The sequence below is a fragment of the Coregonus clupeaformis genome, chromosome 19, assembly GCF_020615455.1.
Source record: "Coregonus clupeaformis isolate EN_2021a chromosome 19, ASM2061545v1, whole genome shotgun sequence".
In the NCBI taxonomy this organism is placed as follows: Eukaryota; Metazoa; Chordata; class Actinopteri; order Salmoniformes; family Salmonidae; genus Coregonus; species Coregonus clupeaformis.
In genome coordinates, this window is record NC_059210.1 from 55,308,868 (window position 1) to 55,589,577 (window position 280,710).

The 280,710-nt window shown below is 43.6% G+C and overlaps 1 protein-coding gene and 1 long non-coding RNA gene across 2 annotated transcripts; both read left to right on the top strand.

The window, feature by feature from the left end:
- Positions 1-25,361: 25,361 nt before the first annotated feature.
- On the top strand, positions 25,362-187,878 carry LOC121532289 (protein O-mannosyl-transferase TMTC2). Its single transcript, XM_041838144.2, has 12 exons — positions 25,362-25,751; positions 97,202-97,781; positions 135,571-136,417; positions 138,849-138,963; positions 139,538-139,623; positions 142,394-142,578; positions 143,171-143,249; positions 145,782-145,903; positions 160,526-160,607; positions 163,369-163,483; positions 167,624-167,687; positions 184,730-187,878. The coding sequence occupies exons 1-12, from the start codon at positions 25,669-25,671 to the stop codon at positions 184,907-184,909; spliced, it is 2,538 nt and encodes an 845-aa protein (XP_041694078.1). The 5' UTR covers positions 25,362-25,668; the 3' UTR covers positions 184,910-187,878.
- A 34,783-nt stretch (positions 187,879-222,661) lies between these two features.
- Positions 222,662-223,831, top strand: LOC123481389. Its single transcript, XR_006657080.1, has 3 exons — positions 222,662-222,729; positions 223,159-223,270; positions 223,798-223,831. It is a non-coding gene; the product is annotated as an uncharacterized LOC123481389 (long non-coding RNA).
- Positions 223,832-280,710: the final 56,879 nt, after the last annotated feature.

Sequence of the window (280,710 nt, forward strand, 5' to 3'; positions counted from 1 at the left end):
GGAATTTTAGATTCGAATGAATCCCAAACATGTCTCATTGCAGACCAAATATATTTTAGGATGAAAGTATATAGTAACATATACTCTCCCTTTCTTAAACCAGATATATTTCTTATCCATCTAGACACCATGTTCAAGTAACTCAGTATCAGTGGCGGCTCCTGAAAAAATTCTCAGGAGGGGCAATTTTTCTGATGATTTAGGTGACCTACACACGTGCACGAGTCCGTGCACGCGATTCCAGATATCTTTACCTCTGAATAAACTGCCTTTATTATACCATATCCACCCTGTCCAAAGTCTCTACTTGGTCTCAGTTCTCCAGTAAACTTGTGATTATCAACAGTACACAACAGTAACAAACAATTGGGGGAACTCACGGGGCAGATAGTAACCACTTAAAAGGAAGCGATTCCCAAACCTTCCATAACAAAGCCATCACCTACAGAGAGATGAACTTGGAGAAGAGTCCCCTAAGTAAGCTTGTCCTGGGCCTCTGTTCACAAACACAAACAGACCCCACACAGCCCCAGGACAACAACAACAACAACAACAACAACACAATTAGACCCAACCAAATCATGAGAAAACAAAAAGAGAATTACTTGACACATTGGAAAGAACAAACAAAAAAACAGAGCAAACTAGAATGCTATTTGGCCCTAAACAGAGAGTACACAGTGTCAGAATACCTGACCACTGTGACTGACCCAAACTTAATGAAAGCTTTGACTATGTACAGACTCAGTGACCATAGCCTTGCTATTGAGAAAGGCCGCCGTAGGCAGACCTGGCTCTCAAGAGAAGACAGGCTATGTGCACACTGCCCACAAAATGAGGTGGAAACTGAGCTGCACTTCCTAACCTCCTGCCAAATGTATGACCATATTAGAGACACATATTTCCCTCAGATTACAGCGATCCACAAAGAATTCGAAAACAAACCCAATTTTGATAAACTCCCTTATCTACTGGGTGAAAAACCACAGTGTGCCATCACAGCTGCAAGATTTGTGACCTGTTGCCACAAGAAAAGGGCAACCAGTGAAGAACAAACACCATTGTAAATACAACCCATATTTATGTTTATTTATTTTCCCATTTGTACTTTAACTATTTGCACATTGTAACAACACTGTATATATACATAATATGACATTTGAAATGTCTTTATTCTTTTGAAACTTCTGAGTGTAATGTTTACTGTTAATATTTATTGTTTATTTCACTTTTGTTTACTATCTACTTCCCCTTGCTTTGGCAATGTTAACACACGTTTCCCATGCCAATAAAGCCCTTAAATTGAATTGAATTGATAGTAAGGTCGCAATGACACAGAAAGCAGTTCAATGTCGGGTACAGAGTCGCTCTCTTACCAGGATCGCGGTCCGCTCTGACCAGGGTGAAGGTGGCCGGCTCCACTTCTCTGTCCGGGACTCATCCAGCCAAGTCTCCCAGCTGTATTGGGATTCAGCTGCCAGCAGCGTTTTCATTATTTAGTCCGTTCGTAGTGGGTATGTACACGATCAACAAGATCAGTCCAAAACCAACCACTGGAAATCCATGGTTGGCAGAATGTTTGTAAACTAAGTCTACAAATTAAAAACATAAAATAACGCCGCACTGCAGGTCGCAACAGAGACGCTTCTAGCCGCCATTGTCTTAGTTACGTTCAACGTTACGTCACGTATGACGAAGCGCGTAAGTGCAAGCCCACAGACACCCATAGAGAATGTATTGAAAGCTTTGAAATGTGAAAAAATAGATTTTACATGACAGGCTATGAGAGACTTCTGGGCGATTTTCAACTTGACTGAAATCGCCCCAAAAACGGGCGGGGCCATTTGAAGCACGACTTTAGCCTGATTTGACATTTAGTGGCTGGCAGATCAGACGTGAACACTGATAACTGCTGTTGCCGTGATATAATTGATTAGAAAAAAAATCCCTTCCTTTTCCCGTTTGGCAGTGCGTCGCCCATATCGCCCTATTGAACAAGCCGTCCCTGGGTACAGAGTCGCTCTCTTACCAGGATCGCGGTCCGCTCTGACCAGGGTGAAGGTGGCCGGCTCCACTTCTCTGTCCGGGACTCATCCAGCCAAGTCTCCCAGCTGTATTGGGATTCAGCTGCCAGCAGCGTTTTCATTATTTAGTCCGTTCGTAGCGGGTATGTACACGATCAACAAGATCAGTCCAAAACCAACCACTGGAAATCCATGGTTGGCAGAATGTTTGTAAACTAAGTCTACAAATTAAAAACATAAAATAACGCCGCACTGCAGGTCGCAACAGAGACGCTTCTAGTCGCCATTGTCTTAGTTACGTTCAACGTTACGTCACGTATGACGAAAGCGTAGGTGCAAGCCCACAGACACCCATAGAGAATGTATTGAAAGCTTTGAAATGTGAAAAAAATAGATTTTACATGACAGGCTATGAGAGACTTCTGGGCGATTTTCAACTTGACTGAAATCGCCCCAAAAACGGGCGGGGCCATTTGAAGCACGACTTTAGCCTGATTTGACATTTAGTGGCTGGCAGATCAGACGTGAACACTGATAACTGCTGTTGCCGTGATATAATTGATTAGAAAAAAAATCCCTTCCTTTTCCCGTTTGGCAGTGCGTCGCCCATATCGCCCTATTGAACAAGCCGTCCCTGCTCAGTATATAGTAGAGAAAGCAATAATGTAATTGACAAGGACATTTTTTTAAGCTCTTTAATGTAATCCAGGTTCAATGATTTATTGACTAAAGCAGAAAGTACACATACAAAAACAAGATCACCAATTTACTCCTTTAACAAAGAACACCTTTCATCTACCAATATATATTATTGTGTACTTGGCAGCACTTCCCTACTTTGTTCTAGAAAGTACAAATTCTTCATGATGTACAGTAAGCAAAAGGAGCAGACATACTGTATAAACATAAAACATAATTTTATACAGTCACATAAATGAATGTATAATTAAAACTCAACTGTGATTTATTGATACCTGCTATTGAAGATATACATTGTGTAAAATGTGTACACACTATTTGTGTGAGTGCATGTGCCATTCTACCACATCTAGTTCTGAATACATTTTTTAAAGGGAGCATCTTTCGTCATTCCACTCCCCTGGGTCTGTTGAACTGTGTAGTAACTCCCCACAGTCCTGCTCTGTTTCTTTCCAGCTATTAGGCTGTCCATCCCCCCAATACCTGCAGTAGAAACAACACATAGAATCAAACTGTCAACTCTATCAGAGCCTACTACTCCAGTCAGTGATTTCTAATTGACACAGAACTCTTCAAATGTCTTACGTGGTGGTCAGTGGTGTGCCGTCCACTTATTTCCAGGTTCCCTCAGCAACTGAATCAGTCAGAGACCATTCCAGACTGTTGGTTTGTTTCCTCCATATATAAAGTATAACACTTTAATAAATATATGTTATTTTGGCTGTATTAATGACCCAACTGGTACTTGGGAGACTTGACTAGGAAAATACTCTCTCTCTCTCTCGCTCTCGCTCTCGCTCTCTCTCTCTCTCTCTCTCTCTCTCTCTCTCTCTCTCTCTCTCTCGCTCTCTCCTTCTGTTGTTTATGATCACAAGGTGTGCTTCTCTCCCTAGAAAGTCCTGTCTGCTTTTCTCCCAGGTTTAAGCCGCAATAGAGTTCAGGAAGTTACAACTGGATTCAAACTTCTTCTAGAAAAAACATGACACAGATACAGCACTTCTAATGAAGTCATTAGTCATTTGACTTCATTGATCTTCATTTTCAGCCTTTCTGTCTCTCTTTGTAGCTGGTCTCTGTCTTTAGTCAGGGTGCTATAATTGGTCTGTAGCTGGTCTCTGTCTTTAGTCAGGGTGCTATACCTGGTATATAGCTGGTCTCTGTCTTTAGTCAGGGTGCTATAACTGGTATATAGCTGGTCTCTGTCTTTAGTCTGGGTCCTATAATTGGTATGTAGCTGGTCTCTGTCTTTAGTCAGGGTGCTATAATTGGTCTGTAGCTGGTCTCTGTCTTTAGTCAGGGTGCTATAACTGGTATATAGCTGGTCTCTGTCTTTAGTCTGGGTCCTATAATTGGTCTGTAGCTGGTCTCTGTCTTTAGTCAGGGTGCTATACCTGGTATATAGCTGGTCTCTGTCTTTAGTCAGGGTGCTATAACTGGTATATAGCTGGTCTCTGTCTTTAGTCTGGGTCCTATAATTGGTATATAGCTGGTCTCTGTCTTTAGTCTGGGTCCTATAATTGGTATGTAGCTGGTCTCTGTCTTTAGTCAGGGTGCTATAATTGGTATATAGCTGGTCTCTGTCTTTAGTCTAGGTCCTATAATTGGTATGTAGCTGGTCTCTGTCTTTAGTCTGGGTGCTATAACTGGTCTGTAGCTGGTCTCTGTCTTTAGTCTGGGTGTTATAACTGGTCTGTAGCTGGTCTCTGTCTTTAGTCTAGGTCCTATAATTGGTATGTAGCTGGTCTCTGTCTTTAGTCTGGGTGCTATAACTGGTATGTAGCTGGTCTCTGTCTTTAGTCTGGGTGTTATAACTGGTCTGTAGCTGGTCTCTGTCTTTAGTCTGGGTGTTATAACTGGTCTGTAGCTGGTCTCTGTCTTCAGTCTGGTTGTTATAACTGGTCTGTAGCTGGTCTCTGTCTTTAGTCTAGGTCCTATAATTGGTATGTAGCTGGTCTCTGTCTTTAGTCTGGGTGCTATAACTGGTATGTAGCTGGTCTCTGTCTTTAGTCTGGGTGTTATAACTGGTATGTAGCTGGTCTCTGTCTTTAGTCTGGGTGCTATAACTGGTCTGTAGCTGGTCTCTGTCTTAAGTCTGGGTGTTATAACTGGTCTGTAGCTGGTCTCTGTCTTTAGTCTGAGTGATATAACTGGTATGTAGCTGGTCTCTGTCTTTAGTCTGGGTGTTATAACTGGTCTGTAGCTGGTCTCTGTCTTTAGTCTGGGTGCTATAACTGGTCTGTAGCTGGTCTCTGTCTTTAGTCTGGGTGTTATAATTGGTCTGTAGCTGGTCTCTGTCTTTAGTCTGGGTGTTATAACTGGTCTGTAGCTGGTCTCTCTATTTAGAATTGGTCTGTAGCTGGTCTCGATCTTTAGTCTGGGTGCTATAATTGGTATGTAGCTGGTATTTCTGTGTCAAACAGTTTTCTTATATTTCAGTCTTCTGTGATGTATATAAAGTGTAATTGTTAGGCCTACTGCTGCTAGGTAGCTCTCTCTCTGCTCTCCCCCTCCCCTCTGTCTGTCCTTGATTGCAGGAGTGAAGTCTGGTGTGCGGGAGTCAGGGTTCCAGCTGCAGCTCATTCACCATAATCACCTCAGCCTTTAAGACCCGGTCAAACTTGCCACTCATCGTCAGATCATAGTCAAGACGACCATGTTAGTTTCGCTGTTGACTCAACCTGCTTGTTTTCGCCCTATGTGTTTTTGGCCTGTTCTAGTTACTTTTCTCCTGTGCCACAGATTATTGGAACCTGACTCCTGCCTCCGCTTCACTCCTGCCACCACCATCCTGCTTTCCACTACCGGACCTCCCTTTTGGACTCACCACGGACACTAGGACATTACGGTACCACACCTGCTCTGAACCTGGATCTGTTACCCTCCCTGTAAACCTGGACTTGCTCTTCCCCTATTATTGGAAACCTGGACAAATTGAACTTTGTAAATAAACCTGTTAAACCTTCTCTGGCTCGGTGTAGTTGTCTGAATTTGGGTTCAAATCCAGTTAAATCATGACAGTATGATCTGACCAACATGAACCCAGCAGACAGTAGCTCGGATACCACCCCAGAGTGCACTCAAATTCGGACTGCCATAGCCAATCAGGGCATTTTACTTGGCCAACATGATACCCTGTTTAAGACTATATCCGAGAACAGTCAGGTGCTGCTTAATCAGGTTCAATTACTCACCAATCAAGTGTCTGCCCTTACTACCCAAGTTAATAATGCACCCCTCGTACATGGCATACAAACTGCTCCTTCTCATGCTCCGCCTGTTTTTCTGGCTCCTCCAGCCCAGATCAGAGAGCCTTTTGTTCCTGCTCCAGAGCGCTATGACGGGAACATGGGAACCTGTGGTGATTTTTTGACTCAATGCTCGTTGGTGTTTGAACAACAGCCCCTCACCTACGCCTCAGAAAGAGCCCGTATTGCCTACCTTATCAACTCTACTAGCGGTTCCGCTCGTTCCTGGGGATCCGCGGTCTGGGAGAGTCAGTCGGACATTTGCAACGCTTACGTTGCCTTCACCACTGAGATGAGGAAGGTTTTCGACCACCCCGTACGGGGCAAGGAGGCTGCTAAACGTTTGTTTTCTCTTCGGCAGGGGTCTCGCAGTGTGGCGGAGAAGGCAGTGGAGTTTCGGACTTTAGCGGCAGTGAGTGGTTGGAATGACGAGGCATTGATATCCTGATTTTCTCAGAGTCCTCCCAGGAACATGAACTGCATGTGCGCCAGGTGTTGCAAAGGTTGTTGGAGAACAAACTGTTTGTGAAGATGGAGAAATGTGAATTTCATGTGTCTGAGACCTCTTTTTTGGGTTACAACATAGCTCAGGGGGAGTTGCGGATGGACCCAGCTAAGATCTCTGCTGTCACGGACTGGCCAGCCCCCTCCACCCGCAAACAACTTCAACGATTCCTGGGGTTTGCGAACTTCTACAGGAGGTTCATCAAGGCCTACAGCCGCATTGCGGCGCCACTCACCGCTCTCACCTCCATCTCACTACCGTTCGCTTGGAATGAAGGGGCCGAATCAGCGTTCGAAGAACTGAAACATCGCTTTGCCTCGGCTCCCATTCTGATGCAGCCGGACCCCGACCGCCAGTTTGTCGTGGAGGTGGATGCATCCGACACTGGGGTAGGTGCGGTGTTGTCACAACGTTCTCCTGAAGATAACAAACTGCATCCCTGTGCTTTTCTTTCACGGAAACTTTCTCAGGCAGAGAGGAATTATGATGTTGGCAATCGTGAACTGCTCGCCGTTAAGCTGGCTCTCGAGGAGTGGCGGCATTGGTTGGTGGGGGCGGAACAACCCTTCATCGTTTGGACGGATCATAAAAATCTGGCATACATCCAGTCAACGAAGCAGCTCAACCCCCGTCAAGCCAGGTGGGCACTATTTTTTGGGAGATTCAATTTTTCTCTGTCTTACCGTCCTGGGTCACGCAACATCAAGCCTGACGCCCTGTCTCGTGTTCATTCGGCTGTTGATACTGGTAGTAACCCTGAACCCATCTTGCCTCCTACCTGCAGTATTGCGGCCATCACATGTGACATCGAAGGGATTGTTAGACAGGCTCAACATCATCAAGCTGACCCTGGGAGGGGTCCTCCTAACCGGTTGTTTGTCCCTGAGTCTACTCGCTCTCAGGTACTTCAGTGGGATCACTCGTCTCCCCTTACCTGTCACCCTGGAGTTACGCGGACCCTTGACTTTGTGCGACGGAAGTTCTGGTGGCCCAGGATGGAGGCGGACACTCGAGCCTTCATTGCTGCTTGTACGGTCTGTGCACGAAGTAAGAACTCCACCCAGGCCAGCGCTGGTCATCTACGACCTCTGCCAATACCCAGCCGGCCCTGGTCGCACATTGCTATGGATTTTGTCACTGGACTTCCCCCCTCGTCTGGAAAGACTGTCATTCTTACTGTGATTGATCGTTTTTCTAAATTCGCTCATTTTTTGGCCCTACCTAAACTGCCCACTGCCAGAGAGACGGCTGATATTTTGGTTGAACATGTGTTCCGCTCTCATGGTCTACCCACTGATATTGTCTCTGACAGGGGTCCCCAGTTTGTCTCCCAGGTATGGAAAGCTTTCTGTAAAGCTTTGGGCATCACATCCAGCCTGTCCTCTGGATATCACCCCCAGACCAACGGGCAAGCCGAGAGAGCGAACCAGGAGATGGAGACCGCTCTCCGCTGTGTCACATGGTCTAACCCTGGGTCATGGAGCTCCATGCTCCCCTGGGTGGAATATGCTCATAACACCTTGACTAACGCTTCCTCTGGTTTGTCTCCCTTTCTGTGTGCTCTGGGTTATCAACCTCCCCTGTTCCCTTCTCAAGAGAGGGAACTGGCGGTACCCTCGGTGCAGTCCCACATGCTTCAAGGTCTGGAGGAAGGCCAGGGTAGCTCTGTCCCGAGCTTCGTCGTACATGCAGAGGCAAGCCAACCGTCACCGGTCCCAGGCTCCCGGTTACTCTCCTGGTCAAGAGGTATGGCTTAAGTCACGTGATCTTCCATTGAAAGTGGAGTCTAAGAAGATGGCACCGCGTTTTATAGGACCGTTCAAGATACTGTCTATTGTTAACCCCTGCGCGGTTAAGCTACAGCTTCCTGCCTCCCTACGGGTTCATTCCACTTTTCATGTTTCCCAGATTAAGCCTGTGTCGGTTAGCCCTCTGTGCCCGCCCTCTCGTCCCCATCCTCCGCCCAGGATCGTGGGTGGGGGGTCCTGTCTACACTGTCCGGCGACTTCTGGATGTTCGCCGCCGGGGTCGTGGTTTCCAGTACCTGGTGGATTGGGAGGGTTATGGTCCTGAGGAACGTTCCTGGGTGCCCAGGAGCTTCATTGTGGATCCTGCTCTGGTCCGTGAATTTCATAGGTTACATCCCGATAAACCCTGTCGGCCGCCAGGTGGCGTCCGTAGAGGGGGGGGGGTACTGTTAGGCCTACTGCTGCTAGGTAGCTCTCTCTCTGCTCTCCCCCTCCCCTCTGTCTGTCCTTGATTGCAGGAGTGAAGTCTGGTGTGCGGGAGTCAGGGTTCCAGCTGCAGCTCATTCACCATAATCACCTCAGCCTTTAAGACCCGGTCAAACTTGCCACTCATCGTCAGATCATAGTCAAGACGACCATGTTAGTTTCGCTGTTGACTCAACCTGCTTGTTTTCGCCCTTTGTGTTTTTGGCCTGTTCTAGTTACTTTTCTCCTGTGCCACAGATTATTGGAACCTGACTCCTGCCTCCGCTTCACTCCTGCCACCACCATCCTGCTTTCCACTACCGGGCCTCCCTTTTGGACTCACCACGGACACTAGGACATTACGGTACCACACCTGCTCTGAACCTGGATCTGTTACCCTCCCTGTAAACCTGGACTTGCTCTTCCCCTATTATTGGAAACCTGGACAAATTGAACTTTGTAAATAAACCTGTTAAACCTTCTCTGGCTCGGTGTAGTTGTCTGCATTTGGGTTCAAATCCAGTTAAATCATGACAGTAATATTGAGATGCAAACAAAAAATTGAATACATTTCAACTTTTAAGCCCATAACTATGTGTGTGAGGTGTATACTTTTGTTTCAAAGTAGATTTGTTTAAGACTACCAAGAATCACTCTGTGTGACCCTGATTCAGCCCACTGCAGTAAAAGGTTAAACCAGAGATGTTTCTTGTCCCTCTAGACACCACGTTATATTAACCTTAAGTATCAAATCTTTATTAAAATAAATTAAAGATAAAAATAACTATTATTGCAAGAAACTATTCTGAGAGGGATTTCAGGAGAGTGACTTGAGTCTGCTAATGCAGCATTTCCTTTTGATTTCACAATATCTGCATCTGCATAATACTGCAGAACCAAAAGAGAAAGAATGAGAAAAAGAGAGGGAAGTGTGTCACGCCCTGGCTCTGGGGACTCTGAAATGTTGAGCCAGGGTGTGGATTTTCTATGTTTAGTTTCACGGGGTAGCTTCTATGTTGTGTTTCTATGTTTTGGGTTTTGTTCTAGATCATATAGATCTATGTTGGTCAGGGTGGTTCCCAATCAGAGGCAGCTGTTGCTCGTTGTCTCTGATTGGGAGCCATACTTAGGTAGGCTGTTTTCAGCTATTCTTTGTGGGATCTTGTTCTGATTTGGTTTGTGTTATACCGTAGACGTCATGTTATCGTTGTTGTTTTGATCGTGTGATCATTCTAAATAAATAATATGTTCACCTTCAACGCTGCGCCTTGGTCCTCCTCTGTAGATGACGATCGTGACAGAAGATCCCACCTCGACTGGATCAAGCAGCGTGACGAGGAGAGAGGATGGATGTGGGAGGAGATGAGTGCGAGTCTGGCAAGAGGGATGGAGGCCTTGGCCACGGGTAGGAGTGAAGCCCATAAATTTTTTAGGGGGGGGCTAACGCCGTGGACGACGGGGCAGCAGGAGGACGCCAGGTTACGGGAGTCACTGGTCACCAGGGGGAAGGAGGTTGTAGAGGCACGGCGAGAGGTACTGGCGTGTGTTGCCAGTCCGGTCCGGCCTGTTCCTGATCCCCACGTAGGGCCAGTGGTGTGTGTTCCCAGTACGGTCCGGCCTGTTCCTGCCACTCGCACCAAGTCTACGGTGCGCGTCGCCAGCCCAGTCCGGCCCATTCCTGCTCCCCGCACCAAGTCAGGGGTGCGCCCGACAGCCCGGCTCGGCCCGTTCCTGCTCCCGCACCAAGTCAGGGGTGCGCCCGACAGCCCGGCTCGGCCCGTTCCTGCTCCCCGCACCAAGTCAGTGGTGCGCCGTCAGCCCGGCTCGGCCCGTTCCTGCTCCCCGCACCAAGTCAGTGGTGCGCTTCTCAGCCCGGCTCGGCACGCGTCCTGCTCCCCGCACCAAGTCAGGGGTGCGCCCGACAGCCCGGCTCGGCCCGCTCCTGCTCCCCACACCAAGCCAGTGGTGTGCGTCGTCAGTCGGCACGGCCCGTGCCTGTTCCCCGCACCAAGTCAGGGGTGCGCCCGACAGCCCGGCTCGGCCCGCTCCTGCTCCCCACGCAAGCCAGTGGTGTGCGTCGTCAGTCCGGCACGCGCCGTGCCTGTTCCCCGCACCAAGTCAGGGGTGCGCTTCGACAGCCCGGCTCGGCCCGCTCCTGCTCCCCACACCAAGCCAGTGGTGTGCGTCGTCAGTCCGGCACGGCCCGTGCCTGTTCCACCGGTGGCTGGTCCGGCACCAGTCAGATGCTTCACGTCGGAGCTAGAGCAATCCGCTCCACCAGTGTTCAGTCCAGCTCCGGCCAGCAGGGCCAGACCGGACCAGGGGTACTGTGGGGGGTTAGAGAGGGAGTGGGGATCATGCCCAGAGCCGGATTCGCCGCCAAGGCGGAGTGCCCACCCGGTCCCTCCCCTGTGGTGTTCTGTTGGCGCGGTCGGAGTCCGCGCCTTTGGGGGGGGGGTACTGTCACGCCTTGGCTCTGGGGACTCTGAAATGTTGAGCCAGGGTGTGGATTTTCTATGTTTAGTTTCACGGGGTAGCTTCTATGTTGTGTTTCTATGTTTTGGGTTTTGTTCTAGATCATATAGATCTATGTTGGTCAGGGTGGTTCCCAATCAGAGGCAGCTGTTGCTCGTTGTCTCTGATTGAGAGCCATACTTAGGTAGGCTGTTTTCAGCTATTCTTTGTGGGATCTTGTTCTGATTTGGTTTGTGTTATACCGTAGACGTCACGTTATCGTTGTTGTTTTGATCGTGTGATCATTCTAAATAAATAATATGTTCACCTTCAACGCTGCGCCTTGGTCCTCCTCTGTAGATGACGATCGTGACAAAGTGAAACAATTAAATAGGAAAGTATGGGTGAGAGAGGAGTGGAGGAGAGGTGCCATAGACCAATACAGTACCAGTACAGTAGAAAATATATCAGCTAAAGGATGTTGTCCTGTAAAATCTTCATTCGACCATGAACCGCACCCCGGCTTCTAAACATCTGTGACTTCTCTTAAATCCTATGCAGCACCTTTCCTGGGAAATCTCTTGACTTCCAGCTAACCATAAGGCCTTAGACAGATGGATCGTTTCTTACTACTCATCACATTTGATGGTACGCCAAATTGATCCATAAATTACTTAAATCTCAACGCACCATCAATATATTATTGCTTCATAATTGTTTGACCAAGTAAGGGAAAAGATATGATGACGTTGGCACAAAATGTACAGTGTTTTGGACTATAAAACATGTTTGGTGACCAGGATCTTGCGTTTCGTGCTCGATCATTACATTTCAGTAGGTTCATCATATTCTTTAAATCAACACAAGTGCAATATATTTGGCTTAATCAATTTTCAAAAGTCAAAGACCATGGTAAGAACGATTTCTATTGCATTTGTTATTTTGTATTCATTGTCTGATTCTTTTGTGGGCTAATGAGTCACTGAGGGTGAGAAACTGTCTGTTTCTGTGTGCTTATTTGGCATGCCAGTATATTTGACTTTTTGATAGACAACATTTGCCAATACTTACTGTACATGTGCAGCCATCAGATTGTTTTTATGTAGACCTAAAGCACTGCAAGGTACAGACACAGTATTTGAGCATATGTGTGTACAGATACCTGAGGAAATCTATACAACCACAGGTAGAAGACAATGAATCCAGCAAAATGAAGATATTGGATATTGATGACGACACATATACCATGACCAGAACAAGAGATGGTGTTAAATATTCAGGTACCAACACACACACACTAGTGGTGCGGGTCAGCTGTTTGTTCACCCGCACCCGCCCGCATTTGCTAATAGTCCATCTGCAACCGCCCGACTATATGTGATAAAGTGAAAATCTGAGGCCCGCACCCAACTCTAAACCACTAATATAAAAAGTGCACTGCAGGCTACAGTCAGAGACAGCGGAAAGATTTTTTGACATGATTTAGATATGTTTCTGCATATAATTTCCGACATTTTGGTAGGCTATTTGCTAGTCAACTTGTCTATAATTAGATACATGTAGCTTCTCTTCTGTCATTATACTGTATGTTGCCCTAATCCAGAAGACTAAATAAACCCTTGCTCACAAGAGTAATGTCATACATCGATAGAATGAATGCTTCAATCTAGTTGAGATTGGTCAAGTTTTCTCTGTCAGATGTTTAGGGACCGGGGACTAAATGCAATAACCAAAAAAAAGGGAAAGATTTTCTGTGCAAAAGTTCCAAATGGCATCAGTTTGACCGGTTGTAAGGAAATAGAAAGCTGTGAAAACGACCCAACATTTTTCTAATAAGATTTCAGTTTGGCTTGGATGCATATTTTATGTTGTTGAAATACTATCAGCTTTTATGATGCTGATAAAGATAGCACCTCTACAGCAGTGGAGGCTGCTGAGGGGAGAATGGCTCATAATAATGGCTGGAACGAAGCAAATGGAATGTCATCAAACACCGGGAAACCATGTGTTTGATGTATTTGATACCAATCCACTGATTCCGCTCCATACACTGTGTATAGAAAATATTAAGAACGCCTGCTCTTTCCATGACATAGACTGACCGGGTGAATCCAGGTGAAAGCTATGTTCTCTTATTAAATCCACTTCAATCAGTGTAGATGAAGGGGAGGAGACAGGTTAAAGAAGGATTTTAAACCTTGAGACAATTGAGACATGGATTGTATATGTGTGCCATTCAGAGGGGGAATGGGCAAGAACAAATATTTAAGTCCCTTTGAATGGGGTATGGTAGTAGGTGCCAGGCGCACCGGTTTGTGTCAAGAACTGCAATGCTGCTGGGTTTTTCACACTCAAAGGTTTCCTGTGTGTATCAAGAATGGTCCACCATCCAAAGGACATCCAGCCATCTTGACACAACTGTGTGAAGCGTTGGAGTCAACACGGGCCAGCATCCCTGTGGAATGCTTTCGACACCTTGTAAAGTGCATGCCTCGACGAATTGAGACTGTTCTGATGGCAAAAGGAAGGTGTTCCTAATGTTTGGTATACTCCGTGTATAACTGCATATTTGCATTCTCTCAAGATGCTGACAGAAATCAATCATATTTCTCCACTCCTCTTCCAGTCAAAATTTAGCCTACATCTGGTGTATCATTTTACTGCAAGAAATGCTTAAAGCTGCAATATGTAACTTTTTGGGCTACCTGACCAAATTCACATAGAACTGTGAGTTATAGATCTGTCATTCTCATTAAAAGCAAGTCTAAGAAGCGGTAGATCTGTTCTATGTGCTCCATTTCTCTGCTTCCTGTTCTTAAGTTTAGTTTTTTGCTTCTTTTACTTTCGGTTTTGTACACCAGCTTCCAACAGCTGAACATAAAATAGTTTTGGTTATGGAAAATATACAGTGGGGGAAAAAGGTATTTAGTCAGCCACCAATTGTGCAAGTTCTCCCACTTAAAAAGATGAGAGAGGCCTGTACTTTTCATCATAGGTACACGTAAACTATGACAGACAAATTGAGGAGAAAAAATCCAGAAAATCACATTGTAGGATTTTTTATGAATTTATTTGCAAATTATGGTGGAAAATAAGTATTTGGTCATCTACAAACAAGCAAGATGTCTGGCTCTCACAGACCTGTAACTTCTTCTTTAAGAGGCTCCTCTGTCCTCCACTCGTTACCTGTATTAATGGCACCTGTTTGAACTTGTTATCAGTATAAAATACACCTGTCCACAACCTCAAACAGTCACACTCCAAACTCCACTATGGCCAAGACAAAAGAGCTGTCAAAGGACACCAAAAACAAAATTGTAGACCTGCACCAGGCTGGGAAGACTGAATCTGCAATAGGTAAGCAGCTTGGTTTGAAGAAATCAACTGTGGGAGCAATTATTAGGAAATGGAAGACATACAAGACCACTGATAATCTCCCTCGATCTGGGGCTCCACGCAAGATCTCACCCCGTGGGGTCAAAATGATCACAAGAACAGTGAGCAAAAATCCCAGAACCACACGGGGGGACCTAGTGAATGACCTGCAGAGAGCTGGGACCAAAGTAACAAAGCCTACCATCAGTAACACACTACGCCGCCAGGGACTCAAATCCTGCAGTACCAGACGTGTCCCCCTGCTTAAGCCAGTACATGTCCAGGCCCGTCTGAAGTTTGCTAGAGTGCATTTGGATGATCCAGAAGAGGATTGGGAGAATGTCATATGGTCAGATGAAACCAAAATATAACTTTTTGGTAAAAACTCAACTCGTCGTGTTTGGAGGACAAAGAATGCTGAGTTGCATCCAAAGAACACCATACCTACTGTGAATCATGGGGGTGGAAACATCATGCTTTGGGGCTGTTTTTCTGCAAAGGGACCAGGACGACTGATCCGTGTAAAGGAAAGAATGAATGGGGCCATGTATCGTGAGATTTTGTGTGAAAACCTCCTTCCATCAGCAAGGGCATTGAAGATGAAACGTGGCTGGGTCTTTCAGCATGACAATGATCCCAAACACACCGCCCGGGCAACAAAGGAGTGGCTTCGAAAGAAGCATTTCAAGGTCCTGGAGTGGCCTAGCCAGTCTCCAGATCTCAACCCCATAGAAAATCTTTGGATGGAGTTGAAAGTCTGTGTTGCCCAGCGACAGCCCCAAAACATCACTGCTCTAGAGGAGATCTGCATGGAGGAATGGGCCAAAATACCAGCAACAGTGTGTGAAAACCTTGTGAAGACTTACAGAAAACGTTTGACCTGTGTCATTGCCAACAAAGGGTATATAACAAAGTATTGAGAAACTTTTGTTATTGACCAAATACTTATTTTCCACCATAATTTGCAAATAAATTCATTAAAATCCTACAATGTGATTTTCTAGATTTTTTTTCTTCTCATTTTGTCTGTCATAGTTGACGTGTACCTAAGATGAAAATTACAGGCCTCTCTCATCTTTTTAAGTGGGAGAACTTGCACAATTGGTGGCTGACTAAATACTTTAGATGGTACAATGATTCTCTACACTATACTTGCTTGTTTTGTCACATAAACTGAAATTAGTTAAACTCCCCCTCCCCACCATTAGAACAGCCTCAATTCGTCGAGGCATGGACTCTACAAGGTGTCGAAAGCGTTCCACAGGGATGCTGGCTCATGTTGAATTCAATGCTTCCCACAGTTGTCGGAATTAAAATGCAAAAGTGTAGAGAATCATTGTACCATCTAAACCGCTGTCAAATATATTTTCTATAATCAAAAATGTTGTATTTTCAGCTGTTTGAAGCTGGTGTACAAAACAGAAAGTAAAAGATGCAAAAATGAAACTTAAGAACGAGAAGCATAGAAATAGTGCACATAGAACATATTTACCGCTTAAACTTGCTTTCAATGAGAATGACAGATCTATAACTCCGATTTCTATGTGAATTTGGTCAGGTCACCCCAAAAGTTACATATTGCAGCTTTAACTTTTTCTGCCCGTTCCCAAAATCATTTGGCGTGAGTACAATTAGGCCCTAAAGCTTAGGCTTGCGCATTAATGCCAGATAGCCGAAAATAATGGAAAAATAACTAAATGTAGCCTATAGATATAAATTGCACAGGAATTATACATTTATGGATTTTTAAGGTATTGTTTTCTTTTTATTTAACCATGAATTCCATGATCTAAAAATAAATGAACAATGAATGCAATTGCAAAGATTGTATGATAATATCTTATGATTTAGTACATTTTCAGTGGTGGATAGACCATACAAAGTTGCTGCATTGTGTCTGGGGCTGCTCTGTGTTCTCCTACTGGCTGGGATCATAGGCCTGTGTGTACACTGTAGTTTAGTATGTTTTCACTAAAACATTGATCATCTTCAGTGATGTAATTATTGATAAATGTTTTCAATGTTTCACTGTTCCCCTAGTCACTGGTCAGCATTATTCTCCAGGGAGAGACCAGCTACAGACCAGCTACAACAACATGACTAAAGAGAGAGACCAGCTACAGACCAGTTATAGTACCCTGACTAAAGAGAGAGACCAGCTACAGACCAGTTATAGCACCCAGACTAAAGAGAGAGACCAGCTACAGACCAGTTATAGCACCCTGACTAAAGAGAGAGACCAGCTACAGACCAGTTATAGCACCCAGACTAAAGAGAGAGACCAGCTACAGACCAGTTATAGCACCCAGACTACAGATAGAGACCAGCTACAGAGGGAGACAATCAGACTGAACAAGAAGCTCAAAGGTGAGTAAAATGACTAATGACTTCATTAGAAGTCTTATCTGTTTCATGTGTTTTTCTTGCTACTTCATTCAATGTGAGTGGTATCAATCAATGTTTGTAAATAAAGTAAGGACAACTTCTAGGGAGACCTTGTCAAGAAGGATGGATGAAGTTTGAAACCAGCTGTTACTTCCTCTCAACTGTGAATAACACCTGGGAGGAGAGCAGACTGTACTGTCTAAGGAGAGAAGCACACCTTGTGATCATAAACAACAGAGAGGAACAGGTGAGAGAGAGAAAGACAGAGAGAGAGGGAGAGGTGGGAGATAGAGGCTATGTATGAGCAATGGGTTTGTTTCTGTGCCGTAATAACAGATATTTATCAATGGGTTAAACGGAGCAAATAAACAAATCTGGATTGGTCTGACTGACTCAGTTGCTGAGGGAACCTGGAAATGGGTGGACGGCACACCACTGACCACCACGTAAGACATTTGAAGAGTTCTGTGTCAATTACAAATCACTGACTGGAGTAGTAGGCTCTGATAGAGTTGACAGTTTGATTCTATGTGTTGTTTCTACTGCAGGTATTGGGGGGATGGACAGCCTAATAGCTGGAAAGAAACAGAGCAGGACTGTGGGGAGTTACTACACTGTTCAACAGACCCAGGGGAGTGGAATGACGAAAGATGCTCCGTTGAACAATACTGTCTGTGAGAAATAGGATGATCATAGATACTCTCCCTGCACTGTTATTAAAGGACCTCTCTATGTCCTATGTTACTCCTTTTAGTCTTCCACATCTGGAATGGTACTAGATGTGGGAGAATGCCACACGCACACACACGCATGTACACACACAAATTGTGTACACATTTCACACAATGGACATCATTCAATAGCAGCTGTCAATATACAGTATCACTGGAAAGTTTTAGTCACAGATTCAAGTGACTGTATACAATTATGTTTCTTGTTTATACAGTATGTTTGCTCCTTTTGCTTACATTATGCTGTACACTAACAAGGTGTAATTTCTGCTTAGTCAATAAATATTTTAACCTAGATGATATTAAAGAGTTTAAGACATTCCCTTGTCAAGTACCTTATTGCTCTCTACTCTCCTGTGTAACTCAGTTGGTAGAGCATGGCGCTTGCAACGCCAGAGGTAGTGGGTTTGATTCCTACGGGGGACAATTATGAAATAAGTATGAAAATGTATGCAATCACTACTGTAAGTTGCTCTGGATAAGAGCGTCTGCTAAATTACTAAAATGTACTCTGTATTGAGTTAATAAAGAGTAGTATTGGACACTTTGGTCCCTGTGGAAAAAATGCCTTAGGTTTGAAAGTAACATTATCTGTCTAACATAATTACTACGAATACTACATATTTAAATGTCCTTGTTTTAACTATACTGCTTTCACTGTCAACACAGAATATATTGCCTGATCACAGACATTCACTTGCAGATGGGTTACAGGCACATAAAGTTGAATTAATTTTTGAAATGTATTACATCATCGTCTCTTGCTGTTCAGTGAATGGCCACATTGATGCCTTCCTCACTAGATGGGACACTCTATTCAAATTACATTGCGTCAATATGCAGTGCCATGGGTGCCTGACTTTGTCTGAAAGTGGGGGTGCAAATATATATATAGTTTATACTGTTTCTTCACAGGGGGAATCATATTTATGAACAGAACACAACTATTTTTCTGGTTCTGCCACAATAAATTATATTGAACTTGAGTAAAGAAAATTTAACGCAAGCTCAGAATTATTCTTCTTGCGCATTTATTGATATGCCAACAATGCTCAACAATGCCTAATTTATCATAACCATTACAGATAACAAATCATAATTGCTAAATTGCCCTATATATATTCAGTCAATAAAAAAACAAGTGACATTTAAGATTGATTCATTGAAACCGTACTATTAACTGGTTACATTAAATCGTGGAACACAATCTTCAAAAAGGCAGTAACCTCAGCAGTGGTGCTTGTAGAAGCCTATGGCTGTGCAATGACATAGCCTTATTTTATTAATTTATCACACACCTATTTTATAGTAAAAAACATTATGTAATATAACAGAATAAAATAGAACTGAATATTTTTCTAAACAAAAAAAAGTAACAATTGCGAAGTGATGCGCATCTTGCGTCTGGGACAGATATTCTCAAAGAGTGATAATTGGAAATGGGGCTCAATTTGGCGAAATATGTTTTCTTTTTGATACCTGGTGATGAATTATGGCCACAACATCTGTTTGGTGAGTAGGCCTAGCCGTAATGATTCTGATGAAAATATGCTATTTGTCTTTATCAAACTATATGTTTTTGCATATTTTCAGTGTGTCTATTTTTACGGAAGTTATATCCTAACCCTAGGCTAACCAATTATTTAATGGCACTAGCAGTTTGCAAAGTAGCCTAAGTGGAAAATACTGTGCATTCAGAAAATATTCACACACCTTGACCTTTTCAACATTAATTTTTGTTGTGCTACTGCCTGAATTTAAAATGGATTCAATTGAGATGGTTCGTCACTGGCCTACAAACAACACCCCATAATGTCAAGGTGAAATTATGTATTTCAATTTTTTGAAACATTTAGTAATAATGAAAAGCTGAAATGTCTTGAGTCAATAAGCATTCAACCCCTTTGTTATGCCAAGCCTAAATAAGTTCAGGTGTAAAAATGTGCTTAACAAGTCACATAATAACTTGCATGGGCTTACTCTGTGTGCAATAATAATGTTTAACATGATTTTTGAATGACTACCTCATCTCTGTACCCCACACATACAGTTATCTGTAAGGTCCTTCAGTCGAGCAGTGAATTTCAAACGGATTCAAATAAAATAAAATACTATTTTATTTGTCACATGCGCTGAATACAACAGGTGTAGACCTTACCGTGAAATGCTTTTGTGTGTGTGTGTGCCTTAGACAGCTGCGAGTGGCTCAGAGGTCTAAGGCACTGCATCTCAGTTCGCTTCCAGGCTGTATCACAACCGGCCGTGATTGGGAGTCCCATAGGGCGGCGCACAATTGGCCCAGCGTCGTCCGGGTTTGGCCGGTGTAGGCCGTCATTGTAAATAAGAATTTGTTCTTAACTGACTTGCCTAGTTAAATAAAAAGTGTGTGTGTGTGGTTAGAGTCCAGTGAGTGTACATAGAGCCTGTGCAAGTGAGTCATTGCAAAACATTATAATAAAAAAGGGGGTCAATGCAAATAGTCCAGGTAGCCATTTGATTAACTGTTCAGCAGTCTTATGGCTTGGGGGTAGAACCTGTTAAGGAGACTTTTGGTCCCAAACTTGGCTTGCCATGCGGTAGCAGAGAGAACAGTCTATGATTTGGGTGGCTGGAGTCTTCAACAATTTTTTGTGCCTTCCTCTGACACCGCCTGGTATAGAGGTCCTGGATGGCAGGAAGCTCGGCCCCAGTGATGTACTGGGCCGTACGCACTACCCTCTGTAGCTCCTTGTGTTCAGATGCCGAGCAGTTGCCATACCAAGCGGTGATGCAACCAGTCAGGATGCTCTCAATGGTGCAGCTGTATAACTTTTTGAGGATCTGAGGACCCATTCCAAATCCTTTCAGCCTCCTGAGGGGGAATAGGTGTTGTCGTGCACTCTTCACGACTGTGTTGGTGTGTGAACCACTAGGTCCTTAGTGATGTGGACACCAAGGAACTTGAAGCTCTCGACCCGCTCCACTACAGCCCCATCGATGTGAATGGGGGTATGCTCGAACCTCCTTTTCCTGTAGTCCATGATCAGCTCCTTTGTCTTGATCAGGCCTGCCAACGTCGTGTCGTCGGCAAACTTAATAGTGGTGTTGGAGTCGTGCGTGGTCACGCAGTCGTGGGTGAACAGAGAGTACAGGATGGGACTAAGCATGCACCCCTGATGAGCCCTGTGTTGATGGTCAGCGTTGCGGATGTGTTGTTGCCTCGAGGTGTTCAGTCCCAGTTTCCTTAGCTTAGAGATGAGCTTGGAGGGCACCATAGTGTTGAACGATGAGCTGAAGTCAATGAACAGCATTCTTGCGTAGGTGTTCCTTTTGTCCAGGTGGGAAAGGGCAGTGTGGAGTGCAATAGAGATTGTGTCATCTGTGGATCTGTTGGGCGGTATGTGAATTGGAGTAGGTTTATGTTGATGTGAGCCATGTCCAGCCTTTCAAAGCACTTCATGGCTACAGATGTGAGTGCTACTGGGCGGCAGGTTACCATGGCATTCTTGGGCACAGGGACTATGGTGGTCTGCTTGAAACATATAGGTATTGCAGACTGGGTCAGGGAGAGGTTGAAAATGTCAGTGAAGATACTTGCCAGCAGGTCAGCGCATTCTGACTTGCTGTGTCCTGGTAATCCGTCTGGCCCTGCGGCCTTGTGAATGTTAACCTGTTTAAAGGTCTTACTCACATCGGCAACAGAGAGCGTGATCACACAGTCATCTGGAACATGCATGGTTCAGTGTTGCTTGCCTCGAAGCAAGCATAGAAGGCATTTAGCTCGTCTGGTAGGCTCGCGTCACTGGGCAGCTCGTGGCTGGGTTTCCCTTTGTAATCCGTGATAGTTTGCAAGCTCTTCCACATCCGACGAGCCGGTGTAGTAGGATTTCATCTTAGTCCTGTATTGACGCTTTGCCTGTTTGATGGTTAATCAGAAAGCGTAGTGGGATTTCTTATAAGTGTCCGGATTAGTGTCCCGCTCCTTGAAAGTGGCAGCTCTAGCATTTAGTTCTGTGCGGATTTTGCCTATAATCCATGGTTTCTGGTTGCGATATGTACGTACGGACATATGTACGTATGGTCACTTTTGGTAGATGGGTAAAAAAGCAGACATTACATTTAATATCCATTTGAGCATGGTGAAGTTATTAATTACACTTTGGAAGATGTATCAATACACCCAGTCACCACAAAGATAAAGGTGTCCTTCCTAACTCAGTTGCCGGAGAGGAAGGAAACCGCTCAGGGATTTCGCCATGACCTATGTCGCACTTCCGCATCTACGGTGAAAGGTGACAGCGCTAGAGCAGTGTTTGTCATTCCATGAGACATCCCAAAAATCGGTCTTCACACAAAATCGTCTGTAGCGTCCGAACGGTTTGGCCTAGAAACCACTATGAACCCTCTATGGAAAGTTGACTCTCACGAACACGATGGTGTTCTCCGTTTTGCTCTACAACCCCCACAAGCATATTGGGACTCATCTGAACTCGGTACAGATGATCTTCCAACTTCTGTCTGTAGCGTCCGAACAGTTTGGGCTACACACTAATATGACCCTTCTGTGCAAAGGTGAGACTCTGTAGGATGCCCACAGCCCTCACAAGACTCGTCTGAAGGTCCCTCGTTACCAGTTGAAAAAGTGAATGGAAGTATATAAGCAGAGTGTTTAGGACCAAAAATAAGGGGTTAAATACATGTAAAAAAAAATATATATATATAATAATAATTCCTTATCTTTCTTATATCTCTAAGATATAGGACAGACACTTCAGAACAAACTTCCTTTATTGTAATCTTATAGCCTACGCTACCGCATGGGGACTATCTGTTGTTCCATGTAGTGCATCTGTTATTCATTAAAAAAAACATGTAGTGCATCTGTTTTTACATCAAAAAAACAATTATATATTTTTTTGATACTTCAAGGGGTTTTAAAATTCAAAATCAAATAGCATATTCCTTGGTATGGCCTTCTTAAAACAATTCTATATAACTTATGTATATGCATGCGCTTAGCCAACCAACGTCACCATGACATCGCCTACAAGTGTGATCAGGGATTTCTATTGGAGAAGCAGTTTTAACCTATCTTCATACTAGTGGAGGCTCCTGAGGGGAGGACTGCTCATAATAATGGCTGGAACAGAGCCTGTGGAATGACGTCAAACACATGGAAACCATATGTTTGATGTATTTGATACCATTCCACTAATTCCACTCCAGCCATTATCACAAGCCCGTCCTCCCCAATTAAGGTGCCACCAGCCTCCTGTGCTTCATACTGTACTGTCTTTGGTATATACTTGCGAGCTACTCATTGACAGCCTGCGAGCTACCGGACATGCAGTCTTCTGCAAAGGTGCAAACTTTGGTAGGCTGATGGAAGGCTACTCTGAGTCAATGGCAGAATCTCAGTTGCATACTCCTCGCATCCTCTCTCCTTCTCAAAACCCATTGGACGAGAAAGCCCTCTGAGGCGAGGAGAGAGGACGCGAGCAATTTAGATTCTCCCAGAGGCTGCGATACAGTGAAGCCTAATCAGACATGCCTGTGCTCATCATGGTTCTTACAGGCAAAGTGAAATGACAAAATTTGCTCTTGGTGCACGCCTCTCAAATTATATGCAAGAACACCTTGAGTGCATCGGACATAATAATAATATGCCATTTAGCAGACGCTTTTATCCAAAGCGACTTACAGTCATGCGTGCATACATTTTTTGTGTATGGGTGGTCCCGGGGATCGAACCCACTACCTTGGCGTTACAAGCGCCGTGCTCTACCAGCTGAGCTACAGAGGACCACGACATGAAACAACGCTACAAATGTAATGGTACAACAAAATAGATCAACAATTGTCTTTTACAGGTGTCTTTTCATTTTTCCAGTGAGCAAAACCATTCATCTTGAGGCGACGGGGGAGGGGGTGCAAAGTGCAATCTGTTAATTATTATATATTATATCATTATATCATATATAAAATGGACATATCTATTTTATTACAGACTAGCTGAAAACATTACTAATCATTGAAAATGACAAATTACCCAATGGATCATGATACTTTTCTGGTAAAAAAGTGGGGGGTGCAAAAACATTTGTTTGCTCCTCTATTTTGAAAGTGGGGATGCAGATGCTGTGTTTGCTCCATTGCTCAAGGGCCTAAGTGCAGTGTACCATACTGGCCTCTTTGTCTATGGAGCACACTATGGAACACAGAGATTGATTCATTTTTTAGTTTTTCTCCTCTGTTCCCACTACTTTCTCTCATTCTCTCCATATCAAAACACTAAAATGGTTATATTATTCCAATAGTGCATACTGAAAACACTTGCTTTAGTGTAAAACACTTGATATAGTTGGAAGAATGACTGTGCTGCATTGCTTCAACGTTTGACTCCCTGTTGCTGAGGACAGTCAGTGTTGCTCTTCTTGCTGGGTGAGCCCTCTACTGGGCGTTTTTAAAGACCAATGGAAGCACTCGTCATAGTAGCCTGCAATGGCCACACAAAAAGTAAATGATTGCTGTAAAGACACCACGCCTGCCTTGATTCATACTAAAGAAATGGATCTGTTATAAATGTGTTATAACCATGTTGTACATTATGGATAGTAATAGGTCATTCAGATATTACGCCTACTTCCCCTGGAAATCCCAGTTATTTCCCAGGCGGTCATATTATTTCTCTGCCATTAGATTTCTTTAACACAATTTAACTTCAAATTATCTCCTGAGGTAGCGGACTGAACTCCACTCCATGGTGAAATAAGTTTCTGATGTTGGTGGTTGTATTTGATTAATGTTTATTGAAAAAGTATGGAAATAAATAAAGGCAAGTTTCAGTATTGACCTTGGGCGAATGGATGTAGTCAGAGCTAGATTCCACAAAGCCTGGTCTCTGCTCCACTCCGTTGGTGGAGTATTCTAATCAGAAACTTCATTCACCATGGAGTGGAGTTCAGTCTGCTTATAATATTGTTCATTGTCTTTTCTGCCTCAGGTTTATTGCAATTTAAGTGGAGTGTTTTGCCTCTGAAGGCAGGCCCCAATGGAATATTTACTACAGGGTTAACATGTTGTAACACTTTAGAGCAGACACCTGTCATTTCACAATCCTTAGTCTCTAATCAATATTCATTAGATGAATTTATATAAAACAAATCAAGTTTTGGTTGATTGGTTATTTAAGAGGAATGAATAACAACCATTATGCCATTTCAGATTTTATAATCCAATAATCAACAGACATTTGAAGCCTAAATAACAAATGTTTTGTATCCTTGTGGGTCAGTAGTTCTATTCAATGAGGTTAAATTATATTTATATATATTTTTTTAATGGTTGCAGCAGAGGGCAGATCAAACCTAGTGCATGCCTGGCGCGGTGTGGCCCTAACCAAGTACTGTTTATAGCCTGCTGCTCGGATTAAAACCAGATTATGGGACTATGCTGTGTATACAAAGAACTCTCCAGAGGGTGGAAAACACTGGCGCGACCGGTGTAACTGTTCCTTCAAGTCAAGAATGGCATATTCACACTCATAAGGGGCTATATAATCACGGCTAGAATACACATTGAAAGGCGATGGGGATACCAGCGGTTCGCAATCAAGAGGTGTGCCATCACCATGCAGTCTAGCCTAATCCTCAAATCATCAGCATCCTTTCTTCTATTCACTGTGGGGAGGATGGGCATCGCACATGCGCAGAAGATCCTTTGAACCACACGCGGCTCAATCACGACGTTTATCCAGCGGACCACTCACTATGCTTCATACGAGCAGTCTTGTAGGGAAGGCGTGCAAATGCAGTTAAAGAAACCGTAAATGCTGGCGGTTTTGCTCTATTTCGTGTCGGATCAAAGCTCTAGCTCAAAATGGGTTAGAAGGAGGATGCCTGGATTATCCACTTTCAACACTTTGCGAGGATGGGGAATTGGAATTTCTGTTTTCGTAGAGACATCTTGACAAAGACGGAGACAGAGAATAGAGATCGGATTTGAGATCTATCTCCACTGTTCTTCTTCGTTTTCTTTTCTTGTTTTCTTTTTTGAGAAATGATTGCAGAATTCGTGTGCAGCGCTGTGGCTTTGGTCCTCTATGTCAACACTCTGGGCGCCGATTTCTGCTACGATGACAGGTAAATGAATGAATGAGAGATAACGCCCGCGTCCGATGGCATTGCTGTTCTGCCCATACTGTCATACAATACAATGGTTTTGCATAATGGTAGCGTATTGCTTGGCATAGTAAGAAATGTGTTCACATTTCTAGACAACATTTCGCGGGAGCGTACGGAATGGCAGGCCGATGGAGGGTGACTTCTCTTAGCTCTGTGTTGGCTGCAAGGTCTCCGTAAACAGCAGGCACTTGCTTGCCAGTACACAGTGTCACTGCATCAAGTTTGAATCCTGAGAGGATGATACATTGTTGCAGGCAAAATTAACCTAACGCTTCAAAATTAATAGGGGAGTAATTTGATACATTGTAACTCCAGAATTTCACGCTATAGTTGCACAAGGCAACACCACGTCCATGGCACAGCACTAAAATAAAACCGTTATCATGACCACGTCTGTTCATATTACGTGTGAACCAGTCCTATTTGTTAGGGGCTGTGCTGTCCCGAGAAACAGGTGAATAATATTTTCTGAATATCATTATTCTAACAGACAGTGATTGATGATCCCAAACAAATTAAATAAACCAATCCTTTTTTAAATAGGCAATAGGACATGTATTATCTGAAACAAAATATAACCAGCGAGCTTTATTAGGCAGACTAAAACATTGATCAATTGATCAATTCTCAAGTGGTTCATGCTCCATTGAAAAGTAAGTGTCTTAAAAAGTGGAGATGCGTTCAGTTCAGTCTGTTGTAGGCTGTGCTGCACCGTGAAAATGAATTTGCCTCCAGAGAAAGAACATTTCTCCTGGGCCTGAGAATTTATTGTGCCAAACAGATTTAAGTACCTGTAATGACTAAAGATCTTAACACAACACCTTTGCACTTTTCTTTTACCAACTGCTGTCTGCTATAGGCCTTCTTCTGGGCAGTTAAACCACTATGGCCTCAGTATAATAGCTTGGTTGTTTGATTTATTAATTGATTGATTCATAATTTAAATAAAATATTTTAACTTGTAACGCCTGATGTCTAAATGTACATCATGTGTTTCTTTCAAACTTACCTGGTGGTCTATGGTAAGTAAGTGATGCAGTGTACTAAATGTGAGGCTTATAGTGTAGTGCCAATGCCAATGTATTACATTTCAATCTTTTGGTCAGTAGCCTAACTGCTTATAAATGGTTTGATACATGTTGTGTATTTGGACAGCTATGCCCTATAGGAAATTAAGTTATTAGTACAAGAGCTACTGTTTCTATGGATGCATTGAGACCATTAAAATGTAGCCTGGGGATGCTGTTCAGTGAGCTTAAATCTACTGCACTCATGCCAAGTGGTATGTTCAGTTGATGTTTTTTTTTTTAATGTTTTATTTTCACATACACCGGATAGGCGCAGTGAAATGTGTTGTTTCACATGGTCAGCCATAGTAGTACAGCGCCCCTGGAGCGAATTAGGGTTAAGGGCTTTGCTCAAGGGCACATCGGCAGATTTTTCACCTTGTCGGCTCGGGTATTCGAACCAACAACCAAAGTTTCATTGTAATCTTATAGCCTACGTTTTTGCGATGGAGTCATACACTTATACAGGAGTATACGCCTTTGTACTTTGTGCTCAGGACACTGTCACTCATGTGACAGCACTGGTGTTCAGTTTTCATAAATCTGCCTGGGAGTGGCTGCAATGTGGAGAGGTGAAGGCTACCACTGACTGCTGCAAGATCACTGGGATGTGTCAGTGTACACATGATACATTTCAGCCTCCAGGTTGTAGTGTGTGTGTGCGTGCATGTGTGTGTGCTGCACGCACCCGCATGTGAACATAATATCATCCATTTTAAACAAATGGCCGTTGTAATAATAGTCTAACTTCTGACAAACCCACTATTTTACTGTGCCGAACCCCAAACCATATCAAATGCTAATTGTTTATGAGATAGCACATACTAACTATCCTATCTGTTTTTAGCGCTGGCATTTTGTTCAGACTTGTACAGTATGTAATTAGTAGGCATTATCAAATCAAATTTGATTTGTCACATGCGCCGAATACAACAGGTGTAGACCTTACAGTGAAATGCTTACTTACAAGCCCTTAACCAACAATGCAGTTTTAAGAAAAATAAGTGTCAAGTAAAAAATAGATAAGTAGATAATATAAATAACAAATAATTAAAGAGCAGCAGTAAAATAACAGTAGCGAGGCTATATACAGGGGGTACCGGTACAGAGTCAATGTGCGGGGGCACCGGTTAGTCGAGGTAATTGCGGTAATATGTACATGTAGGTATAGTTAAAGTGACTATGCATAGATAGTAAACAGAGAGTAGCAGCAGCGTACAAGAAGGAGTGGGGGGGACACAATGCAAATAGTCCGGGTAGCCGTTTGATTAGCTGTTCAGGAGTCTTATGGCTTGGGGGTAGAAGCTGTTAAGAAGCCTTTTGGACCTAGACTTGGCGCTCCGGTACCGCTTGCCGTGCGGTAGCAGAGAGAACAGTCTATGACTAGGGTGGCTGTAGTCTTTGACCATTTTTAGGGCCTTCCTCTGACACCGCCTGATATAGAGGTCCTGGATGGCAGGAAGCTTGGCCCCAGTGATGTACTGGGCCGTACGCACTACCCTCTGTGGTGCCTTGCGGTCTTGCGGTCGGAGGCCGAGCAGTTGCCATACCAGCTAGTGATGCAACCATTAGTGAGGTGGCATCCTGACTTGTTAACGTGTGATTTGAGAAGGAGCAGATGTGATATAATAATGGGAAAGGGGCTTTATGATGGCTGATATCATGTGCGTGAGCTCACTTTTTTGGGAGAACTGAATTTAAACCATAAACCTGAAAACTGTCTTATAAGGACCATATCGGATCGGATAGCACTCATGTTGATAAAACAAGTTTACTGGAGAACGGAGACCAAGTAGAGACTTTCGGACAAGGTGGATAATTGTATAATATGAGGCAGTTTATTCAGAGGTAAAGATATCTGTAAATAGCGTGCACGGACCCGTTCGTCAACCTCGTAGGGAGATATCTGAGAGAGCGAGCCCCTAAACATTGTGTGCTGACATTTTATACAATAAAATAAAGTAGGTTGATTCTAGTAGTTCTGATCTTCTGATTGCTCCTGATGAGTTGGTCGAGGTCACTTCCATTGCATTGGCTCTGAGTCGGGTTCTCTGTCTTCAGATGTTCAGCCTAAGAGAAGGGGTTTTTTGTGTGTGTGTGCTTAACAATGATGATGTGTGTGTGTGTGTGTGTGCGTGTGTGTATGTGTGTGTGTGTGTGTGTGTGTGTATGTGTGTGTGTGTGTATGTGTGTGTATGTGTGTGTGTGTGTATGTGTGTATGTTTAACAATGATGATGTGTGTGTGTGTGTGTGTGTGTATGTGTGTGTGTGTGTGGGGGGTGTGTGTGTGTATGTCCTCAGAGCAATAACTTGTGAGTTGGGAGAACTGAGAGACCTATGGCGTGGGTGTTGTCCATAGCCACCTGCTGATAAGGCCGACAAGATAGAAGTCTTTGTGCATTGTATTAAATCCAAAGGCCCAACACAAGATGGGTCATGCACAAGATTTTAGTCAGACCAAGCTATAACATTATATATATTTACTACGACACTCATCAGAATAATATTTTAGGTAATTTCAATTTCGGTTTAAATCTTTTAACATGACAATCTGTTATCTATACCTTTAGGCTACATGTAGTTGTGCACTTAACAACCCAATTTCTTAAATTATAAATTGCAAGGAATCAAATATGGATATTTTGTCACAATGTGTAATACATCCATTCTCCTCTCGAAATTCAGAAAGCAATTTTGGACACTAGTTGAGAAACCCCAAGTGCATTAACGTAACTCAGCTAATGATTAAAAGTTTAAATCCAATGTGGCAGTTGCGTGTTGAGCATAGCCAGGAGGGTGGCTGACAGCATGCCACATGAGGATTTCCCATCGATCTGCTCGTGGGGTCTTGTTGCTCAGGAATACATCATTATACTGCTCTTGTTACTTTCAGTTGTATTCTTGAGAAAATAGAGCCTACAAGAATGGAGTGCTCTGCCTGCTTTGATGAATGTAGGGTTTGCTGAGTCAGATGTCTATAGGACAACCCTGATTTTTTAATTTTTAATTTAACCTTTATTTAACTAGGCAAGTCAGTTAAGAACAAATTCTTATTTACAATGACGGCCTAACCCGGGCCAAACCCGGACGACACTGGGCCAATTGTGCGCTGCCCCATGGGACTCCCAATCACGGCCGGTGACCCAGATGAAAGGTCACTGGTTTTACTGGTTGATTTAAGTCACCTTCCACATACCAGTTGTTATACATTGCAACTCGTCATGGTCTAAGTTACCAACACCATAACTACACGTTTTGTGCGATGTGTTTGCTAGCCTAGCACCAAAGATAACTCTTCTATGGAGGAATGCAGGGGCCTCACAAGGCTTTCTTCTGTCAATGCTCTCACCACCACCACCAACTCCCTGCACAAACAGCCCAGCCTTGAGGAGTGGACAATTACTCCATTATGTGGCGTCAGAATCAACCCTGGGAGTTCTCCATCTGGGCACGGTCATCATTATCACACAGAGCCTTGACACCTGGATGACAACATAGTGAGTCATACGTCATACGTGTCGTTCATATCTCTGTCTATTGCTATAATCCTGAGACCTTTACCACCGATAGGAGTGAATAGGTTTGTGTCAGGAGAGAAATATTGCCCAATTTCTTTCTCTGACTTGCTATGAACCTGTCCAGATGCGTTTGATGTATGACCCTGCAGAAAAAGAATGTTCTGCGCTCTGCAGGTTTTGGGAACATGGCTAAGGCATTAGCTGCATCGTCAGCATTATTGTTGGTGATTGGATTTATGTTGCAAACACATCCGTTACTTTGTTTGAATGGTACTGAACTGAATCAAAGGGAAATGTGGAGGACATGAGTAGGAAAATAAAGCTGTTCTCCTGCGTCAGCCCTGAGGGAGTTGATCAACTTAATGTCTTAGAAAACAGCTATAGAGATTCATATTTTTCAGAAGGCCTACAAGCTCTTTTCTGAAATATTGTTGACAATTTCATGATGAAATGAGAGCTTTGATCTGAAAGTACTATACCCTTCATGGTACATAAGAGTTACAGTATCACTATATTGTTTGAGTTATCTCTTGTCATGGCTGATATGAAGTCCCTTGCTCTACTTCAACAATGCTGCATGGCACACAACTCTGATTCAGCTAAAATGTGTTAGGATGGTGATATACAAATGTGTGAATGACAATGCTGTATGGCACACAACTCTGATTCAGTTTGTTATTGAAGACAGAGACTTCCTGAGCATTGCTGTGGCCTGACAGAGAGGGGAGGGGATGCAGTCAAAGCATGTAGCACTGCAGTCAGATGATGTGTGCTGGGACTTGATGGCCAGAGCGTCAAATGCTTCAGGTCATTGACACACAAGGTTAGTCGATATAGACTCCCTCAGTTGGGAGGAGACAGTGGAATACCAAAATTCCTAGACTCCTCATTTGGGAATTGACCTGTTTGTGTCTGATAAAGTAGAAATATGTGGATAATTACAATAATATTTTCACAGATATAAAGCACTGCTTAGAGGTAGGATTAATATTTGTTATTTCCGACATGTTCTTACTTTGTGTTCAGAACGGATTCATGGTCCATAGTTCCTGCCTGCCCAGTAATCTGTTATTTATAAATAGCCTTGACATGTACTGTATGTTCCCAGTCTTCCACGTATTGCGTTAAGGAGTGGTAGAGTGGCTCAAACTACAATGAATCACTTTGTTTGATGACTCACGCCTTTAAGTAGCTTTCTGTCAATTAACAACCTCTGCCTCTTATAGTGTACTCAGAGTGCTGTGTGTGTGTGTTCAAAGTTTTATTGTCACGTGCACAAATACAGTGAAATGCCTTTCCTGCTTGCTCTTTCCCAGCAATGCAGTAATCAATATCAGTGGTAGTACTATAAAAAAAGGTCAAGTATAACAAAAACACACGCAAAATAGAAATAAGAAGAACACGTGAAAGTAAGTGAGCCATATACAGGGTCAGTTCCAGGGTCAGTAGTTATATACAGGGTCAGTTCCAGGGTCAGTAGCTATATACAGGTCAGTTCCAGGGTCAGTTCCAGGGTCAGTAGCTATATACAGGGTCAGTTCCAGGGTCAGTAGCTATATACAGGGTCAGTTCCAGGGTCAGTAGCTATATACAGGGTCAGTTCCGGGGTCAGTAGCTATATACAGGGTCAGTTCCAGGGTCAGTAGCTATATACAGGGTCAGTTCCAGGGTCAGTAGCTATATACAGGGTCAGTTCCAGGGTCAGTAGCTATATACAGGGTCAGTTCCAGGGTCAGTAGCTATATACAGGGTCAGTTCCAGGGTCAGTAGCTATATACAGGGTCAGTTCCAGGGTCAGTAGCTATATACAGGGTCAGTTCCAGGGTCAGTAGCTATATACAGGGTCAGTTCTAGGGTCAGTAGCTATATACAGGGTCAGTTCTGGGGTCAGTGCCAATACCCTATTTACAATGTGCAGGGATACTGGAGTGGTAGGGGTAGATATGTATAGGGGTAAAGTAATTACGCATCAGGATATATGATAAACAGAGTAGCAGCAGCGTATATGATGATTGTATGTTAGTGTGTGTGTAGAGTCAGTAGGAATGTGTGTTATGTGTGTGTGAGAAAATGAATGTGTGTGTGTGTTGGAATGTGAGTGAGTGTGTGAGTGTGCATAAAGTCAGTGCAGAAATACAAATAAAATAGAAGGGTCAATGCAGATAGTCCGGGTAGCCATTTTGTTAGTCTGTGTGTGTGAGTATAGCCTATCTACTCTTCCCCTCCTGGGTCGTCTGTCCGTGTGAGGCTGCCTGAGCCCTGTAAATAGCTCTGGCTGGCCCTGGTTGGGTTTCTGTGGTACTGCTGTCTGGGCTGGCTCTGCTCTGCTCTGCTCTGCTCCGGCCCTGCCTGTAGTGTCCATCCAGTGGGATAGAATGGGCCAGCCTGCCCCAGCCCAACTCCAGCCCGCCCCAGCCCAAGCCCCAGCCCCAGCGCTGTGGTAATGTAACTAGCCCAAGAGCCCAAGGGCGTCAACCTAACAGTCTGAGCATATCTCCCTCAGTCTCTCCCAGTGCTCTGTAATTAGTGGAAGCCTCCAGAGTGGGGTGGATACACGGATGGCAGACAAGGCATGCAAGGCCTCCCGCTCTAATCCTCTGTCGGCTGCAGCCAGATGGTCGCGTTTGCGAAGCGTTGAGGGTTTTTCTCCCCTGTGTCCTTGGGTTTGAGGTGGAGTCAAGAGGAACATGTTCAGTGCAGCCAGGATGGAGATGTCAGTGTTTGCCAGATGACAGATAGTCTGAGCGATTAAGCCATCTAAGAGGTCCATGTGAGAGGAGTCCTTTGTATTGTTCACACATTGACACCTGTAAAATTTTTTATGTGCTTTGGGGTTTCTTTGAACGCCATTGAGACTCTGAAGATTTTGATATGTTCTCTTATTTCAATGGTTTACCATACAATACGATATCCTTCCATGCTATTATTAGGCCTATCGCTTGCGACTTCCAGTTATTGAGTCCTGCAGTTATTGTTCCCTTTATGCGAGTGCTTAGAAGTTGGCTTCAATTGTGATCAGACAGACGATTTCTCATCTATAGCCTAAAAAGATCAGCATAGTTCCGACCAAAGATACATGGGTTGACTTCACTTCATAACTGTATTTTCCAGCAGACATGAAGATGTTATTTTCACTCTCGCCACAAATGCGAGTCTAAAAAGCTTTCAGTATTTGTTGCTAAAAATACTATTAATAGGAGGTTTCAGTATGTTGTGCATTGCTTCAGTTTCCCACAAACCCACATAATTACTTGAAACATTTTAGCCTTGGATACGATCAGTTCACTTTTAGGTCATGGGAAACAGTTGACTAGATACGATGCACATTTTTCTAACTGTCATAAACCTCTGAATACGATTTGAGGAGACATTGGTATTTCACTTGACAAACTGACTTCATTTAAAAGCACTGGCCCTCATTCTACATTTCCTGAGCTGCGGTAGCAAGAATAGCTCAAATACCTGCAGTGAGATTCCATTGAAATTAACAATCGAATCGCATAACATTTAGAAACATTTGCTCAATATTCCAAGTTTGAACATGAGAATATGTTGTGTCGATGCACTTTACAGCACATAGTCAGGCTCAACGTGGAATGACAGGAAAGGAGGGAGGGATTGGGGCTACACGTCACACAACAACACTGTTAACTAACTCAGGGGTATTTTTTACTGCCGTTCCCTTCTGGGTCACTGCCTCTCTCAGTGACTGTCAACATTATTACATGTGATGGCAGCTCCCACTGGGTTATCTGGTGTGACTCTGCCGCGCTGAGGTGAACTTTCTCAGTCATAATCCCCCTGAGCTCTCACTGTCTAAGCACTGCTTCAGGTGATCCAACCTGGAATTGGGATAGAAAAATCAAGGGCGTTGTGGAGAGTAATAACCTTTTGGATAGGTATCTACTGTGTAATAACATATTATATATTATATATTTTTATTATTATATATTATATATTTTTTTACATAATTTCAAAGTGACATAACCTCTGTAATGTATCACTGTAGGTTGATTAAAAACAGTAGTGGAAAATATCAAGTGCTTATCAATTACAAGTAAATTATCTTTGGACTTTTAATTAATTATTGATGGCATTTAACATAATGAAGGTTTTCCAGAGATGCCACCAGAAAGCCATAACCACCATGGTCCAGATGGTGTCTAGACTTAGGTCTTAAGATAGGGGACATCCATCCATCGGGATAGACTTGGACCATTCTGCTGCCTCTGTGATTGCCTGGGCAGATGATTGTCGTGTGAGATGCAGTAGGAATAGGGTGAGTGTGGGTTGGCCTGATCAGTCACTGCCCACCGGTTCATGAAAGACCCTGTGCACAGACGGACAGCCTCACAGTCAGTACTCCCAAATTAAGCAGGCCTGGATGCTTTGTAATCATCCTAAGGCACCCACAGAGATGAGAAATGGGCCATATGTAGTTGTCGGGTTTACTGCTCTGTGGTGGACAGCATTAAAGATTAACTTGAACCATGCTACACAAGAGTTTAATCGGCGCCCTCTTTGCTTTTTCACAATCTCTTTGTTGGCTATTTAATTATAGCCAACAGATTATCTCTCCAAATGTATCATGTGGTGCCCTCACTACCCCCTTGACACACACACGAACACACACACACACACACACACACACACACACACACACACACACACACACACACACACACACACACACACACACACACACACCCCCACACACACACACAGACTACTCATAATCATCTTAGACACTTAAGATGGAACAGAAGATTTGATCAACCAGCACGAAAATTCTTCACATGGGCAGCAGTGCATTGCAAAAGATGCAAGAGTATGTGACATAAGTACTTAAGCTGCCAAAAGAACACTTGAAGCTTGTCTGGGTAAAAATCATGTTTTTGGAAAAGCTGCTTGGTCAAAGAGTAGAACCCTTGCAGCACACTCTCCACAATGTCAGAAGGGAGGCCCCCCTCAGTAAAGGTTTGGTGTAGTGCAGGGATCATCAACTAGATTCAGCCGTGGGCCGATTTTTTTCTTGAGCGGATGGTAAGCGGGCCAGAAACATAATTGCAAATAATTTGTAGACTGCAAATTGACCACAAGAAGACCAAATAGATATAACATTTGACTTAAACAGAATCATTTCAAACCTTGCTTACATTTGTATACAATCACATATACAGTGGGGAGAACAAGTATTTGATACACTGCCGATTTTGCAGGTTTTCCTACTTACAAAGCATGTAGAGGTCTGTAATTTTTATCATAGGTACACTTCAACTGTGAGAGACGGAATCTAAAACAAAAATCCAGAAAATCACATTGTATGATTTTTAAGTAATTAATTTGCATTTTATTGCATGACATAAGTATTTGATCACCTACCAACCAGTAAGAATTCCGGCTCTCACAGACCTGTTAGTTTTTCTTTAAGAAGCCCTCCTGTTCTCCACTCATTACCTGTATTAACTGCACCTGTTTGAACTCGTTACCTGTATAAAAGACACCTGTCCACACACTCAATCAAACAGACTCCAACCTCTCCACAATGGCCAAGACCAGAGAGCTGTGTAAGGACATCAGGGATAAAATTGTAGACCTGCACAAGGCTGGGATGGGCTACAGGACAATAGGCAAGCAGCTTGGTGAGAAGGCAACAACTGTTGGCGCAATTATTAGAAAATGGAAGAAGTTCAAGATGACGGTCAATCACCCTCGGTCTGGGGCTCCATGCAAGATCTCACCTCGTGGGGCATCAATGATCATGAGGAAGGTGAGGGATCAGCCCAGAACTGCACGGCAGGACCTGGTCAATGACCTGAAGAGAGCTGGGACCACAGTCTCAAAGAAAACCATTAGTAACACACTACGCCGTCATGGATTAAAATCCTGCAGCGCACGCAAGGTCCCCCTGCTCAAGCCAGCGCATGTCCAGGCCTGTCTGAAGTTTGCCAATGACCATCTGGATGATCCAGAGGAGGAATGGGAGAAGGTCATGTGGTCTGATGAGACAAAAATAGAGCTTTTGGTCTAAACTCCACTCGCCGAGTTTGGAGGAAGAAGAAGGATGAGTACAACCCCAAGAACACCATCCCAATCGTGAAGCATGGAGGTGTAAACATCATTCTTTGGGGATGCTTTTCTGCAAAGGGGACAGGATGACTGCACCGTATTGAGGGGAGGATGGATGGGGCCATGTATCGCGAGATCTTGGCCAACAACCTCCTTTCCTCAGTAAGAGTATTGAAGATGGGTCGTGGCTGGGTCTTCCAGCATGACAACGACCCGAAACACACAGCCAGGGCAACTAAGGAGTGGCTCCGTAAGAAGCATCTCAAGGTCCTGGAGTGGCCTAGCCAGTCTCCAGACCTGAACCCAATAGAAAATCTTTGGAGGGAGCTGAAAGTCCGTATTGCCCAGCGACAGCCCCGAAACCTGAAGGATCTGGAGAAGGTCTGTATGGAGGAGTGGGCCAAAATCCCTGCTGCAGTGTGTGCAAACCTGGTCAAGACCTACAGGAAACGTATGATCTCTGTAATTGCAAACAAAGGTATCTGTACCAAATATTAAGTTCTGCTTTTCTGATGTATCAAATACTTATGTCAAGCAATAAAATGCAAATTAATTACTTAAAAATCATACAATGTGATTTTCTGGATTTTTTAGATTCCGTCTCTCACAGTTGAAGTGTACCTATGATAAAAATTACAGACCTCTACATGCTTTGTAAGTAGGAAAACCTGCAAAATCGGCAGTGTATCAAATACTTGTTCTCCCCACTGTATCTCTCTATTATGCGTGGGAATACTTTGGAACAGATTTCCAAAATTAAAATCACTTGGAGCTGATTTGCTGGTGTTTTTACAGTCTTTTATGTCACAAAAAATATATATATATACAGTTGAAGTCTGAAGTTTACGTACACTTAGGTTGGAGTCATTAAAACTCGTTTTTCAACCACTCCACAAATATCTTGTTAACAAACTATAGTTTTGGCAAGTCAGTTAGGACATCTACTTTGTGCATGACACAAGTAATTTTTCCAACAATTGTTTACAGACAGATTATTTCACTTATAATTCACTGTATCACAATTCCAGTGGGTCAGAAGTTTACATACACTAAGTTGACTGTGCCTTTAAACAGCTTGGGAAATTCCAGAGAATGATGTCATGGCTTTAGAAGCTTCTGATAGGCTAATTGACATCATTTGAGTCAATTGGAGGTGTACCTGTGGATGTATTTCAAGGCCTACCTTCAAACTCAGTGCCTCTTTGCTTGACATCATTGTAAAATCAAAAGAAATCAGCCAAGACCTCAGAAAAAAAATGGTAGACCTCCACAAGTCTGGTTCATCCTTGGGAGCAATTTCCAAACGCCTGAAGGTACCACGGGGGTGGCAGCATCATGCTGTGGGGGTGATTTGCTGCAGGAGGGACTGGTGCACTTCACAAAATAGATGGCATCATGAGGAAGGAAAATTATGTGGATATATTGAAGCAACATCTCAAGACATCAGTCAGGAAGTTAAAGCTTGGTCGCAAATGGGTCTTCCAAATGGACAATGACCCCAAGCATACTTCCAAAGTTGTGGCAAAATGGCTTAAGGACAACAAAGTCAAGGTATTGGAGTGGCCATCACAAAGTCCTGACCTCAATCCTATAGAACATTTGTGGGCAGAACTGAAAAAGCGTGTGCGAGCAAGGAGGCCTACAAACCTGACTCAGTTACACCAGCTCTGTCAGGAGGAATGGGCCAAAATTCACCCAACTTATTGTGGGAAGCTTGTGGAAGGCTACCCGAAACGTTTGACCCAAGTTAAACAATTTAAAGGCAATGCTACCAAATACTAATTGAGTGTATGTAAACTTCTGACCCACTGGGAATGTGATGAAAGAAATAAAAGCAGAAAATAAATCATTCTCTCTACTATTATTCTGACATTTCACATTCTTAAAATACATTTGTGATCCTACCTGACCTAAAACAGGATTTTTCTAGAATTTTTCTACGATTAAATGTCAGGAATTGTGAAAAACAGAGTTTAAATGCATTTGGCTAAGGTGTATGTAAACTTCCGACTTCAACTGTATATACACTGCTCAAAAAAATAAAGGGAACACTTAAACAACACAATGTAACTCCAAGTCAATCACACTTCTGTGAAATCAAACTGTCCACTTAGGAAGCAACACTGATTGACAATAAATTTCACATGCTGTTGTGCAAAAAAAACAGGTGGAAATTATAGGCAATTAGCAAGACACCCCCAATAAAGAAGTGGTTCTGCAGGTGGTGACCACAGACCACTTCACAGTTCCTATGCTTCCTGGCTGATGTTTTGGTCACTTTTGAATGCTGGCGGTGCTTTCACTCTAGTGGTAGCATGAGACGGAGTCTACAACCCACACAAGTGGCTCAGGTAGTGCAGCTCATCCAGGATGGCACATCAATGCGAGCTGTGGCAAGAAGGTTTGCTGTGTCTGTCAGCGTAGTGTCCAGAGCATGGAGGCGCTACCAGGAGACAGGCCAGTACATCAGGAGACGTGGAGGAGGCCGTAGAGGGCAACAACCCAGCAGCAGGACCGCTACCTCCACCTTTGTGCAGGTCAGTCATGGTGTGGGGTGGCATTTCTTTGGGGGACCGCACAGCCCTCCATGTGGTCGCCAGAGGTAGCCTGACTGCCATTAGGTACCGAGATGAGATCCTCAGACCCCTTGTAAGACCATATGCTGGTGCGGTTGGCCCTGGGTTCCTCCTAATGCAAGACAATGCTAGACCTCATGTGGCTGGAGTGTGTCAGCAGTTCCTGCAAAAGGAAGGCATTGATGCTATGGACTGGCCCGCCTGTTCCCCAGACCTGAATCCAATTGAGCACATCTGGGACATCATGTCTCGCTCCATCCACCAACGCCACTGTCCAGGAGTTGGCGGATGCTTTAGTCCAGGTCTGGGAGGAGATCCCTCAGGAGACCATCCGCCACCTCATCAGGAGCATGCCCAGGCGTTGTAGGGAGGTCATACAGGCACGTAGAGGCCACACACACTACTGAGCCTCATTTTGACTTGTTTTAAGGACATTACATAAAAGTTGGATCAGCCTGTAGTGTGGTTTTCCACTTTAATTTTGAGGATGACTCCAAATCCAGACCTCCATTGTCACGTTCGTTGAAGGACAGGACGGACCAAGGCGCAGCGTGATATGCAAACATGTTTATTACACAAATAAACACACAACAAAACAATAAACTAATGACATGTGAAGTCCTAAGGTAACACAACAAATCTTATACAGAACAAGATCCCACAACCCACTAGTGCCAATAGGCTGCCTAAGTATGGTCCCCAATCAGAGACAACAAGCGACAGCTGCCTCTGATTGGGAACCACACCGGCCAACATAGATCTAGACATACTAGACTTATAACATAGAAAATACAACATAGAAAATCACAACCTGACTCAACAAATAAGAGTCCCCAGAGTCAGGGCGTGACATCCATGGGTTGATAAATTTGATTTCCATTGATAATTTTTGTGTGATTTTGTTGTCAGCACATTCAACTATGTAAAGAAAAAAGTATTTAATAAGATTATTTCATTCATTCAGATCTAGGATGTGTTGTTTAAGTGTTCCCTTTATGCTGGTTAAGTGTGCCTTGAATTCTAAGTAAATCAGCGACAGTGTCACCAGCAAAGCACCCCCACACCATTACATTATTATTATTTTATTTTATTTTATTTTTACCTTTATTTAACTAGGCAAGTAAGTTAAGAACAAATTCTTATTTACAATGACGGCCTACACCGGCCAAACCCGGACGACGCTGGGCCAATTGTGCGCCGCCCTATGGGACTCCCAATCACGGCCGGTTGTGATACAGCCTGGAATCGAACCAGGGAGTCTGTAGTTGTGACACTCTGGCTCCATGGACTTTATTATTGAGCCAGGGTTGTTCATTTTCCTTGTTTGGGTGTATTTCTATGTTTGGTATTCTGGTTGTTTCATTTCTATGTGTGGTGATTGTTCGTGATTATTCAGGTGACTCCCAATCGGAGGTAGCAGTGACAGCTGTCGGCTCGTTATCTCTGATTGGGAGCCATATTTATACTGTGTGTTTTCTCGTGGGTATTGTGGGTTTTTGTTTCCCATGTTTCTGTCAGTGTTACAGAGGACTTCACTATCGTCATTTGTTGTTTTTTTGTGGTTGCTTTATTAAATAAAGTCATCATGTTCACTCCACGCGCTGCGTATTGGTCCGCTTCTTCAGACGATCGTGACAGAAAAACCCCACCATAGAAGGACCAGCAGCGTGTCCAGGAGCAAGACAGCTGGACATGGGAGGAAGCGCCTGGTAAGGAGCTTGAGAGGCTGGCGATGGCCCAGGTGGGCAAATCGTGGTCCTGGGAGGACATGCTCGGGGGCAAGGGACCTTGGGGGAAGATCAAGGCCCTGGCGAGAGAGGAGCAACGGCGTCCAGCAGGGCCATCATCGTTGGAAGGACGAGAGGCAACCCCAAAAAGTTTTTGGGGGGGCACATGGCTTGGACTGACGGGGCTAACGGAGGCAGAGAAGGGGCGAATTCAAGAGGCAACCAGGTTACGGGGTCACTGGCCAAAGTAGGGAAAGGAGGATGTAGAGGCACGCGTGAGAGACTGAGGGTGTGTTCCAGTCCGGTCCGGCCCGTTCCAGTTCCCGGGGGTAGAGCCAGTGGTGTGTGCCTCCAGCCCGGCCCGGCCTGTTCCGGCCACTCGCACCAGGGATACGGTGCGCTTCGCCAGCCCAGCCCGGCCTGTTCCGGCCACTCGCACCGGGATACGGTCGCGTCGCCAACCCTTTCCCACCAGTGCCTACACCACGCCCCAAGCCTCCTGTGTGTCTCCCGAGTCCTGTCGTCCTGTTGCTCTCTCCGCACTAGGCTTAATGTGAGTCCCCAGGGTCCAGCATGCCCTGTTCCGGCTCTCCGCACTAGCCCTTATGTGTGTCCCCAGGGCCAAGCATGCCCTGTTGCTGCTTCCCGCACTAGCCCTGAGATGCGTGTCCTCAGCCCGGTCCTCCAGTTCCGGCACCGCGCATCAGGCCTACGGTGCGTCCCCAGGGCCAAGCATGCCCTGTTGCTTCTCCCCGCACTAGCCCTGAGATGCGTGTCCTCAGCCCGGTAACTCCAGTTCCGGCACCACGCCACCAGGCCTACGGTGCGCCTCAGGCCGGCCAGAGTCTGCCGTCTGCCCAGCGGGCCTGAACTGTCCGTCTGCCCAACGCCGTCTGAACTGCCCGTCTGCCCAACGGCTCCTGAACTGCCCGTCTGCCACGGCGCCTGAACTGCCCGTCTGCCCAACGGCGCCTGAACTGTCCGTCTGCCCAGCCGTCTGAACTGCCCGTCTGCCCAACGCCGTCTGAACTGCCCGTCTGCCCAACGCCGTCTGAACTGTCCGTCTGCCCAACGCCGTCTGAACTGCCCGTCTGTACTGAGGCCTGCAAAGCCGCCCGTCTGCCATGAGCCTTCCAGAGCCGTCCGCCAGAAGCGGAGCCGCTAGAGACTCTCCGCCAGACAGGATCAGCCAGAGCCTTCCGCCCAGACAGGATCAGCCAGAGCCTTCCCGCCAGACAGGATCAGCCAGAGCCTTCCGCCAGACAGATCAGCCAGAGCCTTCCGCCAGACAGGATCAGCCAGAGCCTTCCGCCAGACAGGATCAGCCAGAGCCTTCCGCCAGACAGGATCAGCCAGAGCCTTCCACCAGACAGGATCAGCCAGAGCCTTCTGCCAGACAGGATCAGCCAGAGCCTTCTGCCAGACAGGATCAGCCAGAGCCTTCTGCCGGACAGGATCAGCCAGAGCCTTCTGCCAGACAGGATCAGCCAGAGCCTTCCGCCAGCCAGGATCCGCCAGAGCCGTCCAGCCAGGATCCGCCTGAGCCAGCCAGCCGGATCCCCAGCTAGTCAGGTACTGTCCCTTAGCCGGTGCTGCCCCTTAGTCGTGCCCCTTAGTCGGTCTGCCCCTTACCGGTGCTGCCCCTTAGCCCGGTGCTGCCCCTTAGCCGGTGCTGCCCCTTAGTCGGTGCTGCCCCTTGTCGGTGCTGCCTCTAAGTCGGTGCTGCCCTTAGTCGGTGCCGCCCCCTTAATCCAGGTGGGTTTAGTTGGGGGTTGGTCATGTGGAGGGGGCTACGAGACGGATAGTGACTAAGGTGGGGTGGGGACCACGAGCCTGGACCAGAACCTCCACCATGGACAGACGCCCACCCAGACCCTCCCTAGACTGTATGCTGGTGCGCCCGGAATGCGCACCTTTGAGGGGGGTACTGTGACACTCTGGCTCCATGGACTTTATTATTGAGCCAGGGTTGTTCATTTTCCTTGTTTGGGTGTATTTCTATGTTTGGTATTCTGGTTGTTTCATTTCTATGTGTGGTGATTGTTCGTGATTATTCAGGTGACTCCCAATCGGAGGTAGCAGTGACAGCTGTCGGCTCGTTATCTCTGATTGGGAGCCATTTTATACTGTGTGTTTTCTGCGTGGTATTGTGGGTTTTGTTCCATGTTTCTGTCAGTGTTACAGAGGACTTCACTATCGTCATTTGTTGTTTTTTTGTGGTTGCTTTATTAAATAAAGTCATCATGTTCCTCCATCCTCTGCGTATTGGTCCGCTTCTTCAGACGATCGTGACAGTAGTAACGCCTCAAGCACTGAGATGCAGTGCCTTAGACCACTGCATCCATCACACCTCCTCCTCCGTGTTTCACGGTGGGAACCACACATGCGGAGATCATCCATTCACCTACTCTGCGTCTCACAAAGACACAGCGGTTGGAAGCAAAAATCAGACCAAAGGACAGATTTCCACCGGTCTAATGTCCATTGCTCATGTTTCTTGGCCCAAGCAAGTCTCTTCTTAATATTGGTGTCCTTTAATAGTGGTTTCTTTGCAGCAATTCGACCATGAAGGCCTGATTCACGCAGTCTCCTCTGAACAGTTGATGTTGAGATGTGTCTGTTACTTGAACTCTGTGAAGAATTTATTTGGGCTGCAATTTGAGGTGCAGTTAACCCTAATTAACTTATCCTATGCAGCAGAGGTAACTCAGGGTCTTCCTTTCCTGTGGCGGTCCTTATGAGAGGCAGTTTCATCATAGCGCTTGATGGTTTTTGCGACTGCACTTGAAGTTCTTGAAATGTTCCGAATCGACTGACCTTCATGTCTTAAAGTAATGATGGACTGTCGTTTCTCTTTGCTTATTTAAGCTGTTCTTGTCATAATATGGACTTGGTCTTTTACCAAATAGGACTTGGTCTTTTACCAAATACCACCCCTACCTTGTCACAACACAACTGATTGGCTCAAACGCATTAAGAAGGAAAGAAATTCCACAAATTAACTTTTAGGAAAGCACACCTGTTAATTGAAATGCATTCCAGGTGACTACCTCATGAAGTTGGTTGAGAGAATGCCAAGAGTGTGCAAAGCTGTCATCAAGGCAAAGGGTGGCTACTTTAAAGAATCTGAAATATAAAATATATTTTGATTTGTTTAACACTTTTTTGGTTACTACATGATTCCATATGTGTTATTTCATAGTTTTGATGTCTTCACCATTATTCCACAATGTAGAAAATAGTAAAAATAAAGAAAAACCCTGGAATGAGTAGGTGTGTCCCAACTTTTGACTGGGACTGTAAGCCCTGTGTAGCTCAGTTGGTAGAGCATGGCGCTTGCAACGCCAGGGTTGTGGGTTCGATTCCCACGGGGGGCCAGTATGAAAAATGTATGCACTCACTAACTGTAAGTCATCTCTGGATAAGAGCTTCTGCTAAATGACTAAAATGTAACATATATATATACAGTGCCTTCGGAAAGTATTCAGACCCATTGACATTTTGTTAGGTTACAGCCTTATTCTAAAATGTATTTTTTTTTAAATTCCCTCATCAATCTACACACAATACCCCATAATGACAAAGCAAAAACAGGTTTTTATAAATGTTTGCTAATTTATAAAAAAAATAAAAAACGGAAATATTACATTTACATAAGTATTCAGACCCTTTACTCAGTACTTTGTTGAAGCACCTTTGGCAGCGATTACAGCCTTGAGTCTTCTTGGGTATGACGCTACAAGCTTGGCACACCTGTATTTGGGGAGTTTCTCCCATTCTGCTCTGCAGATCCTCTCAAGCTCTGTCAGGTTGGATGGGGAGCGTTGCTGCACAGCTATTTTCAGGTCTCTCCAGAGATGTTCAATCAGGTTTAAGTCCGGGCTCTGGCTGGGCCACTCAAGGACATTCAGAGACTTTTCCCGAAGCCACTCCTGCTTTGTCTTGGATGTGTGCTTAGGGTCGTTGTCCTGTTGGAAGGTGAACCTTCACCTCAGTCTGAGGTCCCTCAGTCTGAGGTCCTAATTTGCTCCGTTCATCTTTGCCTCAATCCTGACTAATCTCCCAGTCCCTGCCGCTGAAAAACATCCCCACATCATGATTCTGCCACCACCATGCTTCATCGTAGTGATGGTGTCAGGTTTCCTCCTGACGTGACGATTGGCATTGAAGCCAAAGAGATCAATCTTGGTTTCATCAGGCCAGAGAATCTTGTTTCTCATGATATGAGAGTCTTTAGGTGCCTTTTGGTAAACTCCAAGCAGGCTGTCATGTGCATTTTACTGAGGAGTGGCTTCCGTCTGGCCACTCTACCATAAAGGCCTGATTGGTGGAATGCTACAGAGATGGTTGCCCTTCTGGAAGGTTCTCCCATCTCCACAGAGGAACTCTAGAGCTCTGTCAGAGTGACCATCGGGTTCTTGGTCACCTCCCTGACAAAGGCCCTTCTCCCCCGATTGCTCAATTTGGCCGGGCAGCCAGCTCTAGGAAGAGTCTTGGTGGTTCCAAACTTCTTCCATTTAAGAATGATGGAGGCCACTGTGTTCTTGGAGACCATCAATGCTGCAGAAATGTTTTGATACCCTTCCCCAGATCTGTGCCTTGACACAATCCTGTCTCGGAGCTCTACGGACAATTCCTTCAACCTCATGGCTTGGTTTTTGCTCTGACATGCACTGTCAACGGTGGGACCTTAAATAGACACGTTTGTGCCTTTCCAAATCATGTCCAATCAATTGAATTTACCACAGGTGGACTCCAATCAAGTTATAGAAACATCTCAAGGATGATATATGGAAACAGGATGCACCTGAGCTCAATTTCGAGTCTCATAGCAAAGGGTCTGAGTACTAAATAAGGTATTTCTGTTTTTAATTTTTAATACAGTTGTAAACATTTCTAAAAACCTGTTTTTGCTTTGTTATTATTGGGTATTGTGTGTAGATTGCTGAAGATTTTGTAAAAAATCATTTGATTTCATGTGGGTGAGTCAGTAATGGGTCTGGACAAGGCCTTGGATTCAGAGGGCCAATGTAGGCTAATGTTCTATTGCTGTGTCCCAGCCCGGGTTGCCTAGCTCTCTTCATATTAATGGAATTAACATTAACTATCGATGAGGGAGCGAGTAGAGAACCCAATCCATTACGAACAAAAACTCCCTTGTTGCCTATATCGAACAAGGATGCTATAGTTCGCCATTTCAATAAAGGAGCCACTTTTTTCAGTTCCGCCATCTCGGTGGCCTTGTTTCCCCGTAACAGGGGACATTGGCACGTTGTGATAAGACTGTGACACTGCCTGGCCCAGACCTGTGCCTTTGTGCATTGTAAAGGGACTGTGTGGGTCTCACTATTCTCCCTGGCCCCAAAGAAGGTCCTCATTTGTCACAGATGGGCAAATTAAAGCCCTGGTTGTGTCGGCCGTTGTTTTGGATGGACAGTGAAATAAGACCTCACTGTTTGGGCATCTGTGTGGAACAACTTGTCAGAACCAATCGGGTCAGCTCTTTGTGGGTGGATAGGGTGTACGTGCCTGGGTTAATGTAGCCTACTTAATGGGAGGGTGAGCTCAGTGTTACGATGGCCAACTGAAGCTGTTCTGTTGTGTCCGCTCAGCAGTCGGTGGCATAGCTGCGGGATGGATGGGTGTCGGAAGAGTTGAGAAAGAAGAAAGTCACCTGTAAAAAAATTATATTTTACAAATAAACTTTTCTCAGTCAGTGAATGTTCTCTGTTGGAGATGCACTTAGCTCTAGCCAGTGCTGCAAAATACAGGTGTTGGATTTCTTTGAGGTTCTGTTATTATTGTGGTCGAGGTGGTTTTAAAAGATGATTACAGTATCTCGCTTTTTCCTAAATGTGGATAGTGAGTCAGATTTAGGACAGGAGAACCTGTGGTTAGTTTATTTGCTGTAGTTTTGGCAACCAGGCTCTCTCCTCAGATCGACCTGCTGAGGTAAGTAACAGTCCTGCTGATACATGTCCTTACTGTCCTACTGTCCTCACTGCTGAGGTCATAGTGAGGCCACATACATGCATGGTTTGTTACAGCAGATGAGAATGATCAGGCCAAGGTGTGTTGTGAATAATAAAGTATTTTGATGGTGATTTGTGGGTAGGTAGGCTGTGTGGGAGGTGCCTGCACTGGGAACCAGAATACTAGTCCCAGTAGTGGGCCTGCGCTGTACTGTACTTTATGTCATCCTGGTTTGTATGATGGAGAACCCATCTCAGGTTGTCACAGTCCATCTCTAATTGCTACTGTAAAGGCAGAGTCCTCCCAACGTAGTGCTTTGAATTCATGTCACTCTGCATCGTCTGGCAACCTTTGGGACCCTTTGGGTGTCACGGTTTCGGCCGAGGCTGCTCCTTCTCCTTGTTCGGGCAGGCTTCGGCGGTCGTCGTCTCCGGAGTACTAGCTGCCACCGTTCTATGTTTCATGTTCGTTTGGTTTTGTCTCTTTGTAACACCTGTCCCTTGTTTGTGTTTGATTGTGTTCCCTATTTAGTTTCGTGTGTTTGGGTCAGGTGTTATGCGTGATTGGTTATTGTCAGCCTGCCTCCGAGGAGTTTGTATATCTCGTTGTTGTTTTTCGAGAGTTCGCACTGCGTGCGCTTTTCTTGTTTTTTCCGCACTGTGTTTGTGCGTAATTGTTCGCGCCGCCCGGTTGGGTTGGCGACTCATTGTTCATGTGTTGGACCTTACTAAAGTCTGTTGAAGTCATCCTGGTTCCTGCGCTTGATTCCTTTCACTCATCCACACACAGCACTCTGACAGAATCACGCATCATTCCATGGAATCAGCAGGAGCGACCGCGCCAACAGCAGGTATGGAGGAACGTCTTCGTGGGCAGCGGATTAACCAGGTCTGTCATGCCCTGGAGGGGGTGATGAACACTCTCCACCGATGGGAAACCAGCGGGGTACCCACGACCCCACCTACCGAACCATCCCCATCGGTCAGTCCTCCTGTCCCATCTCCGGAACCCAGTGGGATTCGGCTCTCGCTCCCGAGGGCGTACGACGGCTCCGCTGCCGGGTGTCAAGGGTTCCTGCTGCAAGTGGAGCTCTACCTCGCCACCGTACACCCGGCGCCCTCGGGACACGAGAGCGTCTCAGCCCTCATCTCCTGTCTCACCGGCAAGGCGTTGGAGTGGGCCAACGCCGAATGGAGGAGAATGGACGCCGCTACTACTACCTATGCGGAGTTCTCCCGCCGCTTCTGTGCTGTGTTTGACCATCCACCAGAGGGAAGGCGGCGGGGAGCGTCTGTTCTACCTCCGACAGGGGATGAGGAGCGCCCAGGACTTTGCCTTGGAATTCCGGACTCTAGCGGCCCGTGCAGGGTGGAATGAGCGGGCCCTTATCAGACCACTTCCGTTGCAGCCTCCGGGAGGGCGTCCAGCGAGAGTTGGCGTGCAGGGACACCTCGTTGACCTTTGACCAACTTGTCGACATGGCCATTCGGCTGGATACCCTGCTCGCCACCCGTGGACGTCCCGGGTGGGGTTCGCCCATTCCACTCTCCAGCACCTCCGAGCCGAGCCCTTGGAGCTCGGGGTGCTGGCGCTAGAGAACGGAGGAGTAGGAACCCGAGGGGGGCGTTCCCTGCACTAACTGTGGCCGTGGAGGGCACACCGCGGCTAGGTGTTGGGGAGGGTCCCCGGTGGAGGAGAAGGCAGTCACGCATTGGGGGTCCCCCAGGTGAGTAGGCGCCCTACTCACCCAGAGCTTTCTGTCGTTCACCTAACCTTGCCTGTTTGTTTTCCACAGGTTGCACCTCGTTCCCAGCATAAGGCGCTGGTAGATTCAGGCGCAGCTGGGAATTTTGTAGATCGCCAGTTTTGTATAGAGTTAGGGATTCCCCTCCTTCCAGTTGATAAGCCTTTCCCTGTTCATGCCCTAGATAGCCGTCCGTTAGGGTCTGGGTTGATTAGGGAGGTCACAGCACCCCTTCAAATGATGGCGCAGGAGGGTCATGAGGAGACGATTCAGCTCTATCTGATTGACTCTCCTGCGTATCCGGTAGTGCTGGGCCTTCCCTGGTTGATGACCCATGACCCTACTATTATGTGGCGAGAAAGCTCTTAAAGGGTGGTCTGCCCAGTGTGAGGGGCGGTGTCTGGGTGTTTCCATAGGGGCGACCTCGGTGGAAAGTCCGAATCTAATGACAGTACTGCATATTCCCCCGAGTATGAGGATTTGAAACTGGTGTTTAGTAAAACTAGGGCGGCGCAGCTGCCGCCTCATAGACGGGGGATTGTGCGATAGATCTCCAGTCAGGAGCAGCTCTCCCGCGGAGCCATGTGTATCCCTTGTCTCAAGAGGAGAGGAAGGCAATGGAGACGTACATCGCTGAGTCTCTGAGACAGGGATACATACGGGCCTCCACTTCACCCGCTTCCTCGAGTTTCTTTTTTGTGAAGAAAAAGGATGGAGGTCTGCGCCCGTGTATTGATTACCGCGGTCTCAATCAGATTACGGTGAAGTACAGCTATCCACTTCCTCTGATTGCGACTATGACGGAGTCACTGCACGGTGCGCAGTTCTTTACAAAATTGGATCTCAGGAGCGCATATAACTTGGTGCGCATTAGAGAGGGCGATGAATGGAAGACAGCGTTTAGCACGACTTCCGGACACTACGAGTATCTAGTCATGCCATATGGGTTAATGAATGCTCCCTCAGTCTTCCAATCCTTTCGTCGATGAGATTTTCCGGGACATGCAGGGACAGGGAGTAGTCGTGTACATCGACGACATTCTGGTGTACAGTCCTACCCGAAGCAGAGCATGTAGCCCTGGTGCGCCGAGTATTGAGGAGGCTGTTGGAGCATGACCTATATGTCAAGGCAGAGAAATGTCAGTTTTTTCAGAAGTCGGTCTCCTTTCTGGGTTACCAGTTGTCTGCGTCAGGGGTGAAGATGGAGGTAGACCGGTGTCAGCTGTGCGTAATTGGCAGACCCCAACCACTGTGAAGGAGGTGCAACAGTTCTTGGGTTTTGCAAATTATTACCGGAGGTTTATCCGGGGGTTTTGGACAGGTGGCAGCTCCCATAACGTCTCTGTTAAAGGGGGGTCGGTGCGCTTGCGGTGGTCAGCTGAGGCGGACAGGGCTTTTGGGAGACTGAAGGACCTGTTTACCTCGGCGCCGGTGTTGGCGCATCCGGATCCCTCTTTACCTTTCCAGGTAGAGGTGGACGCGTCAGAGGCCGGTATAGGGCCGTTCTTTCCCAACGGTCTGGCACACCACCTAAACTCCGTCCCTGTGCGTTTTATTCTAAAAGCTCAGTCCGGCGGAGCGGAATTATGACGTAGGAGACAGGGAGCTGTTAGCCGTGGTACAGGCCCTAAAGGTGTGGCGGCATTGGCTCGAGGGGCTCAACACCCTTTCCTCATTCTAACTGACCATCGTAACCTGGGTACATCCGGGCAGCTAGGAGACTGAATCCTCGCCAGGCCCGGCTGGACTATGTTTCTAGCCCGGTTTGTGTTTAAAATCACATACATCCCTGGGTCCCAGAGCGGGAAGGCAGATGCTCTGTCTCGGCGGTATGACGCGGAGGAGAGGTCCGTTGAGCCCACACCCATACTACCAGAGTCTTGTCTGGTTGCACCGGTGGTGTGGGAGGTTGATGCCGAGATCGAGCGGGCGTTACGCACCGACCCAAGTCCTCCACAGTGTCCAGTGGGTCGGACGTACGTTCCGCTCGAGGTGCGCGATCGCCTCATTTGTTGGGCTCATACGTCCCCCCTCCTCTGGCCATCCGGGTATCGGCCGGACAGTGCACTGCCTTAGCACGAAGTACTGGTGGCCAACGTTAGCTAGGGATGTGAGGATTTATGTCTCCTCCTGTTCGGTGTGTGCCCAGTGTAAGGCGCCCAGACATTTGCCAGGGGTAAGCTACAACCCCTGCCTATTCCAAACGACCCTGGTCCCACCTCTCGGTGGATTTTGTTACCGACCTTCCCCCCTCACAGGGGAATACTACCATCCTGGTCGTTGTGGATCGGTTCTCGAAGGCCTGTCGTCTCCTTCCCATGCCGGGTCTACCCACTGCCCTACAGACCGCTGAGGCTCTGTTTACCCATGTCTTCCGGCATTACGGGGTACCCGAGGATATAGTGTCTGACCGAGGCCCCCAGTTCACCTCCAGAGTGTGCAAAGCGTTTATGGAACGGTTGGGGGTTTCGGTAAGCCTTACCTCGGGTTACCACCCGGAGAGTAATGGGCAGGTTGAACGTGTTAACCAGGAGGTGGGTAGGTTTCTGAGGTCTTATTGCCAGGGCCGGCCGGAGGAGTGGGCGAGATACGTTCCGTGGGCCGAAATGGCACAGAACTCTCTCCGCCACTCCTCCACCCAACTAACCCCTTTCCAGTGTGTGTTAGGGTACCAGCCGGTTCTGGCACCTTGGCACGAGAGCCAGATCGAGGCCCCTGCGGTGGATGAATGGGTACGGCGCTCGGAGGAAACATGGAACGCTGCCCACGTACATCTGCAGCGGGCCATCCGTCGGCAGAAACGCAGCGCCGATCTCCACCGCAGTGAGGGGCCTGTGTACGCACCTGGAGATCGAGTCTGGCTCTCGACCAGAAACCTGCCCCTCCGCCTGCCCTGCCGGAAGCTGGGTCGGGCGGTTTGTGGGGGCCATTCAAAGTCCTGAGGAGGTTGAACGAGGTGTGTTACAGGTTAGAACTGCCTATTGACTATAGGAATATTAACCCCTCGTTCCATGTGTCTCTCCTCAGGCCGGTGGTAGCTGGTCCACTCCAGGAGTATGAGATAGAGGAGACTCCTCCGCCCCCGTTGGACATCGAGGGGGCTCCGGCGTACACCGTGAGGTCCATCCTTGATTCGAGACGCCGGATGGGGGGTCTTCAATATCTCGTGGAGTGGGAGGGGTACGGTCCGGAGGAGCGGTGCTGGGTGCCAAGGAGGGACATATTGGACCAGTCCCTGCTGACCGAGTTCCATCGGGGTCATCCTGCGCGCCCTGCTCCGCGTCGTCCCCGAGCCCCGGGTCGGCGCACGGCTGGAGCCGCGCGTCAAGGGGGGGGTACTGTCACGGTTTCGGCCGAGGCTGCTCCTTCTCCTTGTTCGGGCAGGCTTCGGCGGTCGTCGTCTCCGGAGTACTAGCTGCCACCGTTCTATGTTTCATGTTCGTTTGGTTTTGTCTCTTTGTAACACCTGTCCCTTGTTTGTGTTTGATTGTGTTCCCTATTTAGTTTCGTGTGTTTGGGTCAGGTGTTATGCGTGATTGGTTATTGTCAGCCTGCCTCCGAGGAGTTTGTATATCTCGTTGTTGTTTTTCGAGAGTTCGCACTGCGTGCGCTTTTCTTGTTTTTCCGCACTGTGTTTGTGCGTAATTGTTCGCGCCGCCCGGTTGGGTTGGCGACTCATTGTTCATGTGTTGGACCTTACTAAAGTCTGTTGAAGTCATCCTGGTTCCTGCGCTTGATTCCTTTCACTCATCCACACACAGCACTCTGACATTGGGACATCGGCACATATTAACATCCAGACAGTACAGTCTTTACTGTATATCGTTTGTCTCAAGTGGGTGAAAGAACAGCTTGGAAGTGTGACCCCCAGCCTTTCATCAAATTGCTACATTGAGAAAGGGCAAGAGTTAAATCCACTCCAGCGCTGTAATCTCAGCCCTCTGGGGCTTTTCACCAAGTGGTTGTGTGGGATATAAAAGATTGGAACGTGAGATGTTGCAGGGTTAAGTCATGGCTATTGGAGCTGGAGCTAACTAACTTCATCTTACCTTTCATTCTTTGCTCAGTCTGACTCAAGCTGGCTGTAAGTTTAACGTCTGCTGAGCAGTGAGGGTTTCGTCAACCCTACTTCTGTTTTGGCCATAACTGTGTTTTTTTTATGTGTGTTGGACGGTTACATATGGCATTATTTGCACAACAAGTAACAACTATGGTAATGAAGTTGATTGTGTAATAGATTTTATTCAAATGAAGTTGATTGTGTAATGGATTTTATTCTAATTCCAGTTTTCCTGGCTCTGTGAGGAAGACAAGTCTAACATTTCTCCAGATGGAAAAAGACTCATGTTGTATTGCATTTCACATTTTCAGCCAACTCTCTCTCTCTCTCTCTCTCTCTCTCTCTCTCTCTCTCTCTCTCACCATCATACGTATTTCTTTTTAAACAGCAAGTTTTTCATGAAGACTTCAGCAGTGAGTCAGCGATAGACAGTGTCAGTCCACCCACTGTTTCAAACGTTAACACATTTGCTTCCCGTAGTTTATTTCGGCTGCGCATTGACACTCAGGATCGCAAACCATAGCATTTCTTATAATCTTTGAACTTGGCATATGTGATTTTCCCCCTCCGCCGATTAAGCCAAGTGAGGTCTTCCGCTCCGACGCGAGGAGGGTACACGTGGTGAGTGACAGAGGTTTCTTTTTGGTCGGTGAGGAAGTTTGGGGTTCTGAGAGAGTGCGTGCAACTGTTTTTACTTCTTGGCCCCTGAGGTTTGAGAAGAAGTGGAGTGCTGTCAGCTCGTCTGACAGACTAATGAGACTTCCTAAATGTCCTCTCAAGCAAAATAAAGAAGGATTCAATCTGGAGGGGGAGAGACATTATGAAAAAGGCTGGTCTCTGTCTGTTGGCTCATGCTTCTAAGAAGGCCTTGGGCTGTCTGTTCTCAGCCAAGACAGAACAGGAGGAGTCCTGACCATGAACTCCTGCAGCCAATAAGGACTTTGACCTGATGAGCTGTTAGAGATCTCATCACCACTCCATGGGTATTCTTTAGGCGTCGCCACCACCTCCATATTTAGCACAGTCAGCTCAGCCACAAGTTCAAATCATCAGCCTGTCTAATTAGGAGCAGTTTAAGTCAATTCATCCTAGTACTGATTGGTGTTTTAAGCTCTGCTTTTCTTTAGTGTGAGTGACTGCTGTAAAAGCTGGGGCTCCTCTTGAAGTTGTTCACATCTGAGCGAGAACTCTTGAAACAAATCGCTCAAAAACTTCACGGACCCCTTCTCTCTACCTCATCAGGGCTCATTTGGACCCACATTCCAGGATTAGTAATGTGGGGCGCCTGTCACTCTCTCTGATTGATGTGTCTGAGTACTGGATGGCAGCTAACTAGCACAGCCCGGCCTTCTCAGGTTGGTGCCATGTGTGCTCCCAGGACCCAGGCTCTTTGTTTGAACAGAATAGATTGACACCATTATCTGTCAGCTCCCTCAGGACCACTCCCATGCAGCTCAGCTATTGTCAATTGCCTGACAATCATAGAGGCACTACAGGCTGACATTATGGGGTTATAGATTTATGTTGATGAGTAAAAGTGTGGGTCACAGTTTGGCAGTGAGACACCGATGGCTGGTCCTCTTTGGGAGACTTTTTACATTTTATTAATTCAACCCCAGTTTGACAATAAAGGGTATCCATAATGGAAAATAAAGGGTTTTATTGTCTCTTGCCTGCAATGTCACAGTGCCATATTTTATGTATTATATATACGCCCTGGGTCTGGATACCGTCTCAAAATGGCTTGTGCACTTATTTATTGATGAATGGAGCCGAGAAGCCAATTTTTTGACTAGCACAAGGAAATGAAAGTGCACTAAAAGGACTCTCCTATATCTTCTTAACGTGTGATCTGTAGTATGTGGGGCCTGCTGACACACAGAGATCTGAGGTGTGTCTGGATATGTGGTATATCTCACCCGCTTGGTGCTGTATTGGGAGAGGCGTCTGGGAGTAAACCATGGGAGTGATTGATACTGGGTGTCATGAAGAACAGATGACAGGACCCATACTCTGTGTTTGTCTGCTCAACGAGCTTTTAATTGTGCGGTAATGACTCGATGAACAAAGATGGGGGTCTCTGGTAATCAGAAGCCGTAGGGAAGAATGCTACCAGGTTCTGTTTCCATTTCTCAGGGAGCACTGTTGTAACATGTGTCGGCTGTGTCTGATAGAGTAATCATGTGGTGAGAAAAGAGTTGAAAGATGTGTCTGTTGGACATGGGTGAGACCCAATGAAATGAAAGCTTTCAAAAAGACAATCCGGTGACCTTTGTTTGTTTGTTTGTTTGTTTGTTTGTTTGTTTGTTTCAAGTTGTAGTTGTTTTTTTGATCGCAGCAGTGCCCCACCACTTTCATTTTGATGTCCTGCTTCCAGAAGTGATGGATAGCTGTGCTCCCAAAGCGATTGTTATTTTCAAAAGCGAACGGAAAGTGAATACTAGGAGACATCTCGTCTGAAAATGCCTAAATTACACAAGGCAAAATAACAGTCATCCTCACTTGCTGGAACATTGGGCATGTCCCCTCCAAAATCTAACAAAAGAAACCATGATTACAATGCATTTCTGTTACTCTGCACAACATTTCTGATTGATCAAAATCTTTCAAAGAAGGCTGGCCTATATTTTATCCCACCACTTTGTGTGATGCTTTTCATGCAAATGTCACATCTGCAGCTTGACTGCGATACACTTATGTCCACTATTGTCGAGCCCAACATTTTTCCTGGTATTTGACCAGGAGTCCTGCAGCAACTGATGGGCAGCGAGGTCTGTCTTTGGCAGCCTGTGTTTGGGTGAAAAATGTGACTAATTACAGTTTTGGTCTCTGTATGCAGAATCTGGCCTGATGTGAACTACAACGAGGCTCAATAATGCACGGAAGACGAGCATTACGGTTGGAAGCTGCCGATGGTCGCTTGATTTAGCCGCATCTGGGAAAGAGCTGTTAGTCATTAAACAAGTTTACATAAATTATCCTCCCCTTTCTTTTTGGCCATTGTTGTTGTACCTTAAGTTTATTCTAGGACAATTGGCGGTTGGTTCCTTGCAGGTTTACATTTACACAACTTAAGATCTTGGCCCTCACCCTGCACGATTACAATTCCTCAGTTGCGTGCCGTGATTAGCTGTTCTTACTCTCCATGACACACTCAACACTAGTCAAGGCCAGCTGTTGCATTAGCCTAAAACAATTCACTTGATAAAAAACCTTCTGTGCAAATACCACAATGATGTTGTAGTTCTTGACCTTATGGTTCCACTGTGGATGATAACACTGTAGTGTCAGAGCTCATGCACCGTTGGAGAGCATCTTCAGCTCTGCTATAATCATTGTGAAGATTCTCGTGTCAATGAAGAGGGATTCTGCCTTGCTTCAGGAGTACTGTGCTGCTTTTCCTATGTCCGGCTTTGATTAATAGTAGAAAGAGCTAAAATAACAGTTTATCTTGGAATATATGTCCTCGGAAGCCATCAGAGCTCATGGTTTTTCACAGTATAACATTTCCCCCCCTGTGGAATGGTTGTCAATGTTTAATATCAACTAGTTCAGCCCCATTAAATTCCCTTTAATCATCATCTTGGTCAGGATAATCTCTTGTGGGGGACAAGGCAGTGAGGGCTAGGCAGGCTGCATCTGCACTGGATAATCAGAGCTGGGTTTGAGATTAGCCGTAGGTCCACTGCACTGCCGCATGTGCTCACTGCAGTGTGTGTCTCAGCGATGATGCAGCCGCCTATAGTCAAAAGTAGATGTTGTGTGTTGTTATGCAAGTCCCCTCCAAAACCCTGCTGATAAGGCTGATGCCTTGTGGTGGATGTCGCCTCACATGAAAAGTTTTCCTGTTCCTTTTTGTGTTGAGCTTTTCTTCTCTCAAAGTGAAGCGCATGACACACAGACGATTTGGCATTCTGAAATGTTTTTCTCATTAAGGCATTTATTTCCTCTGTGTGCAAGCTCTGGAGATATTAAACAATAAAATAGCGGATAACCCACCGAAGCTTTAATTAGTTGCAGATTTGTCTGACTTAGGAGACTTTGTGGGTAACTGTCAGGAGATTCACAGGGGATGAGGAAGCTGTTACAGGACTAGAGCCCCACTAAACCAGATAAGGGGTTACAACCTTTTAGAAGCAGGGGTTGAGAAGCTCTTTATAACTCTCCTGTGGTTTGCATCGATTCTCTACAAAGGCCTGTACAGTACATCGGAGAACAAGGTACAGTAATTGCATTTCTATGAAACAGGAACATCACAGATCCTCATTATCATTCAACTCAGGTTTAGAATCCAATTCTATCTGCAGGAACATGCCCACATTAATGACAGAAGCCTGTTCTGCTGCCATGGCTCAAAACTGAGGATGAGCCTCCAAGGGTCAAAGAATCAAGCCTCAGATCACTGGAACCAGAGGAAAAACGTTGCTACACTTTCTGATAGCGTTTGGACACCCAGGTGCGCTCTTGCATTTAATAAGCCCTAGGTTGACCTAGTATAGGGAGGTATACAAAGCTCTGACAGTGGTGGGAAAGGGCAGCCTTGACAGGTTCATCCATGGCTGTTTGAAAAATGGTAGTTGGATTTATTGAGATCACACAAAAGCAAGTCTGGCTGTACACATCTTTGCTGAGGAAATGCAAGGAGGACCATATATCAGGGCAGGTGTCCAATAAATTATAATTTTCAGGAGATTGCAGCTGCTGTCATTCTGCAAAAAAGTGAACAGCTCTATGAATGGTAGGCCTAGACGCCAAGATTGTCAAGCTCACTGCAAAAATAAGAAATATAGGCACCTCCTAGAGCTCCTGTGCTGTCGTTCCAATGAACCTGTGATGATGGTGCGCGTGTAGTGGGGTGAGGGGTAGCCCTTGGCTGTCTCGCTGGTTGTCGCGGGCCCAGCCAGCCCTGTGTAGCAGCCAACCTTCGTCTCGGCCCTTAGCTATGCGGTCGGCTTCCACATCTACAATTACGGAGGTAACCACTGGCAACCCTAACAGGCATGGGCTTACACATCTAGATGCAGCTTTATAAACATTGATACATTCAGCCTCCTCAATATTTTTTTCTTCACGAAAAACAAATCGGACAGATGGCCTCTTTAAGAGTGTTTCTGAGGTCTAACCAATCTTTATTAGCATAAGCATGTACACACAGATTTATTTGAGCATAAACCAAAGAAAGACAAAGCTATATGAGATTTAAAGTGTTATTCCAATGCATATTTCACTGTTTTACTGATTCACGTTGAGTGCTGCTTTTCATCAGCCTGTACAAGGCTACTGACTGGACGGTAAAGTTGTTATTTACTTCTGAAGGAGAGCCCTTTGAATATCGAATGTCCTTTTACGTCCCTTGTGTTGCATTGTTCCTTTCTTTTGTGACATGCAAGACTGAGGCAGCAGCAGCCAGGAAGTGTTCCTGCACTATGAATAATACCTTTAAAGAACGAGACACTAGAATCGATAAAACATGCTTTATTCAGCCACTTGACTCAAACATTAATCGCTTCGAAGCAGAATACACTGGACAACTGTACATAACAGTGTTGTTGGTTATGTCCTGAGATATCTTTATTTAAAGTTGCACTATGCAGAAATCGCTCTGCCATTTCCTGGTTGCTAAAATTCTAATAGTTTGCTTAATTTCAGTTTATGTGACAAAATAAGCAAATATTGTGTAGAGAGTCATTGTACCATCTAAACCACTGTGAAATATATTTTCCATAATGAAAAATATTGTATTTTCAGCTGTTGGAAGCTGGTGTACAAAACCGAAAGTAAAAGACGCAAAAATGAAACTTAAGAACGTGAAGCATAGAAATAGCGCACATAGTAAATAAAGATCTACTGCTTCTTAGACTTGCTTTCAATGAGAATGACAGATCTACAACAACCATTTCTATGTGAATTTGGTCGGGTCACCCAAAAAGTGACATATTGCAGCTTTAAAGTGAAAATTGCCAAGTTTAAATAGCTGTTTTCTCAAACATGTCAAGGAAGTTTGACAGTGTGTATTTGCTTTGAATTTACTTCAGTGTGTATTTCCATTTCAACAGCAGCTGAGTTATTAGATCAGTAGTGGATGTGTTTATATGCCTGTGTTTAGTTTTGAGGGATTTAAGGCATATTTGATTAGGATCAGAGCCTAAGCTCGGTGTGTAGTAGTAGTAGTTAGATAATACAGAGTAGTTAGATAATGCAGAGATTCATGAGCTGAGTAAAAGCCCAACTGTTTTGGTAGCTGCAGGTGCTATCTATAACCAAAAAGGGCTCTTCGGCTGTCCCCATAGGAGAACCCTTTGAAGAACCCCTTTTGGTTCCAGGTAGAACCCTTTTGAGTTCCATGTAGAACCCTTTCTACAGAGGGTTCTACATGGGACCCAAAAGAGTTCTACCTGGAACCAAAAAGGGTTCGACATTGAACCAAAAAGGGTTATCCTATGGGGACAGCCGCAGAACCGTTTTGGAACCCTTTTTTCTAAGAGTGTAATGTTGGAAGGTCTGCTGTGGCCTTTACATTGATGAATGCAGGTTGTCTCTGCCCCTGAACTCAACACACTGAGTTTTTGCTTGTCGTCTACCGTTTCCTAATTGGCAGCATTGAATCAATAGCACCTGGCGTAGAATTGGCAGAATGAGCCCTTTTCGATCCACTGTGTTTCCCTCTGATTGTAAGAGACATAAGGAGTACCACAGGCAGTCCACTAGGACTAAATAATTTAAACACTGTCTGTGTTCTAACCCATTTTGAGAATTGAGTGGGCTGCCTAAGGCTGCCCATGGCTTGGAAAAAGTTCACCGCAAATGGTCCAAAAAAGACAACCACGCATTCAGACGAGGGATACTACTGTATAACCTTCTTTGTGTGCCATGGCAACACAGTAACATGACAAATTGGTGATAACTCAAGGATTACTGCTGTGGAAGATTAATTTAGTCTCATGTTGAAGCATGACAGAACCCAAAATAAATGCTTGTGATAATGTGTGCATTCAAACATACAGTATTCATGCCTATGTTTAGGTATGTTTTTGTCGTTTAATCATGTACTAATTGTGTCCTTTCTTACTTTTTTTCTCCTCTATGGTCCTCAACCTCTCCCTGACTCTGTGCTGCTGGCTCCTTATCAAAGGTAATGCAATCATGTTGATTTCTGTATGCAATGCTGTGCTCTGCTTTTTTTGTTAACATCAATGGTGTCTTTTAAGTGGAAATTCCACCTGTACTAGATCAGACCCAAACTGCTCTCTCCTCTCAAATACTTTCACATTTCAAACAAAAGGATTCCAGTTTTTCTCTGTGATTTAAAGGAAAAGAGGCATTCACAGTTGCGTGTCTCTCGAAGCAGGCAGCAATAGATCAGTTCAGTTCATCCCTATCAAGCGGCGAGAGCAGCATCTGAGCTAACTAGACAGACTAAAGCCAGGAGAGCTCCCCATCAGGGGCATAGGCACCCAATCAGATTATGTTATTTGCTTTACTTGTCAGTGTTCCAAACGGGACATTATTTGTCTTTTTACCTAAGACAGTACTTGACTTGGGCAGGAGCTCACCAGAACTGAGTACCGGCACCTCAAATATTATTCTGCTTGAGTTCCTGCACCTCCTATAGAATATTAGCTCAAAAGAATTGAGGAGTTCCTGCACCTAAATATATAAACGGTACCGGCACCCAAAATGAGTACAGGCACCTATTTCAGTCCAAGTCAAGCTCTGGCCTAAACATGCATACACCATCAGATGGAATTCAATAGGCAAGGGGTAATAATAATAATAATAATAATAATAATAATAATAATAATAATAATAATAATATTTTATTTGGCAGATGCCTTTCAGGACATCTTACAGAAAATCTAGTGCTGTACAATTTCATTTAGGCTTATGTAATGAATTTGAATTATGCTTGATTATTTACAGAGAAAAAAACTTTTAATTTTGTATTATTTAAAAATAAATAAAGATCAGTTTATCAATTTCAAAATAATGGGTGGTTTTTGGCACGTGTTACTTCACACTGATACCATGTGCAGTAAACAGTTAGCTAGCTAAGACTCACTAGCCAACTTGGCTAACAAAAACAAGTAAAATGGCCAAACAAAGCTCACTGTAAAAAACAATCAGGAGACCGTGTATAGAAGAGGATGTTGTAGCATTTGCCAAGTTATTTGATATCAGTGATTTCACCATGAAGGGTCTCCAGTCCCCCTCTATACCAATCACTGATTGCAGGGCATTAAAGACAGTTTCAGTACATTTAGAGACAATGATCAGTACTACAACGCTGTATTATATATATATTTTATGAAATCATGAAATCATGAAACACACTCTCTCCCTCCGCTGAGACCTGACCATCAGTCCAGTGAAATAAAAAAAACTAGTTATTTCAATTTACGCTCCGATGTGCCTCACAAGTAATAGGCTACAACTGACCTATTACCAGTGTTATCATATAGCCTAGCTTGAGACTCGAGTTTTGAAATATAAGGGACGCTACGTTATTTATAATAAGGTGTCGGCCTACATGGAGAAAATCAGACCTCTCTTATTATATATGAAAATAGGCAAATGCATGAAATAATATTTATTTCCAGTCAATGTAAATAGCCTATCACTATTGATCATTTTTATTGATATCAAACAATACATTGTAGGCGCACTTGATCTCCCGCGCCCAGCACAGAATTGCACTCTTGCATTTTGACTCATAAAGTGATCTTGACTAAGAAAAGGTTGGTGACCACTGTTCTAGTCTATTTAGGCTTCCTATTGTGATTATTACTGTTATATCAAGGCATTATGTTCTAATCTCATAGTCTATTAATTATAGGCCTATGGCTTATTATGTCGGTCTACACTACTGGCCACAAGTTTTGGAACACCTACTCATTCAAGGGTTTTTCTTTATTTTTACTATTTTCTACATTGTAGAATAATAGTGAAGACATCAACACTATGAAATAACACATATGGAATCATGTAGTAACCAAAAAAGTGTTATGTTATATTTGAGATTCTTCAAATAGCCACCCTTTGCCTTGATGACAGCTTTGCACACTCTTGGCATTCTTTCAACCAGCTTCATGAGGTAGTCACCTGGAATGCATTTCAATTAACAGGTGTGCCTTCTTAAAAGTTAATTTGTGGAATTTCTTTCCTTCTTAATACATTTGAGCCAATCAGTTGTGTTGTGACAAGGTAGGGGGGGAATACAGAAGATAGCCCTATTTGGTAAAAGACCAAGTCCATATTATGGCAAGAACAGCTCAAATAAGCAAAGAGAAACAACAGTCCATCATTGCTTTAACACATGAAGGTCAGTCAGTATGCAAATGTTCAAGAACTTTGAAAGTTTCTTCAAGTGCAGTCGCAAAAACCATCAAGCGCTATGATGAAACTGGCTCTCATGAGGACCGCCACAGGAAAGGAAGACCCAGAGTTACCTCTGCTGCAGAGGATAAGTTCATTAGAGTTACCAGCCTCAGAAATTGCAGCCCAAATAAATGCTTGACAGAGTTCAAGTAACAGACACATCTCAACATCAACTGTTCAGAGGAGACTGTGTGAATTAGGCCTTCATGGTCGAATTGCTGCAAAGAAACCACTACTAAAGGACACCAATAATAAGAAGAGACTTGCTTGGTCCAAGAAACACGAGCAATGGACATTAGACCGGTGGAAATTTGTCCTTTGGTCTGGAGTCCAAATTGGAGATTTTTGGTTCCAACCGGCGTGTCTTTGTGAGACGCGGTGTGGGTGAACGGATGATCTCCACATGTGTATTTCCCACCGTAAAGCATGGAGGAGGAGGTGTTATGGTGTGGGGATGCTTTGCTGGTGACACTGTCTGTGATTTATTTAGAATTCAAGGCACGCTCAACCAGCATGGCTACCACAGCATTCTGCAGCGATAAGTCTTCCCATCTAGTTTGGGCTTAGTGGGACTATCATTCGTTTTTCAACAGGACAATGACCCAACACACCTCCAGGCGGTGTAAGGGCTATTTGACCAATAAGGAGAGTGATGGAGTGCTGCATCAGATGACCTGGCCTCCACAATCCCCCGACCTCAACCAAATTGAGATGGTTTGGGATGAGTTGGACCGCAGAGTGAAGGAAAAGCAGCCAACAAGTGCTCAGCGTATGTGGGAACTCCTTCAAGACTGTTGGAAAAGCATTCCAGGTGAAGCTGGTTGAGAGAATGCCAAGAGTGTTCAAAGCTGTCATCAAGGCAAAGGGTGACTATTTGAAGAATCTCAAATATAAAATATATTTATATTTTGATTTGTTTAACACTTTTTTGGTTACTACATGATTCCCGAATGTGTTCTTTCATCATTTTGATGTCTTCACTATTATTCTACAATGTAGAAAATACAAATAAAGAAAAACCCTTGCATGAGTAGGTGTTCTAAAACTTTTGACCGGTAGTGTATGTGAGTCGCATGTTAAATGCTAGAGTCATGGCTTTACCTAGGCCTACAAGACTATTTGGTCTGTAATGTTAGATGGTTTGTTGTGTGCGATTGATTACAGTAGGGCATAGGGTAGGTTATGCTTTTATGATAATTTAATGATGATTTGAGTGGCCAAATTTTGGCCCACCTACATTTTTGCTGGCCCTGCCATCAAAGGATTTATGCCTAGGCCACTGCTTCCCACAGCAGTGTGGCAAGTAAGTTATTTAATGGAACTACCTGCTGAGGTGACAAGTCCAGAGGGGACAATGGGAGATGGGAGAGTCTGAGGACGTTCAATGCTATGGATTCAGAGGATGTGGCCTCCTAGATAAGCGTTTGTGGGCCATGCATGCTGCGAGGCCTTTGTTACCAACTGCCCCTCTCAGTTGTGAGATTACAAAAGGACCATATTTCTGCACAGCCCATTTGTTTTTATGGCCGTATATTGGACCATGTGGTTTTCCATTGTACCAAAAGCCAAAAATATTTATTTTTTCATTTTAAGAGATATCAAGGTCATAAAATGCTATATGAATCCCAACCAACGGCTGTTAATACGGCATGACATGGACGACCTGCTATGAAGGGATGTACACGTTATTCACCCTTCTACTGAACTCAAGTGTGGTTTAATATCCCCTACAAGCCATAAGGAAGGGCAATAACCAGAATTCCTTTCTTTCAGAAATTTGGTGATCTACATTGCAAGAGTTGATGCGCAACATTGAGATTGCAGTAGATTCCAGTGGAATTACTTTAATGCTTTGAAGGGAATAGTTATCCGCCTAATAACTTAACAAAAGCTGTCGTTGGGGTTTGGAAGTTTGTAAGTACATTATGGATTTCACAGGGAATTATTTATTTTAGTACTCCTAAACTCCAAAACCAGCTGTACCCATAGTTTCATGCAACTGAATCCTACCACACAGTACAGTACAGTACCTGGCAACTTTGCCTTCCAGCACAGCCTTTCGCAGCCAACAGACTGGCTTGGTCAATTGCACTGACACTTCTCAAATTGTAAAATTCCATATACTGTACATATTTTTCTTTAGGTTCACAATTCCATACTGTGAGGAGGAGAGGGGAAGAGAATAATACCCCACTTTGCACCTCATAAAAACCTGAATGCACCCTGATCGTTGCAGCAGAGTGCTCTCTCTGGAGTGGCCTCAGTTGCACCCCTCCATGGGGGTGTCCCAGAGAAGAGTAATTTGAAGTGGTGAGGGAGGGCGTGTGAGGGCACTAACTGTCCTCACACTTAACGTCATGTGGAAATGTCTGACAGTTGAGAGTGCTTCTCTGTCTCTGCTTCTCTGCCTATGTCTGACAGTGGAAGTTGATAGGATGCAGGAGGAGCCTGTGGCTGGCTTCCACTTTGACCCTGCTGGCCCCTCTAGCCCACTGCGGCTGCCAGTCGACACTGCCAAGAAGTGAAATTATTATCCCCCTTTTTGCCGCAAATACAAGCATCTGGGCTGAGCCTTTGGCCACAGCTGAATCGAATGTGTGTACTGTGTGCTGTTTTAATCCAGTTTGCGTGATGTAAATGTTTTATATCTGTTAAGATCCAGGAATGCACTCTGTTGCACTGAGGTAGTTAGATGGGGGTGAACTACTCTCCCCCCAAGTGATTCAATTTTTCTGCAACAGTTCACAAACACCCACCAATGTTGAAGTGCAATGACAATTCAGTGACAAAGAACAATTGAGGAAGTGTTTTTTGCTCTCACAAGCTCAAAATGGAGTATTGCCACAAATGTTGACGAAAAAGGCAGTATCCCTTAAGGATCAAGTCATCTTGAATGTGTTGTTGGTTTGATAGCATTAACATTTCCATATCTGGAAGATGCAGTATACAATTCTGATTCCCATGTAGTTCATGTAAAACTAAGAGAGGGTGGAGAACGGGAGGGTATGCCCATAATGACAGACTGGGTCATTATCTATGTAAAGTGGTTATACAGTGGCTTGCGAAAGTATTCAACCCCCTTGGCATTTTTCCTATTTTGTTGCCTTACAACCTGGAATTAAAATTGATTTTTGGGGGGTTTGTATAATTTAATTTACACAACATGCCTACCACTTTGAAGATGCAAAATATTTGTTATTGTGAAACACACAAGAAATAAGACAAAAAAAAACTGAAAACTTGAGCGTGCATAACTATTCACCCCCCCAAAGTCAATACTTTGTAGAGCCACCTTTTGCAGCAATTACAGCTGCAAGTCTCTTGGGGTATGTCTCTATAAGCTTGGCACATCTAGCCACTGGGATTTTTGGCAAAACTGCTCCAGCTCCTTCAAGTTGGATGGGTTCCGCTGGTGTACAGCAATCTTTAAGTCATACCACAGATTCTCAATTGGATTGAGGTCTGGGCTTTGACTAGGCCATTCCAAGACATTTAATGTTTCCCCTTAAACCACTTGAGTGTTGCTTCAGCAGTATGCTTAGGGTCATTGTCCTGCTGGAAGGTGAACCTCCATCCCAGTCTCAAATCTCTGGAAGACTGAAACAGGTTTCCCTCAAGAATTTCCCTGTATTTAGCACCATCCATCATTGCTTCAATTCTGACCAGTTTCCCAGTCCCTGCCGATGAAAAACATCCCCACAGCATGATGCTGCCACCACCATGCTTCACTGTGGGGATGGTGTTCTCGGGGTGATGAGAGGTGTTGGGTTTGCGCCAGACATAGCGTTTTCCTTGATGGCCAAAAAGCTAAATTTTAGTCTCATCTGACCAGAGTACCTTCTTCCATATGTTTGGGGAGTCTTTGTGCTCTGCTCATTACTACACAATGATTGTGATGTGTAGCGTATATCAGATAATGCCAGGACAGGAGGTATTTTGTAGTTGCTATCATTTATTAGACCAGAAAGATCAAGAAAAAAGGACAATTAGAGTCTAATTGATTGTCTGGGGGTGGCAAAAATAAGCAAGTAAATGGCTTCCCCTGCTCTTCTCTGAAGTAATTAATTATAGTGTGCCACTCTGGTCCAGATGGATGTGGTCCTCATGTCAGTGGGTGATGTCCCACTAACTCTAAATAGCTAAACACCATTAAGAAATACTGGGGCATGATCTGAATATTTCTGTGGTAATTTTTCCATATTTCTTTCTGCACATAGAGTTAATTTGAAATGTGTCTAATTATCAGACTGGGTTGGAATATCATATGAACTACAACTAAGACTGTACAGTACTGTATGTGATGTGCTAGAAAGTTTGAATTAATCTGTTAATTCACTGACTTATCCCAGACAATGAGGCCTAAGCCTCACAATGAAAATTAGTGACCTCTCCTGAACTCTGTTATCAGGGAGCAGATCTCTTACTGGCAGGTTAAACTCAACCATTAATATAATTCACCTCAACGCTTTAATGGGGGCTTTCCATCTACTTGTTTCTCTCTCTCTCTCTCTCTCTCTCTCTCTCTCTCTCTCTCTCTCTGCTCTCTCGCTCTCTCTCTCTCACAGCATTCCTCATTTATTAAGCATACTGTTTGCTCCTAATTAAGTACATTAATGCATTAAAGGCCACGCACACACACACACACACACACACACACACACACACACACACACACACACACACAGAGAGCACTCTAAGCCTGATGGGATTGATAGTGTAGTAGGATTTGCAGAGCACCTGAGCTCAGCATAGTGGAAGAGATTGTTTCATAAATAGCCTCAGGCAGGCTCTTATGATGATGTCACTAGCATTGTTCATAGACATGTTGGATATGTATTTTTAGAAAGTGCCATTATATACCACATAAAAGGACATTACCTGAATACCATTATGCTTTAGAAAATATGTTTAAATATAGGCAATGTGATCAATCACATTTCAATCAAATGTATTTATAAAGCACAAAGTTCTTATACAGAAACCAAGCCTAAAACCCCAGAGAGCAAACAATGCAGATGTAGAGGCACCGTGGCTAGGAAAAACTCCCTATAAAGGCTGGAACCTAGGAAGAAACCCAGAGAGGAACCAGGCTCTGAGGGGTGGCCAATCCTCTTCTGGCTGTGCCGGGTGGAGTTTATAAGAGTACATGGCCATTAAGGCCAGATCGTTCTTCAAGATGTTCAAATGTTCACCAGCAGGGTCAAATAATAATCACAGTGATTATAGAGGGGGCAACAGGTCAGCACCTCAGGAGTAAATGTCAGTTGGCTTTTCATAGCCGAGGATTCAGAAGTCGAGACAGCAGGTGCAGTAGAGAGAGAGAGAGAGGGAGAGAGGGGGAGAGTCGAAACAGGAGGTCCGGGACAAGGTAGCACGACCGGTGAACAGGTCAGAGTTCCATAACCGCAGGCAGAACAGCAGAAACTGGATCAGCAGCACGACCCGGTGGACTGGGGACGGAGACAGCCAGGAGTCGTCAGGCCAGGTAGTCCTGAGGCATGGTCCTAGGGCTCAGGGGAGGGAGGGAGGGAGGGAGGGAGAATGTGGGGGCTATGCCAAAGCATAGCCCCCACACCACCAAAGGGATATCATCAGACCACTAACTTACTACCCTGAGACAAGGCCTAGTATAGCCCACGAAGATCTCCCCCACCGCACGAGCCCGAGGACAGGAAGGAAGATCATGTCAGTGACTCAACCCACTCAGGTCGAAAATATAGCGAAAAAAGCTTGGCACGACATGATGCACCCCTCCTAGGGATGGCATAGGAGAGTGTGAGCAAGCCAGTGACTCAGCCCTTATAATAGGTTCAGAAGCAGAGAATCCCAGTGGAGTGAGGGGAGCCGGCCAGGCAGAGACAGCAAGAGTGGTTCGTCACTCCAGTGTCTTGACGTTCACCTTCACAGCCCTGGGCCAGACTACACTCAATCATAGGACCCACTGAAGAGATGAGTCTTCAGTAAAGACTTAAAGGTTGAAACCGAGTCTGCGTCTCTCACATAGATTGGCAGACCATTCCATAAAAATGTAGCTCTATAGGAGAAAGTCCTGCCTCCAGCTGTTTGCTTAGAAATTCTAGGAACAATGAGGCCTGCGTCTTGTGACCATAGCATATATGTAAGTATGTACGGCAGGACCAAATTGGTGAGATAGGTAGGAGCATGTAATGCTTTGTAGGTTAGATGTAAACCTTCAAATCAGCCGTAGCCTTAACAGGAAGCCAGTGTAGAGAGGCTAGCACTTGAGTAATATGATCGTAATATGAGTTTTGGTTCTAGTCAAGATTCTAGCAGCCATATTTAGCACTACATGAAGTTTATTTAGCGCCTAATCTGGGTAGCCGGAGAGTAGAGCATTGCAGTAGTCTAATCTTGAAGTGACAAAAGCTTGGATTAGATTTTATGCATAATTTTTGGACATAAAGTTTGAGACTTTTTACAATGTTACGAAGATGCAAAAAGACTGCTCCTCTTGAAATATTTTTGATATGCTTGTTAAAAGAGCCAGGTCGCAGTTGTAAATGAGAACTTGTTCTCAACTGGCTTACCTGGTTAAATAAAGGTTAAATAAAATAAAAAATTTAAAAGAGATATCCGGGTCCAGAGTAACGCAGAGGTCCTTACCAGTTTTATTTGAGATGACTGTACAACCATCGAGATTCATTGTCAGATCCGACAGCAGATCTCTTTGTGTCTTGGGACCTAGAACTAGCATCTCTGTTTTGTCCGAGTTTAAAAGTAAAACATTTGCCGCCATTCACTTCCTTATGTCTGAAACACAGGCTTCCAGGGTAGGCAATTTTGGGGCTTCACCATGTTTAATCGAAATGTACAGCTGTGTGTCATCTGCATAGCAGTGAATGTTGACATTTTGTTTCCGAATGACATCACCAAGAGGTAGCATACAGTGCCTTCAGTAAGTATTCATACCCCTTGACTTATTACATATTTTGTTGTTACAGCCTAAATTCAAAATTTATTAAATTGATTTTTTTCTCACCCATCTACATGCAATACCACATAATACGAAGTGAAAACATGTTTTTGGAAATATCGCATTTACGTAAGTATTCACACCCCTGAGTCAATACTTTGTAGAAGCACCTTTGGCAGCGATTACAGCTGGGAGTCTTTCTGGGTATACGTCTCTAAGAGCTTTCCAACACCTGGATTATGCAACGTTTGCCTATTATTCTTTAAACAATTCTTCAAACTCTGTCAAATTGGTTGTTGATCATTGCTAGACAACCATTTCCAGGTCTTGCAATAGATTTTCAAGCAGATTTAAAGGTGCACTATGCGGAAATCGCTGGCCATTTCCTGGTTCTAAAATTAGCCTAGTTTCAGTTTATGTGACAAAACAAGCAAATATAGTGTAGAGAATCATTGTACCATCTAAACTGCTGTGAAATATATTTTCCATACCCCAAAATATTTTATTTTCTGCTATTTAAAGCTGCTGTAGAAAACCGAAAGTAAAAGACGCAAAAACTTAAGAACGGGAAGCATAGAAATAACGCACATAGTAAAGATCTACCGCTTCTTAGACTTGCATTCAGTGAGAATGACAGATCTATAACTGACATTTCTATGTGAATTTGGTCAGGTCGCCCAAAAAGTTAAATATTGCAGCTTTAAGTCAAAACTGTAACTCGGCCACTCAGGAACATTCACTGTGTTCTTGGTAAGCAACTTCAATGCAGATTTGGCCTAGTGTTTTAGGTTATTGTCCTGCTGAAAGGTGAATTAATCTCCCATTGTCTGGTGGAAAGCAGACTGAACCAGGTTTTCACCATGCCCAAAGGGATATTAAATGTCTGGTTGTTGTTGTTTTTTACCCATCTACCTGTAGGTGCCCTTCCTTGTGAGGCATTGGAAAACCTCCCTGGTCTTTGTGGTTGAGTCTGTTTTTGAAATTCACTGCTCGACTGAGGGACCTTACAGATAATTGTATGTGTGGGGTACAGAGATGAGGCAGTCATTCAGAAATAATGTTAAACACTATTATTGCACACAGTCCATGCAACTTATTATGTGACTTGTTAAGCACATTTTTACTCCTGAACTTATTTAGGCTTGCCATAACAAAAGGGTTGAATACTTATTGACTCAAGACATTTCAGCTTTTCATTTTTTATACATTTGTAAACATTTCTAAAATGTAATTACACTTTGACATTTAAAAACTCAATTGAATCAATTTTAAATTCAGGCTGTAACACAACAAAATGCAAGGGGTGTGAATACTTTCTGAAGGCACTGTATATAGTGAAAACAATAGTGGTGCTAGAACGGAACCTTGAGGAACACCGAAACTTAACCATTGATTTGTCAGAGGATGAACCATCCACAGAGACAAACTGATATCTTCCGACAAATAAGATCTAAACCAGGCAATAACTTTTCCGTGTAGACCAATTACGGTTTCCAATCTCTCCGAAAGAATGTGGTGATTGATGGGGTCGAAAGTGGTACTAAGGTCTAGGAGCACGAGGACAAACGCAGAGCCTTGGTCTGTCGCTATTAAAAGGTAATTTACCACTGAGTGCTGTCTCAGTACTACGATGGGGTCTAAAACCAGACTGGAGCGTTTCGTATACATTATTTGTCTTCAGGAAGGCAGTGAGTTGCTAAGCAACAGCTTTTTAAAAATAAATTGAGAGGTATGGGAGATTCGATATAGCCCGATAGGTAAAAAAAAAATCAGGGTCAAGGTTTGACTTTTTCAGGAGAGGCTTTATTACTGCCACTTTTAGTGAGCACAGGAAGTAGCTCTTTCAGTAGTTTAGTTGGAATAGGGTCCAGTAGACAGCTGGAAGGTTTAGTGGCCATGACTATTTTTGTGAATGTGTCGAGAGATACAGGATAACAAAACTTGAATGTCGCCATCGATCCGAGGTCCTGGCAGTTCTGTACACTCAGGACAACTGAGTTTTGGAGAAATACGCAGAGTCCGTAATTTGTTTTCTAATGATCATCATCTTTTCGTTGAAGAAGTGAAGCCCATTCTCAGTGGGAAATTCTGCTTTTTAGTTAGCTTTGCGACAGTATCAAAAATACATTTGGGATTGTTTTTTTTCTCCTCAATCCGGTTGGGAAAGTAGGCTGATCGAGCAGCAGTGAGGGCTTTTCAATAATGCACGGTACTGTCTTTCCAAGCTAGTCGGAAAACCCCCAATTTGGTGGAGCGCCATTTCCGTTCCAATTTTCTGGATGCTTGCTGGAAGGTTTCTGTATACCAGGGAGCTAGTTTCTTGTTACAAATAGTTTTTGTTTTTAGCATCTAGGGTATTACGCAAGGTTATGTTTAGATCCTTGGTTAGATGGTTAACTGATTTTTGTACTCCAACGTCCTTGGGTAGGTGGAGGGAGTCTGGAAGGGCATCTAGGGATCTTTGGGTTGTCCAATAATTTATAGCACGGCTTTTGATAATCCTTGGTTGGGGTCTAAGCAAATATTGTTTTTGCGATTGCAAACGTAATAAGATGGTGGTCCGATAGTCCAGGATTATGAGCAAAAGCATTTAGATCCACAATATCTATTCCACTGGACAAAACTAGATCCAGTGTATGATTGTGGCAATGCGTAGGTCCCAAGACATGCGAGGAACGCTGTAAATGGCCCAGGAGGCCTGTAAACAGTATATGCTCTATGTATCTCAAATCCTTTATTCAATTTCAGATAAGACTTGTAGTCAATGCAATCAGGCTTTGAGTTTGTTTGTTTGTTTTGGCACTGTGCTGTGTGTGCTTTTCTGATGTCAGAGATTTATGGATTTAAACCACATAATGAATGTAAGTTTTAGTTTAATTTAATCTGCAGGTTGGGTCCTGTGAAATTAAAGAGCTCTATGCATGCAAATAGAAGATAGCATATCATTTCTTGACATAACCCTGTTAGACTCAATTGACAAGTCTCAACTCATTAGATGAACAGTACGTTCTATCAACATGTTGTATTTGAGGCTATATAATTTATAGTTTCCTGGTGAAAGTTTAGTTGACACTGTGAATATCAACTAATTTAATCAACTTTAATAGCTAATGTTGTTTTGTCTGCCTTAGGGCCTTCAGTGCTGTGCTGTTCTAGTCCATAGTAGATGATCATTACTCTTGGAAAACCTTGTTAGATATGTTAGAGAAACACTGCAGCCCATTCTCTAAGGGTTCTAAACACCTTTGAACATGTGTCAAGGGAAGCAGTAGATGTCATACCCTGCATGAGCTGGAATATGTGTCGTTTTTGGCTCCAAAGGAGATCAGGAAAGCATAGCACAACAGCAGAAGCTCAGTGTCTGAAAACATCACCTCTCCTCGGGCTAATGAGAAGCATTGTGGGTCATTGAGGGAGACAAGGGGATTTAGACGATGATGTGATCAGCTCTCGAGGCTTTCTCCCCAGTAATCTGAACCAGTCTGTGTGATCAGTGAAGAGAGGCGCTGACTGACCTTTGATTTACTGATACTCTGGGCCTGTGTTCAAAAAGCATCTCAGAGTCTAGGATCAGGTCCTCCCTGTCCATATAACCTTATTCATTATGATATCAAAGAAAAAAATGAACTTATATCAGAACTCTTTTGTGAGTACTTGGTGTGTGCTTACAGATGAAACCAGGAGTGAGTTCAAGTCTAAGCAGCTGTAATTTCATCACTGTTAACCAATAAACCCTGATGTCTGAGTGTTTCCAAAGGTCTTGGCTTCGAGGAATGTTTACAAATCAGCCCTGTCCGCATGATGAGAAAGTTATCATTTTACACCGCAAACAGAAAGATTATCTATCGACCCTGGAAGCCTCGACTGACATGCCGAAGCCACCAGCCAGCCACCCAAACAAAAACCAAATCCCACTCCATGGACGAAGAGTGATAAATCCCGGTGAATTGATGATGATTGCCTCCATGTTCCTCCAAAAGCAGTTTACGCTTAGTCACTCACTAAGCCCAGTTTTTATGGGCTCGTATCAGTAATATCCCATAGAGAGTTTTACTGCTAGATTCCTCTAGGATGAGTCTGACTGTTTCACTTCCCTACCGACCACCAGACCTCCCAGTCTCTGGCTTCTTAATGAGCATTGCTCCTAACCGGTGGTCCCTCTGCTCCGGAAAGGCATGTGAGGAAGGATGTTTGCATGTGTAATGTTTATTTGCCTTACTGAAGATTATAGGCTATACTCTCATATTCCACCTTCGTCTTCTCTATGCAGCAAATAGTGATCCATAATGTTGGAATCACAATATAGAGAATGCAAGATCTTAAAGTGAATAAGTAATCATCCTGAATTGAAATACATTGTTTTACTCTGACATGTAGTAATACTGTAATAACTCTAACATGAGGCTGCTGACGTTTCCTACACATGCTGCATTCCACGGTGAGTGAGCTGTTTTGGAATCCCTATATAAAGGCGGCTCCATGTTACAGCACAGCTGGAATGAGAACAGCCATAAAACAGGTTATTAATTGTTTCCAGTAGTTGCCTGTCCAGCATTCTGCTGGTTCACGGCAAGGAGTCTTACATATTTTGGGAAAATGTATCTGTATGTATAAAGGCCTCTATCCAGACACTCCTTCTGCCCAACCAATTTAGCAACAGTTTTCATGCATCATATAATACTTCCCCTTCTGTTATTTTCACTCTTGAAAACCCAACCTAAATATAGCTCATACATAGGCCTACATCCGTTTTTTTCCCCACTTTCTATATGGCTTGTATGGTGAGCCACAACCAGACTTTTTGCTTATAGGTCCAATGCAGCCATTTGTTATCTCAGTATCAAATCATTTCTGGGTAACAATTAAGTACCTTACTGTTTTCAAATAAATACAAATAGCTTCTTAGCAAAGAGCAAGGCCAAAACTCCATCCCCCCAAAACAGGCTGAAATTTCAGGTGGCCTTTTCAAACAGCTCATACACTAGAAGGGCATTATCATAATTTTCACAATTTCACAGTATTATTCCAACCTCATAGTGTGGAAATGTGTATATAAAACACAGGAAAATCAAGTTTTTTAATGCACTAGGCCTTTAATCTGCAAATGTTACCCTCATAACTATGTGTGTGTTTTACATATGCTTAGGGCTGAGTCAAGTTTATTTATTTGTTTAAATTAAATACAACTTCATATTTGACTCGGAATGTAAATACATACACTTCCATTCTGTGTTTTTTACAAGATCCGATTTCTCTGTCATTCTTTGCCATTTCTTCAGGTGAGGAGAGTACTGTTACTTGTCAATTGTTACAGGCTTTGGTTTTTCCATTTATGTTTTAAGGTTGGACTTTAGCACGTACAGCTCATTAGCATGTAGGGCACACCGATTGGTGTCACCTCGTTTGTCAGTATGTGTTACACCTGTGCTGGTTGACATCCCCCCCTTTCGCTGTACCCTGCAATCACACCTGCAACCCGGTACATGTGACTATTAAACAATCTGAATCTCCATCTGAATCTGAAAGCTATCCACATGAAAAGGAGTGTTGTGTTACTTGTAGTTGTCACTGCTACCTTGGAAAATGTTCTAATGAGTCACGCCGAATAATCTGCAGCCCCATTCAACGTCTATTATTTCATGTACAAACTGTGGGGGTGCAGTATCTACTAGAGAATAAAATAAACCAACTTTCATCTTTAGTTACTGGCAGTAACTGGGTTTTCATTTGATTACAGAATAAAAGTTTGACACTTGCAACGAACAAACTAAGGTCCTTTCTCACAGACTGTAACAACGTGCACTGTGCTCCCCAGCTGTTCTCTACAGAAACCAAATGAGTCACACAAGACAAAACATTACTGAAGTCTTATTTGATATACACTTTAATGTCAGTTTCAAAGGAACAAATGTGGATTGATACATGCTTCATCTGAACATCCCACTGGGCACAGACGTCAATTCAACTTCATTGAAATTATGTGGAAACAACGTTGATTCAACCAGTGTGTGCCCAGTGGGATAGCTCTGTTTTATATTGATCATTCATACTTATGCAGTCTCATTTTCAGAAGAAATTAATGGTTTTGTAGTATTTTGGAACAAATGACTGATAAATGTTGCACTAATCCATTGTACATTTTTCAGAAGATTAATAATCAGAGAACCAGTGCCGGCCGTGTGCCTGGGCAGTTGTTTCCTTGGCAGCCTAGACTTTTGGACAGCTGGTTGCTTAGGCCTACACCGACTGCCAAGTGGTGATTCCATATAAAAGCACCTCTCTTCAACAATATCCGCGGACATTTTTGAAAATAGAGCTTTCATGGACATAGTTCAGAAAAGATTATGATGAATTAGATCAAGCTGTGTTTCTTTTTCCTTCTGGCCCCCATGGCTTCCATTTTCTCTTACACGTCTGGGTTTGGGATTCTTGGTCAGTGTTGGGCCGGCTGACCAGAGTGATGAAACAAAGCAGGCCTGTCTGGCGAGCCCATGTCTTTGTCTCAGAAGTATAGCTCATTAGTTGATGATGGCTGCTCAGGGCATTCCTCTGCACTACAATGTTACTCCACAGGATCGCTTCTGGCTGCAACTGACTTTTAATACAAATCTGATTTGAAGGTTGGTGAATGATTCCTTCAGGGGGTGTGGTTTTTAGGTCACTGCGCCATCGTTTGTCCCTGGTCTGTCTGTGGAGGAGTGGAGTGGGGGAGGGGTGACGGCCGCGGGGGAGAAGGAGAAGCCAGTGATGGTTTGTTCGCTTGTGTTGTCGAAGAATTTCAGCCCATCTTGCTGTAGGTGGACTGGAAAATATCCCCCAGCCTGCTTGACCCAGAATTCCCCTCTTCACAGCAACAAAGGGATTAAAATCCAGATATAATTCATCTACGTCCATGAATATACTTATTCAAAGCATTTTTAACACATACAACTGATGTATTCCTAATCTGAGAATGCATGCATCATGAAAATGCATGCATCATGAAAAGTTGCCTCTGTGGTAACTTTAGTAGAATAAAGAAAAAACATGATATTGTTTAGATACTAAAAGTGTTTTATTCTTTAGTAGAGGCACTAAAGGACGAGTGATGATGTTCAGTAGGGCCATCGGCAATAATACATTAATTTCACATAAGTGATTAGAGAGCAAAACAAGAGTTGCAACGTGCATGCATTTGATTTAATTTAGATTATTTAGTAGTATACAGGTTGCTCTTGAAATATTACTCATGGTGTTGCATGCAGTATTGTTCTCTATAAATGCACTTATTTTTTATGAAAGGGTGCACAGACAAATATATTTTCACATACCTGATATTGCAGTTCACTAATTGGCCAAATTCCTTGACAGATGTTCTCATGTCTCTGTGATATAATGGAGCCGGCCAAAGTAAAACCACTTTGATCTCCACTTTGTTTACATTCTTGGTGTCATTCTTATCTGTCTCTGTAAATGATGATGAGGTGGAGAGCGTTAATAAGGCTGTAGTAATCATCCAGTGTTTTCTTAGGTCACACATATGGAATAGGGCTGTGTTCCATCATGGCTGGCTCTAGTTGTCTTGTTGAAAGTATCTTGTCTTTTACGTTGTGATAAGGAATTTCCCAGGCTCATACGTTTTATGAGAAGGAGAACGAGACAAGAGATGTAGCTATGTTTCACAGAGGGTAGTTTCACAGCATGTTCATAATTCATGATAGTGATAATTACATTACCGTTTTAATTTACCATGAGCATTTAATGATCCTCATTAATATGGTCAATTGGGATTAACAAATGATTATGACCTGTCGGATCGATTCATCACACAATCCTTTATCAGTTTATCACACAGGCTATCACACAGGCCTAATTGGTCAGATTGTGTTGCTTTGATGCCTGATGCTTTTCTGTCTCACATGGGATGTGTTTGACTTTGCACGGTGGGAGAACATGTGGGCCGTGTTACAAAACGACGTTTTGTTTGTCATAAGTTTTTCCACATAGCCCCTAGATGCTTTATACCTGGGTGGTCATCCACCCCATAATGTTTTACTATGCTGTTTTACGGTCCTTCTTTTAACTTATTCTCTTACAAGGGATCAAAGTGTATACACAGTAGGACCGTTTTACTACAGGCATTTTTACTGGTTTACCTCACCAGCTCAGTACACATGCCGCACACTTTATGTCGTGGGGGACGGATCCTAATGGGGATATTTCCAGATGTTCTAATGGTCAACTCACCACCCCTATTCTTAGACTTGTTGATTTTACATCTGGTTAAAGGGTCCAGTGAGAGCAGGGTCTTGTCTTGATTTTTATTCAATATTTTATTTGTTTACAGTGTAAATTGTTAGATATTACTGCACTATTGGAGCTAGGAACAGAAGCATTTCGCTACACCCGCAATAACATCTGCTAAATATGCGTATGCGACCAATATTGATTTGATTTTGTTCCCAATGATCTTGCATAAATTTACTGCCACATCTTGGGACATGCACTCGCCTACAGAGATTTTTTTATTCTGGTACAGTGTTGAGCTGCTTCCTTAACCTTATCTGAACCTTTCCTGAACAACCCAATGTTCCATGGACCAGGAAATACTGTATGCCCTTCACACTTCCACACTAAGCCCTCCGCACGTACTCCATGTGAATTCAAACGTCATGTCGTCACTCAGGCATCCGTCACCGGCTGTAACAAGCTGCTGTTCAAAGTACATGTGTTTATGTGCTCAGCGTTGCAGGATCCTCTCTGACCCTTTAAGATACAGCATGCAGCAACATACCGCAGCCCGGGGTCGTGTGTCAGGCCGGGGTCGTGTGTCAGAGGGGGGTCCACTCCGCTGACCCGCCCTCATCCTCTCTAAGCAGCAGATAAGATGGCACATAGCCTGTTGTGTAAGACCTGGCTGACTGGTCACGGCAGGGCAGGGGAGTGACGTCAGTGTCCTCCTGTTCTTTCCTGTGTTCCCGTGACCTCTGATCCTGTGCACTGGAAGAACACGGCAGACCCTAATTCCTTAAAGAAAGGTTTCCTGACAAGTGCACTGTAAGGCTGTTACATGTCTTGGCAGGCTGACCTGGAAACAGTGAGAAGAGAGCTAACGCAGATACGTCTGTATGTTTGGAGAGGCATGAACATGGTCTGTTATGGCCGCTTCCATCGTTTGATGTGAGAAGGACATGGTTCCATCTGTTTCCTGCTGTGCTGTTATGTTAGCAACATTTGGAGAAGACAGGATGAGGACAGATGAACGTGGAAGGGGTCAGGTCTTATATTCATGGTGACACATGAGTGAGTGCTTGAGTGTGATCGTTGAACATTGCTTCAGATTATGCTGAGTAGAGTTAAAGGTAGTGTTTCATGATTCCAGATGGAACATGACTGAATAAACACCCTTCATTCTTAGATGTATCTGTAGACAATAGAAAAGTGTTTGAAGTAAGTTTAATGTGGTTGTGTTTACCTGGTAGGGTTCCATTGTTTGTCCTTTCTTAACAAGTTACACGAAATGCGAGACATCAATTCCTGCGGAGCTCTCATCAGAGAGACAGTTGTTTCGTAGGAGTTTGCTTGTTCCGTTTGCTAACCAGCCACCTCCACACTGTGCCTTCTCTCTCTGTCCTCCTCCAGCGCCTGTCAGTGCCATTGTCCCCGCCCTGAAGGAGAGGAAGCCCACGCAGGCATGCTCTTACGGCCCCTAATCAATGGCCCTGGTTCTCTCTCACACTCAATGGCCATTGGCCCTTTGTTTTTTTGGCCCTTTGTTACCAGGTTTGTGGAGAGCAGCAAGGGGGCATCCGTCTTCCCATTGAGTGGGGGGCGTGGCAGCCTGCTTGCTGGGTGTGATAATGGACCACACATGGTCCTGCTCCAGTGGCTCTCTAAGGCTGGGTCTCAGTGGTGTGGGCATAGGACCGGCTCTCCTTCTCCCTCCCCGGCCAATGGAGAGCTCTACTCAGCTCTTTGTCTGGCTCATTCACAGAGCCAGCTTCTGGGCAGAGCTCTGCCTGTCTCTTTGTCCCCCTCGCTGGGGGCCTGTCCCACTGTGTCCCCTCCCTCTGCTTTATTCACTCCATCTACAATATGCCACCAGAAAGTATTCCAGAAATGCAATGAATGCCAGTCCCTTTGTGGATTTGAATGTGCTTAAGTGAAGTGTTGAGTAGGTCGGTCTGTAAATGTATTCGGGTGTAAGGATAAACGAAATTCCTGAATTCCTTTCCTTTCTTATAAAAGCTAAAGAGGGTCCTTTACAGGGGGTCTTACTCTTCTAAATTGGTATTTCTGCAGGGTATTTTGCTGTATAAAGGACTTCACATGTAATTGTGTAATTCGAGTTGAGTTAAAGGCAACGTGTTGCAAAATATTCTGAATGCTTTGGATTGAAACCCCATATTTGGCAAACACTTAAACAATACTGAACAGACATCATACCCACACCACTGCTATTGAGTTGTTGAATCCCCTACATCACTGACCACTAAACATTTTACTGAGTGTGGCTAGAAATGAGTGCTTGGGTTTTGATCGAGCTCAGATCTGGAGACATTATGCTGTGGCTCTGCTGAAAGAAAGAGCCAAAAATGTTCCTCAAAAGTCTGGATACCGTAATAAACACATCTGCAACATAATATATGCGCCTCCGTCTCCTACGGTGGACCCATAAATCCCCTGCATGTGAAAGGTTGATTATGGGGCCTTTCTTTAAGAAGGGACACCGTTTGATGTGTCACCCATATGTTGGAGGATTTCTTTTCCCTCTTTCATGATGCCGGAGAGCATGTTCATTTCAAAAACTTCTGTCGGGCCCTCCGGCGGTGCCCTACCCACTCTGTTAAATTCACATGAGCCACGTTTAGTATAAATATGATGTCACCTTAATGACAACCCCAGACTTGATTAATTACAGTTCATAGTAAACACACTGTAGTGATGAAAAGGAGGGGGCACTTCCAATCCCTTGTGAAATGTTTTATAGCTTGTTCACTCTTGTCGATATAACTGTCATGGCCAGAAAGAGGGAAGAGTCAGTTCGATGTGGCGATGGATTTCTCCGCAAATCCCATGATTTATCAAGACTGCCTTGCCGGCTGTAGAAATAAACAGACTGAAGTATTCCCTCTGTGGCTTGGGTTTATCCATGCTAACAGTATGTATTGTCCCCTGTTGTTCTGGTGCTAATCAGGAAAAATACTTTGTGAGAACATAAAAGGAGCATATTTGACAATGGGAAATGGCCACTTCCTAGGGCTAGCTGTGCAGGGCTCCTTTCCTTGAAAAAGCACTTATTTATTTTTATTTTTGCTAGGCTAGCTCAGGGATGTGTGCTGGCAATGGCATAGTTTAATACATTCAGAGTGGATTCTTTGAGCTATCATTGGGCAGAAAACGTCCTGTTATTATGAAAGGAATGGATTTTACTCTTGACTGGGTTACCTGACCCATGTGAAATTGCTGCTACTTTATTCCAACTTTATTTTGCCTTTTTTATGACCGTTCTTTCTTCTCTGCTGCATCAGATCTTTTACTTCTGGTAAACTTTTATAACCCATCATCAAGAAAAGAAGAGTACGGAAACCAGGAAATCACCCCAGACCAATCGTGCGTAGTTACAGTGCATACAGAAAGTATTCACACTCCTTGTCTTATTCCAAAAAAAAATTGTGTTACAGCCATTTATCTCACCTGTCTACAAACAATACGCCATAATGACAAAGTGGAAACATGTTTTTAGACATTTTTGCAAATGTATTAAAAATTAAATACAGAAATGCCTCATTCACATAAGTATTCACACCCCTGAGTCAATACATGTTAATCACCTTTGGCAGTGATTACAGCTGTGAGTCTTTCTGGGTACATCTCTAAGAGCTTTGCACACCTGGATTGTACAATATTTGCCCATTATTCTATTGAAATTCTTCAAGCTCTGTCAAATTGGTTGTTGATCATTCCTAGACAACCATTTTCAAGCCTTGCCATAGATTTTCAAGCAGATTTAAGTCAAAACTAACTTGCCCACTCAGGAACATTCACTGTCTTCTTGGTAAGCAACTCCCGTGTAGATTTGGCCTTGTGTTTTAGGTTATTGTCCTGCTGAAAGATGAATCCATCTCCCAGTGTCTGGTGGAAAGCAGACTGAACCAGGTTTTCCTCTAGTCTCCCAGTGTCTGGTGGAAAGCAGACTGAACCAGGTTTTCCTCTAGTCTCCCAGTGTCTGGTGGAAAGCAGACTGATCCAGGTTTTCCTCTAGTCTCCCAGTGTCTGGTGGAAAGCAGACTGATCCAGGTTTTCCTCTAGTCTCCCAGTGTCTGGTGGAAAGCAGACTGAACCAGGTTTTCCTCTAGTCTCCCAGTGTCTGGTGGAAAGCAGACTGATCCAGGTTTTCCTCTAGTCTCCCAGTGTCTGGTGGAAAGCAGACTGAACCAGGTTTTCCTCTAGTCTCCCAGTGTCTGGTGGAAAGCAGACTGATCCAGGTTTTCCTATAGTCTCCAAGTGTCTGGTGGAAAGCAGACTGATCCAGGTTTTCCTCTAGTCTCCCAGTGTCTGGTGGAAAGCAGACTGAACCAGGTTTTCCTCTAGTCTCCCAGTGTCTGGTGGAAAGCAGACTGATCCAGGTTTTCCTCTAGGATTGTGCCTGTGCTTAGCTCCATTACGTTAATTTTCCCCCTGAAAAACTCCCCAGTCCTTAATGATTACAAGCATACCCATTCCATGATAGCAAAAAAATATGGAGAGTGGTACTCAGTAATATTTTTATTCTTTACAGGCTTCCTTCTTTTCACTCTGTCAATTAGAGTAGTATTGTGGAGTAACTACAATGTTGTTGATCCATTCAGACTGTAACACAACAAAATGTGGAAAAAGTCAAGGGGTGTGAATATTTTCTGAAGGCACTGTATGTGCTACACTTACAAAAATAAAAGGCATTTGTATTTCTGATAGGTTTCCCTTCAGACCAGACCAGTGGCTTTTGCCTCCTGAATTGAGCTAATTTCACAGTTTTGAGTATTGAAGAGAAATACACAGTAAATCTTATTTAGATCAAACTTGATCAAACGTGTAAATCCTGGGAAAGATTAAGATGTAGTAAAGCTCCCAGCTTAAATCCCACGATACTGTTTTGGCTAGCTAATGAAGAGAAGCAGCTGGTTGTTCTTCCGACAGGTCTGCCCTCAGAAGAGGGTTGTTTTCCCGATAATTCAAGCCTCTTTCATCACAGCAGGGAGAATACATCAGGCAAAGCACATTGATCATAGACAATTGATTCTGCTTAGTTTTTCCCAAGATAGTTAAATGCTAATTGCCCAATCGGCATTCAGCTCTTCCCATTTAAAACCCCTCAAATGGGATGTTGGCTCTCACAAGGAAAACAAGTGGAATGTCTTATTTTATGGCACAAGAACCACACAGAGAGAAATGAGCTGATGATTGCCTCTGTACTGTAGAATTGGTTTACTGAATGGAATGTGCTGACTGTTGTAGTACATCTAGGTCTGTGATTCAATTGAGCTAGCTGAAGGGACTGAGGAAAAACTGTCCAAAAATGTTATTAACTCATGGAAATGGATTAAAGAAAGTAACTCTTAATACCACAGTGATATAATAATGCAGTGAAGGGACCAGGAAACTGAAGGCCGAGAGGTTGTCTTGGTTAACATTACTGGCTGTGTGGTTGCATTGAAACCATATGACTTCTTTAGCCTGTTTGCTAGTAGCAAGCCTGCTGAAAGTGTTGTTTTCCCCCAGATATTGGTCTGTTTGATCAGTGGTTTTGCATGGTATGTGACCCATAATCTGATACTGTTAGACTGTGTGGCGATTAAGCGCGCTTTGTTGTAGGTTCTCACCAATAGTGTTCCTTTATTCCATTTAAACAGCTTGTTTTTATTGGCCAACAGTCTTTTTAACTAAGCCTATGGCAGGACTTAAATAACCCGCCATGCCATCAACTGTCTGACCAACATGTTGTTTATTTGTGTTAATTTCTACATTGAGGAATTCAGCGTTATATAAATGAAAAAGTAAATGGTGAAATCAAAAGGCAGTAAAAGTACAACTGCTTACCAGGAAGGCCTTGCGGTTTTCGTTATTTGGTGGCCGTAAAATTTGAAATGCGTAAATGAGCTCCTTCACAAAAATGCAAATTGACACCATGTGGAAGACAAAGCATTTAAAAACACTTAAGTGGCTATTTGGGTACCTCTTAGGCATGTTTATAGGATTACTAGACTCTGCAGTCTCACGCGAGAGCGGTATCCTCGGTTGCTTTGCATTAATGAAGGCCTGAAGGCCAAGGAGATGGACCAGATCATGTCTTCCTTTCCTCATTTGTTTTATATTTATATTTATTTATTTTGATCTAACTTTTAATTTCAACCACACATTTCAGATTTTTTATATCTATATTCCGACATTTGTGTTTACAAACCTGAACTAATACATGGTCTACTTGCAGACAATTACATTGATGGAAGTTACAATCTATCTTCTCTGGCTCACCAGTAAATACTCCATTATCTGTTTGATACCCGATTACTAGACCTTGACCAGATTAAACTTATCCTAGCCTATCGTGTTAGTTTTCCAGATCACAGCCTGTCATTGGCCTTGACTATCTAAGAACAAACATTAAGTTAAAGGCTGCATTATCAGATGGAGCAGTTAGGCTGCATTGAAGACCATTGGAGAGCTACCAACTACACAGTGGGGAACTACTCAATGTTAAGCTAGCCGGGCCCGCCACTGTAGCACTGAGAGCCTTCGCTCAATATGGTCTCCTCCAATGGGGGCTCCATGCACATGTGCCTTCATTTAAGCCCGGAACCCTAATGGGGAAGTAATAAGCTGTATGGTTGGGTGGGAGGCATATGTGAACGTAGGCCTGTAGTGATACTATCTAATGAGATCACACATCCTGCTCGAGACCCCCCTCATTTGCATAATGAATGTGTGCACATGTGGATACGCCACATATGCCACCAGTCTGTGGTGTTGATGCCTCGCGAAAAACAAGGGTAGATACATTCAGTATCCGGTTTCAGAGAGTACACTTGTTTCAAATTAGCAAATGTGTTAGTCAGTGTGTTGTAGGATTTTGTTTTTCTTTACATAATTTAATCCAAGTTTTTATTTTAATTTGGTTATGGCATCCACATTACACTAATCATCACAATGTGCCAGCCCTGAAGTTTAAAAGGATGGCAGGATTTTTCACCACTTGCTCATCTACATAAAGAGGAAATTGGGAATACAATAATGTAAAACCCTAGTTATTGCTCTCTCTCACTCTCTCACTCTCTCTCATGGCTCCTTGGCCTATTCTAATTGATTTGCTATCATGGCTCTTATGTTGATAGATTGCACTGAGCTCTCAGAAAACGCTAGGTAATCACAATCCCTCCCTGAGTGATCAGTAGAGTAATAAGCCATGGCCTCATTATGTTCTAATGCACCAGCAGATGCAGGACAATCGGCCATAGCAGTAAGATAAATAGAATGTAATGTTACTCCTACAGCTGTTTTGAATGTCACAGACTGAAATAAGACTCGCTGTTGCAGAGGTCAGATCACTAAAACCGTCCGCTCCTTCTTGGTCCGCTGCCATTCTTTGTCAGTGGCTCTTCCTGCTACGTACGCTCCTGCTGTAAACTTCAGTGGACAGAGGAAAGAGGGAGGGTCAGTGGTGGCGTGCCACGACCTAGCCCATCCTGAGTGGCGGCGTGCCTCATAAAGTCCTTCAGTGCTGGGGGGCACAGGCCCACCACCTACCCCTCTTCCCTGCCACATGTGCTGCCTGCATGGGAGTCTAGGGCTCGGCATTCCACAGTCCTGCTCCCATTCATCTGGTGTCAGCCCTCCCTCTATATCCCCTATCCCCTCCTTTAGCCCTCCTCCAGGTCAACAACCCCCCAGCCCAAATGATAAAACAGACCCATGGTTGGCAGGATGGGACTCACACGCAAAAATAGCATGAGCAGATGAGAGAATGGGCCCCCGTATTGATGTTCCTGTCCATGAGAGAGGAGAGCTCTCCAAAACACAAGGGGAACAAAGTCGAAGGAATTGATTAAACCCTGGCCAAAAAGGTCAAGGTGTGACAAAATCTCTCCTGTTGTGAGGAGGGCTGTGGAGGAGCCCCCCAAAAACTGGCAGTTTGTCTAGGACACTGTTTAGACATGGGTCAGAGAGAGAGAGAGAGAGAGAAGAGAAGAAAAGGAGAGAGAGAGAGAGAGAGAGAGAGAGAGAGAGAGAGAGAGAGAGAGAGAGAGAGAGAGAGAGAGAGAGAGAGAGAGAGAGAGAGAGAGAGAGAGAGAGAGAGAGAGAGAGAGAGAGAGACTAAATGATTAGATGGATACCATCCTTCCTCCAGAGTATAGGATAAGAGGCAAAGCTTATTTGTCTGTCAGAGCTGCCTGTCAGTAAGATTGTTAAGAGCTAAACAGTTAAATGCATTTGGTAAACACTTAAAATAATCAAACTGCAAGTTGAATTGAAAGATTGTTTGGCTTAATAGGCTTACATTTATTTCCTCATCCGTACAGATGTTCAAGCCAGCAGCACATGTATGACCCCAAGGCAGGCCTAGTTTCCCTGTCTGGTATGACCATACATTAGACTTGTGTACGTCTCCAAACACCACCGTTTGAAGCCTGTCTCATCATATGTCAACAGGGAGCTGTTTAGCAGACAGGTCTTTGGGTCTGTGAGTGGAAGTCCTCACAGGAGGTCCTGCATGTTGAATTACACCCTCAGGAAGTGGATTAACCCACGAAGGAAACCACCTGAGAGACAACAGTGGAAACCATTGACTTTTGTCTACCCACAATACTTCACCAAAGACAGAGGAGAGAGGCGGGGTAGGGATGGGGATGGAAGCTAGATGTAGAGGGGAAGGGGGAAAGAAAGATAGAGGGGGATAGAGGTAGAGAGAGACGGATAGAGAGTGCATGGCTTTGTGTTGTCCCAACAGCCTCCTGCTCTCTATGCAGGAGTCAGGAGCTCATTGACAGATTTATGGGATGTAAGAATCCGGGTGTATATCACCCAGCCTACTCTGCACTGGCAGGTTTGTAATTGGCTCTCACACCTGGCTGGGATTGGCTAGGCAAGGCTATAGCCTAAATACAACTTGAAAGTTAGCCTTGGAAAGAGGCACTACAGAAAAAGGATTGTTGTACTGAAGAACACCCTAACTTGGCTCAATGGAAGCAAAAGTGTTTTAGCTATAATTATCATTTTGCAGAGGAACTGCTACTGTACACTACAAGGGTCTTCATAGCCTTCAGAGGAAGCCAAACTACGCGATGCAGTTACAAAATGCAATATTTCCATGTGTGAAAAGTTGAACTTTTTGCAGAACATGTATCGCCATCCGTTGCTCCTGTTTAACTAAACAGAGCTGAGCTGAGTGCTGAACATTTCCTTCATTACGCCGTCCAACCCTGGACAGTGAAGCCAGACAGTGTTCTGTCTGAGGGGGAGGGGCTCTCCGACAGCCCTATCAATCACAGCCCTGCTGTGGCTCTGCTCTCGATGAGTCTGGACTTGTCTGTTACAGTACCGCCAATGATGCAACAGACACCTCGCCCCCAGCAACCAACATTCCACCATGCATAGCTGTCTAACCAGGGCTGCCCTGCGCTTATTTCTCCATGGTGATCAGGATGCAGAGCACACCCAATGGGACTGTCCCAGTCTAGTACAAAGGACTGATCAGGATGCTAGGGAGCAGGCGGTGTTGTCCATTGAACTAAAACAGCACTGCAATGCTGCCTGGCTCGAGTCCATTCCAGTGTCCCCCTGTTTGCTTATCTACTGTGGCATGAAATGGAGTGAGCCTGTGTTTGTACTGACGGAGCATTGCAAATAACCCCTCACGGGGATAGACACGTTCTACTGTGTTAGAGCATGCTACACTTATTAGGTACACAGTCAAAACAGTATTTGGGGTTTCTAGAAAAGAGAAGATGCTTATAAAAGTAATTATCAACCTACAGTATATTTTTCAGTTTTCTTGGAGGTCTATGCCACTGCATTGAGTTTCTGACCTAAGGATATGGAATGAGGATAATATGAATGTATAGCCTAAATGGGAAAAAATATTTCTCGTAGAGGTTGAGCATTGACTTTGGCCCTGTGCTCTATAGGTGTCCCTGACCTGTATCTTGACCCTCCGGTCTCTACTCCTCCATTAATTACTTTGATGTGTGATTGCACAGGAGTCATTTGTCCATGTCCGAGGAGAGATGTGTAACACCCAGCACTTCATTTGTGTAGCTGGCAGCAAAAGGACATCTTTAAATGAGAAAATTCCTGGGCTGGTGTCAATGATTCTGCTCTCGAACCAAGAATGAAATGCCAGTTGGATCTGAAGAGTTGTAGATTAGATTGTGGTTCTCGCTACATTGTGGTATTTGGAAGATATCACATAAAAAATGTGGGTCTTCTTTAACCTGTATTTTAGTAATTTAGCTATGTGTAATGCATGTAAATGTGTTTTTCCCCTCTGACTTATCAAACAATGGATGCATTTAATGGGATCCTGATCTTGTATAACACTCACACTCCTCAAGGCTGATTTTGTCAGAGGCTTCTATTATAATCTCTCTAATCATACGTGTCAAAGAGTGGAGGAACTATTCATCCCTGACAATGGGGATTTAACGGTGGCCACAGTGGTTATGTGCTGGCTACAATGAGCTACACCACAATAACCTTCTCTGTTTGTCCTGGCTGACTGGCTGACTGGCGGGGTGACTCTTCTCTACTCCACTGACTGTATAGCCTGGTGGTCCCAGATATATATTTTTTCCGTCTTGCCAGCTCCTATGCATTGTCACGCCATTGTCAAGATTCAGATTCAGAGATTCAGAGTGTTTAATAGTCACGTGTGCAGGTGTGATTGCAGGATACAGTGAAAATATTAGGCTCCGGTCTCCAACATGCAGGACTAGTGAAATAAAATAATGAAAATGGTCATAAAAACACAACAATAGAAATAGAAATAGCACCATATAAACACATCATAACAACTGTAGCAGTGATGAATAAATACATGTCCATTGGGATGGAGGCAGAGTAAAGACTGTTGAGGGGGTGGGGTTGGGGGGAATGACCATAAGGGGAGCAGCAGGTAAGGTAAGTGACCGTTGAGGGGGTGTGGGGGGAAATGTCCATAGGGGGAAACTATTGGCCAGTTACCCAATGTTGTGTTCGGCTGCACGTATCACCCTCTGAAGCACCTTGCGGTCCGCAACGGTGGAGTTGCCGTACCAAGCTGTGATTCAGCCTGACAGTATGCTCTCGATGGTGCACCTGTAGAACACTGTGAGAGCCCTCTGGGACAGGCTGAATATCTTTGCTGTCGTGCCTTCTTCACCACGGTGTCCATGTGGTTAGACCGTTTCAGCTTCCCTGAGAGGTGTATGTCGAGGAATTTGAAGTTATTGACCGTCTCCACGGCAGCCCCGTTGATGAGGATGGGAGCGTGTCCAGCCTGGTTCTTCCTGAAGTCCACAATCAGCTCCTTTGTTTTGCTAACACTGAAGGAGAGGTTTTTTACCTGGTACCACGCCATCATAGTGCCTACCTTCTCCCTGTAGGCTGTCTCGTCGTTGTTGGTAATCAGGCCTACTACTGTTGTGTCGTCAGTGAACTTGATGATGAGTTGGAACTACTGTGTGAGGCCACGCAGTTGTGGGTATACAGGGAATACAGGAGGGGACTGAGGACGCACCCTTGTGGGGCCCCCCGTGTTGAGAATCAGTGTCGAGGAGGTAATGTTGCCTACCTTCACCACCTGGGGGCGGCCTGTCAGGAAGTCTCCCGAGTGGCGCAGCTGCATCGCAGCGCCAGCTGTGCCACTAGAGATCCTGGTTCGAATCCAGGCTCTGTCGTAGCCGGCCGCGACCGGGAGACCCATGGGGCGGCGCACAATTGGCCCAGCTTCGTCTAGGGTAGGGGAGGGAATGGCCGGCAGGGGATGTAGCTCAGTTGGTAGAGCATGGCATTTGCAACGCCAGGGTTGTGGTTTCGATTCCCATGGGGGGTATGAATAAAATAATAATGTATGCACTCACTAACTGTAAGTCGCTCTGGATAAGAGCGTCTGCTAAATGACTAAAATGTAAATGTAAGTCCAGGACCCAGTTGCATAGGGAGGAGTTTGGAGTTCAGTGTGAATTCTGATTGGTCGGACCAACGCTGTACAGACCTGACCACTGGAACTTCCCTCTTGAGTTTTTGTTTGTAGGCAGAGAGAAGCAAGATGGAGTCATGGTCGGATTTGCCAAAAGGAGGACGGGAGAGGGCCTTACACCTGTGTCGAAAAGGCGTGTAGCAGTGGTCAAGAGTAGAATTTCTGCAAGTTAGACAGTCGATGTGTTGGTAATAATTTGGGAGCACAGTTCTCAAGTTACTTTTGTTAAAGTCCTCTGCAACAATGAACGCTGCCTCCGGGAATGCGGTATCCAGTTTGTTCAGGGTCCAATGAAGATCTTTGAAAGGCTATTTGGTGTCAGCTTGGGGCGGAATGTACACAGCCATGGCGATAATCCCTGAGAACTCTCTCGGAAGGTAAAAAGGGCAACATTTGATGACCAAGTATTCCAAGTCGGGGGAGCAGAGCCTCACAAGTACCTGTACGTTTCCTCCGTCGCACCATGTGTTGTTGGTCATAAAGCAGAGCCCACCACCTTTGCTCTTGCCAGAGTGCCCGCTTCCTATCCGCTCGAAAAACTGTAAAACCCGCTGGTATATAATCAGATTGGATGTCGGAGGAAAGCCAAATCTCAGAAAAAAAGAGTATGCTGCAGGATCTGATGTCCCTCTGGAAGGAGATCCTCGCTCTGAGTTCGTCAAGTTCGTTCATCAATGATTGAACTTTGGCGAGTAGTATGCTCGGTAAATGAGGACGGGTCGCCCGGTGTCTTAAACTCACTAAGACCCCGCCACGTCTGCCTATCCTTTAGCGTCTTTGCTTCCTACTCTCCGGTAGGACTCCCAAGCAGCTAAGCGCCTTACCGAAGAAGCTAGTCCATTGTTCCGCCTTCTCAGGCAATTTGGGGAGGTCGGGTGGACGGTGAGTACCCAGCGATTCGTATTCCAATAGTTCTACCCGGGTGTATGTAGTAATGCACGAAACAATCTGATTAAGAAAATGTGAGAAACATACTAGAAAACCTGCAATGTTTTAACGGAGCTCGAGGTGAGGCCATCTTAACCAGTTAGACTGCACAAGATGGCACATATCTGAAACCAGGCTACTTATAGGCCTACTAAACTCAATTATCAAAATGGCTGACATTTATTGTAATCGGCTGCCAGCGGGCCATATTACATTTTTTTTGAATAATAATTGGGCTTTAGCTGGGTGGGGCAGAAATGAATGGTAGTGATAACTCAGGAGACATTGTTGTTGATCAAGGTGTCTGTTGACAAAGAGATCTGTTATGATTGTTGTCTGAATATGAATGGGATGCAAACCATCTGTTTCTCAGAGAAGTTATACCTCTGTATGAGTATTTAATAGCGCTGAGACATGATCATGTTTTTGAACGTTTGGCATATTCTTATCCAGACATGTCCCATTAATAGTGTATTTCTCTAAGAAGTGATTTGTAATGCTGACACAAAGGAGTAGGTTTTTCTCTCTATCTAGGCAAATTACCCCTGTGACTGACTTTGAGCTTTTTATTTTAATCTCTTACTGATATTAATAATTTATGTATTCAAATGAGTTTTTTGGGGGGGGGTTTGAGTACTGTTGAAATACAAAAGAATACATTACTACAGTGGATAAGACACCCTCTCTTCCCTGAGTGAAAGAGACTTCATAATTTTAACATCTTCAATCAGATAGATTACTTTTACAGTAGCACTTATGTTCTCTGATGTTCTTATATAATGAGTGGTAGAAAAAGTACCCAATTGTCATACTTGAGTAAAAGTAAAGATACCTTAATAGAAAATGACTCAAGTAAAAGTGAAAGTCACCCAGTAAAATACTACTTGAGTAAAAGTCTAAAAGTATTTGGTTTTAAATATACTTAAGTATCAAAAGTCAATGTAATTGCTAAAATATACTTAAGTATCAAAAGTAAAAGTAAAAGTATAAATTATTGCAAATTCCTTATATTAAGCAAACCAGACGGCACGATTTTCTTGTTTTCTAAATTTACGGATAGCCAGGGGCACACTCCAACACTCAGACATAATTTACAAAGGAAGAATGTGTTTAGTGTGTCCGTCAGATCAGAGGCAGTAGGGATGACCAGGGATGTTCTCTTGATAAGTGTGTGAATTAGACAATTTTCCTGTCCTGCTAAGCATTCAAAATGTAACGAGTACTTTTGGGTGTCAGGGAAAATGTATGGAGTAAAATGTACATTATTTTCTTTAGAAATGTAGTGAAGTAAATAAAAGTTGTCAAAAATATAAATAGTTAAGTAAAGTACAGATACCCCAAAAAACTACTTAAGTAGTACTTTCAAGTATTTTTACTTAAGTACTTTACACCACTGTATATAATAACATAATTTTCATGTTACACTTCCTTAACAGATACAGTATGTATTGTCAGGATTTTACAAACAGAAGCAGACCTCAAAAGCACTCAATAGTACAAAATGAATTCCATTTTTGTTGTTATCAAAAGAGAATAAGATTGCCAACCTCGAGAAATCACTCAAATTGGCACCATGAGGGTATTCTACTATTCTGTTATTGACCTGTTAGCATGCCCATGGGAAGAAACATTAGACAAAGGAGCTGGCGGAAAGGTTGAGTGGACAACACCGGAGCCTCAGTAAGCATTCGCAAAATATGGCTGTGCTCTTTTCAGATATTGAAGCAGGGTGATGACACATACTTGGCAGAGACGACATCATTTTTCCCAACTGCCAGAGCTGTTTTCCTTCATTTCACATGCTTGCATAAATAGAAAAAGATGTTGTATTGTTCTGAGAAAGTTCACGTTCTTCGGTCCTTGCTCTCCCTCGCTACAATTGTCTCTCTGATAGCATACTGCATGATTAAAGTTACATTTATGTAGGCTATTAAAGTGTTTTACCTAGTAGCTAGTCATCTTTCCATTCTTAAAATCTTAAAATGTCCTGTCCTAGAGAATGTGTAGTTGTGTTGATGTGAAACCCTCCATTCATGCTTCTCAACTTTAATTTATTGGAGGAAGGAAGGAAACACACTGGCAAAATTAGCATAGTCATTAATCTGCCAGTTTCTTCTTCAGTCTTTGGAAGACTATCTGTCCTCATATCTGGCTTCTGCTCTCAGAATAATCTGATTCACCATACCATCCCAAATGGCTAATGGTACCGTTAAAAGGAGATGTGGAGTTATATTCCTCTGTCTTTCAATCACATCTCTATTATCTCGTCTCATCTCTGTCTCTTACCGCTCCTGGGCCTTCTCTGCCCCTCTTCCTCCCAGAGAGGAGATGGAAAAGTCAATCAAAATCAAATCAAATGTTATTGGCACATGCGCCAAATACAACAGGTGTAGACCTTACAGTGAAATGCTTACTTACAAGCCCTTAACCAACAATGCAGTAAAAAAAAAGAAAAAAAAGTGTTAAGTAAAAAATAGATAATAATTAAAGAGCAGCAGTAAAATACAATAACAGTAGGGAGGCTATATACAGGGGGTACCGGTACAGAGTCAATGTACGGGGGCACCGTTTAGTCGAGGTAATTGAGGTCATGTGTACATATGGGTAGAGTTAAAGTGACTATGCATAGATAATAAACCGAGTAGCCGCAGCGTAAATGCAAATAGTCCGGGTAGCCATGATTAGCTGTTCAGGAGTCTTATGGCTTGGGGGTAGAAGCTGTTAAGAAGCCTCTTGGACCTAGACTTGGCGCTCCGGTACCGCTTGCCGTGCGGTAGCAGAGAGAACAGTCTATGAGTAGGGTGGCTGGAGTCTTTGACCATTTTTAGGTTCTTCCTCTGACACCGCCTGGTATAGAGGTCCTTGATGGCAGGAAGCTTGGCCCCAGTGATGTACTGGGCCGTACGCACTACCCTCTGTAGTGCCTTGCGGTTGGAGGCCGAGCAGTTACCATACCAGGCGGTGATGCAACCAGTCAGGATGCTCTCGATGGTGCAGCTGTAGAACATTTTGAGGATCTGAGGACCCATGCCAAATCTTTTCAGTCTCCTGAGGGGGAATAGGCTTTGTTGTGCCCTCATCACGACTGTCTTGGTGTGTTTGGACTATGATAGTTTGTTTGTGATGTGGACACCAAGGAACTTAAAGCTATCAACCTGCTCCACGTAGCTGCATCAGTATCTGTCAACAACTAGAGATAATATTTAATATCACAATATTTGATTACTGACAGAGTAAAAACAACCGATTTTGTAGACTTCTTTGCAAAAATACAGTTACAAATACACTGAGTGTACAAAACATTAAATATGACATAGACTGACCAGGTAAAAGCTTTGTTCCCTTATTGGTGTCACTTGTTAAATCCACTTCGATCAGTGTAGATGTAGGGGAGGAGACAGGTTAAAGAAGGATTTTTAAGCCTTGAGACAATTGAGACATGTATTGTGTATGTGTTCCATTCAGAGGTGTAAATGGGCAAGTCAAAATATGTATGTGAATTTGAACGGGGTATGGTAGTAGGTGCCAAGAACTGCTACGCTGCTGGTTCCCGGGGGGGAGGGGTGCAACTCAATATTAGGAAGGTTTTCTTAATGTTTAGTATAGTCAGTGTATAAAGCTGTGATAGCCATGTTTTCTGTTGCTGTCTCTTTAATGTTGAGCCTGTTTGAAGGGAAAGTGATCCTCCTCATTGAGAGAATTTGGAGGTTGTGAGGAGGGTTAGTCACAGCTTTGATATAAGCACCAAACACTTTACTGGGTTTGTTTTTCTTTCTGGGTGAATTAATTGCCTTTGTTTCAATGAAGTCATGCACTACTCTTGTCTCAAAACATTGGGGTTGCGAGCTGCTATCAACACTGCTGCATCATTATAGCAATCACTATGACTACCATCTTGTCTGGAGGATTAAGTTATCTATATACTAGGCCTACATAAAGTTGAGAATGTTTCCCCTTTGAGCTTACATCGTTTATAGTTTATGTTTATCTGACTTGCCTTCCCTGTCTGTATCTCTTGAGCTTTAGATGATGCACCAGACTTTGATAAGGAAACAAATATCTGACCGATTGAGTCACATGATACTCTTCCTAGAGATTGGGTGCAGACATGACTTGGCTGGGACAGAGTTGAATTCTTCAATGGTGGTGGGTGAGGGAGTGGGAGGTAGTGTTTTCGGGTTTCGCTTGTTAGCGGTCACATGATACTGCCGGTCCTCTGGGAGTCGCCAGGCAGGCAGGCGTGTATGGTGTTGGCGGAAGGAATGCACTCCCGGCTGGAAAAGGTTTGCAGTGCACAGAGAGGTCCTGCTACCGCCAGCTTCCCAGAAAGATGGGGCCCAGCCACAGAAACCCAATCTTCCACTCTGCCAGGCAGGCAGGCCCGGCAGGCCCTTTAGCCATAGCTGAATGGGGCTGGAAGCGCTGCGGTGATCAGGACCCGCGCAGCCATGCAGCACAGGATTAATGAATGAATGGCCTTGGGTTGCATTGGACACATCATCATGCAAACGTGTTAATTCCTCTGTAGACATCCACTTGGAACAGTGTTAGGTAAGGAGACATGGGTTAGCTGACCCCTTCTCTTTTTCCCCTCTCTCTCTTTCCACTTTCTTCCATCCTCTCCCCTAGAGTGCCTGTCAACCCCAGTGGTGTAGGTGCTCGAAGAAGGAGGCAATCTGAGAGCTGAACATTTGCATTTTGATTCAGGCATCCATGACTGCTGCAGAGAGACTTGACGGACTGGCATTGGTTTCTGGCCTTCTATTTTGGTGCCAGAGCTGGAGTGGGTTTCAAAGCAATATATACTCTATCTGTCGCCACGGCAATGTGCAATGGAAAAAAGGCACACTTGTCTTCCAAATGGTTTAAAGCTGTAATTGAACCATAATGCAGCTGATGTGAGCTTCTTGTGGTGGAGTGAAGATCTCACTTGACAAATGGGCCAGAGAAAATAAACTGGCATATCTGAGTCATGATCCAAAGAGAGGGGCCTAACCCTGCCAGTGATGAGCTGCCTGGAGCTCCAGAAAAACCCATCAGATCTGGGTTTAAATATTATTCGAAATCTATCAAATACTTTCAGCGTTTACTTTAGCCTGTTTGGAGAGCCAGATGGGCGGGGTTGGCACTTTTGCGACTATTCTATTGGTCCCATTGCACCAGGCAAGCTCAATCAAGCCCAGCTTAAGTATATTACATTATTTAAAATAGTTTTGAACCCAGGTCGGAATCCCAATGATCTGCTCACTGACATGTTAGGCATTTTTATTATATAGAAATATCCCCAGCTGATTATCTTTGCCTCTCCACTTCCATATAGGCCAGGTTAGTTGTATTAATTTCCCCCCAGATCTATCATAAGGAGGGCTATTTCTCCTCGCCCTGTCAGAAGTCGTTTATTTGGTCATTTGTTGTGGGTTGCAATCTCCACTCCCTTTCCCTTTCCAACAAACCCATCTGCTTTCTGGTAAAGCCATTTTAAGGGTCAGGGCAAGATGGTTGCTACTGGCGGCTACACTATTTAATAGGACAATGTCAGGTAAAAGTTATAGGTTTCAGAGCAACACAAAGGTTGAGGTTGTAAGACAAATCATTTTTATGTTTTCAACAAAAACAATGGACCATATATCCATTTCACCTTGATTCATCTGCCGCCTTGGCCTCTTTCTTTGAATTCCTTGTTTGTCTCAGTCTGTTATTGTGTGTTGTGCAGTATGTGCCTGTTTTCTCCCTCTCCTCGCTCCACACCTAATTGCGTGTGCTAATTGGGCCCGCCATGGGGACTGATTACAACCTGGCGCCCTCTGTGTGTTATCACACGTGTCATGTCCCATTCATCACTCTTTTTAATTATGCGTTCTATGTTATAATGCATCTCCTCCTCTCTAAAGAGACTCATTACATTGCCATCACCTCCCCTCCTGCTCCCCCTGCCTCCCCCCGCCTACCCCCTGCCTCCCAGACACACAGGGTCAAGGCCTTGTCTCACTGCCAGAGCCAGACAACACCTCAGAGCTGGGTGACAAAGACCCAGACACTCTCTGCTCCGGTAGGGGGCAAATAGCACACCCTTCCACCCCTCACACAGCTTGGGGCTGATGTACAACCACCAGGGTCAAACACTCAGGCTCAACCCCAGACCCCAGCCATGGGGAGAGGGGACAGTACAGTACCCAGGCCAGGGCTGCCCCGTGGTGGGGTAACTACATGTACAGACATGCACAGACAGCATGGTCTCTCCATGGGTGTTCCATGGCCCCTCAACACTGATTAGGCATGGCCTTAACACTGCTTTCTAGTTTGCTCTCTAGTCCCTCCTGCTTTGTAATCCCTTCCACAAACATTTATTCATCCTCCCTCCCTCCCTTGCCTCCATCCCTCTCTCTCTCTCTCTCTCTCTCTCTCGCTCTCTCTCTCGACCCAGTGTGGTGTGTCTGTGTGAGATACCCGGTAGTCAGCGGTTGGTAAACACAAGGCTAGCTGTGATTGACAGGTCTTTGGTCCCTGGCTCCCCACGCTCCATTATGCCAACATGGCATTCCCCCTCTATCTCTCTTTTGCTTTATATGTTTTCGGTCAAGGGTGTGGTGCATGCACCTCCCCGGCCCCTGGGTCCTCACAGTAAGAGCACTCCTCTCTCTTCTCGCTCTCAGATTGTCTGTTGGTGAAGGCCACATGACCACACTCTCAAAGGAGTTTTACACAAGTTTAAAGCTACAGTACTTGTATACGCCAAAGTATACTACAATGCATAACCTACTACTGATGTTTAGGTCTCCAAACCAGCTAAAAAGGAGACAATACATCCATAGTTTATCAGGAGAAAGGACACACACTGCCTGTGGCATTTGGTCCTGTTGGTATAAATGGATTGAGGCTGAGATGGAGAAGCTGCGATGGTCACTCAGAGGTTTGATCACACATGTACCTCATCTCTCACTGTGATTGGTTGTGTCTCTGTCGAACATGAGCATGTTTCAAGGTCACTTGATTTCTTTCTAAAGCTCCTATCTTTGGGGCATGATAAATGACCACTGCTGAGTTTGAAAGAAACTTAGACATTTCTTTCAGTCCTTGCAGTTCTACTGAATGTCATAGTACGGTGAAGACATACTGTGTCATATTGATTGAATTGACTGAAAAGACCCAAGTACTATGGTGGTGTTGCTCTTGATCAGGTTATCCATAAGCATGAGGATCATTGCACATACATCTTCTAACCCCTCTGTTGTCCTTCTCCCCACAGCCGTGCAATCAAAACCAACCAGGACCTGCTCCCAGAGACCCCGTGGATCAACATCTTCTACGATGACTTCTGGGGCACCCTGCTCACCCACAGCGGCAGCCACAAGTCTTACAGACCCCTGTGTACCCTCTCCTTCCGCCTCAACCATGCCCTGGGCGGCTTGGAGCCCTGGGGCTACCACCTAGTCAACGTGGGCCTCCACGGGGCCGTCACAGCCCTCTTCACCTGGTTGGCCCGCCTGCTGCTAGGAGGGGGCCTGTGGAGCCTCCTGGCTGGGTTATTGTTTGCCTCGCACCCCATTCACACAGAGGCAGTGGCGGGCGTGGTGGGCCGGGCTGACGTGGGCTCTGCTCTGTTCTTCCTGCTGTCGCTGCTGTGCTACGTACGTCACTGCACCCTGCGAGGGGGCCCTGCGGGGCCCTGCAGGCTGGGGGCCTGGCTCCTGGGCAGCCTGGGCTGCGCCACCTGCAGCATGCTGTGGAAGGAGCAGGGGGTGACGGTGCTGGCTGTGTCGGCGCTCTACGACGTCTGTGTTTTCCACCGGCTCAAGTTGCATCAGGTCATCATGCTGGTCTACAAGGTAAACAGTTTGTCCTCGCCCTGCGGTGTTGCTTTTTCCCATGTATCTAATTTCCTCCTCTCTCTCCCCTTGGCAAAAGCCTGGCAAACCACAAAGTGGAAAGCTGATCTGTTCACATGGGTCTTGCTGTGTGGAAGTATTCCTGTTTGTTGTTTTCATTAGGATGTAATTTGAAGAAAAAAAAGATCCATGTATGTACAGCTGTGTGATCCGGAATGAGCTGTTGTTTTGTCATCTGAATGCAAGGAAAATATACAAGTGGGGAAAGAAAACAAAGGGGAAACTATTTATCCTGTTTATTCATGAAATGGAGCGTATACTGTTTGTATATACACATACAAACACACAGAAACACACATCCATGCATGAATGTCAGAGCAGTGACTAGCTCTCAAAAGCCTTCTTATTATCCGTAGGGTTTTCAGCGGTTAGCTTCGCCCACGGTTGGCTGCGCGTGAACTACAATTCCGACGCTGTGTTCTAATGTTTAGAAACGGTTTTCGAAACATATGCTGCTATGCCCCTTATCTTTCATATCAGTGTGAAATAATCTTTCAAATAAAAAAGATACACTTACTGTAGCAGTTTTGCACAGATCCACATGCTGTGTGTGCCTCCAGTTGACGAACTACACTTCCTCCCCTGTTACGCTTACACACAGGTGTTCGGAGCGTGTTAGATAACTAATTATCACAGGTGGTCACCTATCTTCCGTCTGTCTTCCATAAACAAGCGATGTAACATGGAGAAATGGCCGTATGGGAACACTAACCCTAACCCTATAAAGGTGTGTAGTAATTTAACCTTTTGTTTTCTGAAAATTATTTCTCACTGATATTAAAAATACATTCCTTATGTTTTCAAAACCATAATGCAAGCGATGCGTTTTAACGTTCAGAATGAGCGTTTGGGATCTTAACTAAACTCCCCCAGCCAGAAGATACTATCGTCAATAGACACTAAAGCAGTTAGTGTCAATGAATGGGTTATGCAGTGACATGAGTTAGGGAACCATATTATTATGAAAATGGGGTCATGGGAGGGTGCTAGGGAGTTTTGTCAGTTGAATTTGAATTCCCATCGTGCCCACATCATCCTTAACCAGTGTCATTATCATCATCCATCATTGCCTCCCCTTGCAACATGATTTGTTACCAAACCCCAATTAGAAAATGCTTTAGTAATAAGTAAACCATCGAACCAAACCCAGTTTGTTAATGATTTGTTAATTACTAGTCCGTCACCATAATGTAGTGCATGTTATTGAGATCAATGATACTGTAGTGTAACATAATGACGATGAGGAGGTATTTTGTTTACATGCAAGGCATAAGCAGTGGAATTAATTTTCAGTGTGCGTGTGTGTGTATATGTGTGCGTGTGTGCTTGTGTTATAATACAGCAAGAGAAATTGAAACCAAGTAAAACCTTTATACCCAGACAAACCAAAGATACAACAGGAAGGAGGATCTATCCTAGTCTCACACTTTCCTTGTAACTTTTTGAGCACAAAGCAGTCATCAAGTAGCCTTTTTCCTTAACTGTGCCTTGTCACAAGTGCTTACTGTCTGCTGTCTAGTCAATGTGACTTCCACAAGTCTTTGCGCATCAGGCCAAGTTGAAAAAGACGTGCACAAATGTGACAAAAGGGATCCAAGAAGAGTCGATGGCGCTCTAGGATGCTGACACATACATGCGAAGGACAAAGGGTGTTTCTGGGAGAGGGAGAGTTGGCGGAGGTGGGGGCGGGAAAGAGGGAATGACAGAGAGAAAAGAGAGAGCTAGAAAGGAAGAAAATCTAGCTTCTCCATTTTAGTGCTCATTGCAGTGTGAAAAAGTGAGTGAGGCCCCTTGCTGTCTTCGTCTCCATGCTAGCCTCTCTCTCTTGATTTAAGCCTTATCTGAGGCTTGGTGTCCTCTGGAGTATGGCCCATTCATTGACAGAGGCAGACAGGCCTGCTAATAGTGTGTCAGGGATGGCTGGGAGAATGAAGGGCTAGGAGGATTGAAGGAAAGGATACCTCATATCTGACAGCTTCTCAACATTTGGTTGGAAATCCACCGTACAAACACATCTCCCCTGCCAACCCTTCCCTGAGACAATGTTTGCGTGGATGGTCCCGAGCCTATGGATTTTTGTAATGCTTTGTCATGGTTTTGATGAATGGTCTTGGCAGACACCCGTGGGCCGTATGCAATGCATACCCATTTCTAGTGTGCAGCTTTGAGATGTCAGTTGTCAGTTTCACAGACTCACTGCATATCTTTGAACCCCAGCACAGAAGAAACAAGCAGGGAACGTTGAGTGTCGTTAAGGCTGGCAGGTCTCATGCGTTCCTTGTTAATATACGGTCTCTTTCTGTGATCACGACACCAAGTCATCTGAATGAATTTTGTAACCTGATCTCAGATGTCTACTTCATTATTATGATTGGGACCAGTGTGCTGTTAGGCCAATGTTCTCTCTCTCTCTCTCTCTCTCTCTCTCTCTCTGTCTCTCTCTCTCTCACTGCGAGGACTGAGGCAGTCACTTTGACTGATGATAACCAAAGGGTGTCCTAAGGGCATGTATGAGAGAGGTAAGCACCGCCTTACGAACCTATCAGCCTGTGTATATGTAAAGATCTGGAATGGACACAACAGAAATAAATACACTTTTCCACAGTCTGGCCCTGAGATATATCAGGTGATGAAAGTGGAGCCGTTAAGCTTTTGTCGTGTAGAACTTCCCATCGTTAAGTGTGTGAACAATTTGCAAATGTAAAAATGAACAGGCCGTCGGTGGAGGGATACAACGTTTAGGAAGTGAGGCTTCATGTTGTGTAATTGGAGAGAAACAAGGCATTAGACTCAGTCACACACAGTATCTGCGCATGTGCACGGCTTCGCTTCACGCTGTTTCAACGTGGAGGCCATGGGACCAAAACAGTGGAGAAGTTGAGCCTCGCGCTTCAATGCTCTTAGTTGTTGCGGAAATTGACCCACTATGCTGTTTACGTTCTGCATCTACATCATATCGCCGAGTCTACCTTTAAGGTGTTAAAACTCAGTCTGTCACTGTGTTTCACTGTTTAAGTCTAACCATTACGGTGTCCATATTAGGACAGCCCATGCCTCAAAAGTATGAGACTGAGGCTGTCCTAATATGGACACTGTTAACCACTCATTATTTCTGAGACAGACTAAAGAGCCAAGCTCCTATAGATGAGATTATGTGTTACCTTGTCAGTGTTGTTTCACAGTGAAACACATCAAACTACTCAAAGAAGCTTACTTCTAGATTGTAGTGTGATAATATTTGATATACACCTCACATGCCACTCGTAATAAGACTAAGCAATTAGCCCATTAAATGACTTATCTGAATCATAGCATAAATAGCAATTTGCAAGACACTACAGTTGACTTACAGTAATAGGCAATCAAGAAATGTCTGAGAATGGAATTCTAAATACAAGTGTATTTAATTACTTTGTAAAATGAATGGATTCACATGCAAGGCATAAAGCTTAAGTTACAAAGCATTAACAAGCATTACAAGGCGTTATTCTAAGCATGATCAGAGAGGGATAGAGACAAAGCTTTATCCATAGACCAGAGCTCATGGGAGAAAGAAAGAGTATAGGTATCTCACCAGCGCAGGTCAGGAACAAAGAAAGAGAGGGAGACAATGAAGACCTTTTATAACATCTGAGTTGCTTGGATTCAAAATCTGAGTTGTTGACCAATAGTATTACTGTAAAGTTAACCTCCAATCAGGGATCAGACCTACAGACTTGTAAAGACAACAGAACCTCTGCTTCTCAGAGGTGTTACAATGGGAGATGGTAATATAACACAGAGAATGCTTGCATACAGTGTAAAGAGTCACTTCAGGAACTGGGCCACCCTACAGATGACATGTTAACATGGTAGTAGTGTACGTCTTTCTGTATACTCTCAGCGGAAGAAGGTTGACATTTCGAGAACAGTGTTCTAGGATTGTGAAATGGGTTCCTTATGTGATTGTGGCTTTCAGTCAATTATGTTATCGTTTTATATCCACTGCAAAATCTCCCATTGTGTCATTATGGGTTCGTTTTGTGGTTTGAAAAATCTCGACAGTTAAGAGCTAGGGGCTTGAGCGTTATTCTGTGAAAGCAGAGAGTCATTCTGTGAAAGCAGAGAGTCATTCTGTGAAGGCAGTGCAGTAGTATATTATTCAGTCCAACGTTCTTCAGTAAGAGGGGATTTCCACATAACATGTTAATTCGGATAGCCACTCTAGCTTTGCCCTCATGTGGGTGTTAGCAAGCTAGCAAGCACGCTAGGTAGTGCTAGGTATCAACAGCCAATCCAGTAGGGGCTGGAAGTTATAGTGAGCTTCGATTGGTCAATAGCGTTGTGATACAGCAGAGTATTTGCATAACGTTCTAATTTTCCCCAACTTTGGTTCCGCCCTGTGCACGCATAGAAAATGTATGGAGCTCTTTTGTTTCATCGCCCCCAACGTGTTAAGTGGAAATACACTGTAACAGTCTGTATAATTATTACATTTAGAAATGGAAATGAATGCATTCCATGATTATGTGCATAAATTCTACTTCATCTGTCACAATATGCACAATTTGTTTACATTTGTCACTTACGAAGACTCTTATTCTTCAGTGCTTGCCACAAGAAAGATTACAAATATTCCAATCTGTTCAGAGCATGTTACCCATATTTTGCATACTTTCATGTCTGCTGTGGTGTCTTTCTTACTGTGGCAGCTCTTTCTAGTTGTGGTTTCTTCTTGACAGATTCATAGTGCTGGCTATCGAACCCGCCAAAGAAACTACCTACACATTACTATAGCTAGTGGGTGAGGAGGAGCGAGAGACAGAGAGAGAAATTTTTGAAGAAAGAAGGGAAGAGACTTATAAAGAGAGAATGTGCATGGCTCTTTCTCTGTGTATCCCAGTTTTAGCTGGCCCACTCTCCAAGAACACGAACCACTGGCATACACTGTACCAGGCACACGTCCACACAGTAATCACTCGACAATTTGAAAATCCCTGCATATTTCATCAGGTTTTATTGGAGTGTTGTTGTTGTTTCACCACTCCTATTCCATATGTATGAGTCTTGGCCCCTCCGAAGCACTGCTTTATTTGGGCCTAATTTATTAGAGCTTCTATTTACATGCTAATGTACTTTGTCTCTGCCAGCATCGGATGGCTGCTGTCCATGTCTTTTCATACCTCGGACGGCTCGGCACTGATTGGTCAGTTATGAAGCCCTGTCACACACATTCAGGGGAGAAAAGCATGTTGTTGAACTAACGACAGAGAGGTCCATCACCCCAATTCAGCATGTGCAATTTTCTGGGAAATTACATGATTATTTTCAGACCATTTGTGTATGCAATCTACTGATAGCACTGAGAATAAATGAATATAATGATATTTTTCTATGCCTTGTCTCGAAAGAAGGACAGAATTTATATTACCCTCTTTGGAAGAGGGTCACATCAAATGTGTCTCTGCTGTCAACCTGAGACGGCCGCCTTTTGGATTTTTAATTTAGGCATGCTGAAAGAAAGTTACTTGGGCACTGACGTCAATTCAACGTCTATTCCATGTTGGTTCAACGTCATTTCGTTGAAATGACGTTGAAACAACATTGATTCAACCAGTGTTTACCCTGTGGATTATATTTCAAATGTCAATGTTTTCAACGATCGTTGGTGCTGGAGGGGGGTCACATCAAATGTGTCTCTGTTGTCAACCTGAGACAGCCACTATTTGGATTTGTGTTGAAAGATAGGCGTTCTGACAGAAAGTTGCTTATATTTCAAATGTCATTGGTTTCAATGATTGTTGGTGTATTAAAGGCATGTGGATTTTCATAAGTAAGCATTTAGATAGATAGATATGCTGAAACGCCAGTCTGACTGACGATAAACATGTGATTAATTAATTTGCTCACTTTTGTGTTCCATTTTCTTGTGTGTATTATGTGCTTGTTGGAATGGTAGATTTAATCTCATCAGCATGAAATATCATCAGCGTCAAATATGCTGATGTTCAGTATTTCCCGTTCCTTACATAGTCAAGCAACGAAGAGGTGTGCGTGTGTGAGAGGTGATTAGGCGTGTGTGTGCGTCCAAGAAAGAAAGAGAGGATGAGAGTAAGTGAATGAGCACATGTTGGGTTAACAGAGCGAGAGAGGCTGGAGGCTCTTGGCAGCCACTCCTCCCTAGTTCTCTGGGGTGAGTTTTATTTAGAGACCTGGTAGAACTCTTGGATGCTCTCGGTTGCTGTTCACTTTATAAAAAATCCCAAACACACTGTGCTCCTCCAGCCAATCACAGTCACCCGTCACTAAGCTCGAAGAGCTGTTTTTAATTACCATGCAGATGTAGACGTTTTGTACATCTAGTATGCTGATGCTGTGATATTAACGTCTTTATGACTAACAAACAAACCATGGTATATCCTGCTGCAAACATTAGTACTATCCCGTTTCTTCTAGCTAGCTATAGCTACATTGAATGGGAGTCGGGCCTAATGTTTACAGTAGGGATATCACATTCTGCACTATTTCCAACAGGTCAGGATTAGACTCTTTTTTTAATACTAGACTACAGCCAAGACATGTAGTCAATAGGGATGGAAATCATTGTGTTTATTCAAGTCCCCCTTCACTACGTGGATATTCATAATATAGCCTTTGTAAGTGTTGTAGCATTTATGGAAGGATAGCATGCTAGCCTGTATTATGCCAACCAAATACTTTATTAGCATCCAAATATAACATGGCTGGCAGCGCTTACGTTTGTGGTCTAACCGATTTATCTTTATGTGGAAAAATGTGTTTTATGAGCTAATTTTGTGCGAGGAACTGGTTAATAGGCTCATTTTCAATAACAGATACTGAAGTAAGATACAATTAGTACACCTAGCTTGGCCAACGTTAGCATTGCTTTTCAGTATGAGCTCAGAATGTTTCTTCATTAGCAATATGCAGTAAAATGTCTTTCCTGAGGACTTGGCGTTTGCAATGTTTTTCCACCACGCAAATTGCTTTGTTGGTTGGCTATTAAAGTAAATGTTTGGACAACTGTGTGACAAAGAGTTTTGTCTACTCGGGAGCATTAAAAATGAGAAAAGAAAGGATATAATAATGTTTACCCCATGCTTTTGGGTAAACATTTTATAATGACTGTAATTAAAATAGTTCCCTTTTGATGTGCGGTTAAAATGTTGTTTAAAGGGACTGGGAGTGAAGGCCCATTTGTTCCTCTGTTTGTGACTGTGGACAGTTGTGCCCACATAATAGTACATTCTGCCATAATATCTCAAACAGAGCACCTCTTGCGTCATGTGTACTTTTTATGTTGGGAAAAAGACAGTGGTGGTCGGTGATGTTGCTTAAACTCATATATGGTCTTATGTTTCTAAGGGGTTGTCAGTCACTCTTTATCATACCATGCCTCCCATACTCTGTGAATACACAATGCTGAAACACGATACATTACAACTGTCAGCTGGATATAGAGGACTTCTCCTGGAGTGATGACATGACACCTCATGTGACTAACATTAAGGTTAGGTCATCCTCACCGTCACCCCCAAACTAGTCCTACCCCCACCCCTACCCAAAGAGTTTTACTACTGTTCAAGTTCATATGGCTGCAGAGAAACCTGAGAGCAATGTGCAGAGATAATTTATCCCTCGTCAACATTTAAAAATCAACCATTACACACCTACAGTGAGGGAAAAAAGTATTTGATCCCCTGCTGATTTCGTACGGACAAAGAAATTATCCGTCTATAATTTTAATGGTAGGTTTATTTGAACAGTGAGAGACAGAATAACAACAAAAAAATCCAGAAAAACGCATGTCAAAAATGTTATAAATTGATTAGCATTTTAATGAGGGAAATAAGTATTTGACCCCTCTGCAAAACATGACTTAGTACTTGGTGGCAAAACCCTTGTTGGCAATCACAGAGGTCAGACGTTTCTTGTAGTTGGCAACCAGGTTTGCACACATCTCAGGAGGGATTTTGTCCCACTCCTCTTTGCAGATCTTCTCCAAGTCATTAAGGTTTCGAGGCTGATGTTTGGCAACTCGAACCTTCAGCTCTCTCCACAGATTTTCTATGGGTTTAAGGTCTGGAGACTGGCTAGGCCACTCCAGGACCTTAATGTGCTTATTCTTGAGGCACTCCTTTGTTGCCTTGACCGTGTGTTTTGGGTCATTGTCATGCTGGAATACCCATCCACGATCCATTTTCAATGCCCTGGCTGAGGGAAGGAGGTTCTCACCCAAGATTTGACGGTACATGGTCCCGTCCATCGTCCCTTTGATGTGGTGAAGTTATCCTGTCCCCTTAGCAGAAAAACACCCCCAAAGCATAATGTTTCCACCTCCATGTTTGACGGTGGGGATGGTGTTCTTGGGGTCATAGGCATCATTCCTCCTCCTCCAAACACGGCGAGTTGAGTTGATGCCAAAGAGCTCCATTTTGGTCTCATCTGACCACAACACTTTCACCCACTTCTCCTCTGAATCATTCAGATGTTCATTGGCAAACTTCAGACGGGCATGTATATGTGCTTTCTTGAGCAGGGGGACCTTGCGGGCGCTGCAGGATTTCAGTCCTTCATGGCGTAGTGTGTTACCAATTGTTTTCTTGGTGACTATGGTCCCAGCTGCCTTGAGACCATTGACAAGATCCTCCCGTGTAGTTCTGGGCTGATTCCTCACCGTTCTCATGATCATTGCAACTCCAGATCTACACGGGAGATCTTGCATGGAGCCCCAGGCCGAGGGAGATTGACAGTTATTTTGTGTTTCTTCCATTTGCGAATAATCGCACCAACTGTTGTCACCTTCTCACCAAGCTGCTTGGCGATGGTCTTGTAGGCCATTCCAGCCTTGTGTAGGTCTACAATCATGTCCCTGACATCCTTGGAGAGCTCTTTGGTCTTGACCATGGTGGAGAGTTTGGAATCTGATTGATTGATTGCTTCTGTGGACAGGTGTCTTTTATACAGGTAACAAACTGAGATTAGGAGCACTCCCTTTAAGAGTGTGCTCCTAATCTCAGCTCGTTATCTGAATAAAAGACACCTGGGAGCCAGAAATCTTTCTGATTGAGAGGGGGTCAAATACTTATTTCCCTCATTAAAATCCAAATCAATTTATACAATTTTTGACATGCGTTTTTCTGGATTTTTTGGTTGTTATTCTGTCTCTCACTGTTCAAATAAACCTACCCTTAAAATTATAGACTGATCATTTCTTTGTCAGTGGGCAAACGTACAAAATCAGCAGGGGATCAAATACTTTTTTCCCTCACTGTATTTCCCTAAACAAGATTAGATTGAGTGTCAAGCTAACATATTCTTCACATCTCACACCAGCCCCACCTCACCTTACATATGATGCACCCATAGATATAGAACCCTGATATATTGTCGATGGATGTACTCTCCTCAGACTGCTGCAGTTAAGGACATAGTTTCTTTGTTCAGTAATGTGTCTGGCAGTGGACTGAGCATGCCCAGTGTAACCAGGCTGGCTCAGGTGTTGTGGAGCTGCCGAGGCCTCTCTGTCTGAGAAGAGGGAGGCAGACCTCAGGTGTTGCTCTGTCTGACACTATCTGTGTGTTTTAGGCTTGGGCGGTGTACATTTTACATTACATTTTAGTCCTTTAGCAGACGCTCTTATCCAGAGCAACTTACAGTTAGTGAGTGCATACATTTTCATACTGGCCCCCCTTGGGAATCGAACCCACAACCCTGGCGTTGCAAGCGCCATGCTCTACCAACTGAGCTATACCGTATATACCGTGTACCAAGGTATTTGGAAATAGCCACAGGATTAAATTATCATTGTAGTTGCGCACACATTAATGTCAGACATGCACCTACCCCAATGCTCTGTTGCTGATGACTGGGATGAATGTTTTTCAATACATTTTAATATTTGTAGCTATTTTTTAAGTAAATACCTGCAGTCAACTTGTGCAATGCGTGAGGAGATAAAGCAGATTGTCACATTATTTTACATTATGAAGCTTACTTAGTTCCTCAGCACAGTTGAGCCAGTTTGTGTTTTTTAAATAGCACAACAGAAGTCCAGCTGTGTATTGACAGGAGTGGCGTTCTACAGTGTATTGAAAGTCAACAGTGTTTTTTTGCTTCAATATAGTGATCATCGATGTGCAACTATAGTTTTCCTTCACAGAAAATACATTAGTGCAACACATTTGGCATAAAATAGCTACATTTTCATCAGATGACAACAGAAGTGTAACACGATTTGGCTGGCAGCCACACAAATGAGCTTACAATGAAAAAGCAAAAACGATGCATGGCCATCATATTTCTAATGTTTAGGCCTATCATAGACATAATGTAGCCAACTACATATCTTAAAGTTAATCTTGCATTTTACTGGAGAAAAATAGGCTGGCAACCCCGAGAAAACTAGCCTACTGGAGAAAAGTAGCTACACATCAGTCAGAGTGCTGTCTACTGATAGAATGCATTTATATTTTTTTCCTTCGTGAGAAACGCAGAATTATACATTAACACAACCCATAGTTTAACTTGCTATCTAAGTGAGTGGCTGAATTAATAAGGTGACGGTGCATCATATGGTGTTAGCTTCATGCTGTGTTTGAGAAGGAAAAGCCCTTTGGATGAGTAATCTGTACAGCTGCCACTGCTATCTTGATTTCCTTGCATTTTTTCTCCTCTCCTTTCTCGGAAGTCTTCTCCTCCTCCCTCTTCTCTGAGCAGAGCAGGCAGGCCCGTTGCCCTAGCGACTCCAGACTCCACACAGACACAGCTTGTAGAAATGCTGCTGGAGAGCCAGTACTGCATGCATCAAAACTTTGTTCATTTGCACGTCTCTCGTTCACATTCACTTGTAAATGTTGAAACTCACCAAAAATGACATTCGGTAGCTCCTACCTATATATGTATAACTTTATGAGCTGGATTACCTGTCTTTGTAATTTGTTTAGTTTCTGGATACCGCCCAACCCTAGTGTGTGTATCCCCTCTCTGGGGGAGGTGAGAACCAGAGGCGCCCAGGTGTGTGTGAGTTGTTGTCGCTGTATGTAGAGGTGACATGTCCTTGGCATTTCATTTTCTACTGTGAGACCCTTCAGGGTCTTATATCTCGCGCTCCACAGATGGCTTATGCATGCTCTAATGGCTGCTGTCACTGTATAATGGAGTGAGCATGGTGGAGGTAGCCAGTATCCCCTGCCCTCACCCACCTGCCTCCCACCTGGGGATGGCTACACTCCACTGGACCTCGCCTGGGCAAGCAGACCTATAGGCAGAATGTTCAGGTAAAATGCATCTGTCTTTGGAGAGAGCTACTGTTCTGGGTATTTAAAAATGAAGCAGATATATTCCACGTAAGAGTAGACAAAGTGTATTCTATTTAGGTTTGTCACATGGTCAACAATAAGGCTTTGTTCTCAGTGTTTTTTCTCATTCTACAGATGCTAATATCAAGTAACAGTATAATAATGTGTAGAAATTCCATCTGATGCTGAATGAACAGGTCTTTCATTGCATACAGAGTCTCTCCCGTGCCGTCCTCCCCAGCTCCAGAAAAGGTGGCTACAGTAGAGGGCTTCTGCTGATAGAAAGTGACTGGATTAGGAAGCTCTTGATCTCTCTCTCTGGCCTACCATAGGAGGAGCTGACACGCATCGTGTCGGAGACAGCCAAAGCTCTGACCCTGGTTCTCCCCGTGGCGAGAGAGAGAAACCGAGAGAGTGTGAGAGCGAGAAATAGAGAGAGTGAGAGAGAGAGAAACAGAGAGAGTGAGAGATAGAGAAACAGAGAGAGTGAGAGATAGAGAAACAGAGAGAGTGAGAGATAGAGAAACAGAGTACACCCACTAAGCAGCAGAAAGGAACATTACAGCTCTTCGAAAACAAAGACCAATCCTTTCGCTAGCTGCTCCAAATATCTTACAGCCACTTTCTCTCTCTCCGTCTCTTATTCTTGCTCTTCTTTATTTATAACCAGTCTGTTCCCCCCTTCAGTGTTGACAAGCAGTGCCAGAACTTCTTCCATTGATTCTCTGTTCATTTTCCCCCAGAGCTGCAGGCTACAGAAAGAGTGAGAAGTGTCATGCAGCACCCGCTTTAGGTTAAATATAGATTCTGTGGTTGTTGAGTCTGTCTGTTCCATGCTCATTGAGGCTTTCACTGAGCATGTTTGATTTATACGCTGGTCACAGATACAGTTGAGAGATAATATGAAGCTCATGTCTTTGTCGGTGCAGTGTCGTGGAATGCCTATTTTCATGCAGAGATAATTCAATTCATTTGGATGTTGTACATTTTACATGTTGTTTTTTTTACTTTAACTTTTTCCCCATGTTAATTAATTGGTTTGTTTTGACTGCTGATGAATGACATGGTTTATATGTTTTACAAAATGCAGAAAACGCCTTAAGGTTAATTTATATTTTATTCTAACTGTGATTGCATTGTCGCAAACCACTCTTTTGGAACTCAAAGCAATTAAAAATGTTCTAGTGAAAAACTGTTTCGCCGTTGACTCATTTACTAAATCACAATATCTAATGTATCTGCCTAGTTTTGTGGCTCACCCAATAAAAAGTCAAGTCATTCAGCCAGAACCAGCTCATTTGGGAGTGTAAGTGAGGATGGTACTGTTGTTGCTGTGATGTGCCCAATGCAGCCTGAGAATACTGCTTTATTAACCACAATGTGTTATCTGTTATCCTCTTCGATCAAATGTTTTTAATCCCCTTTCACTACATTGTGTCTTGTGGGGTGGTCAGTAATATACTCTAATATAGGCCTACCACTTTCTTTTTCTGTATTTACATCTGAACCCAAGAAAGGCACAGAAAATAGGAAAGTGTATTTGTGAGAGCTCTCCAGCATGTTGTCCTATAATGTCAATATAATTTATTCTGAGCTCACCCAGAGCAGAGTTGTGGTCTCATTTTTACCTTCATTGATTGTCTAGCTTTATGATGATTGGCTAGCTGTCTGGTGTTTGGCTAGCTTTCTGCTATGGTTATGTGTCAAGGCTGTGAGCCCCCTCTGAGCACAGCAGTCAAGGCCAGTAGGCCACTGTCCACCTACATCACCCTGCTGCCAAGGCTTCTGGAGATGAGAAGGAGGGAGAGAAGGAGGGAAAGAGAGGAGAGGGAGGAAGGGGAAGGAAGAAGGGAGAATGGGGAGAGAGGAATGAGGTAAAGAAAGAGAGAGGGAGAGTGATAGGCAGAGAGAGAGTGAGAGAGAAAGAAATACAGAGAGAGATGGATGGAGAGAGAAAGAGGGAGGCTCTGGATGGAACATTCTCAAATGGCAATGTTCCATCTGACGTCCTTCGCTTATACGTTTGTTGTTCTCAGTGAACCAGAAAGCGGGTGGTCTATTTTAGGACATGCAGAGTTGCAGATGCACTGAAATGTTCACATAACCTCTCTCTCTGACATGTAGGTCCTCCAGTGATCTTTAGAATTCTGCATTACACTAAATTCCTCTTACAGTATATTAAATACAGGTGTAGGATCTTAATTTGATCTCCCTGTTGCAGGAGAACTTTCCTAGGTGACACTTTACCTGACACCCAGTGTCATAATATGTTATGACACGGTCATAACCATGTCATAACCTGTCATAATATGGTCATAACATTGTCATGACCCACATATTTACATCTGTTATGAAATATATTGCATTATTTTATGTCTGGTTATGACACCTACATAAGAGTGTCAAAACCCACATTTATTCAAATTAGGTTTTTCCCTGCCAAAAGATTTCCTTTCGTTTGAAAAATGGTTTCTTAAATCCTTTGTTGTTGTTGTAATGAATTATTTACAGTCATGTTTTTTTCATCATATTTTAAATAACTTGTGGAAAATGCCCTTTATGACACTGTCATGAAGCATTATGACCATCTTGTGTCACTTTACTTGGACTAAGAAAATACACTTTATAACACTGTGAAGAAGCGTTATGACCATCATAATCATATAAGCCAGATAGGCCTATCACGTACATGCCCTTATGTCAGTCATCAGTCAAAAAGAGGGTGTCTTGTTCTGCTCCTGAAATTCTGCTCCTGCATTCATCCCAGTTATCAGCAACAGAGCATTGGAGTAGGTGCATGTCTGACATTAATGTGTGCGCAATTACAATGATAATTTAATATTGTATGGAATGTTTTGCCTTGTGTGGTAGGTTTTGTGGGTTTTGACACTCTTATGTAGGCGTCATAACCAGCCATAAAATGACACAATATATCACATCAGATCTAAATATATGCGTCATGACAGTGTTATGACCATATTATAAGAGGTTATGATAAGTTATGTCAGCTTTTATGACATATAATGACATGGTTATGACCGTGGCATAACGTGTTATGATGCTCGGTATCAAGTAAAGTGTACCCTTTCCTGCAATGCAAGAAATGTTCAATGTGTAGTGTATTTGAGGTTTAAGAAGGCTTCTGAAGTTGTACAATAGATTGTTTTTAGTTTCCTTTTCTTACACCATCCAAATTATCAGAAACAAAGTGTATCATTTTGAAGAATGTTATAGCGAGTATAAAAAAAACTTTATCATGCAACATTTAAGTCCCCAGACAGGTGCATGCCTTGGAGGCCTCACTGAGTCCCCAGCCTCTGGTTTCAGCCCTGTCCCAGACCCAGACCCTGTCTCAGGCCATTCCCATCTTTCCTTGTCACACAGCTCTGGTGTAGGGTCTCTCCCACCTTTCAGACTCCTTACACACCATTTCATAACAGTCCCAGTCAGTCACAGTGACCATATAAGACCAATGATTAATGACCAATGAGGGAGCTCTTAAGTAATTTCTCTCACTCCTAAACGAGGTCATTGTGATTATAAATATATATTGTGCTGAATAAGCTAATGCAGACATGAACGATTGAGTGATTGAATGATGTTCCACAGCTGGGTTTTTTCTCGGCTCTCGTTTTAGTCGCAGAGTTCTTATCCTGAACATTTGTAATTCAGGATAAATCTTCTTGGCCCAGATTCATTTATAATTTCTCCATTGTGACACACTGGAACGATTATCACAGTGGTGTAGCAAAGCCACATTGGACAATCTGCCTGTAAACATGAATACAAATTGTGGAAAATCCTCCTCAACAATGTTAGCAACGCAACCCGCCACTTCAGCAGTAATAAGACCCACTTTGATGAAATCCCTCTCCTTCTGAGTGATCAAAGGTTCATTTTGTAATCAACAAGATGTTTACACACCACAAAGAAATCAAGAAAACCCAGATCAGAAGTTGCTGACAACCATTTACACCATTGCATTATTGAATACTCGTTTCTGATTGGCTTGAAGGGCCATTGTTTCCCTATAATGCACGGTATATTTGCACAGTAGAATTCAATGGCTATAGTATTAGGCTTGGTGGGGGACTCAGGTGCAGAGACGGACACACGGACAACAGAGGGTGAATTAGGATGTCGTTTATTCAGCGTGAATTGGCAGAGAGAAACAGTTCAGGGTGGAATAGCTTCAGACCGGGGTAGGAGCTGAGTGGGGGGGAGAGCCAGTAGTCCGGAGAGCTGGATGACGAGGATATCAGACAACAGATGAGCAGGTTGCGGCGTGGGAATGGCAGGTAGGCAGGCAGCAGGAACAGACGGGATCTGGTCGAAGGAGAGACAGGTTACAAAACGTGGCAGAAACAACTATAATGCTGAGATAGTAACAACTAGACTGAGATTGCTGTACGGGGCCAAGTTACCACAGGTAGTGTAGGAACGAACTGGCGCTGGAGAGGTGTCCAGCCGGGTAGATAACTGCTGGTTGATTGATGACAATGAGCCGCAGCTGGAAGTAACGGAGCATGAGAGAGAATGGCCACGCCCCCTGACCTAGATCCTCTGACTGGGCTGCACAGCAGGGGGAGACAGACACAGACAACACACACACACAGGGGAAAAAAGGAAAAGGGAAACAAGCGGGAACCGGACCAACAGTGCCGAACCGTAACAGTACCCCCCTCAACGGGCGCCACCCGGCGACCCACCCGGCTTGTCAGGGTGGTCCCTATGGAAGTCAGCCACCAGCTGCGGATCCAGTATAAATCGTCGGGGGAATCCAGGACCTCTCCTCGGGACCGTATCCCTCCCAGTCCACCAGGTACTGAAGCCCTCTACCACGCCTCCGGACGTCCAGCAGTCTCCGCACGTGTAGGCTGGATGGTTGCGACAATATCTGCGGTGGCGGAGGGGGGATCCACAGGCGGACACAAAGGGCTGGAGGAGACCAGCTTCAGCTGGGACACGTGAAATGTAGGATGGACTCTCATGGCCTGGGGAAGCTTCAACCGAACAGCCGAAGGGTTGATGATGGAGTCGATCTCGAAAGGACCCAAATACCGGGGCGACAGCTTACGGGAGTCAGTGCGCAGGGGGATGTTGCTGGAGGAGAGCCAGACTCGCTGACCAGGCTGGAACTGGGGAGCGACTACCCTGTGCCTGTCCGCCACCCCCTCTTGTTACGCTCTGCTGTCCGTAGAAGGGCCTCACGGGTGTCCACCCACACCTTGCGGCAGCGACGAAGGTTATCCTGAACTGACGGGACGGCTAACTCCTTTTCTTGAGACGGGAACAATGGCGGTTGGTACCCCCAAAGCCGCCTCAAAAGGTGAGAGGCCGGTGGCAGATGAGGTGAGGGAATTGTGGGCATATTCGACCCACGGGAGATGTTTGGCCCAGGTGGACGGGTTCTGGGATGTCACACAGCGTAGAGCAGCCTCCAGGTCCTGATTGGTCCTCTCAGTCTGGCCATTGGACTGGGGATGGAAACCTGATGAGAGACTGACAGAGGCACCCAGAGCCGAACAAAACTCCTTCCATACCCGAGAAATGAACTGTGGACCTCTATCGGACACTATGTCCACAGGTATTCCATGGGGACGGAATACATGTAGGACAAAGAGGTCGGCTGTCTCACTGGTAGACGGTAATTTTGGTAATGCAACAAAATGGGCAGATTTAGAGAATCTGTCCACGATGGTGAGTATGGTGTCATTACCCTCAGACATAGGAAGTCCAGTGACGAAGTCCAAGGCCACGTGAGACCAAGGACGACTCGGGACTGGGAGAGGCCGCAGCAGGCCCGAAGGAGCCCTGTGGGAAGCCTTATTTTGGGCACAGATGGAACAGGCCGCAACGTACTCCCGGACGTCAGCCTCGGCGGATGGCCACCAAAAGTGCCTCTTAAGTAGCGACAGTGTACGGTTCATACCAGGGTGGCAGGAGAATCGTGAGGTGTGGATCCAGTTGAGCACTTGCGGCCGCACGGCTGCGGGAACATAGAGAAGGTCGGGGGCCATCGGCCGGTCCAGGTTCCAACTCTTGTGCCGATCGGACGAGGGACTCGATTTCCCAGTGAACAGCCGCCACCAAACAGGAAGCGGGCAGAACAGGTTCAGGATTGCTGAAGTCTTCATTGTCTGTAAACTGGCGAGAGAGAGCATCAGGCTTGACATTACGTGTGCCAGGACGATATGTTAAAATAAACTTGAACCTGCTGAAGAACAGAGCCCATCTGGCCTGACGGGAGTTCAGCCTCTTGGATGACTGGATGTAAGCCAGGTTCTTGTGGTCTGTCCAGACTATGAAGGGTTGCTCTGCTCCGTCTAGCCAGTGCCTCCACTCCTCCAACGCCAACTTGACAGCAAGCAACTCCCGGTTACCCACGTCGTAGTTCTTCTCAGCAGGGGTCAATCTCCTGGAGAAAAAGGCCACAGGATGGAGCTTCTGGTCCGTGGGGGAACGTTGTGACAGGACTGCCCCCACCCCCCGAATCAGAGGCGTCCCACTTCCACAATAAACTGCAAACTAGTGTCTGGATGAATAAGAACAGGTGAGGTGGTGAACAGTTCCTTCAATGTACTCACAGCTGACTCGGCCTCAGGCGTCCACAGGAATGGCACCTTAGGGGAGGTGAGCTTGGTCAGGGGGCAACCACTCGGCTGAAACCCCTGATGAAGCGGCGGTAGAAGTTGGCGAAGCCCAGGAAGCGTTGTAGCTGCTTCCGAGACGTGGGTGTGGGCCACTCCACAACCGCTCTGATCTTGTCAGGGTCTGGGTGACACTTGTCCCCGCTCGATAATAAAGCCCAAAAAGGGGACGGACTGCCGGTGGAACTCACATTTTTCTGCTTTCACATACAGTTTATTTTCCATGAGGCGTTGGAGAACCAGACGGACGTGGGAGACGTGTTCATCCTGTGACTTAGAGAATATTAGAATGTCATCCAAATAGACAAACACAAAACGGTGTAGAAAATCCCTCAACACATCGTTAACCATGGCCTGAAACACTGCTGGGGCGTTAGTGAGACCGAATGGCATGACTAGGTATTCAAAGTGTCCGAGAGGGGTATTGAACCCAGTCTTCCATTCGTCTCCCGGCCTGGATCCTAACGAGGTGGTAAGCGTTACGTAGGTCGAGTTTGGTAAACACGGTGGCACCATGAAGGGGTTCAAATGCTGAGTTGATGAGAGGCAGGGGGCACGTATTTCTGACTGTGATGTTATTAAGTCCTCTGTAGTCAATGCAGGGCGTAATGTTTTGTCCTTCTTCTCTACAAAAAAAGAACCCAGCACCAACAGCGGAAGATGAGGGACGAATGATGCCAGAGGCTAGGGAGTCGCCTATGTAGGTTTCCATAGCTTCTCTCTCAGGACGGGACAGATTGAAAAGCCGACTGGACGGCAAAGGGGCTCCAGGCAGTAACTCAATAGCGCAATCGTATGGCCTAGAGGTGGTAATGAAAGTGCCTTGGACTTACTGAATACCTCGGCCAGGTCCAGGTACTCCTCAGGGACTGAAGAGAGGTCTGGGGTTTTGACAGGGGAAGCAGGGGAACCTACCGAGGGCGGAATAGCCGACCCAAGGCAAACAGAATGGCAGTGAGTGCTCCAACTGTGTATTTTGTGGTTTTGCCAGTCAATATGGGGGGTTGTGAATGCTAAGCCAAGGGAAACCGAGGATAAGGGGGAGGCCGAGGAGGAGACTACTTTAAACTGGATGGTTTCTTTGTGATTGCCGGACAGCATGAGAGAAACGGGGACAGTTTGATGGGTGATGTTGGCAAACTGATGGCCGTCAATAGCGGTTACTGTTATAGGCTTAGGCAGGGGCTTAACAGGGATCTCAGCCTGAGTGACCAGGTTAACGTCAAGGAAACTATCCTCAGCACCAGAGTCGATGAGAGCAGCTAGTGGGAGAGATAGATTCCTGAACTGGACTGTAGCTGGGATAACTAGGACGGGGTGCTGTGGGCATTGAGTCAGGTGTAGCACTTCGCAAGTATGCCCACTTTTACCTGCGAGCTTGGTCTTTTGGGCGAACCGGACAGTTAACCAGGAAATGAGTGCGGTCCCCACAGTACATGCACTCACCAGCCCGCATGCGGTCGTTCCTTTCGGCAGGGGACAGACGAGCACGGCCCAGCTGCATGGGCTCGTCTAGTTCCGTGGAGGGATGTGGGCGGTGTCCGAGTGGTGGTGTAGCTCGGGCTGCAGAAAGCGAGGGGGCCCCGCCTGCGGTGTGGACCCGACCGCCCCCTCTCCTGTCTCCTCTCCCGTAGCCTGTTGTCTATTCGTGTAGCAAGGGAAACGAGAACATGAAGGTTAGCAGGCTCATCACGAACAGCTAGTTCATTCTTAATCGTGTCACTTAGACCGTTAACAAACGCTCCCTGAAGAGCTTCGTCATTCCACTTGGAATCGGCTGCCAAGGTCCAAAATCAATGGCGTATTCAGCCACGCTACCCGTGCCCTGTCGTAGCTTCAATAGTCTCTTTGTGGCGGTCCCGGCATGGTCCGGGTGATCAAACACAACTTTCAATTGAGAGGAAAAATCGTCAAACGACAGGCTGGCAATCTGCTGAGTAGAACAAGCCGCTTCTGCCCAAATCAAAGCTTTGCCCCTCATTAACCCCAGTGCGTAATGTACCTTTGAGGATTCCGTGGAGAAAGACAGGGGCTTCTGTTGGAACACCAAGCGGCACTGAAGCAGGAAACCACGGCATTTGTTCAGGTCCCCGTGAAAGGTTCGGGTGAGGTTGTAGGGGGTTCCCCGAAGGGCAGGAGCGGAAGCCGAGCCTGGAGCCACTGTAGGAGGAACAGGCGGAGGAGAAGCAGAGGGAGGAAGGGTAGTGAGTGTTACCAGGTTAGCTACCTGAGAGGTGAGATGAGATACTTGATCCAACAACTGCTGGTTGTTATCCACAAGAGTCCGGATGAGTTGGTCGTGTTGTCCCAATAACATTCCCTGTGAATGGAGGGCGCGTTGTACGCCATCACCCGTTGTTTCATGTGGCATCTCTGCTGAGTCCATGTTTGGCCAGTTCGTTCTATTAGGCTTGGTGGGGGACTCAGGTGCAGAGACGGACACACGGACAACAGAGGGTGAATTAGGATGTCGTTTATTCAGCGTGAATTGGCAGAGAGAAACAGTTCAGGGTGGAATAGCTTCAGACCGGGGTAGGAGCTGAGTGGGGGGGAGAGCCAGTAGTCCGGAGAGCTGGATGACGAGGATATCAGACAACAGATGAGCAGGTTGCGGCGTGGGAATGGCAGGTAGGCAGGCAGCAGGAACAGACGGGATCTGGTCGAAGGAGAGACAGGTTACAAAACGTGGCAGAAACAACTATAATGCTGAGATAGTAACAACTAGACTGAGATTGCTGTACGGGGCCAAGTTACCACAGGTAGTGTAGGAACGAACTGGCGCTGGAGAGGTGTCCAGCCCGGGTAGATAACTGCTGGTTGATTGATGACAATGAGCCGCAGCTGGAAGTAACGGACATGAGAGAGAGATGGCCACGCCCCCTGACCTAGATCCTCTGACTGGGCTGCGACAGCAGGGGGAGACAGACACAGACAACACACACACACAGGGGAAAAAGGAAAAGGGAAACAAGCGGGAACCGGACCAACAGTGCCGAACCGTAACATATAGTTCATTCTTACATGTTCTATGTTTGAGCTGCTTTTGAAAGCAAAAGTCAAATTGAAAACATTATTGGCATTGTTGAATTTGATTCTCATAATAGCAAGCTAGGACTGATTGTTTGGTAGCTTAACTAGCAAGTCTGTTTGGTTACCAAGGAACATTTTGAACACATTTATATGTGCAAATGAACACATTTCTAGCGGCAAATGTGTTAAATTATAGCCATGGTATAAAAGGGATAATCAACTTGGGGCTCTATGCGTTCTCTAGAAAAAATAATGTAACTCCGTGGAAGGTTAGTTCCACTCCACTAGCACATCGTGGAACACACCTTCCACGTCGTTCATTATTTTCCATAGAACACATAGCCCCTCGTTGATTATCCCTTACTTAATGTATTGTGGGCTGGTGTTTAAATTTGCAGATTTATTTCACATTTTACTCCACAGCAAAGATGTGCATAGAGCAAATGAGTCATCCTTTGTATTTTCTAAGCAAAGCAAACACTATTGAGAATCACCATTTACAATAAATAATCTAGTATATACAAATATTGCAAATAAACGAACTACTCTTTTCCAGATTCGTTATCCACTCCAGTGCATCATGTCACTCCTCTCAAGCTCTGTCAGGTTGGATGGGGAGCGTTGCTGCACAGGTATTTTCAGATCTCTCCAGAGATGTTCGATTGGGTTCAAGTCCGGGCTCTGGCTGGGCCACTCAAGAGACTTGTCCCGAAGCCACTCCTGTGTTGTCTTGGCTGTGTGCTTAGGGCCATTGTCCGTTTGGAAGGTGAACCTTCGCCCCCAGTCTGAGGTTCTGAGCGCTCTGGAGCAGGTTTTCATCAAGGATCCCTCTGTACTTTGCTCCGTTCATCTTTGCCTCGATCCTGACTAGTCTCCCAGTCCCTGCCACTGAAAAACATCCCCACAGCATGATGCTGCCACCACCATGCTTCACCGTAGGGATGGTGCCAGGTTTCCTCCAGATGTGACGCTTGGCATTCAGGCCAAAGAGTTCAATCTTGGTTTCATCAGACCAGAGAATCTTGTTTCTCATGGTCTGAGAGTCCTTTAGGTGCCTTTTGGCAAACTCCAAGCGGGCTGTCATGGGCCTTTCACTGAAGAGTGGCTTCCGTCTGGCCACTCTATCATAAAGGCCTGATTGGTGGAGTGCTGCAGAGATGGTTGTCCTTCTGGAAGGTTCTCCCATCTCCACAGTGGAACTCTGGAGCTCTGTCAGAGTGACCCTCGGGTTCTTGGTCACCTCCCTGACCAAGGCCTACCTCCCTGACAGGCTAATTATTCTCTGTGTAGTCATTCATTTGTGAAACCTGCAAGGTTTTTAACCTTCACTTTACCTTGCTGTGTGATTGTGTGTGTGGAAGGGGTTGTCATATTTATCTCTTCATGTTTGACTTTTGTGTATAGACAATATAATTCACTCTCATATTTAAAAATGAAATAGAGATTATGACTAGATCTGGGATGAATGTCAAATAGCTTATTATCGGGTGGTATTTGACCTTAAAACCAATATTACCCCCTAAATGCTCCCTATAAACCTGCGTCAGCAATTCATTGTCGCTTTGTCTTTATTGAAATGTTCTCCAGTCAAGTGTGGCCAATACAAATAGCACTAATGTTACGTTGTCACAGAGATGTGGTGGAGCTTAACAAGACAAAACATCCTAACAACGTCCAGTGAAAACCACTCTAAGAAATGACCCCTCTCTGAGAGAAGTGAAAGCAATTTGCTTCTGACAGCCCTATGACAACAGATCTTCTTGGCTTAGATAATCAGAGCTCTTGTCTGCCTCCATGCATGTTCTGTGAAGAGGCTTACAGTGCCTCTAAACCCAGTCGAAAGCCTGCATACAGGAGGTCTGATCTGCCAAACGGCATGGTAATGAGTGGGAATCCCAGGCAGAGGGCAAAGCACTATCAAATATTCAATTGTTGTCAACCAACAGGCGACTGGGAATATACAGCATGAAGCTCAATAGAAGTCCCAAATCCAGGCAGTTTTTGTGGATCATGCTGAATTATCATCAAACTCCAGGACCTCTGTCCTCCGTCTTTCCTCCCCCTGCAAGCAAACTTGATTCAGCATCTCGTCTCAGCAAATTTGACATGTAGTTCTCACACAGCCAAGCGGGACTCGCACAGAATAAATAAATAGGGAAAACGGAGGACTAGAATTTAGGAGCTGTCGCGGGTTAGTTTTCGGGCCCTTACTTGTGGTTTCACTCAATAAATATTTCCAATTAAATGTTTTGACTTTGAATAGACTTGGGTTTTCTGTTGTCATTACAGTGTTTTCATTTGGTCTCCATGACCCTTTCTCCTCTTCTGTGAAAAGTTTTGGCTAATATTGGCTACTAATGAAGACACATATTCAAACGTATTTCCCTTGGCCTGGTACTAAGGCACTTGAATGAATTGATATTGATATAATTCTGATTCCACTGTTGATGGATGAGGATCAAATGTGAGGTAATAGCTCTAGAAAGTCAGCACATTTTCAAGTGAGCATGACCCTTTCTTTGACCTGTTGGACCCTCTCAATCAAGTGTTGTACTGGCCTATGATTGGCATCTTCATGGCAACCTTAGAATTACTGTGAAAAATGTCATGAAGTTTGCTTTGCATTTCAAACGCCCTATCAACTCGAGTTATGATATTCACTCAAACTCAACAACGGAAGGATCTCCCACTGATTTACTGTTTATGTTTCCTAAGGCTTTCGGTTGATGATAGACCACCTCATTCATACTTCAGGGAGAGAAACTGTAGCGCTCCAGCTAGCGCAGCACATTCCCTACCCAGCGTCGTCCTACACAGCGATCTGCTTACCCGACACTAGAAGTTCACATTTCATCCACTCAGGAGCCTCTCTCCGGTTGGGGAGAGGGAAACGTGTAGTTTTTACACTTTGAATGAAGCTCTTCAGGTTGCCATAAATGGTTGCTACTGATGAGGGGCATTAATAGGTTCGAATTAAGGCACAGGGGGACCACATAGGAAAGGGGAACCTCTCTGACCCTCAAACCAGGGTCACCTGTCTTTGGCATGAAAAGGAACCATGTCCACAGGAGTGTGTGTGATTGTGGTTTCTTCAGAAGGAGCAGAGGGGATGATTGGAACATCAGATGAGAGAGTGCTAAAGAGGTGGGGTTTGGGAGCGGGGGAGACGGAGAGAGAGAGAGGAAGAGAGGAAGAGAGAAGTGCTGGAATGTAGCATTCTGTAAGGGGTCCTCTGTTGATTTTGTGATTATGGTTAATAAAGGCTGCACAACAGAACATGAGCTGGCGTAATTCAAGACATTTCAGTTTGAACAGTTTCCAGACTCTATTTGCGCTCATCATCTGAGGTGAAATTCCGCCTTGGCTGTCACAGAATGCCTAATCTAATCAATATTAGTATAGAAAGGAAAGAAAATGCTATTAAAGTTCAGCAGTGAGTACTTTTTGACATGTCATTTAATATTTTACCCAGATAACCATGGAGGATAAATGTTGTAAGTCTCATGCAGAGTTATACTCTTTGAAAGGTAATGTCATGTGAAGTGATGCCGTGCCATCCTCTCTCATCTTCCCCTCTTCCTGGCCTTTGCCGCTCCGCTGGAAGGCCCCATGTTTTTATTTCCCTTATCTTCAGTCAATAAATGTCAGGTTTTATCTCAACCAGATTCCTGCCTCATCTCTGGCCCATTCCCAGAGTCTCCTGTGGGTTTCTCCATGGCTGTCTCTTGGTGACGAAGGGGGTTCCATAACTTCCATACCAGTACCACCTGACTCTGTGGGTTGTATCTGGGCCGTAAGGAGGTTCACCCATGTTAAATGCTTTGATCCAGGCCACTGCTGTGGCTGACCCACTGAAGGTTAGAATTTTATTGTATTTATTAAAATGTTCTTACCCCTTTTTCGTGATAACCAATTGGTAGTTACAGTCTTGTCCTATCGCTGCAACTCCCGTACGGACTCGGGAGAGGCGAAGGTCGAAAGCCATGCATCCTCCGAAACACAACCCTGCCAAGCCGCACTGCTTCTTGACACACTGCTCGCTTAACCCGGAAGCCAGCCGCACCAATGTGTTGGAGGAAACACCATACAACTGGCTACACGAGTCAGCATGCATGCGCCCGGCCCGCCACAAGGAGTTGCTAGAGCGCGATGGGACAAGGACATCCCTGCCGGCCAAACCCTCCCCTAACCCGGACGACGCTGGGCCAACTGTGCGCCTCCTCATGGGTCACCCGGTCGTGGCTGGCTGCGACACAGCCCGGGATCGAACCCGGGCCTGTAGTGACGCCTTAGACCGCTGTGCCACTCGGGAGGCCCAAAGGTTTGAAAGTTTGACCCCGTAACCCCTCGGACCCTGTGGCCTGTGGTCACAACATGACTGCCCCCAGTTTTGCTTGCAAAACAAACAAATGTGACTCTGGGTGACAATATAAGGCTGCTTTTTTCAACATTGGGACTGTTTTCCTAAACAAATCTAGTCCACTTCATGTTTTGTTTCCTTTGCTTCCTTACTTCCTAGTATTGCGATACTGGTATCGTGACAACACTACTGCCCAACATGCGAAATCATCTAGGAAACCTTGGCCAGCTGTTGGTAGTCCACAACATATTTATGGAAGTAAAATAGCCAGCCTCTTATCTTGTCATGGCTGCAAACAATCAGTGTGTTTTACTCACCAGGGTTCCCTGCATACTGAAAGCCAAAGACCAGAACAAATTCGTCAGATAAGAAGAGAGAACACAGAATATCCAATAGTACATGACAGACCAGCACGAAGCTGGTTATCATGTTAGACAGTGAATGGTGAGAATACATCAGCTGTCAGGAAGCAAGGCCAAAGTGAATAGCAAGGTCCAAGCCAGTGAACGTATTGTCGTCAACCCGTTGTCAACACGCTAGAGATTATGCAAAGCTTTTCAAGGGTGTCTGTTGATCTTGTTAAAATTGAGTCTGGAATTCATCCTTCAAAAAGGGCTTTTGCATGTGCTGCATGTGCTGCATGCTAAAGGTTTTGGAGGTCATTCTGTGGTTTTAGCGGTTGGTTCGTATGGTTGGAGTTGTCTTCAATCTATTTGTGTGAAGGAAATCCATGATGAAAGTCACCTGTTGGACGATTGATCTGGGTAATTATGAAGATGAGGGATAGGTCAGGCACACCACTTCTCATTTCAAAAGATTGGTTCTATGGGGGGGTTGATCTGTCAGGCTAACTGGATCTGGCAGAACCCCAAACTACAAACCAGCTGGGAGATTGGCTTTAGATTAGTTTGTTAGGTGTAACATGTAGTAGATGGTACTCAAAGTAATGTTGAACGATGGTAGGTTCTAAATTACATATTCAAAAGTAAATGTGTATGGGTATTGAAAACCGGATTGCCACAACAACAAAAAAAATATGTTCAACGCTGCCCATTCCAGTCACCAAGCATAATCAATGGCACAGCACCTTTCCGACAATTCAGTGGCAGCACTCGAGAATCCTTTCTGGATTTAATTTTCTTCCCGCTAGTTTCCACCCCAAGTGTTGAGAAGAAAGGCATTCAAAGCACCAGAAAATACTTTCTTTAAATTGGTCTATTTTGCACTTCATTTCCAATAATATTTTCTTCACATGCCTGCCTCAAAAAGGCTAAATTGTTTCAGTTCTGAACTGAAGGCCTGAAATACAAAAAGAAAAAAATGGAGAGAAAAGCCCCATGCCTCCTACCGGGTTGTGCTAAAGCACTTATTTCAAGCTAAACTGGATTATAGACAAACGAGACAAAGCTGGAATTCCTTGGCTCGCATCATAATGGGGTTGTGGCAATCGGGTACCCCTCGCAGGGCCCCTAATTGAACTTATGCTTTTGAAAAGGCAGACATTTTAACTGGAGGCATATTAGGGACACGTTTGTTTACTTGTGAGATAATAGTGATGGTCCTCTAGTTATCCACCACCGACAAGTGAACCCTTGAGAGTCTTATTAGCAGGCCCTAATGCATTTCCAGTTTGTTCAACTGATATCTTGTTTTGCAGGCAGTAAAGTTAGTCCATATACAAATGGTCACAAATGTGTATGTCAATATCATTATAGGCTTTTTTCATGTTTGCCACACTGCCCTAAGGTATTAGCCTGTACCTAACAGAGAAACATCAGAACATACACACACGTGAATAAAGAAAACTTCAACAAACATATGGATGTGGTTAGCATGGTGGTGTTTGACAGTGTGCACTGCCGCTGGGGAGTGAGTTAGAGAGAGTTAGCATGACATACTTTTGTCCCTGAGCCAGGTAGTTCCTATGTGTAGGCCCTGGGCCAGAGAGCCATCAGCAGCACACAGGCAGCAGGAAAGACTCCCTGCCCTTCTGGAGGGTGGTCCCATCACAACAGGGATAAATCTGCCTGGCAGAGCCAGAGGCAGCCGTGCACAACGAGCTCAACCCTGCAGAGTGGAGTGGTTGCGTGGCACTCGGTGAGTTACAGTACCTCTTACTCTGGCTCCCTGCCAACATCCAACAGCAGCTTCAGGCCGTGGTCTCCGTCTACATCCACATCATCTTATTTACAGTTTCTCCCGCTTGTTTAGATTGAGAAATGGCAGAGCTACTTTGCACTGTAATCTTTTTTCGAGTTGGATTTAGTGTGTGTAAAGCCCATGGTGAGATTTGTGGAGTTTTTCAAGCAGACAGCCGACAGGTTCACAAGAAGTTCAGAAGACAAAACTGTGGGACCTAACGGCAAGGTGATTTGGGATATAGGGTGGCCACCAACGATACTGCTGATTTATATCTGTTGAAAAGCATTAAATGTCCCCGTCGCCGCTATCCTCTTTTTATTCATGTCATATTTCAATCCAAAGCTATGCTTCTTCTCTGTTACTTCATCCCCAATCTAAACCACATGAACATATTTTAGGCTTTTTACTTCCCTCAAACATAGCAGCAACTCATACAGCTCTTCACTTCTCAAATCTTCCTTTTGAAAGAGTATGAATTAAGAATTGAATTTGGGTACTTCACTGTCATCAGTAGATGTGCAGTAGACTCGTCATAATAACCGTTTGTTCTATCCATTGCCTAAATGTAGCTCCTCACACAGATAGATATGCTGTTATAAGAGCATCCCAAGGTTATTCTGGTCCCAGATCTGTTTGTGCTGTCTTGCTAACTCCTGTGGTCAGTTGGCATGACAGAACAAACAGATCTGGGACCAGGCTATCCAAAGGTCTGATCATCTTTAAAGTGAAAGCTGTACAGTAAGATATATTATTTGCTGAATACAAGCCCCAAGGTAAAGGGGTGATGACATTGACCATAATCCCCTTTGTTTGTCTGTTTACTTTAGTCATAAGCATAGCGAGTACTTTGAACCGACTCAATGGCTAATCCTACTGTGGTCAGCTAAAACATACAGTACATGCCACATAGTGCCCTCAAAGCTCATCACTAAGCTAAGGATCTTGGGACTAAACACCTCCCTCTGCAACTGGATCCTGGACTTCCTGACGGGCCGCCCCCAGGTGGTAAGGGTAGGTAACAACACATCTGCCACACTGATCCTCAACACGGGGCCCCCTCAGGGGTGCGTGCTCAGTCCCCTCCTGTACTCCCTGTTCACCCATGACTGCATGGCCAGGCACGACTCCAACACCATCATTAAGTTTGCCGACGACACAACAGTGGTAGGCCTGATCACCGACAACGATGAGACAGCCTATAGGGAGGTCAGAGACCTGGCCGTGTGGTGCCAGGATAACAACCTCTCCCTCAATGTGACCAAGACAAAGGAGATGATTGTGGACTACAGGAAAAAAAAAGAGGACTGAGCACGCCCCCATTCTCATCGACGGGGCTGTAGTGGAATAGGTTGAGAGCTTCAAGTTCCTTGGTGTCCACATCACCAACGAACTATCATGGTCCAAACACACCAAGAAAGTCGTGAAGAGGGCACGACAAAGCCTATTCCCCCTCAGGAGACTGAAAAGATTTGGCATGGGTCCTCAGATCCTCAAAAGATTATACAGCTGCACCATCGAGAGCATCCTGACTGGTTGCATCACCGCCTGGTATGGCAACTGCTCGGCCTCCGACCGCAAGGCACTACAGAGGGTAGTGCGTACGGCCCAGTACATCACTGGGGCCAAGCTTCCTGCCATCCAGGACCTCTATACCAGGCGGTGTCAGAGGAAGGCCCTCAAAATTGTCAAAGACTCCAGCCACCCTAGTCATAGACTGTTCTCTCTGCTACCGCACGTCAAGCGGTACCGGAGTGCCAAGTCTAGGTCCAAAAGACTTCTCAACAGCTTCTACCCCCAAGCCATAAGACTCCTGAACAGCTAATCATGGCTACCCGGACTATTTGCACGGCCCCCCACCCCATGTTTTTACGCTGCTGCTACTCTGTTAATTATTTATGCATAGTCACTTTAACTCTACCCACATGTATATATTACTTCAACTACCTCAACTAGCCGGTGCTCCCGCACATTGACTCTGCACCGGTACCCCCCTGTATATATAGCCTCCCTACTGTTATTTTATTTTACTTCTGCTCTTTTTTTCTCAACACTTTTTTGTTGTTGTTTTATTTTACTTTTTTATAAAAACATTAATGCACTGTTGGTTAAGGGCTGTAAGTAAGCATTTCACTGTAATGTCTGCACCTGTTGTATTCGGCGCATGTGGCCAATAAAATGTGATTTGATTTAATCTGTCACTCACTCCTCCTTTAGAGTCCTATGATACATAGCTGTGGTATTAACCTCTGTTCCAGGGGAAATGGGCCCTTATTTCTTCCTGTCCTATAGGGCTGCTAACCTACTTTCCCTCTTTCTATGCCTCTGCTTATACATTAGCCCCCCTGTCTTAGAGTCTGTCCTTTCAAAGACTCCTGACACAGATGCCTTAAATTCACCACAGCAAATAACACAGTGATATTGGTGTGGTGTTTATCAAGAGGTGTAATACTGTAGTCAGCAGTGCTGTAGTCGTCCATTCATTTCCCTTGAGCAGAACCACTAAGTTCACGGTGGGTTACCTTTCCGAAAGGTTAATCATGGCCCAGTGGTTGTAATAGCTTTAAACCTCCATAGAACAAGTTCAGGAGGAATTTTATAACATGAAAATCAATATTTTCTTAATGCTTTATTTTGGGAAGAATAGCCATTGTATGCTGTTTACCTGAAGTAATGCTAAGGCGCCTGTTAACGTGTGAAACTGTCTCTCTTCATCCATTTCCATGGGGACCTGACCTAAGACTTTTGACAGTTGTTGTCAAATTAGCAAGAAACGTGGAGTATGGATTGAACTGGTGACAACATATTAACATCTAGAACGGTGGTGGATTGTCTTCCTTTGGAAATAGTGTCCTGATTTGTCAAAAGTTTCCTTGTGGTTTTGATAGTGTTGCCCTTACACATCGTTTTTAAGAGGGATGATATCAAATCAAATCAAATTGTATTGGTCACATACACGTGTTTAGCAGATGTTATTGCGAGTGTAGCGAAATGTTTTTGCTTCTAGCTCCGACAGTGCAGTAATAACTAACAAGTAATATCTAACAATTTCACAACATATACCCAATACACACAAATCTAAGTAAGGAATGAATTAAGATGATATCCACTGAGAGAGAGAGTCTAAGGTAAAGGAATCTTGCTATGGAGCTGTATGGTAGCATAGCCTACATCAGCAGGCTTACTCGCAAATTAGTACAACATGGCTGAATACATGTTTAGTACATGTCTTTTAAATCTCAGGGCCTGTCTCTATTTTCCTCCAGCATATGCGACTTGGCATAATCAACAGCATTTTCCAAGAAACATAGTGAATACATTTAGCTCCAACATACCGTAGGCCTATTTCAAAGCAATGACTAAGAAAGCATTATTGCTGAACAATTTGTGCCTTCACTGAAGAATTGCTGAAACGCCTAAGTTAGGAAGAGTCTCAGGCTGGCTCTGTCTTTCTCTTCAGTCATGCTTTTCCTCTCAGCCTCTGTAGCCTGCCGCTGGGTACACAGTTATACTGCCGGGCCCTTTTGACATGAGGCCTACTCCATGGGGGCCTAGACGGCCCACAAAACCATACCAGGGAAAAGGGAAGACACTAAATGCTGGAATCAATCAAGATTTGATTTCTGTCAATAGTCCTACATCTAATGTGATGATCATTTCGTAGTCACTCTGACACCATGCCAGTTTATAGTTTGTATTGTAATGGATGGTACAGCATAGCAGAATCTCTCAAATCAATGTTTGTTTGAAGAAAAACTTGGATCAATTATACTAAAACAGAATTATGATGTCTTCAACATGTAGATTTACAACATTTATTTCTGTAAAATACTAGATACAGTAAATAAGTCAAGTTGCTATACTAACTACACATTTCGAATGAAGTGATGTTATTCAATAATGCTACCAATCGGGTTATGGTTTCCTTAAGTAGCATCTTTATGATTGCTATTTAGGGATGAATGAATTGCTCTCTTTTGTATCGCTTTCAGTGAGTAGCATGACTTGTGGGTTTGTGTGAACAATTCATTAACAGTACAAGTCTGTCTATTGTACTGTGATAGTAGCCTAGCTGAAGGTCTGTGTTCACCTGTGTCACTCACTGTCTGTGGGGAGGATGGCTCTGTACTGTACATCACTGCTAATCATCAGTAGCAGATGAGAGGAGAGTCTGCTCCTTTAGTCCCATTTCTCCTGAGGATACACGCCTCTCCTTACTGAATCACTCTGCGATGACAAAAGACAGAGGGAAAAATCAATAGACCCCCGGCGCAGCTGAAATATGCAGTATATGATCATAGATTATGTGATACGATATACACTGCCGGTCAAACGTTTTAGTACACCTACTCATTCAAGGGTTTTTCTTTATTTTTTACTATTTTCTACATTGTAGAATAATAGTGAAGACATCAAAACTATTAAATAACACATATGGAATAATGGAACCAAAAAAGTGTTAAACAAATCAAAATATATTTTATATTTGAGATTCTTCAAATAGCCACCCTTTGCCTTGATGACAGCTTTGCACACTCTTGGCATTCTCTCAACCAGCTTCACCTGGATTGCTTTTCCAACAGTCTTGAAGGAGTTTCCACAGATGCTGAACACTTGTTGGCTGCTTTTCCTTCACTGCGGTCATCCCAAACCATCTCAATTTGGTTGAGGTCGGGGGATTGTGGAGGCCAGGTCATCTGATGCAGCACTCCATCACTCTCCTTCTTGGTAAAATAGCCCTTACACACCTTGGAGGTGTGTTGGGTCATTGTCCTGTTGAAAAACAAATGATAGTCCCACTAAGCCCATACGAGATGGGATGGCGTATCACTGCAGAATGCTGTGGTAGCCATGCTGGTTAAGTGTGCCTTGAATTCTAAATAAATCACAGACAGTGTCACCAGCAAAGCACCCCCACACCATAACACCTCCTCCTCCATGCTTTACGGTGGGAAATACACATGCGGAGAACAGTTGATGTTGAGATGTGTCTGTTACTTGAACTCTGTGAAGCATTTATTTGAGCTGCAATTTCTGAGGCTGGTAACTCTAATGAACTTATCCTATGCAGCAGAGGTAACTCTGGGTCTTCCATTCCTGTGGCGGTCCTCATGAGAGCCAGTTTCATCATAGCGCTTGATGGTTTTTGCGACTGCACTTGAAGAAACTTTCAAAGTTCTTGACATTTTCCGGATTGACTGACCTTCATGTCTTAAAGTAATGATGGACTGTCGTTTCTCTTTGCTTATTTGAGCTGTTCTTTACATAATATGGACTTGGACTTTTACCAAATAGGGCTATCTTCTGTATACCCCCCCTACCTTGTCACAACACAACTGATTGGCTCAAACGCATTAAGAAGGAAAGAAATTCCACAAATTAACTTTTAACAAGGCACACCTGTTAATTGAAATGCATTCCAGGTAACTACCTCATGAAGCTGGTTGAGAAAATGCAAAGAGTGTGGAAAGCTGTCATCAAGGCAAAGGGTGATTATTTGAAGAATCTCAAATATAAAATATATTTTGATTTGTTTAACACTTTTTTTGGTTGCCACATGATTACATATGTGTTATTTCATATTTTTGATGTCTTCACTATTATTCTACAATGTAGAAAATAGTAAAAATAAAGAAAAACCCTTGAATGAGTAGGTGTTCTAAAACTTTTGACCGGTAGTGTACTTTATTGACCATTTACATGGAAATTCATTTTGTGACGTCAGCATTCAAATACACAAACACAACACAATATATTACATGCAGTAAGGAAAACTGGAAAGTTAGTACACAAGTCACATATTTACATTTTCACATATTCAAAGTCTCTGCGGCCTACTGTCCAAACGTGTATTGGGGCTGCATCTGTCCTATGTCCCACTGTTCAACAGCCTGATGGCTGATGGAAGGAAACTTGCCTTGCTCCTATTCTTACTGAACAGTGGGCTCCTTAATCTCCTTCTGGAGGGCAGCAAGCTTGTGCGTGGGGTCCTCTATGATGTTCTTGGCCTTGTCCCTTGCCCATTTATCATAGAAGCCCTGAAGCCCCTTACACTGCAGCCGGCAGAGCATGTACCCCAGGTTCACAGTCCGACTGAGGATACTCTTATTAGCCACTGTAATCCATCTGGCATGGAGAGATGGAAGAGGGCACATCAAATGGATTTAACAGGATTTTCAGCTGTACACTAGCCATGGCTTTCCATTTAATGTTAAAGAGGGGTAGTGTGTACATACAAGGAATGCTGTACAGCACATGGGGAATACTGTACAGCACATGGGGAATACTGTACAGCACATGGGGAATACTGTACAGCACATGGGGAATATTGTAGAGCTGTCACGACTTCCTCCGAGGCTGCCTCCTCTCCTTTTTCGGGCATGCTTCGGCGTTCGTTGTCACCGGCCTTCTAGCCTCTGCCGCTCCTCATCTCATCATTCCATTTGTTTTGTCTTGTTTTTACACACACCTGGTTCATATCCCCTCATCAGTCCCTGTATAAGTATTCCCTCTGCCCCCCATGTCTTTGTGTGTGATTGTTTCATGTGGAGGTGATGATAGCTCGGTGGAGCTTTATTGTACTGTATCGCTGGGATTTTCACCTGTGTGTTTTGTTTTCTCCAGTGTGCCGTATTTACCGCACTGTAGTTGTTTTACACATTGCTGCGTACCGCTGTATCTGCCGAATAAACCATTTATTCTGTGATTTAACCCTCCTGTGCCTGACTCCGTCCAAATCACCCGCTACAACAGCACATGGGGAATAGAAGCAAATACTCTGTTGTGTGTGTGTGTGTATGTATGTCTGTGAGCTAAACCTGTTATCTTGAGATCTGTAAGGAATGATAAGAATGAAAGACAATTGCAACACTGCAGGGCTTTTTGCTGAACAATTAATGATTTGGCTACCCGGAAAATGTACATTGACCCCCTTTATTATTTATTTATCTTAATTGTTTTTCACTGACTCTCTTGCACTGGCTCTATGCACTCTCACTGGACTCTACCCACACATACTACACTGACACTCCAGCACACACACGCACGCACTACATACGCTCACACACACACAAAACACACAAACATGCATATTGATGCCACACACACACAAACTCACACATAGAAACACTGTCATTCGTCCAAAACGCTGCTGCTACTCTGTTTATCATTACATTTTACATTTTAGTCATTTAGCAGACGCTCTTATCCAGAGCGACTTACAGTTAGTGAGTTATAAAAAAAAAATTTTTATACTATCCTGATTGCCTAGTCACTTTTACCACTACCTACATGTACAGTTGAAGTCGGAAGATTACATACACCTTAGCCAAATACATTTAAACTCAGTTTTTCACAATTCCTGACATTTAATCCTAGTAAACATTTCTTAGGTCAGTTAGGCTCACCACTTTATTTTAAGAATGTGAAATGTCAGAATAATAGTAGAGATAATTATTTATTTCAGCTTTTATTTCTTTCATCACATTCCCAGTGGGTCAGAAGTTTACATACACTCAATTAGTATTTGGTAGCACTGCTTTTAAATTGTTTAACTTGGGTCAAACGTTTCGCGTAGCCTTCCACAAGCTTCCCACAATAAGTTGGGTGAGTTTTGTCCCATTCCTCCTGACAGAGGCAGGTAACTGAGTGAAGGTTTGTAGGCCTCCTTGCTCGCACACGCTTTTTCAGTTCTGCCCACAAATGTTATATAGGATTGAGGTCAGGGCTTTGTGATGGCCACTCCAATACCTTGACTTTGTTGTCCTTAAGCCATTTTGCCATAACTTTGGAAGTATGCTTTGGGTCATTGTCCATTTGGAAGACCCATTTGCGACCAAGCTTTAACTTCCTGACTGATGTCTTGAGATGTTGCTTCAATATATCCACATAATTTTCCTTCCTCATGATGCCATCTATTTTGTGAAGTGCACCAGTCCCTCCTGCAGCAAAGCACCCCCACAGCATGATGCTGCCACCCCCGTGCTTCACGGTTGGGATGGTGTTCTTCGGCTTGCAAGCGACCCCCTTTTTCCTCCAAACATAACGATGGTCATTATGGCCAAACAGTTATATTTTTGTTTCATCAGACCAGAGGACATTTCTCAAAAAAATACAATCTTTGTCCCCATGTGCAGTTGCAAACCGTAGTCTGGCTTTTTTATGGCGGTTTTGGAGCAGTGGCTTCTTCCTTGCTAGGCTGCCTTTCAGGTTATGTCGATATAGGACTCGTTTTACTGTGGATATAGATACTTTTGTACCTGTTTCCTCCAGCATCTTCACAAGGTCCTTTGCTGTTGTTCTGGGATTGATTTGCACTTTTCGCACCAAAGTACGTTCATCTCTAGGAGACAGAACACGTCTCCTTCCTGAACAGTATGACATCTGCATGGTCCCATGGTGTTTATACTTGCATAATATTGTTTGTACAGAATAACGTGGTACCTTCAGGCATTTGGAAATTGCTCCCAAGGCTGAACCAGACTTGTAGAGGTCTACAATTTTGTTTCTGAGGTCTTGTCTGATTTCTTTTGATTTTCCCATGATGTCAAGCAAAGAGGCACTGAGTTTGAAGGTAGGCCTTGAAATACATCCACAGGTACACCTCCAATTGACTCAAATGATGTCAATTAGCCTATCAGAAGCTTCTAAAGCCATGACATCATTTTCTGGAATTTTCCAAGCTGTTTAAAGGCACAGTCAACTTAGTGTATGTAAACTTCTGACCCACTTGAATTGTGATACAGTGAATTATAAGTGAAATAATCTGTCTGTAAACAATTGTTGGAAAAATTACTTGTGTCATGCACAAAGTAGATGTCCTAACCGACTTGCCAAAACTATAGTTTGTTAACAAGACATTTGTGGAGTGGTTGAAAAACGAGTTTTAATGACTCCAACCTAAGTGTATGTAAACTTCCGACTTCAACTGTACATACTATACTACCTCAATTACCTCAACTAGCTCGTACCCCTGCACATTGACTCTGTACTGGTAGTCCTTGTATATAGCCTGGTTATTGTTTTTATGGTGTTACTATTTACTTTTTTTATTTAGCAAATATTTGTCTAACTTTTTAACTCTGCACTGTTGGGAATGGGCTCGTAAGTAAGCATTTCACTGTAAAGTCTACACATGTTGTATTCGGTGCATGTGAACAATAAAATGTGATTTGATTTGATTTGCTGTGTAATGTCCCCATCCTCTACGTTGAATTTCTATGGGGAAATCAGTCAATTACTAAATTGCTGGGACAATGTATCTATGCTAGCCTCATGGTTGTATACTGTACCAGTATGAGGTCATCCTCGCTTGAATACAGAGCACCACTGCAGGGCACAAATGGATTTTGCCCTGCATGAATTAGCTGGCGTTATTGTGGAAGGGAAGCCATAAAGATTTCTTAGCAGGAGTGTGACTTCCAAAATAAACAGAGTAAAAAAGACTAGTTGATCCTACAGCAGGAACACGTTCTATTGGGAACAATATAGGCCAGCTTTTTTTCTGCACTCACACCAACGTGTAGAAGATTCAAACACTCAATAATTCATAATAATTTCAATGCAGGAGTTTCAGAAAGTGTTTAATATCAAGCCTGCATTATGATGGATAGGACCGTCTATTGGCCTGTATTCTGGTGTTTATTTTGTCATGTCTAAGAAGGCCAGGTGCATGAGGAGAAAGATAACACAGAATAAGTGAATGCTATGATGTAAGACCACATTTGCTCAGCAACAGTCAATGAATCCAGTGTAGCCATGATTATTTTGGCTTGAATCAAAGACAAAGTCACAGGGCAGTTTTTCCCCTTTATGTTTTATTTCTTTTGGTTTAATAAGCCCCAGCAACAAAGAAATTGACTGTTAACTGATATCTTCCTCTTCGTGGGTATTTAAAACCCCACATCACAGCCAAAACATAACAATAAAATCAATTGTATTTGACTTTACTTGCAATGCATTCTAAAGCTGCAGTCTAACACTTGGCTGAACAAATCGTGCATGAACACAGCTTTTGTTCCAGATAACGTTACATAACAGACTCTTGTGTTTTTTCTTCTTCTAAATTACATTCAATCTTATGCTCAATTTACCAACATGGCCTGGATCAAGAGTCAGAAAAATCACCAACCAACCAGAAAACTACTTTGGCCCTAGCGTCTCATAATATTTTTTCTTGCCATTGCTGCTAGCTTTCCAGTCGATTGCCGTTCCTCCTAGTTTCAGCTCTGTTGTTGTTTTCTCTCTTCCAGAGGAGGAACGTCCACCTGCTGTTGAGTGTGTTGCTGTTGGCTGCCTGGGGGGCTGTTCTGCTGGCCTACCGCCTATACTGGATGGGTAACAAACCGCCCAACTTCTCCAACTCAGACAACCCAGCGGGGGACTCCCCATCCCTCCTCACCCGGACTCTAACCTTCCTGTACCTGCCCGCTGTCAACATGTGGCTTCTCTTGTGCCCGAACACCCTGAGCTTTGATTGGTCCATGGACGCCCTGCCTTTGATCAGAAGCATCGCCGATTGGAGGAACCTTCATACCGTGGCCTTCTATGTGGGACTGCTCCTCCTGGCTTGGTTTGGGCTTCGCACCCACCAGGTCAAGGGCAAGGAGACCAACGGAAAAGCCCATCATGTAACCAACGGGAACGGGAAGTTCCACACCAATGGACACAGCTGCCACCACTCCAATGTTCCCAACCACACAAACTCTGAAACAGAGCCTCACACTGCTAGTGCACAGAACGGTACCAAAAAGCACTACGTCACCAGGACTCCAATGCCCACCACTGAAAACGTAGTGGTGTTCTCCTTGGGCCTACTGGCCATCCCCTTCCTCCCTGCCACCAACCTGTTCTTCTACGTGGGCTTTGTGATAGCAGAGAGGGTACTGTACATCCCCAGTATGGGCTTCTGTCTGCTGCTGGCGGTGGGGCTTAGGGCCCTGTACGTGCGGCTGAGGTGGAGGTCCTCCAGGACTGTGGTGGTGTACTGTAGCGTCGCCCTGGTCCTACTGTTTGGGGTTAAAACGGTGCTGCGGAACCAAGACTGGCAGAACGAGGAGATGCTCTACAAGTCAGGGATATACGTTAACCCTGCTAAAGGTAATACACAGACAGATCGACACAAACACACAGACACACTCTCTCTCTCTCACACACACACACACACACACACAACATCTCAGACCGTCACATGTTTGCATAGCCTGAGTGTGCTTTTAAAAGGTTAGTGTGTGTCATGTCAGATGAGCTGTCATGACTTCTGCACTGAATAATGCAGCATAGAGCTGCCTGAAAAAGGTCCTACTTTGACAGCTTTCTTCACTTTAACATACTCACATAATATATTTACAGGTTGACTGTATGACCTAAAGTAACATCACGTTAAGTGATAGCTACTCCCTGGGATTGAAAGAAAGTGTGATTTTCAAGATGTACCCTGAGATGTAAGCATGAGTGTTAAGAGCTACCTGTTAAATTGTTTACAGTATGTCTACTTCCAGACAGTTTATCCTCTCCAGGCAGTATATCATGGCTGAAGGACCTTTCAACACAAGGCCTCCATTGTAAACCTACTAAATCCCTCACTATGGGCAGACTACAGTCGCTCTCCTTTTGACTTTTGGAGGGCATCTTCACTCACATCCCTGCTTGATTGGCAATGAGGGAAAACTAGAATACTAGAATATTCAAACATTCAAATTCAAGGTAATCCGAAGATAATACTGAATAACTAGTAGGGTACTAGTGTTACTCTTGAGATAGTGATCCCGGGCTAGGGACCGAGATAACGGCAGGATATGTTGCGGCAGAGCTGAGACATGACATCTGTTTATCCTGCCAACGCAGAGCAGCATCTACGTTCCTTCCCTGGCTCACTGTCCATTTGTGATGAGACGCCCAGTCTGAAATAGTGACACGCTCCGTTAAGCATTGAGAATGAGTTCTGTGAGAAAGCACAGTAAAAGAGACAGAACAAATTCACAGTGGATGGTAACACGACTTAGAACTTTTTCTGTTTTAGCATATTTATTTAAAAATGTTAAATATTGTATTTACAATAGAATTCTTGCCTTTTTTTTCTCTGATTGGCTTTGCTAATATTGAATTTGAAACTTTTGGGATATCGCACTCAGACGCCTTAATAGATCCAATTTATTTAAATTATCTTTAAAGTTCTCAGTAGGACAAAGAAGCAGTAACAAATCCTGACTGGCGTGAATAACAGAAAGTTCTTGGTGAAGTAAATTTCCGCAAAGAGTGACAACGTGGACTGCTGAGGTTGATAGATACTGTATATGAATCATAGTGATATCAAATCCACTTCTGAAATATGAGGCACAGTTACATACGTGAATGCATGCTTAAATCTAGAAAATACTCTTTCAATGCATTGAATTATTACAATGGCTACAGGCGGTTAGATTTGGGTATGTCATTTTAGGCGGAAATTGAAAAAAAGGGTCCGATCCTTAAGAGGTTAACTAATAAATAATGCATAGCTCAAAGGAGCCTTTGGCATAAGTAAGCACTCAATAAATTTTAATGAAATGCTACTCGGGCAACCCGAATGATTCACTATTTGACTTTCCACTCCTTTACAGCCATCAGTAGAGTAAGAAGAAACAGTGTCTAAGGGGAAGATTTTACTCTGTCAGGCCTGTTCACAGTACTCTTACTGTTGCCCCAGTGTGCCCTGGCTTCAGCTGTATATAGACCCAGTTAAATAGTGCATAAGAGAATAAGCCCATATGTATACATGATGGATTCCATCTGTCCATACTAAGCAGTATTGATTTAGTTTTCAAGCTAAAATATTGAAGGAAAACACTATTCAGTCGATTTGGTTGTCAGGCTATGTGCATTTTCCTCTCTGTATGAGGTAAAGCAGTAATCAATATAGATGTATTTTCCATAAGAAAATAGAATATACCATTTCCACTTGACAACTGAAAATTAGCTACCACACCTACACCATTCACTCACCCCCACTGAGATGTTGTATTGATTGCACTGTTTCTCTGTCTACCAGATTAATTCCTATAATTGTCACTATTATGACCTTTCAAGACCCAATTTACCTGTCAATTAATCTGCAATCCATTTTACAGTAATGCCATTAATCTACTATAGAGCGTCAGGGGGAGCCATTGTTTTATTCCTTTTCCGTTAGGGAATAATTGGGCTCTTTGACACATTTACTCTCTGGTGCGCCATCAGCTCTTTCTGTCCTCAGTGTCTAAGTCCTGTAGTTCAGTAGCAGCAAATATGCCCTCTGTCTTAGCTTGCACAATGCCCTCTGAGGAGGGTCAAACCCAGCATGGTCCCAGATCAGTTTGTACTGTCTTACCAACTCCTATGGTCATTGTTTGACTTGACATTTGACGTGACGTGGCAAGACAGTACAAACAGATCTGGGACCAGGCTAGGTAACATAACCTAACCCCAGGAAGTGATAGTGTGTCCGAAAGGGGCGGGCAGACATGTTGATTGACCCTGTTAATCTTAATTACTTAATTCCTCCCTCAATCAGCATGGGGCAACCTTGGGAATGTCCTGAAGAACCAGGGCAAGATGGCGGAGGCAGAGCAGGCGTACAGGAACGCCCTTTACTACCGCAGGAACATGGCAGACATGCTGTATAACCTGTGAGTGTCAATAGACTCTGTATGCGTACATGAGCAGGACTGTCTCTCCTTACACACACACACACACAGGGGCAGACTGGCCATCTGGCATTTCGGGCAAATGCCAGATGGGCTGGTCCAGTTTTTGTCTCGAGGGGGGAAAAATGGGCCGATGTGTTAGAAATACCAGGGCCGATTTCTTGTCCCAGTCTGTCCCGGCACAAACAACTGTCTATTGATCAGTGGTCTTCACAGAGAGGTAATGGTGCTTTGTATTCCCCTGGGTGCTGTCTCTGTGACAGTAGGTTATTAATCATGCTGTGTCAGCCTGAGGGGAGGACAACATGAAGCACACGGTCAATACTCAACACTAGCCCCAAGGGCTTTAGATGTTACTCAACAGATCCTTCGATTATTTAGAGCATTAGATTGTTTAGAACAGAATTAGAGATTTGGTAGCACTTTATTTTACAGTATTGTATTTACTAGGAAACTGTATTACCTTTAGTTGTCTTATGCTATGTTATTCAGTCTTAAGAGACACACTTCTGTTGAGATTTGTAGCCGTGAGAGTCCCTAACTTTCTCTGTTACAGCGGTTTGCTGCTACAAGAAAACAACAAGTTCTCTGAGGCACTCCACTACTATAAACTGGCCATTGGGAGCAGGCCAACTCTGGCTTGTAAGTACATCTCCTCTTTTTATTGACAATTTCAAACTCTTATGTTTGCACTGCGCCAGTGTCCAGGCATCTGCCAATGGGGGGAGGAAGGGAGGGCACAGACAAGCCTGCTCCATTACTGGATGAATGATTGAACACAGCCTGTAGATTGGCGTTCAAGAACCACTCATGTCAACAGATTCAATTATTACACAATTGTATTTATTATGAATCCAGGTCAAAGTCACAGTCCTTCTTTCTCTCTCTCTCTCTCTCTCTCTCTCTCTCTCTCTCTCTCTCTCTCTCTCTCTCTCTCTCTCTCTCTCTCTCTCTCTCTCTCTCTCTCTCTCCCTCCCTCCCTCCCTCTCTCTCTCTCTCTCTCTCTCTCTCTCCCCCTAATGGTGGTAGTTTTCCTCTCTTACCTTGAGGAAAGTTTCCTGTTAGGTCATTATCTATCTCCCTCTCCCCCTCTCTCCCTCCCCCCTTTCTCCCTCTCCCCCTTTCTCCCTCTCTCCCTTTCTCTCTCCTTCTCCCCTAATGGCGGTCGTTTTCCTTGAGTCTTACCTTGAGGAAACTCTTTCATGCAAGCTTCCTGCTTGCTCATTACTGTATCAGTAAGGTTCAGCTGTCACACTGCCTGGTTAGCAGAAGTCACTCTCACCCTCCACTGGTCATGTGCTAAATTATTCCCCATAGTTTTCTATATCAATCGATCACTGACAAACGGTGAGGTCCTTTCCTTTGTCTCCCAAAGTGTATTTAATAATTCTGAATGTAATCAAGATGATGATCATACTTTGTAGTTCTCGTTCATTATGCAATGATCATATCTATTACTACCGATAACTAAATTAATGAGTTACCTAAAGTTTGGCAGCTGGTACAATGTAGAATCTGGTCATTAATGATTCCAAAGTGGCAGCTTCATGATGATAGAGCTCTAATGATATCCAGTTCCATTCCCACTGTTCTCATGTCCATTCTCTTTCAGACACACATCCTTTATGGAAACTGTCTTCAGCAAGGGGAATATATGCAATTTATTCCTACAAAGGGATTGTTGATTAGAATTTGGACCTTCACCAGTTCACTTTGGATGGATAAAGGACCGAGAGAACCGAGGAGAGGGGCTAGGTAGAACGTTAGTGTAGCGTACAGTTCATCTTGGCATGCTGATGTACACGTACAGTATTGGTGGAGCCACTTCCACCCCATACACTCACTTACACATTCCATCCCCCATGAGTATTGAATATGTATTGGCACCCCATGGATGCGGCAGCCAATTGATCCACAGTGGCTGGCCAATTTATTCAGAAAGAAGCTTGATAGAGACTAGTTTCAGCCCCATAGAGCCTAATTACTCTCTGCCTGCATGTTGATCACGTAATGGATCACGTACAGTGGGGGAAAAAAGTATTTAGTCAGCCACCAATTGTGCAAGTTCTCCCACTTAAAAAGATGAGAGAGGCCTGTAATTTTCATCATAGGTACACGTCAACTATGACAGACAAAATTAGATTTTTTTTCTCCAGAAAATCACATTGTAGGATTTTTAATGAATTTATTTGGGTTGAGATCTGGAAACTGGCTAGGCCACTCCAGGACCTTGAAATGCTTCTTACGAAGCCACTCCTTCGTTGCCCGGGCGGTGTGTTTGGGATCATTGTCATGCTGAAAGACCCAGCCACGTTTCATCTTCAATGCCCTTGCTGATGGAAGGAGGTTTTCACTCAAAATCTCACGATACATGGCCCCATTCATTCTTTCCTTTACACGGATCAGTCGTCCTGGTCCCTTTGCAGAAAAACAGCCCCAAAGCATGATGTTTCCACCCCCATGCTTCACAGTAGGTATGGTGTTCTTTGGATGCAACTCAGCATTCTTTGTCCTCCAAACACGACAAGTTGAGTTTTTACCAAAAAGTAATATTTTGGTTTCATCTGACCATATGACATTCTCCCAATCCTCTTCTGGATCATCCAAATGCACTCTAGCAAACTTCAGACGGGCCTGGACATGTACTGGCTTAAGCAGGGGGACACGTCTGGCACTGCAGGATTTGAGTCCCTGACGGCGTAGTGTGTTACTAATGGTAGGCTTTGTTACTTTGGTCCCAGCTCTCTGCAGGTCATTCACTAGGTCCCCCCGTGTGGTTCTGGGATTTTTGCTTACCGTTCTTGTGATCATTTTGACCCCACGGGGTGAGATCTTGCGTGGAGCCCCAGATCGAGGGAGATTATCAGTGGTCTTGTATGTCTTCCATTTCCTAATAATTGCTCCCACAGTTGATTTCTTCAAACCAAGCTGCTTACCTATTGCAGATTCAGTCTTCCCAGCCTGGTGCAGGTCTACAATTTTGTTTCTGGTGTCCTTTGACAGCTCTTTGGTCTTGGCCATAGTGGAGTTTGGAGTGTGACTGTTTGAGGTTGTGGACAGGTGTCTTTTATACTGATAACAAGTTCAAACAGGTGCCATTAATACAGGTAACGAGTGGAGGACAGAGGAGCCTCTTAAAGAAGAAGTTACAGGTCTGTGAGAGCCAGAAATCTTGCTTGTTTGTAGGTGACCAAATACTTATTTTCCACCATAATTTGCAAATAAATTCATTACAAATCCTACAATGTGATTTTCTAGAATTGTTTTTCTCAATTTGTCTGTCATAGTTGACGTGTACCTATGATGAAAATACAGGCCTCTCTCGTCTTTTTAAGTGGGAGAACTTGCACAATTGGTGGCTGACTAAATACTTTTTTCCCCCACTGTATATGTATCTCATTCCCCCCTGCAGCCGCCTACTTGAACACAGGGATCGTCCTGATGAACCAGGGGCGACTGGATGAAGCCAAGAGGACCTTCCTAACCTGCGCCGACATCCCTGACGAGAACCTGAAGGACCCCCACACCCACAAGAGCTCCGTCACCAGCTGCCTGTACAACCTGGGCAAGCTGCTCCATGAGCAGGGGCACCAGGAGGTAGGATAGGGGGGCAGACGGAGGTGCGCACACACACACACACACACACAGGAACACACACACCAATCATACACAAACAGGTCGAAAAGTACACCAGCTCTGAGATTGTGGAAACAGTGTGTATTATCAGGAGAAAAGTTCCACTACCCACTGACCTTCTACACTAGTATACCCACTAATTAACCTAACGTAGCAGGCGTAAAAGAAAACGCCTGAGCGGAGTTCCCACATCTGGTTTTCAGCGGATAAGGAAGCTAGGTTGAATTAGCTGTATCCCTGAAAACCGGATGCCTCCGATTGTTGACAACTCCGCTAAGCCTACCCACTAATAGAGCCTAAAGGGAATCCCTGCCTGGGGCTTTAGCGAGAGAGAGTCTGTGTGACACTGCACTAGCTCTCTGACTGGCCATGTCATGGAGAGGATAGATCCTTTCTCCTCCACCAAGTCTTAACCACCTCTTAGTGACCCCTGATTCCATGCTTCCATTCAGCTTGTGAGGGCCCAGGCTGCAGTAGACAAATGACTTGTGGCCCTGGCCTGGTTGGCTCCTCGTGCCTAATGGATGGTTCCTTTTGTTTTATTCATTCATAGGAGGCCCTCTCGGTGTATAAAGAAGCAATACAGAAAATGCCAAGACAATTTGCACCTCAGAGCCTCTATAACATGATGGGTAAGTGGCTATTCTCTCTCTCTCGAACCAAACACACAAGCTTAGATTTTCTTGTGAGGAGAAAAAATAATGGAATAGAAGATTGGTAGATTGGAGGTACATTTGTAATCATTGTGTCAGCTGTTGGTTGTCAGCTTGGGTCCATGCACTTCTGGCTGAGTTTGTTTAACCTTATTCCACCTGAAGGGTCACAGGATTGGTTGTATTGATTGTGGCCAGGGTCTTGAGCTCGTCAGCTGAGCTATGCTTACAGTAAGCATTACAAATTAGCCCAAGGCTGTTGGTTTTAGAGGTCCTCTGTTTTCGTGTAAACCGGCATCAAAGTCGGTGTGTGGCTGCAGCTCAACGCTCCCATTGAGGCCCCGATGTTGAGGTTTCAACAGCACATTAATGATAATAACTGCGCTCCTCGTGTTACAGTCATGTGAAAGTAGCTGCAGACTAAATTGTGACTTTTGATTTCAAAATGCAATAATATTCAATTTCAAGTGACCCCCGATTTCACTAGCACTCTTGTCACTCAATGGCCATGCTGACAAGTCTCACTCCTTTTTCCTTCTCTCTGGCTACCCCATGTTGTTCCTCTCTCTCTCTCTTTCACTCTTTTACTCACTCTTTCTCTCTCTCTCTCTGTGTCTCTTTCCCTCCCTCTCTCTCTTGCTCTCACTCTTCATCTTGCTGAATTCCAGCAAGCCCCCCTAGGACAGTACATTCACCAGTGGAGTCAAATTCAGCTTGACAGAGGTGCTGAGAAATCGTTACCAAATCGCCTCTCACAGTTTGAAAGCTGTAAGGGCTGTAGGAGGGTGGATGTTGCGGCATTTTCCCATATTTCTTGCAGCTGATTTTTACATTACTCTGAGGAGCTAATTTAAATGTTTGGCGCACCTGCTCCTATCTATTTACAGTCCAATTCACGCGGGTGCTGCCATTTTGTTGGTCATATTCTCAAGAGGGGAAACTTTCGTCAGTTTACATGGCAGTCTGGGTCAAAGTTGGATCTTTATCTGCCAAAACCCCCATCATCTCAAATGGGCAATGGAATGTTCCGCTAGATGTGGTTTTCAACTCCTTGGAAATTGTGCCACTTCGAATGTTATGTCCGTCTGTGCTACGTCACAGACCTCCATCTGAATCTGATGGTAGACTAGAGAGGCACAAAGCCCATTTGACCACACTCAGTCTTCTGCTGTTACCAGCTCCGCATTACACCATGTCTGACAAATATGTAGATAAAGCGACTCATAATCATAAGTCAGTGTACAGTATTATATTAGCTGCTGGAAAGGAAATAAATGAAGTCTAGGGATTCTGTAACCCAACTAGGACATACAGTAAATGTTTATGCTTATGGAGAACAGTTTGAAAGATATCTACTCTAACATAAAGCTGGCTTTCCTTGGATACTTGATATACTGTCTTACAAAAGACTGCATTAACTCTGTTCCTTATCATGAGTAAAAATGGAAGTGGAGTCTTATATTTGATACCACTACATGCTTGAGTACCCTGTATTTAGAGGTATATTAAAGGTATATTACAGACAATTGCTAATGAAGAACAGGGGGGACGTCTGTTGATCGTCTCAGAGGTCAGCAGGTCAACGTTAAACACCAGCCACCTGTTGTTTCTCTCCGGTTTCTTATCAGTGGAAATGATTAGCCATAATCCCCAGTGTATTATCTAGCTTCAATTGGCACTCCTCTCGAAAACATGGGTGTGGATTGAAAAAACGTCCCGTTACAAGTTCATGTGAAACCTATCGCCGTCACGTCCCCTGTCCCTGTATTATTCCTGTGATCATTACATTTAAAGCATTGTTTTGGCTTGTGTTTTCCCCAATTACCCGACTGTGACGTCAAATGCTGTTATAATACGTGTCAGAGGCAGGAGAGAGAAAGAAAGAGAGACTCTGTTTGTTCAGGCGATGGTAAAGTCTTCAAGGCTGGACCAGGTATCAGATGATGTCTGAAGAATCAGGGAGGGTGTTTCTACTCATGTCATCAGCAACATATCAGGCAATCAGCTCAGGCCAGTCATAGCAAAGGATGGAGTCAGGCCCATGCCTGTTCTCCTGCTCTGAAGTACTTTAGGCCTCCCATTGAACTCCATCTAACTAACACATGGGGGATCTGAAAATCCACCTTTAGTTAAATTATTATTTTTACGGGATTGTCGCTGAGCAGGTATTATGAGTTTGTTATAGGATAGAGGATTTTATTAAAGAAATAAAACATCTTATCATCCTATCAAGCCTTTTAGTGGGACACTATTCAACTGAGGCAGACAAATTCAAAACGTCGTCCCTCACTTTGCGATGTTGTAATGTGTGTCCCTGACCCTAGTCCTAGTAAAAGGTCCTTTAGCTAATAAAACACGAGTTTGGTATCGGGTTTCAAAGTGCACTAACGTGATGGCAGGCCTTTCTGCATGACCGCCCTAGCTGTCATTGGATTCCTTAGTGAGACAATGGGAAGACTTGTGGTTCCTTAACCTCTGACCCTTGACCCGATGCCTCACTTCCCCTCACAGGAGAGGCCTACATGAGACTGAACAAGCTGACCGAGGCCGAGCACTGGTACAGAGAGTCCCTGAGAGCCAAGCCAGACCACATCCCAGCACACCTGACCTACGGCAAACTCCTGGCCCTCACGGTAACTTCTTCATCATCATCATCATCATCATCTTCCTCCTCCTCCTTCTCCTCCTGGCTTTCTTATTATTTTTCAGCTCTGCAAGTAGCCTGAGAGTGTGATTGCAGATCATCAATGGCCTGTGTGTGTGTGTGTGTGTGTGTGTGTGTGCGTGTGTGTGCAGATCACATTGAGTTTCTCAAGGTGCCCCATCGTCCTGTGGGGATAGCTTCCTGATTGAAACTGATGTCACGGCTGCCCTGTGTGTTTTTAAGATCTGTTACCAAATCCCCGGACTAATTCTTTACAACCGCCTTAACAGGCACTCCATATTGAACCCTAATCAGTTTCAGTAACACAGGTTGCAAATGGCTCCAGTTAAGTAACCAGCCCCTGCAACACATTAGCCCTGAGGGACTGATCTGATGTGGATCCTCCTCTAACTCCGGACCCTGCTGCCTTCTGGGCCTCCAGGGCCTTCCGACTACTCAGATGATATTCACCAAGGTCACGTGGTTGACCTGGTTTGACTAAGAGGAGAAAGGCTGGTTTGTGTGCTGGGGGTAGTTCACTCCACAGGGTCCCAGACAAAGACAAAGAGCACATTTATCTTCGTCAATCACTCGTTTACCTTTCTAGGGAATAATGGTTGTAGATTAACATGATCTTTCTCCATATTGATCACCTTGCCAGATTGATTTCCCTGTCTGTAGTCAGTGAGTGGTGGTCAGTTTAACAAACAGCTTAGCAGGCATTTAAGGGAAAATCTGACATGAATTGGTCTCTTATCAGGAGCCACTAGATACTCTGAAACGTAGATTTGTCCCATCATACACCAGGGGAACAACAATATACAATAGAAGAAGAAAAACTTCCCTTGAGTGAGCAGGCAAGGGAAAACTCACTGGAGAGAGAAGTATAGTTGTTTTAGTAAAGAAAGGGCTATTGAGAGCATAATATACAAGGAAATTCTCAAAGCTGCTAATGAGAACCTTGACGACCTTTTACCTAGCCGGTGGGGATTCCGGTGGGGTACGCCCACCCAGGTAGTGGCAGTGCTGGCAACACTGGCTGCAGTAACCCATGGGGAGGGGGTCACACTCGGACAATCAGAGAGGGGGTTTATCATTGTGGCCCAGGTGGCACAAAATAATCAAAGGTCTGACCGCATGGAGATGCTTGGGAAAATGGTTACAACAGGGGATCAGAGTGTTTGTGTTTCAGGTGAAGAGGAGGTGAAGAGGGTGGATCTGATCTCCATCACCTAGGACTTTACATAGATTAAGTAGATTAATCAAATCTCACATTGTTATCAATTTCTGCTCAATCTGCATGCTTTCTCAATCAGCTTTAACTGTATGTGCACTCGTAAATCAAGTTCTTTCTCGAGTTGGGCTCTGGGATATAACAGCCGTTGAGTATCTGATTTTATGGTGGATTGTGGAGGAGGGGGTTTGAGTGTGTTGGAGTATGTGAGTATGTGCGTGTGTGCTTGTCTGGCATCTGTTGTGGGGGGGTGGGGATGTTGAGGGGGAGGGTATGGGATGGACCACGGGAATTATTTGCTAGGATAATAATTGCTTGTCAATGAATTAAATGTGATACAATGGCAATCCGGGTTATATGTTAGAATCCTACGCGTGAACTGCCGACATTATTACGCATATTAATTGATAATGATGGAAAATAGGATATGCATAATTTTTTAAAAATAGTTATATATATATATATATATATAGAGAGAGAGAGAGAGAGGTGAAAGCATTGGAAATGCTTTTGGCGGTTAATCTGCTTCTGTTTTATGGGTGGCACTGTGTGCTGTTTTCGATGGATGGGTCCTGGCCTCTCGGGGCCTTAGGGATACGGAGGGACGTGGGTGGGATGCTGATCACTGGGATGACGGCTCAACTTGGGATGGGGAGGGGCTTTAGCGGGGGAATTAGTGGAGATCAATTGAAGGATTACTCCATAGCAATGCAAATATCACGGTACAGCTATATGGACACTCAATCATTACGCTATTTTTTATTGGTAAATTTACAAACATATATAATGATAAATAGACTTGAAACTTGTATCTCTTAATGGTGTATGGTGAAATAAGTATAGCCAGTTATAATTGTAATGGCTTAGCTGATAATAACAAAAGAAGAACAATATTTACATGGCTCAAAGAGAAGGAATATAATATCTATTGTATACAAGAAACTCATTCAACAATTCGAGATGAAGTAGCGTGGAAATAGAATGGGGGGGGTGGAATATACTTCTCCCATGGGCAAAGAAATTCAAAAGGGGTGATGATATTAATTAATAGTAATTTCGATCCGAATGTGCAAATTGTACAAATAGATACACAAGGTAGATGGATTATTTTAAATATGTTATTGGACCATAAACAGATATGGCTCATTAACCTTTACGGACCAAATATTGATGATCCACAATTCTTTGACAATATATATAATAAATTATCAAGCCTGCAAGCAACTCAAGACAATATTATTATGGTGGGGGATTATAATACTGTTTTAAATAGCTCAATGGACCGTAAAGGAAATCACACCACAAACAATCACCCACATGCTCTTAAGGAAATTGTGAATGTCATGGATACATTAGAACTAGTAGATATATGGAGGCTTAAATATACTGATCTAGTGAGATATACATGGCGGAGACTGAATCAAGCTAGTTGTCTTGACTTCTTTCTTATCTCATTCTCGTTGGCACCAAAAGTAAAAAAAAGTGTTGATAGGGGACAGAATGCGGTCGGACCATCATATAATAGGCATATACATTACTCTTACTGAATTTCCACGTGGGCGAGGATATTGGAAATTTAATCAAAGCCTATTGGATGATAATTTATTTATGATTTGAACAAAGGAATTTATAACTGACTTTTTCCAACATAACATAGGTACAGCGAATCCCCTTATTGTATGGGACACCTTTAAATGTGCCTTTAGAGGCCATGCAATTCAGTACTAATCTCGAAAACAAAAGCAATTTAGGTCAAAAGAGTTTATACTAAGAAAGGAAATAGAAAGTCTAACAGAACAGATAGATGGCAATAAAAACTGTAACATAGAGGCTCAGAATAAATTAGAGGAGAAAAAAAAGAAATGGAGAAACTTATTCAAGAAAGATCAAGTGTAATATATTATAAAAATAAAGCAAACTGGATGGAATATGGGGAAAAATGCACAAAATTCTTTTTTAATCTTCAACATAGGAATGCTACCAAAAAGAACTTAATGAAACTGGTTACAATTGACGGAGTCATCCATAATTCACCAAATGATATTTTGAAGGAAGAAACAAAGTACTTTAAGCATATGTTTTCTTTTCAGTCGCCTCCATCTCCTCTAACTGAAGCTAATTGTAGAGATTTTTTTCTATTGATAATGTCAAATTAACAGCCACACAGAAAGACTCATGTGAAGGTGAAATTACAGAGGAGGAACTTCTGGATGCAATTAAAGACTTTAAGTCCGGGAAAACTCCAGGGTTGGATGGCATACCAGTCGAGGTATACCAAACCTTTTTTGATATACTAAGAGGACCGTTATTAGCATGTTTTAACCACTCCTATGTAAATGGTAGATTATCTGACACTCAAGAAGAAGGTCTGATCTCATTATTACTGAAACAGGATACAAGTGGAAAATATAGAGATCCAGTCCATTTACAAAATTGGAGGCCCCTTACACTTCAGTGTTGTGATGCAAAAATCCTAGCAAAATGTATAGCGCATAGAATTAAAAAGGTATTGTCGGATATTATTCATTCTAATCAGACAGGTTTTTTACATGGAAGATACATTGGAGATAATATAAGGCAAGTATTGGAAACAATAGAACACTATGGAAAATATGGGAAACCAGGCCTGCTATTCATAGCAGACTTCGAAAAAGGCATTTGATAAAGTTCGACTGGGGTTTATATATAAATGCCGGGAGCATTTCAATTTTGGAGAATCTCTTATAAAATGGGTCAAAATCATGTATAGTAACCCTAGGTGTAAAATAGTAAATAATAGCTATTTCTCAGAAAGTTTTAAACTGTCAAGAGGAGTGAAACAAGGTTGTCCACTATCGGCATATCTATTTATTGTGGCCATCGAGATGTTAGCTATTAAAATCAGATCCAATAATAATATCAGAGGATTAGAAATACAGGGCTTAAAAACAAAGGTGTCATTGTACGCTGATGATTCATGTTTTCTTTTAAATCCACAACTAGAATCCCTCCACAGCCTCATAGAGGATCTAGATAAATTTTCTAACCTCTCTGGATTACAACCAAATTATGACAAATGTACTATATTACGTATTGGATCACTAAAAATACAATTTTTACATTACCATGTAGTTTACCAATAAAATGGTCTGATGTTGATGTGGATATACTCGGAATACATATCCCAAAGGAAATAAATGATCTCACTTCAATAAATTTTAATAGAAAGTTAGCAAAAATAGATAAGATCTTACTACTATGGAAAGGAAAATACCTGTCAATTTGTGGAAAAATCACCCTGATTAACTCTTTAGTATTATCCCAGTTTACCTATTTGCTTATGGTCTTGCCTACGCCTAGCGAACAGTTTTTTAAATTATATGAGAAAAAAATATTCAATTTTATTTGGATCGGCAAGCCAGACAAAATTAAAAGAACATATTTATATAATGAATATGAATTCGGAGGACAGAAATTATTAAATATTAAAGCATTAAACCTATCACTAAAAGCTTCAGTCATACAAAAGTTATACTTAAATCCGAACTGGTTCTCAAGCAAATTAGTAAGATTGTCTCACCCAATGTTCAAGAAAGGCCTTTTTCCCTTTATTCAGATTACAACCTCTCACTTTCAGTTATTTGAAAAGGAAATAATCTCCCAAATGTCACTATTTCTAAAACAAGCCATAGAAAGTTGGTTGCAATTTCAATTTAATCCTCCAGAAACGACAGAACAAATAATGCAACAAATATTGTGGTTAAATTCAAATATACTAATTGACAAAAAACCTTTATTTTTTGACAGAATGTTTAAAAAAGGTATAATCTTCGTAAATGATATCATCGGTAGGACTGGTGGAGTTATGTCGCACATGCAGCTAACAAAAACATATGGAAATGTCTGCTCTACCCAAAATTACAACCAAATAATTGCAGCCTTACCGCAAAAGTGGAAGAGGAAAGTGGAAGGGGGAGAAAGTAAGGAACTTGTCTGTCGGCCTTGCATTAAAGAACATAATTGGTTAAGGAAAACTGTGATAAATAAAAATGTATATCAGTTTCACTTAAGGACCAAAGGATTGACAGCCGTCCCATATAGATTGCAAAATAGTTGGGAAGAGATCTTTGACGTACCGATCCCATGGCATAGTGTTTATGGACTGACACGCAAAAATTAGAATCTTTCAATTTAAATTATTATATAAAATTATTGCTACCAATAGAATGTTATTTATATGGGGGATACAATCTTCCCAGCTCTGCAGATTTTGCTGTGAAGAGACAGAATCATTAGATCATTTGTTTTGGTTCTGTCCATTTGTAGCTTGTTTTTGGACACAGGTCCAGGAATGGCTAAAGGATTGCAATATTTACCTGGAACTAACCTTGCAGATAGCATTACTGGGTGATCTGAAAAGTCATAGTCAATCAATCAATAATATAATAATACTTTTAGCAAAAATGTTTATTTTTAATTCACAATCTGTAGAAGCAATGAGAATAGAAAGGTTCAGAACTTTTGTAAAACATCACAGTACGGTTGAAATATATATGGCAAATAGAAATCCTATATGGATGGTGTTAAGACATAGATGGGAGGTATTGAATAGAGTTGAAGGATGGGACTAATAACAAATAGCAACAAATAATAACAAAGATAGCGTAGTAGTGCAGTCCTGTTTTTGTCGTGTGTCTGTAAATAGCCTGTAAATACCCTGTTTTTTATTTATTTTTCATACATATTTTCCTATCAGACTTTTCATCCTTCTACAAAATATACTTTCCTGCATCCCGCCTCACTCAATGTGGAACGGATTCTATTATTGACTTACCTTTTATCTAGAATCTCCAGTTGAAACTAGCTAGCCAGCTAACTAGCTACTTGCTATTAGCCACAGTTGCTATTTCACCCAGAACATTGGATTTTCTGCCGGAATAATTTAATCACTGGACATTAATCACCGGATCGCAACTAGCTAGCCGCAACCGAATGGATGTTGCTGTTTGGCTAATCACCACTGCCCCCGATGCAAGCACCAGTTAGCCTCGAGCTAGCCTAGAGCCAGGCTCATATCCCGGCTATCTACCTCTAGGTCTACCGGACGGGAGTAGCCAGCTAACTAGCTACTTGCTATCAGCTACCGTTAGCGGTTTTTCACCATTGTCCGTGGCCTGCACCACCTACCAGCCAGCTATAGTCTGGACTATTATTCGGCCAGTCTGCACTGTCTGCACAGCGCGTTATCGACCCAGAACATATCAGTTTTTCTGCCAGAATCACTGAATCACTGGACCTTTAACTCTGGATTCATCGCTACCAGCTAGCTGCAACAAAATGGACGTTGAGGTCTGGCTAATCATCCTGAGCTAGGCCCATCTCCCATCTCCCATCTCCCGGCTATCTACCTCTCTGTCAACCGGACGGGACCACCTAGTGTTGACACGGAGCCCAGCCGATCCTACACGACTGGTCTGCCGACGAAATCGTCTGATGAGGTAGATTTTACAACAGGCTTCCCGTTACGACGTCGACCACGAAGATTCCATCTGCTAGCCCCGGCCTGCTAGCACACGCTAGCCGTGCCCTCTTGCTCGCTAGTGCTTTAGCAGCCCCCGAACTACCTCCGAACTATCCTATTGCTGTTCACCGGACCTTATGATAACTCAGCTATACAGCTGATGTCTGCTGGACTGTTCCTTTTTACGGTACTGCATCCTGTTTATGTTTAGCCTCAGCCCAAACTGTGTCGTCATTACCAGCTGTTGTCTTAGCTCTCTCAAATTACACCTGTGATTGCTTTATGCCTCTCTCCCTTGTCAATATGGTTAGCTTATTGTTGTTTCGGTTATTTCTAATTGTACTATTTCACTGTAGATCCCCCAGCCCAGCTAAACCTGCCTTAGATAGCTCCTTTGTCCCACCCCCCCATACACGCGGAGACCGACTCAATTGGTGCCTCCAGTGATGCTATCTCTTTCATTGTTACCCAACGCTTAGGTTTACCTCCACTTTACTCATATCCTTCCATATCCTTGTCTGTACATAATGCCCTGAATCTTTTCTACAACGCCCAGAAATCTGCCCCCTTTATTCTATGTACCCAACGCACTAGAAGACCAGTTCTTAAAGCTTTTAGCCGTATCCTTATTCTAGTCCTCCTCTGTTCCTCTGGTGATGTAGAGGCTAACCCAGGCCCTGCAGCCCTCAGTATCACTCCTACTCCCCAGGCGCTATCATTTGCTGACTTCTGTAATCGCAAAAGTCTTGGTTTCTTGCACGTAAATATCAGAAGTCTACTTCCTAAGTTTGAGTTATTCACTGCGTTAGCACACTCCGCCAACCCTGATGTTCTAGCAGTGTCTGAATCCTGGCTTAGGAAGGCCACCAAATATTCTGAAATTTCCATCCCCAACTATAACATTTTCCGTCTAGATAGAACTGCCAAAGGGGGTGGAGTTGCAATCTACTGTAGAGATAGCCTGCAGAGCTCTATCATACTATCCAGGTCTGTGCCCAAACAGTTTGAGTTTCTACTTCTAAAAATCCACCTTTCCAGAAATAAGTCTCTCACTGTTGCCGCTTGCTACAGACCCCCCTCAGCCCCCAGCTGTGCCCTGGATACCATATGTGAATTGATTGCCCCCCATGTATCCTCAGAGTTCGTACTGCTTGGTGACCTAAATTGGGATATGCTTAACACCCCGGCCATCCTACAATCCAAACTAGATGCCCTCAATCTCACACAAATTATCAACGAACCTACCAGGTACAACCCTAAATCCGTAAACATGGGTACCCTCATAGATATCATCCTGACTAACTTACCCTCTAAATACACCTCCGCTGTCTTCAACCAGGATCTCAGCGATCACTGCCTTATTGCCTGCGTCCGTAATGGGTCCGCGGTCAAACGACCACCCCTCATCACTGTCAAACGCTCCCTAAAACACTTTAGCAAGCAGGCCTTCCTAATTGACCTGGCCCAGGTATCCTGGATGGATATAGATCTCATTCCATCAGTAGAGGATGCCTGGTTGTTCTTTAAAAGTAATTTCCTCTCAATCTTAAATAAACATGCCCCATTCAAAAAATACAGAACTAAGAACAGATATAGCCCCTAGTTCTCCTCAGACTTGACTGCCCTTGACCAGCACAAAAACATCCTGTGGCGTACTGCATTAGCATCAAATAGCCCCGCGATATGCAACTTTTCAGGGAAGTTAGGAACCAATATACACAAGCAGTCAGGAAAGCAAAGGCTAAATTTTTCAAACAGAAATTTGCATCCTGTAGCACTAACTCCAAAAAGTTTTGGGACACTGTAAAGTCCATGGAGAATAAGAGCACTTCCTCCCAGCTGCCCACTGCACTGAGGCTAGGAAACACTATCACCACCGATAAATCTACAATAATCGAGAATTTCAACAAGCATTTTGCTACGGCTGGCCATGCTTTCCACCTGGCTACCACTACCCCGGCCACCAACTCTGCACCCTCCGCTGCAACTTGCCTATGCCCCCCCCGCTTCTCCTTCACACAAATTCAGACAGCTGATGTTCTGAAAGACCTGCAAAATCTGGACCCCTACAAATCAGCTGGGCTAGACAATCTGGACCCTTTCTTTCTAAAACTAGCCGCCGAAATTGTTGCAACCCCTATTACTAGCCTGTTCAACCTCTCTTTCGTAACGTCTGAGATCCCCAGAGATTGGAAAGCTGCCGCGGTCATCCCCCTCTTCAAAGGGGGTGACACTCTAGATCCAAACTGTTACAGACCTATATCCATCCTGCCCTGCCTTTCGAAAGTATTTGAAAGCCAAGTTAACAAACAGATCACCAACCATTTCGAATCCCACCGTACCTTCTCCGCTATGCAATCCGGTTTCCGAGCTGGTCATGGGTGCACTTCAGCCACGCTCAAGGTCCTAAATGATATTATAACCGCGATCGATAATAGACAGTACTGTGCAGCCGTCTTCATCGACCTGGCCAAGGCTTTCGACTCTGTCAACCACCGCATTCTTATTGGCAGACTAAATAGCCTTGGTTTCTCAAATGACTGCCTCGCCTGGTTCACCAACTACTTCTCAGATAGAGTTCAATGTGTGAAATCGGAGGGCCTGTTGTCTGGACCTATGGCAGTCTCTATGGGGGGTGCCACAGGGGTTCAATTCTTGGGCCGACTCTTTTCTCCGTGTATATCAATGATGTCGCTCTTGCTGCTGGTGACTCTCAGATCCACCTCTCGCAGACGACACCATTTTGTATACATCTGGCCCTTCATTGGACACTGTGTTAACAAACCTCCAAACGAGCTTCAATGCCATACAACACTCCTTCAGTAGCCTCCAACTGCTCTTAAACACTAGTAAAACTAAATGCATGCTCTTCAATCGAACGCTGCTGGCACCCGCCCACCCGACTAGAATCACCACTCTCGACGGGTCTGACCTAGAGTATGTGGACAACTACAAATACCTAGGTGTCTGGTTAGACTGTAAACTCTCCTTCCAGACTCACATTAAGAATCTCCAATCCAAAGTTAAATCTAGAATCGGCTTCCTATTTCGCAACAAAGCCTCGTAAAAATGACTATCCTACCGATCCTTGACTTCGGCGATGTCATTTACAAAATAGCCTCCAACACTCTACTCAGCAAATTGGATGTAGTCTATCACAGTGCCATCCGTTTTGTCTCCAAAGCCCCATACACTACCCACCACTGTGACCTGTACGCTCTTGTTGGCTGGTCCTCACTACATGTTCGTCGTCAAACCCACTGGCTTCAGGCCATCTATAAATCACTGCTAGGCAAATCCCCGCCTTATCTTAGCTCATTGGTCACCATAGCAGCACCCACCCATAGTCTGCGCTCCAGCAGGTATATCTCACTGGTCATTCCCAAAGCCAACACCTCCTTTGGCCGCCATTCCTTCCAGTTCTCTGCTGCCAATGACTGGAACGAATTGCAAAAAAGCATCAGTTGTCAGAGCACCTTACCGATCACTGCACATGTACACAGCCCATCTGAAATTAGCCCACCCAACTACCTCATCCCTATATTGTTATTTATTTTGCTCTTTTGCACCCCAGTATCTCTATTTGCACATAATCTCTTGCACATCTAGCATTCCAGTGTTAATACTAATTGTAATTATTTTGCACTATAGCCTATTTATTGCCTTACCTCCATAACTTGCTACATTTGCACACACTGTATATATATTTTCTGTTGTATTTTATGACCTTATGTTTTTTTTTACCCCATATGTAACTCTGGCCAGGTCGCAGTTGTAAATGAGAACTTGTTCTCAACTGGCTTACCTGGTTAAATAAAGGTGAAAAAAAAAAAAAAAAAAAAGGCTAATAATGTAAGCATACTGTGTCCATAATAAGTATATAGGTTGTATGTTGGGAGCTTTTGGGAAAGAGCACAGTTAGAAAGATATGGCATATAGAAGCAAACCGGATGGACATCATGAAAATGATCGGAGAGGTTGAGAGTAGAAGGAGTTCAGGAGCAAAAAAAAATAAAATAAAATAAAAAAAATATATATATATAATAGAATTATTGTAAAATTAACTCTGTCCATAAGGTGTAGATAGTAAGTATAGACCGGAAGTAGAGGCCTGGGCATTGTTGTTCACTAATTTACTCCAAGTAGGGAAAGGATGGTGGGGTTGAAAAGTAATAAAGGGGAGTATATATATTTAAAAAAAAACATGGGGGATTGGAAGTGATGCAGACAATTACATTGATAGAAGATACAATCTATCTGCAATATTAAGCTGATCCATTCCCCCCCCCAAAAAAAAATTAAAATATGAAAAAAATTAAATAAAATTTAAAGAAAAAAATTTTAAAAAAGAAAAAGAAAAAAAAAGAAAGGGCTATTGATTTAGAGGAAAGTAGTGAGTTCAGAGCTCATGGCTGTGTGCCTCTCCTCTGGATCTCAGGCAGAGATCGACAACGGCTTACCCAGGGCCTCCTTTCTCCTCTGGGTGTAAATGATGCCACCTCAGGGGTGAGGAGAGGAGAGAGCTGTCAGACTTACAGACTCAATAGCCTTGAGATGGTTTTGAAAGAACAGAGCATAGTGTGAATTGCAGTGGCTCAACCAGCCCTAGCACAAGTTTGTATCTATGAGGGCCCAGGAGTGTAAGTTGGCAAGAGCTACCTTGAAAATGTTCAGTTCACCTTCTACCTCCATCAGCCCCATCGTGACCTCCGACCTTCCACCACACCACTACCTCTACTGTCTCTTCACTGACAACTGTGTTTAGTCTTGATCAAATACCACACCAGGGAAGTGACCCCCACCTCCACTCCCATCCCCTTTACCCCCCACTGTGAGTGATGAGAAAACAGCCGTTCTGTCAGGGGTCCTAAGTTCAGATCCTGGCAGGGGATCGTGGGTTGGGGGAGGTGTAGCGCGCATTGGAGGACAGGGTTTGGCGGTGGAGATTGGTGTCGTTCTCCTGCTGGGCTGACCCCTCTGCACCTCATCCGGGACCCCCTGGGGGGAGGGGTGTAGCTGGGGTCGGAGATGTGTACCATGGTGCTCGGTGTTATTGAACTCAGTCATTCACAAGTCATTTCCGGGCCTAATCTGATGCAGGCTCCATTCATAATCACCTCGATGGCTGCCAGAGCGGAAGTACACATCTGTTCCACGTCTGATGTCACTGGGAGATTAGGGGATCAACACTAACAATAAGCACAGTATGTGTGAAAGCAGGATATTTCACCTCCATAATGAGTTGATATTGAATAGGAAGTGGATATGGGTGGTGGGAGACAGGCAGACAAGCAGACAGACAGACAGACAGACAGACAGACAGACAGACAGACAGACAGACAGACAGACAGACAGACACAGACACAGACAGACAGGCAGAGAGCTGGTTCTTCCATCGATTCCAGTCCATTCAACCACTGCAGGCTGCCAGGCCATCTATCAGCATCCATCACACATAGTTATTAACAATCTCTCTCTCTGCTGCTGTTGCTATGGGCCGATGTGCTGCACAGCCAGTCTAAGCGCCTGCTAGGCTGCATACAAACCACTACTTCCCCCCACACACTAAATATTGTTTTGATCTGGATACCTGACAATTGTGAAGGGAAAAGCTAATGAGCTCTAATGTTGAAGTGATGATGTTCGTTAGCAGTCCAGACATGAAACTGGATTTCATTCAACAACCCACTCAGGAGTAGAACTCCTAAGCCTGATAAGGCCAAAAATGGATTCAAAAGCTGAGAACATCAATAGGGGCTCACGGGAGATATTATTTTCACATTCTGCAAAGATTTCTTGACAACTTTTCTCCAGTAAAGAGAGTTGTTTTTCCTCACTTCTCAGTCAAATCTGCAAAGTACAGGTAACTGCCAAAATAATGGAAACACTTGAGTAAATGAGAGATACAAAGTGTATTGAAGCAGGTGCTTCCACACAGGTGTGGTTCCTAAGTTAATTAAGCAATTAACATCCCATCATACTTAGGGTCATGTATGAAAATGCTGGGCAGGCCATTATATTGGCCATTATTTTGGCTACCATGGCTATGCCCCCATAGAATGACAATGCACAATCCACAGAACACAAGTGGTCACTGAATGGTTTGATGAGCATGAAAACTATGTAAACCATATGCCATGGCCGTCTCAGTCACCACATCTAAACCCAATTGAACACTAATGGGAGATTCTGGAGCGGTGTCTGAGAGTGTTTTTTTCACCACCAAACAAAACACCAAATTTCTCTCCAGTAGAGTTCCAGACACTTGTAGAATCTATGTCAAGGTGCATTGAAGCTGTTCTGGCTAGTGGCCCAATCTCCTATTAATAATAATATGCCATTCAGCAGACGCTTTTATCCAAAGCGACTTACAGTCATGTGTGCATACATTTTTACGTATGGGTGGTCCCGGGGATCGAACCCACTACCCTGGCGTTACAAGCGCCATGCTCTACCAATTGAGCTACAGCGGACCACAGAAGAAAATGTATGTTGGTGTTTCCTTTATTTTGGCAGTTACCTGTATGTACCACATAGATTCAAATCCACACGCACAATGGGAGCCAGTGCATTAAATTGTCACAACGTGGTTTCCTGCCAGGCTTTTTGTCTGAACTTCAGTAAATAGAAATATGCTGATGTTATGACTATTCCAGCTGCTCCTCAGCTGAGCGCTTTGTACTATTTCTGAATTTGAGCGCCTTGAGCTGCGTTAAACATATACTTCTATTTTCCATCATATCAATGGAGAATACACTCAAATATTTACACTTGGAAATTGTGAGTACTTTTTGTGTTATTGAAGGTAAACCCGGTGAAAAATGTATGAGGCACGCAATCATCCAAATCTGATTGCAGTGTTTGTATAAAGCCTTTGCAATTAAAATTAATGAATTGTGTTCATTCTATATAATGTATTTCCTAAACATAATTTATTCTGGTTACTGGCTTATGTAATATTAAGGGAGCTCTTGCCGCTTTTTGTTCACAATCTGAAGTGCTGTGGCATTTCTTATATTTAGGTTTCTATAGGCTTTAATTGATTAGTTGAACATCTATTGTGATCTTCATGTCGTGTGCAGCTGATACACAGATAAGACCAGTGTTGTGTGTGTGAGACAGAGAGAGGCAGCTGTGTTGGCTGGAGCCTTTGTGTGTTAGTTGTGATTTGAGCCAGCTCTCTGAGGCCCCCGGGGCACTGGCTCCTCTGGGCTCCACTGGGCCCCAATCTGTCACTGCTGCTGCTGACCCTCATCAGGCTCCAGTCACCCTGTCTGTCACTCCCTGTGTGATGTAACCCAGAACGACTCTCCACGCCCTCTCTCAATCTGTGTGTGTGTGTGTGTGTGCACACGTTTCTCTCTCTCTCTCTCTCTCTCTCTCTCTCTCTCTCTCTCTCTCTCTCTCTCTCTCTCTCTCTCTCTCTCTCTCTCTCTCTCTCTCTCTCTCACTCTCTCTCTCTCAGCTGCAGTGGATTAACCACAGCCTCTGTGTTATTTGTACAGATATAAGTGTGTTATGATTAAATGCTCAGACCAGGCAGTCAGCTGTGCCAAGCATGACATTGTGTACTTTGAGGGTAAATCTTTCTTAGGATGACACAAGGTGTCATATTAAGATTTAATGTTACAGTAAGTTTGTGGCTTAGCAAAACCATTATATATTACAGTGGGGGGAAAAAGTATTTAGTCAGCCACCAATTGTGCAAGTTCTCCCACTTAAAAAGATGAGAGAGGCCTGTAATTTTCATCATAGGTACACGTCAGCTATGACAGACAAAATGAGAAAAAAAAATTACAGGCCACTGTATATTAAAATGAGCAGCATCGCAACGGCAACAAATACTGATAATTTATTTAATTCCTCTCCCTTCGTAGGGTCAGAAGACTGAAGCAGAGAGGTTCTTTCTGAAGGCCATCCAACTAGACCCCACTAAAGGAAATTGCTATATGCATTACGGTAAGTACTGCCATTCTGGGTCAGTTTCTTTTGATTCACCAACATTATATTAAGGTTATAAATTAAGGAACTATCATGATCCACACACATCAACACAATCGTGAAGAGGGCACGACAACACCTATTCCCCCTCAGGAGGCTGAAAAGATTTGGCATGGGCCCTCAGATCCTCAAAAAGTTCTACAGCTGCACCATTGAGAGCATCTTGACTGGCTGCATCACCGCTGGGTATGGCAACAGCTTGGCATCCTACCACAAGGAGCTACAGAGGGTAGTGCACACGGCCCAGTACGTCACTGGGGCCGAACTCTCTGTCAACCAGGACCTCTATACCAGGCGGTGTCAGAGGAAGGCCCTAAAAATTGTCAAAGACTCCAGCCACCCAAGTCCTAGACTGTTCTCTCTGCTACCTTACGACAAGCGGTACCGATGCACCAAGTCTGGAACCAACAGGACCCTGAAAAGCTTCTACCCCAAGCTATAAGACTGCTAAATAGTTAGTTAAATAGTTAACTGTAATATCTGCATTTACCCTTTTTTCACTAATCACTTTTGACTCATCACATATGCTGCTGTTACTGTTTATTATCTATCCCATTGGTTAGTCACTTTATCTCTACCTATATGTACATATTTACCTTAATTACCTTGTACCTCTGCACATCGACTTTTTTAAATTATTTTTTTAGGGGGTATGTCAGCTTTAATATTGCAGCCAACAAGTGCTCAGCATATGTGGGAACTGCTTCAAGACTGTTGGAAAAGCATTCCAGGTGAAGCTGGTTGAGAGAATGCCAAGAGTGTGCAAAGCTGTCATCAAGGCAAAAGGTGGCTATTTGAAGAATCTTAAATATAAAATATATTTTGATTTGTTTAACACTTCTTTGGTTACTACATGATTCCATATGTGTTATTTCATAGTTTATGTTTCATAGTTTAGGTTTATTTTTCTACAATGTAGAAAATAGTAAAAAGAAAGAAAAACCCTTGAATGAGTAGGTGTTCTAAAACTTTTGACCGGTAGTGTATATAGCCGAGTTATCGTTACTCATTGTGTATTTATTCCTTGTGTTATTATTTTTCTATTTATTCCTTGTGTTATTATTATACTTTTTTTCTCCTACTATTTCTCTTATTTTTCTCTCTCTGCATTGTTGGGAAGGGCCCGTAAGTAAGCATTTCACTGTTAGTCTACACCTGTGGTTTAGCATGTGACAAATCACATTTTTTGTTTCCTCTTTGAAATGTACACTACCATTCAAAAGTTTGGGGTCACTTAGAAATGTCCTTGTTTTCGAAAGAAAAGTATTTTTTTTGTCCATTCAAATAACATCAAATTGATCAGAAATACAGTGTAGACATTGTTAATGTTGTAAATGGCTATTGTAGCTGGAAACTGCAGATTTTTAATGGAATATCTACATAGGTGTACAGAGGCCCATCAGCAACCATCAGTCCTGTGTTCCAATGGCACATTGTGTTTGCTAATCCAAGTTTATCATTTTAAAAGGCTAATTGGTCATTAGAAAACCCTTTTGCAATGATGTTAGCACAGCTGAAAACTGTTGTGCTGATTTAAAGAAGCAATAAAACGGGCCTTCTTGAGACTAGTTGAGTGTCTTGAGCATCAGCAATTGTGGGTTCGATTACAGGCTCAAAATGGCCAGAAACATGCGAGAAATTGCCAAGAAACTGAAGATCTCGTACAACGCTGTGTACTACTCCCTTCACAGAACAGCGCAAACTGGCACTAACCAGAATAGAAAGAGGAGTGGGAGGCCCCGGTGCACAACTGAGCAAGAGGACAAATACATTAGAGTGTCTAGTTTGAGAAACAGATGCCTCACAGGTCCTCAACTGGCAGCTTCATTAAATAGTACCCACAAAACACCAGTCTCAACGTCAATAAGGAAGAGGCGACTCCGGGATGCTGACCTTATAGGCAGAGTTGCGAAGAAAAAGCCATATTTCAGACTGGCCATCTTAATCTTTTATTTTTATTGGCCAATCTGAGATATGGCTTTTTCTTTGCAACTCTGCCTAGAAGGTCAGCATCCCGGTGTCGCCTCTTCACTGTTGACGTTGAGACTGGTCTTTCGCGGGTACAATTTAATGAAGCTGCCAGTTGAGGACCTGTTAGGCATCTGTTTTAAGCTGGAGGTGCTCTACAATACATTGGTAATCAGTCAGGGGCGAATCAGTATTTCCTTCACCTAAGGCCTGTAGCAGCAAGGTCTACATTCACAGCTATTTAGGAAAATATACTTGGTTTCACCCAGTGGTTCTGAGCATGGTACAGTAGTGGAGCCCACCAAAATTAACAGGCTATTAATTCCTCCGCAAACCTGACCCTTTCCGAGTGGTCCGACCCCAGTTCGTGCCTCCTTCAGGGGTCCACACTCTAGCGTCATTAGGGAGGTCTACAAAGGCCCTGCTCGATATTTCAGCTGCACCTCAGACGTACAGAACTCAGTTCTCCAGCCAGGCCGACGCACATGTAAGAGATACATTCCTATCACAATCCTACTAATTGGACAAATGGGCCTGAGTGATGGCCAAGAGTGATGGTACGCTCCACTCGTATCTTGTGTTTCCGCAAATCACTTTTAGGGCGGACAGCGGCTTGCCTATCTCCCCTGGCCAAAGGCAATATCCCAGCCACTATTCATCCCGCTCTAGGAATACATCCACAAATCGCGTTTTAACGCAGTGTTCCTGTTCTCTCTCCTTCCCTTTCCTTTCCCCCTCTGGCTGCTCCCAGGTCAGTTTTTGTTGGAGGAGTCTCGTCTGCTGGAAGCGGCTGAGATGGCGGAGAAGGCAGCTCGTCTGGACAGCGGGGAGTTTGATGTGGTCTTCAGCGCAGCCCACATGCTCAGGTGAGTGTTGGATGGGACAGATACACTGAGATGGAGGGGAGGGGACAAGGGCTGGGGGGGAGGGATGGAGGGAGGGAGAGCGTCTACAGTCTTTACGCTTTATTCCAGGGCTTACAGCTCTCCTCTGCCAGTGTGATTTACTTGGCCGGCTGCTGTAATCCCCTTCTCTACTGCAGCGAGCGGTAGCCAGGGAGCTGCAGTCTTAGTGCGGCTCGCGGATACGTGCCTGCCTCTGCGCTCCCTCTGCTGTTCCTGTCTTATTCATGAAAAGCCAGTTCCAAACCAGAGCAAGGTTCAGCAGCGCGGTGTCTGTCTCACAGCTCTCCTGGAAGCTGCAAGGTGTTGTGTTTCAAGGCACAAGGCGCGAGTGCAAATTTGTAAATAGAGGAACATGCCAATTTAGAATATGCCACACAGACTGTGGGAGCTCAATTTAGAGCCAACAATATTATATTTCCTAGTTTGGAGATTTTCCCTTGTTTAGACTTATCATGGTTAATCAGGGGTTTTCTGTGTGAGGATTACTACTGCTGGCTGTGGGAAATTACGACCACTAAAACAGTTAATGCGATGTCTTGAATCATTGTGCTTCGGTTCACTCTCTTGACCAAAGACAGAAAGAGGCCATGTCATGCAGCTGTGTATAATGTCTTTATCCAGCTGGTTTTCACATGGTGGCCCACTGCACAGCACTCTGATCCAGGGGGATGTGCACCACCAGCATCCCAGCCGTCCATGCTTTACAGAGCCTCTTCCAGGGTCCAGACCCATGGCTGTTAAAGAGGGACTCCCCACCGCCGCGCTGGCATGGGGTCTCTCTCCTCTGGAACTCATGTTCTTTATGTGTTTGTCTTGGAACCAAGACGTGGAAGGCCCTCGGTTGGTGGGGGATATTAGTGAATCTGAACAGGGGAGGGAGAGGGTGGGGAGGGGAGGAGTCGACTTTAAGATGTGCAAACCTTCTCTTATTGCTCTCTGGGGCCCTTGGTCTTTGACAAGTTTACTTCCTCGCTATCCATTTCCCCCGGCCTTCTTTAAACAATCAGCACGTTATTCCAAACCTTCGTCCGGGTCTACAGATCAGCGGCAGCAGCCAGCAGGCGAGGCGAAGGAAAGGGAAAGGAAGGTTGGCTGAGTGCTAACTCCCAGGGGAATGTGCTAATGCTGCCCTTTAAGTGCTCAAATCCCTCTGCAAGCCAGACCCACTGTTCACTGGCTATGTGGCGTCACAACACTGTTCTGGGAACCCAGATCTGTTTGACAGAATGAACGAGGAACAATTGTGTAACGTTTGTGTAACAAGTGTGTCTTGTTGCTCGAGACAGATGGGCTAGATGTCGTTAGTACACAGATCGTACACTGCCAGTTGTTGCTGAAACAATTAGTTCATGAAATCATCTGTATTTTTTTAAGTAAGTAATAGTGTCAGCCGTGTGATTTGTGTGTCTGTGCATCTGCACTGGGGTTAATAAACCATCTTTAGATGACCAACTGTCAGGGCTCAAAGACAGAAGGCTCAGCGGTCGTGTTGCTGATGTAAAATATGGTCCAACATCGTTTCATCCAGGGAGTTATTTATTTTCATTCACTCATAATCCCTTTTCTCCCTCCGTCTCTTCCTTTCCGGGCTCTTCTAGTTCTCCTCTCTCGCCTCTCTTCCCAACAGCTGTATCTCAGAGGACAGGTCTAACCGAAGGTAGAAGTTTAGGTTGTTTTCTCCCATTGTGCTTGTCGTGCTTTCACAACCCACTATCCCCAGGCAATCCTTTGCCACTCATATTAAAGATATTGTTTGTCTGGTGACAATGGTGTGGCAGTTCTCCAGTCTGATAATGATGTGTTTATAGACCTGAAAATGATTGCCGTTATCACAACACATGGTTACGGTCACGGTTAGACAGCAAACCCATCTTTGTCAATACTGTACATTTTCTGTAACTTAATATTTTCTGGATTTTTGGTATGGGGCACTATTTAAGTTACTTTTTAAAGAATATTTATTAAACAGTTCAATGAGGTTAAGCAAGTATTTATTGTTGAGCAAAGAAGGAATACTGCTTTGTATGATGGTCATTTAGTGTGAGCTATTTGTTTATTCAACTTGACAAATGATGATTCTTGCTGCTTAATAGCGGTTTTAGCTCGGGCTCTGCTTCCTGGAGTTGAACAAAGACAGGGTGTTTGAGTTTTCATTGTGAGGACTTGTGAATAGCCATGACACACACCAGTTCCTACACAAAGGCCTTGAACTAAAGTGTATCAATAATTATTTGAGGTAAGCAGTGCTCTCTGCACTGAGGAATGATTCTCAATGAGTCTCAGTGATTCTCCACCCTCGTTAGTGCTGGAGATACAGTATTACAGATGCAGAAGACAAGCTGTGATCTATACATCAGTCATTCTTCCTGAGCTTGATCATGTCATGTCCGTCCAAAACGTATATCATATCTGTTCACGCCATAGAGACTCATTCACCCCACCACTGGTGTTACCTCATAGGGAAAGCATCCACTCCCCTTGTCTGTTGACCAGCCATTACCACTGTGGCTTAACGGCAATGTTGGTCACATATGGAGCTTAATGGTCTGTTTGTTTTGAAACGAGCCACAAGGGTATCAAGTGTCGTTTCTTGGAGTCATTTGTTTTTGTATGTCTTTTTTGTTTAGTTTAATCCCCCCCTAAGAATACACAATGACTCGTTCTCTTACCTTATGGAGTACAAACCGTTTTAGCATCTCAAATGTGATTGACTGATTTGGCAGAATGAACATTTCATGAGGGAAAGCCATCCCTACAGCTGAAAATTGGGGTGTTTTAAATATCATTGTCGGGTGCTGGAGAGAACTTGCATTTTTGCTATTATTAGAATTGCATGCTGTATGCTAATAATGCAGACTAACATTAGATGAAGATACCAAAACTGCTTCTCTTGCCTCAATCATGTCATATTCTGATGACAGTTCAACAGGAATAGGACAGCACTTATGCACTGTGGTATGACATGTAGCTCAGGTATTAGCTCTTTTGACAGACTGTGAGATTTCGTTCTGGGTTTAGAGATTACTCAGGTATGGATATCTTTGGGGTGTTGTCATGCTAGTTGTGGAATGTGAAAATGGCCATATATCGCAGCCATATGGAGGAGGATACCTTAATAGGACCAGACAGGCTTAATGGAAGCCCAGTTCAGTTCAGATGGTCTCGCTTTCATCATTATGACTCAGGGCTCCGGAGCCAGCCGTCCTTGACTCTGTCCTTGACTGTGTCAAAGTTAAACTGTTTGCAATGAGACAATTGCTACCATCAGTGAAATGCAGCTGCGGGTTGTAAAAATGATTCCTGGGTTATAGGAATATTAATAAACGGAAAAGCTCTTGGCCAAAGGGAAAGAGACACAGTCAGGTACGATGGTAATCTAAGCGTACTGGCGTAGTGTATTGTGCACGTAGATGATGAGCATATGGAAGATATTCTTGTTTTGACTGGAGTTTTTATTGGAGCGTCTACAAACTCTAAATACTTCTAGTCTTCTGGGATTCGCAGGAGGACCGTCTGTCTAGAGGTGCCTTTACCTTAAAATATGTTTTTCACTGTCTTTCATTGTATGATTTGTTGTTGTATTTGTGGCTTCCGTAACCATCCTTTACAATTTGATTAGATATGATAATCGTATGTGCCCAATTCTTTTGCATGGAATTTTGTGTTAATCTTCTTCCTAGGCCTAAAATCCTCCCAACCCCACTGACCTTCAGTACCAAAAACAATAGATGTTTTTACACAGAAGACAGGGGACTTTGAAGTTATGTTTGTTCTTACTAAGGCAGTGGTTGATGAGAGGCCTATTTTAATGACACACAGGTCAAAGGTCATGACACAAAGGTCACAACCCAGGATATAATGAAAACAACCAGGGCATGCTGTACACCACTCAGCATGGGGTGCTGTCTGCTGAAAGGCCTGGAAACAAACTGCTTGTTTCATTGACTCCTCTAATTTCTACACGGCATTCTCTCCTCAGCCTGGCCTCACTGACCCCGGAGCAGCAGTAAACAGACAGAGTTCAAGGTCCCCTCTGAACCCTCTGAAGTTCAAAGAAATAAAGATGAGTGATGATTGCTTTTTTTTTGCTTTCCTTTGCAGACAAGCCAGTCTCAACGACGCAGCCGAGAAGTATTACGGACGGGCAGCCAGCATAAGACCCAACGTGAGTATATCAACCTTTAATTACCCTTTATTACTCAACATGATGGACACTGTCTGCAATCACTGTCTGGGTGGCTCTCTGGCCAATCACTGACTGGTTGGCTGTCTGGCCAATCACTGGCTGGGTGGCTCTCTGGACAATCACTGGCTGAATGACTCTCTGGCTAATCACTGGCTGCGTGGCTCTCTGGCCAATCACTGGCTGGGTAGCTCTCTGGCCAATCACTGGCTGGGTGGCTCTCTGGCCAATCACTGTCTTGCCTGTTTCCTCACAATGGCCTTTATTGTCAAAGGAGTCATCTGAGTTTCGAGAAAGACATGGGTTAAGTTGTCCAGAGCTGTAAGGTTTGTGTGTGCAGCATCAATCAATGACTTCAAAGGAGGGGCCATTTTAGGGTGGTCAGATTGAAAGGAATAATGATAATAACACTTAGTCACAGGGCTTTGGTGAATGGATAATTAATAGACCCAAATAGTTGAGTAGGCTATCGTTTGACAACACAAATTTGACTTTGTTTGAACTGCAGTGGGGGAAAGAATGTTTGGCCTCTGTGGTCTTAATGTTAGTTCCTGATTGGAAGAATTCACTTGTCAAGGAACAATCAAAGTGTGTCTGGACAGTGTCAACCGACGTTGATGTTTGATTCAGCCAACGGAAATGTTTCCTGTACATACAAACGTACAAAATACACAATTTACACGGTTTACCCACTATGTTTATGTAATTGTAGTGAGTAAAAACGTTGATTATTTGTTTAACTGTGTGCAAATATCTGTGTAGCTTCACAAACTCCCACCCTTTTAGAGCAGCACAATCCTCATTATTGTCATAGTTCAACTAAATGCATTAATAGAGACCATACACCAAAGAGTGGGAGGTAAAGTGTGGAGCTCATTTCCATAACTCAGTGCTACTAATAGTATAGACCCCCAGACAGTCCCCGCTGTGAAGACACTGTGATTGTTGTATAGTAACACAGTTATTCTATTCATTTTTTTTATTTATTTAACCTTTATTTAACCAGGCAAGTCAATTAAGAACTAATTCTTATTTACAATGATGGCCTACCACAGCAAACAGGAAAAAGGAAAGAGCATAATGTATTTAGTGTTGAAGCTATGCAAACTATCCAACCTTACTGGTAAAAGTGCTATCTACAATTTTAATATTTCTTGTTTGTGATGCTTTAAGTGTGAGAACCACCATTTGGTCAGAACATTGGCTGAGATCAGAGCAATATATTTAGAGAGTTAGGCCAACTTTTAGAATTTTGAATATTGTTCTAACTCTAGACATTCAGTTACATAGCATTGTTTAAATATTCCCCATGTAATGTAAATAGGGAGCTAACATGGCTGCCATAGAATGTTGTAGTGTCATGTAAATGAATCATAATGCAGAAACGACATTGGCCCAACTGTCTAAATAGGTCGTTATCAATAAAATGTCACAATAAGGTGCACAGCGTTCGATTTGCCTTCTGGGGGGCAAGGAGACTCCCAGCTCCGCTAAAACCATTGACAGCTGCATGCCGTTTTCAAGGTATTGTTAAATAAATGTTAACAATTTGGTTTTAATATCATCACCTCTTGAAAAGCATAGTCAGAACTACACATTTCGCACATTTAGCTCTTTAAATCACTGAGGTAAAATTATTTTTATATTGGATATTCAGTGGATATTAGGTTTTCTCTCGTCAATAGCTATTGAAGCAAGCGTGCCATAACTATGAAGATGGTATATTCTGAATCAGGGGTGGGATCGAGAAAAATCCACAACAATTTTTTTAATAATAATAATACGATTTCGGATTTCAATCTTCAATAGCTGGATGGACAAAAATCCACTTTTTATTGTATTTATTTAAATTGTGATTTTATTATTTTTGGTGGGGGGGGGGGCTTTCAATCTTCAATAGCTCTCACACAAAACGTGCCATGACTATGAAAATTATACACTGCTCAAAAAAATTAAGGGAACACAAAAATAACACATCCTAGATCTGAATGAATGAAATAATCTTATTAAATATTTTTTTCTTTACATAGTTGAATGTGCTGACAACAAAATCACACAAAAATTATCATGTATCAACCCATGGAGGTCTGGATTTGGAGTCACACTCAAAATTAAAGTGGAAAACCACACTACAGGCTGATCCAACTTTGATGTAATGTCCTTAAAACAAGTCAAAATTAGGCTCAGTAGTGTGTGTGGCCTCCACGTGCCTGTATGACCTCCCTACAATGCCTGGGCATGCTCCTGATGAGGTGGCGGATGGTCTCCTGAGGGATCTCCTCCCAGACCTGGACTAAAGCATCCGCCAACTCCTGGACAGTCTGTGGTGCAACGTGCCGTTGGTGGATGGAACGAGACATGATGTCCCAGATGTGCTCAATTGGATTCAGGTCTGGGGAACGGGCGGGCCAGTCCATAGCATCAATGCCTTCCTCTTGCAGGAACTGCTGACATACTCCAGCCACATGAGGTCTAGCATTGTCTTGCATTAGGAGGAACCCAGGGCCAACCGCACCAGCATATGGTCTCACAAGGGGTCTGAGGATCTCATCTCGGGACCTAATGGCAGTCAGGCTACCTCTGGCGAGCACATGGAGGGCTGTGCGGCCCCCCAAAGAAATGCCACCCCACACCATGACTGACCCACCGCCAAACCGGTCATGCTGGAGGATGTTGCAGGCAGCAGAACGTTCTCCACAGCGTCTCCAGACTCTGTCACGTCTGTCACATGTGCTCAGTGTGAACCTGCTTTCATCTGTGAAGAGCACAGGGTGCCAGTGGCGAATTTGCCAATCTTGGTGTTCTCTGGCAAATGCCAAACGTCCTGCACGGTGTTGGGCTGTAAGCACAACCCCCACCTGTGTACGTCGGGCCCTCATACCACCCTCATGGAGTCTGTTTCTGACTGTTTGAGCAGACACATGCACATTTGTGGCCTGCTGGAGGTCATTTTGCAGGGCTCTGGAAGTGCTCCTCCTGCTCCTCCTTGCACAAAGGCGGAGGTAGCGGTCCTGCTGCTGGGTTGTTGCCCTCCTACGGCCTCCTCCACGTCTCCTGATGTACTGGCATGTCTCCTGGTAGCGCCTCCATGCTCTGGACACTACGCTGACAGACACAGCAGACCTTCTTGCCACAGCTCGCATTGATGTGCCATCCTGGATGAGCTGCACTACCTGAGCCACTTGTGTGGGTTGTAGACTCCGTCTCATGCTACCACTAGAGTGAAAGCACCGCCAGCATTCAAAAGTGACCAAAACATCAGCCAGGAAGCATAGGAACTGAGAAGTGGTCTGTGGTCACCACCTGCAGAACCACTCCTTTATTGGGGGTGTCTTGCTAATTGCCTATAATTTCCACCTGTTGTCTATTCCATTTGCACAACAGCATGTGAAATGTATTGTCAATCAGTGTAGCTTCCTAAGTGGACAGTTTGATTTCACAGAAGTGTGATTGACTTGGAGTTACATTGTGTTGTTTAAGTGTTCCCTTTATTTTTTTGAGCAGTGTATATCAAAAAAATAAAAAAAATAATAACGAAATGTAAATAAACATCCTTCCGTGATTCAGAATATAAGATTGTCATAGTCATGGCATGCTTTGTCTAAGAGCTATTGAAGATTCAAAGCAAAATAAATAAATAATATTTTTTTAAGTGGATTTTTGTCCTTCCTCCCCTGATTCTGAATATATAATTTTCATTGTCATGGCACAGTTTGTGTAAGAGCTAATGAAGATTGAAATCTGAAATATAATAATTTGGAGAAAAAAAAAAGTTATGTTCTTTTCCATCCACCCTTGATTCTAAATATACCATCTTCATCACGTGTCAAACTCATTCCATGGAGGGCCGAGTGTCTGTGGGTTTTCGCTCCACACTTGTACAGTACTTGATTGATGAATTAAGCTCACTAATTAGCGGTGGTGTAAACTTTTACTTTTACTTCACTACATTCCTAAAGAAAATTATGTACTTTTTACTCCATACATTTTCCCTGACACCCAAAAGTACTTGTTACATTTTTAATGCTTAGCAGGACAGGAAAATGGTATAATTCACACACTTATCAAGAGAATATCCCTGGTCATCCCTACTGCGTCTAATCTGGTGGACTCACTAAACACGTTTGTAAATTATGTCTGAGTGTTGGAGCATGCCCCTGGCTATCCATAACGAAAAAAGAAAATGGTGCCGTCTGGTTTGCTTAAAAGGAATTTGAAATGATTTTTACTTTTACTTTTGATACTTAAGTATATTTTAGCAATTACATTTACTTTTGATACTTAAGTATATTTAAAACCAAATACTTTTAGACTTTTACTCAAGTAGAATGTTACTGGGTGAATTTACTTTTACTTTAGTCATTTTCTATTAAGGTATCTTTACTTTTACTCAAGTATGACAATTGGGTACTTTTTCCACCACTGCTAATTAGTAAGGAACTCCCCTCACCTGGTTGTCTAGGTCTTAATTGAATGGAAAAACCAAAAACCCATAGACACTAGGCCCTCAATGGAATGAGTGTGACACCCCGAGAGAAAATCGAAAATCGAACGAATATCCAATATAACTAATTTGAACTCGGTCTATAAATCAGAGTTATACAGCAAGTAACTGCATGCTTTTCATGATCAGTAACCATCAATTGATCATGTAATTTCAGATACGTGAGGGTAGCCTCACGATATGTCTCAATATTGGCCACCATTAATTTGATATTTAAGTGATATAAAAGTTAACTATACCTGACAAGTATGAGTGGTTTATGTTAATTTCCAATGCTTTGTGAGTTCTACCTGTCAAGCAGCAGAAGGGCGCATTTGCCGATGTACTAGCTGATTATTTACTTTGCAAGCTACCGGTAGAAACTTTGTACAGTTGGCTAAACATAGTGGTAAGTAGTCCTAATGTACTTTTTTCTACAACCAACGTAGGCCTACCTAGCGAAGTTAGCTAACATTTTCCCCTTTTCAACATTTAATCACGATTGCTGCTGACAGACATGATAGGCTACATTGACTGATGGACCACGTCAAATTGACTAGCTATCTAGCTAATAACAGATTCACGTCTATATGGCTAGTTAACAGGCTAACTTTCAGGGGATAAACTAGATGGCTATATCCAAATATTGTTTGATTTGTTTGCCATCTATAGTGGTGATGACAGTAGTCCGACTGACAACTTTACCAAGACGAGGACTTGCCGATGTCAAGCTCTTTCCAAAAGCCTAATCTGTCACGATCGTTCATGAACGATAAGGACCAAGGCGCAGCGTGATATGCATTCATATTTATTTCACGAATAAACGCACAACCAAAACAACAAACGAACGTGACGTCGAAGGTAGACAAATAACATACCTCACACGGAACAAGATCCCACCACTGACTGGTGCCAAAAGGCTGCCTAAGTATGGTCCCCAATCAGAGACAACGAGCTACAGCTGCCTCTGATTGGGAACCAAACCGGCCAACATAGATCTACACATAATAGATATTCACCATAGAAATAAACACAACACAGAAACTACACACCCTGGCTCAACATTTAAGAGTCCCCAGAGCCAGGGCGTGACAGTACCCCCCCAAAGGTGCGGACTCCGACTGCGCAACCTAAACATAACAGGGTAGGGGCCGGGTAGGCATTCCGCCTCGGAGGCGGATCCGGCTCCGGGCGTGACCACCACCTATTATCCGCCTCCCTGTTGCGCCCCTGGTCTGGTCTGGAACCGCTGACTGGAGCTGGACCCGACGATGGTGGATCGAACTGCTCTGGCTCCGGAGTGGAGCCGCTGACCGGAGCTGGATCGGGCACCGGTGGAGCGGACTGCTCTGGCTCCGGAGTGGAGCCGCTGACCGGAGCTGGACTGGACCCCGGTGGAGCGGATTGCTCTGGCTCCGGAGTGGAGCAACTGACCGGTGCCGGACCAGGCACCGGTGGAACAGGCACAGGCCGTGCCGGACTGGACACACGCACCACTGGCTTGGTGCGGGGAGTAGGAACGAGCCGGACCTGGCTGATGACGCGCACCCTTGGCTTGGTGCGGGGAGTAGGAACGAGCCGGACCTGGCTGATGACGCGCACCCTTGGCTTGGTGCGGGAAGCAGGAACGGGCCGGACTGGGCTGACGACGCGCACCACTGGCTTCGTGCGGGGAGCAGGAACAGGCCGGGCCGGGCCGGGCTGGCGACGCGCCCCACTGGCTTGGTGCGAGGGACAGGCACAGGTCGGACCGGGCTGGCGACGCGCACCACTGGCTTGGTACGAGGGACAGGAACAGGACGGACCGGGCTGGTGACGCGCACCCTTGGCTTGGTGCGGGGAGTAGGAACGAGCCGGACCTGGCTGATGACGCGCACCCTTGGCTTGGTGCGGGGAGCAGGAACAGGCCGGGCCGGGCTGGCGACGCGCCCCACTGGCTTGGTGCGAGGGACAGGCACAGGTCGGACCGGGCTGGCGACGCGCACCACTGGCTTGGTACGAGGGGCAGGAACAGGCCGGGCTGGGCTGGCGACGCGCACCACTGACTTGGTGCGAGGGACAGGAACAGGACGGACCGGGCTGGTGACGCGCACCACTGGCTTGATGCGAGGAGCAGGAACGGAACGAACCGTACTGGGAACACACACCACTGGCTTAGTGCGGGAAGCAGGAACGGGCCGGACCGGACTGGCGACACGCACCACTTGATTGGTGCGAGGAGCGGGACTGGGTTCCTTCATTAACCCCCGCTCCTTCTGCTGCCTAACCAGCTCCTCTCGCCGTGCCTCTACACTTTCCTTCTGCTCCCTCTGAACCAATGACCCCCCTAATCTGGTGGCCTCCTCTGCTAAACTGCGGAACCGCTCTATCGCGGCCTCCTGCTGCCTCGTCGTCCACGGCGTGAGCCCCCCCCCTAACATTTTTGGGGGATTGTCTCTCCACCGTGATCAGGGCCTCCCTCCTTCTTGCCAGCCTCTCGCTCATCTCCTCCCAAGTCCATCCTCTCTGCTCCTCCTCGGCACACTGCGTGGTCCAGGATTGGTGGGATCTTCTGTCACGATCGTTCATGAACGAGAAGGACCAAGGCGCAGCGTGATATGCATTCATATTTATTTCACGAATAAACGCACAACCAAAACAACAAACGAACGTGACGTCCAAGGTAGACAAATAACATACCTCACACGGAACAAGATCCCACCACTGACTGGTGCCAAAAGGCTGCCTAAGTATGGTCCCCAATCAGAGACAACGAGCTACAGCTGCCTCTGATTGGGAACCAAACCGGCCAACATAGATCTACACATAATAGATATTCACCATAGAAATAAACACAACACAGAAACTACACACCCTGGCTCAACATTTAAGAGTCCCCAGAGCCAGGGCGTGACATAATCTCTAATGAAGCAAGCTAAATGACACATGTTGTTTGCTTAGCTAAATGGATAGACTACCCTCACGTGTCTGAAAATACATGATCAATTGATGTTTACTGATCATGAAAAGCATGCAGTTACTTGCTGTATAATGCTAAATGTGGAATGCTCTTCAAGAGATGATGATATTAAAACCAAATAGTTTTAACATTTATTTAACAATCCCTTGAAAACGGCACGTAGTTGTCAATGGTTTTAGTCGAGCTGGGGATTCCCTTGCCCCCCAAATCGAACGCTCTGCACCCGTATTGTGACGTTGTATTGATAATGACCTATACATGGCTCTGGCTATACATTTGCCCTCAGAGCAGCAAGATGATTGTCTTTCCTATGTATTTCAGGAACAGATCATCATTATAATATTCACATTTTAGTCTCTTGGCATCCACAAATATGTAAAAATGCATTTGATGCATCCAAGTCCAAAAACAGAGGCTGTTTCAGCCCAATGCGGTCACATTGTTGGGATGCCTCCCTTGCCATTTGGCCTGCTTACAGTGGAGGCTAGATAATGATTGAGGATGTTCATCCATCTTCCCTAGTATTACCCTTTGTTCTCTCTGATGTGACTTGACTTGGACCATGTTCCTGTCTATCTTCATTTGTGATTGCATGCTATGCTTCAGCTTCTGTATAGCTTGACTGCTTGACTTAGCTTGACTGCCAAGCACTGGCATTTTCATATTATATTAAGTCCACGTGTCCGTTCACTTTACTTAGGACTGGACGATTGGCTTAACTCAAGGGCTTTGGTGCCTCAACCCTCCCCTTCTCCTTCTGTTCAGAGACCAGCCTATCAAAGGCTTGCTTTGGTCACCATACAATTACAGCATCTGTAGTCTTTACATTTGCCAGGCCAATTAGATATGGTCCCTATGCTTTCTATTTACAGTGGCATAAAATAGGTTTATGGCCAGTCATTGCTCCCTCATCATCATACTCCCATGGCTTTAAGCAGCTGTTTCTTCTGAGGTCCGGCTAATATACTCCACATCTGGTGATGCTTCCATTACGACTACATGCCAGAGGAAAGGTTTGGCGTAGGGGGGTGGAGGATCGCTGGGGCGGGAAGGGGGATCTTTTGAAGCTTGACTGGAGCAGGACTAAAAGGAAAAGAAGGAAGAGAACGAAGAGCAGTAGAATCCCTACCCAGGAGTCCTTGCACACCCTTATCTCTCATGTGTCTTGTCTGAGGCTGTGGATATAAAGGCCTAGCCTGTGATGGTATTTCATTGTGTTCAGTCCGAGGAGCCAGAGGTGTTCTCCTCCAGGGGTCACAGCTTTTACTTCCCCTGATTCTTCCTCCCCAGACAGCTGGTTTCAATTTGTCTTCCTCAAGACAGTTTGATTAAATCAATCCCTAAAACATGTTACACACTTTCGCAACCCCCCCCCCTCTCTCTCTCTCTCTCTCTCGTTCTCGCTTTCACTCTTTCATTCTCTCTCTCTGTCACACACACATCCACACACACAAATATTATGGTGAAGTACAGAGAGTTGCAAATCGTTATCCAGATTTTCATATCGTCATACCGGCCATCTCTCATCCCGGGAGGATTTACAGTATTACCTGCATATCACACAAGGGGTTGCTAAAAACGCAAGAAAAGCCCATCAGGCCTCTATTACCAGAATGCTAACAAAACTAACTAATAGCGCAATCACATAGACACTGTTAGCTAAAGCTAACGAGCGAAAACGAACAAAACTAATTGCAAAGACAGGCAAATCCAGCTCATAAAGTTATATAAGCATAGCTAGTAGCTACCGAATGTCATTTTCAGTGAGTGTAGATAATTACAAGCAAACGTCAACGAGAGAAATTGTACAAATGGACAAAGTTGTGATGCATGCTTTTCTGAAGGAATAGCAGCATGTGTACATGGAGCAGAGGGGAGAAGAACAGAGGAGAGAAAAAAAACGCTAGTAGGAAGCACAGGGGAAATATGGCACCTGAACAGATAACTCATCCAGAGCTCTTAGACTTCTGGCAGAAAGCTATTATAAGATATCTGATGGCAAACAGTTAGTAGTGAATTGCATACAAGTGTAACTTCATCACCTTTTGAGACTCGTCGATAGATATAGAACGCTATGGACACACTAGCTCCCGCATTCTCCCGTTGTGCTATTTACAAACAAACACATGACTGGCTCAACTGTTCTGGGGAACTATGATAAGCTTAATCTCCTAAGGTATTGCACAAGTTGACTGCAGGAATTAGCTACAAATATTCAAATAAATAGTTTTGACAGTATTGATGGTATTGAAAAACCATCCCGTGGCTTTTTCCAAATACCCCAGTACACGGTATACCGCCCAAGCCTACAACCAACCCAACATTGAACACGTTGGCTTTATTGGAGCCAAAAATTAGCTCTACAAACCTCAGTTTGCAGTGATGTCCTTTAGTTTCTAGCATTCAGACACATGAAGATCAAAGAAACAGGCCCCAGATTGAAAACAAACATTTCTATAGTGCCGTTTGTTTTACCTCCATATGGGCTGTGGGTTGTTACCTCTGTTTGGGAGATTGCTGAAACAGGAGCCACCCACTGTCTCTGACTGTGGTTTAGATGACTCGTCCATCTCTCCTCTGAGTGTATCAGTCAGGCTAACCAGTCAGGCCAACCGCAGTGCAGTGGGAATCTACATTGGTGATGCGGGGAATTCCACCTCACACACAATCGGACCACTGCAACACCACAGAAGAACAATGACATACATGTAGCCGGTATATCACCACTACCAATGTGTGGCCCTTTCATAACACATTTTAGTTATGTGCTTTTTTATAAAGGAGTTCAATTTCGTTGTGGTCAGTTTTGGTTATAATTTTCTGGGGTCTAGTTAAAAAGCTCCATCCTGCAAATTGGTTCCTAAACCTATCAATTGCAGGGTCAACTACAGGGTAATTTATTACTTAAGCCAGTAAAAAATTACCATAACCGTTTAACCATGAAATCTGGCTGCTCATGTGATTTAAACGTATAGAAATGTTTTTACTTCTTCTGCTAGGGGATATTGCTTTAGCTACAAAAGTATCAGTCCCGCAGTCTGTGGTTACCGAAGCACTTCTAAGATGAAATCACAAATGTTTTTTTTTCTGGCAATTAAACGCTTTAACACATTGGAGAAAGCGGGAGTGGGAATTCCTGGTCAGGCCAGCCTTTACTTTGGCCCTGACCACTGTAGCCAATGTGTTTTCTTATGTCCGTTAAGGGACACACAGGGCTCTCTAAGGGACAATGAGATTATTCCACAGGCAAGTTTGATTTATTTTTCAATTTAATTCCCCCTATGAGAGGAGAGGTGCTATTGGATATATTGTTCCCATCAAAATGCTCGTGCATGGAGCATCACTCATCTAACCTTGACACTGGAAAAACAGAGATGATGAGTGTCTTAGACCGGAGTAGAACAGCCCAGAGCAAAGCAGAGCTGAACACGACTGTTACTGCAGGTAGTACAGCTCAGATTACTGTGGACAAAGCAAGACAAATGGCCAGACAATGGGAGAGTGTCTGTTGTTTTAATGTCCATGACTCCGGGACCTCATTCATGACAAGATGACCAAAAATGCCTTAAGTGTAGTTCACTGTCAGGTAAGACATACAGGTAACTGCCAAAATAAAGAAAACACTTGAGTAAATGAGGGATACTAAGTATTCAAAGCAGGTGCTTCCACACAGGTGTGGTTCCTGAGTTAATTAAGCATTTAATATCCCATCATGCTTATGGTCATGTATAAAAACAAATGCCCAGTTGGCCATTATTTTGGCTACCATGGCTAGAAGAAGTGAACTCAGTGACTTTGAAAGAGGGGTCTCAAAGGAGCATCGAGGGTTTAAACACTGAGGTATAATAAGAACTGGAGACTGCGTCCAAGATGTCTGACCGTTGTTTTAAAGGTAATCTATTTTTGAATTTGTATTCTGTATTTATTATGGATCCCCATAATTATGGCAGCAGCTATTCTTCATGGGGTCCAGCAAAAATTAAAGCAGTAATATACATTATTATACCATTTTTAAACATTAAAATACATTTTACAACAGATTTCACAATACATTAAGTGTGTGTCCTCCAGCCACTACTCTACTACAATCCATGTGTATGTGTGTGTATAGTGTGTATGTTGTGTGTGTTTGTATGTGTGTGTTTGTACCTGTGTGTGTGACTCTTGACAGTCCTCACTGTTCTATAAGGTGTATTTTTTAATCATTTTTTTCAAGTGGAATAGAGTTCGATGTAGCCATGGCTCTATGTAGTACTGTGCGCCTCCCATAGTCTGTTCTGGACTTGGGGACTGTGAAGAGACCTCTGGTGGCATGTCTTGTGGGGTATGCATGGGTGTCGGAGCTGTGTGCTAGTAATCTAAATAGACTGTTCGGTGCATTCAACATGTCAATACTTCTTATAAAAACAAGTAGTGATGAAGTCAATCTCTCCTCCACTTTGAGCCATGAGATTGGAATGCAAATTATTAATGTTAGCTCTACGCGTACATTTAAGGGCCAGCCATGCTGCCCTGTTCTGGGCCAGTTGTAATTTTCCCAAGTCTCTCTTTGTGGCACCTGACCACATGACTGGGCAGTAGCCAAGGTGCAACAAAACTAGGGCCTGTAGGACCTGCCTTGTTGATATTGTTGTTAAGGAGGCAGAGCAGCGCTTTATTGTGGACAGAACTCTCCCCATTTTAGCTACTGTTGCATCAATATGTTTTGACCATAACCGTTTACAATCCAGGGTTACTCCAAGCAGTTTAGTCTCCTCAACTTGCTCAATTTCCACATTATCCATTGCAATATTTAGTTGAGGTTTAGGATTTAGTGAATGATTTGTCCCAAATACAATGCTTTTAGTTTTTGAAATATTTAGGACTAACATATTTCTCGCCACCTGTTCTGAAGCTGACTGCAGCTCTTTGTTAAGTGTTGCAGTGATTTCACTTGCTGTAGTAGCTGATGTGTATAGTGTTGAGTCATCTGCATACATAGACACACAGGCTTTACTCAAATCCAGTGGCGCAGGTCATTAGTAATGATTGAAAAAAGTAAGGGGCCTAGACAGCTGCCCTGGGGAATGCCTATTTCTGCCTGGATTATGTTGGAGAGGCTACCATTAAAGAACACCCTCTGTGTTCTGTTAGACAGGTAACTCTCAATCCACAGTATAGCAGTAAAGCCATAACAGATATGTTTTTCCAGCAGCATACTACACTACTGTTCAAAAGTTTGGGGTCATTTAGAAATGTCCTTGTTTTTGAAAGAAAATCATTTTTTTGTCCATTAAAATAACATCAAATTGATCAGAAATACAGTGTAGACATTGTTAATGTTGTAAATGGCTATTGTAGCTGGAAATGGTTGATTTTTAATGGAATATCTACATAGGCGTACAGAGGCCCATTATCAGCAAGAATCTGTCCTGTGTTCCAATGGCATGTTGTGTTTGCTAATCCAAGTTTATCATTTTAAAAGGCTAATTGATCATTAGAAAACCCTTTTGCAGTTATGTTAGCAAAGCTGAAAACTGTTGTGCTGATTAAAGAAGCAATAAAACTGGCCATCTTGAGACTAGTTGAGGATCTGGAGCATCAGCAATTGTGGGTTTGATTAAAGGCTCAAAATGGCCAGAAACAAATAACTTTCTACTGAAACTCGTCAGTCTATTCGTTTTCTGAGAAATGAAGGCTATTCCATGCGAGAAATTGCCAAGAAACTGAAGATCTCGTACAACGCTATGTACTACTCCCTTCACAGAACAGCGCAAACTGGCTCTAACCAGAATAGAAAGAGGAGTGGGAGGCCCCGGTGCACAACTGAGCAAGAGGACAAATACATTAGAGTGTATAGTTTGAGAAACAGGCGCCTCACAGGTCCTCAACTGGCAGGTTCATTAAATAGTACCAGCAAAACACCAGTCTCAACGTCAAAAGTGAAGAGGCGACTCCGGGATGCTGACCTTCTAGGCAGAGTTGCAAAGCCATATCTCAGACTGGCCAATAAAAAGAAAAGATTAAGATGGGCAGTCTGAGATATGGCTTTTCCTTTGCAACTCTGCCTAGAAGGTCAGCATCCCGGAGTCGCCTCTTCACTGTTGACGTTGAGACTGGTGTTTTGCGGGTACTATTTAATGAAGCTGCCAGTTGAGGACCTGTGAGGCGCCTGTTTCTCAAAAGGGTTTTCTAATGATCAATTAGCCTTTTAAAATGATAAACTTGGATTAGCAAACACAATGTGCCATTGGAACACAGGACTGATGGTTGCTAATAATGGGCCTCTGTACGCCTATGTAGATATTCCATTAACAATCTGCCGTTTCCAGCTACAATAGCCATTTACAACATTAACAATGTCTACACTGTATTTCTGATCAATTTGATGTTATTTTAATGGACAAAAAAATTGTTTTTCTTTCGAAAACAAGGAAATTTCTAAGTGACCCCAAACTTTTTAACGGTAGTGTATGATTGATCATGTCAAAAGCCACACTGAAGTCTATTATTATCAATTTCTCTCAGCCAATCATCAGTCATTTGTCTAAGTGCCATGCATGTTGAATGCACTTCCCTATAAGTGTGCTGAAAGTCTGTTGTTAATTTATTTACTGTAAAATAGCATTGTATCTGGTCAAACACACTCTGAATTCAGAATTACGGAATTCAAAATTACAATGCTTGTCTTTCATAATTTGGTCAGTTATACTTGGATGTGTAGGTTTGGCGTTTGTTGCTGGCATGTCATGCCTAAATTTGCTAATCTTGCCAATAAAAAAATAATTAAAGTAGTTGGCAATATCAGTGGGTTTTGTGATGAATGAGCCATCTGATTCAATAAATGATGGAGCTGAGTTTGCCTTTTTACCCAAAATGTAATTTAAGGTGCTCCAATGCGTTTTACTATCATTCTTTATATCATTTATCTTGGTTTCATAGTATAGTTTCTTCTTCTTTTTGTTCTGTTTAGTCACATGATTTCTCAATTTGCAGTAGGTTTGCCAATCGGTTATGCAGCCAGACTTATTTGCCATTCCTTTTGCCTCATCCCTCTCAACCATAACATTTTTCAATTCCTCATCAATCCACGGGGATTTAACAGTTTTTACAGTCATTTTCTTAATGGGTGCATGCTTATTAGTAACTGGAGTAAGCAATTTCATAAATGTGTCAAGTGCAGTGTCTGGTTGCTCCTCATTACACACCACAGACCAGCCAATATTCTTTACAACTTTCTGGGCCGGGCGTCAGTTAAACTGCAGTACCGAAGCAAAACTGTAGGAGCAGTCGAAACCGTGCTTCTACTGTACACCGGAACCCTGGCCCCTTGGGTTTAATGTGTGTGTGTGTGTGTGTGTGTGTGTGTGTGTGTGTGTGTGTATGTGACTCAGTCACCAGATCTCAACCCAATTGGGAGATTTTGGACCAGCACCTGAGACAGCGTCAACAAAACACCAAATGATGGAATTTCTTGTGGAAGAATGTTGTCGCATCCCTCCAATAGAGTTCCAGACACTTGTAGAATCGATGCCAAGGCGCATTGAAGCTGTTCTGGCGGCTCGTGGTGGCCCTATTAGACACTTTATGTTGGTGTTTCCATTATTATGGCAATTACCTGTATCTATTATTAGCTAGCACACAACATGATTTGGAATTACTAGTCAAGTTTCTATTTGTTCCACATAGTTGATGTTGTTTCATCGATTACAACATGCAAGGTAAAAAAAATTGGTTCGTTTTAAGTACATGAATTGAGTCCAGAGATTTCAGTTCTTCATGTCAACTTTTAATAGATCACCAAGACCCTGTTGTTTATACTAATGTAAATAGTGGGGTAAACCTTTGCCATCTAGCATTTCCCATTCCATTCATAGACACTTTTCCCCTGTCGTGCTACAGTATTGGCAGCAGCATTACAGTGGTTTATGGTCTGAGGGGAAGAAATTAAGGCTTTTATAAACTTTTGGTAAAATTTGTGAAAATGACAAACCATGATGACATAAACACATGGCGTTTCATGAGGCAAAACCTATGTGTGATAATTACTTATAAGTCACAAAAACAGCAGAATTATATTATATGACTTCACAGACTGTTATTGGTCATTTTATTGAGACAGATTACATTTTACAAATAGCAAATAATAAAAAACAATCCGAAAATAATCAATGATCAATGCATGTGCAGTTCCGCAACTCACCCAGTATGTGTCATGATTTAGTTAGAATTCGTTTGATCTCTCTCACGACATGCTCTCAAGTGAACTTTACATTCAAAACAGTAATTAATCAACCATAATATAAAGCCATGTTCTATTACTCAGTAACAGTAGCGTAACTACACAAGTCAAATTAATTATGTTCCAAATGATGATCAGATGTGAGACGTGAGACACTTCCTTGGTCTCTATTTCAACTCCTAGGGATTATTTAGATTGTGATCTGAACACTTGCACTGCTCTCCTACTATCCCAGGTGACACGTCCCTTTGACTGACTCTGGTATTTTACCTCAAGGCATCAGTAGGAAAATACATTAAAATACATTAATCCATGTGTCCCACTTCAAAGAGCTGGGTTCAGATGTGGAGCCCCAAACAGAGGGACATGGAGAAGTCCTGACACCAACCCCGTGAGAAGGGCACTATGGCCTGGGCGGTCCAGATGGCTGGTCCAATAGCATATCACTACTGTCACAGTATGCTGTGTAACTTTGGAGATGAAAGATTGGTCCTGTTAACTGAGACTGTTTTAGTTTAAGGTCTGAAAAATGACTACTTAATCCTATTGGCTGACTGAATTAACCTACAGTATCATGACATTTGTCCTCTGTTTTGGCAATCAGACATTATTGTAATTGGTCAACTGAAAGCATGTTGAGTAGGCCTGTACGATAAAGAGGTTTGAGTATTTTGTATTGAGATAGAGCTTGGTTTCAGGCAATAAAATGGCTCCATTCTAGTCAAACAACCCCACCAGATTCTATGTGATTAAAACTGTTCTGCTACTTTATTTCAACTTTAATCGCTGTCCTATCAATATTTTCTCAGGAGGTTAGTGGACTGTCATGCCGTCTCTTTTGACCAAGTCTAGATTCATACACTAAGTAAAGTAGATATGACATAACTTGCATTATTTATGTCCAAACATATTTTTATGGCTGTCAGCCTCGGGATGTTGTAACATTCTATATGATCTATGCAATTCATTCCTCAGTCAAAACAGAGGCTGTTAGTGGGAGGTTAATAAAGTGTTTTAATGTGCTAACAGCTCTGGGGAGTCTGACTGAGTTGTACTGTAGGAGACTGTTACTCTCCTACCACTTCTGCTACTGCCTCACTAGGCCTGACTGTGCTCTCAGCACTCTACTCCACTCCCAACCATGTACTCACTCCCCTTCATATCCATCTCTGACTGTTACAGTGTCTGCTATTACTGAAGAGACCATTCAGAGTGACATTTGAACAAAGATTGTTTCTGTACTGCTAGAAGAAATGGTGCTATAAAGAACCAAAGTGCACCATTATTTTAAGCAGTGTAGCCTTCTGTGAGATGTGATTTTGAGAATGACTGAACTGAACTGTCCTGCTCTTGTGTTCCAGTACCCAGCAGCCCTGATGAACCTGGGGGCCATTCTCCATCTCAACGGGAAGCTGCAGGAGGCGGAGACCAACTACCTGCGAGCTCTGCAGCTGAAGCCAGACGACACCATCACCCAGTCCAACCTGCGCAAGCTGTGGAACATCATGGAGAAACAGGGCCTCAGGACCATGGGGCTGTGAGTTAGCTCACCAGCCAGCCATCTGTGCAGCAGGCCTGGGGAAGAAGTAGCCTGCTGCCCCTTCAGAGGAGAGGAGAGGGGGAGGAGAGACTGGGAAAGTGAGGAAGGGGGAGGACAGCAGAATGCTCCTCGTGACTCCCCGCGACACCTCAGGCCAGGAGTTACTACCCTGGGAGGCTGTCTGTTGTGAGGAGTGCTTCTGGAACTTGTCCAAAATGTGTGCTCTCCCAGGATCTGTGATTCTCGACCAGAGCACTTATCTTGAAGTGGGCCATTGGTACAAACTTGACGTTTTGTGGTTAATTAGGTTTTTAATTAGTTATCGATGCTTGAAAGGTCTTTTAGGACAACCTTTGTCCTGGGGCAGTGCAAGATTAAAAGTGTGTGCGAGAGACAGGAAAGAAACGTCCCAAGGCACTGCACTCTGAAGCAGGAGCAGTGGAGTAGAAGTGACTGTACTCACCATCTAATTCAGTTTTTGGTCTGATGAAGTTGTGTTCATTGGCTTCTGTGCAGATCAGTGGAACTTGTGGCATGGTATTGGATGTTCCAGTTTTATCAGTTATGGTTTGTTAAAAAATTTTACACACCCACTGGACGCAGACGTCAGTTCAACATCTAGTTTTGATTTACATTTGGTTGAGTTGTCAACTAACATGAATTCAACGTGAAATCAACAACAACAAAATCACCACGTTATTGGTTATAGGTTAAAAGTTGAGTGAAAAAAAAATACAAAATTGCTTTATGTTGATTACTTTTTTCAAATCCAATCAGTTTTCCACATTGATTCAACATCATCACATATAATTTTTGGTTGAAATGACGTGAAAACAACCTTGACTCAACCAGTTTTTGCCCAGTAGGAAACTAGTGGCGGCCAGGCTTGATGAATTATTCATTCTGATTGACTATGAGATTTCACTGATTTGACATGTTGTTGGACATTAAGACCTACAGCACCATGCCTGCAAACAATATGTAGCAGATTGTTGAGCATCATTGAGTGATAAAAAGGGAACACACTGATAGAAAGAAAATACCAATATGTTTGTCAGAAGGAAAGACGAAATGACTTTGAACTGAAGGAAATTTCTGTTGTTTTTTGCAAACTCTATTATACCTTTCTAATTGAAGATTTGAAACTATTCCATGTAAATGTAGCAGAGAATTTCACATTCCTTCACTAAGCTTGTTGTTTCATAGAGAGACATCACATGGCTCCTGTGTAGGCTACTCATGTATCCTTGGATATTTGTCTTAGAGGAAGGTAATGTGTTATGAAAGGAAATGGCCAGCTAACTTCCCATGGTATTAACATTAGCCCCTATCAGTTGACATGCTAGTTGGAGGTTTGGACATTAGCCGAGAACTGAGGGCTTCCCCTCCCTTCGTGATACATACTGATGTGTGCTGATGACCTGTCTTCAGACATGATAAGAGGACAGTTGGAAGCCATTACTGATGGCTGAAATCTCCTAACCAAATAGCTGTCTAATCGATGCACTCCTTTACATAACAATGCACAGCCATAGTTTGTCTGAGGGAATCTTTTTATGTAATATTGCTATGTTTGAAAACGTAAATTTTCTTTTATTTGTATGTATACATGAAGTTTAATATATACAGTAAAAAGCCACATACAGTATAATTGAGACAATAGTCTGACTTGCAAGGGAAGGTCAGTGCCCAGCAGGTTCAGTATCTGTAAGATATGAAGTATTTTCCCTAGCATCAAACATTATGTTCTCTCACTCTTCTTGGTCTTAAATGTCCATTTTGTATATATTACGTGTAATTAACATCTACTTGGTTGTTATCATAAAAAAATGTACCACCGTTTATCAACTGTATCTTCAATTTGGAAGGAAGTACATGTATTCTGGAGAAACAGATGAGCCTGCTATGACATTTATGTTTATTGTAAAGAAGCCCACAGCCACCGGGCGATTTAAGATTTGTAAGTTATTTCTTTGTGTTATCTTGGCATATAAACCAGCTGGCACTGTGTTGTCTTTTTAAATGTATGTTGAAGGAAGTTTGTAAGATAAATATTGATCCATTTCACTTCAAGAAATGTGATATACCTGTACACGTTTGTCTGGAAGACTTTGCAATTATGACTGAAAAAATAAGTATTATACAACTATTTGATTCCGAACCCCATTTTCTGACAGCTGTATGTTGATTATGCTAAGATTTTGCATTTGATTAAAAAAACTAAGTTCATCATATAAAATAATTTCAATGGCTATCAAAAAGTAAAAAGTATTAAAACATTGCATTTTCTTATGCTGTCCACTTCCCTACACGGTCACCCCATCCCTCTGAGGTCATATCCAGTGCTTTATGAAGTTAGTAGTCTGATAGTTGCCTTGTTCTTTCTTGAACAAAAAATGTATGAGCCCTGTTACACTGTATGTAACCTCTGTTCTCAAGACGGTCTGTCAGTATTGGAGGCACAGCATGGCAATGTGTCTGGCTGGAGCTGGATGATTTTAGTGGTTGTTAACGTGGTGACGGTTGTGATGGTCTTGACCATACAGCACAACACTGTGTTGTATTTAGCTATGATCACTATGTCTATCTGTCTGTTATAGGGAAATGTTGAGCTAGGTTATCACAATAAACTATTCTACCTTCACACCTTCCCCCCAACCCCACCACCCCCCATCACAAGTTGTGCTAATTTCTCTTGTGTATAAATTGTTTATGAACAAATGATAGTGTGACTGAAGATGGAAATAAGTGTTTCATTCTGTCTCTCTGCTCAGGGATTTCAAGCGGTGGGTTGTATTGCTGAATCATGCTCACGGAGCACTCGGAGAGTTTACTAAATTAAAGTTATATTTTTTGAAAGTTGTTGTATTTGTATAAATGATCAAGATTTGTAGCCTTTCCTTAAACGATGCGCCAGAATAAACTTTCCCAATGTTGCTTTTTTTCCACAATAAAGTAATGGTGTTCTGCTTTCATTGTCTGTCTGAGTATTTTAGGGGGGCAGTTTTGGAGAGTTTGTTTTACATTTACAGTACTTTAGCATGTCACACTTAGCCTCAAAAACAACATTCCCATGACTTCCTTCTATATACTGATATATACAGTCCATAGGCATAAGGCATATTTACCTCATATTCACAAAGTGTATCAGATGTAATGGGGTGGTCTTGCAGGCTATGGAACAGGTTTTACAAGGCATTTAAAGTTCACCTGTAAATTTGCTAAAATGGCTCATACAATCAGCTCAAACTGATCTCCTGCTTTCATCTCTGTAGAACACAAAGGGGAAGTAAATATTCCCATATGGAAGGGAAGGGTGGTTAACACAGTGTCTACATCTGGCCTGCCTGTCTCACACCCTCCTTCCCTGCCCCATACCTCAAACCCCGCTGAGAAGCAGAAGGCCCTACCCAGTAACCCTCCAGACGTGGGAGTCAGTCTTGTGATGTTTCTCACATGTGTGAGCCTGATGGCCACTCCCATGATGTGAACACCCCATGGTGCCCAGTGTTCCTTATTGATTCATTCAAAATGTCATGTGCAAAGGCCATTGCCAATGTCTGTTCCATTTTGGATCGTATTCTCCAAATGCATGTGTGCTTCTCTTATCGTGACAAATCATGATCAAACATGTCAGATAGCAGGGCTGTGGATGCACGCGCCAACTCAAAGCAGTGCTCTTATTTCTTACCATTTGGTTTAACAAGCACGGTTGTTCCAATCCCTTTCAGATGCTAACCATATGATATGGTTAACTTGGTCACCATTCTATAAATGCACAAGCAGTTAAAATACATTCTGTGCATGTGTGGTGACTTCCGTTAGAGTGGAAGCCTATGCTGCGCAATGCCAGTTCAAATACAATTTTATTTGTCACTATTTTCTATTGTGGCTAATGCGTTCTCCATTTGCTCCACTTACGTCTCCAAATTATTTCAACAATGTTAATCCATCTCCTCACTGCCAAAAAGCGAGGTAATAGTTCAGAGATGAGAGTAACAGGCACACATGTAAAGGGTGTTCACGCACAATATTTCCACATCATAATATGTCCTCATTTGCCAAGCTATGTACCTATCAACATAACAGGTGTTTATGTACCACTAATAACTCCATCAGGCATTATTAGCAAATCATTACAAGTTGAGGACAGATGATGACAGATTACATCCAGTAATGCTGTAAGGATGTTATGGTCAATAAAAGCCAATAATAGTAAGTATAGCCACTTACTAGGAGAGCAGTGATGCTCTTGGCCATTTTTCGCTGCTGCCAAATGGGAGCTTTTGTATGCACACCTATACGACAGAGCAGATTGAGAACCTTGTATTCTAGCCATGCAAGATGACCACAACAACGCTTTAAATGTTATAATGAAAAAGGTCTGAACTCACTGAAATGTTTTCCGTCTCTGAGGAGCACATCTCATGCGATCTGATATCCTGCTTCTCTATCAATAAATGCACATTTTCATCAGGGCATTAAGCATTAAGTCATGAATTCCCTGTGTCCAGCACCCAAGGAAATACATCACATCTGTCTTCCATTTTCATGACCTACTTCATCATGTTACGATATTGCCTTTTGCATCCAGAGGAGTCCGAGCTGGAAGAGAGGGGCTTACCATTTCCTTATGAGGGTATTTTTCTTATTATGTTGTTATATGGCAAATCTGCCAGCTGTTATCAAGCAAATATTTTGCGGAATGCGCATGCGACCTATCGGGGCTTTGATCTGAGTGGCATGGGCCAGGCGCTCGGAGCGAACATGCGGCATCTTTAGAGCAGATCGCTGTGCGTGACGCATGGAAGTCTTTCCCTCTGGACCCAATAGCCATTGTTATTGCTTGACAGAAGAAGCATTAGAATGAGGATTAGGCACGAAATGCTTGACTCAACAGTAAGGTATCTACCTCTCCAAGAAACTGCTTCATATTATTGAAGTTTTTTTTTTAGCTTCAGGAAATTGCATTTCTATTGAATTCTCCTCTCAATGCTATCTGTTCCACAGGTAGCAGAGGTATCAGTTGAGAAAACATTTTCAGGCCCTGGGGATCAAAGATGCTGGAATGATGGTAGGGCTAGTAGGCCCTCTCTTCCTCTGCTTTGTGGACAGTGTCAGAGTTAGGGTTGCAAAATTCCGGGAACTTTCAATAAATTCCCTAGTTTTCCAGAAATCCTGGTTGGAGGATTCCGGATTTCCTGCTTATTCCCTCCTGATTCCGGGAAACCTCCAACCGGGATTATGGGAAAACCAGGGAATTTATTGAAAGTTCTGCAACCCTAGACTGACTCAGAACTAACTCAGTACAGGGAAACCAACAGAGATAACCATGCGTTTTGAATGATTGATCCATTCCATAAATAGTTGTTATTGTCCTAAATGCTTGTGAAGATAGTCTTTACTGAAGTTACAACAACGAGAGAGATGAGAGAGGTATCTTGTCTTTACAGATACAACAACGAGAGAGATGAGAGAGGTATCTTATCTTTACAGATACAACAACGAGAGAGATGAGAGACGTATCTTGTCTTTACAGATACAACAACGAGAGAGATGAGAGAGGCGTCTTGTCTTTACAGATACAACAACGAGAGAGATGAGAGAGGTATCTTGTCTTTACAGATACAACAATGAGAGAGATGAGAGAGATATCTTGTCTATTGTGAAATGGCACTCTTGGTGGTGGAGGTTTCAGTGATGAGGCATCAAGATGGTAACGGTGCAATGCTCAAGGCAAGGCTTTTAAGTTTCAAGTTTTATTGTCACGTGCACAAATACAGTGAAATGCCTTTCTTGCTTTTCCAACAGTGCAGTAATCAATATCAGTGTTATTATAAAATAAAGTAAAGTAGAACAAAAACACACCAGAAAGTAAGTAAACCATATACAGGGTCAGTTCCAGGGTCAGTAGCTATATACAGGGTCAGTAGCTATATACAGGGTCAGTTCCAGGGTCAGTGCCAATACCCTATTTACAATGTGCAGGGATACTGGAGAGGTAGGGGTAGATATGTATAGGGGTAAAGTGACTAGGCATCAGGATATATGATTAACAGAGTAGCAGCAGCATATATGATGATTGCATGTTAGTGTGTGCGCGTGTGTGTAGAGTCACCATGAAGGTGAGTGCATGTTATGTGTGTGTGAGCAAATTAATTGTGTGTGTGTGTGTGTGTGTGTTGGAGTGAGTGAGTGAGTGTGTAGAGTCCTGTGAGTGTGCATAGAGTCAGTGCAAAAATAAAATAAACGGGTCAATGCAGATAGTCTGTGTAGCCATTTTGTTAGCTATTTAGCAGTATTATGGCTTGGGGATAGAAGCTGTTCAGGAACCTGTTGGTGTCAGACTTGTTGCTCCAGTACTGCTTGCCGTGTAGAAGTAGAGAGAACAGTCTATGGCTTGGGTGGCTGTAGTCTTTAACAATTTTCCGGTCCTTCCTTTCACACCGCCTGATATCGAGGGTGGTGCAGTTGCAATACCAAGCAGTGATGCAGCCAGTCAAGATGCTGTCAATGGTGCAGCATTATAACTTCTTGAGGATTTGAGAACGCATGCCAAATCCAAATCTTTTCAACCTCAGTGAAGTAGGGAAATAAGCTGTAGCAAACATAATTACAATATAAATATAGAAAACAATAAACAGGACGATGAAGAGACCGGAACATAAACTGGACAGAAAACAAAGGAATAAGTAAAGTCTAAAGTCTAAAGTAAAGTCTAAAGTCTAAACCAAGACTTAAACCACTAGGACATGTTGCTACATGGCTCTTTCTTATCAGGCATTATTGAGGCCTGGGTTTAAGTCTTGGTTTAGACTTCTTGCTGAGTAGGAAAACGCAACCATGTGCTTGAATAATCTGTTTGTAGTCACCAGGAAGGTGACGAAAGGCTGCCAATAAACCCCAATGAAACAGAGGTCTGTTTGACACCAGAGCATGACAAAAAGGAATGAACACGTCACCTCTTCAATTACGAGGTAAATTTGCAACATTTCTTGCTGTAATATAGGAATAGTAGCAATCTCATTACCTAAACACTGCACTTCGTAGTGTTAACATTAATACACAAAAGCATGATAGCTAATATTCGCGGAGCAGCAAACAAATGGTTAGGGGCTAGACAAATGACTGTCAGCACCCTAATGCAAACTCTTAACATCTATGAAACAAAATGATTACTGGGGAGCTTTTTGACCTGACCAATACTGTCCGCTCATTATAAACCCAGAGGTTTAGATGGCAAATTGGCTTGCATATAAAAGCCAGAGCATTAGCCTACATAGGCCTACAGTAAGCCTAGGTCTGAACCTGAATCCTGCATAGAAAAACAGCTTGCTTGTCTTTGTGGCACCGTGTTAACAACAGACATTGTCTCATTAGTTCACAACAGGAGGCCCAACATGTGTGAGTGACAGTGAATCAAACAAAATAATTGCATTCCTGCTGTTTTGTCACCTGCTGAGATGGATAAACAGACTTTGTTATATGACTGACCTTCATTATGAACTTAGTCTTCTATGAATAAATGTGAAAGTATATCCCGGTTAATCACACATTTGAACAACAGTCATTGTACCAGACCAAACTCCTGAATAGAGGAGGATTATTACAGTTTTTTGATCACACTTTTGTTGCTCAGAATTTCCTGCATAGCAGGAAATGCAAACTTGTGGTGTATTTGAGTTTTAGAAAGGCTTCTAAAGTTTGTAATTTCCACTTTGAAATTTCAGACTTGATTTACGAAAAATGGATCAAACCCTACAAAAATGTCCTTGAATTATAATCCACATAATTCACATTTCCTGTTGCTGCAGGATCATTTTCCTGCTGTAGCAAACTGGCTCAAGTTAAGATCCCACATCTGTAGTTCACATTGTTGCGCTATACAAATTGTTTATTTCATCATAACACAAGGACAAAGTATAATCATTTGTTTTATCATTACAAAATGTGGTCCTCTGTAGCTCAGCTGGTAGAGCACGGCGCTTGTAACGCCAAGGTAGTGGGTTCGAACCCCGGGACCACCCATACACAAAAAAAAGAATGTATGCACGCATGACTGTAAGTTGCTTTGGATAAAAGTGTCTGCTAAATGGCTTATTATTATTAAATGCAATCCTAACTTTCTGCTATTCAATCTACAGTGAGTGTCCAACAATTTCAAATTGATGTATGTTTTCATAAAAGTGGATATTGAAAATACCATGTACAATCTAATAGCAACCAGCATGCTCATTTCTAAAGATGAATTTACAAGGCAACCTCTCTCACAAGATTTGGTGCAAAGAACAATTTAAACAAATTCCATTTATATTCATGTGAAACGTTGAGAGATATGTCAACACTAAGCTGTAGAAAAGTAGAAATTGGGGATTTTTGATCCTGCGGTTAAACCAAGGCAATCTTAGTGATTCATCATTGTTGCAGAGGAAATGTGCTTCGTAGTTCCAATAAAAGCCAACCATTTCTGATAATATTCACAGCAAATGTTACATATCTAATACAACTGACACTGTTATCATGGAGAAATATTTCATTAATCTTCTCTGCCAGTATCCTTTTATCACTTCATAACTCATTTAACGAGACACAGCTTTAGAGCCCAATAAAGAGTAAACATATTCCTCCTCCTCCCCACTCATGACTCCTTTATGTAGGAGAGGTAGAGCCCACTCAAATGACAATGCATTCATCAACATGGCACATGGTTATGCTTTCAGTAATTCATTTATGCTGCAACATGTAGACAAGTGACAGTGAAATATAATACCCCACTGATGTGACTGTGTGATAAAAGTAATGAGGTGTGTGTGTGTGTGTGAGTGTGTGTGTGTGTGTGTGTGTGTGTGTGTGTGTGTGTGTGTGTGTGTGTGTGTGTGTGTGTGTGTGTGTGTGTGTGTGTGTGTGTAATGTGTGTGTGTGTGTGAGTGTGTGTGTGTGTGTGTGTGTGTGTGTGTGTGCGTGTGTGTGTGCGTGTGTATGTGTGTGTGTGTGTGTGTGTGTGTGTGTGTGTGTGTGTGTGTGTGTGTGTGTGTGTGTCAGTCACTGATACTGCCCAGGGAATGTAATTACATTGGGTGGTCCTCCATTATCCATGGTGAAAAGTTTCCTCTGCATGTCCTCATGGCCTTGTCTTCTTGTATCAACCCTGGTGTGTTCCATTTTTACCTTGGAACGCTCACAGCTGCATTAAAAACAGTAAAACCTATTCAAACATGTTCTATTTCCATTTTCTATATTTGATTAAGAAAAAGGAAGGTCAAGATCAACAAAATCCATTTAACTTACACAGTCGATATCCTGATTGAGAAGAGAGATCACATTGAGAGAGAGTTTTTAACATAAATCAACGAACACAGAGTATTTCTGGACCATACTGCCACGTTACACACTACCACCACAGTCAACCTCAGGGTAACCTCTGTGGAGCCTTGCCTGGCCTCAGATCACCTCTAATGCTTTATTATCACAGTGCCCCGGGCCCAGCCTGCCATGGCTATGCAGGGTGCAATCACACACAGCGTGTGAAACGAGGAGCCAGTGATAGAACCCAGAACCCTGTCGTGTCAAAATGGCAGCCTGGGAGGATTTACAGAGCACTGTTACAGCCAAGGCCCAGGGGCCTCGTAAACTCCCTATAATTTGGCAGCATCCGAGTGACCAAGTCCTTCGCCCAGGAAATGACACCCTTTTTCTCTCTCGGGGAGGACAGGACACAGTTTGTTTTCTGCCAGTCCTCACTCCCAGCCATTCCCATAGCATTCCCAGCCTGCATTGTCTCTGTCTAAGCATTCTGTGCATTACTGTATACTGTGAGAGCAGCAGGTGTGACCAGAGCGAGGGGTCAGGATTGATTAGTTCCAGGGAGGAAGATGGATGTGAAGGATCCAGCAGGGTATGTCAAAACAAGAGGCACTCCTCCAGATTCCTAGACAGCTGGAGTTCCATTCAAGATGAGGGAAGATGGAACAGGGAATATGGGAGGTGGGGACCTATGTTTTTTGCCCAGCAGGAGACAGACGCTCCACACACAATAATAATGGTCTATTAAGCATCTGGGCTACATCTGGGCAGGTTTCCCACTTGTCAGTCCCTCTCTCAGGGCAGGGGTGACTGTGGTCAGTGGGCTTCTATCCACTCCTACTTACAGGTGGATTATAGAAGAACATCTGTGGCTATGGAGCATGTCTGTGATGACAGAAATAGAGCATGAACACTACATAGAAATAATATGGAGAGCTGCATTAGAGAAAATGTATTGCAAGCTATCTGTTGTCTTTCCAATTGGCGGATCAATAATGTTGATTTGCACAGCTGCATGAGTGTCAAAAATAAAACACTCTACTGTCTTGTCCGCATCACAACCCTGCGTCATGGTTTATACCCATAGAGATGCACATGGGTGTTGATCTTTATCGCTTACATAATACACATTTGTTCTTGGCAAAATCAGCACCAAGAGTGCATAGCACATTCAAAACTGCCCGTCACAGATAGCAATTAGCCTAAATTGTATGACAAAATGTGCTAAGAGAATCAGAATGATATCCCCCAATACAAGTTTGAATAGAGAATGATTACTGTTTATGTGACGTAATTGCACAGTGCTATGTGCCTCCTGTTGCTCTTCTGACTTCCTAAATACAGTTTGAGTGTGACACAGCACATCAGATTCACAATAACCACAAAACATTGTCCCATATAACCACAAATCTAGCAGGCTCCTGATCTGGATCAGGGACAAGCATTGTGTAAATTGCATCCAGAAAAGTGAGCATATGGCCGGTGTTGTACGGACCCAGTGTGGCATTGTGATGGAGGACCTCGTTTTGAGTGATGGCACCACACATAGTCATATTACCCCCACGCTGTCCAGGGACATTGGTAATTGCCCTCTGTCCTATTACATTTCTTCCGCAGCGCCTGGTTTTGGTGAGGTTGAAGCCAACCTCATCCACATAAATAAATTAATGGCGAATTACATGGGCATCCATCTCCAATACTCTCTGTAACAGACAAAATTATATACAGATGAGTAAATATGGGATGTCTGAAGTACTGGAAGTAGTGTTGCATACATACAGTGGGGAGAACAAGTATTTGATACACTGCCGATTTTGCAGGTTTTCCTACTTACAAAGCATGTAGAGGTCTGTAATTTGTATCATTGGTACACTTTAACTGTGAGAGACGGAATCTAAAATATGGCAAAATCCAGAAAATCACATTGTATGATTTTTAAGTAATTAATTAGCATTTTATTGCATGACATAAGTATTTGATCACCTACCAACCAGTAAGAATTCCGGCTCTCACAGACCTGTTAGTTTTTCTTTTATAAGCCCTCCTGTTCTCCACTCATTACCTGTATTAACTGCACCTGTTTGAACTCGTTACCTGTATAAAAGACACCTGTCCACACACTCAGTCAAACAGACTCCAACCTCTTCACAATGGCCAAGACCAGAGAGCTGTGTAAGGACATCAGGGATAAAATTGTAGACCCGCACAAGGCTGGGATGGGCTACAGGACAATAGGCAAGCAACTTGGTGAGAAGGCAACAACTGTTGGTGCAATTATTAGAAAATGGAAGAAGTTCAAGATGACGGTCAATCACCCTCGGTCTGGGGCTCCATGCAAGATCTCACCTCGTGGGGCATCAATGATCATGAGGAAGGTGAGGGATCAGCCCAGAACTACACAGCAGGACCTGGTCAATGACCTGAAGAGAGCTGGGACCACAGTCTCAAAGAAAACCATTAGTAACACACTACGCCGTCATGGATTAAAATCCTGCAGCGCACGCAAGGTCCCCCTGCTCAAGCCAGCGCATGTCCAGGCCCGTCTGAAGTTTGCCAATGACCATCTGGATGATCCAGAGGAGGAATGGGAGAAGGTCATGTGGTCTGATGAGACAAAAAAATAGCTTTTTGGTCTAAACTCCACTTGCCGTGTTTGGAAGAAGAAGAAGGATGAGTACAACCCTAAGAACACCATCCCAACCGTGAAGCATGGAGGTGGAAACATCATTCTTTGGGGATGCTTTTCTGCAAAGGGGACAGGACGACTGCACCGTATTAAGGGGAGGATGGATGGAGCCATGTATCGCGAGATCTTGGCCAACAACCTCCTTCCCTCAGTAAGAGCATTTAAGATGGTTCGTGGCTGGGTCTTCCAGCATGACAACGACCCGAAACACACTGCCAGGGCAACTTAGGAGTGGCTCCGTAAGAAGCATCTCAAGGTCCTGGAGTGGCCTAGCCAGTCTCCAGACCTGAACCCAATAGAAAATCTTTGGAGGGAGCTGAAAGTCCGTATTGCCCAGCGACAGCCCCGAAACCTGAAGGATCTGGAGAAGGTCTGTATGGAGGAGTGGGACAAAATCCCTGCTGCAGTGTGTGCAAACATGGTCAAGACCTACAGGAAACGTATGATCTCTGTAATTGCAAACAAAGGTTTCTGTACCAAATATTAAGTTATGCTTTTCTGATGTATCAAATACTTATGTCATGCAATAAAATGCAAATTAATTACTTAAAAATCATACAATGTGATTTTCTGGATTTTTGTTTTAGATTCCGTCTCTCACAGTTGAAGTGTACCTATGATAAAAATTACAGACCTCTACATGCTTTGTAAGTAGGAAAACCTGCAAAATCGGCAGTGTATCAAATACTTGTTCCCCCACTGTACCTCTACAAAGTCATGTCACAGATTCTTGACTCTGTCAGAGTTTCTCTCAAATGCCACCTTGTAAAGTTGTTTCATCGTCACTTGGTGCCGTTGGAGGATGCGTTGTATGGTCGACAGGCTTACAGCATTGATGTTGTTAAATATAGTGTCATTATTCAAGATATGCTCTCTTATCTCTCGAATCCTAATTGCATTGTTGGCCAAAACCATATTTATAATTGCAGTCTCTTGTACATCTGTAAACAAGCGTCCTCGTCCTCCATGATGTCTTTGCCTTTCCACTCTGTACAGAATTCAAACACAGTATGTGTTCAGCATAGGAACTGTAAACAATGTACAAAAAAATGTAGTACAGCATGATAATCAACCACATTCATTCAATGCAGTGCAGTAAATGGATGGCTTAGAGTTACAAATGTTTATGCAATACTATGCAGTCATACGTATTTACAGTACATTACTGTAATGCTAAAATAGTCATTAGATAGTTGCATACCTGTTCTCATTTCCGAAGGTTCGAATTATGGACGCCACTGTAAATCGACTCAAGTTGGGCTGGACTCTGTGTTTGGAAAAGTCACTTCCTGTTAGATTTTTGTGTTTTAGGTAGAGAATTGTGTGTAGTGTTTTGAAAAAAGTGTTTTATGCAATTGACAACTGAGTCAAAGGCTGAGAAATAGCTTATGGTTTTGGAGATTTGGTGTGTAGTTTTGCACTTTGAGTGAGAGGTTTCAAAAATCGATCTACTGTATCCATACAGTTGTAGGATCTTCATTTGATCACACTTTTGTTGCTCAGAATTTCCTGCATAGCAGGAAATGCAAACTTGTGGTGTATTTGAGTTTTAGAAAGGCTTCTAAAGTTTGTAATTTCCACTTTGAAATTTCAGACTTGATTTACGAAAAATGCATCAAACCCTACAAAAATGTCCTTGAATTATAATCCACATAATTCACATTTCCTGTTGCTGCAGGATCATTTTCCTGCTGTAGCAAACTGGCTCAAGTTAAGATCCCACATCTGTAGTTCACATTGTTGCGCTATACATATTGTTTATTTAATCATAACACAAGGACAAAGTGTAATCATTTGTTTTATCATTACAAAATGCAATCCTAACTTTCTGCTATTCAATCTACAGTGAGTGTCCAACAATTTCAAATTGATGTATGTTTTCATAAAAGTGGATATTGAAAATACCATGTACAATCTAATAGCAACCAGCATGCTCATTTCTAAAGATGAATTTACAAGGCAACCTCTCTCACAAGATTTGGTGCAAAGAACAATTTAAACAAATTCCATTTATATTCATGTGAAACGTTGAGAGATATGTCAACACTAAGCTGTAGAAAAGTAGAGATTGGGGATTTTTGATCCTGCGGTTAAACCAAGGCAATCTTAGTGATTCATCATTGTTGCAGAGGAAATGTGCTTCGTAGTTCCAATAAAAGCCAACAATTTCTGATAATATTCACAGCAAATGTTACATATCTAATACATAAAGCAAACACAACTGACACTGTTATCATGGAGAAATATTTCATTAATCTTCTCTGCCAGTATCCTTTTATCACTTCATAACTCATTTAACGAGACACAGCTTTAGAGCCCAATAAAGAGTAAACATATTCCTCCTCCTCCCCACTCATGACTCCTTTATGTAGGAGAGGTAGAGCCCACTCAAATGACAATGCATTCATCAACATGGCACATGGTTATGCTTTCAGTAATTCATTTATGCTGCAACATGTAGACAAGTGACAGTGAAATATAATACCCCACTGATGTGACTGTGTGATAAAAGTAATGAGGTGTGTGTGTGTGTGTGAGCGTGTGTGTGTGTGTGTGAGTGTGTGTGTGTGTGTGTGTGTGCGTGTGTGTGTGTGTGTGTGTGTGTGTGTGTGTGTGTGTGTGTGTGTGTGTGTGTGTGTGTGTGTGTGAGTGTGTGTGTGTGTGTGTGTGTGTGTGTGTGTGTGTGTGTGTGTGTGTGTGTGTGTGTGTGTGTGTGTGTGTGTGTGTGTGTGTGTGTGTGTGTGTGTGTGTGTGTGTGTGTGTGTGTGTGTGTGTGTGTGTGTGTGTGTGTGTGTGTGTGTGTGTGTGTGTGTGTGTGTGTGTGTGTGTGTGTGTGTGTGTGTGTCAGTCACTGATACTGCCCAGGGAATGTAATTACATTGGGTGGTCCTCCATTGTCCATGGTGAAAAGTTTCCTCTGCATGTCCTCATGGCCTTGTCTTCTTGTATCAACCCTGGTGTGTTCCATTTTTACCTTGGAACGCTCACAGCTGCATTAAAAACAGTAAAACCTATTCAAACATGTTCTATTTTTATTTTCTATATTTAATTAAGAAAAATGAAGGTCAAGATCAACAAAATCCATTTAACTTACACAGTCGATATCCTGATTGAGAAGAGAGATCACATTGAGAGAGAGTTTTTAACATAAATCAACGAACACAGAGTATTTCTGGACCATACTGCCACGTTACACACTACCACCACAGTCAACCTCAGGGTAACCTCTGTGGAGCCTTGCCTGGCCTCAGATCACCTCTAATGCTTTATTATCACAGTGCCCCGGGCCCAGCCTGCCATGGCTATGCAGGGTGCAATCACACACAGCGTGTGAAACGAGGAGCCAGTGATAGAACCCAGAACCATGTTGTGTCAAAATGGCAGCCTGGGAGGATTTACAGAGCACTGTTACAGCCAAGGCCCAGGGGCCTCGTAAACTCCCTATAATTTGGCAGCATCCGAGTGACCAAGTCCTTCGCCCAGGAAATGACACCCTTTTTCTCTCTCGGGGAGGACAGGACGCAGTTTGTTTTCTGCCAGTCCTCACTCCCAGCCATTCCCATAGCATTCCCAGCCTGCATTGTCTCTGTCTAAGCATTCTGTATACTGTGAGAGCAGCAGGTGTGACCAGAGCGAGGGGTCAGGATTGATTAGTTCCAGGGAGGAAGATGGATGTGAAGGATCCAGCAGGGTATGTCAAAACATGAGGCACTCCTCCAGATTCCTAGACAGCTGGAGTTCCATTCAAGATGAGGGAAGATGGAACAGGGAATATGGGAGGTGGGGACCTATGTTTTTTGCCCAGCAGGAGACAGACGCTCCACACACAATAATAATGGTCTATTAAGCATCTGGGCTACATCTGGGCAGGTTTCCCACTTGTCAGTCCCTCTCTCAGGGCAGGGGTGACTGTGGTCAGTGGGCTTCTATCCACTCCTACTTACAGGTGGATTATAGAAGAACATCTGTGGCTATGGAGCATGTCTGTGATGACAGAAATAGAGCATGAACACTACATAGAAATAATATGGAGAGCTGCATTAGAGAAAATGTATTGCAAGCTATCTGTTGTCTTTCCAATTGGCGGATCAATAATGTTAATTTGCACAGCTGCATGAGTGTCAAAAATAAAACACTCTACTGTCTTGTCCGCATCACAACCCTGCGTCATGGTTTATACCCATAGAGATGCACATGGGTGTTGATCTTTATCGCTTACATAATACACATTTGTTCTTGGCAAAATCAGCACCAAGAGTGCATAGCACATTCAAAACTGCCCGTCACAGATAGCAATTAGCCTAAATTGTATGACAAAATGTGCTAAGAGAATCAGAATGATATCCCCCAATACAAGTTTGAATAGAGAATGATTTATGTGACGTAATTGCACAGTGCTATGTGCCTCCTGTTGCTCTTCTGACTTCCTAAATACAGTTTGAGTGTGACACAGCACATCAGATTCACAAAAAGCACTACAAAGCACTGTTATTCACAGCACCAGTTCCATTGGTAAATCCAATGGCCCTCTCTTTTCCTCAGGATTGTTGAAAGAAAACCAATACCATATTCTGTTCAGGATAGAGCTACATTTTCACATTCCAATGTAACGCTAGATACTGCCTGGCAACCTATAATTGTTTTTTCTCCCTTGCTCCAAGCTCAAACCTTAGAACAAGAAAGCAGCTTGGCAACACTCAGTACCTATTACAGTTCCTACAGATATGCTATCTTAATTTGATCACTCTGTTGTCGCAGACAATTTTCCTGCACAGTAGGAAATGCAAATTGTAGTGTATTCAAGGTTTACGAAAGCTTCTAAAGTTTGTAATTTCCACTTTCAAATGTCAAACTTGATTTGCCCTAATGAGAAATGTACCATCCCCTACAAAAATGTCCATTAATTCTAATCCACATAATCATTTACATTTCCTGTTGCTACTGTGAGAAACAGGGTCAAGTTAAGATAGCGCAATTTAATAGATATTTTATTATGTTTGGTTTTCTCTCTGTCAGTTTACTCAGTGGAATTAGTGCCCTAACTTTTCAACATGGTGATTAGCTGCTCTCTGTGTTTCACCAGCTCAGTTAGCATCTACATTTCTTCATCCCAGATATTGTTGATTTTAATGATTGATTTCACTAATGCAGCTTCTTAGGAATTCTAGCCTGTGGAAGTTGGCATTATTGTTGGCTGCACTGGCCTTTTGGTTTTCAAACATCTGTTCAGGGAAATTATTTAATCGAGACGTAAGGCTGTATCAAATCAACTGAAATGTATTTGATAAAGCCCTTTCTAGGCTCCTGAGTGGTGCAGTGGTCTAAACACTGCATCACAGTGCTGGAGGCGTCACTACAGACCTTGGTTCGATCCCGGGCTGTATCACAACCGGCTATGATCGGGAGTCCCATAGGGCGAATTTGTTCTTAACTGACTTGCCTAGTTAAATAAAAAAATTACATCAGCAGTTCTCAAAAACCCCAAAGAGCAAGCAATGCAGAAGCATAGTGGCTAGGAAAAACTAGAAGGCAGAAACTTAGAGTGAAACCAGGCTCCGAGGGGTTGCCAGTCCTGTTCTGGCTGTACAGGTTAGAGATTTAAGACTCACTTCTCACAGTGCAGCCTTATAGTGTATTTATTCAAACTATAAGGCTGCATGTCTATCACAATCAGACCCAGCCAGCACTGTCCATCTGTTCCAAAACAATACATTTCCATGCCCTAAGTAGATTTTTATTAAGAGGTCTTGTCAGTGTAATGCTTAACACTTCAAAAAGGAGCCAGCTTCCAGTGAACATAAACATTACAGTGGAGTTAAACTCATGGCTCACAGAGCAGGATAAACTGTCTAGAGCTCATATATGTGGTTCGACCGGGAGTCAGCACACCTTACGCTACCCTTCATCATGGATTTAGAAACGTTATGAATGCACACAAATGGACAGATAGGCCATGATTTGGGAAATATGGACATATTTTAGTAGTGTGAAACTCCTGTTCTCTGCCTTCACTCCACATTAGGATCATTATCTGTCTGAAAGGGAGATGGTATTTTAGGCATTTTCACAGGGTGCCGTGCCGCTGGTTTCCTTCCCGGTCCCTGCTGGACCCCCGGAGCAGAATCCTCCCACTCGTTATTTATCTGGAGCGCAGCGGGAATGGCTGATTGTGCTCCTTAGAGACCTATTAGAACAGACGACCTGACGCAGCCAGACACTGCTCTCATCCATCATACAAATCTGGAACATGGACACCGTGCACAAATTCACCGGTGTCTGCTTTATTACACCCGTGTGTCAGGAGAGAGCCCAAAGTTTTGCTAATAACTCTGGACACCAGGATAGAACACCAGCGGTTGGGTGGGTGGGAAGGTGCAACAGGCCTTATATCAGTGAGGATTCTGTTACATAGCTTTGACACTCCTTGGCTTGGCTCCCCACCTCTCCCCACCTCTGCCCTGTGCAGTAGCTGTCCCAGGTACTCCTTGAATGGAGAGCAGACTGTTATTCTATCCTCCTCTCTGGTGAAGGAGGTAATTTGCAAATAGACTTCAGAATGTCGAGCACCAGGGTTTCGGAGGCCCTTGACACTTCTGATATGAATTCCAATGGAAAACTCTTAGAGTTGTGGTTTGGAAATGGACCAGTGGACTTGAAATCCCGGGGGCAGTTCTGGACTGATATGTTTTCCTCATATTTAGGATGTCAGAGAATCCACTTGTGCTGGTATATACAAATAATTGTGATGAAGAGTGTGTGACATGACTTAACTTACAAGTGCCTCTCCAAGATACGATATGCTTCACAACCTTTACAACCTTGGCTCTGTGGAAAATTACCCATTGAAACTGGAATCAACTATTCTCTTTCATCTACTACTATAACCATCTCAACTTTGCTTCAGTTAGCAACAGCGCTTATTTGAAAGGCTTGGTGTTGCATTCCTATTGATATAGGAGCATATGCAAACCATTTGGTCTTCAAAACAAAAGCCAAGATATTAAGATTGCTGAGGAGGCTGCGGGTCTTGCCGGTTTCTACTGAGCCATTTACTTTATGTTCGTATTCTTATATTTTCTTATTTCTTATTGTTGTTACATTGTCGAGAAGGAACCTGCAAGTAAGCATTTCATTGGACGGTGTATACCATGTGTATCTTTTACATACGACTAATAAAACTTGAAACTGGCTGAGGAAGTGCAGAGCAACCTCAGATTTGCTGTGTGATAGTGATGTCGCATTTATATGGATGAAATAGATTCTGAACTGTTAAAGCTAATTATTCTCAGAGCTGTGTTTTATTTTCTGGCAAGTATTGCAATTTTTTCTAATTGTTGAAAAAACATAAAAGTCTAACAGCAATATTAACAAACGCGTGCAGTCCTTGCACGAATCACGCAAACGTGTCTTGCCTCAAATCATTTTCTTCAGCTAAAGGACTGAGAGGTAGTGTTTCCAAGTCATTTCTATTTTAAACAGTCCTGACAGTTTCCACACACGCCTGATTGTAATCAATCCCTTTGGAGCTGTTGATTGTCTCAAGCTTTGATATCAGCAGCATATTCCTACAGAAAGGAGCTGAGAAGCTTCCTCATAATATGGCTAAATGTACCAAACAAAACACATAGGATGCGCTTCAAATGGCACCCTATTCCTTATATAGTGCACTATTTTTGACCAGAGTCCTATGGGCCTTTGTAAAAGTAGTACACTAATGAGGGAATAGGGTGCCATTTTGGACGCATACTGTATAGCCCACTAATGCTGCTCTCTATCAAGCATGTAGGGGGAAAATAGACAAAGGTAAAACTCTACTACTGAAATAAGAGACTGGTGTGAATGAAAAGCTGCTCATTTGAGGCAAAAGGCGCTGCAGACTGAAAAGGAAAATAACTGTTTTATTGACGAAATTGTATACCAAAGTGGACATGGCTTTAAACGCCTTTCCACCTTTTCACCGAAAACATGCCATGGTTTGTCATGTCCAATTCATGTAGAGGGCTGAACCATATGATTGGTTTAGTCAAATGTTTTTCCTGAAATACACACAAGAAACGGCTGGTAATAACAGTCAAGTTATACAACATGTTAATATTCAGCTCTTGAACAAGTGTCTAAAGCTAGAGTTCTCCAAACTAGGTGTTGATTTCATTTATTCTTGGAAATAACCAGCCTTTTAATGGACACCCATTAAGTGCATTTTTTTTCCATAAATAAAATGTATGGTCATCTATTTCAGCCATGCCACTAGGTAACGTCTACTCTACGTAAACCCAGAGGTAGCCTAAGTGTTTTCCATTTATCAGTAGTCATTTAAATGGGTTTAGTGTATCATTCCATTTTCTAGTGAGAGAGCAAGAAGCAGATCTGGAAGCAATCATATTATGTTTATATATTTGCCAAAATAATATTCAGTTTATTCTCTGTATAAAATGGCGTTGTGGCGCTGAATGTGGACTGGCAGTGGGTTAACTCCTTACTAACCCAGCCATTAAGCTGTCAGTGTAAAACCAACCATATTTCTTGATTAGCTTGAGAAACACAGAGTGCTTTACAGGGCTTAGAGGCATTTTAACCAACATGAGAGGCCAGACCTTAATGTGTTCTACACTTTAAAAAAAAAGGTGCTATCTAGAACCTAAAAGGGTTATTTGGCTCTCCCCATAGGAGAACCCGTTGAATAACCATATTTGGTTCCATGTAAAACCCTTTCCACAGAGGGTTCTACATGGAATCCAAAAGGGTTCTACCTGGAACCAAAAAGGGTTCTCCTATGGGGACAGCCGAAGAACCCTTTTGGAACTATTTTTCTAAGCGTGTACACCACCAGCTTCTAGTTGTGAATGCTTAAAGGCCTTTAAAAAATATATATCAAGCTTTTTGCGTCGTAAGTATAGTGCCTTAATGATGCAGTTTGTATCTGAATTGTTTAATTCAAACAAATTTTATTAGGATCCCCATTAGTTGACGCCATAACGTCATATGGTCGATTGCATTAGATGTTGTTTTATTGGTTTCTTGAAGGTGTTTACTTTTTGCCTGAGAAATGTGAGTTGATAAAGAATTCCATTCAGTGATGGCTCTCTATTAAAACTGTAGATTTTAGTAAATTTGTCCTTGGCCTGAGGGTTATCAGATGCCCTGAATTTGCCTGTCTGGTTTGGTGGTTATGTTTGTCTGAGAAATACTGTGGTTTCTTGAAAAATATATAACAATTATATTGAATAGAAACACACCGGTAGGTGCACTGAAATGTGTTGTTTTACAGGGTCAGCTGTTGTAGGAGTAGTTTTGGCTTGTTTCTGTGTTGTGTATATGTTGTCTGTCAAGGGTTACTTTAATTTGTTCTGTACACTAGAGGGCTCTATATGTTGTGGTCATGGGTCAATGGTCACAGTGCATTCGGAAAGTATTCAGACCCCTTGAATTTTTCCACATTTTGTTACGTTACAGCCTTATTATAAAATTTATTAAATCGTTTTTTTCCTCATCAATCTACACACAATACCCATAATGACAAAGCAAAAACAGGTTTTTAGAATCTCCCATTCTTCTCTGCAGATCCTCTCAAGCTCTGTCAGGTTGGATGGGGAGCGTCACTGCAAAGCTATTTTCAGATCTCTCCAGAGATGTGACGATCGGGTTCAAGTCCGGGCTCTGGCTGGGCCACTCAAGGACATTTAGAGACTTGTCCCGAAGCCACACCTGTGTTGTCTTGGCTGTGTGCTTAGGGTCATTGTCCTTTTGGAAGGTGAACCTTCACCCCAGTCTGAGGTTCTGAGTGCTGTGGAGCAGGTTTTCATCAAGGATCCCTCTGTACTTTGCTCCACTCATCTTTCCCTTGTCTCCCAGTCCCTGCCACTGAAAAACATCCCCACAGCATGATGCTGCCACCACCATGCTTCACCGTAGGGATGGTGCCAGGTTTCCTCCAGACGTGATGCTTGGCATTCAGGCCAAAGTGTTCATTCTTGGTTTCACCAGACCAGAGAATCTTGTTTCTCATGGTCTGAGAGTGTTTAGGTGTCTTTTGGCAAACTCCAAGCGGGCTGTCATGTGCCTTTTACTGAGGAGTGGCTTCCGCCTGGCCACTCTACCATAAAGGCCTGATTGGTGGAGTGCTGCAGAGATGGTTGTCCTTCTGGAAGGTTCTCCCATCTCCACAGAGGAACTCTGGAGCTCTGTCATAGTGACCATCAGGTTCTTGGTCACCTCCCTGACCAAGGCCCTTCTCCCCCGATTGCTCAGTTTGGCCGGGCAGCCAGCTCTAGGAAGAGTCTTGGTGGTTCCAAACTTCTTCCATTTAAGAATGATGGAGGCCACTGTGTTCTTGGGGACCTTCAATGCTGCAGAACATTTTTGATACCCTTCCCCAGACCTGTGCCTCGACACAATCCTGTCTCGGAGCTCTACGGACAATTCCTTCAACCTCATGGCTTGGTTTTGCTCTGACATGCACTGTCAACTGTGGGACCTTATTTAGACAGGTGTGTGCCTTTCCAAATCATGTACCAATCAATTGAATTTACCACAGGTGGACTCCAATCAAGTTGTAGAAACATCTCAAGGATGATCAATGGAAGCAGGATGCTCCTGAGCTCAATTTCCTGTCTCATAGCAAAGGGTCTGAATACTTATGTAAATAAGGTATTTCTGTTTATTTATTTTGATAAAACCCTGTTTTCGCTTTGTCATTATTTCAACAACAAAAAAAGTCCAAGATACTGTATTTTTTGTTGAATCAGTTTTAGAATAAGGCTGTAACTTAACAAAATGTGTAAAAAGGGAAGGGGTCAGAACACTGTAGCCTTATTCTAAAATTGATTAAATAAAAAATACAGTATCTTAGACCATTTTGTTTTAGAAATATTCAATACATATTTGTTTATATTAACCCACTGACACCATTTGTGGTTCTCGCTCAGTACACCTGTTAGATCATTACATGCTGATGCAGTGCTATACATTGCAGAGTCCTCAGCATACATAACCACTCTTGCTTTGTTCATTACTGAGGGTAAATCATTAGTAAAGCTTGAGTAGAGAAGTGGGCCTAGGCAGCTGCCTTGAGGAACACCACAGCGTAGATCTTTACTGTCCGAAAAGCTACCATTAAATATAACATTTTGCCTTCTCCTGGAAAGATAGCTTTCCATCCAGGATAGAGTGGCAGACATAAAACCATAACATTTTAGTTTACCTAGCAACATCAAAACCAGCACTAAAGTCTAACAACACTGCACCCACTAACTTCCTGTCATTCATACTCTTTAGCTAATCATCTGTCATTTGCGCTAAGGCCGTACTCGTAGAATGCCTTTCTCTGTATGTATGCTGGAAACCCGTTTTCAGACTATTACATAAGAAATAATACTGGATTTGTACAGACACCATTTTTTCTAATAATTTACTAAACATAGCTTATAGGATGACCATTAGGACCAGTGAGGCCGGATTGTTTTATCCATAGGTAGTGGAATAACCTTTGACTCTTTCCACACCCCACAGACTTCTGAGCACACCCCACACATCAAGCACCTATTACAAATATGACAAATTGGGGTGTATATGTGGTTGGCTGTAACTCTAAGCAATTTGCTTAGCTGATGCTCCAGGTCTTCTGTCTAAACGCTTACGCCGACTTCCCAAGGCTTGACATTTTAGCAATTGTATTGAGATTTAAATTGAAATGTACAGTATCCCTCCACTTCTCCCTGCCTCTGGAATAAGGCACACGGCTTGCTGAACAGACACGCTATTTTCATACTTGAGGTGCTGAATGTATTACAGCAGATATACATTATTTCTCCAGATAAAAAGATCTAAGCATTCCATGCAGTCCTATTGGTCACATTTACTTTTGGATAAGCTTGAACAAAATATTTAATTCAGTATAATGATTGCCCTTTAATATCCAGGGCAACCTACCTTAAACAGAGTGATACTGTGGAACTACTTATAAATACCTTTCAGGAACATGATTATGTTTGACATGAAGGGGAAGGTAGTAGGGCCAGAGTTCTGCATTCAAATGACTCTAGTGCCGCCTGAGATTAAACTGGTCCAAATATTTGATTAGGACTCATAAATTGGTAATAAGAGACAACCCAGTATAAATCACAGCAAAGTTACTTTAAAGAAAAAATGTCCCTTGTTAATGCCTAATGAAAAGATTTGTTATAACACATAATGTATGATGAAATGTCTACTCTGGAATAAGTATGCAATCATAAACAGCACAGATTATGTGGACATCCTTAACTTCATGTGAAACAACAGGTAATTGGTAAGGTTGGGGAAATTAAATGAATGGTCATGTGATTAAATCTAAAATGAAGGGATTGAGGTGTTCCGTGTCAGGGATCCCATGGGAGTAGTGCACCAAATCATTACCGGTTAGACACATGGAAGGGGAGTTCCTGTAGATATGCAAAATAAACAGAAAAAGTGTGTGTTCCATAGGGGGAACAGAGCACACAAGAGGCCAAACACATCTTGACTTAGCTGGGAAAGACTAAAGATCACGTGACGATAACAAGGTTATCTTTGAATTGATCAATGATAACATAAGGAGTCATAGCAAGTTGTGACTGAAACACAGTATGATAATGTTAGGAGAGCCTCTAATTTTTATTTTACCTTTATTTAACTAGGCAAGTCAGTTAAGAACAAATTATTATTTACAATGACGGCCTACACCGGCCAAACCCAGACGACGCTGGGCCAATTGTGCGCTGCCCTATGGGACTCCCAATCACGGCCGGTTGTGATACAGCCTGGAATCGAGCCAGGGGGTCTGTAGTGACGCCTCAAGCACTGAGATGCAGTGCCTTAGACTGCTGCGCCACTCGGGAGCCAATGCAGATTCTTTATATGAATTGTACATTTTTAAACCTAAAACAATGAATTGAAGATCCTCTACTAAGATAGGAGATATAACAGCAATCATTACATTACGGTTACATTTCATCTCCTTTTGAAACAGCTGCATTTCGCCTTCAGATATACAGTGCGTTCAGAAAGTATTCAGACCCCTTCACTTTTTCCACATTTTGTTACGTTACAGCCTTGTTCTAAAATGGATTAAATAGTTATTTTCCCCTCATCAATCTACACACAATACCCCATAATGACAAAGCAAAAACAGGTTTGTAATTTTTTTTAGCAAAACAAAAACAATTAAATATTACATTTACATAAGTATTCAGACCCTTTACTCAGTACTTTGTTGAAGCACCTTTGGCAGTGATTACAGCCTCGAGTCTTCTTGGGTATGACGTTACAAGCTTGGCACACCTGTATTTGTGAAGTTTCTCCCATTCTTCTCTGCAGATCCTCACAAGCTCTGTCAGGTTGGATGGAAGCGTCGCTACACAGCTATTTCCAGGTCTCTCCAGAGATGTTCGATCGGATTCAAGTCCGAGCTCTGGCTGGGCCACTCAAGGACATTCAGAGACTTGTCCCGAAGCCACTCCTGTGTTGTCTTGGCTGTGTGCTTAGGGTCGTTGTCCTTTTGGAAGGTGAACCTTCACCCGAGACTGAGGTCCTGAGCACTCTGGAGCAGGTTTTCAAGGATCTCTCTGTACTTTGCTCCGTTCATCTTTCCCTCGATCCTGACTAGTCTCAGAGTCCCTGCCGCTGAAAAACATCCCCACAGCATGATTCTGCTACCATCATCCTTCACCGTAAGGATGGTGCCAGGTTTACTCCAGACTTAACGCTTGGCATTCAGGCCAAAGAGTTCAATCTTGGTTTCATCAGACCAGAGAATCTTGTTTCTCATGGTCTGAGAGTCCTTTAGGTGGCTTTTGGCAAACTCCAAGCGGGCTGTCATGTGCCTTTTACTGAGGAGTGGCTTCCGTCTGGCCACTCTACCATAAAGGCCTGATTGGTGGAGTGCTGCAGAGATGGTTGTCCTTCTGGACGATTCTCCCATCTCCACAGAGGACCTCTGGAGCTCTGTCATAGTGACCATCAGGTTCTTGATGGAGGCCACTGTGTTGATGATGGAGGCCACTGTGTTCTTGGGGACCTTCAAGGCTGCAGAAAATGTTGGGTACCCTTCCCCAGATCTGTGCCTCGACACAATCCTGTCTCAGAGCTCTACGGACAATTCCTTCAACCTCATGGCTTGGTTTTGCTCTGACATGCACTGTCAACTGTGGGACCTTATATAGACAGGTGTGTGCCTTTCCAAATCATGTCCAATCAATTGAATTTACCACAGGTGGACTCCAATCAAGTTGTAGAAACATCTCAAGGATGATCAATGGAAACAGGATGCACCTGAGCTCAATTTTGAGTCTCATAGCAAAGGGTCTGAATACTTATGTAAATAAGGAATTTCTGTTTTTTATTTGTAATACATTTGCAAAAAATTCTAAAAACCTGTTTTTGTTTCGTCATTATGGGATATTGTGTGTAGATTGATGAGGAAAATATTTTATTTAATCAATTTTAGAACAAGGCTGTAACTTAACAAAATGTGGAGAAAGTGAAGGGGTCTGAATACTTTCTGAATGCGCTGTAGGCAAGTAATTCTATTATTTTCAAGCAGCTGCTTCTAGATTCAACTTTCTATTGAATGTTTGATAAGTGTAAATAATACATACAAAAACAGCCTTCTTTCATATTGAAAATTGAATCAGAACACAAATAAATTAATCCAGAGCCGTGAGCTCTGTTGGTGATAAACATAATTCTTCTTTAGTCCTCTCAGCGGGATCCATCTGACTCTGCCCACTGCAACCGCCGGACATCACAAAGGAGGCACACTGTTTTAATAATGGCTGCCTGCTCCTGAGGTGGTTAATTTTATGTTTTCTGTCAACATAGAGTACATCTACCACAGGATTTCTGGATATCACAGTATATCAGCCACAGGGATGGTGTGCTGGGCATGTGGCTCTGTTTTAAAAAAAATGTGTATGGCATGTCCTTTGTAGATATAGTGCTACAACTGTATTATTCAACTTAGACAGTGAATTGATAAAGTCGAGAATACATAGTCGGCTTTCATTTAACCATTCTTGGTAACCTTGAAATAACATCAACCATAGGTACTTCAAAATGCTAATTTAGCTAATCCCAAATATTTACAAGCAGATAATTTTACAAGGTGATACATTTAGATATTTATGGAGGTGACAAAGCATGTTCTTAGTTATCGCACTGAGCGTATTAAAGTGTGTTTTGTATGAGCAATGTTTTTTAATGAACCCAGGTAAAACGTGCCATTTACACAGACCATGCCTTTTGCCTTTACATCGACACCTGGACGAAAGAAACACATAGAAAAGGATGGAGGTGCAGCAGAAGCAAGACTGGCCTGGTCTGTTTGGATCAAAGGCTTTCATTCTCCCCCTTTTTCTCTGCACATGTGCGTAACCACAGCCAATTACTCAAGTTCTACCTAAACAATGCATGTGAGAGACCAATTCACCAGTCACAGTCATGCCCCACATGCTTACATACTCTAAACATGAAAATCCCCTACAGTTTTAGTCATTCCACCATAATTCCCATATTTCATTTGACTCCCAGGGTGTGTTTGTCCACACCAGTATTGTAGATCAACCTTGTAGCAGAGGATTAGTCATTTGTGTGGATTTAAGTCCTATACCAGTTGCTTGACCTCTGACCTAAGAAACAATGTCCAGTGAGTATCACTGAGGAAAGAGCGGGAAAAATGCTCCTCCTAATTATGTACGCCCCGTACTTCCTGGATGTCCCCAGAGATCGTAAATCATTGTTGGGTCAGTTAGCTAAAACACTTGAGTTAGCTAATACAACATCAACAGCAAGTGACCCTTAGAATGAACATATGTGTACCATAGCGGCTATACTTCCCTATTAGGCCCACCAGCTGGAGAACACATGTGGAAGGAAAGGCACCTATGTGATTCATGACTGACAAGAAAGGATCCATATGAATGGCAGATAGAAAGAGCTGAGGTGGGATCCCTAAATCTGGTTTGTGTATGTGTTGACTTTCAAAATCATTGGAATATTTTAATTAACAGTGACCTATATGCTGAACGACATACGCTGAGCATGTGAATCGCATCCATCTGCCCCAACCAACCAACCACAGCCTCACCACCAGATGTGGCTGAGGTCTGGACGACAAATAAACCAATCACAATGAGATGATCTAACAAGGGACGCTTTGGAAACTTTGCTTGGGTACATCTGAAGGCTTTGTTTTGGATGGCTGATCAAGCACGGGTTTGTTTCAATTCAGACTCTAAGCCTGGTAAGATTTATCCTGTGTGTGTGTGTGTGTGTGTATGTGTGTGTGTGTGTGTGTGTGTGTGTGTGTGTGTGTGTGTGCGTGCGTGCGTGCGTGCGTGATAATAGATTTTCACAATGTAATCATTCATGTAATCATACCAAAATATACATCATACTTACAGTCAATGACATAGATTATTTTGGTCATGGGTTGAATTCTGAAATGCATGTTTATAAGAATGAAACACAAGCGTGGGTTTTGTTTATGGGTTGCAGAGGCACTTTAAACATTGACCCAGATGGAGGAGTGATCTGAGCCTAGATCAGGGAGGTCAATATTGCCTGGGTGGATTAAAGACTGCTCATCTCCTCCTCATGTGATGGGTACACTCTGTTGGGTTTATATGCAGGGATGGTTCCAGGCATAAGCGACATAAGCGGTCACTTAGGAACTCAGTCGGGGTCTTAACTTACTATTGAGAGTAAGAATAATAAGAATAGTAGTTGATGAAAAAGCATGCAGTTACTTGCTGTATAACTCTGATGATGGATCTAAATGTGGAATAATCTGACATTTGTAGTTCTGACTATGCTCTTCAAGAGGTGATGATATTAAAACCAAATAGTTATAAAATTTATTTAACAATCCCTTGAAAATGGCATGCTGTTGTTAATGGTTTTAGCGGAGCTGGGGGTCTCCTTGCCTCCCAGCAGGCAAGTCGAAACGCTCTGCACCTATATAAAAGACAGGAAAATCAAGTTGACTGCACTGGGCCTTTAAAACTGCAACATTTTCTCTACACCCCATGGCAAAATGTGTAGAAATTAACTTAAAATTAAATGTTTCTCCCCACCGTCAAGAGGGGGGTCTCTAAAATGTTTTGCCACGAGGTGGGGGCCCCTCAACCAAATCTCGCTCCCCCAAAAGGCTAGAGCCCTGTTTATATGTGATTGCGCCTCTCCTCCTCATGTAATGGGTACACCCTGTTGGGTTTATATGTTCCATGTTATAAATATGAAGAGGGCCTCTGAAAAGCCTCTCCTTTGAATCCATACAAGCACGAACACTAAGACAGTAAAGGGTAAACAGAAATAAGAGCAAATTCAAAAATCTAATCCAGCCTTTACCTACTTAGACAAATACTAATCATATATCAAAAGAGATGGAACAGAGCTATCAAAAATATTCACTCCACATACTCACAATGAAATCTTGACAGTCTTTTCTGACTTTTCCCAAGAACCCTAGAACCAAATGTTTTGTTTTAGTTTGCGATGTTTGAGAGATGAACTGTTACTTCACCTTGGGGAATTTTCTGATCCATTTTCTGACAAAGAAGTAGAAGATTATAGCCTTATGAGTCAGTCAAATATCCAATGTGTGATCTATTTCCTGGCCTGCTAAATAATACATGAATCAAATGTAATGCGTGTTCTCACAGCCAGAGGCCAAGCGGTGTCTTTTAGTTCCTCATCGGACTGACTGACATCATCACCAAACAAGTGAGAACACGATGCATCTGTGTTTTAATCATCATCATCTCCCATCATCTCCCCAGATAGCTCCTTTCACGAGTCATGATTTTTTCGATAAAAAATCTGGAGGCGGGGGGAAGTGGAGACACAAACAAAGGTTCTGGTTTAACCATCAGGTTTAACATATGTCCAGAACAAGCCCAGAGTTCAGGAAATAATGCAGCTTATCACTTTAAAGGCCCTGAGTGGTATGGAAGCTCCAGTTCTTATAAACAAGAAATAGCTGGAAGTAGTCTCATGGCATAGGAACAGACATCCATCAGGCCATGGTATTGCTGTGAGACAGCACTGGCCATCTGAGTGGACGTGATGGATCGTTTTATTCCATGACTTCAGCACTTGCCAAGACTTAGGTTTGGAAGTGTACGCCTGAAGAAAGAATACGTTCTGAGGCATGGGATATTTTGTATTATTTATGTTGAACGAATCTGAAACATGAGTTCAAGTCAGACTCATATCAAGACCACACAAACACCAAAATGTCATTGTATTTGGGATCGGTAATGTATACCATCCCTTTAATACACACAAGGGTAGAACTGTGAAGAACTAAAAGCACATTGGTGAACAAAAAGTGTTCATGATTAGGGCTTGGATCAACCTGACAAGCAAAAACTCCCGGGCCCTAGTTTTTCTTTTTTCCTGGCCAGGTCACAAGCTCATGCAGGAAAAGCTCCTTGCCCTATTGATAAGATTTATAATCCCATATTGAACTCTTGTCCTCTATCAGAGAAGCAGCTGATGAGGATATGAGCTGGCTGGAATGGAATGGACTGGAGAGAGGACTGTGACTGTAGATAATGACTGGCTGTAGTCAGACTAATCTGGAGAGTCCACAATGGAGACCCCAGTCCCCAGGCTCCCACATAATCACAGCCAATCCAAACATTTAGATGTGTCCGCCACTTATTCATTGCAGTAAATAGTTTTGGACCTTAGCCATGGTCAAAAAGTGCCATTAACATTAAGTTGGGTACATCTGAACTAGACTGGAATGTTCTAGTCTGATGGCCATTATTTAACATCTAGTCATTTACTGTAGGCCAACAAGAGTTATAAGTAGGTTATAACCAGTGGTGGAAAAAGTACTCAATTTTTATACTTGAGTAAAAGTAAAGATACCTTAATAGAAAGTGACTCAAGTAAAAGTGAAAGTCACCCAGTAAAATACTACTTGAGTAAAAGTCTAAAAGTATTTGGTTTTAAATATACTTACGTATCAAAAGTAAATGGAATTGCTAAAATGTACTTAAGTATCATTTTTACGTATGTAATTGATGTGTGTAATTGACGCTGCACAAAGTAATGTTTCCCAAGAGGCCCTGACAAATCATCATTTTCATTTTTAGAAAATGGGACTTGGCAGATAGTTTTAACACGCAAAAGAAAGATAACAAGCCACACTGTCACAACGTCCAGCAATTTATTTAGCGATAACAAGCGAAATGAGAGAAAGACCAGGGAGACCATCCAACTATAATAATATAACCCCATCTAAGGAGCTGATGTTTTGTAAGTTAACACAGTGAATGAACATTGTTCTTCCTATGAGAGCACTATATTGTACCTGACTACTTGGATCAAAACAAAGATGTCACTCACAATGTTGACAAGAAATTAATGATTGTTCAATAAGATCTCAAAGTTCAGCAAAGGTCAAAAACATATGATTTTAGTACAGGAGAATTTAGAGACACATTTGCTAGTCTACACCTGGGTGGTTACGTATCATAATTCACATGTCATTCATCAGAGAGTCAGCAGTCCAACATAAGCACAACCAAGAGCTTTTAGTGTGCTTGGTTTTCCGTAACTTTTAGACAAATATTCCCTGGCGACTTAGTTCATTATAAATAGTGTTGTGCACTTAAAGCAAATACTTTTCTGGTTCTGTTGTGTGAGATTGTTCAGAAGTCAATGTTGCTGTGCAGTCAGGGTGAAACGTTTTAGCGAGATCATCTAATTTATCTTCGGCCCCAGACAGTTTAAATATAAGCTTTATGAAGATGGCATGTCGTATTTCCAATAAAATTACTTAAGATTATGCTTTTCTCTGCTAAACTGCTTTCAAATTTGACCCATTGAGTGCCACCAAGTTAAGTTATGTTATTCAATACTTGCAATCCATGTATGAGGGCATGTCCTGTTATGAAACTGTTCCCCACCTTATGAACACTCTAAGCTTTCAGCACTATCAGTAGGCCTATAGTACATTCTAGCATTTTTGTCAGTGGGTCATTTTAGGTCAGTGAATGTGGTACCATTAAATATTTGGGATATTTCTGTAACTGATATCTATCCCATATAATACAAGAGCATCAAAATGATAGCTTTCTCATAATAAATCATGAAATGTTAATTATGGTTGTCACACATTTGTCTTTGATAAAATCTAAATTGCATAGCAGAATCTGGACAGGAACTATAATCCACATAATAAATGAGGATACCAGAAATACATATATAAACCTCAATCATTCTGAATCTGAGTCATTTAACCTCTACGGGATCGGTGTCCCGTATACTGGACGTTTGAGCTAACGTGCGCTAATGTGATTAGCATGACTGTTGTAAGTAACAGCAAACTTTCCAGGACATAGACATGTCTTATATGGGCAGAAAGCTTAACTTCTTGTTAATCTAACTGCACTGTCCAATTTACAGTAGCTATCACAGTGAAAACTACCATGCTATTGTTTGAAGAGAGTGCACAACAACAAAAAACTTAGCACAGCAACTTGTTTGATACATTCACCTCTGAAGGTAAATAATGTACTTACATTCATTAATCTTGCTCTGATTTGTCATCCTGAGGGTCCCAGAGATAAAATGTAGCATATTTTTATTCAAATGTAGGAACTGGGTCCTACAGTTTGAACCCTTGCTGTCTCTGGCTCCACACCCACACCCGGCCATCTAGATGTGTGAAAGTTAGTGTATAAGCTAATGATCCACCATGTATGACATTCCTGGGAGTGTGTAAACTTACATTTTGTATTAGCATATCATTTTTGTATGTCCTCTATAGTTATGTACTTGGAAATGTATCATTTGACCAATTCAGCACATTTGGGCAGACTTGATACAAAATAGTCCAGTATTGCAATGCTTCACTGGATCAATCTGAAACGTTGCACACACACTGCTTAATTGCGCCTAAACTGCAATATTATATTGTGGCCTTTCTCTTGCATTTCAACGATGATAAAAAATAAATTTAAAAAACACACGTTTTTTTGTTTGTATTATCTTTTAACAGATCTAATGTGTTATATTCTCCTACATTAATTTCAAATTTCCACAAACTTCAAAGTGTTTCCTTTCAAATGGTATCAAGAATATGCATATCCTTGCTTCAGGTCCTGAGTTACAGGCAGTTAGATTTGGTGTCACGCCCTGGCCATGAGAGGCCTGTTGTCTTTAGTTGGTTTGGTCAGGGCGTGAGTTTCTCTGTTATATATTCTATGTTTACGTTCTAGTTAGCCTATTTCTATGTTTCAGTTCTAGGTTGTGTGTCTATGTTTGGCCGAGTGTGATTCCCAATCAGAGACAGCTGTCGCTCGTTGTCTCTGATTGGGGATCATACATAAGTAGCCTGTTTGCCTACCTTAGTTGTGGGATCTTGTTCCGTGTTAGGCTTGTATGTGTATAGCCTGAGGACGTCACGTTACGTTGTTTCTTGTTTTGTTTATGTTTATTGAGTTTAATAAACATGTACGCTTTTCATGCTGCACCTTGGTCTGACCCGTCTCTCAACGTTCGTGACAGAAGATCCCACCACAAAAGGACCAAGCAGCATGCCCAGAAGGAGAAAACGCCTGGTACTCAACAGGAGGCTACGTTGGTAGATGTCCTCCTCGGTTGGGGGAAAGTCACTGAGGACGAGGCCGTCCGTTACGGTAAGGCAATGAAGGAGGAAGCTCGGGAAGGAGAGGATCAACGGCGACATCAACGAAGCCGGCAGAAGAGGAAGCCCAAGAAGCAGCCCCAATAAAATGTTGAGGGGGGGCTCACGGGGTGGACGACGAGGCAGCAGGAGGCTGGGAAAGGGCTGACTAGAGAGGAGGAGTACGCTATTTTAGAGGTCCTCCAAGACCTGCGGATCGAGAGAGAAGAGCCCTGACCACTGCACCCGGGGGGGTTCCAGTTGGAGTCCCTACGACCATGGGAACAGGAATGGGAACAGTTTTACACTGGGGAGTCGGAGGATGACGACGACGATGAGTTTCTGTTCCCTAACTCGTGGGGGCTCCCGGAGGAGACCTCACTGGAGGAGGAATGGGCGCGGAGAGAGAAGGACTGTAACAGTCGTACATATTCAACGCCAGTTCCCAGCCCAGCATTGCCCGTGCCTGCTCCTCGCACCAAGCCAGTGGCGCGTGTTCCCAGTCCAGCACGGCCCGTGCCTGCTCCTCGCACCAAGACAGTGGTGCGTGTTCCCAGTCCGGCATGGCCCGTTCCAGGACAGAAACACGCACCTAAAATGGAGTCAGCAGGTACAGTCGGTCCGTCCGAATCTTGGGAGGAACGTATCCGAGCAGGATCCAGGCGCTTGGCAGCGCAATGGTGCGCGTGGTGAGTACATTGGAGCGATGGGAGAGAGGTGGCGTTTCTACACCTCCTCCAACCACACAACTCACCCGACCTCCAGCGACGGTCCCCTGCAGGGAGCTTCTAAACGTGTCGGTGTCCAGTTTGGGGCCGGCAACCAGTCCTATTACAGGGCTGGAATTTTCCTCTGCATCGGTGCCCAGGCTGGGCACGGCATTTAGTCCTGCTCCAGAGATGGGGATGGATACGGGTCCGGAAGTTTGCTCCACTCCGGAGCCAGAGCAATTCGCTCCACCGGTGCCTGATCCAGCTCCGGTCGGTTGCGCCACTCTGGAGCTATAGCAATCCGCTCCACCGGTGCCTAGTCCAGCTCCGGTCAGCAGATCCACTCTGGAGCCAGAGCAGTCCGCTCCACCGGTGCCTGATCCAGCTCCGGTCAGCGGCTCCATTCCGGAGACAGAGCAGTCCGCTCCACCGGTGCCCAGTCCAGCTCCGGTCAGCGGCTCCATTCCGGAGTCAGAGCATTCCGCTCCACCGGGGTGCAGTCCAGCTCCGGTCAGCGGATCCACTCCGGAGCCAGAGAAATCCGTTCCACCGGTGCCTGATCCAGCTCCGGTCAGCTGCTCCACTCCGGAGCCAGAGCAGTCTAGTTCGGTAAGGCCCGTACCTGCTCCCCTCACCAAACCAGGGGTGCGTGTCGCCAGCCCGGTACGCCCCGTACCTGCTCCCCGCACCAAACCAGAGGTGCGCGTATCCAGTCCGGTACGGCCCGTGCCAGCTCCTCGCACCAAACCAGTGGTGTCTGTCGCCAGCCCGGTACGCCCCGTACCTGCTCCCCGCACCAAACCAGTGGTGCGCGTATCCAGTCCGGTACGGCCCGTGCCAGCTCCTCGCACCAAATCAGTGGTGTGCGTCTCCAGTCCGGCCCGGCCCGTTCCTGCTCCTCGCACCAGACCTGTGGTGCGGGTCTCCAGTCCGGCCCGGCCCGTTCCTGCTCCTCGCACCAGACCTGTGGTGCGTGTCTCCAGTCCGGCCTGGCCCGTTCCTGCTCCTCGCACCAGACCAGTGGTGCGTGTCCCCAGTCCGGCCCGGCCTGTTCCACCGGTGCCTGGTCCAGCAACGGTCAGCGGCTCCACTCCAGAGTCAGAGCAGTCTGCTCCACCGGGGTCCAGTTCAGCTCTGGTCAGCGGCTCCACTCCAGACCCAGAAGTCAGCCCCTCCCCAGGGTCGGGGCCTCCCACACCAGGGTCCAGACAGGGCTTGGTGCATCGTGGGGGGATTGCCGATCCAGGCCCAGACGTCAGCCCCTCTCCAGGTTCGGGGTCTCCCACACCAGGGTCCAGACAGGGCTTGGTGCATCGTGGGGGGATTGCCGATCCAGGTCCAGACGTCAGCACCTCTCCAGGTTCGGGGTCTCCCACACCAGGGTCCAGACAGGGCTTGGTGCATCGCGGGAGGATTGCCGATCCAGGCCCAGACGTCCGCCCCTCTCCAGGTTCGGAGTCTCCCACACCAGGGTCCAGACAGGGCTTGCATCGTGGGAGGAAGGAGAGGGGAAGCATCGCGCCGAGGTCCAGACCAGACCTCGGGCGCAACGGGGAGGAGGAGGTCGTCAAGCCCGGAGCCGGATCCGCCTCCGAGGCTGAAAGCCCACCCGGACCCTCCCCTAATGAGTCAGGTTGGTGCGGCCGGAGTACGCACCTTTGGGAGGGGTACTGTCACGCCCTGGCCGTGAGAGGCCTGTTGTCTTTAGTTGGTTTGGTCAGGGCGTGAGTTTCTATGTTATATATTCTATGTTTACGTTCTAGTTAGTCTATTTCTATGTTTCAGTTCTAGCTTGTGTGTCTATGTTTGGCCGGGTGTGATTCCCAATCAGAGACAGCTGTCGCTCGTTGTCTCTGATTGGGGATCATACTTAAGTAGCCTGTTTGCCTACCTTAGTTGTGGGATCTTGTTCCGTGTTAGGCTTGTATGTGTATAGCCTGAGGACTTCACGTTACGTTGTTTCTTGTTTTGTTTATGTTTATTGAGTTTAATAAACATGTACGCTTTTCATGCTGCACCTTGGTCTGACCGTTCGTGACATTTGGGTATATCATTTTAGGCGAAATTTGAAAAAAAGGGTCCGATCCTTAAGAGATTAACAAATGAGTGTAGGAATACAAGAGGATAATTTTATTTGGCTTCAAATAGTATGGTTTGAGGTTGATTCCAATGTTTGCCACTTAAACTTGGAGCAAATGTAGAGTTATTGTTTTACATACTTTATTTGCTGTCATCCTTATCTCAACTAACACTAGCTGAACGTAAAAGCAACAATTGGTTAAACCCAATGGTAATTTAAAGTATTCTCAAGTGTTTTCAACCTAGACCATCAATTTCACTTGAGAATGATATTTATTTTCCTTGAATCACTGTACCTTTTTCACCTCCAGCGCTTATACAATTCTGCTCCTGAGCTGAATGTCTTGCATTGTATCCTTCTTGATTTGGGTGAATGCACTTTGAGGAGAAGTTGCTCCATCGACAAAATTATACCGTATGTTATGATATTACATTTCCATAAAATCATCATTTAAGCCAAGCTCTGAAAAAACTAATGACAAGTTACAACTCCATGAAAGATCACTATTCAACGTGCAACCAAATTAATACTGGTGGCATGTTTTCATCTGGGAGTGATCATCCATTTTAGCTTTGGACTGTTGATTAGCCAGACGATGATGATAATTAGCCACTCACTCTTTTATTTCCCCTCGTCTCAGTGCTTTTCTACCGCCCCATGTCAGAACAGTAGAAACTTGAACTTGCCATGGTGAGAATGACTCATATATTTGACGAAGGCTGCTTGCCTTCAGCTCAATACACATAACCCTTATCTCAATACACATAACCCTTATTACGCTGTTCCCAGATATTCTCTCTAAACTATATAGACTTTCCTCTCTACTGATTTAGACAACAAATAATTTCACAATAAATGTCAAGAGAGTAGAGCATCATTCTCTTCACGAAAACCTTGAAAAATTAAATTAAAAGACCACAAGAATCGAGAGCACAGTACAATTTAGCAGTGAAATGTTACATTTAAAGTAAAAAGTGAAGTTTCTTAAGTAGGCATTCATGAAATGAGGATACCCAACGTTTTTTGTGGATGCAGTCGACCCAGGCCATGATGACTAATTCATCCTCAATAGGACTCTTTGGCCCAAAATATAAATCCCAGAGCTGCCAACTCTCACGCTTTCGCCGTGTGACACACGTTTTTGCCTGTTTTCCCACGCACTCACGCCACACATCCAATTTCTCACGCAAAAAAAAATCGGCCGAGACTCGTTCGTTCCTTTTTTCAAACTCCCCGACGGTAGATGGCGCTGATGAGCGCCACTGAACCAAATGCGCTGCACCCCAAAGCTAGCGACAGAAGAAGAGATACTATTGCGGCTAAAGACAACAGGAGAAGAAACGGTCACTACATCAAGAAGTCTGATAAAAAGCTGAGCTGAGACTAGGTATGTAACAATGAAATATCGTCCAATTGAGTACTCACTCTCTTAAACTTTAAATCTTGAAAGAAATTATTTGTTTGTGCGTGTGAACATGATTTAGTGTGGTGAATGTAAACGCAGCTGATTTCAAACAGGTAAGATGTATTCCAAAGAATTTAACATAAATACAGGAAATGTGTGCAATAGAAGTAGACTTGTGCAGACATTCACTGACCCCATGACAGAAGTGTACCTGCTGTTCTTCCAAGCCACCGTACCAACTTTCACTTCTTTCAACTCGCTGCTTCAGAGAAAGCAGTCATCAATATTTTTGTTACATGATGAGGTGGGATTGGATTTTGCAGTTTTTTTCCATTCTGTGTTTCTTGCTGATATCTGCAGGGATCCTCTAAAACAGGTTTCACCTACTATTTTTGTAAATGTCTGTTATAGATGGTGAAATTTGTACGCAAGCTATGTTCCAAGTTTATGGTTCCAGCAGCTCTGCAGTGCCATGAGGTGCCTTGTGAAATTGCCTTTAAAGAAAAGGCAAACCATTTACCAGGTTAGTATTTGACTATTATTATGATCAAACACTGTGATATGTGATATTTAGCCTTGTACCTTATACCAATATGCTGTATCTGTGACAGGAAGAAAGTTGAACATTAGGTTCACAACCAGGGCTAAACTTAACAGATTACTCGACGAGGGTGACATCACACCACAGCAGGTGGATTCATTCCATGAAGCTGTGTTGTGTTTCCTGACAAGTGCTGTGGACTATGCACTTAAGAAGCTGCCACTGGAAGAGCCACTGATCAAGCACGCACAATTTGTAGATGTACGGCAGAGGGCTGAAAGTGACATCGAAGATGTCCTGTACTTTGTTGAAAGTTTAGTTTTTTTTCTCTAATTATTGTCTATCATCTTAGCTAAAATACCCTGTGTTTTATGATGAGGTGTGTTCACTCCTAAACTGCACATGAGATATTCTTATGTGGCTTCTCCTCAAAGATCTGTATGAACTGCTGCTGGTTGATGACTATATACCTAAAACGTAACAACTTGTAACTCTACTTTCATAAATAGGTTTCCCCATCTCCTCCCATACCATGGGCCAGAGGAGCATGACCTTCTGGGTGAGGAGTTTCTAAATTATCAGACCATGCCAATGATATCCCTGCAGGACGAAACTGAAATGGAAAGCTTCTGGGCTGAAATGGCAACCCGGAAGCATAAGGTAAAACATTTTTGTCTTTCCTTTTGGCAGGTGTGGCTTGGCTACATCTGTTGCTTAAAATTGTTGCATGCATATATGTGTCATGCATGTTGCAAATTATGCATGTTTTGATCTAAACTTTGTTAATGGATCAACCTACAGTATACTTACAGTATTAATCAATCAAAAATCAAGGTATGTTTGTGTTTTGGTGCATTTTCCATTGGTGACAGGAGCCAAAGAATTCGAGAGGCTTGCTGCCGTCGCCAAGCTTGTCCTGGTGTTGCCCCATGCAAACGCAGATGCTGAGAGGGTGTTTTCAGTTGTGGGACTGAACAAAACCAAGAGAAGAAACAGCCTAGCATTGGATGGCACCCTGTCCTCAATGATGACCATAAAGATGGCCAATCTGGAGCCCTGCTTCAAATGGGAGCCCCCCTCCGATATCATCAAGGCCTCCAAGGCGGCCACAGGCCAGTATAACCATGCCGACAGATCATAGACAAGAGGCTCATTTGAGATGAGCCAGGTCTGCGCAGAATCGATCACCGGCGATCACCGCCCAATGCATGCTGGTTAGATTTGTGTCCGACTTGATCCCGACTTTCTCTGACGTCATGCACACGTGGCCAACGATAACCTCATGAGATCAAGGCGGGCGCAGTTCTGAGACGCAGGCAGTGCAATTGCTTTTTACCGACTGCAGGACCCAGGCGGACCCAGGACAAAATCTCACTCCAAGGTTTTTTGAAAAGTTGGCAGGTATGAAATCCTCAGAGACGCTCTGGTCTTCCTTGTCATTCCTGGGCTAAATCAGGACCAGTCCTACTCCGCTGATTACACACTCATTCATCTTACTTGACACACCCGCTGTCATTTTATTTTCAGAATGCTCCATTAATTGGAATGCTCTATGAGCTTATCAGGATTCGACTTTTGGGAATATGACATGCACATACATAGTGTCCAAAACAAGATAGCACCAGCACTCAGTTTCTCTTTTTCTGTAATTTTATGAACATTATATTTTGGGTACAAGTGTTAATTTGTCATAACACTTTCGATACAGGAACAGCTCTTGAACTGAAGTTTGGTTGCTACTCACAAAGATACAATCAACCCAAATGTCAAAATGGTTAAAATACCAGACCAGAGATATGCAGCTCTGAGTGTGGGAAGAAAAGCATCATAATCCTCACCTGAATGCCCCCACTCTGGCAAAAAGCAGAGCAAGTCATTCACACAGGCGTCAGCAGTCTCCTCATTCAGAGCAGCAGGCCTGTAGGAGTCCCTTAAAGAGACTAGGTGCACGTCTCTGGCCAGCTATGAAGTGCTATGGGTGGCTGCCATTCTCATGAAGGGAGGCCGCATCCCATACCAGCAGCTATTTTTCAAAGTGAACGGAATTCACAATTAATGACGGAATTATGCTAATTGTATTGCCGAGCTGCTTGCTTGCATCCACTCCTCCAAAGTATCAGTCCCATTGAGGAATGTGTACAAGTGAAAGGATGGCCAATTTGACCTCGGATTGAGCATTCATCCATACATCTGGGCCTGAGGGGGATAATACAAAGCTGGAGGAGCAGAGGAGAATCTCAGGGCAGCAAAAGTTCTTCGAAAACAAGTTGTCTGGGAACCGACACATTTACCATTTTCATCAGTCAACTTACCATAACCTGTGAGTTTAATTACTTAAGTCTAATGCTGAAAGACAGGGTATTAATAGACTCCATATGGCCCACTACTAGTTACACAATACATCTAGATACACTATGCTGTAGATCTGTAGAACATCACAGATGTGGAGCTGACACAAACCTGTACATGCTCATGTATCAATTCCATGACATGTATGTCATTCAGGTCCCTTTTAAAATGTAAGTATGTCAAACAGCAGACACTGTTATCCAAAGCAACTTATAGAACAGTGAGCGTATTCATGTTTAGCGTGTGATCCTTACGGGAGTTGAACCCACAACCTTTGTGTAGTCAACGCCACAGTCTTAATAACTGAGCCACATAGGACCTTGTATTCACACAATACATTGTACTGGCTGTTTTGCAGGACGGTGGGCAATGTGTGCAGTTTCACTATCTTGTCAGTCATGTTACAGTGGTTTGGACCGGTTTAGACCAGTTTGGACACACTCAGTTGAGTATGAATTTGTATTCAAATTGAGCAGACTAAAACTGTATTTTCTTGACTATACAGTAGGCTACAATAAGTCTGGAGTACAGCTAAAACGGCATAATGTAAACATAATTTTAATCCATGGTGACAAATGACTATTTAATGAATGGAGGACCTAATTGCGCTTGCAAACTCACTCCTACAGTTGCCACAACAGTGGCCGCACTGTAAAACCATGGAAGACAGATGTATTTTTGTTGGCTTTGCCACTATCTTTTAATAGAGGCTTGACTATTTCTCTAACACAATGCATGGTTTCCATTCGGAACCGTATTTCTTCATTCACTCTGTCACGCTCTGTTCTTCATTCACCATGTTCCATGCCAATTCTAACAAGCTATTTTTTTATACCACCTGAAACCACCAGCTACAGAATCTATTGACTCAGCAGGTCTGCATTTATCCATGGTTATGCTTGTGAAATCAGGAAAATCTAAACCTGGTCTGTTGTGTAGTAGGATACCAACTATTATCAGTGTGTTTTGGCATGGTGTTTTGAGGATATTCCTCATCCCCTATTCATGAGAAGGATCCAATGTCAGTGCCCTTTGTTGAAAGGTTAAAAACAAATATCAGCAGACCTGATTTGACCCTACACATATCCAGTATAATGTTTTAATGTGCCCAGTTAAGAAATTAAATGCAGTCTAATATGTATCAACACATTAATAATTAATCATGTCTGGCATCTCCAAGCCTGTTCTTCGAAATATGCTGTTTATCAATTAATACTGCTCAGATCCAGCACAACAAGGACTTTTTATATTTATTCAACACTGGTGATGAAACTGAGATACAGACTTCTGACAGGTCAGGTGCAATACCTAAAGTCCCGTCACTCTCTGCAGCATTGCTATTTTAAGTCTGAATCGTAAACTTGGCTAGATGCTGTATAATACTCTGGGGTGGTTTGGTTTTAATTCAATTAGGAGCAGCAATTACTGGCAGCGTTACACCTGTGTGCCTCTGTAATTACATTATTCAAACTTTAATTTCCATCTTAGACGGGTTCCAGGGGAAACAATAATTTTAGTAATGATATTGCTTTAATGTCCTCAGGTACACCTAATGATAATCACACATTTTAAACTTGAATCTTGAAAAGCATGATAAAACATACTTACTGTACATCCTGTACTGTGCTATGCAACCTACAGTTGAAGTCAGAAGTTTACATACACCTTAGCCAAATACATTTAAACTCAGTTTTTCACATTTAATCCTAGTAAAAAGTCCCTGTTTTAGGTCAGTTAGGATCACCACTTTATTTTAAGAATGTGAAATGTCAGAATAATAGTAGAGAGAATGATTTATTTCAGCTTTTATTTCATCACATTCCCAGTAGGTCAGAAGTTTACATACACTCAATTAGTATTTGGTAGCATTGCCTTTAAATTGTTTAACTTGGGTCAAATGTTTTGGGTAGCCTTCCACAAGCTTCCCACAATAAGTTGGGTGAACTTTGGCCCATTCCTGCTGACAGAGCTGGTGTAACTGAGTCAGGTTTGTAGGCCTCCTTGCTCGCACACGCTTTTTCAGTTCTGACCACACATTTTATAGAGGTCATGGCTTTGTGATGGCCACTCCAATACCTTGACTTTGTTGTCCTTAAGCCATTCTGCCACAACTTTGTAAGTATGCTTGTGGTCATTGTCCATTTGGAAGACCCATTTGCAACCAAGCTTTCACTTCCTGACTGATGTCTTGAGATGTTGCTTCAATATATCCACATATTTTTCCTTCCTCATGATGCCATCTTTTTTGTGAAGTGCACCAGTCCCTCCTGCAGCAAAGCACCCCCACAGCATGATGCTGCCACCCCCGTGCTTCACGGTTGGGATGGTGTTCTTCGGTTTGCAAGCCTGCCCCTTTTTCCTCCAAACATAACGATGGTCATTATGGCCAAACAGTTCTATTTTTGTTTAATCAGACCAGAGGACATTTCTCAAAAAAATACGATCTTTGTCCCCATGTGCAGTTGCAAACCGTAGTCTGGCTTTTTTATGGCGGTTTTGGAGCAGTGGCTTCTTCCTTGCTGAGCGGCCTTTCAGGTTATGTCGATATAATACTCGTTTTATTGTGGATATAGATACTTTTGTACCTGTTTCCTCAAGCATCTTCACAATGTCCTTTGCTGTTGTTCTGGGATTGATTTGCACTTTTCGCATTAAAGTACGTTAATCTCTAGGAGACAGAACGCCTCTCCTTCCTGAGCGGTATGATGGCTGTGTGGTCCTATGGTGTTTATACTTGCGTACTATTGTTTGTACAGATAAATGTGGTACCTTCAGGCATTTGTAAATTGCTCCCAAGGATGAACCAGACTTGTGGAGGTCCCCCCAAAAAAATCTGAGGTCTTGGCTGATTTCTTTTGATTTTCCCATGATGTCAAGCAAAGAGGCACTGAGTTTGAAGGTAGGCCTTGAAATACATCCACAGGTACACCTCCAATTGACTCAAATGAAGGTCAATTAGCCTATCAGAAGCTTCTAAAGCCATGACATCATTTTCTGGAATTTTCCAAGCTGTTTAAAGGCACAGTCAATTTAGTGTATGTAAACTTCTGACCCACTGGAATTGTGATACAGTGAATTATAAGTGAAATAATCTGTCTGTAAACAATTGTTGGAAAAATTACTTGTGTCATGCACAAAGTAGATGTCCTAACCGACTTGCCAAAACTATAGTTTGTTAACAAGAAATTTGTGGAGTGGTTGAAAAACAAGTTTTAATGACTCCAACCTAAGTGTATGTAAACTTCCGACTTCAACTGTACATGTCTCTCATGGAATTGATTATTGGTGTGAGAACGAACATATAGTGGAAATGTCATTGCTGTAAAATAATACCATTGGATACTGACAAGTCATATTTCATTCATTACACATTTCTGGCTGGCACACAATCAACGTCAGTGAGCTGTGCATCTAAAAGCATGTACTAGGAACAACCCTAAAGAGGCCCAACAATGGCTACCCAGAGCCCGACAGTCTGCCGGTGGAAGAAATGAATACTAACTACTAGTAGACAATCCCGCCTGTATGTGTTAGGGTTGTGAACTGGGGGAAAATTCTGCTGATGGCTCCCGGGAGACTTCTCTCTGAGACAATAAAAGGGTTGGCTCAATGTTTAGGCTTGTCAGTCACTGGCCAGATGACTACAGAGAGAAAGCAGCACTCCCAGCCAGCCAAGTCTCTGAGACTCCTCTTCTCATCACTAGTCTCAGCCATGGAGACAGTGATGCAAGCTGGAGTTGGAGAAGGATTTTCTTCTGAATTTACTAAATAAATAATTTGTGTTGTGCCCATTGGAACACTCACATTGCCTGTGTTAGCATTGTATGCTTTTTTCACTTTTGTATTGAATGCTTTAGCAATGTAGGATAAATTCGATAGAATACTGCTCTTCTAAGCTTATCTTCCCTGTCAAAATAAAGGATTTGTTTCTTTTTGTTTATAAAACTGCATACAGATGTAGGCATACTGTAAGATCTTAAATTGAGCTGGTTTGGTAAAGCAGGAAAATAATCCTGCAGCAACAGGAAATGTGAATTACTATGTGGATTATACTGTAGTTGATGGACATTTTTGTAGGGGTTGATACATTTTTCCTAAGGGAAACTAAAGTCTGAAATTTCAAATTGGAAGTTGCACACTTTAGAAGCCTTTTTATACCTCAAATACACAACAAGTTCACATTCAAAAGGGGTGATCAAATTAAAGATCCTGCATCTGTACATTCTATAATGCAGTAACACTGGTTTTCAAAAGATTCAATGATTTGTCTGTAGTTTACATTTTTATGAAATTAAACTGAGTGGCCCAAATATTGTATATTCTGAATTCTAAATTAATCATATTTTTAAAAAATGTATTTGGCCTTCAGCTCTTGCAAGGTGTCCCTAAACCCTCAAAGGATAACAGTACAGCACTGATCTCTAGAGCATGATCCATCAGAGTGGAAAGTGTAACAGCACTCACACAGGCGATTTATTCCAATTCCACCAGATTATATTATATTTCTTAGATTCAGTGTCCACACATGGAATAATTTTAGAGGGATACTCTCTTGATTTATGTTAGCTTCACCATGGTTCATTATTTTTCAATTAATAGCTCTGGCATTGCTTGATCACACACTCATTACCACATGTGAGAATAACACCCCAGTGAGCTCCTATAAATGAATGGGCTGTTTCTTCTAAGAAAATGTTAGGAGAAATGTATAGGCCTAGCGCTAGGAGATTTTCCAGACCATGTGACCTGATCAGGAAAAACTCTGAGCTCTACTTGAGCTAAGACTATGGACCCAGAGTTTTTCTGGTCTGGACATGTGGTCAGTCATCAGGAAAAACTATTGACACTAGTTTGATTAGGCAATAAAGCAACAAAAGCCTCTAGACCTTCACACACACATGACCATCTGTATCCTGCATGGATTATGGCCATCGTAAAATTAAACAATGAACTGGTACGATTAGACAGATTACAGTTAAATCCATTATAATACAATGATTAGACTAGTTGCATGTAATGACTTGACAATACACCATTAAACATGTAGATAGGGATATTATGTGCTCAGATTCTGATGAATTGAATTCTCTCAACGCTCTCAATTTATTAAATTTTTCCTCTTAGACATTGATGATGGTTATTTCTTCATTTTTGTTCCTTTACATATTATTGGATGTGCCCAATATGAGGTAGGCCTATCTAGTGACTAAATCAAGAAGCCAACAGTCATTCCTACAGTAGGTGTGTGAGGAACAGCCTGCCTGGTATATCCATTAGAGTCGGAAAACCTGGACATAACATGAGCTAATTTCCCTCATGCAGGGATTTCCTCTCAGCATGGTCCAGTGGTACCTCCTCTACACAGGGCACCACACGGGTCACCTCCAACTAAACTCAATGGAGATTGTTTTCACGGCACATCTACCCAACAGCATGAAGTGCATCATAAAAAACGCTACAAAAAAGACATGTTGATTCTCAGCTACAAACTAAAAAGGAACATTTAGTGCTAACCGACATATTCACCTTTGATTCAAGACTTTTATAGCTAAGACCTCCAGAACTCTTTAAACTTTTATGTCACAAAAAATAAAGTTAGAATGCAATAAATACTGGAATGCCCTTTTCTCAGTTGGTTATTGCGCTTTTACTGAGGCAGGGTTAACCAGTTGTTTCATAACACTACACATTGTTAGTGTTATGCCCTCCTTAACATATGCAGTATATTTGGAAGCAAAAACAACTTAGTCCTAAAACATTTTTGCAAGTTCAATTCATAATCTCCTGTGTACAGATATTGCCCTCCTGGGGCTTGTTGGAAACGCTGGCTGCGTGGCCCAAATCAGTCCTTTCCCTGCTACTGAAATGATGCAACGTATACAATGCTCCAGCCAAGTATTTGTCTTTTAACTGTAGTCAAGAAGGATTTAACTTTGTTTATTAATTATAGGTTCCTCTGATTAAATGGAAATTACAGTTGAGGGAAGAGACAGGGCTCTGGACACTCTCCTACCAGAATTCTTCTTCTCATGAAATCATTACCTTGTCATTAAAGCCTGTCTTCACTGCATGTTCAGGACTTTAACTGGTGGAATACACTATGTACTGTATTCCATATCTATTTTTAGACATATAATGATATATTCACACTAGTTTCTATTTCCTTGATTATATACTGTAATAATGTTTTTTCCAGGTACAACTTTTCACTTAAATTTGACCACTTCATTTGCATTTCAGGGGTAGAACTAACAGTCTTTCAGATCAGAGTCCTGTTTGGAGAACATATTCCTTTGACTCTAGGCTTATTTTTCCAGTTGTGGGTCTTTGATTGACAGATGAGACAGAGGTCAATTCCAATTAAATCCTCAGGCTATTGTAGGGAAATCTGGTGGGTCTGTTTTGGCTTCACATTGAAACACACTGAACCACATAGAAAGGATGATTACTGTGTTATGATCCTGTGATGAGGTTTTCCATCATGCCATCAGGCTCAGGAACTAACCAGAGGATTAACCATAAACTAAGGGGTCAGGGTTGGAAACACGCTAATGCAAAGGAAATTCGTTTTCATGTGAAGTGCAAACTAAATATAGAACACTGCATAGGAAATACAATACATGTTAATTGGAGCCTTTTTTAACATATTGTATTTTTTACCATGACAAAAATCAACTATATTCATAAAGAAAATGAGCAAGAAGATAATGTTTCAGGTTGGACTCTAGGTTCACTTCCTCTACTGAATTCAGAAGTAAATTATTCAAAGTTACGTATTGTATCAGATAAAACCGGTGGACACAAAAAGTGTGTTATAACTGGTCTGTGAAGACAGAAGGTCTGTCTGTTCAGATTTAGAGCTTAATCTGGGTATGTGAGTCAGCTGTCATTTGTTTGTTATACAGTGCAGTACCTGAAACGGTTCTTAATCAAGAATCAGGCCTCACCATGCCTCAGATCCTCTCCCACAACAAATGTCAACCTGAGTGTCATCTATTCATGGGATGTTAAGGATGAGAAAGGGCAGTAAAGTGTCTGAGGTGTGATTTACTTGCAGCTATATGGTTTTTGGTTACCCAAAACACCCTGCTTACAGTAGGACTGTGTGGGTGGCGTGCGGCGTGTCAGAGGACAGCTGACAAAAAGGCCCTTTCCACCGTCCATTCAGGACAGGGTGCAAACACCATCTCACCTCTCTGTCGTAAATTTCAGGCAAGCGGGGAAGTGAAGGCCAAGTAAATGAGGAGGTTGTTTGAGGAACACTTTAATAGTCCGAACTGAGGGTGACGTGTTGCAGGCTTTTCCTGCACACGCACAAAAGAGCCTTATTTGCCCGAGCAGCGAGAGGTGGAGAGAGGATAAAGGGAGTGTGGGAATGGGGGGTTTGGCTCTGCCCGTGTAGATCCTGCTGAACGCAGCATTCATTTGATAAATGAATATGGGTCCTCAGCTTTTAAAGCCCCATTTGTGTAACATTACAGTTTCTGAAACATTACAGCTTGTGACAGACCACACCCAGTCCAGCTACTCTATATGTGGTTTTGGATTAAGACTTCAGTGGAGGTTTCTTTAAAGAGAAGAATATTGTCATCTCTTTGGACTGCATCCATAAGGAAGGGAAAGGTCCTCTTTTTAGAATTTGCACCTTGTGGTTAACCTAAAGTAGCAGGCGTAAAAGAAACGCCTGAGCGGGTCCCCACATACAGTTTTCAGGGGAAAAGGAAGCTATGTTGAAGATACTGTATCCCTGAAAACCGTAAAGTTCCGGTTTCTGTCACCCCGATGAGGGTGCCTTGTGGTTGCTCCCGATAATACAAAGTACTGTTATAAGGTTAAAAAACCTGAGGTAGCTAACAATTGCTGAAGGCCCCACACACACCTGTACAGTACAGATTTCCACTCTTTATGTCCTTATAAAATATCTCCCTCAGGCGGGTCTAATGGCATTCCCAGGCACGGTGTGATAATGATTCTGTAGACAATGCCATCCCTCAGAGCTGGGAGGGAAATCTATTTTACAGCAGGGGTAGCCTGACACAGATGTTAACAGAATCATCACCATCTGTCTCAATATGGCCGCCCGCCGCAGACTCTCCCATACTGCCATGCCCTGGGTTCTGGGTTTCTGCAGATTCACACTGAGCCGACGGCTGTAAAACATCCACAGGGGCACAAAGGGTTAAACCTGTCTCTGCCTCTCTTCCCTCTTCTCCTCCTCATAGGGGTCATGTATTTCAGTAAGTCACTCTCATCTCCAGTTGCCTTCTTGGCCGCTCCTTGTCACCCACGGGCCATCCTCACCGCACGCTCAATCATACGACACACAATGACTCCACCAGTTAGATGATTCATGAGATTTTCAACACCCACAACACCCCGGGTTCTGTGGTTAGTGTATCATATATGACCTGCCCCGTGAGGAGTAACATTAGACAGTCAAATAAAGCCTTGATGTTGTACCGAGCATTTCGCTGGAGTATTTTTATATAAGCCCCTGGCTGTGTGGCCATGTTTAAATATCTCTGAATTTGTCTTTAATTCATTTATTGCTCCCGCAATTCCAATCTGAGGCAACTCATCTGAACCCGTTGCGGAATAAAAAAGGATATTAAAATAAACTGGTTGTCCTTGACCATTTGTCCTCAGACCGGTAGGTGGCTGAAGTGGATTAGACTGTACAGCTCTGTGCCAACTGCAGATCATATGACACTCATCCAAGAGCCAATGTGTTTTTGGGATGTGAGGCTGGCAGAGTCCGGACAGAGGAAATAAGTAGCAGCTGGGACAATAACCAAAGCACAGGGCATACTTGCATGACTGGCACGGTCAGTGCGGTGAGCTCTGCATCGGAGAGGGAAGGATGTTGGTCGGAAAGATGCTGGATAGAGATGTTGGGGGTAGCGGATGGAGAGCACAGTGGATGAATTGAATGAAAGGAATGAATGGTTGGGTGGAAATAGGTGAACCAAACCACCTGTGTTGTCATCATGTCTGGCTCATTAGTCATTTGAACTTACTTTACTCTGCTTATTTTTCAAAGAGGGCCATCGCCGGCTATATCTGGAGCACATGTCCCAGGGATATTCTCTGGAGTTTCTCCCTGGGAAATAGAGAAGAAAAGGAAAAAAAGGAAAAAGTGGAAGAAGCAGACATATTACTCACCGAGTTAAACGTCACATGAATCTTCACTTCCACAAGCCTCCTAATGGAACTGTTTGATGTCTGTGCTGCATGGCCTGATGGAAAAGTGCTTCTGAGGCTCTCCGCCCAGTAATTGCTCCTCGGTGGCCACTCCTCTCTGCAGCTGTGGGCCCGCCATGCCAACTCACATGAATCTGGCCCCTTATTGCCACATTAACATGGCAGGGATAAAAACAGACCAAACCTGGGGGGACAGGGGAACGACAGGACCCATTGTCTAATGCTGACTGAGTAGAGACTACAGTACCTTATATGGATGGGTTAGGTCATGGACTTTGAAGCTAATTTGCTTTTTCATTCTATAAATAGTGAATGACACTCTCCCAGAGCTAACGTAGTCCATGCCACAAACATCTGAACTGGAGGTTCCCTGAATCACTCTCATGAATACGTATGGAGCTAATGGAGAAATGCTGTGGCTGCCATGTAGTTCAAGTAAACCAGTTCAGTACTTACAGTACAGCACAGGCCTCTCTCTCATATTGGAAATGGAACTGTATTTGGTGGTGGTGGTGAGGTCTCTATTCTAATATAGGCATAACTGGAGAAGTCTGCCTTTCTCATGAATGATCTAAACCAGCTGTTTCAATTAAAAAGGTAAGGACCACAGGAAGTCCCCCCAACATTTATCTTTCTAGTACAACCACAGAACATGCTCTCTACACCATAGATCTCATATGGTCGCACTGATCATAAAGCTGCTGGACCTTCCAGACTCCATCAAATCACACTCATTTAGTCTTGACATTACACATTCATTACACATCCAACGCAGCAGATACTGTACATAAAAACCATTATACTGCTTCCTTACCATAATGGAATTTGCTAACCATTACACAACCAAAGCAATATTGTATTTTTCTTGATGTGCTATTTCAGTTAATGGCAAAGCCATTGTTAATGGTCTGTGTGGGAATTAACTGAGGACTGACCACCAGAAGGACATGACCTATTGACTTAATTCAATAACCGGATTCTCTGTTATGTTGACAGACCAAAGCAAACCTTTTACCAGTTCAGTTCCTTCATCCTCCCAGACGGTCCATTGTGGTTAGTATTTCATTAATAATCTGTGAATTTTTCTTGTCCTGCTCTCAGACAACCTGGATGTTGTTACTGTTACAATAAAGATGTTGTCAAAGGTTTCACTATAAGGAGAGGACTAGCGCGTATGGAATCACATTTGTATTTGTATTTATTATGGATCCCCAATAGGCAGCAGCTACTCTTCCTGGGGTCCAGCAAAATTAAGGCAGTTATACATTTAAAAAACATTACAATACATTCATAACAAATTTCACAACATATTAAGTGTGTGCCCTCAGGCCTTTACTCTTCTACCACTTATCTATAATACAAAATCCATCTGTACATGTGTGTATAGTGCGTATGTTATCGTGTGTTTGTATGCATGGGTCTATGTTTGTGTTGCTTCACAGTCCCCACTGTTCCATAAGGTGTATTTTTATCTGTTTTTTTAAATCTAATTTTACTGCTGGCATGAGTTACTTGATGTGGAATAGAGTTCCATGTAGTCATGGCTCTATGTAGTACTGTGTGCCTCCCATAATCTGTTCTGGACTTGGGGACTGTGAAGAGACCTCTGGTGTCATGTCTTGTGGGATATGCACCAAGCTGTCACGCCCTGGCTCCGGGGACTCTAGTATGTTGAGCCAGGGTGTGAGTTTTCATTTGTTTATGTTCTAGTTGTTGTACAGTAATCCCTCGTTTATCGCGGGGGTTACGTTCCGAAAATGACCCGCGATAAGTGAAATCCGCGAAATAGAAAACTTTTTTTTTTTTACAATTAGCAACTATTACATGTATACAAATACAGTGACTCACGTGTAGGCCGTTTCACTGCTCTTCAGACTGGGCCGCTGCATCCTGACTGCGCTCTGCAGTGTTCTCTTCTTCTGAAGCCCGCGGTGCAGGTGTGTTTGTTCGGGAGAAGAACATAGTGATAGGCAGCTGTTGTCGCTCTTTTTTCTTCTTTGCAAAAAGATCCTTGTACACCGACATGCCACCATCGATTACGTTGGAGAACTGTAACGAACGGCTCATCAAAGGGTCCCATTCCTCAGCTACTCGCTTAAGTTCAGTGGCCATTCGCACCATGGTTGCTAAGCGACCAAGCGTTAGTCCTTCCTCCTCATCTCTCGTGTCCTCTTCTCCCTCTTCTCTTTCATCGTCGCTTTGTGGCTTTGTCATTTCTGCCAGCTCTGCATCGGTCAGCGGCTGTGCGTCTCCATCAATCAGGGCGTTTATGTCATCCGGACTCATGTCATTAAAGCCGTCTCCTCCAATCTGTTTAGCCAGATTCACAGCTGTTTCTATGGCAGAGTGGTGGACCTCGTCAAGCGAGCCTCCGGTTGCGTTTTGCACTGCCTCTGGCCATAGTTTTTTCCAGCAGGCCTTCAGAGTTTCCGTTTTCATTTCCTGAATGGCCCTCTGAATGTTTTGGAGACACGATGCGATGGTGTATCCACGCCAGTAGTCCTTCAGTGAGAAATCTTGATCCGAGTCCATAAGCGTCAACAAGATGTTGCAGGGTGTTGCGCGTATAGAGAGCCTTGAAAGCACGGATGACTCCTTGGTCCATGGGCTGAATCAGGGATGTAGTGTTTGGCGGCAGAAATTCGATTTGCACACCATCATATGCCAAATCATTACCGTGACCTCCGGCGTTGTCAAGGAGCAGAAGCACTTTAAAGTCCAGTCCCTTTCCTCTCAAATAACACTTGACCTCCGGGATGAAACAGTTTTTGAACCAATCCAGATTGAGCGCTTTTGTCATCCAAGCCTTTGCATTGTACATCCAGTAAACAGGCAAATCATCCTTATTTTTGTTTTTCAGCGCCCTGGGATTTTTAGACCTGTAAATCAGCCCCGGTTTAATCATGAAACCTGCGGCATTTCCGCACATAGCCAGGGTCAAACGGTCTTTGTGAACTTTAAATCCTGGGGCTTTGGCTTCTTCCTGCATGATGAAGGTGCGGGAGGGCATTCGTTTCCAAAATAAGGCAGTCTCATCCATGTTAAAAAACTTGTTCGGGCTTATATCCCCCCTCCTCAATGATCGCCTTGAATTTATTGTTCACGAAGGCTTCTGCCTCAGCGGTATCCGCAGACGCCATCTCACCGTGCAGACAAACATTTTTAAGTCCAAAGCGTTTCTTAAACTTTTCAAACCAGCCCTTGCTTGCATTAAATGCGCTTGGCACTTTGTCAGCAGCACTTGCTGGGGGCCTGGCATCCTCTCCCACTGTGTCAGCAGCACTTGCTGAGGGCCCGGCATCCTCTCCCTCTTCCCCGTCACTGACAGCAAAGTTTTCATACAGCATTCTCGCTTTTGTGCAGATAACGTTTGTATCCAGGGTTATGTTTTTTTCCTGCAGTCATTAGTCCACAGAGCTAATGCCGTCTCCATCCGTACCATGGTCTTGTTGCGGACAGTTACAACCCTTTTTGCATTCGTATTAAAATTGACTGCTGCTGTCGTCCTTATGTTTTTTTCCTCCTTCTTTATGTAACGAACGGAAGATTCATTGATTCCGTAATGGCGAGCAACGGCTGCATAGCTTTTACCTTCCCTTAGCATGTCCAGAAGTTTAACTTTATCTGAGATAGGTAGCATCTTCCGCCGTTTGGGCCCATCCGCAGGTGCTTTTGTCGGTCCAGGCCGTTTCGTCGACATTATGGGTTTAGGAGATGTTCGAAATTACAAGATAATTTGGCCAACTTAATGTAAATTTGCCAAGCTGTTTTATGTACGTACACATAACTGCACGAGACGACAAAATGATAGCACAATTCGTAGCATGTTTTGATACAAGAAGCGGGAGTGAGTTTTTAGCGAATCAGAATGCAGAGCACAATGCACCAAAAAAAATAAAATGCATTATGAAAATCCGCGAAATAGCGAATCCGCGATAAGTGAACCGCGAAGTGGCGAGGGATCACTGTATATCTATGTTGGCCAGGGTGGCTCCCAATCAGAGACGGCTGTAGCTCGTTGTCTCTGATTGGGAGTCATACTTAGGTAGCCGTTAGGCATTCATTATTTGTGGTTTCTTGTTCCGTGTTGGTTTGTTTATGTAACCAGGGACGTCACGTTTCGTTTTGTTGTTTTGATCGTGTGATCATTCTAATAAATAAAATGTTCGCATTCAACGCTGCGCCTTGGTCCTCTATGAATGACGATCGTGACAGAAGAAACCACCAAGATGTGACCAAGCAGCGTGTCCAGGAGCCATCGCCAGGGAGATCCCTAACAGATCTCCTTCGCCTCCTCGACTGTGTCAAGCCGAGTGAGGAAGAGAAGGGCTTGACATTGTGGCAGAAGGGCGAAAGGCTGGCGAGGGACATGGAGACCTGGTCCACGGGTAGGGGAGACGGCCAGAATTTTTTTAGGGGGGGGCTAACGCCGTGGACGACGGGCCATCAGGAGACCGCGGCAGAGCGGCCCAGCGGATTGGCAGAGGAGGCCGCCAGGTTACGGGGGCCACTGGTCGAAGAGGGGGTGGAAGATGTAGAGGCACGGCGAGAGGTACTGGCGTGTGTTGCCAGTCCGGTCCGGCCTGTTCCTGATCCCCACGTAGGGCCAGTGGTGTGTGTTCCCAGTACGGTCCGGCCTGTTCCTGCCACTCGCACCAAGTCTATGGTGCGCATCGCCAGCTCGGCCCGGCCCATTCCTGCTCCCCGCACCAAGTCAGTGGTGCGTTTCGTCAGCCCTGTCCGGCCCGTTCCTGCTCCCCGCACCAAGTCTGTGGTGCGTTTCGTCAGCCCTGTCCGGCCCGTTCCTGCTCTCCGCACCAAGTCTGTGGTGCGCGTCGCCAGCCCAGTCCGGCCCATTCCTGCTCCCCGCACCAAGTCTGTGGTGCGTTTCGGTCAGCCCTGTCCGGCCCGTTCCTGCTCTCCGCACCAAGTCTGTGGTGCGCGTCGCCAGCCCAGTCCGGCCCATTCCTGCTCCCCGCACCAAGTCAGTGGTGCGTTTGCGTCAGCCCTGTCCGGCCCGTTCCTGCTCCCCGCACCAAGTCAGTGGTGCGCGTCGTCCGCCCCGGCCGGCCCGTTCCTGCTCCCCGCACCAAGTCAGTGGTGCGCTTCGTCAGCCCGGTCCGGCCCGCTCCTGCTCCCCGCACCAAGTCAGTGGTGCGTTTCCCGTCAGCCCGGCTCGGCCGCTCCTGCTCCCCCACACCAAGCCAGTGGTGTGCGTCGTCAGTCCGGCACGGCCCGTGCCTGTTCCACCGGTGGCGGGTCCGGCACCGGTCAGGTGCTGCGTCACGCCGGAGCTAGAGCAATCCGCTCCACCAGTGTTCAGTTCAGCTCTGGTCAGCAGGGCCAGACCGGACCAGGGGTACTTTGGGGGGTTAGAGAAGGAGTGGGGGTCATGTCCGGAGCCGGATCCGCCGCCGAGGCGGAGTGCCCACCCGGTCCCTCCCTGTTGTATTTGGTTGGCGCGGTCGGAGTCCGCGCCTTTAGGGGGGGGTACTGTCACGCCCTGGCTCCGGGGACTCTAGTATGTTGAGCCAGGGTGTGAGTTTTCATTTGTTTATGTTCTAGTTGTTGTATATCTATGTTGGCCAGGGTGGCTCCCAATCAGAGACGGCTGTAGCTCGTTGTCTCTGATTGGGAGTCATACTTAGGTAGCCGTTAGGCATTCATTATTTGTGGTTTCTTGTTCCGTGTTGGTTTGTTTATGTAACCAGGGACGTCACGTTTCGTTTTGTTGTTTTGATCGTGTGATCATTCTAATAAATAAAATGTTCGCATTCAACGCTGCGCCTTGGTCCTCTATGAATGACGATCGTGACACAAGCTGTCTGTTTGAACTACTGGCACACAGCTCGGTGCATTCAACATGTCAATACCTCTCATAAATATAAGTAGTGATGAAGTCAATCTCTCCTCCACTTTGACCCAGGAGAGATTGACATGCATATCATTAATGTTAGCTCTCTGTGTACATTTTAGGGCCAGCCGTGCTGCCCTGTTCTGAGCCAATTGCAATTTTCCTAAGTCCCTCTTTGTGGCACCTGACCACACGACTGAACAGTAGTACAGGTGCGACAAAACTAGGGCCTGTAGGACCTGCCTTGTTGATAGTGCTGTTAAGAAGGCAGAGCAGCGCTTAATTATGGACATACTTCTCCCCATTCTAGCTACTGTTGTATCAATATGTTTTGACCATGACAGTTTACAATCCACGGTTACTCCAAGCAGTTTAGTCTTCTCAACTTGCTCAATTTCCACATTATTCATTACATGATTTAGTTGAGGTTTAGGGTTTGTGAATGATTTGAAATATTTAGGACTAACTTATTCCTTGCCACCCATTCTGAAACTAACTGCAGCTCTTTGTTAAGTGTTGCTGTCATTTCAGTCGCTGTGGTAGCTGACGTGTAGAGTGTTGAGTCATCCGCATACATGGACACACTGGCTTTACTCAAAGCCATAATACATACGTTTTTCCAGCAACAGACTATAATCTAAAATGTCAAAAGCCGCACTGAAGTCTAACAAAACAGCCCCCACAATCTTTTTATCATCACTTTCTCTCAGCCAATCATCAGTCATTTGTGTAAGTGCTGTGCTTGTTGAATGTCCTTCCCTATAAGCGTGCTGAAAGTGTTGTCAATTTGTTTACTGTAAAATAGCATTGTATCTGGTAACAGGGGGCTTTACTATTCTTGTTGATAGACAACAATAATTTTTTCAATTCTTACACACTTACTTTACGAAATTCTAAATTACAATGCTTGTCTTTCATAATTTGTTCAGATATACTTGGATGTGTAGTGTCAGCGTTTGTTGCTGGCATGTCATGCTTAAGTTTGCTAATCTTGCCACATGAAAAAATGATTAAAGTCGTTGGCAATATCAGTGGGTTTTGTGATGAATGAGCAATCTGGTTCAATGAATGATGGAGCTGAGTTTGCCTTTTTGCCCAAAATTTCATTAAAGGTACTCCAAAGCTTTTTACTATCATTCTTTATGTCATTTATCTTTATTTCATAGCATAGTTTCTTCTTCTTTTTATTCAGTTTAGTCACATGATTTCTCAATTTGTAGTACGTTTGCCAATCGGTTGTGCAGCTAGACTTATTTGCCATCTCTTTTGCCTCATCCCTCTTAACCATACCATTTTTAAATTCCTCATCAATCCACGGGGATTTAACAGTTTTTACAGTCATTTTCTTAATAGGTGCATACTTATTAGTAACTGGGATAAGTAATTTCATAAATGTGTCAAGTGCGTCTGGTTACCCGTCATTACAGACCATGGACCAACAAATATTCTTCACATCAACAACATAGGAATTACTACAAAGCTTCTTGTATGACCTCTTATACACAATATTAGGCCCAGCCTTTGGAACTTTGGTTTTCCTACTATATTGTGATCACTACATCCAATGGATTTGGATACTACATTCAAACAAATTTCTGCAACATTAGTAAAGATATGATCAATACATGTTGATGATTTTATTCCTGTACTGTTTGTAACTACCCTGGTAGGTTGATTACATTTTTTTACATTTTAGTCATTTAGCAGACGCTCTTATCCAGAGCGACTTACAGGAGCAATTAGGGTTAAGTGCCTTGCTCAAGGGCACATTTACGTCATTTAGCAGACGCTCTTATCCAGAGCGACTCACCAATTGGTGCGTTCACCCTATAGCCAGTGGGATAACCACTTTACAATTTTTTTTTTTTTTGGGGGTAGAAGGATTACTTTATCCTATCCCAGGTATTCCTTAAAGAGGTGGGGTTTCAAATGTCTCCGGAAGGTGGTGAGTGACTCTGCTGTCCTGGCGTCGTGAGGGAGCTTGTTCCACCATTGGGGTGCCAGAGCAGCGAACAGTTTTGACTGGGCTGAGCGGGAACTATGCTTCCGCAGAGGAAGGGGAGCCAGCAGGCCAGAGGTGGATGAACGCAATGCCCTCGTTTGGGTGTAGGGACTGATCAGAGCCCGAAGGTACAGAGGTGCCGTTCCCCTCACTGCTCCATAGGCAAGCACCATGGTCTTGTAGCGGATGCGAGCTTCAACTGGAAGCCAGTGGAGTGTGCGGAGGAGGGGGGTGACGTGAGAGAACTTGGGAAGGTTGAACACCAGACGGGCTGCGGCATTCTGGATGAGTTGTAGGGGTTTAATGGCACAGGCAGATTGATAACCTGAACCAGGTTGCAGGCACTAGTTACAGTTTGAAGCGTTCTCTTGAGTGGGCAGTCTGATGAAAGCCAGTCAATATTTAAATCACCCAGAAAGTGTACCTCTCTATTGATATCACATACATTATCAAGCATTTCACACATGTTATCCAGATACTGACGGTTAGCACTTGGTGGTCTATAGCAACTTACCACCAGAATGGGCTTTAGGTGAGGCAGATTAACCTGTAGCCATATTACTTCAACAGTATTTAACATGAGATCCTCTCTAAGCTTTACAGGAATGTGGTTCTGAATATAAACAACCACACCTCCAACTTTCTGTATTTTCTGTAGACCTTATAACCATGTATTGCTACCACTGTATCATCAAAGGTATTATCTAAGTGTGTTTCAGAGATTGTCAGAATATGAATGTCATCTGTTACTAGCAAATTATTGATTTCATTAACCTTGTTTCTTAAACTACATATGTTAACGTGGGCTATTTCTAACACTTTTCTGGGATGCTTGATTGTTTTTCTTGCTTTACTGGGAAGCTTAGCAGAGGTAGACCTGCTCAAGTTATTTTTATTAGTGCAGGGTGAGCTGCACACAGTGGACTTCATACTAGGGCACACCACCTCAGCGCTAACAGTATTACTCTGGTTCATAGGCATATGATTACTGCATACAATAGCTGTAGGAACAGGGCAGTAAGAGGGACATAATTTAGGTTACTTACATTGTGTCTTCCAACGTCCCTAGGATAATGTACATTTGCTGAAGCATTATGAATTACTCAGCGGTATGGATTAAATGAGCTGGACTTGGGTCCTTGATAAGTCATTGTCTCAACGCAGCCTTATAATGTTGTGAAAGGATCCAGGAACCCAAATGATTTGGGTGGATCCCATCCTCCTTATAATACGAGCTTTGTTTCCAGAAGGTATCAAAATTGTCAATAAATGTTACACCCACAGAGCTGCAATAGTCTCGTAGCAAGTTATGGAGGGCTGAAAGTCTGCTGAACCGTTCAATGCCGCGATTTAGGGAGGGCAGAGTGCCAGATATCATGGGGCATTTGTTGGTAGAGACCCAATCAGTTCTTTAAAATCCATCTTCAGCTGTTCTGAGCTGCCCTTCATAATGTCATTTGACCCCACATGAACCATGACAGTATGCACTCACTAAATCTAAGTCGCTCTGGATAAGAGCGTCTGCTAAATGACTAAAATGTCAAATGTAATTCTTGCATAATAAATGGAGTTTTGTCAGAATTTGTGGGTTTTTGTTTGTCCACCCGCCTCTTGAGGATCGACCACAAGTTCTCAATGGGATTAAGGTCTGGGGAGCTTCCTGGCCATGGACATAAAATGTCGATGTTTTGTTCCCCGAGCCACTTAGTTATCACTTTTGCCTTGTGGCAAGGTGCTCTATCATGCTGGAAAAGGCATTGGTCGTCACCAAACTGTTCTTGGATGGTTGGGAGAAGTTGCTCTCTGAGGATGTGTTGGTACCATTCTTTATTCATGGCTGTGTTCTTAGGCAAAATTGTGAGTGAGCCCACTCCCTTGGCTGAGAAGCAACCCCACACATGAATTGTCTCAGGATGCTTTACTGTTGGCATGACACAGGACTGATGGTAGCGCTCACCTTGTCTTCTCCGGACAAGGTGTTTTCCGGATGCCCCAAACAATCGGAAAGGGAATTCATCAGAGAAAATGACTTTACCCCAGTCCTCAGCAGTCCAATCCCTGTACCTTTTGCAGAATACCAGTCTGTCCCTGATGTTTTTCCTGGAGAGAAGTGGCTTCTTTGCACCAGGCCATCCTCCAAAAGTCTTCGCCTCACTGTGCGTGCAGATGCACTCACACTTGCCTGCTGCCATTCCTGAGCAAGCTCTGCACTGGTGGTGCCCCGAACCCGCAGCTGAATCAACTTTAGGAGACTGCCCTGGCGCTTGCTGGACTTTCTTGGGCGCCCTGACGCCTTCTTCACAACAATTGAACCTCTCTCCTTGAAGTTCTTGATGATCCGATAAATGGTTGATTTAGGTGCAATCTTACTAGCAGCAATATCCTTGCCTGTGAAGCCCTTTTTGTGCAAAGCAATGATGACGGCACGCGTTTCCTTGCAGGTAACCATGGTTAACAGAGGAAGAACAATGATTTCAAGCACCACCCTCCTTTTAAAGCTTCCAGTCTGTTATTCTAACTCAATCAGCATGACAGAGTGATCTCCAGCCTTGTCCTCGTCAACACTCTCTCCTGTGTTAACAAGAGAATCACTGACATGATGGCAGCTGGTCCTTTTGTGGCAGGGCTGAAATGCAGTGGAAATGTTTTTGGGGGATTAAGTTCATTTTCATGGCAAAGAGGGACTTTGCAATTAATTGCAATTCATCTGATCACTCTTCATGACATTCTGGAGTATATGCAAATTGCCATCATCAAAACTGAGGCAGCAGACTTTGTGAAAATTAGTATTTTTGTCATTCTCAAAACTTTTGACCACAACTGTACATCCGACCTACAGCAGAGACAACACAAAAAAACAGTTGTGCAGTTCAAAGGGGCCCAATTCAGTAAATAACCTGGGAGAGTGTTGACATCTGTAAGGTCATGACATCTTTCTTTCATTACTTTGCTTGCCCCACTTTTCATTACAGAATTATTCCGGCCAACAAAGTTGCCGAATAGGTTTGAACTCATAACTTAAAAGGGCAGTGCAGTCAAAAACATGATTTTCTTGTTTTGTTTTTTATGATATTTCCAAACTATGAGGTCGAAATAAAAATCTGAAATTGTGAAAATGATGATAATGCCCCTTTTGTGTAAGAGCTGTAAAAAACAAAACAAAAGAAACCTGGAATTTCAGCCTGTTCAGGTGGGATGGAGTGTTTGGCTTATTCTGACCAATGACCAGTCATCTTTTATTTGCATATGTATCCTCCTACTAGATGCTCTACAGATGGTCATACTATCAACAAACTATATGTTGAAAAGCAACTGCTTGTTAAGTTTAAGGTTAGGGTTAGGATAAGGGTTAAGGTTAGGGTTAGGGTTAGGGTTAGGGTTAGGGTTAGGGTTAGGGCTAGGGTTAGGGTTAATAGATAGTTAGTTGAAATGTTACTGATAGTCTGTAGATAGTCTGTAGAGCATCTACAGATGGACTATCCAAATAAAGTGTTACCCTAGATGATCCTATTCGCCAATCAGGGCTGTGTATGTAAATATATTTACATTTGTATCAATGCCCACACGATCAGACTGAGCATTTCAATGGCAAAAGGAGGCTCAGGGAATAAAAAGGATACAAAATATATTTGGAGTTATTTTCATGAAATAAACACACAGTGATATATTAGACATACAGTGATGATTTAAAAATACTGCATGGGGCTTTAAGACTTTATGACTCTACAAAAGTCAAATGAAGGAAGAAAAAAACGTCCTATTTTATCCTGAAGGTTAGCTTGGGGCCTCTCTGTGATAACGGTAGCTCTCTCCCCTCACTAAAACACTGCTCTTACTCTGAAAGAGAGTTTCTGCCTGTATATTTATGTGCTAGGAGGTCACTAACAATAAAGTATGTAGCCAAAGAGAAAACATGCAGTATATGTCTCTTTCAGTGAAACTAAAGGCCAAAAAGATAATATCTTAAACACTGGCATGGGTCACACTGTGTTTACAGTTCATGGGCGAATAGTAATTTTATCTGAGACGGAAACCTGTATTGAATTTAGGAACCACTTCTCACATATAACTGAAGTTATGTTTAACCCAGTGCATAAATTAAGTAATGTTTTCCGATCAATCAACACAGGAAGCAATATCGTTTTTTTATTTGGTAACACTCACATATTGTTTATGAGTTTCTTTCTGACCTCATTCTTGAAAAACGTTTCTAGGCCTAAGCTAATATGCTCAAGGCAGTTATAATGGATGGTTAATAGGATCCTGTGGGTTTATCTGAATTCTCCACATGGCCTTGCCTTGTCATACAACGTCATGCTCATTGAGACAGGAATTGTATCACATTAAGAACAGCCAGTCAATGCGTTGGTTGGGGAAACACTATGGGCCGGATCCAAAGGCCTAATCCCAGGTTCTACTGAACAGATTTATTATACCGTTATCCTCAGTGTCGGTTACCTTGTCATGGACACAATGAACATGGACTGCCACTGATAAATCTACATCTGATTCGGAAGAAAAAGTACCATGAATCCATTTCACATACCATCAGAGGCCTAGTGTAGTTGTAGCCACATCAATCAGAGTAGAGAGGTCTCACCATCTAAGGCCTCCTCCTCCACCTCTACCTCTACTTTATTGACTCATGATTCAGTGAGGCTGACCATAAGCTCCTAGCACCTGGTCCTGATTACAGAATACAGTCAGTCCTGCAGCATCACAAGCTTGTCCTCCCAGATAATATATGGGTTAGACATGTTCTGTGCTCTATATTCATTTTCATAAAGTGACTTGTTCAGAAAATTATAACGGATAGCAGAGTACAATGTAATAACAAAGCTTTATCTTGGTACGGTGTTGACTGTCTGGGTTGTGGGTGATATTAAGGAATGCATGTTTGTCTTCTGAAAGACATTGCTTTCTATACCCCCTCATGAGTCTCTCCGTCATTGAACTCTACCTTTCACACCGCACAAAGTAGCCTACACATACTATTATTTGACTGGATTTTAAACATAAATTCAATAGATGAAGATAAATGCCTTTCATATCTCTTTTATAACACAAGTGAGGCACATGAACTCCCAGCCTCACTCTTTGGTTTCCCCTGTCATAAATAGTGTCCAGTCAAAAGGGATTATTACCCTCTGGTTAACGGGGCCCCTTGGGTTAGCGTGTAATAATTTATCTGAGAACATTAAAATAATCTATCATCAAAAATAAGGTTACTGATAGACTAATGACAAGTAAAGGCAAATGTGGATAAGAAAATAAACAAACACTGAACAAAAACTCCCAACCATGAGTAATTGGCATTCAGTTGTGGTAAATGTCATTATATTTGCACAAATATCCATAATAGCTGTCTAAGGTGTAAGAACACTTGAGTTCACTTATGTTTGTTAATGCTTTGTTAACTTTTGAAATGGCCTTTGATGGTTGTTTCTCAATCAACTACAGTCCCACTAGGCCCTCAAGTACTGTTGTAACACAAATCAAAACATGTTTCAGTGAAAACGCTTGGACCAAACACAAAAAGGGACTCTCAACAGCCCTTAAAAAACAATTTCTCAGCATCTAGCTAATGTTTTTGACATTCCCCTGTGCTGATGTGGTAAGGACTATCTTAAGGGAGCTCATGGGGTGAGAATAGAAGATGCTAAATCTTATTTTGGATAGTGGTTCAGGTCTGTCATGCAGCTGGACAAAAATACAGAGACAAAACTCTTGAAAACAAGCCCTGTCTCAGCCACAAGAACGCAACTGAAATGTGTGTTTTCAATTATATAAAACCCACTCAACCATAGTCTCCTTCATTTGGCTGCCTGTCTTGGAGTCTAAATTACACTTCTTCACAGTAAATCAGTACACTGTCATGTTAATGCACACACAATCTCAAACGATTTAAATTAGGAAATAAAACGTGACAAATCCTAGGTTCTCCAAAACAAATCTGCAAATTCAAACTAAAATAGATGGCCTCCTGGTAAAATGGAAATATCTGTGGTGTTCAACTGAAGAAAGGGAGCGGTATGCTAAAAAGAATTTGGAAACCTCCTCTGCCATGTTCTTGCATACTGTGGTGGAGAAGAGGGGAATACTGTCAAAGTTATCCAGGGGGAAGGCAAATATAGAATTATGTTTTGGAGTTAGGGTCTATTCGGTGTGATATAACAGATATGTTTGTATTGTTGGAAAATATCTAAGTGACTGAGTCAGCAGTCATTGTTTTTCTAATGTCAAGCATATGAGCTTTGTGTAAATTGTTCTACTTGACGTTAGTCAAGTTGCCATAGTTCTGAAGTGGCTCTACAACCTCATTCATTATTACAGTACATAATGCAACACATTGCTGCTGATTGAACTGTGAGAGTTGAGAAGAAAAGCCTCATATATATTTCAAGTTGCATGTTTATCAAAACATGTATTTGAGAGAGCCTCACTACCCAAGTGTGTATTTTACACAGCCAAACATGTATTAGAGAAAAAAGCTGAAACATGCAACTGAGAAATAACCTGCACCCAGGAATGTAGTTAAGAAACACCATATGCCACATCGGCAGTAGGAATTCTAAATAGAATGAACATATCACTGATGACAAGATATTCAAGGGGATAAGCTAGGGAGTTACACAAAACAATGACTCCTTAAAGTGCTGTGAATTGTGGCCCACCCACTCCAGAAAGGACGTCACCCCTTTAAATGTTTCCCAGCCTCTCTCCCCAAAAGGAAGTTTTGCCTAATGACTTCCCATATGTGGAGCACAATGTGTGTTTTCATGTTTGTCCCCTCTGTGCTTGTTTTCGAATTGTACATCATGCCCTCAGGTTCTTCAGACCCTTTAATTTCCCCTGGGTGTCTTAAACAAGGCTGTCAGTCTATGGTCTCTGGGCCTGGGAACGTGGCCACCATCACCCTTCTCCTGGGCAGACAGCTCTTACCAACTGCCTTGGCGTGGAGACGTGGTTCTCTGGTTTTCTCTCTCCAGCTTCCTGCTTCTCCATGTGTCTAATTGTGAAATACAATGCTCTGAGCATCAAATGATCACACTCCATAAGAAAAAGATTACACAAGCTCTAATTATTTTCCTGTAGGCTCTCTTACATTATAATCCCAAAATGTCTACGCCAGCAGTGGCTGATCCCATTTCACATCTCAACATGTACCTACTTGCCCTTTGATCTTTTGTTCGGCAACCCCTCCTCTGCTCCCTGAGAGACACGCTCAGGCCCCTACTATACTTCCACATCATCCACAGCGAGATAAAGCTCTCTCTGATCTATAATTTACAGTGACTGCTGTAGCTTTCCAGCAAAAGAGCAGGCTATAGCTCTACTCTGCAGCCTGGCCCAAACCTGAGTTGGCTGCCTGATATTTGTCAAGATTTTAGCCAGCACTTTTACATACTGCCAATAAAGACTCTAGCAGAGAGTGGGCCTCTATAGAAGAGTGTGTCTGCTGAAGAAGGGCTGTCCATTGATGGAGTAGTTTTTGCCATAGAGATCCTCAGCACAGTAAGATGGATACATTCCAGAGCTATGCACGCAGCGCTAGGGAAGACAACAGTCTTCCAGGTTCCATCCCTCTACACTCTTAGAAAAAGGTCTTCCAAAAGGGTTCTTCGGCTATCCCCGTAGGAGAAACCTTTTTGGTTCCAGGTAGAACCCTTTTTGGTTCCAGGTAGAACTCTTTTGGGTTCCATGGATTACCCTCTGGGGAAAGGGTTCTACATGGAACCCAATAGGGTTCTTCCTGGAACCAAAAAGGGTTCTTTAAAGGGTTCTCTTATGGGGACAGCCGAAGAACCCTTTTAAGTTCTAGATAGCACCTTTTTTTCTAAGAGTGTAGTCTATATGATTGTGTTCTGAATGTTTTAATACTGTTTTTAGGTATGGAGACTTCTTAACCATACATATTTTCAACACCACTTTTTGCAGTACTTTACCGCTAGTACAATACCACTTTGTCTCTTCAAGATCTTCCACACAAATTGGTGTGGACAGTATCATTTTCAAAGATGGGAGATAAAAAAATAAAAAAATACTTTCATGGTCATTCTTGTGGACAGAGAAGTTGTAAATGTAATTATTACCCAGATACCCTTAGTGGATAGTTTTCTTCGCAGTTATAGCCTGGTGGTCCTCTTCTAAATTAAAGTGAATCCTCTAGTAAATAAAAAATGACTCGCTGGAAAACAATAACCAAGACCTGGAGACAGCTAATGTATACAACAGTAAACACTAAGACTGTCCACATTAAGGCTTTCAAAGGGATTTTATTTTCTGGGAAATGCGAATGCGGTTTAGGTATTGTGGTCTCCCATTGTGCAGGGAACTCAGTCATTCTCAGAAAAAAAAGTCTAATGAGACACATGGTAGATCTGCTAACAGGCTTGGGGTATAGGCCATCCACTGCAAGATAACAAATATTATTTTGATATGTGTTAATCAGACAAATTGATATATGGCTGCTGAATGCAAGTTTGCCTGTTTATTTTGATCCTAATCATGGGGATGTCTGTGGGTAGGAGCCGTTCCTGTTTCCCCTTGCTATAAGTCACTTTCAGAAACATATTTTCAGCGTCAGCACATCAGCTTTCTGCCATTGGGAAACTGAATAGAGTGAGAGAAAATCTCACTGAGGTCACATTGAATCAACAGCAGCAGAATGACTTTGAGAAGCTGGTATTCTGTATATAGCACACGAGAGCCGCAAGCCGAACGGTGGGCAACAGTGAGAATTTCTAGAATACACACTCCTTATTCAGTCTTGACCTCTAGGGTCAAAGAGAGGAAGGAAGCTGGATACAGTGCCAAAATGGAGCCGAGACGCTTTCTTTAAAACCAGCCTCAGACAACAAGATTTACTGTTTTCAACTGCAGGAATAAGAAGGAAGTGGTATATATCATTACCTTCACTCCTTTTCCTTTGAATTATCCTGTTGCTCATTGGTGTTTGGGAACAAATGACCCTAGCCAATACAACCAGCGCCCTCAGTCTAAAAATGAATGGCTATAAAGTTGCTACATCTTATTTAGAAAACATTCTCTGTATTTGGTTCCAATGAAGGAGGAAGTCTGGGTATCTGAGTCCAGTTTAACCTTTTACCAGTCACTCATTCATGGGAAAAAATGCTTTTTTAGAATGTAAGCTAGTTGATTAGTTGATTAGGGATTATTATGGTCTCCATAGTCATGGTCAAAAGTTTTGAGAACGACACAAGTATTGGTCTTCGCAAAGTTCGCTGCTTCAGTGTTATGAGATATTTTTGTCAGATGTTACTATGGTATACTGAAGTATAATTACAAGCATTCCATAAGTGTCAAAGGCTTTTATTGACAATTACATTTAGTTTATGCAAAGAGTCAATATTTGCAGTGTTGACCCTTCTTTTTCAAGACCTCTGCAATCCGCCCTGGCATGCTGTCAATTAACTTCTGGGCCACATCCTGACTGATGGCAGCCCATTCTTGCATAATCAATGCTTGGAGTTTGTCAGAATTTGTGGGGTTTTGTTTGTCCACCCGCCTCTTGAGGATCGACCACAAGTTCTCAATGGGATTAAGGTCTGGGGAGTTTCCTGGCCATGTACCCAAAATGTCGATGTTTTGTTCCCCGAGCCACTTACTTATCACTTTTGCCTTATGGCAAGGTGCTCCATCATGCTGGAAAAGGCATTGGTCGTCACCAAACTGTTCTTGGATGGTTGGGAGAAGTTGCTCTCGGAGGATGTGTTGGTACCATTCTTTATTCATGGCTGTGTTCTTAGGCAAAATTGTGAGTGAGCCAACTCCCTTGGCTGAGAAGCAACCCCACACATTAATGGTCTCAGGATGCTTTACTGTTGGCATGACACAGGACTGATGGTAGCGCTCACCTTGTCTTCTCCGGACAAGGTGTTTTCCGGATGCCCCAAACAATCGGAAAGGGAATTCATCAGAGAAAATGACTTTACCCCAGTCCTCAGCAGTCCAATCCCTGTACCTTTTACAGAATACCAGTCTGTCCCTGATGTTTTTCCTGGAGAGAAGTGGCTTCTTTGCTGCCCTTCTTGACACCAGGCCATCCTCCAAAAGTCCTCGCCTCACTGTGCGTGCAGATGCACTCACACTTGCCTGCTGCCATTCCTGAGCAAGCACTGCACTGGTGGTGCCCCGATCCCGCAGCTGAATCAACTTTAGGAGACGGTCCTGGTGCTTGCTGGACCTTCTTGGGCGCCCTGACGCCTTCTTCACAACAATTGAACCTCTCTCCTTGAAGTTCTTGATGATCCGATAAATGGTTGATTTAGGTGCAATCTTACTAGCAGCAATATCCTTGCCTGTGAAGCCCTTTTTGTGCAAAGCAATGATGACGGCACGTGTTTCCTTGCAGGTAACCATGGTTAACAGATGAAGAACAATGATTTCAAGCACCACCCTCCTTTTAAAGCTTCCAGTCTGTTATTCTAACTCAATCAGCATGACAGAGTGATCTCCAGCCTTGTCCTCGTCAACACTCTCACCTGTGTTAACGAGAGAATCACTGACGTGATGGCAGCATGTCCTTTTGTGGCAGGGCTGAAATGCAGTGGAAATGTTTTTTGGGGATTAAGTTAATTTTCATGGCAAAGAGGCACTTTGCAATTAACTGCAATTCATCTGATCACTCTTCATGACATTCTGGAGTATATGCAAATTGCCATCATCAAAACTGAGGCAGCTGACTTTGTGAAAATTAATATGTGTCATTCTCAAAACGTTTGACCACAACTGTACAATTAAATGGAAGCGAAATTACAGCAATAATGGTTAGTCTTCAACGGGGTTTCTCTTTGTCTTTACATAAATACTTCTTCCAAGATGTTCAAAATCATTGTGGCTAGGTGCTTTTGAAATGTCATCCACCCTGCAGTTATAATCTACCAAATAAAGCAGTTTGCAGTATGGCAAAGACTTGGCACACCCTTTTTTATACAGTATTCACTGCATACATTATAGGGCTTGTAAACGCATGTGGTCTGGCAAATTCAAACGTTCTAGGGCCTAAGGCTAACATCTTACCCAAATAGCAGTCCCATGCTGCCATATGACTCTTAAAGTCAAATCTCATTCGGAGAGGCCACTTTCACATTAAGTCTGTAATATTCACATAGAAGTCAGCTCATTGGAATTACTAATCTACTAGTGTCATTCTTCAGTCGCCTAACAGATTGATTCAATAATGATTTAAAGTGATTGGAAAATCCTATTGTACATGTATCTCGTGTTGTTGGCATTTCAAGACTTCCTCAACATTTAGCTTTGGGTAATGTAAATCGTCCTTGATTGTGCATTACTGTGTACATGTAATGCACAATTGTGCAGTGTACTGTCATTTGTTCATGAGGCAGAGTACTGACTTGAATACCCCTCTCCTCAGCATCATCTCTCAGCATCATCTGCCAAACCCACCTCATCTATGGAACCATACTACACAGTCATTAAAAAGCTATAAATGTACCATTTATGCTGGCTTTCCCTTGTCTGCATGTGGCTTGGATTGAAATTAGCTGGTATTTTCTCTGTCCTCTATAATTTTCAGAGATCAACCACCTCCACATAAAGCATAAAGCAGAATGAAACATCCCCTATGGGAGCTCGCTTCAAACAGATGTTCACTATCTGACAACTCTGAGTGCACTTTTTCCATTCCACATAAACACTTGGAAAACAAATAAGAGAAGACTGGGAGTTTTGGCACTATAAACTGGCATGAATTTCAGGTTTGTAGACAATACAAAACAATAGCTAGAATGGCTACACGTTGCGGGAGAAAAAAACCCACATCTGTCACTGTGAATTTCTATTATATTCTTGTCATCTGTCTGGGTGAGAATCAAAGGCCTCATATCAGCTTGGCAAATGGCCAACAACAACCAGACCCTCTTACCCACAGGGGGGGCTGTGCCGTCTTGACACCTTGATACTGCCATAAATTCTCTGGCCCTCTAGTATGGTGAAAGGAATGTCCTTTGTTTCAGAGACTTTTGCAGCCCAAAAAACATCAACATCCAGCAATGAACATTGGGACAATATATTTCAACATCCAAACGTTGGGAATGATGAGAAATTGATTATGGAAAATTTATGTATATTTTGTGATGTCATATTTTTTTTAATAAAGGTGTTATAAGGAAAACATTGTGACTTGAAGAGCTTTTACATTGTGTATATCAGGGTTACATCCTTTACCTTGGGTAGAAAATATCAAGGAGGAAGACAATGTTTTCGTGAAGACAGGAATGTGATTTAAGCTTTTTAACAAAATCATAGTGATAATAATTGTCACGCCCTGACCCAGTTAGTTTGGTCAGGGTGTGAATGTTGACATATCTATGTTATATATTTCTATGTTGGCCGGGTGTGGTTCCCAATCAGAGGCAGCTGTTGATCGTTGTCTCTGATTGGGGATCATACTTAGGCAGCCATTTTGCCTACCTTTAGTTGTGGGATCTTGTTTCTGTTTCTGTTTGGCTTGTTTGATGTTTAGCCTCTTGAACTTCACGTTCTGTTGGATTTTGTTATTTTGTCGGTGTTTATTAAAATAAACGACTATGTACTCATACCACGCTGCACCTTGGTCCGATCCTTCATACAACGAGCATGACAGAAGATCCCACCACCAACGGACCAAGCAGCGTGGCCAGGAGGAGCAGACACCCTGGACACAGGTGTGGAAGACATTTTGTACATGGGAGGAGATATTAGCTGGTAAAGGACCCTGGGCCAAGGAAGAAGCCCAGGCAGGAGAGGACTAACGGCAACGCCGACGGTGCCGACCGCGAAGGAAGCACGAGAGGCAGCCCCAAAAAAACTTTTTTTGGGGGGGCACACGGAGCAGAAGGAGGCCCTGAAAGGGCTGACTGTGGAGGAAGAGGAGGCCGCTATGCAGCTCAGCACTCTGAGAGGGGAGATTACTACCTTACGGGGGCTGTAAGCTAAGAGAGAGCAGGAGAGCTCCCTTCAGAGGGAGAAGCTGCAGGAGGCCCACAGGGAGAAGGAGTCAGTGGATGCACGGAGAGAGGAGCTGGCCAGACAACAGGAGGAGCTGAGAGAGGAGTTAACCCTCCAGCAGCAGAGAGCTCAGTCCTTAGAGCAAAGGCTGGTGGAGCCAGGTTTCAGAAGAGAGCCAACTCCCCGCACTCGCTTTGAGGAGCGTGTGACCGTGCAGGCACCAGGCTATGCACCAGCTTTACGCACTGTGCCGCCAGTGCGCCTTCACAGACCGGTACCGCCTGTGCCTGCTCCTCGCACCAAACCAGTGGTGCGTGTCTTCAGTCCTGTACGGTCCGTGCCTGCTCCTCGCACTAAACTAGTGGTGCGTGTCGCCAGCCCGGTACGCCCCGTACCTGCTCCTCGCACCAGACAAATGGTGCGTGTCCCCAGCCCGGTACGCCCCGTACCTGCTCCTCGCACCAAACCAGTGGTGCGTGTCTCCAGTCCTGTACGGCCCGTACCTGCTCCTCGCACCAAACCAGTGGTGCGTGTCGCCAGCCTGGTGCGCCCCGTACCTGCTCCACGCACCAAACCAGTGGTGCGTGTCTCCAGTCCTGTACGGCCCGTACCTGCTCCTCGCACTAAACCAGTGGTGCATGTCGCCAGCCCGGTACGCCCCGTACCTGCTTCTCGCACCAAACCAGTGGTGCGTGTCTCTAGTCCTGTACGGCCCGTGCCTGTTCCTCGCACCAAACCAAAGGTGTGTCTCCAGTCCTGTACAGCCCGTACCTGCTCCTCGCACCAAAACAGTGGTGCGTGTCTCCAGTCCTGTACGGCCCGTGCCTGCTCCTCGCACCAAACCAAAGGTGTGTCTCCAGTCCTGTACAGCCCGTACCTGCTCCTCGCACCAAAACAGTGGTGCGTGTCTCCAGTCCTGTACGGCCCGTGCCTGCTCCTCGCACTAAACTAGTGGTGCGTGTCGCCAGCCCGGTACGCCCCGTACCTGCTCCTCGCACTAAACCAGTGGTGCGTGTCTCCAGTCCTGTATGGCCCGTACCTGCTCCTCGCACCAAACCAGTGGTGCGTGTCGCCAGCCTGGTACGCCCCGTACCTGCTTCTCGCACCAAACCAGTGGTGCGTGTCTCTAGTCCTGTACGGCCCGTGCCTGCTCCTCGCACCAAACCAAAGGTGTGTCTCCAGTCCTGTACAGCCCGTACCTGCTCCTCGCACCAATACAGTGGTGTGTGTCTCCAGTCCTGTACGGCCCGTGCCTGCTCCTCGCACTAAACTAGTGGTGCGTGTCGCCAGCCCGGTACGCCCCGTACCTGCTCCTCGCACTAAACCAGTGGTGCGTGTCTCCAGTCCTGTATGGCCCGTACCTGCTCCTCGCACCAAACCAGTGGTGCGTGTCGCCAGCCCGGTGCGCCCCGTACCTGTTCCTCGCACCAAACCAGTGGTGCGTGTCCCCACCCTGGTACGGCCCATGCCTGCTCCTCGCACTAAACCAGTGGTGCGTGTCGCCAGCCCGGTACGCCCCGTACCTGCTCCTCGCACCAAACTAGTGGTGCGTGTCCCCAGCCCAGTGCGTCATGGTTCAGCGCCCCGCACTTGCCGGGCTCCAGTGATGATCCATGGCACGAAGCCTCCAGTGATGATCCATGGCACGAAGCCTCCTGTGATGATCCATGGCACGAAGCCTCCAGTGATGATCCATGGCACGAAGCCTCCAGTGATGATCCATGGCACGAAGTCTCCTGTGATGATCCATGGCATGAAGGCTCCAGTGATGGTCCATGGCCCGGAGCCTCCTGCGACAGTCTGCAGTCCAGAGCCTCCTGTGACGGTCTGCAGTCCAGAGTGTCCAACTCCGGTCAGCTGCTTTAATCCAGTGCCAGAGCAGTCCGCTCCACCAGAGCCTAGTCCAGCTCCGGTCAGCTGCTCCACTCCTGTGCCAGAGCAGTCCGCTCCACCGGAGCGCAGTCCAGCTTCAGTCAGCTGCTCCACTCCTGTGCCAGAGCAGTCCGCTCCACCGGTGCCAAGTCCAGCTCCGGTTATCTGCTCCCTACCAGAGCCAGGGCAGTCCGCTTCACCGGTGCCTAGTCCGGGTCCGGTCATCTACTCTTCCCCCATGCCGGTGCCATCCGCTCCACCGGGGTCCGAGCCGGAGCCAGACGTCAACCCCTCTCCAGGGTCGAGGGCTCCTACACCAGGGTCCAGACAGGACTTGGTGCACCACGGGAGGACTGCTGGGCCAGGACCAGATGTCAGCCCCTCTCCAGGGTCGAGGGCTCCCACACCAGGGTCCAGACAGGACTTGGTGCATTGTGGGGGGACTGAGAGGGGGAGCATCGCGCCGGGGTCCAGACCGGACCGGGCGTGCAAAGGGGAGGCAGGAAAGGAGAGGAGTTTACGACGTCCGAAACCGGAGCCGCCACCGAGGCTAGACGCCCACCGGGACCCTCCCCTAATAAGTCAGGTTTTTGCGGCCAGAGTCCGCACCTTTGGGGGTACTGTCACGCCCTGACCTTGAGAACCCTGTTATTCTCTACTTAGTTTGGTCAGGGTGTGAATGTTGACATATCTATGTTATATATTTCTATGTTGGCCGGGTGTGGTTCCCAATCAGAGGCAGCTGTCGATCGATGTCTCTGATTGGGAATCATACTTAGGCAGCCATTTTGCCTACCTTTAGTTGTGGGATCTTGTTTCTGTTTCTGTTAGCCTTTAGAACTTCACGTTCAGTTGCTTTTGTTATTTTGTCAAGTGTTTATTATAATAATTAAACATGTATGCATACCACGCTGCATCTTGGTCCAATCCTTTATACAACGAACGTGACAATAATACTTTTGCCTCGTAACTAGCCACGCCCGAGGGAGCTCAGAGAGCGTGTCAGTATGACGGAAACGCCCCTCTTTACCAGAGTGCATAAAAGACTGAGATAAGAATTATCAGATCAGACTAGATGGACCTCAAGCTGCAGCTTTTGTCCATATTGGTCCCGACCCTGAAAATCAACACGAGGTGAAGACGACCAAACCAAAGAGAAGGCCCAATCAACCCTTCCCACGAAGTGCTGTGTCCAACAGAGATGACAAAGACAAACACATAAATACATGCATTACTTCTTACCAAACGGGCGGCAGTTCTGGGCAAAGTCTTAGGATTACTATGAGCATAGGTCCATGTGTAACCAAGTGTTTTTTTCTCGCCATCTTTTGTAACAAGTGTCATATTGTGTTAGTCCGCTAGAGACCCGTTTTCATTGTATTAAGTTTCTAATCCATACGTATACCGTGTACAGTATGTGTTTGTATCTTGTGTTATCATTTTAAATTAGTTAGTAAATAAATAATTAAATCAATTTGTGTGGTACGGAATGATTAGTAAGGTTCGTGCAGACTTAAAGAGCCTATGACTTTCAGAATGAGACTGATATGAGGTAAATTATTAATAAATGACTGTTAAATGATAAGAGATATCTAGATATCTTTAGAGTTAATTCGGGAAACGGTAACTCGTTAAACAACTTTTCCCGTGGTGCCCAGAATTCCTAATGAGTTAATTGTTACATGATTAATTTAAACAAGTAACAATTAAACATAGTAGGTAATTATTCGATAAATAATAGTCATCACAATAATGAAAGGCACGTCACGACATCATCCTTTCTGGTTACACAACTTATTTTTAGAATTTCTGAATGTTTATTCAAGTAAAAGTCAAAATGATAATCTGATAGTTAAAACTGTTCCTTTAATTCATAACAAAGCCTTGCATTCCTGGACTGCCCCAGAGCTAAGATTTGTCAGGTCTGTTTGATGCCCAGTACTGTAGTAGGCTAGCCATAACATTCAATAAGACTGTGACGTGTGGTGCTCATCTTCATTTTTTTATAAATTTAAAAAAAAAAAAAAAAAAAAAAAAATTATATGCCATTTAGCAGACGCTTTTTTCCAAAGCGACTTACAGTCATGCGTGCATAAATTTTTGTGTATGGGTGGTCCCGGGGCTCGAACCCACTACCTTGGCGTTACAAGCGCCGTGCTCTACCAGTTGAGCACGGGTGCCGAGATTACACTCATTTGATTTCCACTGGACACAACTGGGCTCATAGTCTGAAAAACGTTGGGGGGTTTCATCATATATGATTTACATTCTGTGTCTCTGGAACTAATGCTGTAAATTGCTCACGTCATTGTACTTTCTGTCCTTAATACTACATGGATGTGCCTCCTCCAAAATGAATGCCATTTGTACAGTACACGTGGTTCAACACACAGAGTTGTGCATATTACTGACAAGATATGTACCACACTACACCCTGAATGCTGAGCACAGTCCATGCTTCTTAGCTGCCATATTGCAACATAGATTATTACCGCACAGTGTGTCCAACAAATTACAATTCGACATACATATGCATAATTTATTAAGACTTTCATGTTCTATTTAAATAGAGGCTGAAGTACAAACCTCATAGGCACCCAAGTTGACCCTTATGGAAAAAACACAGGAATTTCACGTGAACACATCTGAAGTGTTCCAAAACACGTTTTCATGTGATCACATGTGATCTTATGTGAAGTTAATGTGATAACATGTGACAACATGTAAAGCAACATGTTATAACATGAAACTACACATGTGAACTTTCATGTGAAATCATGTGATTTTCCACAGGTGAAATCGTGGTTTTTCTATAAGGGGAGGAACAACATTGTAGCAATGTTCTACTAGTTTAAGACACTATGTACAAAGCCTGCAGCGTACTACCAACCATAACACTAAAAGATGCAGCCTGTGGTACAGAGTCATTATAAATGCACATTTCTTGGAAACATTTAATTGGTTTGTGAATTGAAATGCTTTTCGCCTGTAGTTAAAAGATCCATTAAAGCATTCAAAAGTCGGATAGAGTTTGCTGTGTGTGTGAATGGTACAGTCTGGAGAGAGAACACTTTGTATAATACGACTAATGCGCTCTCAGCGACACCTCTCTCTCCTGCTCAGGGAGGCCGATAGTGGAGACAGCATGGAGGTGCACTGAGCTGAGCCCAGCATGAGAGGCATGATACAGAGAGGTTCACAACAGATGGAAGGAGCTTATGATTTAATAACATTGTTTATTCCTGCCGGGTTGATAACATTTCAACAGATTGAGAGGGAAGACTGCGTGCTGCTGAATGTCAGCCAGAGGACACAGAACTGCATATTTTTTAGAGGATGACTTTCAACGTCACCTTGGATTGAGCAAGTCTCTCAGCACCTTAGATGGGAGAGCATTTCAATTTAACTATAAAGTATAATATCTGTAAGCTATGATCTATAAAAAGGGCAATAAAAAAACTTTCGTAAGGGGTATATTTTAGCATATTAATCAAAAAATCCACTCAAACTAATCAGACTTCAACAGAGTAGCTAATTTGGTTCTGGGTGCCGAGATTACACTCAAACTGACATAACTTTTTTACTTAAACTATTATTCTAGTTGGTCTCAAACTGTGTCAAATTGAACAGTGATATTATCCTTGCCCATATTGTTTGGTGGTTACGACGTACATGCTTTTGATATTCAAACAGTTGTAATAGTTTTTGCAATAATATCAGTGTCAAGACAAGCCTAATCCTCTAACCCCAAATAGTTTTTACAACCACACAATAATAAGAGTGTAACATTTTGCTTTGCAGCTAAAACCACTATTGGCTTTGCTTGGATCTTCAAAATTCCCTTATGTAGAGAAAATAAGAACAACTTGCAATTGTTATTAAACATGTGGCTATGGTTATGAGGAAAAGGTCTAAAATTACACTGGATTTGCAAAACATCTTATGATCAACATTCGGAGCAGCCAATACAAACCAAAATCAAATATTTCACAATGGCTGTTTTATCTTCTTGGTGTAGTGGTTGTAAGAAAAATCACTTGCAAGCAAAACGTCAAACAGCACCATCCTCCTGATACTAAACTTCTGGGATGACAAATCCACTGGAATTTCATAATTTAGTCCACTCCCCCAAAATGAAAACATCACATGCATTTTCAGACTGAATGAAATTGATTTTGCCTGATTTGTAACCTTGCATTTGGATTGTCAGCTTCCAAGACACTGGCCAATGATATACAGTTGGTGACATAGCCTGTGTGCTCTGGAAATGTATAGATGATAAATTAGCACACTTGTAGGAGGGAGAAAGTGAAATATGTGTCCAGATTGTTTAACTTGGAACAAGTTTTGGAATCCAATAATATTTCCGTCTTAACAATATGCATCTCATCCCTTACAAGCAATTAGCAATTTTTTTAATTGCCTTGCTACTGGGAATTAGATTTCCAAGGCATTGTAATAATGTTTTATGAAGAATATATTTCCCTGAATGATGTATACTGCTTATTGCCTGCCAACTCAACCAGGGCAGGGGCATAACTGTATGAACAAATCCAGCTGGGGTCTGTTTTGGACTGCTGTGGATTTTCAGAGGTGTTTGTCAAAATTTCCTCAAGTAACACTGTGATCTGGAAGACAGAGTTATAAATGCTACCCTGCTCAGGCCCAATTGGTGCAATGAAAATCCACACAGTTCTAAATGGTACGTATTTGTATTGCCTAAACTATATTCAGAAAGCCTTTCTGATAATTTCACACACCCATTCCCAACTCATCATTCTCATTGACAAACCATGAATTAGAAGGCATTTATTTTTCTATAAAGCATCTTCTTCACAGCACAGAGCTGTAATCTGGGGAACCACATCAGCCCAGATTTCTGTCATGTGGTGGATGTTCTTGTTTCTGCTACATGGAAGACTTCCATGATGTCACAGGGTCTACGACATAGACCGATATCATCTCCAGAGTAATGAGGATTGTTTACACACACACACACACACAATGGAAAAGTCCTTGTAAATGTGTAAAAGTTTTATGTCACCCTCATAAAACAGGATCAGGTCTGGTTTTGATTGTTGTCTGATTTGGTGCTAGTATTGCATAACCATTTCTCATATCATGTTTTCAATGGCTAAAGTTGTGACACCTACAGTAGATAGACATACACTCTACATAGCCAAAAGAATGTGGACACCTGCTCGTCGAACATCTCATTCCAAATTAATATGGATTTGGTCCCACCTTTGCTGCTATAACAACCTCCACTGTTCTGGGAAGGCTTTCCACTAGATGTTGGAACATTGCTGCAGGGACTTGCTTCCACTCAGCCACTAGAGCATTAGTGAGGTTGGGCACTGATGTTGGGCGATTAGGCCTGGCTCGCAGTTGGTATTCCAATTCATTCCAATGGTGTTCGATGGGGTTGAGGTCAGGGCTATGTGCAGGCCAGTCAAGTTCTTCCACATTGATCTCGACAAACCAATTCTGTATGGACCTCGCTTTGTGCACGGGGGCATTGTCATGCTGAAACAGGAAAGGGCCTTCCCCAAACTGTTGCCACAAAGTTGGAAGCACAGAATCGTTGTCACAAGTGTAGAGAGGAGCAGGCAGGAGGCAGTCGCAGGTTTATACTACTGAATTCATTAAAGCACCATAGCTTAAAGCGGGACGAAACCCACAGTGCAAAATGTAAAGTACTCAGGAAATTGTCGGCGCGATACCTCTCAGGAAAACAAACAACATTTACAATGACCGACAAAGACAAATGGCAGAGGGAGTATATATACAGTGATAGAGTGGGGATTGGAACCAGGTGTGTGTAATGATGACGAGACAAGTCCAGGGTTGATGAGTGAAGGGAGTTTGCCAGCAGCAGGTTCGGCAACAGCTAGAAGGCTGGCGACGCCGAACGCCTGAGCTGTACAGGAGGGGCAGCCAAAGCGAAGGCTGGTGTAACAATCATCTAGAATGTCATTGTATGTTGTAGCGTTAAGATTTCCCTTCACTGGAACTAAGGGGCCTAGCCCAAACCATGAAAAACAGCCCCAGACCATTATTCCTCCTCCACCAAACTTTACAGTTGGCACTATGCAAACCCAGATTTGTCTGTCGGACTGCCAGATGGTGAAGCGTGATTCATCACTCCAGACAACGTGTTTCCACTGCTCCAGAGTCCAATGGCGGCGAGCTTTACACCACTCCAGCCGACGCTTGGCTTTGCGCATGATGATCTTAGGCTTGTGTGCGGCTGCTTGGCCATGGAAACCCATTTCATGAAGCTCCCGACAAACAGTTATTGTGCTGATGTTGCTTCCAGAGGCAGTTTGGAACTCGGCAGTGGGTGTTGCAACTGCAATTGAGAACAGACGATTTTTATGCGCTTCGCGCTTCAGCACTCGCCAGTCCCGTTCTGTGAGCTTGTGTGGCCTACCACTTCCCGGCTGAGATGTTGTTGCTCCTAGACATTTCCAATTCACAATAACAGCATTTACAGTTGACCAGGCAGCTCTAGCAGGGAAGAAATTTGACAAACTGACTTGTTGGAAAGGTGGCATCCAATGACCGTGCCACGTTGAAAGTCACTGAGCTCTTCAGCAAGGCCAATGTTTGTCTATGGAGATCACATGGCTGTGTGCTTGATTTTATAAACCTGTCAGCAATGGGTGTGGCTGAAATAACCGAATCCACTAATTTGAAGGTGTCCACATACTTTTGTATAGGTAGTGTATGTTATACATGTATTGTTCTGTACTGTAGTGTCCATGCCCACACACTTACACACTGACACACACTTCATCGATTTCACTCACACGTGTTCACAGTCATACTGTAAACACTCACACACACACACACACACACACACAAACAAACACACACAATGCACCACAGACAGACACATATCCCTTTGTGACTAATGAACTGATTTGGTCTCTTCATTAATCAAACAGGGAGGAAACTTCCTCTGGTCCTTTGAATGCTCACATAAAGAGTCAAAACACAAATAAAAGTGAGAAAACACGGTGAATGGCGCCAGAGGAGATGGCTGCCGTTTTACGGGCTCCTAACCAATTGTGCTATTGTGTGTGTTTTTTCGCGTTATTTGTAACTTATTTTGTACATAATGTTTCTGCCACCGTCTCTTATGACCGAAAAGAGCTTCTGGATATCAGGAGGGCGATTACTCACCTCATACTGGACGAATATTTTTTCTTTAACGAGTCGGACGCGAAGGATTTACTTCAGACACCCGAAAAGGCCCAAATCCCCGTCATTCGCAGGAGAAGGAGATGGAGATATCGGAGACTTAGGTCAGGGTGCCTTGTAAGGATCCGACGGCGAGTGGGTAATCTGACTCTACCATCAGTCCTATTAGCTAATCTTCAATCATTGGATAACAAACTAGATGAACTACGATCACGAATAACCTACCAACGGGACATTAAAAAACTGTAATATCTTATGTTTCACCTAGTCATGGCAGAACGACGACATGGATAACATACAGCTTTCGGGGTTTACGCTGCATCGGCAAAATAGAACAGCCACCTCCGGTAAGACAAGGGGTGGCGGTCTGTGTATATTTGTAAACAGCAGCTGGTGCACAAAATCTAATGTTAAGGAAGTCTCAAGGTTTTGCTTGCCTGAGGTAGAGTATCTCATGATAAGCTGTAGACCACACTAGTTACCAAGAGAGTTTTCATCTTTATTTTTTGTAGCTGTCAATTTACCACCACAAACCGATGCTGGCACTAAGACCGCACTCAATGAGCTGTATAAGGCCATAAGCAAACAGTAGAACGCGCATCCAGAGGCGGCACTCCTACTGACCGGGGACTTTAATGCAGGGAAACTTAAATCCGTTCTACCTAATTTCTACCAGCATGTTTAAAAAAAACTCTAGACCACTTTTACTCCACACACAGAGATGCGTACAAACCTCTCCCTCGCCCTCCATTTGGCAAATCTGACCATAATTCTATCCTCCTGATTCCTGCTTATAAGCAGAAACTAAAACAGGAAGCACCAGTGACTCGGTCAATAAAGAAGTGGTCAGATAACGCAGATGCTAAGCTACAGGACTGTTTTGCTAGCACAGACTGGAATGTGTTCCGGGATTCTTCCGATGGCATTGAGGAGTACACCACATCAGTCACTGGCTTCATCAATATGTGCATCGATGGTGTCGTCCCCACAGTGACCGTACGTACATACCCCAACCAGAAGCCATGGATTACAGGCAACATCCGCACTGAGCTAAAGGATAGAGCTGCCGCTTTCAAGGAGCGGGACTCTAACCCGGACGCTTATAAGAAATCACGCTATGCCCTAAGACGAACCATCAAATAGGCAAAGTGTCAATACAGGACTAAGATTGAATCGTACTACACCGGCTCCGATGCGCGTCGGATGTGGCAGGGCTTGCAAACTATTACAGACTACAAAGGGAAGCACAGCCGCAAGCTGCCCAGTGACACGCGCCTACCAGACGAGCTAAATGCCTTCTATGCTCGCTTCGAGGCAAGCAACACTGAAGCATGCATGAGAGCATCAGCTGTTCCGGACGACTGTGTGATCACGCTCTCCGTAGCCGTAGTAGTGAGTAAGACCATTAAACATGTCAACATTATTCCCAGGACGGATTACCAGGACGTGTACTCCGAGCATGCGCTGGCCAACTTGCAAGTGTCTTCACTGACATTTTACATTTACATTTACATTTACGTCATTTAGCAGACGCTCTTATCCAGAGCGACTTACAAATTGGTGCATTCACCCTATAGCCAGTGGGATAACCACTTTACATTTTTTTTTTTTTTTTTTTTTTTTAAAAAATAAAAAAATTGGGGGGTAGAAGGATTACTTTATCCTATCCCAGGTATTCCTTAAAGAGGTGGGGTTTCAAATGTCTCCGGAAGGTGGTGAGTGACTCCGCTGTCCTGGCGTCGTGAGGGAGCTTGTTCCACCATTGGGGTGCCAGAGCAGCGAACAGTTTTGACTGGGCTGAGCGGGAACTATGCTTCCGCAGAGGAAGGGGAGCCAGCAGGCCAGAGGTGGATGAACGCAATGCCCTCGTTTGGGTGTAGGGACTGATCAGAGCCTGAAGGTACGGAGGTGCCGTTCCCCTCACTGCTCCATAGGCAAGCACCATGGTCTTGTAACAGATGCGAGCTTCAACTGGAAGCCAGTGGAGTGTGCGGAGGAGGGGGGTGACGTGAGAGAACTTGGGAAGGTTGAACACCAGACGGGCTGCGGCATTCTGGATGAGTTGTAGGGGTTTAATGGCACAGGCAGGGAGCCCAGCCAACAGCGAGTTGCAGTAATCCAGATGGGAGATGACAAGTGCCTGGATTAGGACCTGTGCCGCTTCCTGTGTAAGGCAGGGTCGTACTCTCCGAATGTTGTAGAGCATGAACCTGCAGGATCGGGTCACCGCCTTGATGTTAGCGGAGAACGACAGGGTGTTGTCCAGGGTCACGCCAAGGCTCTTCGCACTCTGGGAGGAGGACACAACGGAGTTGTCAACCGTGATGGCGAGATCATGGAACGGGCAGTCCCTTCCCCGGGAGGAAGATCAGCTCCGTCTTGCCAGGGTTCAGCTTGAGGTGGTGATCCGTCATCCATACTGATATGTCTGCCAGACATGCAGAGATGCGATTCGCCACCTGGTTATCAGAAGGGGGGAAAGGAGAAGATTAGTTGTGTATCGTCAGCGTAGCAATGATAGGAGAGGCCATGTGAGGATATGACAGAGCCAAGTGACTTGGTGTATAGGGAGAAAAGGAGAGGGCCTAGAACTGAGCCCTGGGGGACACCAGTGGTGAGAGCACGTGGTGCGGAGACAGCTTCTCGCCACGCCACTTGGTAGGAGCGACCGGTCAGGTAGGACGCAATCCAGGAGTGAGCCGCGCCGGAGATGCCCAGCTCGGAGAGGGTGGAGAGGAGGATCTGATGGTTCACAGTATCAAAGGCAGCAGACAGGTCTAGAAGGACAAGAGCAGAGGAGAGAGAGTTAGCTTTAGCAGTGCGGAGAGCCTCCGTGACACAGAGAAGAGCAGTCTCAGTTGAATGACCAGTCCTGAAACCTGACTGGTTTGGATCAAGAAGGTCATTCTGAGAGAGATAGCAAGAGAGTTGGCTAAAGACGGCACGCTCAATAGTTTTGGAAAGAAAAGAAAGAAGGGATACTGGTCTGTAGTTGTTGACATCAGTGGGATCGAGTGTTTTCAAACTTTCCCTGACTGAGTCTGTAATACCAACATGTTTCAAGCAGTCCACCATAGTCCCTGTGCCCAAGAACACTAAGGTAACCTGCCTAAATGACTACAGACCCGTAGCTGGTAAGCCGTAACCCGCAGCTGGTAAGGGTAGGTAACAACACATCTGCCACGCTGATCCTCAACACGGGGGCCCCTCAGGGGTGCGTGCTCAGTTCCCTCCTGTATTCCCTGTTCACCCATGACTGCATGGCCAGGCACGACTCCAACACATTCATTACGTTTTCCGACGACACAGTGGTAGACCTGATCACCAACAACAATGAGACAGCCTATAGGGAGGAGGTCAGAGAACTGGCGGTGTGGTGCCAGGATAACAACCTCTCCCTCAACGTGATCAAGACAAAGGAGATGATTGTGGACTACAGGAAAAGGAGGACCGAGCACGCCCCCATTCTCATCGACGGGGCTGTAGTGGAGCAGGTTGAGAGCTTCAAGTTCCTTGGTGTCCACATCACCAACAAACTATCATGGTCCAAACACACCAACACAGTCGTGAAGAGGGCACGACAAAGCCTATTCCCCTCAGGAGACTGACATTTTTGGCATGGTCCTCAGATCCTCAAAAAGTTATACAGCTGCACCATCGAGAGCATCCTGACTGGTTGCATCCCTGCCTGGTATGGCAACTGCTCGGCCTCCGACCGCAAGGCACTACAGAGTACATCACTGGGGCCAAGCTTCCTGCCATCCATGACCTCTATACCAAGCGGTGTCAGAGGAAGGCCCTAAAAATTGTCAAAGACTCCAGCCACCCTAGTCATAGACTGTTCTCTCTGCTACTGCACGGCAAGCGGTACCGGAGCGCCAAGTCTAGGTCCAAAAGGCTTCTTAACAGCTTCTACCCCCAAGCCATAATCAAATGGCTACCCGGACTATTTGCATTGTCCCACCCACCCGCTCTTTTACGCTGCTACCACTCTCTGTTTATTATCTATGCATAGTCACTTTAACTCTACCTACATGTACATATTACCTCGACTAACCTGTGCCCCCGCACATTGACTCTGTACCAGTACCCCCTGTAAATAGCCTCCCTACTGTTATTTTACTGCTGCTCTTTAAATATTTGTTATTTATTTGTTATTTTTTACTAATCTATTTTTTACTTAACACTTATTTTTCTTAAAACTGCATTGTTGGTTAAGGGCTTGTAAGTAAACATTTCACTGTAAGGCCTACACCTGTTGTATTCGGCACATGTGACAAATAACATTTGATTTGATTTGATTTGAAAGGCTGAGCCCGTGAACTTGAGCAATGTGGCTAGTGTTCCTGCGCCCGTAGATTTATGAGATAAATGTTTGGCCAGAGTGTTCTCTGTAATGCGTATCCACAGTACTCATCACCAGAAGGCCGAGAGAGAGGGATGGCAGCCCTGGAGACCATACAGCTGGCCTCCCAGATCACCTTTCAATACCACACTGAAAGCCCCGATCTCTGAGCTGCTAATGTTTATGGAAATAACTTGAAAAGGAAATGTTTGGTTCCCCACAGAATGTTAATCGATTTACCCAAACAATGTATTAAATCACTACATAGCCAGCCAACAGTATATAAGAGACAAAAACATTTTGGTAACACTTTATTTGGATAGTCCATCTGTAGATGCTCTACAGACTATCTACAGACTATCAGTAACATTTCAACTAACTATCTACTAACCCTAACCCTAGCCCTAACTCTAACCCTAACCTTAACCCTAGCCCTAACCCTAACCCTAACCTTAACCTTAGCAAGCAGTTGCTTATCAACAGATAGTCAGTTGCTTATCAACAAATAGTTGGTTGATAGTATGACCATCTGTAAAGCATCTACAGATGGACTATCCAAATAAAGTGTGACCCATTTTTCTTTATAGAATAATTTGGATTACATTGCATTTCACTGTACAAGCATCGATATCTTGATTTGATTTAGGGACAGCAGAGAGATGAAATACAGAATGTTTGTTAATGCCTATACATCATTTGTCTGAACCACTGTTTGTTGGGCTAGCTACACATTGGAGCTGGTGTGATTTACTGTGTTCGATGTCTTTCCCATTGAGTCAGCAGGGAAGAATGCACCTTGACCAACGTCTTCCAGTAAACCTTAGACAGTCAACTCATTGTAACAGGAATACAAGAACAGTCAAGATCCTATATTTAAGCACATGCTATTGCTCATGTCCTTGTTTTCACCTTGGCCAGGCAAGACACGTTTTGTTCTATGTTTCGCTCACAGAAATGTTGTGTGAGTAATCACTAAATACAATTGATTTTAATTGATTTTAATCACAATTGATTTTAATCACTAAATACAATTGATTTTAATCACTAAATACAATTGATTTTAATCACAATTGATTTTAATCACTAAATACAATTGATTTTACATTTAAAAGCTCTCAATTTCCCTAAAGTCATTTAATAATAGTCTGTTGATAAAAGACTGGGTACTTTGACTTGCTGGTTCATTTTTAAAGAGATTTAATGACCTGCAAAAGCTAAATTAGGACGATTAATTGACCCTCTGTTCCCAGAACCTCTGTTAACATGGAACAGTATGGATGCTTGTTTTGAAGTGGTCTGTTGAAGTGCATGGCAAAGGGAGGGACCTACCTGCTTAGTCACTCTAATAATCATATCCTAAAGTCTGTGAAGCAGTGAGTCAGTCAGGCAGGCAGTGGTGCCAGTGGTGAGATCAGACCACAGGGCAGTGAGTAGCTCAATATTCCCAAACACAGAAAAGTTGTTTTGATTTACCCACTATTGCATGTGACTTCAGAATTATCCTCGGTATGATACAAGTCTCTTTCCCGAAACTCTTGAGCCTTGGTGGGAGTTGCCTGTTACCAAATCAGTTTGTCAGCATTTAATCAGCCAGTGCTGGCATGAGCAGCCATAGCCTGAGCCTATAATAAAATACTCAGTGAACTTGGAAGATTTTTTCATTCACTTTCTTGTTAGAAAGCGTAGCACACTTACTAGACTTTCTATGCTCTCACTCAAACTTAAATGTTTTTGTTTCCATGGCTTGCTGGGAATAACAACAAATGTCATGTGTATTTCATAAATCAGGCTACAGTATTACCAGTATGTATTTATACAGGACACAGTATTAGCGGTTATGTTTAGTGCTGTTTTTGCAAGTGGCTATTGTAATAGGGAATTCCATAATATATGAATGTCTGGTCTTATAGTATGTTGCATCATTTGTGTAGACTTATTTAGAATCATTTAACACACAAAGCCCTCAGCCTGAACTAGTGACGGGACTGTCTGAACCTGGTAGATGTCTCTGTTTCTCTGTGAAGATCAGAGGACATAACAAGAGAAACAAACATATTTCATTTAATTTCTTCATCAATGCAGTGTCTCAAATAATATGTGCTTTGAGGTTTTGCATGAAATACTTCCCTCAACCTCTCGGTTCCACCATAGGGAATTCCTCTCCTCTTCTGGGGACATTAGATTTGGAACCAGCAGTAACCTCCTTACTCAAACTGCATAACAGCCTCAAAGAGCAATCCATGCATTTCGCACTGGACTATGATTTCATTACAGATGCTTTATTCGATATAAACTCAGATGACTACGAGGCCACGAATCGATGACAGTGCGACAAGCAACCCCATCCATCTCCTCCCAACCTCCCCTCTCATCTTAGCTAATCAACAACTCAACCTGCTCCACACATCATCCATCCATCGCTGCTTACAGCATCCTTATAAAGTCTGTCCCTCTCTTGAACTGTGTTTGCCTGACACATACCATTTACTCCAGCCTAAAGCGTTGGCGCCAAGTGCACAGCTGTGAAAACAATCCTTTCACATGCATTTCCCAATTTTAGAGCTTGAAATCATTTTACATTTGGGGTCCTCCCAGCTAGCACATTTGGTTCCTTGGAAGTTGTGTGAACATATGTTTTCAGCTTCACATTGGTTGTGTGAATGAAGCCATACGTTTCCTAACCGGTAAAATATAACTTCTTTTTTTTTTACGTTCTGAGAACAGAAGTAAACATTTTGCCTGTTCTGGGAACATTTATTTTTAGGTTGCTTAAGTTTTCCTGGGAGGTTATATTAATGCTCTGAGAATGGAAATTATAGGTTATTTGGAGGTTTTTTAATAACTTCCTTAAAACTTTCACTGAATGTTTCAATAAAACATTGCTAGTAACACTGCTAGCTTGATTTGGGTTCACATTTTTTAAATCTACAAGCACAGATAGGACACATAGAAATTCATTTCTTTAGGCATTAATCATGCAAACATATTTATTTTTTGTTGTGACACATCATCAGTGAGATTCTAACTTATATTATACTGTTCTCTATCCATGGAATTAGTCTACTGCGCCACTAGGATGGAGCCAGCATGCCATGTTTTTTAACGCATGGAAAAAAAGCTGTTATTTTTTGTCTATTCAAACAGACCCCATCAAAGGAAACAAGCACTAATTAAGATCAGGTGTGGCCAATGAGTGGGTGCAGCCAACACACATGAACACACTTAACAAGATAGAGAATAGAAAAAGTTGTGGGAAGGTTGGATGCAAAATAACCATAGGACAGCCATGCTCTCACCAAGCTCTAAGAAACATATGGTTCTCAGAACATTATGTGCTAGCTGGGAAAAGTAATGTGAAGTAAATTACTGAAAGATGGAACATTTTTAATATAATTTCAGTGACTATTGATGAATTTTGATTACTGACAATATTGCATCAGTGCAAATCACTGTATGTCAAATAACTGCCATTTCGTTACAGTGTGCATGTGTTTGTGTGTGCTAACGCGTGTGCGTGCATAACGGCTGAGCTGACCATATCATCCAGGTTCTATGTGATAATGCTCCGTGTGGCCATTAAAAAGGGGATTTCCTCCTTGGCCAGCGACTCAGGACACAGGCCCAAGTGCCAGATCCCAGCAGGAGATGTGATCATATCCAAAGTAATAGCCTTGGACTGAGGCTTCACAGTCCATAATAGTGCTTCAAGGTCACTCTCACTGAGGCTTTAGCCATTAATACCCTTAACCAAGATTTAAACGGGCCGTAAATTTAAACATGCCCAGGCAGCTCTGACATTGAATAGGTAAATACAAATGAAGTGGTGTAAAAAATACTTTAAACTACTACTTAAGAAGCTTTTGCAGGTATCTGTACTTTACTATTTATATTTTTGAATACTTTTACTCCACTACATTCCTAAAGAAAATCTGTACTTTTTACTCCATACATTTTCCCTGACACCCAAATGCTCAGGCAGGACAGCAATATTGTCCAATCCTATCAACGTAACGCATTGTCGTTCCTACTGCCTCTGATCTGGCAGACTCACTAAACACAAATACTGTGTTTGTAAATTATTTCTGTGTTGGAGTGTGCCCCTGTCTGCTTTACTTTTTGCTTCTACTCAATTTAGTACTTTTTCCACCACTGTACTTAAGTACAATTAAAACCAGATACTTTTAGACTTCTACTCAAATAGAATTTTACTGGGTGACTCACTTTTACTTGAGTCATTTTCTACTAAGGCATCTTTACTTTAGCTCAAGTCTGACAATTTAGCACCATTTCCATCACTGTACAAATGACACTGTTTGTGTCTTTCTTGCCTGTCACCTTGGGCATCGTGTACTGTTCCTCTCTGTGTTTCTGTCTCCCTCTGTCTGTCTGTATGTCTCTCTCTCTCTCTCTCTTTCTCTTAATCTTTCTCATGAAGCATGACAACAATAGGCTGGCCCAGGTGAATGAGAGGAAGTTGTGAAAGCTGGTACAGAGCAGAGGAGGATCCAAGATGAGAGGAGTAGGAGGAGGAGACCTTGGACCTGAGTAAATAAAGGACCGAAGGTCTGGCTGGCTGGAGGTCTGGAGTCATATCAATAAAGTGTCTCAGAGTAGAAGTGCTGCACAGGGGGGGTTCTGATCCTAGATTTGTATTTGCGCTTTGGGCCCGATTCAGACTTAGGAAATGTATGCCTTTCCTATGCACAACTTTTTCCACGCACTTCTCAGCAGTTGGTATTCAGACTTACCTTATGCAGGTGCGTAACGGGCTTTGCAGACGTGGTTCCCTTGCGGGCGCTGAATACATTTCATTCAACCGCTGAAAAGTTTCCCAAGTGCTGGCCAACAGATTTTCTCGTGGAGTTAAACTTAAAGAAAACATTAAAATGCTAAACATTTTGGGACTATATCAACAATGGACTAATAAAACAAATACCAAAAGATAGTTTTGGGGTAGAGTTTTCCTTCAAGTTCAAGGTCAGAATATTCATAGTGAGAAAATTGCATATAAAGGGAATTGCGTTCCATTTATGCGCGCTTAACTCGGGTTAGAATTTCCCCCATTGAATACGAGCCCTAGTGTCCTGTGTGCTAAGAGGGGGGTGAGAGAGGCTGGAACCTCATGGAGCCTCTGGCATTGTAGCAGGATCATCTGTCGCCCCCGGAGACCGGAGGAGGTGGATTGTGGGGTGATGAGACCAGGATGTTGAGCAGACTTTATTAGGGTCTGTGTGTCTCTGGGGGGAGTCGAGCGTTCAGGATCAAAATGTTTTGGAGAGCTTCACGGTGGAAATGGGAGACAATATTGTGGAGTTCTCAGAATTTCCCCTATATTCTCCTTTTGAAGTCTCCTTTTTTAAATTAACAAAAAAGGAAAGTATTAACAGTACAATTTTGAATGGGAAACATAGAAATGAAGTTAAATCAAAATAATATTATTCACGAATCACAAATATTTGGTGTCTCATAACGCTTTAACTTCTGAGAACCTTTGTGTAAAATAATATTGTTCAAGAATTACAAATATTTGGTGTCTCATAACGGTTTAACTTCTGAGAACCTTTGTGTAAAAGATGTTCCCTTTGGCGGTCTTGCTTGTATAGAGGCTGAAGTAATCTTTATAACCTAGACTGATAGAAAAACCATACAACATTATCATCAGCCCACACCAAATATGTAATATTTCCCTCAGTAGATATGATGGAGAGTCATTGTTGGAGTAATCTGAACTGCATCAAGGTAGAGTATTGTGCATATTTTGTGTATTCTCATAAGTTTCATATAGAAATGTTGTTTTTCGGTCAGTGGGGGATTTAATACTGTAGCGAGTTAATTCCAGAATGAAAAAAACCAAGTAATTTGTCAGCGTAATTGTGCTCAGTCAGTGCAGTATCCAGCATATTCCCACAATGCTATTTTCGGTGCAGATTTAATACAGCAAATATGGCCTGTCCTAGAAAGTCACGTTTCCACTGGAATCTGAGGGGATTTTTTGACTTCTTCATGTGGTTAATTACAATGATCATTCTGCTGTCTATGAAGAACAGATGGACAATGGATTTGATGGTCATGCTTGGTGAAGTGTGATTGAATAAGGGGACATTTGTTCAGTCCCAAAACTCAATGTTGGTAGGGTTTAAAAAGGAATGGTGGAGGGAGAAGGGGGAGGAGGGCTTCACCAACTGAATTTAGCCTGAGGATAGAGTACTGTAATGATGACAGATGGCTTCTGAAGAGACTATGATCTCTCTGGAGCCAGATTGGGAAGTGCCTAGAGTGTACTTTAGCTAGCCCTCCCGTTGTCCTAGGGTCAAAATGACCCGCCACTGTGTTGAACCAACTTTATTTAATTTTTATATTTTTTTTAAAGTCTCACTGCCTCCTTCTCACAAATGATCCCAAAAATATAAAAATTAAATAAAGTTGGTTCAACACAGTGGCGGGTCATTTTGACCCTAGGACAACGGGAGGGTTAAGATAAGATGTGCTGACATGAAGTGTTCAGCCCACAACGTAGCATCACTATAGGAGAATTATGAGTTACATTGGTTTACCTTAAAAGAAAACTCCACCCAGAAACTATCTTTTGGTATTTGTTTAATTAGTCCATTGTTGATATTGTCCCAAAATGTTTTGTATGTCAGCAATCAAGTTTTCAAGATATGTAACTTTCAAAATACAGAAATCTGGCCCATATGATGCATTTTGCATCATATAATGCCAAAAGCAGCATCATATGATGCAAAATGCATAATACGGGCTAGATTTCTGTATTTGAAAGTTACATATCTTGAAAACTTGATTGCTGACTTGCAAAACATTTAATCAAACAAATACCAAAATATAGTTTTTGGGTGGAGTTTTCCTTTAAGGTACAGAATGCTGTTCTGGATAGGCCTATTGGTTTAGGCAGAATATTACCAAAACATCAGAACACTATTTGCTTAATTTTTCAAGGGGAATTATCTTTGCTGATCTTAAAAATATACTCACTGTACTTCTATTGCTGTGCACTATTGCTTTATGCGTTGCTGTGAAGCTAAGAGATAATCAGGGGCAATGGTAGTTGAGGGAATTCGCTGAAAGGTAATATTCTGTTGGCTGCTGTCATCTAGTGGACAGTTGATGGTAGCATTGATGGTCTCAGTACATTTTCGAACAAACCCTAAGTGAGTACAATCAATTTACAGTTTTTTACAATCACTTTGGCACTAATTTCAGAACCTTAACTTCATTTTTCAAAACTCTAGACACAAAACTCAAAACGGTCATCACTTGTAACACAGGCTGTCCAATGTTCAAAACATTGCATTGTGCATTCATATCTTTAAAGAAATCTTGCACTTGCACAATCATTGGTTCAAAAAACAAATGTATTGTGAAATACCAATGAAACGTTAATTTAGATCACCCACACACAAGCAACCGATAGTTTCACTGTGTCATTGTTCGTAGAATCATTAAATATTGTAGTACAAAATAGGTGATACATGTTTCATTATGGTACTACATGTAAATACATCCCTGTAAAAGTACTGCAGTAGTAGAGAGAATACTACAGACACAGTGGAATCATTGAACAAAATCTGAAATATATTGATGAAAAACAATACAGTACTGTAAAACATCAAATGCAGTGTTCCTCAACTTGCTTGCTTGTACTGTAAAAAGCAAAACATAGGAGTGATTACTGTACTTCTACATTTTCATCAACTCTGTCTTGTGGATTTGGCCACAGGTTCTCATCTACATCACAATGGATGTTTTCATTAGCCAAACATCTTGGAAAAAACCTTCGGGCATGGCGAATCCAGGCCTGACACTGGTCTGCCGTGATGTCATTGCATGCGTCATCCATGGCCTGGAGCAGAGTGACTTGTTCATGAGGGCGCCTATCATAAACCTTCCATCTCCATGTGGAGAAAAATTCCTCAATCGGGTTAAGGAAAGGAGAGTATGGGGGTAAATACAGGGTGGTAAATTGTGCATGGGCCTGAAACCATGCTTGCACCATATGAGCATGGTGGAACCTGACATTATCCCACACAATGACATAGGTCACGCCATCAGCTCTACAGACCTGATCGAGCTCATCAAGGAAGGTTACAAGGAGAGCTGCATTATATGATCCAATACGAGTTCTGTGTCCCACCACACCATCTTCTGATATAGCCGCACACATGGTAATGTTGGCCCCATGTTGTCCAGGTACTTGGATGGTTGCCCGCTGGCCAATGAAATTCCGACCTCTCCTCCTTTTCTTGGCCAGGTTAAAGCCTGCCTCATCCAAATATATGAATTTGAGATGGTTGTCATCAGCATCCAGCTTCATCACCCTCTAACATTTTGGAAAGAGATTTACTGATTACTGTACAATGTAGAATTATTAGGGAATTGTATTACAACAGCCATCTTGAAACTGAACATACCTGAACATACTCAGTCCTCATTTGCTTCACTCTGTCTGCATTTCTTTCAAAAGGCACACGGTATAGTTGTTTTAAAGACACCTGGTGCCTTTTCAGCATGCGTGCAATAGTCGGCAAACTTATGGATTCCACATTGTTAAACATGTCTTCATTGTCCAAGATATGCTGGCGAATTTCTGTAAAGCGAATATCATTTCTGGCCCGAACCAAATCGACCACAGCCTGCTCTTGTTGGTCAGTCAGAATTTTGCCTCTGCCTCCCCTATTTGGCCTAGTCTCAATTCTACAGGGAACATTACAGTAAGAAGACACTTGGTCACATCACCTACTCTGTGATACACATTGGTATGCAGTCATTTGACAATTGAGAGTAGCATAATGTTTAGTGCATGCTGACGATTTACCGGTTCTCATTGCGGAAAGTTCTGATTATTGAGGCCACGTTTGACCTTCTGAGGTTTGGTTGTATCATTGTAGCCGCCTCAGTCATTGTCATGCCATGATTTATGACATGGTCTACAACTATTGCTCGGATTTCATTGGACACTCTTTGCTGTTGCTGCCGCTGTCTTGGTCCGTGGCCTTGTCCTCTACCATGTTCCCCCACACCTCTCAAACGAGGCCCACGACCACCTCTCAGAAGGGGTGCTTGTCCCCTGCCATTCCTTTGACCAACACGTCTTCTTCGTCTTCCTCCCACCACTGCTTGACCTCTATTGTGACCTGGATCACCTGCCGGCTCCATGTTACAGTACGTATCGCTATGTTGTTGCAAGTGGATCCTAATCAATTCTTTATATACTCGTTCCACAATGTGAACTCAATCATCAGTAACGAGTTTGCAGAATTGGACAAGCAATTACAAGGGCCTGCATCCATACAGTGCAGTACTGTCAATACTGTAGATAGTCTGAAAAGGTGGTACATGGGACCATAGAAACGGTGTCTGATAAAGAATGATGATGAAATATTACATCCATAGATAATGTAGTCTAATTGGTTCATGCTCCACGCTAATTGGTGACAATGAATCTCGTTATCTTGAAACTTTCATGATCTAAACATGGAATATTGTTTGTCTGTTTCCATACAACTATGCATTAAGAGTAATGCAACAGTTACTTATCATTTTGAGTAGTTGTATCAATTGATAGTTGGATAATTGTAATGAAATGAACAGACACTCATCTGAAATATAATGTGTGAATTGCCTTTTGAAATAGTAGTACTTTGATGTTAAGTTGTGTCATATTGAACAGGTGATTTTTGTTAAATGAACAAATGATCTTCGTTTTATGTGTATTGTATCCAAGCAATTGAAAAAACTGTTAGTTTTGAAAAATTTGCATTTTGATCATTGGTTGTGAGTTTTGTGTCTAGAGTTTTGAAAAAAGATGTCAAGGTTCTGGAATTAGTGCCAAAGTGATTGTAAAAAACTGTAAAATTGACTGGGAGCATTAGTTTGAGAAGACTGCCATCTTCTGGCATATTGCAGTAGGACACTGAAGTTGCTTCAGTATGTAATCTTGGCACCAAGAACCAGATCTTGTGTTCACTCTGGCCAAATACTTAATGGTAACAGTCTGTCACAAGAGACTACTTTAGTAGAGGATGGGAAGCATTGAAGATCACACAGCGTGGCAATTTTACAGTATGCATGCCTGAGCTGAGTGAAAATGTGGACGAGAGACAGTGAACCTGGCAAGTCCTTCCAAGAAAAGTTCCATAGATCACATGTTAGTACGCATTATGAATCATAATGATTTAAAGTAACTGCCCAGTAAAAATCTCATATTCTGTTAACCCAAATAGTGTTGTTGACTCGTCTTATGCTCATATTTGTGGCCAAAGCATAAACTGGAGAAAAGAACACTTCAAAAACCCCATCTCGAACCTGTCTCTCAAACAGAATGTTTGAAAAATCCTTGCTATTTCCTCATAGAGAATTATGTCATCCTGCCTCATTGGCTGAGCTGGCCAATCAGCGGTCATCTCACATTAATATTTTTTATGACCGGTATATTGCCACACCATTTGGTAACACTTTATTTGGATAGTCCATCTGTAGATGCTCTACAGACTATCTACAGACTATCAGTAACATTTCAACGAACTATCTATTAACCCTAACCCTAACTCTAGCTCTAACCCTAACAATAACCCTTACCTTAACCCTAACCCTAGCTATAACCCTTACCTTTACCCTTAGCCTAACCCTAATTCTAAACCTAGCTCTAACCCTAACCGTAACCTTAGCAAGCAGTTGCTTATCAACAGATAGTTTGCGGATAGTATGACCATCTGTAGAGCATCGATCCAAATAAAGTGTGACCCACCATTCTGTTGTTGGGGTACTTTTTTAACATACTTAACCCACTGTAATTCATTATAGGTAATATTTAATAGAAATCTGAAAATACAGGACAGTTACTTTAAGGGTTTGTTCTAAAGGTGATAGTGAGTCCTATATGTTTCCTTCTTCTGGTTCTGTTGCATAACTCCAGTTCTAGAATTCTGTCAGTACTCAAGCATGTCCTGAATAATGTTCCTCACATATTTAAGTTTTTCAATAGATAACTTTACTTCTACAATAGATAACTGTACTTCTACAATAGATAACTTGCCTTCTACAATAGATAACTGTACTTCTACAATAGATAACTTTACTTTTACAATAGATAACTGTACTTCTACAATAGATAACTTTACTTCAACTTTATTTCTACTTCTACCATACTTTCTATAAAGCTATGTCTATTTGGACAATTCAATTTAACTAGATAAATATTCACTCACATATCAATTATTTCCCATCCTCACATAGACTGTGGTATTACTAATAGGTCTAGGAGAAGAAACTACGTTACATAGGGCAACTCTTTGAATTGGAGTGTGACCAAAAACAACCCATTTTATTTTTATTTCCCCTGTGAGAATAGAATGTTTGTCCAACTTATTGTGTTCTAATTTAGAGATTCTATGGTGACCCCATTCATCTTTCCAACTATAACACTGTCTCTGCATTCCTTGGCAGCTGCATGACTGCCACATCGCAACAGCATGAGTGTCTCACTGATCGATTGCACTGGTCCTAAAGAGAGAGGAGCCCAACTTCGAATCGGAGGCTGAATTATAAGTTAAGGAGAAACTGAGGTCTTTCTGAAAACAATCTTAATTACGTTGAATTTA

Bases quoted from the DNA above. Each gene is read 5' to 3' on its own strand.
- LOC121532289 (XM_041838144.2), top strand. From the start codon at position 25,669: ATGATTGCAGAATTCGTGTGCAGCGCTGTGGCTTTGGTCCTCTATGTC. The intron at 138,964-139,537 runs GTGAGTGTCAAT...TCTCTGTTACAG, and splicing joins GCAGACATGCTGTATAACCT to CGGTTTGCTGCTACAAGAAA. The intron at 160,608-163,368 runs GTAAGTACTGCC...GGCTGCTCCCAG, and splicing joins AAATTGCTATATGCATTACG to GTCAGTTTTTGTTGGAGGAG.